The sequence below is a fragment of the Sminthopsis crassicaudata genome, chromosome 1 (genome assembly GCF_048593235.1).
Source record: "Sminthopsis crassicaudata isolate SCR6 chromosome 1, ASM4859323v1, whole genome shotgun sequence".
Lineage (NCBI taxonomy): Eukaryota > Metazoa > Chordata > Mammalia > Dasyuromorphia > Dasyuridae > Sminthopsis > Sminthopsis crassicaudata.
In genome coordinates, this window is record NC_133617.1 from 517,897,444 (window position 1) to 518,185,801 (window position 288,358).

Below are 288,358 nucleotides of genomic sequence, written 5' to 3' on the forward strand. Positions count from 1 at the left end.
ACTTTACCTTCTTTTACCAAGGGACAAATAAGGGAATATAAAGAAGCATATTTCAATGGTCCTCATTAATTCAAAATCAGATGCAGTCCAAAACTTAGGTAAATCTCAAAGTTTGTAACAGAAGTAAATCTTTAGAATTATCCAGTGGGGAAGGGATCTGAAGAATACTTTTTATCCCTAAGAATATTATGTGAGGTTTGAAGGTAAGGGGAAGCTGATTGATGACAAAAGGATAAAGGTGGATTTCATCTATTATCATTATTATCAATTATCATTATAATCATCATCCCCACTATTAAATATTGTTTAAATACCTACTTGTACAAGGAAATATGGAATAAAGATTATCTATGAATAGTAGTGATAATGGTAGCTTAAATTATACCACATATAAATATGTATGATTACTTTATTATAATCAATTTTTAATTATATTACATTTTTATGAGAGGGAAATTATTTGATTTTCTTTTTAAATACAGTTTTATTGATGGGTTTGTTTTTAAATGACAAACATTTACAAATGATTCTTGCTTTATGAAAGGACATAGGTAAATAAAACTAATAATAGCATGACTTCAACTGAAAGTTTATGTAACATTTCACACTTGTATTACTCTGTATCTCCCTTATCTATTTTTAAAAAAATGAACAGATATGTTTTCTTTCTGTTCTCATGCTATTCCATGATGAAAAAAGGAATAAAAAGCAAATTTCTTTTAACAAATAAATATCAAGAAGAAAAACAAATTCCCCTAATGAATATATGCAGAAATTTATATGTCCCATTGTGAACTCTGTATCTATTACCTTTTTATATATGATATGTTTCATCATCAGTCCTCTGGAATCATAAGTGTTCATTGTATTGAGCATAGTTCTCATAGCTTCTAAAATTATATTTTGATAGATTTCATATGAATTGTTCTCTTGGTTCTGATAATTTTAATTTTTTAAATCTTCCAGTTTTTTCATTTTTATAACATTGATATTATAGTATAAATTGATGTTTTTGTACACTTTTACTTTTATATTAATAATGACAAAATCTTTAGTATGTAGTATGTATGTAGAATAATCTACACATATTTCAAGAATATCCTTGATGTGGAGGGAACAAGTGAGCAGTCACAAAATGAAATTCTACAACAGAAAGTATCTTCATAGGCATATAATTAACCCAAAGGTTCAAATAATTCAAAATCCCATTGAGCTACTGCTTGCAGACTATAACAAACCCCTTAATTTGATAGGTTAAAAATATGGTCTTAAAGGATCTCCATGTATATGTTAAAATTATAAATGATTTATTGAAAGTTAATAATTACAGTGATAACTTTGATTATTCTCTTCTTATTAATATCAAGAGAAGCTCAAATATGTCTGCTAACATCACTCAGATACTCCAAATGGTGCAGAAAACAACCTCTCCACAACTCTTCATTCTGTGCAACTTCTCTTTAGGTCTTGTACAAAGCTTCCTAAACTGTAGGTTGTGACCCCATAGAGGGTAATGTAATTGAATATGGAGCTCACAAAATTCTGATTTATTACCAGTAAATGTTTGATTTGGAAACCCATTTTATGTACCTATATATCCAGGGTTGTGCAAAATTTCTCAGGTGAAAAGAAGTCACAAGTGGAAAAAGTTTAAGAAGTTATGCTGTATAACATGATATACATTCTGCATTCTAGGTAGCTCCCTGTAGATATCTTGGTCTTTTCTGTATAAATAGTAGATCACAAAAGCTCTTCAGGGTTATATTTTAAATATGATTTTTGTTATTTCATGAGAGTTTTATTATTTATTAAAATAAATATCTGATAAGTTTTTTTCTCCCTTATTCGTTGCTTCTAAAAATCAGCTGCAATTCTAAAATTCTGCTTGGTTGAAGATTCTAGGAAGTGATTATTAGTGAATAGTTAAGAAACTGATTGATTCAAATTGATGCAAAACAGAAATCAGAGAAGATATACATAGGAGAATATATGCTAGTCAATACATAATGAAGGAGTATTCTCCATTGGGAGTGAAGACATTCAGCTTCAACTAACAAAAATACTAAATCTTATCTCCAAAGGGGAAACTTTCCACAGTTTCTAGTCTAGTAAACTAGGAACAGGGACAATATAGAAATTGCCAACTCTTCCTGTGTCTTCTTAGAGTCTTTTCTTTTGGCAACTTTAGATGAGGTTGGCCTTTTCTATCTCTCCTCTTTGAGGTGGAAATGAGAAACATCTGAAATAACTCAAAGCTTGAAGAAGATTGAAGGAGGTTGGAACTCTTGCTGCTCATTCCACTCTGTCCTTTCAGGCAGGTCTTGGCATTCATCTCCACCAATTAGGAGAGAGATCCATATCAATGGGCTTTGGAAGAGGGGCTACATTATAAGGAAAAATAAATAAATAAATAAAACCCTTAACTAGAGCTATGCAAAACTGGAATTGGTTATTTTGAAAGGAAATGGACTCCCATTCTCTCAGATTTTTAAGCAGATATCAGATGAACATTTGTCAGGGATGTTCTAGAAGGAATATTTGTTAGATTTGGATTATATTCAATGGATCCTACTTTTTTCCACTTTTGAGATTCTGTTATTTCCAACATCCCTAAAGAGAACTGAATAAATCCAATTTGGAAGGCTCCAAAATGGAAGATTTTGTGAAAAGAGAATTTGGGCAGCCAATTCCTTTTAAGGAACTAGAACTAAGTCAAGGAAGGCAGGACAAGAATTTGAAGAATGTCATGGAAAGAGAAATATAACAAGAAAGAAAAATAATACCTCTAAAATATTTCTTTCTCTGCATATGCAGTACACATGATGGGGGTATCTTTTGTAGTACCAACTGAGAGTATATTACATACCTAATAAAAAGATAATAATGATAACTTATATATATATAAAGGTAATGATAATGACTTATATAGCTAGAATTGCAGCAGGACATTGACCTGGGCCATGTAGGCAATCAATAAATTTTAAAATTCTGTGAAATTCTGTGATCCAATGTAGATTCAGCCTGCTTCAATCTATAACTTGAAATTTAGTATATTTTCATAACTTGTATTTCTGACCAACATATATCATGTTTCTTCCCCTTAGCCCTCCATTCTTTCATTTATTACTAACAAAATTCCATTTTGATATTTATTAAAGGTAGGGTACATTTGGTAGAGTTTGCTACATTCCTGTTGTGAAACAGAAATGACAAATGCCAAGTGTAATGGAATGATTAATTTCTGAAATGTTTAGTACCCATTAGTAAGGGTTTCTTTTAATCATTACCTCCTCCTAGATTATTTTAAATAGCATTTGATCTGAGCATCATTTAAAGAAAGCCATTAGGTTTCTTTAGAGGGTTTATGTTTTCTTCTATTTCATTCATCATCCTAGGTGATGAACTGCATTGTGACCAGCTTTAATTACCTCTTGTAATTAGAGTTGTCCCCTGGAAATATTTGTCTGATGAAATCAAAGTTAATCTATTTAACTTTGGGAGGGACTTTTCTTTCTTAGCATTACTCATCCAACATATCCAGTATTCCAACTTGTAAGGACATATATTTTCTCATATTCTGTCTTTTCAATCAATTAGTCAATCAAAAAACATTTATTTAATTCTTACCATGTGTTAGGCACTGGGGACATTGCAGATGAGGTCTCTGATCTTATATCACTTATATTCTAAAAGAGATACCATTCACATATATTATATAGTTGAACACTAACAGCCTCTGATGGACCTAGAAGGCTGTGGCATTATACTTTCTCTTTTTCCATTAGGGGTTCCTCTCAGATCTAAACCTTATAAGAGGACCAATTTCAGTACTGAAGGAGCCTGACTAACTTAAAACAAAAGACAGCCTTTTTATCTCATTCATACCTTTTGGACTTTTACCCAATTATTCACTTCCCTCTTTGTCAACAGTCTCTTTATTCAAATTTTAGATTTTAATTAATATCTAGAGTCTCCCCAAGGCAAGAGTAGAAATGTCTTCAGTGTTCAGTAGATTAGGAAACAGAATAGTTATTTATTTCTGCTACCTAAAACAAAAGTTGAATACAAAAGTCTCACAGCTATATATGTTGATAGAAACATATATTATATATATATGTGTGTGTGTGTGTGTGTGTGTGTGTGTGTGTGTGTGTGTGTGTGTGTGTGTGTGTATGTATAGAAATTTATAATAGTGTTTACTCTCCTAAAAAGTTGATACTTCAATTTCAAAACCTAAGGTATTTTCTAGTGATATGTCCAGGGTAGCACTAGTTCCAAATGATGTGTTTGGGGTTCAGGCACCAGATGATGAGACTGATGTAGGCATCAAATGTTGGAGCTTGGTCAAGTGAACAATGGTGATTCTCTTTGTCAAAAGATAAATTTATTTATGAGAAAATTATAGATACCAGGAGTGGTAAATATGAAATAGATTTGGGAGAGCAATAGGGTTATCAAGGAAAAGGTTTTGTTTTTTTTTTTTTTAAACAATTAAACAGGGAAAAGACAAGTTCCCTAGTAGAACTCATAATTAACTAGGACAATGGAAATACTCTATGAGGTGGGGGGTATAAATTGACTGGCAGGTTAAATCCTAAAAGAGTTTTAGTACTCTAAAAAAGTTAGTTAGGTACAAGACACCATGAGGCATGGGGGAGGGAGTCTAGCAAAATCACTTTCCTGTCAGTTTTTGAACTAGGATTGTTTTGAGTTTCCAAGTAGGGATGGTCTCTCTCACACAAATGACTCATGTCTATAAATATATGGTATTCCTATTTGGGAGATTTTGTTTTTATTATATATAATAAAGTATATGTTTGGGACAAGGAGTCCAGTAGATTTCTATCTAAATAGTCCACATAAGATATGTGAGAAATGTTGTTGAGCAGGACTGGGTGAGCTGGACCAATGAATGAGTTGAGCACTTTATTAAGATTGTGAACATGGTTGACCGAGAAGATATTGGTGTCTTAGGGTCTGAAAAGTAATAAGGAATGTGTGTGTGTGTGCGCGCGCACGTGCGTATAGAAGAGACAGAGACAGAGAGAGACACACAGAGAGAGAGACAGAGAGAGAGAAGAAGAAGAAGAAGAAGAAGAAGAAGAAGAAGAAGAAGAAGAAGAAGAAGAAGAAGAAGAAGAAGAAGAAGAAGAAGAAGAAGAAGGAGGAGGAGGAGGAGGAGGAGGAGGAGGAGGAGGAGGAGGAGGAGGAGGAGGAGGAGGAGGAGGAGGAGGAGGAGGAGGAGGAGGAGGAGGAGGAGGAAGAGGAGGAGGAGGAGGAGGAGGAGGAGGAGGAGGAGGAGGAGGAGAAGAAGAAGGGAGGAAGAGAGAGGGAGGAAGAAGGAGAGGTACAGGGACAGATGCAGGGAGGGGGGAGAGAGGAAGAAGGACAGAGACAGGGACAGGGAAAAGGTCAGGGAGAGGGTGGGAGAGAGAGAGATGCAAGGAGGAAGGGAGGAAGGGAAGAAGGAAGAAGGAGAAAGAGAGAGAGAGGGAAGGAGGGAGGGGGAGATTAGAGAGAGTCAGAAAGATAATGAGATTTGTTTTGGATTTGTTGAATTTAAGATGCATATAGAATATCTATTACAAAACTAGACAATCAACAAAATAATAAATCAGAGCCAGATTTGTACTGTTCACCAATTTCTGAAATGTAAATGCTCATACTGAAAATTTAATGATCAGCTCTCAAGAGTCAGTTTAAGCTAGTTCTAGCACAACCTAAAAATGAAGAGTTGAGTCAACTGCACAGAGATAATAATGGAATCCACAGGAGCTAATGACATTACCAAGGGAGAAAATAAAGAGGAGAGAAAACCTAGGTTAGAATCTTGAGAGACCCACGAAGTTAGAGGATAGTATATGAGTGAAGATACAGGAAATTAGACTGAATAGGAGCAACCAGAAAAATAGGAGGATAATCAACCGAGGGTGATTATGAAAACCCACACAGAGGGTGTATTTAGGAGAAAGTGATTGAAAGTATCACATGCTATAGAGAGGTCAGAACGGATAAAGATTAAGAAAAGGCAAAGATTTGAAAGAAGTGAGGTAGAGTGTATATGGCTTTTACAAAGATTTTTGCTAAAAAGGGGAGGAGAGATTTAAAACAATAGATATTATGGCACAGTAGGATTTAATAAAGGTTTTTAGTATGGAAGAGGCTTGTATTCATTTGTATACAAGGAAAGGAAACTGTAGATAGGGAAAAATTGAAAATTAGAATGAAAATGGGAATGTTAACGGGGATGTTCTCCAGTCTACTGGTGAAGTCAAGTGAAATCATGATAAATAAGCATTTATTACGTGTTCACCGTGGGTCAGACATTATGCTAAGGAATGGGAATACAAATAGAAGCAGAAAGACAGTTTCTGTCCTCAAGGAGCTTATATTATAATGAAGAAGACAACATAGAAATTGAAGCTGAAAAGAGGTTGGAGTGGAGGAAAGTACCTGTATAGGGGGATAGTAGAGAATGTCCAGAAGGACAGAAATAGGATCTAGAGTAGAATGAAGACATGGATGATGTGAGTATTTTTCTTAGACTAGAGGTTCTAGGGGAAAACAAGATAATCAGAGGGATACTTACACTGAGTATATTTCCAGTGTGAGAAATCCAGAGATAGAATAAATTTCTAGGATGGGAAGAATAGTGGGGTTGGCTTTGGAGAAAAGAAGTCATGGGGTTGGCTTTGGAGAAAAGAAGTCATGTTTTCATGATAGTTGAATGAGAGAGGCTATAATGGGAGTAATGGGATAATTTCAGAAGACTATGTGATAATCATAATAATAGCTAATATTAATATGGCCTACTATGTTTTTGGCATTGTTATAAGAGCTTACAGTTATCATCTTATTAAGAATGTGGAAATTTTGAGAAACTAATGCATTGTTGGTGGAGTTGTAAACTGATCTAACTGTTCTGAAGAGCAACTTGAAAATATGCCCAAAGGGCTATAAAACTGAATACCTTTTTGTCCCAGCAGTACCTTTTGTGGTTCTATATCCTAAAGAAATTTTTTAAAAAAGGGAAAGTACATACATGTATAAAATATTTAAAACAGCTCTTTTTTTGTGATGGCAAAGAATTGGATATTAAAGGGATGCCCATCAATTAAGGAATAACCGAACAAATTATAGAAAGATAAAAAAGATAAAGGATGAATAAATATCTTTTTCTATTAAATAGTCAATAAGAAATTGTTTAATCATCTCAATATATATAGCCCTTCATCACTGAGTAACATATTACTTGAAATTTCTAGAAATTTTCAGGGGAGCTCTGATGCATACATCCTGGGATGCTGCCTAAAGATCCAATTCCATGCAAGATCAATGAATTGCAGCCTAATCTACATACACATATATAAATCACATGAAAAAAGTAAATATGATGTAATCTGCAGGGGATGAGGGCAAGGGAAATAGCTTTTAGGAAAGGCATCATGCAGGAAGTGATAGTTAAGTCTTGAAGAATACCAGGGCATAAAAGGCAGAGAGGGACAAGTGCATTTTAGTTATGGATGAAAACTAGTGCAAAGTCATGGAGACAAAAGATAGAAACTTGTGTGTGAGGAACCCTTTAGGGTGCTTGAAAGGGATTAATGTATTATAACACTGGAATATTAGACGTAAAATTCAATTTAATAAACATTTATAAAATGCTAATGGCTACAGGACATTTTTCTAAGTGTTAAGGAAAGAAAGGCACAGACTCTTCTTTCAAGAATCTTTCACTCTAATAAGGGGCAACATGCATACTGTAAAATGCAAGACAGTACAAAGTCACTGTTTTATAAAAATTTGAGGAAGCAGCACTCTTTTTCAGCAGATTTCATGAATGTTACTTGAGCTAGGCTTTAAAGTATGAGAATTTTATTAGGTGGAAGTAAGAGTATATAGCCAAGGTTTAAGAGATTGAAATAAATAATAAACACAAAATCCCCAAATAGGAGCACCATGTATTTATAGACATGAGTCATCTCTGTGAGGGAGACCTTCCCTACTTGGAAATTCAAAACAATCCTTTTTCAAAAACTGTCAGAAAAGAGATTGAGAAGTCTTTTGCTAGAACCATTTGCAAGAGATTTGCTTAAGATTCTACTTTAGTCTTTCTGACTCCTCAACCAAAAACACTTTTCATCATTATATAGATGACCTTCAGTTTCTCATGACTGGAAACTGGCTCCTTCAAATTCCACATGCTGGAAGATTTTAAGAATTATTTTTGGTTTGTTTTTGGTAACTACATGGAAGAGGAAAGATGAATTCATTGTACTTTATTTTCTTTTTGAGATGAATGACTGCAGTCACAATTTGAATGTGACAAAAGGTCTAAATATGTTTTCCTAGTAGTTCAAGTAATTTACATACTACAAGTTATGTTTTACCAAGTATTTTCATTTCTTTTTATTTTTAAGCCAGTGCTTTTATTTGCATATTTTGTACATTTCCCCTTCTTCCTCATCATGGTGCCATTTTCCAAAGTTCTTTGATGTCCCATATGCTGCAGGAAGCTTTTTTTGAGAAAAAAATCTAATTGAAAACAGTAAACTTTAGAAGAGTAAATCACATTTTCCCAAAGATCAAAACTTCATCAGCTTTGAAATAGAAAATCCCTAAACCATGGAATTGTACCACAGCTCCACTGGGTACCGAAAAACAGACTTCACACAAATTTGCCCACATGAAGCTTTGCATGCTTGCACCTTTGGCTATTTACTTTCAAATACTCACCTGGATAAAGAAACAAACTACATCATGCCCTAAGCAACCTGAAAGTGAGAGAGAAATGATATTGAAGATATATTATAATTAGACAGTTGGCTCTGGGGATAATGAACCCCCTCGCTTCTATCAATGGGCAACACTTCCTTTGGGATCTGTGATCTGTTACTGTGTTAGCTACTTAATGGAGTAATATTCATATTATTATTGCTGTCATTACATATTGTCTTAGTTCCTAAAGAAAACCCAAGGTTCAATTTGTGTTATATTTGTGTGTGTGTGTGTATTTGTATGTGTATTATATATGCATAACCTACAGACACACATATATTTAAAAGAACAATGGACAATTACACTCCAGTACATTAGACTATTTGCTTTTCCTGGTGGCTTATGTTGAGAATACAAAAGATTTTTTGCATGCTGCAATTCCAGCATGTGGTATTTGTAAGAGCCTGTTTTCAGTAACGAGAAACTGAAGATCTGGGAGTATCTATATAATGATGAAAAATGTTCTTGGTTAAGAAGTCAGAAAGACTAAAGTAGAATCTTGAACTGGAACTCTTGCAAATGGTTCTAGCAAAGACTTTCTCAAATTCTTTCCTATCAGCTTTTGAATGAGGATTATTTTGAGTTTCCAGGTAGGGAAGGTCCCCCTCACACAAATGACACATCTATAAATATATGGTGCTCCTATGTGTGGGGGGGTTGTGTTTATTATTTATTGCAAGTGAAGAAATATTCTGAAATGGGAGTGACCTAGCTACCAGTGTGATGGGGAGATGAATGGATCCATGAAAACCATAGGAGATTCTGCCAACAATTAGAGTTCTAGAGCTAGCCATAGCAATAACTGATGGGGTAAAAAGACAGTCCTGAGGAAAAACCCATCTGCCAAGTGAAATACTTCATTCTGCGCTAGCAGTTCAACTGAGTAAGGGAATGATTTACACATTAACCATGTCACACACAGAAGTGAACTTGGGTGGGAAATTCAAAGGGTTAGAAAGGTTGTGTGTCAGCTAATATTTTGAACTAACTATTCTCCTAGGGACTCAGTGAGTGATGTGGGAAGATTGTATGATCCAAATTGGGGAAGGGAAGATTTTTTTCCTAATTCCTTTCATTTTCATATTTCAGTAAATATCTTTGTATAGAAGATAATTGATTTACCCACTATATTGTTATTGAGAAGCTATAAAAAGAGTAATCAAAATTGGAGCACAGAAGCTATAGTAACTTATAATTGATCATTAGCCTTTCAGGGTTACTCCACCTGTAAGGGGAGAAGTAGTAAACCACCCTCTAAGAATCCAATCTTCCAGAGTGGGAGGGGATTAGGAGAATGAGCCCACAGAGGATCAGGATATATATCTCTACGGTGCTCTATCCTTTCATCCAACTTTGCCTCCCTCTAAATATCTAAATATATAGACTACAGTTTTATTGTCTAGTCACTAGTTCTTTTCTGAAATGGGCATACATAAATCCTCCTTCTCACCAGTCTATTGATTAAGTACCAATCAAATTTACAATCAAATCTCTAACTCCCATCTTCTTGTCCCTAATTATCAGCTTCTAATACTAGTTACAAAGATAAATAGATAGATATTTGCACTTGATCTCTGATTTTATCACTACAGGGAACTAACTGTGAGGAAATGCCTTCCACCAATATAGATCAGCATGTGCTTTCCAATTTATAATTTTAGAGAAATGCCAGGAGGCAGAAATTAAGTGACAAAATCAGACTGCCAGTGTATGTTAGTGGTGGTACATGACTCTAGGTCTTCCTAACTCCAAAACTGGCTCTCTAGCCATTATGCCAAGCTTCTTCTTCCCTAAAGCAAATGCTTTTCAAATTGCTTACACCTGTTGTTTATATATTTACAAGAAATGTATTATAACTTTTTGTCTGTTTTTTTTTTATCAGTTCTAAAGCTCATTTTTTCCCCATCAATTTTTTTTTGTATGTAAAGTTGAAAGCTTCCCAGGGAAAAGGATTAAGTTTCTGTAGGAAAAATAATCATAATAGCTTTCATTTTGGTAACAAATATTCATGTCCTAGTAATATTAGTTGCTGTTTTGTTAGTATTCAATGGGAATTACAGGAAAACCATTCTGGAATCAGATAATTTATATCTAGAAAGGAACTTAGAGTTCCTGTAGCTTAATCCCCCCTCTTTTTAAAAAATAAGTTTTGACTAATGCCTTTTGTTTTTACATCACTGTTACTTATGGAAATATTATACCACTTTCAAAACAATTTGATTCATTTTTTTTAACAATGGAAAATAGTTAAGCAAAAATACCTGGTAATAAGATATTGCATCTGACAATGTATATAAGATTTTCCTCTACTAACCTCCAGCCTCTTTGCTAAGAGGAGAAAGTTATTTTCATTTTCTTTTATGTTATTGGATTTTCAATTTCCTAGAGTTCTTTTCATTTACATTTTTATAGTAATTGTTCATATTGTTCTTTTGTTTCTACTTGTTTCACTCTATAGCTTCATATACACTTTTTTCTCAAAGTCCTTTATATTCCTCACCTTTATTATTCTTATTACATGATACTAATGCATTGCATGAACATATCACATTTTATTTAGTCAATTTTTCAAATGATAGTAGACTTTGATTCCAGTTCTTTGCTATCCTAAAAAGGCTAGCCTTTCTCTCTCTTCCTTCCTTCCTTCCTTCCTTCCTTCCTTCCTTCCTTCCTTCCTTCTTTCCTTCCTTCCTTCCTTCCCTCCCTTTCTCCCTCTCTCCCTTCCTTCCCTCCCTTTTTCCCTCCCTCCCTTCCTTCCATCCTTCCTTCCCTCCCTTTCTCCCTCTCTCCCTTCCTTCTCTCCTTTTCTCCCTCTCTCCCTTCCTTCCCTCCCTCCCTCCCTCCTTCCTTCCATCCTTCCTTCCATCCTTCCTTCCCTCCTTCCTTCCCTCCTTCCTTCCTTCCTTCCTTCCTTCCTTCCTTCCCTCCTTCCTTCCCTCCTTCCTTCCTTCCTTCCTTCCCTCCCTCCCTCCCTCCCTCCCTCCCTCCCTCCCTCCTTCCTTCCTTCCTTCCTTCCTTCCTTCCTTCCTTCCTTCCTTCTTTCCTTCCATCCTTCCTTCCCTCCCTTTCTCCCTCTCTCCCTTCCTTCTCTCCTTTTCTCCCTCTCTCCCTTCCTTCCCTCCCTCCCTCCCTCCTTCCTTCCATCCTTCCTTCCATCCTTCCTTCCCTCCTTCCTTCCCTCCTTCCTTCCTTCCTTCCTTCCTTCCTTCCTTCCCTCCTTCCTTCCCTCCTTCCTTCCTTCCTTCCTTCCCTCCCTCCCTCCCTCCCTCCCTCCCTCCCTCCCTCCTTCCTTCCTTCCTTCCTTCCTTCCTTCCTTCCTTCCTTCCTTCCTTTCTTCCTTCCTTCCTTCCTTCCTTCCTTTCTTCCTTCCTTCCTTCCTTTCTTCCTTCCTTTCTTCCTTCCTTCCTTCCTTCCTTTCTTCCTTCCTTTCTTCCTTCCTTCCTTCCTTTCTTCCTTCCTTTCTTCCTTCCTTCCTTCCTTTCTTCCTTCCTTTCTTCCTTCCTTCCTTCCTTCCTTCCTTTCTTCCTTCCTTCCTTCCTTCCTTCCTTCCTTCCTTCCTTCCTTCCTTCCTTCCTTCCTTCCTTCCTTCCTTCCTTCCTTCCTTCCTTCCTTCCCTCCTTCCTTCCTTCCCTCCTTCCTTCCATCCTTCCTTCCCTCTCTTCCTCCCTCTCTCCCTTCCTTCCCTCCCTTTTTCCCTCCCTCCCTTCCTTCCATTCTTCCTTCCCTCCCTTTCTCCCTCTCTCCCTTCCTTCTCTCCCTTTCTCCCTCTCTCCCTTCCTTCCCTCCCTTTCTCCCTCCCTCCCTCCCTCCCTCCCTCCCTCCCTCCCTCCTTCCTTCCTTCCTTCCATCCTTCCTTCCATCCTTCCTTCCTTCCTTTCTTTTTTTCTTTTTAACAAATAAGAAGCCTGATGACTATATGGCTTTCTCAACATTTCCCAGTTATTTACTGTTACAATACGTTAAATAAAACTCAGGTTACCTGACTCTCATTCTGTCATCTTTTTTTCATTTATTTCATCATCTATGCAAATGACTCCCAAATTTATGTATATCCAGTCCTTTTATCTCTTGTGCTCCATATAACCAAAATATCTAAAATATAACTCATTACTTCCAGCTCTATCCTCTACATTTCCAAATCTATTTCTGTGGAGAGCATTATTACCATCCTTTAAGTTCATGCAGATTCATTACTTCACAGTCATTTTTGCCTCTTTCCCTATTTTTCCAGTTCACTTCCTGTGCCTCCACGTCTCTCACATTCATCCGGGTCTTTCTCCTCACATGGCCCCTACTCAAATTCAAGTTCATGTCATCTCTTATCTAGATGTAGATTTCGGTCTAATTCATTTTCTTTTCTTAATTCTCTCTTCTCTAATCCATCTTTCACACAACTGCAAAGAGATATTTCTAAGTCACAAGTTTAATCATGTAATTCTCTTACTCAGTGAATTCCATTTCCCCTGTGCCTCATGTGTTTGGCATTTAGAGGCTGTTACCACTTAGCTTCAATATACCTTTTCAGCCTTATATCTTTCTCCATTTTACACACTCTTCAATCCAACCATATTGGCCTTCTGAGTATCACAATGTCCCTCATTTCCTGTTTTTGTACCTTTGTAATCCTGTTCTTCTTATGTACTTCTTCCCCAACTCTCTAGCTTTCTTCACTCTCAGCTCAACCACCACCATTTTCATGAGAACTTAAGGTCCTATTCAGCCCAGGCATGCCTCCAAAATATTATTATTTATTTTGTATATACTTTTAGGTGTACATGCCATCTCCCCTTATTGAATATAAATTTCCTGAGGGCAGGAGCAATTAGAGTCTTTGTTTTTGTATCCCTATCACCTAGCATAATACCTGACAGCCTAATGGCATTCAATAAATGTTTGTTGGCTGAAAAAAAAAGATTTTCTTTATTTTGAAACATCAGGGTTACCTCCCAAGGACTCCCACATTCTCACAGCTTACAACATACCCTTAACACAAATAAGCAGAATGGAGGAAAAAGAAATCAATGCATTGGACATGTATGGAATTGGACATCTATATTTAGTCAATTTTCTACCAAGAGGCATTTTTAAATGTGTTTTTACTTTAAATTAATATGATAATTATGTAAATTTTTTATTGATTCTGCTCAATTCTTTTTGGATCCATTCATATGAATATTCCCAAGATTTTCTGAATTCTTATTTTATTTTTTTTGTTTGTTTTTTGTTTTCTGGGAATAGTAGTGGTCCATTATATTTTTAACCACTAGATGGCACTGATAACTACACACTGAGGAGTCCACATTAATTTTTTTTTTTTTTTTTTTTTAATGTGAGCAATGTACTGTACTGTATGATTATTACAAAATCTACCTTTTGTCTCGGGGAGGTAATGTTGTTATGTAGGGGTATATGAATTTGTGGATCTACCCAATTATAATTTAATTCTGAGCCTCCTACTCATTGGCTAATTTTTCTTCTTTTTGATCATGCTATATTTTAAAGAATGCAAGTTACATAGCCTTGGTTTAATGAATTTTGTTCCTCATGAATGGAGACACATATTCAGGAATGCTATATAATATATAGCTCTAGGAAGATCCCTTTAGCAACTGAGCGGAAGATGGATTTGACTGGTGAGAAAATGTGTTCTGAGACATTTACTGTGTGATCCTGGGAAAGTCACTTCACCCTATTTGCCTCAGTTCTTCATCTATAAAATGGGCTGGAGAAGGAAATGACAAACCACTTCAGTATCTTTGCCAAGGAAACCCCAAGTTTGACATGACTAATTGACTAAAGCATAACAGTTATTTATATATGTTGTATAAGGTAAGTTTACTCACCATTGAATTAAGAAACAAATGATACCATTTAACAATCAAATAATACATAACAACAAACAATAAAGAGCAGGAAACACAACTTGGGCTCATGGAAATGATGCTGGTTTTACAGTAAGAGAGCCTGGATTTATATATTGCCTGTCTCTTACTGCCCATGCATGTTATGTGTCACAATCTTTCTGGCTCTCAGTTTTTTATAGGCAAAATAGTGGCTGGTGGGGACAAAAGCCCTATGAGTTCTAAATATATGGACTCTATGATCTTATTGAGGGAGTTTGCAAGCCTATCAATGTCTAAAATTGCCTAAATCCCTTTAGACATATTTATCACTTTGGATCCAAGAATTCTAGGCAATTTGAGTCCTTTCCTGAAAAGGCAAAAAAAAAAAAAAAAAAAAAAAAAAGAAAAAAAAAAAAAAAGAAAAAAGAAAGAAAGAAAAAAAAAGTGTTACAACTCACAAGATGCTCTACTCACATTTTTCTTAGAACTTGTCATCAACTGGATATGCAGAAACTCTGAGTTAGAATTTCAGCTCATTTATAGCATGGGAGGAACAATGTAGCCTCCATTAAGAATTAAAACTCAGAAACAATTGTCTCTACTTCTGATTTGATGCCAGTGTCCTCTTATACATCACAGAACAGTGTGAATCAAACTGGCTGCCAGTCCCAGTGAGAACCATGCCATCTTCATATGTTCCTAGGTCTCTTTTACTTTGACCTTGACTATCGCCCTCTGATGCCATTGTATCACATAGCTTACTCTTTCACACCTTCAGGCCAAAACCCCTGCTGTTCTTTGCAGCAGAGCAGAGTAGCAGCTTCAAAACCATGAGCATCACAGATTCATATGCCGTAATGGTGCCCAACTATTTCCCAATCGATAATTAGTCACTTCCTTTCCATTTTTTGGTTAATTAAAAAAAAGTGTTACTATGAATGTTATATATTCACAAAACATACAATATGTAAATATGTGTTTATTTATAAATATATCTACATACAAACATATAGATTTACATATATATGTTTCTACCTTTCTCTCTATTCATCAATGACTTTTTCTTAAACACTTTCTCTCTTTGTGGTATACAGTACTGATACCACAAAGTCATAGGTTATATGTTTTAATATAATCCCTTCAAAAGGGAAAAAAAAAACAATGAGAGTTTTCACATGATTTCAAACTTTTTTCTAAAGTGATTCAAAAACAGTACATTAGTGTACTTGTCTTCCTATGATTCCTTCATTATTTATGAATCCAATCCCACTCCTCAAAATTATAGGTATAGTAACAATATTCTCATTGGTGGAATCAACTGCCTTGCTCTTCATGGGGAGGAGGGCGGAGCTCATAAGTGGAAGATAGGAGAGCTCTCTTTTCTTCAGATCCTCTTCAAGCTGGAGAGTCTCTGCTAGCTATCATGGAGACTGTCAAGTTTTCTCATTTTGACTTCTTCCTGTGGTCTCGGCATCTTCCATCTTCTCTTTCAAAGGTGAAAGCCATAAGTATCTGAAACTGCCGCAGCGTGCTAAGAGTTTCTCACTCTAAGAGGATCTTAAACAACTAAAGAATTCTCCTCTCCTTCTCTAGTCAACTCTGCCCCATCCCTCACACAGGCCAGGACATTCAACTTCACCAACGAAAAGGAAGAATCCTAGCAATGGGCTTTGGCACTAGCATTACACAATTTTAATCATTTGGTGTCTATACCAATCTAGTCGATATAAATGGAAACAACAGTGTTGTTTTCATTTGAATTTATTTTATTATTAGTGAAAAAAGAAACTGGTAGTCACTGGGAAGCTATCACAGGAACAGCAAGGTTCCAATTAGGTGGGTGTAGAATTAGGCGCACACTGGCAGAAGCCCATCAGTTAGAAAATACAGATAGGAAGGGCAGCTAGGTGGCGCAGTGGATGGAGCATCAGCCCTTAAATCAGGAGGACCCGAGTTCAAATTTGGTCTCAGACACTTAACAATTCCTGGCTGTGTGACCCTGGGCAAGTCACTTAACCCTAATTGCCTTAGTAAAAAAATACAAATATAAATGGCTATTTTGGATACATTTAGCAGGGTAAAAGCAATATAATAGTCTGAAGAAAAAGAAGATAATGTAGTGCCATTTTAGAGGATACAAGGAATTCATGTTGTAGTGATAACCTAAAGGGCTAATGGTGAACGCAGGTGGTAAATTTTTATAAGTTTTAAAAGACCATATGGTAGTAGTAGACATTCATGGTAACTCTGGGGCCAGCAGGCATATGTAAGCACACTAGAATATAACATTTCAAAAAGGTACAGGATATAAAGAGAGAACTATGGAGAATGAATAAGGATTAAAGCATAGTATTTTCACCCTTTTTTGTTTGTTTGCTTTTTCTTTCTTTTGGTTTTCTCTCTTCTGGTCTGATTTTTTTCTTGCACAACATGACAATCATGGAAATATGTTTAAAAAGATTGCATATATTTAACCTGTATCAAATTGCTTCCTGTCTTAAGGAGGAAGGAAGTAAGAGAGGGAGAAATATTTGGAAACACAAAATCTTACAAAAATGAATGCTCAAAACTATCTTTACATGTATTGTAAAAATAAAACACTATTCAAATAATAATTTAAAAGTAAAAAAAGAGGGTGAAGAAAAACACTTTTACAAAAACCTGAAGGTAGCAGAGTATTTGGAAATATAGGATACTGTTGTGCATGCTAAGAGTATTGTGAAATAATGACAATTTTTTCCTTTTTAAATTTTTGTTCCATTTTCTAGTGATTCCAGTTTTAGATCAGTTTGGAGTAAGGTTGGTTTTTGTTTTTGTTTTTTTAGTAGAGGATTATCTAACAAGTGGTTAGATAGCCAGATCAAAGTTCCCCAAATTTAAAGGCTTTAAGAAAAAGGAACCCACCAGAACCTGAGGCACTCTATTATATTTATTGACATCTCTAAGATAAAAATTGCCTTTAGAGCGACTCTAAATTGACCCTATTCTCACATATATTCACTGGTCTTGGTTTCGGCATCTGGGACCAAACAGAACCAATCTAATAACTCTTTTATATTACAGATCTTCAAATACTTGCTTTTCCCTTTTCTCTGCCCACCTATATACCTTTGCTATTCTAGGTTGAGCATGTTTAGTTATTTCAACTAATTCTTAAATGACATTTATGCAAATATTTTTACCATTTCTGCTTTGTATATGTTCCAATTTATTAATATCCTTAAACTGTAGTATCCAGAACTGAGTATAACACTCCAGCAGAGCTATGATAAGGGCCAAGTACACTGGCATTATAATTTCCCTCTTTCTGGAGGCTATACTTCTCTCAATACAATCAAAGCTTCTGTTACCTTTTTTGGCTGCCATATCCCACTGCTGAGTCATGCTGAGGTTGTTGGCCCCTGAAAATCCTAGGTTTTATCAGAATAAATGCTGCTGAAACATGATTCCTTGATTTTGGACTCATAAATCTGAAATTTATATCCAAACATAAGTTTTTATATTTATCCCTATTAAACTTCAGCCTAATCCTATCATTCAGGTGCCATATACTTCTTTAGCAGTCTGATGAATCTTATGGATACATTCTCAGAACAACAGTTTTTTAAAAAAATTTCTTTCTTTCTTTTTTACAAAGCAATTGGGGTTAAATGACTTGTCCAGAGTCATACAGCTACTAAATATTAAGTGTCTGAGGTCAGATTGCACTCAATTTCCTGACTTCAGAGCTTGTGCTCCTATCCATTGTGCCATCTAGCTGCCCCCTTTTAAAAAAATTCTTTTTTTTCTATCAGAACAATGTTTTTAAATGATTAGAATTAGAAAAGAAACTAGTTATTTTTAAATATAGTTATGAAAAATTTAGTACAATGTGCTTGCAATGGTTGTAATTGCCTTTCAGAAAGGACAAGGCTGGTAGATTGCTTGAATTCTGGAGATATGAGCTTTTGTAGGGATAAAGCCAAATGGATGCTTATAATAAGCCTGGATCCAATAATGATGAGTCTCTAGAAGCAGGAAGAGGTGGGAAATGGGGCAGAAAGTAGGAGTGGGGGTCTGGAAGAGGGAGCAAGAATGCCTAAGAGGCAAACAGGCCCAGATTAGAAATTTAGTAGGTTAAACTTTCTTTACTGAACAGCAGTAGGACATATGAATTCAAATTCAGGGAGTCATGGAGACTCTTCTCAAAACAAACAAACAAATGAACAAGCAAAAAACACAAGTCTATAGATTTCAAAGCTCCTAGATGGTTTGTTTGGCATCTGGGGATACATTGCAGAGTACAAGGCCTGAAGTCAAGAAGATGCATTTTGAGTTCAAAGCTGGGCTCAAACATTTATTAGCTATGCCACCTTGCACAAGTTACTTAACCCTATTTTCCTCAGTTATTTCATCTGTAAAATGAGCTGGAAAAGGAAATGGCAAATAATTCCAGTATTTGGGGGTTACAAAAAGTCAAACAAAAGCAACTCTTAGCTTGTCATAAACCTTTTGGATTCTAATTGTAGTTCATTATATTGGCCATCCCTCCCACCTGTGTGGCATTTGCAATTTTGATAAATATGTAATGTTTGATTTTATCTATATTGTTGATAAAAATGTTAAATAGAACAAAGCTGGTCTTCCTGCCATGTTGACTCTGGGCCATTACAACTGAGTCCAGTCATCCAAATTTTTGGGTTCCCTGAATGCATTTAATTGTCATCAACTATCTGTACCTCTCATATCTCTCTATTTTCCCACAAGGATAGTATGAGAAATTATCAATTTTTTCATTAATGTTTAGGCGAACACTATCTACAGCATTTTCTTAACTCAGTAGTTTTGTCATCTTATAAGAAAAGCAAATGACATCAGTCTTATTTGCTTTTCATCAGTCTGGCATACTATTTTTGATTAAGCTATCCTGGCTATTATAAAGAGTGGCTTTTTCCTATAGGTATTCAGTAACAATCTCTCTAATGATCTGCTTTAGAATTTCCCTAGGAATCAAAATCAAATTTACTGGCTTATAATCTAATGTGTTTTTATTATTTCTATAATTGGGTTTTATTTCAACTCTGATTTTGATATTATCATTTTAAAAAATATTTACAAACTATTTGAAAGGACAGCTTGTATTTGATATTGCATTTAAGTTTTCCTCAACTCACAAAACAGCCTATTATGATCCACATAAATCTTGAATTGTATTGATTAAATGATAAAAGTGGTATATTGCTAGAGCTAACACACCTCCTTACCCTGCTACCCTTTTTCTTCTTGTCTTGCCTGAATGGAATGGGTAGGCTGGGCAAGGGATATTCATGGCAAGGCAAAGAGGCACGTTGAATCTATTTCACTAGAGTTTTCCTTTAGCTGCACAACAGATGACCTTTTAATATCCTGCAACTGTTTATTGTGAGGGGAAAAAAAGTGAGAGGGCCATGTTGTTCAGCATGAGTTCATGCAAATTCTTCAGAGATATGTCAGGACTGGGATCGTACCAGGAATTAACAAGTTGGACCTTTTCCATCTCCCCTTGGAGATAGCATGGCTGGTCTCCCAAGGTCACTGATGCACTTTTAAATACATGATGAGCTGTATGGCTGGAATGAATTATACATGCCTTCTGGGCATTGGACTCTCAGCTCAATCGCTTTTGCCTTCCTGAGCTTTTAAGCAGACCTGTGAGACAGCCAGACAGTGATATGTGATGTTTTGGGTTTCTGGTCCTGGAGATTATATCTTTGCTTGTGAATCATTTTATTTCATTGAATAGGAAGTTTGTAGAGATAGTCCTATCTATATCAAAATATTCTTCAATGGTTTATTCAATAGGAAAACATTCTGAAAAGTGGAAGTTTCTTATGGTTTGAGAGGGCTTTTTTGTAAAAAAAAAAAAAAAAAAAAAAGTAATTTTGACCAAGGTTTGCACTTTCTTATATCTTAATTTCAGACATGAGATATCTTGTTAAAGGCTCCCATTCATAGAGGATCGATAAAATTTAATTAGGGGAGCTAGGCAATGCAGATAGAATACCGGTAAAGTTAGGAAAACTTGGGTTCAAATCTGGTGTGTCCCTGAGCAAGTCCTTAACCCTGTTTGCCTCAGTTTCCTCATCTGTAAAAATGAATTGAAGAAGGAAATGGCAAACTATTCCAGTATCTTGATCAAGAAAATCCTATGTAGAATCATGAAGTGTTGGATGGAACTGAAACTACTGAACAATAGCAAGTATTTCCTTAATCCATGTGGTATTTTGTGTTATTTCTCTATTACCTACTTTGATGCTTCATTGCCCATTTGAAAAATACTTAAGCCCCTGCTATGTGCCAGGTCATGTTAGATGCAGAGTTGACCAAAGGGCCAAATAAGGTAAAATTGATGAAGATGATGCTAATAATGATGACTTGAATTTATATGGAATTCTAAGGTTTGCAAAAATTTTATAAATATTATCTCACTTTATCCTCAACATAACCCTAGAAGGTCAGTATTATTATTATCGTTCATTTTACAGATGATGAACTGAGCAGAAAGAAGTTGGAAAGGGTCACGTGGCTATTAAGTGAAAGAGGTTACATTTGAACTTACGACTTATTGACTCCAAGTCTAGCATGCTATCTATCACTTACCTGGCTCATAAATGTATACATTTTACAAACTCCAAAGAGATGTATAAATAACAATATTATTAAGAAGTAGTTAAACTGGTTTACCTTGTATATACTATATTTGCTTGTAAGTCAGAAGACATACATACATATATTCCAGCATATCTTTGCACACATATGTATACATAAATATAGCACAAATGTTCATATATAGATGAAAATATGGATGATCATATGCACATATGAATGCATGGATAATGTATGTATGTATAAATAGATTCTTTAAATAACTGATATATATCATGTTTGAAAACTCTTAGTACATGTTGAAGCTTTATTCAATTAAAATCTCACTAAGGCTTTTGGAACACCCTGTATAATACTTCAGAGTTGTAAAGCATTTTGTGTATATTAATTACCCTTATTAATTTCTGCATTAGCATATAAGGTAGATTCACTATTATCTTCCTTTAAGAGATAAAGAAAATGAGGCTCAAAGAGATTAAATAACTTGTTATTTTGGAACATAGTTCCCCTGATAAAATGATCAGATCAAAGTACATCATCACTGTCTTCACTGTTATGAATTTCCAGGTTCTTCAAAAGTTTATACCAATTTCCATTGCTATTAGAAGTATATTAGTACCTATATCCCCACAACTTGGATCTATTGGACGGTTAGATTGCACAATGGATAGAGTGCCAGGTCTGAAGTCAGAAAGGGATGATTTCTTTTTTAAAAAAATTAATTAGTTTATTAAAAAGAAACAAAATAGAAAAAAAAGAACATTTCCATGTGCAGAGCAGAACATGAGAGGATTCAAAATATGAAACAATAAATTTTCATCTTAAGAAAACTTATATAATAAATACTATCCATTTTGTTCAGAGCTATCTACTTTTTCTTTGCTTCCCTGTGGGTTTTCTTTTGTTTTCTGTACCTTTATTCTTCTCCCTTTCCTACCCCCCCCTTTCCTCAAGAAGGCTATAATTAAGCATGGATATGTTTATATACATATTTACATCTATATGTGTACATCTATATATGTATACAATATATACTCATGCTTACATATAGCTATGTCTATAATCAACACATAAATAGAAACATATATTCATATATCTATATATCTCTCTGTGTAAGGCTGTACTATGTTTGTTTGTCCTCAATTTCTTTGAAAGTAGATAACATTGTCCTTCTCAAGTCCAAGTCTTTCCATATTTTTCTAAATTCACCAACTCATAATTTCTTCATCCACAAAAGTATTCCAGCCTTATGCTATCTAGTTATTTAAATTTGTTAAATTAATATTGTCTAATATGATATTAGTCTAAAACAATATTGATTAATATGGCTGATATTTAGTCTAGTATTCCTATTTTGCCCTCTTTATATTAAATCTATTTTAGCCTTGACTTTGTTTGAGATCAATGATTACTACACCTGTTATTTTTTTCTATTAAATTCTACTCCTGATCATTATTATTATGCTTGTTTGTATTTTCTATCCTCGATGACTCCTTTACACACTTCCTAGCTTTGCTATCACTTAACCTACCTTGTCCCCCAAGGATTCTTTCCTTATCTTCTTCCCCACCTCTTTCCCTCACTCTTTATTCCATTCCTGTTACTCTATATTCCTTATCTTTTTCCTGTTAAATCTATAAAACCTTGCATGCTATGACTTTATCCTATTCCCTCCCCCTCCAATTTCTTTACAAATGTAGAAGATTTTGAGATGAATTTATAAAGTATTTAGTGCAAAGCCTGGAATATTTTGATTGGTTATTGTTCATTCCTTTCAGTCATGTCTGACTTTTTGTGACCTCCTTTGAAATTTTCTTGGCCAAGATATTAGAGTGCCATTCCCTTTTCTAATTCATTTTCTAGAGGAGGAAACTGAGGCAAACAGGCTTAAGTGACTTGTCCAGGGTCTCACAGCTAGTAGTATCTCAGCCCACATTTTAATTCAAGGCTCCAGGACAGGCATATTAGCCACTGTGCCACCTAAGTGCCCCTTCTCTATATCCAGTTTTATTCTTCTGAGTTGACATTTATTTTCATCTTCTGTTAATTTAGTTAGTATAAGATTATATTTTATATAGTTATTCTAATGTGCAATTTTTAATCCCAAAGGGAGGAAGTGTGGTAAAGCAGAAGTTTATAAATATGGATTAAGAAGACTTGTACTGAAATCTCATCTCTGTCACTTATGTCTGTTAATTTTGTTGTCTTTGGAAAGTCAAACAGTCTTTCTGGGCCTCAATCTCTTCATCTGGAAAAGAAAGGCATTGGACTTTGTAGTCCCTTCCAACTGATAATCTCTGATCCTGAAGTGTTTATATATTCTCTTTTGTCTTTTTGTAGATTAGAGACCCAGAACTGCTTTTGTAGATATCTTGTATTACCTTGTAAATTCTGGCTGTCCAATATGCATATATATGAAAAAAATATACATACATATCTACATATATATAGCACAAGGATTTTTTCCCCCTCCTCTTTTTTTTTTAAGAGATTTCTATTTTGTTACCAACCAGGTGACTTGGGAGATAAGTATACAAGTTTAATACAGTTCATATGCTACAATGGAAAACAGCAGCAAAGTACTATTACTTAAGATTAAACATATCTATAGAAAGCCTGAACTCATATAAAATCCATGCATGAAATAGCAATAATGTTGCAATAAATAGACCATCAACATCTATTTTTTGGAGCTTTGAAGGAAATGCCTCTTTTATCTCTTGGTCACTTGGCTTTTTATTTCCATATTTATCTACTTGGTTTTTTGCTATTAGAAAACAGTTAAGAGCAGGGATATTGAGCAAATTTCTTCTTTCCTTGCATCTCCTTCCTGTACCCTCCATGTATTTAACTGACTTCAGAATTTAAATGCATTCTCTTTCTAGAAAAAATTGTACATCTCTGAGAAATCCATAGAACCTCAGGTTTCATGTCCCCAGACTGTTGGCTTTATCATTTCCTCTGTGATAACACTCTCCTATTAAAGTCTTGTGTCTCATGCTGAGTTGAGTCATAGAGGGAGGATATTTTTTTCATGCACATGTCCCTTCTCTAAGACCACAGATCATGTTATCAGCTTACAAATATAGCCTATTAGCGAAGTGGTAGGGCAAGTCATGCTGCAAAGTTCAAGCCACTGGAGTTCACAAGGAGTCAGGACTTGCTCTTGCAATTGTAAACAACCTCAGTGGCTCTAATTAAGCTGCTGGCCGTGTGCAACCTGGAGTGCTGGACAGAGGTGTTCTTTAGTTACTGGTAAGTGGCAGTTTTTGATATCTTGTTGAGATTTCAAGGGACCATTACAGGGACAAATGAGAAGCAGACAATTCAGAGTTGTTGTTACTAAAATGTAAGGGAATAAAGAGGCATTCATAGTAGTGGTCTGACAGTATCTCATGAACAGGGGTGGTGACTGCTTATATACTTGAAAACTATTGTATTCATCTCTGAAGGGAGCCTCCTCTCACCTGAGTTATTTGTATTTCCTAGATTCTTCTTTAGTAACCCTAGAACCAAGTCTTGTTTTTAGGTATCTTCTAAATACAAAAGAAAAGTAGAAGAAGAGATTCACAGTTACTTTTATATTGGTCTTGAACTTATAATTGAATTGGAAAGTGATATAAGAAATATAGGATTCTGGAGATTTCATCAGAGCTGCTGATGAAATTTAGTGAATCTTTCTGCCTAATTGAATAGATAATATAGAAACTTTATGCTTTAAGAAGCAAGGGTGATTAAAAAATTCTGAATGTAAAGCTCTGCCCATTTGGAGATAAATCAACACACTTTGTGCCCCATTTGATGCCCTGAAAAATGACTGATGATTGTCAATTGAGCTCTTTCATCCCAGAGAATACTTTACATCCACAAGCTTGGGTGAAAATTGTATCCCCTAAAATGAATTGGTTAGTCCTACATAAAATATAGCACTATGAATTAATAATACTGCTGTGTAATATCCTTTTATGTTCAACAAAAGACACATTGTAGCTTAACATCTAAATGCATTCACTTGATCCTTCTCACACTGGTCTTTGGAATTGCTTCATCTGTTGTGTGGTGGGAGAAAAATCCCAAACTGATTTTCTCCAAGTTTCTAAGTTTAAATACAAATTGCTGGCTTTAGATGTGCCTTTTCATTTTTTAACAATAGTTATTCGTGAAAATGACAGATTCCTAGGACAAATTTCTGGTAACATGGCAAGATCAAATTGCATCTTTTTCTCTTCGTGGAGGTGATGGTTGTTGTCCCTTGTACTTGAAGAGGACCAAAATATTGGAGGTCAAGGTACAGTGAGTTCCACTGTAGCACATCAGACCAATATAAGCTTGGAAGGCTCTACCACAGGCCAAGCACACATAATTCATATAAACATTTGGAGTGGAGGTATCTCTAAATTTATACATCTCACATTTCTTTTGACCTAATACAAATATTGTTGTTAAATATAATTATAGAAGAGACAGAGGAAGAAATCAATATTAATTGCAAATAAAGGAGTATCACATGGTGCCAGACTTGGCACTAGGAAGAACTGGATTCAAATGCATCTTCTGACACTTGGTAGCTATGAGAACACTGATAAATGATCTAATTTCTTTAAATCGTTTGGTCCTTACCTTAAAATTGTGGATAAAACACCTATAGTACTTAATGTCACTAAATCTAGTGACATCTTGAGGCTAAAATAAGATAATCTACATAAAGGACTCTTCATATTTTAGAAGGCTTTGCAAATGCTGGTCATTATTATTATTGTCTAATGTTTCCACTGGAAACAAGTAATTACTTCATTATAAGTAGGAAGAAGTCTTCAACTTTTGAATGGGCCTTTTTATTAAAAAATGATCACAAATTATTATTCAGAACTGACTTCTTTGTCTGTTCTTTTCCTTTCCTCGTACCCTTTCTTCCTTTTCCTCTCCTCCTATCTCTTCCATTCTCCTTTTTTCCTTCCTCTCTGCTTCTTCCTCACTCATTATTCTGATCCTTTAACTCCCCTTCCTTTCTCTCCTTTTTCTCCTTCCTTTTCACTCCTTTCTACTTCACTCTTTCTTCCATTCTTTTCTTCTCTACATTCCTTTCCCTTTCCTGTATTCCTCTCCCTTCCATTGCCCTCAGTCATTCAATAACATTTATTAAGCACTTACTATATGACAGGCATTGTGTTAAGTTCTGGCTATACAAGGAAAAGCCAAAGTATATAAAATTTTTCACACTGCTTTTACTAGGTCTCAATAAGAGTGTGATTAAAAATCTGTCTACTCCCTGAATCCATGTACTTTACTTATTTTTAATGACTTTCTTTGCCTTCTACCACTTATTTAAAGAAATGAAAATCACTATCCCTCTCTTTTGCATTTTCTTCCATTAGTTTCCTTTTGACTATTCCCTCTCTATGGGAATGGTATCTCAAATTTAACAATTATTTACTTATTTTTATATGGAATTGCTTATCTGATTAGTTCCTTGTTTTTTGGATATTTTACATGTTAACTGCTTTGTCTAGATTTTTTTTAATTTTTATTTTCAGGAGAAATTAAAATCTTTGATTCTGTTGAAGATCTAACTTTCCTTTATGAAGCAGTATAATATACTTTTCAGGATAAGCTATTTTGGTAGGCAAGATGATTTCCTTTTCTTTTCAATATATTATGTCTCAGCATTTTCTTTCATTTCTTTGTCAATAAATAATATTGTATGATTTGAATTAGTATCTTTTGATATGCAAATTTATTTCTGTTCTTGCTTATTACTTCAGTAATGAAGTTCTGGACCATGAGGATTAAATTTCTGTACGAGTTTAACTTGCTGTTCCTCTCCGAAAGTGTCATACGGATTCAATCAATTTGTATTCATCTTCTCCACTTTCTAATACTTTTGGAATTTTATTTATTTATTTGTTGAAATATAGCACTCAGATTTTCTTCCTTATGTTTTTCTGACATGTCAATAATTCTTTTTGTTTGTTTTTAACCAGGTACAACTTTTCTGCCAATTTTTTTATTTTGAAATATCTCATAATTCATTCTTTATGCTTAGCATTTTTGTTGCCTTTTTGATATTCCCTTTCTCAGAGCCTGCTGATTTAAGATTTTTCCATTGGCTATTCTAAGTTATCAGTTTAATAATTTTTTTTGCAATTTTATTTGAGAAATTTCATTTCTATCTTTAGTTATATGAGATCTTCCTTTATTTTATTAAATTTCTAAGCTACTCTGAAAGTTTTTGTGGTTGTTCCATTCTTTCTTTTAGGGATCTGATTGAATACTATAGGTATTATTTCCTTCTAGAAATTTTTATTCTCTTTCTTTCATTTTATAATATGGCATTAAATAACAGATAGATGGAACAATGGGTAGAGTATTGAATTTGAAATCATAAAGATCTGGATTCAGATCTTATTGAAGGCACTCATTAGGTGTAAAGGGCTAGAACTGAGCAATGCACTTGGATAATGAAGCATGTGAGACTAATTGCCAATTGGAAGGTTCCCTATTAACTTGTTTGAAGGTTGACCCTCCCCAGCTGTTCTGTGCTGACTTGATTGGTGGGACAAAGACGGGGAAGTCACATGTGTGGGAGGAGTAGGAGGAGGAAGAGGAAATTGAGACGCTCAGGCTCAATCTTTCATGGCGTTTGAGGGAGGAAGGTGTGCGGGAGATTGCTAGACCTAATCCCCTGACCTTGACCTTAAAAGATCAAGAATAAAGACGTTTAGTGATCCTGACTCCGGCTGATTTCTGGGAAGATAGAGTTCCAGCATTCAGATGTGTGAACTGACCAAGTCAGTTAACTCTCAATTTTCTCATCTGCAAAATTGGGATAATATATTGTACCTATTTTGCAGGTCTGTCTTAAGGATAAAATTAGATAATACATGTACTGTTATGGGCAACTATGAGACACAGTGAAATCATGCAGACTCATCTTCTTGAGTTCCAATCTTAGACATTACTAGCTATGTAAGCTAGTCATTTAACCCTGTTTACCCCAGTTTCCTCATCTGCAAAATGAGCTGGACAATGAAAGGGCAAAATTCCAATATCTTTGCCAAGAAAACATCAATGGGATCACAAACATTTTGAAATGATTAAATAACAACTTGTTATTCTTTTGCCTTATTTAGTACATTTGTTACTGTTTTGAGATTATAATAAAGGTTATATGTTGGATTTGTCAGAAGTTCTCACTTAATCATTATATAATATAGCTATGTGGTTCCTATTAGAACATATTCTAAGGAAGAATTTCCTTTCTACATTGCCCCAACATAGTTTTGGCTCCTTTTCATTTGTTTAGATACATTCTACGAGTATATAAGAGTTGGACATATGAGGTAGTGTGGCTCTGTTCTATTAGAATATGTGTTTTGCTCTCCTTTCTAAACTCTTCCCCCAATTTTGCATATTTAAAAGGTTTTATGCAGTTTTTAACATCAAAACAGAATCAGGAGACTTTTGCAGCTTAACTCTTTTTAAAGTGAAGATAATAATGTTGAGAATGTTTTACAAGTATTGCTAAATGAAGAAGTAAGGTAGAGAATGGGGCCCAAGGGAGTGCTAAATTGGTTGCAGTTAGTACTGAGAGAATATCATTATATTTCTTATGTTAGGAAAGAGAAGATGACTTGACATTCTTATTATTGAATCACTGCAATCCCCTTGATAACCCAGCAGAAGCCATAGAGTAGTGGACAGGGTATTGACAGATTGCCTTTCTAAATCGGGCTCCATATTGGACAGATTATTGCTTGACAGGAATGTTGTGAAAATGAAATGATGTTGCAAAAGTGTTTTGGGTATTCACAGAAAAATTCTTTATAAATGCAGTTCATTATTTTTAACCATTTGCCAACACATACCTTCATTGAGGTGTGTTGCCATATTACTGATGAAACAATAGGCTTGCTGAGGAACAAACCTTAGAAGGAAAAGGGACCTTTAGAAAAATGAAATATATGTATTTCATTATATGCCACATGCAATTAATAAAATAAACAAGGGTCTAATAGTTTAATAGTAAAACATTTCACATATAGCTCCTTTGTTTCATTTACCTTTTAAGGTAGAGTTCTTATTTTTATTTATATTTTTTGAAGAAGGGAAAGAACAAAATAAAGAAAGAAGGAAAGAAAAAAGAAAAAAGAAAAGGAAGAAGACAGAAATGAGTGACACAGGAAGGACAGAGGAAATGAAATGAGTAGTGATGAAGGAATGAAGGGAGAGAGGGAGGAAGAAGGGAAAGAAGGAAGGGAAGGAAAGGAAGAGGAGAGAAGGAAGGAAGAGAAGAGAAGAAAGGGATGGAGGAAAGAAGGGTAGAGGGTAAAAGATAGAAAGGAAATGGTAGGTAGGAATTAAGGGAAGAAGGGTGGGAGGAAAATAAAAAAGGAAGTTGTGAACGTAAATAGGAAGGAAGGAAAGAAGGGAAGGAAGGAGGGAAAATGTTGAAGGAAGGGCAAAAATCTTATAGCAACCATGCATAGTCCTGCAAAGCTTATCCCCCATTGGCCATGTCCAAAAATGCATGTCTCACTTTGCATTTTAAGTCTGCCTTCTCACTGGCAGGAGGTTAAAAGTATGCTTCATTTTTGTTGACCTATAATTTCAATGGCTTAGAGAAGTCTAGGCATAGCAACTTAATCTACAGGTGCAGATTGATAACCCCCTTTCAAATTTTAACTTCATTGTTTTGTATTCTAAGAAATTAAATAACTTGAATTTTTTCAACAAGTTGATTTGAAGAGGCAATATGGTGCAGTGGCAAGAGTATTGAGGTTTGGAGCCAGAAGATTTGGGTTTAAATCCTGTCTCTTCCATTTACTGATTATGTGACTGGGAAAAATCACTGAGGCTTTCTATATCTTGGTTTCCTTTTCTGTAAATTAAGGAATTAACCTAAATAATTTCTGAAGTACAGATGAGGCCTAAATCTGTTAACCTTTGTATCAGAGATATATCTCTAAACCAGGACTTTCTGACTCCCAACTCTAATATTGTATCAGCAACACTATTTTGACCTCCCCTAAGATGAAGGAAATGATTATTAATAGTATAAACAACATTTTCCTAACTGAAACATAATTGAAAGTATTGGTAACATCCAAAGTTTTTCCTATGATTTTTTGGAACATAGGAACAGCAACAGTAAAAAGAGAATTATTTCCTAAAAGAGTATAGTTATCCTATCTTTGACTTAGACACTTTATTTAAGCTTAAAGTGGATGGATTTAAGAGTGGTAAAATGCAAAACAAGAAGAGCTAGAAGTCAGTGGAGTTGGAGGAGTAAATTGGGGTGAGTATTTTAAGCTGTTCACACTAAAGTGATGGGCATAAAATATTTAGCAGCACAAACACCAGCAAATTTATCTATTCATATTGGCAAGTCATTTATGGTCAGCATATACAGAAGGAAGAAAATTAAGTATTTGATTTTCATATCCCTACTATTTTTTTAGGTGTCAATTTAATTTTTGAAATGGGGAGGAAAAAACACACAATATTTATTGATTAATTGCTCTTTCTACTTAAATGATAAAAACTAAAAAATTAATCTTGGCCAGACTTCCATACTGCAAATTGGAAAAAAAAATTAATGTAGCCATGATATCCTGCTAATATGTTTAAAAACAATTCAAATATTCTTATAATAATACCTAGCATTTATATAGTACATTAAAGTTTATAAAATATGTCATAAATATTACATAATTTTATCACAAAAAAACCTAGTATTTTACTAGATACTATTTTATTATCTTCATTTTATAGATGAGGAAACTGAGTCAGACAAAAGTGACTTGCATGAGATCACATAATTACTAAAAGTCTGAGGTTTTCTTGACTTCAGATTTACAGTTCTATCCATTTCATCACCTGGCTTGTCTTCTTCATTACCTGAAAAAGTCATGTTTGTTGGGATGGAAGAAGGGTCATACAACTGGAATACCCTTCACTTTTTTGCCTTCCCACAACCATCTAAGCCACACTGTTTCTCAGTTATTCTTCTCACAACTATTTTGACATGAACTGAGACTTTTCCATGTCCCTGATACCTCCCCCAGTGTCTCTTCCACTGGGTTTATAAAGTGGATTCTCTGTCCAAAGTCCACAGTTCTGTTGGGTACCTGCTGCCATCTACTGGAGTTATCTGCTTATAATGTGCTTCTTGGTGGTGATGAGAGAAGTGGTAAAATTACTAGTACTCTTTCATAAGACGGCCTGGGACAATACACTTTAGAAACTTATCAAAACACTTTTTGGCTCCTCCTTCAAAAAATGCCTATTGTACAGTTGTTTAAGTTGTCTGTTAAGATGTTTTCTGCTTAATTCCACAGGCTCCCCTCTATTCCCAGTTGACAGTTCTCTTGTTCCCATTCTTAGCAAGGTTAGGATGGGTAAATTCCTTTTAACTTCTGCCATTAACCTAAATATTTTCAGAGCTTCTAACCAACACACTCAGTCATGTCTGTATATGGTAAAAATGAGATGTTGCCGTTTCCTGTCCTTAAAAAGTCTGTCTCTGTAGGTACCTTGCTTTCCCTTGGGGCATACATAGATGAAGTATTGAAAAAGGTTGTGATTTAAGTTAGTGGATGGATCCTTGAGGCATGAAAATAAATTATATTTTAGAAGGCGAGAGCTCATGGTACAGTAAATCTCAATGATCTAAAATCCAACTTCCTAGAATCTTCAACCAAGCAGAATTTTAGAGTTGCAACTTGACTTTTAGAAAAAGGAACAAATAAGGGGAAAGAACTTATTAGATATTTATTTTAATAAATAGCAAAACTCTTATGAAATAATAAAAATCATATGTAAAATATATAGTGTGTTAGTATAGATTTATCCTTATATCATAGAGTTAAATCTGTACCTCTTCAACATTTCTCATCATTACTGTGGTATGATAATTGATGCTGAGAAAAAAGATAGTAAGTGGATGAATCACAGCATGATCCCAAATCAGCCATTCAATCACCACTCTTGGACTTTCAAGTATGCACTCAAGATGATGGTGTGTAGATTCAGAACATGTAAAATATCAGAAACATTCAGAGATATTTCTGGAAGGCTGAACCATTAAAGATCAAACATTGTCATAAAACTTACCTCTGTCTTTTAGAATTGGTATCAAGAAATTCTGAAAGGCATCAGACATCCAGGAAATAATAATAATAATTGACATTTATATACAACATTCCCTCTGGGCTATTGAGATTTAAATTCACAATTGTGGGCTGGATGCCTAAAGGGTGACTACACTTAGATTCTAGGGGTAACTTTTTGGTGGGTTACAGCTACTATCATAGTTTATGATAACAATTGGGCTTCCTACTAACATTTAGTCAGTAGACATAATTAGCAATGTATTTTTGTTGTTATTGCTATTCAATCATGTCTACCTCTTTGTGATCCCATGTTCCATAGCACACTAAGGCTGTCCATAGAGTTTTCTTGACAATGACACTATAATGGCTTGCTATTTATTTCTCTAGGGGATTAAGGAAAACACAGGTAAAATGACTTGTATGCAGCTGGTATGTGTTTAAGGATGAATTTAAACTCACATCTTCCTGACTTTAGATCCAATGCTGTATCCTTTGTATCATGTAGTTGCCTTTAATTAGCTCTTAGCCAAGGACAACATAGTAAGAAGAGTTTATATAAAACTTTTCCTGGCCTCATAAACATAGGGGATATACTTCTACAAATATATACTAAATTCATGGGCACATATGTGTTCAAACTTAGAGTATACTAGTAAATGAATATAGGATATATATATATATATATTTGAAAAAGACAACTCACAGCTCCTGATATAGCAGGGCCTAGCAGTTCCTTCTGTCTTTGTAGCATCTTCTTGAAATAATCCTTGAGTACTGGACTTCCAGGGTCCACTTCTTCCTCACAAAGTCCATGTGTATATTGTGCTGCCCCTTGGTTGTCTGCCTTTGACTTTAAGGAGTCATACTTCTTAAAGCTGCTGTCTCTCTGTACTTGTGCTTGTCTCCAGTGTGTGTCTATGCTCCCTTAATTATATTCTTTCAAGCTAATGAACTCTAGAAAAACTTATATTGTTTCCCTCTGGATATATTGATGCTAGATCCTACTGAAAATGAAACTCAAATAAGGGGAAAGAATTTCCCTCTTCCCACCATATTTGAAGATTTGAATCAAAATGATGGGTTGAGTTCAATGAATTTTTTAACTGATGAACCTGTTTAAAAAGAAATGGTGTTTGGAAGATGGTGGCAATGAGCCTTAAGAATGAAGATTGCTAAAGAGAATCTGGATTTTAGATGTCCAATTCTTCTAGATAAGTTATGGAGGATTATAAGTCTGAGGAATTAAAAGCAAAAAAACCCTAATAAAACAAAAAGCAACTCCCCCCAAAATTTCAAAAGCCAAAACACTGTGAAACAACTACATTAGGAAACAATTTTTACTTTTTCCAAACCAATAGATAATGGGTCTCTGTTATTTTCTTTAAGACAAATCACTCCAATATCACTAGACTATCTCTTTGACATTTTCTGATTTGTGCTTGCCATTCAGTATAGCTTTTAAAAAGCTCATTTTTAACCTTTATTTCATTTTTAGTGCATCACTACAATTGTTCCAAGGTGAGAGACTTGGTTTTAGCTATTTAAAGACCACAAAGCCATGGCCAATTTATTTTCTCAGTTGTACTTTTTTTGGCTCAAAGAGGAGTTGGCACCTCATAAAGGGAAATGATCATCTTTAAACCTCATTTTAACATATCATTATTACTTTGTGCTTATATTATCTGCCTTCAATGACTATTTCAAGTAAACTGGGTATCAGGAATTACATCTTTCTCCCCCTTAGTGTATGTATATATATTCATATGCTTTAAAATGTATAGAACCTGGATAGAGTACCAGCCCTGAAGTCAGGAGGACCTGAGTTCAAATATGGTCTCAGATACTTCCTAGCTGCATGACTCTGGGCAAGTCACTTAACCCCAATTGCCTCAGACAAAATATATATACAACCTTTCAAAAATATAGAACCTTTAGACTAATCTTATACAGTAGATTCTACAGATTTTTTTCCTATTTTATAAATGGATAGTTTGAAACTCAAAGAAGTTTATCACATAGCTGGTAAGTGTTCAGAGGTGAAATTTGATCTGTTTTTTTTTTTTTTTTTTTTTTTTTTTGACTCTGGTCTAGTAATCTATCTACCCAGTTATTCTACTGTACCTTGCAATTGAAGGACCTGGGAGAAGAGACTTAGAGACCCATATTAGAGTTATTTTTTGGGGAACCTCAGACTACAGAAACATTATTACTAAATTTCAGAAATTCACTTGAATCTCATCTAAATCATCCAGGTTTACAAACTTGGTGATGTCCTTGATATTTCTCACTCATTCCACATATTCAGTCACTTGCCAAAACTTGTCTTTCTATATCTACCACATCTTTCACTTCAATTTCCTTTTCTTTATATATAAAGTCACCTCCAAATATATAGACTTTCACCTGAATTATTAAAATAAGTTCTTAGTTTATCTCCCAACTCATCTCCCCCATTCCAATCCATTCTATACTGTTATCAAAGTGATTTCCCTGAAGTCCAGAGCTGACCATATAATTCCTGCTATTTCAAGAATATAAACTCCTTTTGGGGCATTTAAAAACCTTTTCCAATTTGCTTGTTATCTTTCTAGTCTTACCTCATACTATTTTCCATACGTGTGATGGTCCAGCCTGGCTGAACTGAGATTTCTTGCAGATAAAACTCCTATCTCCTATCTTCATACCATCACACAGGATGTTCTTTGATTTGTAAAATGCTACTCCTCACCTTTACCTCTTAGTACCTCTAGTTTCCTTCAAGGCTCAGTTTAAGAGTTATTTTCTGCATTAAACCATTCCTCATTCTCTCAACTGCTAGGGTCCCCCAGGTAACATAACTATATTCTGTATAAGTATATAAAGATCCAGTGTCCTGGGGACAAAAAGATACACCCTCCTACTAAAGAATAACCTATCCCCAAAGGGGGAGATCATACTAATTTCACCCATTCTAGATCTTCAGGGAATGTCTCTTAAAGCTTAATATGTCTCATTTTTGGAGAAAACTCAAAAGTGATTAAAAGGGTCCATTCTAGGACATTCTATGTCAAAAATAGATCAATCATTATCTCCAACAAAGAAATAATTAAATACAAAGAACTCAGAAATACACAATGATAATGATTTAAAGCATGGTACATCAATGTATAACTTCTATTATTCTATCCCAATATTCTTTGAAAATAAAACATTCTTTGGGAATGTTGAATAGACATTTAACTTGACCTTGATTCTGTATCAACTGAACAACTGTGCTGTTCTGGAGATGATTGTCTTCTCTGAGAATTTGCTTCAGGGCTTATCTTTTGTTGGGTTGCAATTACTCAGATCCAGGAGTTCTGAAGCCTTCATGCGATTATACCCACACCCAGATCATCCATTTCATGATTGCTGTTTCATTACCTGTACTCAGAGACAGAAAGTCCAGAGAATTGAAATATAGTCTCAGGCTTACCTAGACAAGCTCATATACTTAAAACTGCCATAGCTTCCAAGAGTAAAGGAAAGAAGACATATCCTCTTGTCACTTATAGTAAATCTAGGAGAGCACTCTCATAGTCACAAGTCACATGTTCAGAAGAGAGGAATAAAAATGAGAGCAGAAGCTGTTTTCTCCTTTAAATTTTACTAAATGGATAGTTCTTTTTGTTTAATGGCATATATTCTTTAGCAAGGGGCCTTCTTCACTGGAAAGGTCAATAGCTCATGCTTACTTCTATCTGTGCTTTGCCCAGTGTACTCTAAATCTAAACTTCTGCCACACATATATAGTCATACTTCAGCTTCCCAGATAAATTTCAATTTTTTTTATAGATCTCAAATTATTTAATTTGTGTCTTTGTATCCTCAGTGCCTAATAAAGTATCTAAAACACCTACCTAGTGGCTGGTAAGTGTCAAAAATAGATAAAATACCGGGTTTAGAAACAGGGATACTTTAGTTCTAATTGGGTCTCAGATATTTACTAACTATATGACCTCAAATGAGTCATCTAGCCTCTCTCTGTCTTAGTGTCCTTAACTATAAATTTGTGATCATAATAGAACCAACCAAGGTTGTTGTGAAGATCAAATGAGATAATATCTGCAAAGTATTTAACATAGTGCCTACCATACAGTAGGCACTTAATAAATGCTATACTTGTCCTCCTCTCTTCCTCTTTTTCATTTCCCTGGCCAGAACAGAGATACTGGTTGATTTATTGAGTGTCAAATAATACAAATAGAATACAGGCACAAAGTCAGACCATCTCATTAAATCTACCATCTCTTGAATAAAATATGGTATATTAATGTAATGGAATATTAGAATTCCATAAAAATGATAAATATGTACTATACATGGAAATATATAACCATGTGAGATGATGCAGAATGAAATCAGAAGAATACATACTGTGCACATTTACAGCAACTATATAAAAAAGAAAAAAAGAAAGAAAAATTGCTTAAAATGGTAGCATCTGAACAGAATAGAAAGGTAGAAAGGGACATTGATCAAAGAAATTTTCTTAATTTATTTATTGATTGATTCTTAGTTCATTTAGTTCTTTCTTGTTAAAGGTAAGATTTTGCTCCTTTTTCTGTATAAATTTAATTTTTAATCATTTTTATGGTTGTCTATTAAGAGAATACATTTAAATTTAAATAAATATGATAATTTTTTTTCCTTTCCATGTCTGTATGTCCCTTCCCCAGGGATGTAAGATATTAAGCTAGTGCTTGACACCTTTGAGAATGTCACAGGATAAGTTATTTGATAAAGACTGAAAAAACATTTCAGTAACAAATCTTTAGTAACTTCATTTCTGATGCACTGTATATTCCTCATCTACCTAACATGCATTTGAGAGCCCAGATGTAAAATGATAAACATGTACACTTTCTGTCTACAAGTACTGTAGATGATATGATAAAAAAGTCAGTTCTCAAGAAAATTATTATTACATGAGATAAGAAGTCTTTGATACTTTGATAAATCTCTGTGTAAACATGAGTGCTCATTCCTCCATTGCAAATTTCAAGTCATTCATGCGTTCTCATTTTTAATGACTTTCCCCACATTTTTCCCTATGAATATACTTGTAGAAAACTGACTCAATACACTAATGAGATTTTTTAAAAATATATTTTAATATTTCATAAATAACAGTCAAGAACTTGAGAAGTCCATCTGTTTTCCCTACAGACTGTTACTATTCAGATCAATTAGTCTTTGCTCTCATTCCACAGCTGGCCAGCCTCCTTTTCTGGTTGTGAAAGTACTTGACTAGGATGGTTTGCCATTTCCTTCTCTAACTCATTTTGTAGATGACAAAACCGAGGCAAACAAGATCAAGTGACTTGTCCGGGGTCGCACAGCTAGTAAGTGTCTGAAGCCAGATTTGAACTCAGGAAGGTCAGGTTTTTTGATGTTAGCCTAGCACTTTATTCACTGTACCATCTCTAAGGTCTGGGAATATAATTTTCTAAATGCTTGATCTCCTCCTATTATTCAGTTCTGGGTGCAGATCATTATCCATTTAATTTATGATGTCTATGTCTGTATGTCTATGATGTATGTTTTGTAATCTTGTTATCACTTAACTTTTTCTGTTAGATTGAATTTGTTAGGAAGCACATTGATTAGAGTATTGAACTCAATATGGAAAATATGAGTTAGAATCATGTCTCAGATACTTACCAGCTTTGTGATCTTCAGCAAGTCACTTAATTTAACCTCAGTTTTCCCATCTGTAAATATGGATAATAATAGCACCTGTACCATAAGATTTTTATAAGAATCAGATGAGATATCATGTAAAGAGCTTTGCTAACCTTAAAATATTATATTTTTATTGTGATTAGATTAATAGGAAATCTTTCTTTTAAGTGGAAATGGATTTTGTGAGGAATCCTTATAATGTAGGGAGTGGTGTGGTGAGAGAAGTTCAGGCTGAGTCATTGAAATGATGATGGAATAAGGGACTCCCACAGCCAGATCCTGAAACATAAGTCTACAAGACTGATTTGCACTCACTATTCCAGAGCAAAGTATGGTGGTGGAATGAGAATTCTGAGGAGCTCAAAATATTAATGATGTTTTTGGCTTTATTTTTTATTTTATTCAATGTTTCTATCAACTTCATATTGTGGTTCCAACTTTACTTACTTTATTTCTCAAACATTTTTTTTGACTTTTAGGTTTGGGAAAATTTTTTTTTACCAAATACATCAATTCATCTTGCCAATCTCATGATCCTGTATTTCTAGACTTCTCAGCCAATTTTGTGATTGCAATGATCTAGTCTGTTGTAGAACATTGTCTTGAAAAGCCTGACTTCTCTCTTCTCATACTTAAAAACGATATATGAATTGGTCAGTCTCACAAAGATTTTATAGAAATAAAAAGTAAACTGATGTCTTTTCAGTTACTTTTATAGATATGTGACCTTTTCCATTGTTTAATAATTTTCTCTTTTTTGAGGTAGATAAATTGAAAATTGATCTCTGAGTGCCTTTAAAATTGTCATCATCAACATGGAAATGCTGTTTGGATTTGGTTTCTTGATTTAGATTTCTTGAGAGTTAGCAGGGCAGGGCAGATCAAGGATAAAGTGTAAATTCAGGTAAGCCTGGGTTTAGATCTTTTCTCAGAAACTTACTAGCTATTCTAGCAGTTGTTTTTTATTAACTTTAGGAAACACACAATATCTCAGGCTCATTTTCATGATCTGAAAAATGGAGATGATAGTCCTTTTACTATTTACTTGAGGCAGTTATATGGAATGTACATTGCAAATTTATAATATTTTATAGATACAAGAGTTAGAATTTTCTTCTTACTTGTCATTGCCTTTTCCTTATATAACAAATAAGTTACTAGAGTGGTGATTTTACTTTCATTGTTAAGACTGGGTCTCTACAGTAATGCTGGCAAATGTTCCATTTCATACCTATTTACTGTCCTTCATCCAATTTCATCCTAATGTTTCTCATGCCAAGTTTTCTGAAGAAATGTTATCACCTGCTACTTTTCTCTGTCTGGAGAAGTGCTCCTAGTCTGTCTCTCTTCTCAATAATGTTTTTCAAATAATCTTGTATCCTGAACTCTTTTTGACCTGGACTGTCATTTCTCTCCATTTTTATTATGAGATCAGATGCTTGTTGTATGAAATGATTCCCTTTTTATAGACAATTTAAATAGTATAAATTCTCTGAAAAATAGTAATCAAAGCCAATATCTTTATTTTTATTCATTAACCATTTTTTAAAGTTATAATTTTATGTAGGATTTTCTTTTCTTTAACCATTTTTATAATTGGTGCTGATTTGTCCTTTGCTTTAACCAGTTGATGATTTGGTCACACAGAGATCATTCTGAAATGATACCAATTCAGCAAGCAGTTGTTCATAGCTTATTTTATTTTATTTTTAAATTTTCAGTGCTCACTTGCTGGCTTTCTTCTTCTTGAAGAAAGTATTCATGTTATACAGGTATAAGCCTTCTGAGTAACCTTTTGTTTACAATTCCTCTTGGCCTTTTTCATTCTTAATCATGAATAACATTTTTCAACAATTTTCTCCAATAGTGCTCTCTTTTACAATTGTGTCACCAAGGGTCAGTGTGCATTGACTTGGTTTTGAGATTCTGTTAAATTCCTAGAACTTTTATGTTTTCATCTGCTTCAACAATTGTTGATGCATAAAAAATTAATTACCTACATGGTGGTGTTTTTGCTTATACTTATCATGAATAATCCCAAGTGAGATAACTAAGATTTAGCAAATTGTGTTTCTTTTTTATCTTGGGTGCATAATGATGTCATGGCTCCCCATTTCCCCTTCCTTGCCACGTGAATTTCTGATAAGAAACTATAGACAGTTTCTTTTTTATGTCTTCTGAGATCATTTATAAGGAAGAATGTTTATATAGATATGGTTCAATTTTTTCAAGGATATATCAACTTTTTGGTGGACCAAATCTTAAGAGTATCAATAGGCAAGTTAATACTTAGATACTTTTGGTCTTTCATTTTTAATCATGAATGATACTTTCCAACATGTTTGGGAAATTCTCTGTTCCATTTTTTGATGCTGTGAATGGTAGCATGGAAGCAAAAAAGAGTTGTACAGAAAAAAGGGGGTATTTTTTAACCTATGTAACTGGAATAAGGGATGGGGGCCTAATACTGAAAGCATACACAAGAACTTCTGCCTGCTATTGATCCAAGTTCTGGAAGTTCAAGATGAATAATGGAGGTATCTAGCTTTCCACTTTAGAACTTTCACAAGTATATTTATGACTGTTTCCTGTCTACTTAACGAGTGAGGAAGAAAAACCTGTTAGTTGAATGCTGAGTCAGAGCGCAGGTGGGAAGGGGTCTTGAGAAGCCTACTACATTTCTTGCTTATTTGCCTTCAATGAAGAAAGCTTGATTTGCTTGATTAGTATCTCTTGTATGCACATACCTGGAAGTACCTCCATTTCATCATCAGATACTTCCAGAAGAAAGAACAGTAAACATCTATGGTGTCTTTTTATCTCTTAATATTATGCTTTCAATGATTAGTACCTCATTAAACTTGCTTAATGGATTCCCATGTCCAAAGAATTAATTACTCAATAGTCAGCTTTCCAGTAATGAGATTAAATATGTAATTCATAGCTCAACTTAATCTTTGGGAAGTTATCATTTCTTTGGTTAACTGACAAACTAGGGACATAATTTTTAAAATTAACTCGCCAAATATAGATATGCTTCACAAACATAAACAAACTCAAATATTAATTTTTAGATAAAGAACACAAGTGGGACTCACAACAAAGCTTAAAGAACATAAAACACAGACAACAGACAAAATAGCAAAATTTATTTATGAGTAATCCTTCAATTGCTAGAAGTTTGAGTTACTTATAGATATGCCTTATGTGGAGTAATCTTGGATTGTCTTTACCATAACTTCTCACCTCAATGCAGTTTCAGCAGGTTTGCCTGTGATTTCTCTTCAAGGGAAATCCCTTTCATGTTTTTTAATTAAAATTGCTATATATTTAAAATAAATAAGCATTTATTTTTCTGATTACCACCTTTACATGACCATTTAAAAATAAAAATTAAAACAAAACTCATGTAACAAATATACATAAGCCAAGCAAAACAAAAGGCTACATTGTTCTTGCTAAAATGTATGGCTTAATCTGCCCTCTGCCTTCATCAGCTCTAAATTAGGAGGTCGGTAACATCCATCAATCCTTTGGAATTGTGGCTAGTCATTGTGTTGATTAGGATTCTTAAGGTTTTCAGAGATCTTTACCTTTACAATATTACTTTATTGAGTAAACTATTTTCCTGGTTCTGCTCACTTCATCTTATCAGTTCTTGCAAGTCTTTCTAGGTTTCTCTGAAACCATTCCTTACATCATTTCTTAATATAAGTCAAATTTCATAATTTTTAGATGTTCCTCAAATGACATTAAAAAAGAATATTACAAATATTTCTGTATATGTGAGTGTTTTGCTCTCTTTGGGGTACAGGCTGATTCCTAGTACCCTGGATCAAAATTCATAGTAAGTTTGCTGAGTTCAAATTCCCATTTCCAAGTTGCTTTCCAGAACTTCACAGTTACACAAAACAGGCATTTAAGGTCCTGTTTTCTCACAATTTTTCTGACACTTGTTCTTTTCTTTTCTTTTCTTTTCTTTTCTTTTCTTTTCTTTTCTTTTCTTTTCTTTTCTTTCCTTTTTTGTTCAACTTTGTTAATCTGATGGGAGTGAATTGTTTTGATTTAAATTTCTTTAACTACTAGTGATCTGTAATTAAAAAAAATATGGCTATGGCTTGTTTTTATTTTCTCCTATAAGAACTGTATATTCACATCCTTTGACTGTTTGCCATTCGACTCTTTTCTGCATAGTGTTGTTCTTAATTTTACCTTTACTTCTTTGCAAGTCCTGGGAGAAGGGAAGTGAATACTTCTTGTATAGCCTGTGGATATTTCCTTTCATAGTTTGTCTATGATTCTTAATTGTCCATGGTGAAGTATTGTTCTGTTTATAGTTTACTTTGTATCTAATTTATATGTATTCTGCACTTAGTTTTCTTTGTAAATATTTCCTATGAATAGGATGAAAGTTTCATGAACTTTGGAATTAGAACACCCATGTCAAAGTCTTGCAATATACTATTTACTAAATATGTGACCTTTTGGCCAGTCACAATCTCTCTGGATATTGGTTTCCTTAGCTATAGGGATTGGATTAGACTGGGATAAAAATTAGAAACATATTTTAACAATCCATGAAAGAGTTAATGAAGACAAGCCAGATTTGAATTCAGTATCCACAACAGAAGAGAGAAGGATATTAGAGATAAAGCAAAGTTTAGAAGAGAGAGAAGATAATGAATAATTAATAAAGGATTCTCTTATGTTCACAATAGCTTGCTACTAAGAAAGGAAAGTGTTTTTAAAAGATTTTAAACAATGATTCCAAAGATTTTTTTTCTATTTTAGTTTCAGTTAATCAAAATTTAAAATCATCACAAAGTCTCATTTTCTAAGTATTCTTGGTTAATCGAAATATTGATAAGCTTCTGAAACAATGGAACAACTGTTGTGCCACAGTTTCCTTTTATTGTTCTGCCTTAGTTTCCCTAAATTGTCCTGCCTCAGTTTCCCTAAATTGTTCTGCCTTAGTTCCTTGAATTGCTCTGCCTCAATTCCCCTGGTTCTGAACTCCCTTCCTAACCTAATTAGAACTGAGATAATTCGGGTTGAGACCCCTGATCATTAGCATTCCATAGAGCCATAAATTGCAGATAAGTTACTTAGAGATGTAAACATATCTCTTGTTCCAGACTTTCTGTCTCTAGCTGAATACTTCCTTCACTCCCAATGTATCAGAATTTCTGGTCCTACGCCCAACTTGTTAGAAGCAAATTGAGGTCCTTTGAAATTTCTGTGCTCACCAGTGTTTGGACTCCCCCCTCCTTGTCTTTGACTCCCTTGATTTCTAGAGCAAAAATCATTAGAATCTCACATTCCATGCTGACTTCTTTGAGATGAAAGTCCAATTCGGCCCTGGGGGGAAGAATAGATTCTGTTTGCTCCCCAGAAAATCTCTCCCACTCAGACATTCAAATAAAATATTAAAAGCTCTCTAATCTCTATCTTGCCTCAGATTCTCTGGCATTACACAACTACATATTAATAATTCTTACCTCTAGAATTTCTTTTTGTTTGTTTTGGATAACTTTTCATGCTGGATGACTATTGTATTAGTAAAATTTATTATTGTGAGTAGGGAATTTTGGGCTAAAGGGAGTTAGGAAAAGGAGAATCTGGGCCCAAGTATTGTTTCTGGTGATTATATACTAACTAGATTATTTTGGGCCAGTCACAGTCTCATGAAACCTAATAAAACCTATCTATTAAGTGATATGTGAACTACATCTGTACTGGTGGTGGTTCGGTCTACTGCAGGTTCCATGTGTTTTATTGTAAACAATTAACATTCAATTATGATTATACATTCTTGAGCCATTAATTTTCTGATTCTATTTTAAATGTCATATTTAAAATTAACCCTTTTTGTAGACACTAACTTTTTTTCCTTTTAAACAGGGAAGCTTCATGTTACCAATATGGGGCATAAGGTGATTGTATTTGACATTTCTGTCATAAGAGGATTGTGGGAAACCCGTGTCAGGAAGCATCAAGAGCGGCAGAAAAAGGAAGCAGAAAGATTGGAACAAAGTGCTTTGGAAAAGTAAGGTCACTTTATGTTATTATATTCATTGCCTACAGTTTACTCAAATAGGACTCAAAAAAAGGGCAAAGGTAGGGCTTACAGGAGGTTACTGCTTTTTAGCTGAGAATGCCATTTCCCCCCCTGAGATATCATATTATCTTTTGCCTACTTGAAACTTTAGGATAATCTGATCACCAAGCTGCTTATTATGATCTGATAAGTGTGAATATGCAGGTTAAATGTTAATGTCAATTCCATTTTAGTGGAGGCACAAAAAAAATTGATTGTAGATAGCTGAATGGCTTTCAGTTTACTAAAAACAAAACAAAACAAAAAAAACAAACAATTCATCTTTTTGAGTCTTAGTCTTCTCATCTATAAAATGGTGGCATTGGACAAGATTGGAAGATCTCAAAGGCCCTTACCACCTCTAATACTCTGCACTTCTTGAGATCATTACAAGCTGAGTTGCTTTTGACTTTTAACTCCTTGACTCTGGGAAGTTTTAGGATGATTGACAACTATTGACAAAGTGATGATTGACATACCTATTGACAATTGCTAGGAATGGGTTATAGAGGTCATATGAATAATTCCAGTTTAGTCTTGGTGTATTAACAATGTCCCTTCTGTACTATGATTATTTGTAACAACTTAAAATATATTTATTCATTCATTTTTTTCTTTTTCTTTTAAATTTTGTTTTCTGCATTTACTTTTATAATATTTTGATTTCCAGTTTTTTTTCCTACCTTCCTCCATTCCATCTTCCCTCTCTTTCCCCTTCCCAAGATAGGATGCAATCTGTTATAGGCTTCATATATATATATATATATATATATATATATAATCATATTGTGAAAGAAGAATCAGAATAAAAGGGAAAAACCACGAGAAAGAAAGAAAAACAACAAAAAAGTTAAAATACTATGTTTCTATGTGCATTCAGTTTCCATAGTTATTTCTCTGGAAGTAGATAGCATTTTCCATCCTGAGTCTTTTGGAATTTTCTTAGATTATTGTATTTCAGAGAAGATCAAAGTCTATCAAATTTGATCTTTGCACAATGCTGCTGTTATTGTATAAGTGTTTTGGTTCTGCTCACTTCTCTTAGCATCAGTTCATGTAAGTCTTTTCAGATTTTTCTGATATCTGCCTATTCATCATTTCTAATTGCACAATAATATTCTATTACATTTATATACCACAATTTATTTAACTGATGAGCATTCCCTCAATTTCCCACTTTGCGACAACAAAGAGAGCTACTCTAAATGTTTTTGTACATGTGGGTCCTTTCCCCTTTTTAATGATCTTTTTGGAATATATATCTAATAGTGGTCTTAACTGGATTAAAGGATGTGAACAATTTTATAGCTCTTTGGATGTAGATCCAAATTACTTTCCAGAATGGTTCAATCAGTTCACAGCTCCATCAATAACACTTTAATTTTCCAATTTTTCCACTATTTATCATTTTCCTTTTCTGTTGTATTAGCTAATCTGATAGATATGAGGTGACATCTTAGAGTTGTTGTTTTTTTCCTTTTTGCAGTAGATTTGTTTATTTTTAATATACATTGCTTTATGAATCATGTTTGGAGAGAAAAATCAGAGCAAAAGGGAAAAAACATGAAAGAGATAAAAAACAGAAAAAAGAATTGAACATAACATGTGTTGATTTACATTTAGTATCCCTAGTCCTTTTTCTGGATACAGATGACATTTTCTGTCCAAAGTCTATTGGGATTCCTTTGAATTATTGAACTATTGAGAAGAGCCAAGACTTTCATAGTTGATCATCACATATTCTTGTTGTTATTATGTACAATGTATTCCTGGTTCTGCTTGTTTAGCTCAGCATCAGTTCATGTAAATCTTTCCAGGCTTTTCTATGGTCAGCTTGTTCTTCATTTTTAAAGAATAATAATATTCCATTACTTTTATATATAACATCTTGTTCAGCCATTCTCTAATTGATGGGCATCCACTCCTTTTCCAATTCTTTGCTACCACAAAAAAGTTGCTACAAGCATTTTTGCACATGTGGGTCCTTTCCCCTCCTTTGTGATTTCCTTTGGATACAGACCCATTAATGGCACAGTTTTATAGCCTTTTGGGAATACTTCCAAATTGCTCTCCAGAATGGTGGGATCCGTTCACAACTCCACCATTATTTTCCCCATATTGTCCCAGTTTCCCCATATCCCCTCCAACATTTATCACGATCTTTTCCTATCATATTAGACATTCTGAGAAGTGTGAGTTGGGTATCTTAGAGCTGTGTTAAATTACATTTCTCTAATCAATAGTGGTTTAGAGCATTTTTACATGTAACTATAAATGGCTTTAATTTCATCATCTGAAAATTGTCTGTTCATATCCTTTGACCATTTATGAATTGGGGAATGACTTGTATTCTTATGAATTGATACAGTTTATATAGTTTAGAAACCTTTATCCGAAATATTGGTTGTAAAGATTTTCCCCCAGCTTTCTGCTTCCCTTTTAATCTTGTTTCTATTGGTTTTGTTTTTATAAAACCTTTTTAATTTAATGTAATAAAATGTAATAATTTTGCCTTTCATAATGTTCTCTAGTGCTTCTTTGGTCATAAATTTCTCCTTCCTCCAAAGATCTGATAAGTAAATTATATTCTCTTGTTCTCTGATTTGTTTATGGTATAGCTTTTATACCCAAATCATGTATCCATTTTGACCTTATTTTGGCATGGGGTGTAAGATGTAGGTCTATGCCGAATTTATGAGATATTTTCCAGTTTTCAGAGTTGTTTTAATTTTTTTTTCTCTAATCAACAGTAACTTAGAGCATTTTTCATATGAATATAGATAAGCTTTAATTTATTTATATGAGAACTACCTGTTCATATCCTTTGACCATGTATTGATTAAGGAATGATTTGTAGCCTTGTAAATTTGATTCACTTTTCCAAAGAGGCTTTTATCAGAAATACTGGGTATAAAAATTGTTTTCCAGCTTCCTGCTTCCCTTCTAATTTTAGTTACATTTGGCTTTATTTATGTAAAATCTTTTTTAATTAAATGTAATCAAAATTATCCATTTTGCATCTCATAATATTCTCTATCACCTGTTTGATAATAAATTCTTCCCATCTCCAAAGATCTACAGGTAAACTATTCTGGCTCTCTTTATTTAATTATGATATCACCCTTAATGTATAAATCTTTTGTTATATTGTGTGAGATGTTGATCAATACCTAATTTCTGCCATACTATATTCAAGTTTTCCCAACAGTTTTTGCCTAATAGTGAGTTCTTATCCCAGAAGCTGAAGTCTTTGGGTTTACCAAACAGTAGATTATTAAAATCATTGAGTTTGTGTGTTGTATACTTAACCTATTTAAGTGATCCACTATTCTTTTTTTCCCCCTAAACATATTTTGATGTTTATCATGCTACACAAGAAAAATTAGATCAAAAGGGGAAAAATGAGGAAGAAAAAAACAAATTAGCAAACAAAAATAATGAAAAAAGGTGAAAATACTATGTTGTGATCCATATTCAGTTTCTATAATTATCTCTCTAGATGCAGATAACTCTCCCCATCACAACTCTATTGGAATTGGCCTTAAATATCTCATTGTTGAAAAGAGTCAAGTCCATTACAGCTGATTATCACAATCTTATTGTTGCTATGTTCTCTTGGTTCTACTTCCTTCACTTAAGCATGTGTTTTATTCAATTCACGTAGTTCATGTAAGTCTCTTTAGGTCTTTCTGAAATCAGCTTACTGATCATTTCTTAAATCCACTGTTCTATTACTTATTCAGTACCAACTAGTTTTGATGATTGCCATTTTATTACATAATTTTAGATCTGATATAACTAGTCCTTTGCATTTTTCATTACTTCCCTTATTCTTAACCTTTTATTTTTCCAGATGAATTTTATTTTTGTTTTTTGTAGCTCTCTGAAAAACTTTTGATGCTTTGATCCATATGATACTGAATAAGTAAATTAATTTAGTTAGAATTATCATTGTTATTGTGTTAGCTTGGCCTACTTATGAGAAATTTGATATTTTTCTAATTATTTAGATCTGATTTTATTTGTATGAAAAATGTTTTATAATTGTATTTATATTTAGTTCCTAGGTTTCTCTTGGGAAATAGACTCCAAAATATTTTATGTTATTTACTGTTATTCTAAGTAGAATTACTTTTTCTATTCTTGCTGCTGGGTTTTGTGAATAACATATATATATATATATATACATATATAGTATGTACATACATATATATGTTGTTAATTATTTTCAAGCAGTTTTTAGTTAATGTTATGGTATTTTATAAGAATGACATCATATCAATTGCAAAGAGTGATAGTTTATTTCTTTACTGCCTAGTCTAATGCCTCTGATGATTTTTTTCATTTTTTATTGCTAAAGTTAGTACTGCATTGAATAACATTGCTGATATTGGATATTCTTGCTTTATCCCTGATATTATAGGCTCCCAGCTTTTATTCATTATAGTTAGTACTAAATGTACTTGTACTTTTGTACTTTCATGTTTTTAGTAGTTCTGTATTTTTCTGAATGCTTTTTCTGCATCTATTGAGATCATATGATTTCTATTGATTTTATTATTGATATGGTCCATATGTGGATAATTTTCCTCATATTGAAACAACCTTGCATTCCTAGCATAAATCCCACCTGGTCATAGTGTATTATCCTAGTGATAAATCATTGTAATCTTTTTGCTAATAGTTTACTTAAAATCAATATACATTAAGGAGATTGAATAGTAATTTTTTGTATTTATTTTGGGCCTTCCTGGTTTTAGTGTCAGCACCATATTTGCGTCATAAAAAGAATTTAGTAGGACTCTTGTTTATTTTTTCAAATAATTTATATAGTATTAGAATCAATTTTTCCTTAAATGTTTGTTAGAATTTATTTTCGAATCTATATGGCCCTGGAGATTTTTTCCTAGGGAGTTCATTGATGGCTTGTTCAATTTCTTTTTCTAAAATAGGTTTATTTAAGTTTTTTTATTTCCTCTGTACAATTTGTATTTTTTAAAATATTCATCCATTTCATTTAGATTGTATCATTCATTAGCATATAGTTGGATAAAATAGCTCCTAATTATTAGTATATCCTTCTTCATCGGTAGTGAATTCATCCTTTTCATTTTTGATGCTAATTTGATTTTCTTTATTTTTTTAAAAAATTAAATTAAACATTTACCTATTTTATTGGTTTATTCATAAAACCAGCTTTTGCTTTTACTTTTATTAGTATAAATTTTTTCTTACTTTCAATTTTATTAAATTTTTTAATTTTCAGAATTTTAATTTGGTATTTAATTGGAGATTTTAAATTTGCTCTTTTTGTAGCTTTTTTCATTTCGTGCCCAATTTATTGATATTCTTTTTGTCTCTTTTAATTCATTTAATTTGTCTAATTTAATTAAGCACTTGGAGATATAAAATTTCCCCTAAAGACTGTTTTGACTACATTTTGTAAGTTTTGGAATATTGTCACTTTATTGTCTTTCTCTTAGGTAAACTTATTATTTCTAAAATTTGTTTGAACTACTAATTTATTATGATTAGGCTTTTTAAAGTTTCCAATTAGGTTTTAGTCTATTTTTCCATGGGCCTTTATTACATGTAATTTTTATTGTACCATGATTTAAAAAGGATGCATTTAATATTTTTATCTTTCTGCAGTTGATTGTGAGATTTATGTGTCCTAATATATGGTCAATTTTGCTATGAAAAAGGTATATTGCTTTCTATCCTTACTCAGTTTTCTTCAGAGGTCTACCATATCTAATTTTCTAAAATAATATTCACCTCCTTAACTTCTTTCTTATTTATTTTGTGGTTAGATTTATCTAAATCTGAGAGGGATAGGTTGAGAACCCCCACTAGTGTAGTTATTCTATTTTACTTTTCCTCTAAGAATTTGGATGCAATATCACTCATTGTATATATATATATTTAATATTCATATTACTTTATTGTCTATGGTACCTTAGCAAGATGTAGTTTTCTTCCTTATCTCTTTTAATTAGATCTATTTTTTTTTTGCTTTTGTTTGTCTGAGATCAGAATTGCTATTTCTCCTTTTTTTTAAAAACTTCAACTGAAGTTTTTTTAAACTTCAACTGAAGCCTATATTCTGCTCTAGTTTTTAATTTTTTTCTATATGTATCTATATTTCATATGTATTTTTGTAAAGAATACTATAGGATTTGATAAGTGGTCAAAGGATATGAACAGACAGTTTTCAGATGATAAAAGCTATCTGTAGTCTTGTAAAAATGTTCTAAATCAGTATTGATTTGAGGGAAATGCAAATTGAAACAACCTCATACCTATTAGATAGGCTAATATGACAGAAAAGGAAAATCATAAATGTTGAAGAGAATGTGGAACATATAAAACCTGAATGCATTCTTTGTGAAGTTGTGAAGTGATCTAATCATTCTGGAGAGCAATTTGGAGCTATGCCCAAAGGTCTATAAAATTGGGCATATCCTTTGATACAGCAAAACCAGTAATAGGTTTTTATCCTAAAGAGATCATAAAAAAGAGAAAAAGACTCACATGTACAAAAATGTTTATAGCAGCTGCTTTTGTGGTGGCAAAGAATTGGGATTTGAGTTGATGGTCTTAAATTGAAAAATGGCTGTTCATCTTGTGGTATATGAATGTAATAGGATGCTTATGTTATAAGAAATGATGACCAGATGAATTTCAGAAAAACCTGAAAACGAATGCTAATCGAAATGAGCAGAATTAGAACACTGTACACAGTAACAGCAACATTGTACAATGATCAACTTTGATAGACTTTGCTCTTTTCACCAATACAATGATCTAAGACAATTCCAAAAGACTCATGATGGAAAATGCTCTCCACCTCTGTAGGAAAAAAAAAAAAAAAAGATGGAGTCTTAATTCAGATCAAAGCATGCTGTTTTTCCTTTTTTGGCTTTTCTTTTATTCTGATTCTTTTTTCACAATTTGAGTAATGTGGAAATGTTTAATATGATTGTACATGTATAAGAGATAACAACTGTTTGCCATCTTGGGGAGGAGGGAGAAGAGGTATAGAGGGAGAAAAAATAGAAATAAAAATCTTGGAAAATAAATGTTGAAAACCATATTTACACACAATTATACTCTTAAGTGGAAAAATACAAAAAAAATTAAATGCAAAATGAGAAAAGGAAAAAAAAGACATTTTCATGTACATAGCAGAAAATAAGAGGATACAATATAACACGATAAATTTCCATTTCAAGAAAACCAATGTAATACATACTAAATATTGTTTTCAAAACTACCCAGATTTTTTTTTTCCTTCCCCTCAGGTTTTCTCTTTTTTTCTTTGCTTTGTTCTCCCACCAAAAGGCTACATTTAAATGCAAACAGAAAGATAGCTATAAACACTCACACACACACACAATCTTATATAAATATATTCTTACACATACATATATAGGACCATATTCTACATATTTCTTTTTGTCATTTCTTTCTCTAGAGTTGGATAATATTTTCATAAGTCCAAGCCTTTTTATATTTTTTTCTGAATCAGCCAGCTCATCATTTCTTACATCACAGCAATATTTCACCACAATCATATTCTATCTGAGAGATTGTCTTTAAATACCCCCCCCCAATTTCTGTATTCTTTCTATTCTTGGCTACAATGGTTTTATTTATACGAGAAAAATTTAACTTAAGACAATTGAAATTATCCATTTTATACTTCAAAAGAAGTTCTCTCACTTTATAATATAGTTTATGGTCTGGTATTTCTGTATCTCCTTCCTTGATATTTTTCCCCTTAAGGTTTTTTTTGACATTTTTGATCTTTTTTATTTTAAATGTATTTTGCCATTATTTTTTCTAACTCAGTTATATAATTTTTTTAGTAGGCTGTACAACCAGTTGTGCATGTGACACAGTGAAAATTTTTTTTTATTAGGTTAGACTAGAGATAGTTCCTGACAGGTCAGAAAATTTATAATTATCTGATGTGCTGGGTGATTTCTACTTAAGTTGAAGCATGTCTACAGATAGGGCTGAAAGAATAAAGCAGTTACTGCCTTCTTTCATTTCTATCCTTCCCAAATCTCTTATATAGAGATTTATAAAGGCTGACCTAGGTTGGCCCTCTATGCCTTAATAAGAACAGCACATTAACATTTTCCTTCTTCCTCAAGATATTTTGGGACTCCATAATTAATGTTTATAAATCATTGATGAAATTCCTGAATAAACTCACAGTTATTAGTAATGTTTGAAGGCTAGCACCCAGGTTGACAGCATCTGTTTGCAGTGTTTAGATTCATGTATTAAAAAAAAAAGCCATAAATGACCTCATGACTAGATGTATACAAAAAGAAGTAGAACTAATTGATTGGAATTTGTTGTGCTATTCAGCTTGTGCTATTAGCCTCAATTATAAAAGAAACATAATATTTCTATTTTTACCTTATGTATTAAGAATGGATTTACTTATAACATTTGTTGTATGAGATATCTATTCAAAATTTGTAACTAGATAAAAAGGTAAAAAAGAGCATTTTGTTAGCATTAAACAAAATATTTTTAAGAGAACTTTTAATTAAGAGAAATTGAAATGTCATTATGCCTTGGCCAAAAATTTCTATCTTTAATGAAAAGTGGGGGTTATTTAAGTTATAAGCTGCTTACCTAAATGAAGAAGATTTTTCTTTTTTGCATATTGAAGAGATTTAGTTAATACAATAAATGCTTACCTTGATAATTCTAATTCCATTATAATGGGTTCAGTGGGAAAAATCATATTTAATTACCATGCTGATGATGAAGTATAAAGTGAAAAAATTTTATTTGACTTAAATCTTTCCAAAGGTAGAGAATGAATACTATTATTCTGATATTCTGATTTTTCAAAATTAGATAAAGATATTAAAGTAAGATCTTCTTGGATTCCTTATTCTGATTTATTTATTTATTTTTCATGAGATTTCTTTTTTTCTTCTTTAATTTTGTTGGGGGAAGTAAAATTTTTTTGATGCAATTGAGGGTTAAGTGACTTGTCCCGGGTCACATAGCCAGGAAGTGTTAAGTGTCTGAGACCAGATTTGAACTCAGGTCCACCAGACTTCAGGGCTGTATTCTATTCATTGCACCACCTAACTGCCCCTAACTCTAAATCATTTTAATATTTACTGGAAAGGCTAACCATGCATGTGAGGCAGAATGGGGGTAAAGTGGAGGATTCAATTAATGCAAATTTTGTATCCTTGACAAGAGAAGTTAAGAATAGTATTGAAAAGAGGGGGCAGCTAGGTAGCGCAGTGGGTAGAGTACCATCCCGGAATTCAGGAGGACCCGAGTTTCAAATCTGGTCTCAGATACTTCCTAGCTGTGTGACCCTGGGCAAGTCACTTAACCACAGCCTCAGGGGGAAAAAAAAAAAGAAAAATTACATATGTATTGGAAGATGCAGAAACTTTACCATTTGTTATTGAAATACCTGTAAGCCTTTTCTAATGTAAATACAAAATTGTTCTGCCTTAATTCACAGCATTTCAAAAGGTAGATTGCCATATAAAATTCATTATGGAATCTGGCTACTCTGATCATATTCATTTTCTATTGCTTACATGATCTTTTTGTGAGAGAGTACTAAGATTGAAGTACAGAACTTAGATTCTAGAGTATGGATTCAATCTTGTGAGCAGCCTCCTAAATAATATTTAGCTGGTTCATTTTGCTTATATTTGGATTTTCTCTCAAAAATCTGAGACTATGGATCTACCCCCTTGGAATAATTCAGTGTGTGGGTCTATGTGTGTGTGTGTGTATATACTATATATATATATATATTAAAAGTATTCCTAAAAAAGCATTTAAAATAACAAAATATATTGGTTATGGAACACTCTACAGAAAATAAAAACAAAAAAATAAGAAACATTCCCCACCTCCCACCCAAATTATATATGCATAATGGCAAAATCTAAGTCTTTTGCTCCCCCATGTTGAACTAAATTCCCTCCTATTGCAATTGTGGGGCTATATGTTTGGTTTTCTTCTCTTCTAAATCCCCAAGACACTCAATAATTTCCTCTTTCCTATCTAAAAGTCTGAGTTGCCAAATTCTCCATCACAAACATATACCACAGTTTGTTCAGCCATTTCTCATGCATGGGCATCCCTCAATTTCCAATTCTTTACCATTACAAAAAGAGCTGCTATAAATATTTTTGTACAGCTAGTTCCTACCCCAGGTTTTTAGTCTCTTTAGGATATAGACCTAGCAGTGATATTGCTGGATCAAAGGATATACACAGTTTTATATTCCTTTGGGTTTAGTTCCAAACAGCTTCCAGAATTGTTGGATCAGTTTACACCACCACCACCACTCCATTAGTTTCCCAGTTTTCCCACGCTGCTTCTAACATTTATCATTTTCCTTTTTTGTCATTAATCAATCTGATAGGTGTGAGGTGGCATCTCAAACCTGTTTTAATTTGCATTTCTCAAATCTATAGTGATTTAGAATATTTTGTATGACTATAAATGGCTTTGATTTCATCTGAAAACTTCCTATTCATTTTCTTTGACCATTTATCAATTGGGGAGTTATGTACATGTAAATTTGACTTGGTTCTCTATATATTTGAGAAATGAGGTCTTAATCAGAAATACTTGTAAAAATTTTTAGGGGATTCTTTTCTAAATAATTTATGTTTTCAGACTTGTTAAAGACTGTATTATTGGGTGTCATTATTTCTGATTCTTTCTTTTTTAGTCTGTTTCACTGATCTGCTTCTCTTTTAACTAATACCAAATAGTTTTGAATGTTGCTGCTTTATATGGTTTGAACTCTAGAAATGCTATTACCTTTTCAATTCTACTTCAAAAAATTATTTCCTTAATTATTGAGATTCTATTATGTCTTTAAATGTTATTTGTTAAAGTTCTATAGAAATATTTTTGATAGTTCAATTGCTATAATATTAAAACTGTAAATTCAATTTGCTATTATTGTGATTTTTTATTATATTGGCTTGGCTCAGTTATGAGCACTGAATATTATTCTACTTATTTCTTTGAGGAACACATTATTGTGATTTTTTATTATATTGGCTTGGCTCAATTATGAGCACTGAATATTATTCTACTTATTTCTTTGAGGAACACATTAATTGAATCTGTGCAAGTATTTTGTGTGTTTTGGCAGTAAATTCCAAATATTTTATTTAGTTATTTCTCTTGTTATGACAGTTTTTTGAATTTTTTTAATCATGCATAAGTGCAAATCTTTGTGGTTTTGTTTTAGTTTGCAATTCTGTTGAAACTATTAATAGTTTCAGTTAATATGCTTGCCAATTCTTTTGGGTTTTCTAAGTAAAAATGAGCACATCAATAATCGTTTTCTTTATATTTTTCTTTCTTTTCCCTTGTTGTTAGCATTTCTAGAATGTGAATTATATCAAATAATAATGGGAAGATTAAGCATTTTTGTTTTACTTCTATATTTATTGGGAAAGCTTCTAGGGTACTCAATTGCTTATGAGACATTTTTTTTTTGCTTTTAAATAGTCATATCATTTTGCAAAGAAACCCTTGATAAGTTTTTTTTTTAATGCATTCATTAAAGACTTTTGGGGGCATATATTAAAATAATCATGGTTCTGGATGTTTTTGTTTTTAACATGATTGATTATGTTGATTATTTTCTTATACTATCCTTGCATCCTTTACATGATTCCAACTTGATGATAATAAGTGATTTTGTGAATAAAATTCTATACTTAATTTTAAGAAATTCTATTTAAAATTTTGAGTTTTTATTCATCCTATTTCTTTTTAATAAGTTTTTCTATTGATTTTTCAATTTCATTAGTCATTTTTAAGAAACAGATTTTCTTTGTCATTTCTATAGTCTTTTAAATTTATTATTTGTCATTTTACCTTCTAATTTTCAGTAGCTTTTCTTTAGACTTATCTTGAGTTTGTTCATTTGTTGGATTTCTAATTTAAAATTGCATATTCAGTTACTTAATCTTCTTTCTTTTCTAATTCCTTAACATAAGTTTTAATGGATATAATTTTCCCCTGAAGATTGTTTTTAGCACTGTTCCAGAAATTTTTGTATATTATTTTGTCACCATTTTTTTCAATTAATTGTTGTTCCTTTAATTGATTAATTGATTAATTGATATTTTTGAACAACATTGTTTCTGCCTGTAGTTTTTTCTTTTTTTTTTTTTCCTTTTTAAGGAATATGTGCTTTTCTGAAGAAACTATATTATGACATCTCTCTTTCTTGTGGAACTTTTATATGGTCGATATTTATCAAATGGGTGCATTCTGGGATAGACTCTATTGGATTTCTTATCTTTATAATAACACCATACAAGTGGGGAGTATAAGAACCCAGGGTTACACTTGTCTCATTATAATTATGAAGAGCGTCATCTTCTAAGGCACCTGCTCTGCTCCTGTTACTATCCCTTCTTTCTATAAATCTCTCTCCCCACCTAATGCTAAATGCAGAATATTGTTATTCTTGCCTACTGAGGTCCCTCCATGGGCTGATTGCTGAAATCTCAACTGGAACAGATACATTGATTACCACAAAGTTTTCACAACATAGCAACAAATGGTCTCTATAAGTTATCTAAAGTATTAGGAAAGTTAAAGTTAATTCTTAGGTATAACATTTCCTTAAATTATATGATTTTTAAACCAAATTTCCTATGTATTTCCTTTGTCTCTAATATTATCCCTGACCTCTTAAAGTGCTAGCCTGTGTTATTACTGAAGGGATTTTTGATTTCCTTCTTTTTTGACATATCTTTTTTGACATCCACGTTGACGAATGATTCATGCTCTCCAAACTTCAAGATCATAATGTATTTCAAAGAATTGGTTGTGTCATCCCTTCAGCACTCCTAAAATGTTTTTCCCCCTGAAGAATATCACTTTGTCACTTTCCATTTCAAAAAGCACACTTTGAATGAAATATTTGGAAGGTAACTTGACTGGAAGGCATTGTCCAAATCTCATCACATGAGAAAGAGTTGATTTTCTTGCTATAATGCAATCGCTACATTGTGTCAACACATAGTTCAGAAATATCCTGTCAGGCAGATATTTTTAGCTCCTTCCCTACTGGCAAAGACCCTAGTGAAAGGCATAACTATGAGTCATGTTTTCCTCATAAAAATATATAACTCTATCCAATTATTGTCTTATATGGTTACATTTTTACCTAGAGCTTTCAAATGAAATAAGGGAGCTAAATGGAATCTTGACTTGGTTTAATCCATTTCTACCTGTTAATACTAGTGACAAATGTTTAGACTGAATTTATGGTGATGACATATTCTAGGACAGAAAGAAAGAATGGTTTCTAGCAGCATGACATATTCTAAAAAGAAATAAATTGTATTAGTTTCTAAAATAATTGCTTCAGTAGCATATATTGATAAATTTCAGAGATTATTTTTAGGTTTATACTTGATGAAGACCCAAAGAAAATGGAAAATAATTACATCATTGGTATCAGGAAAGTATTTGTGTAAATCCCAGGATTCTTTGAAGACAGATCATCTGCCATCTTCTGCAGGAGGCTTTTGCTAAGCCTCCCAGATGTTAATGTTAACATATATATATATATGTATAAATATATATGCACATGTAGTGATTTTAATTTAAATATCTGATCTTCATATAATAGGTTCATTCCTGTTCTAATTCAGACTCTTTGGACTATGTCCCACTGAAATTCAGGGGGTACAGAGCTTTATTAATTAGGAGACAATTTTGAATGGCACTTATTCAGAGGATTATTTATGAGTTATGTCATATTGGGACCATTTTCTGAGCATAAAGGAGAGAGGGTACATTGAAATGAGAGCAGAGAAGGAGAAGCCAGAAAACAATGAAGATGTGACTAATGAGTTTAAACTTTGTTGAAATTATAATACTTCTTAAAAAGATTGGGATTGTAGCAATTTATTAAATATATAGTTGTAAGAATTGTCATCTTATAGAAAAAGACCATGCCATAAGGATGGGGCAACACACGTATCATGCATAGAAATGCATATATATATATTTATATATATATGTATATATAATTTGAGATTTGCCTACTTTATCTCTTTGGAGACTGAAATTTCTGTCTTTGTGGAGAGTAGATGGATAGATGAACATTTCTTTGCTATCTTCAAGAGGGTTACTTTAGAGTAAGAGAATAAAAGACATATTCCCTGGTTACTCTACTGTGAATGATATCAGACAGTTAACTTTTCTTCCATTTTACCTCTCTATCCTTCAAATCTTTGTAACACAAAAACAGTTATAGATCACTAGCAAATATATTTATCTAAGAAAGCTATAAAACAAATATTGGGGAATTTATATAGATTAGAGCAAAAGTAAATGGACTCTGATTTTAGTAATGTCATTTCAACCAAGGAAACAATAATATCATTGGAGAAGTTTGCTCTTAGAAGTATCTGGAAGGGGCTACCATGACTCACAGCTTCTATGTCAGTCTAGGTGATTAGTATGTTTGTACAGCGGGTAGGGATAAAACAGAAGCTAAGCTATATGAGATTAGTGAGAGACAGTGTTGGGTTTCCTTTTCAAGAGATTTTCCTCTCAACCATGGAAGAGTTTGGTAGAAGTGGCAACAAGAGGCTTTTCCTCTCTGCTATAGCTATTATGCAAAAAAGCATTCTGGAGACTTCAGTACTTCATTGTCCTGATGCTGAGATTTCTTATATACTGTAAGAGTTGCAGGAAGACTTCTTATGATAGTGATAGCTCTGTGACTGAGTGACTGAGTTGTGTGTTGTGATATCAGAAGAACTATTTGGTACACTGTGCTCCCTTTAGGTTATTGCAATAACTTTCTGGTTGATTTCCCTGCTTCAAGTTTTCCCTCATCCAAATACACTCTCTGCATGACTGCTAAAATGATTTTCCTAAAGTTAAAATAAAAAAAAAATGTTCTCTCCTTACTTAATGAATTCCAGTGTCTTTCTATTATCTATAGAATCACATAAAAAGTCTTTTGTTGGTCATTTAAAGCCCTTTAAAACCTTGTCTAATTTCTAATCTTCTTACGCTATTCTCTTTTAGGCATTCTCCAAAACATCTATTTATAGGTTTATTACAAATTCTCCTACAAAATTCTGCATTTCCTTTCTCAGTTTATGCAGTTGTTGTTCCCCATGATTGCACTTTCTCACCTCCATCTTTTAGAGTTTCCTGCCATCTTTAAGACTAATCTCAAACATTTTCTGCAGACAGCCTTTCACATTAGTTATTGCATTCACAGCTGAGATTAACTTTCATCTATTCTTTAAGAATTTTGTATGTAACAATTTGCATATTGGAGGATTGATAGAGAATGGAGCTGCTTTTGTTCCATAGTGCTGACCAAAGCTTCCACTACAGAAGAGGGGGAAAATTTATTAGGAGGGCCTATCACATACTATGGAGTGGGAGTAGAGTTAATGGTACAAACAATCAAAGTTAGTGGTCAGTCCTATGAGTCTTAGACCCGAAGGGATCAAACTAAAATGGTATCTGAATCAGAGGCTAAGGTCAGCTATTAAATGAGCTTAAATCAATGCTAATGCCTCCAGAAAAACAAAACAAAACAAAACAAAAACTAGCTTAGAGCCAGAAGCCCAATCAAATCTAAAGGGGATTAATTGGAAGTGAAGTTAGGAACTCAGAAACCCAAATTTGGTACAAGGTTGTTATTGAACTAGAAAAGACATTTTTAGTTTTCCATACTTGTCAGTCTTGTGTATGTGAGTTTGTAAATTCCATAGTGCTTTATCCTTATGCTTCTCCTGAATTCCCTTTGAAAAACTTCTGCTATAGCCAGTGCTGTCATTAACTTTAATAATAGCTTTGGAATCCATATGGTGATCAGGACAGAACCATCTTTCAATCAGTACACATACACACACACACACATGGACACAATTAAAAGAGCTTGAATCCTATAAGAAAATGTGTGATATTTTAAAAAGTTTTCCCAGAATTAAAAATTGTTAGAAATTAAAGTCATGACATTGTCTCATAAGTGCCTTTTAACATAGTCTTCTCTTTAATGTACAAGGACATTTTGTGAATGTTGATAATGTAAACAACTTATCCTTAATATTGAGACTCTGATATTTTCTTTGGAGCAGACTCATTAATTCACTGGTAGAAAAATACCATTGATGAACTACCTCTTCTAATTTTGATTGTACCTGTTATGAAATTTATAATCTTAGCAAGTAGTCTAGGTACTAAGAGGTTAAGTGATTTCTATAAGTCACATAGCCATGGGGCTACTGAAACAAGACTTGAATTCAGTTCTTTCCTAGTTCAGAGCCCTCTAACTACTATGCTACATTTATGTGCCTTCATTTTGCTGTTATTTAAAATAAAGCTATTGGTATCATATTTATTTTTGTCATTTTAATAAATATTTTTATAATTCCTTTGTCCAAGGAATTTGAAAGGTATTTGCAGTTAGTTTTGGATAGCCTCCTGTATAGGAGCAAAAAGCTTAATACCGTTGAAATAAGTCAAGGAAGTCATGTGTAACTGAATAGAAGCTATTATTCTTTTTATACTAGGTTTAGATAAACTACTTGTTAAGTATTAGATTGTGTCTCAACATTCTCAAAGGGTTAGTTTGAATCTAGTTGGGTCTACAATATGGAATTTCCTAGACTGCAATTTATAAGGTTTTAAGTTTTTCCAATGCAAAAGATTGTCATCAATTTCTACCTACTCTTTTTGTGTGTATGCTATGAAAAGTTTGCTAGTCTTCAATAAATCACTTAAGACAAATCTTAGATCAGGAATATCCTAAGAACAAAAATACCATTAAATGAAATCAAGCAAATAGTGGGAGTTTAGGCACAATGACATCATACACTACATTAGTAATTATCTGGGGACTCTATATATTATCTACCAGAAGTCTTTCCATTTTCTTTTTCTTCATGTCTAACTCTCTTTATAATACTTATCTCTACCTTTTATCAACTGATCTTAACAGTCACACATTTCTTTCCTTACTGAAAGCCCAGGAGATTGACAGTTTGCCTCCTTTTAATGTCCCTTTTCTTTTATGTTTAAAATAGGTTAAATTTTTATTTTACTACTTCTTCAAATCTCTGTGAATATTCTTCCAAATTTCTAGCATTACAGGATAATACAGATCATTAATATCTAGGTATTTTAGTTATTATTTATTTATAATTAAACACATAATATTTAATTCATGTTAATATTATGTGCACATATATATGTATATACATACATAATAATCATTATGGTGGTAGTTAGCATAATTCCCCAAACTATACAAAATGCTTTAAAAATATTATGGGATTTCTCTTTATTACAACTCTAGGAAATATATATTAATAATCCTCATTTTATAGATGAGGACACTAAAGATTAAGTATTAAGTGACTTGTTCAAGAGCATAATACTAGTAAGTATGCGAGGCTGCATTTGAACTTAAATCTTCTTGAATCGAAAACTAATCATTATTCTCCATAACTAAATCTAATTGAATTAATATGCTAAAAAGTATTTGAAATATATTTCCTTAGAGATTTAACTTACTTAGGTCCTGGGCCTAGTAATATATTCAAGGCAGAAATCATGTTCCCCTCACATACATATACATCATTTATTTCATTTCATTTTTTTTTTTTTTTGTTTTTCAATTATGTTTTTCCAATGATATATAGAGTTTTCAACATACATTTTTGTAAGGTTTTGAGTTCTAAAGTTTTTCTGCTTCCCTCTCTTACCTTCCTCCTCCTCAAGACAGCAAGCAATTTGTTATAGGTTATACACAATCATTTAAAACATTTCTATATTAGTCATGTTTATACACATCCTACAAATATCAGATAAATGATTATACTTCCATTCCATGAAGCCTTCCCTGATACCTGCAGGCAATAGTAGCCTTTTTCCTTTTAACTTCGTACACGTTTGTTTATTTTGCATTTATTTCATGTAAAATAGGAGGCATTATATCTTACAGTTGCCTGTTGGTATCATTTTCCTTACCAGACTAACTCCCATGAGAGAAACGAGAAATCATTATTAGTTATATTTTCTGTTTTTTTTTCTTAGCTCCTAGTATAGTAAGTTAAATACAGTAGGTTCTTAATAAATGCTTATTAAAATTGTTGAATGTGAGGACAAGTATCATGGTGTAGAATTAGAATTAAATGTTATTGATAATGAAAAATGGATAATAGACAGTAGAAATTACATTGGTGCTAATTTTACCTTTATAAAGAAATTTATTGAATGTAAATTAGTTGCTAAAACCACGAAAAGATCAACACAAAGCAGGTGAGTATGGTGTGTGTGTGTATATGTGTGTGTGTGTGTGTGTGTGTGTGTGTGTGTGCGCACATGCATGTGTATAGTATAAAGTATTATAAAGCAGATTCTTGATTAACTTGCCAAAAAGGAGAGATTGTGACTAGAGATTTTGAGAACAAACTTGTTTGCTGTCTTATGAAGGATGATAAAGAATTATTGAGCAGAATTGCCTTTAAAGTAGAAAGAAGAAACAAAGAATATAACTACTGACCCAAGAAAGCAATCAACGCAAATGGAGAGTGTACATTATATAGAATATAAATAGAAAAGGGCTGCAAATATTTTAAGTATAAACTATTCTCATCACCAAGGAGAGCAGAGCTACCATACTTGAATTTAAGTCAGTTATTCAAGAAGCATTTATAAATCATTATAAAATATAAAGCACATTTTGTGCTAAGTGCTGGAGATAAAAAGAAAGATGAAAATATTGTCTCTTTTCTCAAGAAGCTCCCATTCTAATGTCAAGAGAAATTCCAAGCAATGAGATGTGTACAAATTATCATAGTCTTCAATGTGTTTGAAGAAATGTTGTTAAAGACAACAGAGGCTGGATCTTTAAGAAAAAAGAGCCGGGGGCAGCTCCATATACACAGATGAATATAAGTGAGATTCAATATAAAACAATAAACTTCCATTTTCAGAAAAACTTTATATAATAAATACTATACTTTGTTTTCAAGGTTACTCAGCTTACTTTGTTTCCTTTTAGGTTTTCTTTTGTTCTGTGCCATGTGTTGTTTATTTTATTTTTTTCCCTCCTTCCCATCCCTTGCTGTATATAGACACTCTCTCTCTCTCTCTCTCTCTCTCTCTCTCTCTCTCTCTCTCTCTCTCTCTCTCTCTCTCTCTCTCTCTCACACACACACACACACACACATACACACATATGTATATACACACACATATATAGCAACACACATATATCTAATATTGTAGTATGCATGTTTCTACTTGTCATCTTATCTGTCTTTCTCTAGTGGCATATAGCATATTCCTTCATAGAAAAATGATATTTCATAGTAGATCAATTATGCACATGACTATGTAATATTACTATGTCAGTTATGAGAAACCAATTGATTTAGGAGAACAAAATAGAAGCTGAGAACCGCTTTTCTTACATCCTTAGTAAGATCCCTTGAAAGATATAACAAGAGATTACTACAAATAGATGAGACATGAAAGAGACAGGCACATGCTTGCCACAGATTTTTTTTTGCCACTGTCATGTAGAAGATTCCACATGAAGTCTAACTTAAAGACAGATTTCCAGTAGATGGTGAGGTTTTCCACATTATTGTCAATGATGTCATCCTAGTTGCATCAAGTCTTGGAATATAGTAAAGTCTCCAGGAAGAGAGACCATTTAAAAGAGAATGTTCTGATAATCCACACAAGAAAAAATAGTAGATAAATAAATGTTTTTGGCTGGGTAATGATATGCAGTTGAATGGATAACCTATTGACCTTATTTATCAGTATGATTTTTGAGACAGCCAGGACAAATGAACAATAAACTGGGCATGGAATTACTCAGGAAAAGAAGAGTTGGTTAGATTGTCTTCTATAATGATTCCAAATTTCTCTCATAAATAAAGGCCTATGTTTTAATAGCACTGTGTGTTGCTGTATGACTGTATTACATTGGACACAACAGCGTTTGAAGAAATGAAAATTTGTATACCCAAAAAGTAATGGAAAGACTTCAAGTGGCTGTGAACAAGCTATATATAATCCAATCTTTCAAAGACCAGGAGCAAAAGATATCATATGGGTAATTATTACAAAAAGAAAGGGAGGATGGTGAAGGATTGACAAGTAGCTAATTTCATTGTTTCATTGGTATTCTTATGATGTCAGAAAAAAAGGAGCCTGTGGCACTTAGGACCCCCAAAATGAATTTGTATTTATGGGAGGACATGGATGAATTTCAAAAAATGGGTAGGCATAAATATCTTGCAATGAAACAGTGGGGGGTAAATACAAATTAATGAGATTAAAGACTAATTTGAATATTTAATAATGGTAAAAAAATCAGTGAAAAGTAAATTATTGTCCCTGCATATATGGTTTTAATTTGTCTAGGTCCACACAATGGCTAAATATTCTTTTTTGTACTGTGGCCAATGCATCTTTTCTGTGGGATCATTTTTGGTTTTAGGAAAACAATAGATCTGTTTCCTTTCCACTGCTAATTTAGGTACTAAAACTCCAATTCTTGTTTTACAGCAATTGGTTGTCAGTACAACAAATTAAAAAACAAAACAAAACAATTTTTCCTGAAAGTTCAATTTAATCCAACAAGAATGAATAAAACAACTACTATGTGGAAGACACTATGGAAGTTACATGGAATATATAGGCAGAAAACAAAATAATCCTTGACCTCAAGGAATTTATATTCTATTATGGAATTATATTCTCTCATACAAGAATTGTGCGAATAAATTTGGAAAAAGAGAGATCAATAATAATTAAGAAAATATCTATTGTAAGATAAGGGAGAAGCAGACACAGGACCTCCTACCATGGTGTGCATATATCTAAGAAGGTGCTGTTTTCTATGAGAAAAGCAGAATTGCAGTAGCACAAAGGAAATTTGAGATTAACAAATCTAGAGACATCTCCATTCCAAGTGTTCAAAGAAACTATTTGCACCTGACTTGTGATAGATCTTCTGAGCTCATATTGAATTGTTTAGCCACAGTTTAAACACAGGGTTTCTTGACCACAACATTGTTCTTCTTTGAGTACAAAGGACAAACAACAATAATATATGATAAAAATACAAAGATTTTGAGAGTCTCATATAGTTTATTCTGGGCATGGATAATGGCTTGTGCATGACTGGAGGCTGGAGATATAAGGATAAATTTGGGAAACAGAAGGCTAATATATCTGGAATGCAGTTTAGGAACAGAAATTGCATAAAGTAAGGCTGTAAAGGTAGGTAAGAATCAGTTTGCTGAGTATTTTAAGTATCAAGGTGAAGAGAGAATTTGACTTTCATCCTATACAAGGTGGCGAGTTAGATGGTTTTATAAAATTAGAGTGACATAGTAAAACTTGTCTGTATTTTTGGTATCTATGTTCAGAATGGATTAGATTAGTGAGAGTCAAGAAGGACAGAGATTACAAAATAGTCTTGGCAAAAGGTGATGAGGGTTTGATTTAATATGTGAATTTGAAAAAAAATGCCAGGTTTAAGATTTCTGTGGAAGCAGAATCAGGATATGTCGATTGATGAGAAATGAAGTGTAAAGGAGAGGAATTAAGGAAGATTCCAAGTATTTCAGCCTAAGTAATTAGAAGAATGGTAGAACTGTCTACAGAAACAGAAATTTGAAGAAGGGAAAAGTTTGTAAGAGTTCAATTTTGAATATAGTGAGCCTGAGATGCCTAACTACTATTGATGGGAAAGTAAGAGAATTGCCAATGTGGGAATGGAATTCAGAAGAGACAAGAGGGCTTGATGTGGAGATTCATGAATTATCGTCATAGGCATGATAATAAAACCTATACAAGCAGATGATGAAATCCTACGTTAATGGAGAAAAAGAATGATGATCTGGCAAAGTTGATTGGGAAGGATTTGCTTAAATAGGAGAACTAGAAAAAGACATAAGCCTAAATCAAAGCAGGAAGAAGAAGGTGTCTAGGAGAAGATTTAAAACTCTAGAAGGGTCATGGAAGATAAAGGCTGAAAAAATCCTTTCTATAATTTGGTTACTTTTTCTTAGCATTTTACTTGTTTCTTCCCCTTCCTCTAAACCTCGGGTTGCTGAACCATGACTAAAGTTTCTGGGTGTGTATTATAGGTGTAGGATTGCCTTTTAAACTTTAGGTTTTGCAAGGAAAAAAGTCAAACATAGAAAATACAAAATATAGATTCAGCCAAATCACCCCATCACACTTTTTATCAGGGTAGAGTTATATACCATATTTCCTCTTCCTCTTACCTTTTTCCTCAACCAATAAGTCAAATCTTATTTTTTTTCTTTATGTTATTTCTTCTGACTGATGTTTCTTCTCCATTTTTATTGATACCATTTTTCAGCCCATTATCACTTTATGTCTCTGCTACTACAATAACTTTTAAAATATTCTCATAAAATAATTATTGAAAGCAAAATTACTTTTACCTGTCATCTATTTTTGAAACTTTCTTCAGGGATCACTTTGCAATGTCATTAACCAAAAGATATCATGGAAAACTTTTCTGAGAATTCATTCTTAATCTGCTCTCACCAGTGAATCATACTTTTAAAGAAACATTTTTTTTCTTTCTAATAAAAGAAGATTATTTATTGTCCATTGAAGAGAAAACAAATAGGTGTGTTAGAAATGGTCAACTAAAACTCCTTTTTTTTTTTCCCCCTGAGGCTGGAGTTAAGTGACTTGCCCAGGGTCACACAGCTAGGAATCCTTTTTGTTTTGATTCAAGTATTGGTTTCTTTTTCTTTGAAAAGTGTTACAAACCTATTAACTAAATATATATCTTATGATTTTTTTTACTAATCTGTGCTTTGTTCTTGTCCATCTTTCTCAGTACCACCAGATTTATCTTCTTAAACAAAATTAATCATTTGATTATGCTATTCTCATGCCCCCAAATACTTCAGTAGTTTCTTCCTTGCCTATATAATAAAGTTCGAATTCTTTAGTTTGACATTCAAGGCCCTCCACAATCTAACTCGAGTGATATTTCCAGTTTTATCTTTTATTACCTATTAGCTTTCCCCATCCTCAAATGAATCCTGCACTACAATCAAGTATATAGTCACTTTTTCTAAAACATATTTGAACATTCCTTTGTGCTTTTGCACATAATTTTTCTTCTATCTTGTTTGAATTTTGTCATTTCAAGTCCTATCAAAATTGTCAACTCCTCTATGAAGTCTATTTTGACTATTCTAGATCTCAGATATCGTCCTCTTCAGAAAGGGAGGAATTTGGACTATTTATTATCTATGATGTTCAAATGGTCACATTGATCTATTGTTTTAAATTATTTGATTTAATTCAGCAACTATTTATTACACATTTATGCATGCAAAGCTCCATGTAAAGGGTGACACAAACCCATATTTGTGGGTACTCCTTCAAGCACTGAAGAATATAATATCATCATCATATAACACTAAGATTTTCAAAGTGTTTTGCAAGCATTATGTGATTTTATCCTCATATCAACCATGTCAGCAGTTATGTGGTTTTCCTAATGTCACACAACTAGTAAATATCTTGAACTCAAAGCTTCTTGACTCCAGGTGCTGAGCCCCATCCATTATACCATTTAACTTCCTCCTTTTCCCTCTTTTGGGAAATACTTGAACATGTCTTCCACAATGAATATACTCAGTGTCCCTGGGATTTTACTTTGGCTTTCTTGAAATTATTTGGATACCAATGTAGCATGGGAGTTGAACATATATTATATCTCATAAGATTAACTGGACCACCTCTTTTCTTTTCTGTTATTTTTCCAAGTCTTTTTAATATTTCCTCCTCACTCCCTTTTCTTGTCACATATTTCTTTTCTATATTTTAAAAACCCTTTTTTGTGCCAATTCATTTTTCTTAATATATGTCAGTATATTTTTTGCTGACAATATGCATCTTCATTAACCTTTCAATGACTTGCAATTTTTATTCCTAGTAGAACATATTTAGTATAGTATCAATAGTTATCAATAGGACAACATTGATGTTTTTTAAAAAGGGTATTTTTCTTCAGGTAGGAAATGATATCATAGAATTTCCCAGAGGTAATTTAGACCATATTTATTTTGTTCTAAAGTTTTTCATTAATTTTAGGACCAATTTTTCCCTTCATCTTTATTGTCTTTCCAAGAAAGATACATGATGAATCAGCTTTATGGACTATTCTTTAAACTGCTTATTATGCCCTATATGTATAGTCAGTATAAATTAAGTAATCATGCATCACAGTGGACATTAGAGTAGAACCTTGTAGGACTTTAAAATAATTTAAATGTAAAAAAGTCTGCTGATTTAAAGTAATCATAATATTGGCAAGGATATTTGTAAAAATAAAGAGTACCTTATATTATTCTTTACTATGTTTAAACAGTTGAGTTACATGGGGAAGTGTGATTGTAAGAAAGGCTATTTCAGTTATTCCTTTTCTCCAACTGTACTGCTGAGTCATTGCTAATGAGGATTTCTCTCTCATCTCTGACCATCTATAACAAAATAATCTATAATTCACTCTCTCTCTCTCTATTTCTTTTTGTTCTAAGCCCTGGACAGAGAGCTCTCTAACAAAACATCTCAATTTTAAATTACACTCTTTCTTGTCTCTCTGTCTCTGTATTTCTGATTCTCTCTCTGTCTCTGTCTTTGTCTGTCTATCTGTCTCTCTCTCTCTTTTCTGTCTCTCTGGATCTCTCCCTTCTTCTTCTCTTCTTCCTTTTTTTCCTTCTCCATTTCCTCCTTTCTGGTCTACTTCACAATCAATCCTACCCTCTCAACTACAATCCCTACAAATAAATATATTTAGATTTGCAAATATCTGGGATTAATAATTTATAGAGACAAAGGAATATTTAAATCAAAGGTAAGTAGATTTTCTTTGTGCTTTGAGGAAAAAGGCTCCCGAGTTGGAGCTCAAAAAGAGGAAGAAAGTACAGAATTATTGCCTTGGGATCTATAGTCCATGTAGATTTGTTTCATCAATACAATCTTTATGCTGACATTATTCATGCCTCATAGTCCCATGCAACCTTATTTTCAGACTCTGGCTCTTTTTACTTCTATTTTTTTTTCTTCTAGCCCCATGTAGATTTTTAGTATTCCCTTTTCTATCTCCAATGTCCATCCTAGTGGAAACTAAGTTCTTTGGCTCTTTTAGATTCCAGTATTGAAAGAGAAGATGCAGCATTTGATCTCTCACTGAAGAAAAAAGAAACTAGTATGTAGAAGTTTAAACATGTCCTTATTCTCAGTTTGTTACACTGGAAATTGTGGAGAATTTTCCATGGAGTATTTGGGGCTTTGGCTTTTGGTTGAGCTCCCAGAGGAAGAGCTCATTCAATCTATATAGTTTGGTATGTATTCACATATTTATAATTTCTATTTTTGCTATAAATGTATTTAATTTGATTTTTTTGTTATTTGTTATATGTGTTCATTGTGGAAATAGCATTTTGTAAGGGAGACTTAGATATATTGCTTAGGGCTCTCCTTTTTCTGATAATGAATAGTGGTTTAGAATTTAGTTTGAACATAAAAATTTATACTGTCTTAAACTAATAATATTAAAAGGAGCAGATAGAAATCATTCTAATACAGTATGTTCTGTCTCTGAGAAGAGTTGAGTGGCTATCCTTTAATCCCAATATCCTGCTTCTTGACAGGAATACTTGAAGATAACCATCATGATTTCTTTTAAAGGCTAAATATTTCAAAACACTTGCCTATCTCAAGTATGGTATGAATAGTAAAGAAAATATCACCATCATAATTTCTTTTATTCTGGAGTTGTTAGATCTGAGTTAAACTCATGTTCAAAAAGATTATCTACAGGATAAACTCCTTATAATGCCTCCCAAAATGAATCTCGAATATACCTTGCCATAATTATTGTATATCATTCTCCTTCACAAATTATGTGAATTATCTTCTTCTACCTCCTTGTAGCTTTTCAATCTTTTCATTTTTTATCTTCATATACCTTCTACCAATCTTGATGAGAACTAGACTGTATCTCAAATCCATTATACTTTTCCAGTATATTTTAAGATCACCTGGATTCATGATCATTGTCAATGCTTCCCTTTTAATTCAATAAAGGGACTTGTTTGTACTTGATAAAAGCATCATTGGACACAGCAATGCTTTATTTTATTTTATTTTTTTTACAATGACCTATATTCTATATGCCTATATTTCATTTGAACTGGATTAGTAGGTTTCCTCTGAAGTTGACATTTTATCTCCTACCTTTCTGCTTTTATACTCTTTCCCCAAGTGTCTGAAACATTTGTGTCCTCAAATCTTTAATATCTTTTTTAAAAGAATGACTTCAGATCCCACATGTATGCAAAACTTTAAATGATAGCCCTTATTCCTGTCACGTTGTATTCACTTATGTCTATATATGTTGCTGTTGAGTCATTTTTTCTGTTGTATCTGACTTTTTGTAACACCATTTGGAATGTTCTTGGCAAAGTTAATGGAGTGATTTGATATTCCTTCTTCATTTTACATATGAAGAACTAAGGCAAACAGGGTTAAGTGATTAGCCTAAGGTTACATAGCAGAAATGAAAAACAGTGTTCCCTAGTCATCAGTTCATATGAATTTCAAATTCAGTATGCACCAACAATGCAATCTAGATAACTCAAAAGCAACCACGGTTTTAGTCTATGTTTTTTTTTCATAATGTAGTAAAATAGAAAAATGGTCGATTGTACATGAAATTGCAGATCTGTAATATGAAACATGATATTATTTTTACATAAATAATAGTGTTATCAAGCATCTTCTCCCCTCCCCACTGGTCACGACTAGAAACAAATATGTATATATGTGTAAAACTATTCTATGTATACTTCTATTTATCAGTTTTTTCTCTGGATATAGATAGCATTTCCCTCAATGTGCCTTTTGAAATTAATATTGGTATTTGTAACAGGTAAAATGACTTAGATACTTGAAGTCTTTCTTAAAGTAATATTGCAGTTACTATATACAATGCTCTCTTGGTTCTCCTTATTTTGTTCATTATTTTGTGCAAGTTTCTCCATGTTTTTCTAAGATCATTGAACTCTTCATTTGTTATAGCACAGTAGCATTACATCACAATCATATACCACAATTTGTTCAGCCATTCCTCAATCAATAGGGGTGCCCCCAACTTCTACTTCTTTGCCATTGTAAAGACAGTTGCAATAAATATTTTAAAAACTTATATGTTTTTTTTCCTAATCATCTTTGGAAATAGCCCTTGTAGTGGAATTGCTAAGTCAAAGGTTATAGATTATTAAATAACTCTTTGGATATAATTCCAGATTACTCTCCAAAATGGTTAAATCAGTTCATAATTTCACCAGTAGTGAATTAGTATCCTTCAGTATTTGTTGCTTTTCCCTTCAATCATTTTAGCCAATCTGATAGATATAAAATGATATCTCAAGCTTGTTTCAATTTGCATTTTTCTAATCAATAATACATTTTTATGACAATATATTGTTTTGATTTCTTCATTGGAAAATTTTCTGTTCATATCCTTTGACCATTTAATAATTGGGAAATAATTTATATTTTTATGGATTTGAAAAAGTTCTTTATATATTTGAGAAATGTTATCTTTAAGAATCTGTACATATATGGGTGCATGTCTATATATGTGTGTGTGTGTGTGTGTATCCCCAATATTTTGCTTTCATTCTGATCTTGGCTACGTTAGTTTTCCTTGTACAAAACCTTTTTCATTTAGTGTACATCTCACACTGCTCTCTCTCTCTTGTTTATCTGTAATTGTACACCTATCTGTAAGTTTGATAGGCAATATGTTGATTTTCTTCCAATAGCTCTCTTTATATCTAGATCATCTATCTTGGTAAATGATGTAAGATATTGGTCTGTGTCCAATTTCTACCAGACTGCATTCTACTTTTCCAGCATTTTAATCAAATAATGAATTCTTATCCAAAACAAACAAACAAACAAACAAACAAACAAACAAACAACCTTTAAGTAATTACATTTATCAAGAATAAGGTTACTATATTTATTTGCTGCTGTGAAATTTATATGTAGTCTGGCTAACTATTCTATCTTATCAGGTAGTTTTGACAAATATTGTTTTATAATATAGTTTAAGAAATGATACTGCTAACCTTCCTTCCTTTACATTTTTTATTAGTTCCGTTGACATTATTGGCTATTTGTTCCTCCAAATGAATTGTGTTGTTTTTTTCTGATCCAATAAAATATTTTTTAATCAAAAAAAGATCTAGTAGAAGAAAACTTGAAATATTGCCTATCAGAACTTATGGATATGTGAACAATTATAATAAACAAGATATAGAGAACAGTATGAGGTATAAAATGGATAATTTTGATTACACTAAATTAAAAAGATTTTGTACAAAGAAATAATTCTTTTTTTTCAAGTGGGATGGCATTAAATAAATATATTAGGTTAGGTAAAATTGTCATTTTATTATATTGGTCTTGCCAACCCATGAGCAATTAATTTATATTTTCAAAATTACTTAAATCTGACTTTATTTATCTGAAAAGTTTTCTTTTTAAAAATAGTTTTGTTCACATACTTAATGAGCTTGTTTGTCAGATGAACTCCCAGGTATTTTATAATGTCCAGAGAAGTTTTAAACAGGGTATCCCTTACTATCTTTCCTTGCAAGGTTTTATTTGTGTTATAAAGGAATACTGAAATTTGGCTATTATATCTTGTTATTTTGCTAAGATTTTTAATCGTTTCAACTAACATTTTAGTTGAGTCTTTGAGAGTTTTTAAGTATCAACATGTTGTTTGCAAAAAATAGATTTTTAAAATAATTTCATTCCTTATTCTGATTCATTCTATTTTCTTTTTTTCCCCTATTGCTAGAATTTTAAATATGATATTGAATGATATTGGTGACAGTGGCTATCCTTGTTTTACACCAAATTTCACTGCAAAGACTTGTAGCCTATCCCTATTACAAATAATGCTTGCTGGTGGTTTAGGTACTTTTTTTTTTTATCAGTACACAGAAACATCCATTTTTTAATCTATATTTTTATGTGTTTTTAATAGAAATTAATTTTGTACTTTAGCAAAAGCTTTATCTGCATTTGTTGATATAATCATATGACCTTTAAATGTTTATTGTTGATAGAATAAATTATGTTAGTAGTATTTCTTATGTTAGACCATCTTTGCATTTCTAGTGTTAAGTCCCTTTTATTCATAATGTATAATCTTTGTGGCACGTTGTTATATTTAGGTAGTATTTAGGATTTTTTGGATACATATTTGTTAATGAATTTGATCTATAATTTTCTTTCTCTGTTGTTACTATTCCTAGTTAGGTATCAGTATATTTGTTTAATAAAAGGTTTGAAAGAATTCCTTCTGTGCCTTTTATTCCAAATAATTACTTTAATATTGGAATAATTTGATTTTTAAATGCTTGATGGAGTTTACTTGTAAATTCAGCTGGTATTGGTGCTTTTTTCTTAGAAAGCTCATTTAGAAACTGTTCACTTTTTTTTCCTAAAATAGGTCCATTTAGATCTTTTATTTCCTCTTCTGTTAATCTCAGCAATTTATATTTTTCAGAATATTCTTTCGTTTTATTTAAATTGTTACATTTATTAGCATATAATTGGGCAAAATAATTATTTATTATTGCTTTAATTTCACCTTCATGAATGTTATATTAACTTTTTTCATTTTTAATGCTGGTGAATTGCTCTTGTCTCTTTTTTAAAAATCAAATTAACCAAATTTATCTATCTTGTTTTTTTTTTTATCAAACTAATTCCTAGTTTTATTTATTAATTTAATGTTTTTGACATTCAATTTTATTGATTTCACTTTTAATTTTTAGAAATTTTAATTTAGTGTTAATTGAAGATTCTTAGTTTGATCTTTTTCTTTTTTTTTATTGCATGGTCAATTCATTGGTCTGTTCTTTCTGTATTTTATTGATGCAAGCATTTAGACACAAATTTTTTCTTCTGAGTACTACTTTTTCTGTGTTCCATAGGTTTGGTATGTTGTCTTATCATTACCATTCTCTTTTATGAAGTTGCTAATTGTTTCTATAATTTCTTCTTTAACCCACTCATTCTCTGAGATTAGGTTGTTTAATCTCCATTTGATTTTTAATTTAAATTTCTGTATTTTTTATTAATTATAATTTTAAATTTCATTGTGATCTGAAAATGATACAGTACTATTTCAAATTTTTACTATAAATTTTTGTCTTATTATAAGTTCAGTCTTTGTAAAGTTACTATGAACTGCTGAGAAAAAGGAATATTCTTTTCTATTTCTATTCAAGTTTATCCAGATATTTATTATGTCTGTTCATCTAAAATTTTATTTCTTTGTTATTTCTTTTTTGGTTAGATTTATCTAGTTTTGAGAGGGGAAGAGTATAGTCCCCCACTAGAATAGTACTACTATTTATTTTCACCTATAATTTGCTTAACATTTCCTTGAAAAAATTAGATACTATAGTATTTGGTACATTTGGTTCAGTAATACTATGACTTCACCACCTGATACCTTTTATCAAATCATAATAACCCTGTTTGTCTGAGATCATGATTGCTACTCTTTTTTTCTTTGGATCAGCTGAAGCATAAACTTTTTTACTTCAACCATTGTGAATCAACCACTCTTGTTTATTTCTTTTGGTGAGACACTTGGTGTTAAGTGACTTGCTGAGGGTCACCCCGATGAGATGTTTTATGTGTTTGAAATCAAATTGGATTTCATGTCCTCTTGACTCCAGGGCCAGTGCTCTATCCCACTGTACCATCTAGCTGCCTCCTATTTGTTTGTTTGTTTTCTTTGTGCATCAATTATTATTAAATGTGTTTCTGTAAATAACATATTGTTGGATTCTGATTTTTAATTCATTTAGCCATTTCCATTTCACGAGTGAATTCATTCCATTCACATTCAAAGTTAAATTCCTATTTGTGAATTTCCCTCCATCTTTTTTACTTATTATTTTGCTTCTAAGTTTTCTTTTCCTCAATCCTTATTACTTTACCTTCTTCCCTTACTTTCCTAAATCTTAATCAACACACCTTTCTGTTTTTTTTTTTATTAATTTTATAATTATAACATTTTTGACAGTACATATGCATAGGTAATTTTTTACAACATTATCCTTTGTACTCCCTTCTGTTCCGAATTTTTCCCCTCCTTCCCTCCATCCCCTCCCCTAAATGGCAGGCATTCCCATACATATTAAATATGTTATAGTATATCCTAGGTACAATATATATGTGCAGAACTGAATTTTGTTGTTGTTGTTGCAAAGGAAGAATTGTATTCGGAAGGTAAAAATAACCTGGGGAGAAAAACAAAAAATGCTCACAGTTTACACTCATTTCCCAGTGTTCCTTTTCTGGGTGTAGCTGATTCTGTCTATCATTGATCAATTGGAATTGGATTAGCTTTTCTCTATGTTGAAGATATCCACTTCCATCAGAATATGTCCTCATAACAGAGAATAGTCTACCTCTCAGACCTGTGCAGGAGGAAGGGATTTATGACCAGAGGAGAATTAGAGATAATTATTGATCACAAAATAGAAGATTTTGATTACATCAAACTAAAAAGTTTCTGTACAAACAATACTAATGCAAACAAGATTAGAAGGGAAGTAACAAATTGGGAAAATATTTTTAAAAGTAAAGGTTCTGACAAAGTTCTCATTTCCAAAATATATAGAGAACTGACCCTGATTTATAGGAAACCAAACCATTCTCCAATTGATAAATGGTCAAGGGATATGAACAGACAATTCTCAGATGATGAAATTGAAACTATTTCCACTCATATGAAAGAGTATTCCAAATCACTACTGATCAGAGAAATGCAAATAGGACAACTCTGAGATACACACCTGTCAGATTGGCTAAGATGACAGGAACAAATAATGATGAATGTTGGAGGGGATGTGGGAAAACTGGGACACTGATACATTGCTGGTGGAGTTGTGAAAGAATCCAACCATTCTGGAGAGTAATTTGGAACTATGCCCAAAAAGTTGTCAAACTGTGCATACCCTTTGACCCAGCATTGCTGTTATTGGGATTATATCCCAAAGAAATACTAAAGAGCGTAAAGGGACCTGTATGTGCCAAAATGTTTGTGGCAGCTCTTTTTGTTGTAGCTAGAAACTGGAAGTTGAATGGATGTCCATCAATTGGAGAATGGTTGGGTAAATTGTGGTATATGAAGGTTATGGAATATTATTGCTCTGTAAGAAATGACCAGCAGGAGGAATACAGAGAGGCTTCATTTCTAATAGGAACAAGGTAAAGAGATAAGCAAAACCATTTGAGACAGTAATCTTGTCTGACAATGTGTGGAACATTTGCCCCAGTAGTACATCATGATTGCTTATGTATTTTTGTATTTCATTGTGCTTTATACACAGGACTCCATAAATATTGTTAATTGACTACCTTTAACAGGTGTGTATGCATTATAAAAAACATACTATAACTAATGAATTGTTTCAACTAATTTGCTGCTGTGCTAGCTCAGTATAGTGAACTTGGGAATAATGTTTTCTTTCTTAAAACAAATAATAGTAATCCTGTTCTGCAATACCAAGCTGTGATTAAATGAAAGTAATGATCTCCAAAACCCGACATACTCTCCCTCCTTAGGTAGAGATATATTGATTTGATTTTGCCTACAGCTCAGAATTTACAATTTAACTGAACAGGCATTAGATTTAAAGGCACAAGACAATTTGACTGCTGAAAGTGCCCCACTTTCCCTCCCTCTTCTTGCTGGGAGTAAGAGCAGATGCACAGACTGCATACAAGAGTCACTTGCTGATTTATACTTCTTTTCTGGGCCAGAGAATCTGTATTGATTCACTGGGTGAGTGAATCAGTCCCCTTGGTACAAGAAATGGTTGCAAATGATTAGAGTGCCTGTCCTTAGAATATATCATGACTTTACTCTGACTTAGGGGATAAAATCCAGTGTTTTTTTGGGGGAGTTTTCCCCCTGATATTAATGTGTTCTCCATCCTTATGAAATATACTTGTCAATGGAACTTAACCTCATGACCATAAGATATGGCTCCCTAAAAGCTCTGAGGAATGTGTTTCTTCACACAGATATCAAAATGCCTGTCAGATTTGTTCTTTATACTTTTACATTAGAACATGATTCATTCTCACTAAATTTGTCATCAAGGTTGTAGCTGTCATACTTGTTATTCATTGATTCCAATTTCTTCTTCATTAATCTTTTCCACAATTTCAGATTTATTAATTGCTTAAATAAATGACTTTGGAGTAAATTATCTTTTATTTCCACTGAAAACCACACTGTGATCTTTAGATATGAATGCAACATTTATTTTTTTACATTTTAAAAAATTTAAGTACTCAGAAAAAACACATTTAAGACTTTGCTCTATCACCCCTACATGTTTTTATTCACCTTATTTAAAATAATATATAACTGAAAAAATCCTTTAGAACAGGGTTTCAAAATCTGATAGCTACTGACAAGGTGAGGTAAAGTAAATTGGTAAACATTTATTCATCACTTATTATGTACCAGGCACTGTGCTAAGTATTAGGGATAAAAATAAACATACTGATAAAAATATCAAAAAGAAACATAGTCCTTTTCCTCAAGCAACTTACTTGTAATTAGGGAAGACTATATGCAAGAATGGAAGGGAGTTAGGGAGAGAATTTGCCCTTGTGGAGGCATGATAAATATTTTAAAAGTCAGAAGTACAGTTATAATGAGAATTAAGATTAACCAGACTAGGAACCTTTTCAAAGTGGAGACATCAGGAAGAATTCGATGATGGAAGAGGGCTCACATGGCAGACAAATGCTCTAGGGTAAAGAGGCCCCAGGTTCACAGGGAGATTCCCAGATAAAACTGTGGCTGAAGTAAGGTTTAGGAATTAAAGTCAGAAGTACATCAGGGAGGGTAATGAATGTTGGACAGCCTCAACCCTTCCTTAAAATGAAAGCACAGAAATAAATTTGTCTATAGTTGAAGGGGAACTCATGAGTGTGTCCCTGAATCACCTGCTGGTCAGGGGGTCTATGAATTTAGAAAAATAAATCATCTTTATTTCTGAGAAAAAGGAGTTCCTAGTGTTCACTAGGCTATTTAAAGGGGTCTAACCTTTGTGTTAACTTTTTAACATATAAAGGTTAAAAACCCTCGTAAAGTTTTAAAAAATACTTTTATATTCACAATCTCATTCCTCCTAACAATACGTGGGGGAGATATGGTAGTTATGATTATCTCTATTTTATGGATTTGGAAACAAATTGCTTGTCTAAAGTTAAAACATGAATAGATAAAGAAAAAATAAATCTGAAACCTAACCTTCTGACTCTCTGTTTATTATCATGTTTTTTTAAATTAGCTTTTAACTGGAGAAAATGAGCTTTCCATTTCAATTCTATCACTTGTATTTTTTATTTTTTTGTTTCCCAAGACCTGGATTAAAATGAATAAAATTTTGTCAATTATAAAAATATATTGTGACACAATAAATTATGTATGCTATTTAGCCCTCCATTTTGTGATAAAAGAACAACTAAGAATTTTTAAATGAGAGAATCTTCTTTAATAGAAGTGGATTTTAATCAAATTTCTCATGTATGTAGTCTAGATAAATACAAAGATCTCAACAATAAAAGATTTGGTGAGGACTAAGGCAACCCATGAAATAGAGAGATGCAGAACAGTAAAATACAATATTTTTCAAGCTTTTTAATCTTAGGACCTCTTTCCATCTTTTTAAAACATTAAAGCACTATATAATATATAATATAATATAACTATAGCACTGTTAGCTATTATTGTTACAAAACTACAAAATGGTCCTTGATCCTGTGTGCAGTGTTAAGACTCACATTTATCAAACTCTCTATATATTTTTAAAAAATCTAAAACAAATGTAGAACTGAACTATGTCAACTATTTTGCAATAATTGAAACCAGATGATGTAATGAAATTTCAATTAAATAAAAGAATAGGCCGAGGATTCTCCTGAGAGAGGCAGATAGCCAAGTTTTTGGAAATTAGTTTCATTCATTTGTCCAAAGACAGCAGAAAACTTCATTGTTTCCTGCTTACTTAGTCATTTCAAACTGACAAATATATTTATTAATTACTTATTTTGCAAAAAGTATTGTGCTAGGTTCTAGAAATATTACCTTATGTTCATTAAATTGACAAATAAAAAAGGATATATTATATGGGCTATGAAGAAAGAAGTATAATATCACCTTGCTGGTGTAATAGTAAATTGATGGATTATTTTTTAAAAGCAATATATCAATCAATCAAATGCTCTTTGCAACCTTAATGTGCTATTTAAATGTTAGTAACTCTGTTTTCTAGGTTGCAACAACTATTTTTCCCAGAACTTCTTCTTTGGCATTTCCCTACTGAATATTAGCTCCAAAAATGTGAATTTTGTGCTATGTTTCCCTAAGTCTAGGATGTATTGCCTGTAAATCATACTCTGCTTACATCTGTCCATAGTAGAATTAACTTCTTGAAGGTTTAGGAGAGGAAAAACCATGAGAATTTTTGTTCTGACTTTCTCTGGCACCCAAAGGAGTTTTACATTCACACATGCAGATCATTTACATAGAAATGATAATGGAACTCAATGGAGGTTCAAGGGATCCTCAACAAAGAGAATTTAAACAGAACATATACCCATTGCAAATGTGGAGAGCAAATGTTAGTAAACTTAATTAGAAATGGTGGTTACTAAATTTTATATATATATATATACATATATACACATATTATATATATATATATATCAGAGGGAACCATATTCACTTTGAAAACTTTAATATTATTTGTGGCATATTGTAGTTTTATTTATTTTGTTAAATATTTTCCAATTATATTTTAATCTTGTTTAGCAAAGAAGACAATGAATAGCAGAAACCAAACGAAAAGTTCAAACCAAAAGAGAACATTTAATTGAGATAAATTTAAAGGACATGTCTTCACCTTATTTATTTTTCTTTTCACATATTTGAAGGGAATCATCCTATTCTGTCAGTTTTTTCTTCTTTTACCTAAATAAACATTATTTTTTCATTAAAATTCATGTGAAATGATTACCAGATCTCTCAAAAATTTTTTTTTTAATTTTTTATTTTATTTTATAATTATAACATTTTTTTGACAGTACATATGCATGGGTAATTTTTTACAACATTATCCCTTGCACTTACTTCTATTCAGATTTTTTCCCTTCCTCCCCCAACCCCCTCCCCCAGATGGCAAGCAGTCTTATATATGTTAAATATATTACATTATAATTTAGATACAATATATGTGTTTAGAACCGAATTTTTTGTTGCACAGGAAGATTTGGATTCAGAAGGTAAAAATAACAGTTTACATTCATTTCCCAGTGTTCCTTTTCTGGATGTAGCTGGTTCTGTCCATCATTAATCAATTGGAATTGGATTAGTTCTTCTCTATGTTGAAGAAATCCACTTCCATCAGCATACATCCTCGTACAGTATCATTGTTGAAGTGTATAATGATCTTCTGGTTCTGCTCGTTTCACTCAGCATCAGTTGATGTAAGTCTCTCCAAGCCTCTCTGTATTTCTCCTGTTGGTCATTTCTTATAGAACAATAATATTCCATAACATTCATATACCATAGTTTACCCAACCATTCTCCAATTGATGGACATCCATTCATCTTCCAGCTTCTAGCCACTATGAAAAGGGCTGCCACAAACATTTTGGCACATACAGGACCCTTTCCCTTCTCTAGTAGTTCCTTGGGGTATAAGCCCAGTAGTAGTATGGCTGGGTCAAAGGGTATGCACATTTTGATAACTTTTTGGGCATAATTCCAGATTGCTCTCCAGAATGGTTGGATTCTTTCACAACTCCACCAACAATGCATCAGTGTCCCAGTTTTCCCACAGCCCCTCCAACATTCATCGTTATTTGTTCCTGTCATCTTAGCCAATCTGACAGGTGTGTAATGATACCTCAGAGTTGTCTTAATTTGCATTTCTCTGATCACTAGTGATTTGGAAGATCTCTCAAAAATTATGGTTCTGATTTTGAAGATGAACTTTAATTTGTCAATATTTTCTTCATGTATGTTTATATATATATATATACATATATATATGTGTGTGTGTGTGTGTGTGTGTGTGTGTGTGTGTGTGTGTGTGTGTATGTTTAAATAATATACATATTCTCTCTCAGTCTCTCTGCTTCTGTCTCTCTTTGTCTTTCTTGGTATATCTGTATGTCTATATCTGTTTCTCCAGAGTTAAAACCAGTACTTTAAATGTGGTTATTTGACATACTGGCTAATATTTTCATACAGTGTTATTTATAACAAACAAAGTCATAGAATTAGGGGTAGGACTGGCTCTCCTGTAGTTATATGCTACACCAATTAGTAGGTAGATAGAGTTATTGATAACTTTTACTTTTCCTCCTACACTTTTTTTGGGTTGATTTACTCTCTTAGGGTTTGAGTTTTTCTTTATAAACTCCCTTGTTATTTCCCTTCTATTAAAATAGTTTCTTTTCAAGTCACATTATATCAAGGAATTAATGACAACTTTTTACCACACCATCTAGTTAGCTTCTCCAACTGTTTCTGACTTGTGATGCACAGGAAAACTCCAAAGGATGTATTCTCTCTGACTTGAGAAACTAGAGAAGCCATAAAAATGAATAAAGAATTCACTTCTTAGATTCTAAATCTTTAACCAAAAATCTAACACTAGCATATACAGAAGTTTTTAAATGTCTCTCTCTGATTTGTCTCTAGTCTGATTTGTTGTTGTTTGGTGTAATATTCTTCTCTAAAGTGTAACGTTCTCTAGGAGTAGGTTTCTTGGGGGGCTTCTGGAAGCAGCCTTAGTTTCAGTTCAAAGTAATCACCCCAAATGCAGCCAGGTATTAAAGTCCAAATCCTTTATTGTTTCCTTCAAAGACTTGTTTCCTTCCTTGGGCCCAGTTAGCTTTCTGAGAGGCCTATCTCTCTCTCCTTGGTTCCGAGAGTTCTGGCTGCTAGTCCTTTGCTTCTGCCAGCTTCTGTCTCCAGCTCCCTTTGTTGGAATGAGCTTTGAAGGACAAGCCCTTCCTGGCCCTGAAACCTCCTTCTTATATGCCCCACACTGAGTATACACCAATCATTACATCAGTAGGAAACCATTATTTGTTGTAGGATTAAATCAATGATAAACTAAATTTAACCATTGTCTCCTCAATCCCACTTAGTACCTTGTTTCAAGTTCCGACCCATAACATCTCCTTGTAGGATCAGATCAATCATACTGAACCATGCTAAATTAGATAATTGTCTCTATCAATTCCACTGTCTTAGTACCTTGTAAGTCTCCTAACAGTTTGGTTCTTTTATTTTATATTGTCTTTATTTCCGAGGTTCATCCAGGTTAGAAATACAGTGGCTACTCATAAGCAAAATCTGCTCATTACAAAAGGATATTTTGACTTTCTCTGTTTTCAAATCACTGGATCTGCTTCACTTATTGATTCTCCGCTCTTTCCTGCCTGATAGCTCACCATATTGGTTCTAGATTTAGTGTGAATATTTACTGACTTTAGCTCTACTGTTACTCAACTCTCAAGAGCAAGTGGTCCACTAGTTTCAGTCACCTCAGTAGCTGGGGTCATGGGCAAATGTCATTAATACTGACCCAACTATTTTGTATTGCCCCCCGCCATCATTTTATCCAAACAGTACCACCCATCATTTAGCTATGTGATTGATCATTAACTTTCTACATCTGTTGACTTAAAAACAAATAAACTTATAGACACATAAGAATAAACACATTTTAAAAATGAAGCCCCAAATTGTGCCATTAGTGAGAGAATTTACATTGGTTTATGATTATGTTTAAGGCAATTGATCTCAGATTCTCTTTTGATGACTACATTTTATGCAAAATATTCACTGCAACAAAAGTCTAGTCTAGGTATGAAATAATTATAACTTCCCTCAATTAAAGATTCACTCTATGAAATGTTTATTACAATTCAAAAAATGTACTATTTATATGTATATACACATACATACATACACATATATATTCACAGCTATAGTATACACACATGCTACATTTATGAATAAATCTCTTTAAACACTTCAAAAACAATGATTTATCTACATATATTCCGGGAAAAAAGGATAGATCTTATGCTCCTAGAAGTCTATTTTCCTCCCTGGGAACCTTATTTTCCTATTTTCCTCATTTATTCTCCCTTCTGTAGCATTCAGTAGTTGGCAGTTGTGATGTGTATGAAGTAAGCATAAATCCAGAGGACCCAGCAGGTAAAAAAGAAAAAGGGAATCAAAAACCAGGGAGAAACCATATTGTGAACAGGTGCACATGACTCCCATTGCAATGAAAATTAGTGGGATGGGAATGAATGAGATAAAAACCAACTGATGGCTACCATATTTGTACCCATGCCAATCACATCAATACCCACAGTCAACTGTCCTGTCACAGTCCCAGGGTTTGGGACTAGCTTTCCTACTTGCTTTAAAACCTCAAAGAATGTTCTTTTTTTCTAATAGTACTAGTGCTAACTCCAAAAAATATCTACAATCATCCCATAAAATCCAAACTTATTTATTCTTACTGCATACATTACACTGCTCCCCTGACAACAAACCTTGCCCAACACTGGCTCCCTCACTCTGCTACCATTCTAACCAAATACGCTTACAGATTGTCTTAGCCAAGTTCCCCAACTCCCCACTCCAAACCTATCTAGATATAGGTATCATTACTACTTCTTTGTATTTAGTTTCTCCTAGACTACCAATCTGCATCTTAATTCTAGGATAATATTGACTTCCTAATTCACAGTAGGCATATAGTTCTGCACCTAGATAAGTATTTGTCTTAAGTGCCCTTTTAAAGCTGGAACGACCCATGCTAAGGGAGGAGTAAAGTTCCTGGTATAGTATTTTACAGTGTATGTATGCTTTGAATTTATTTGAACGCATTGAAGAAATAAATGAAGAGGTTAGACTTTACCATTTAAAACATGAATTGTTCAGCATATTCATGAGATTAAATCACGTAAAATCAACAAACATTTGCTTGAGTGCTTAATACTGTTTATAGAGCTTTGCCAAGTATTGGAGACAAATATAAAGATATGGTTTCTGTCCTTAGTTCTCTGTGATTTGGCTATAATGACAGTTCCTGTCTAAATGGAGATTCCTTGTCAGGCTTTTGAAGACACAAAAAAGACTGCAAACGATTAGTTCCCAAAGGCTTAGTCCTTTCATTTTAAAATAATACTTATAATTTTGCTCATTAAGGGAAAGCTGTCTGTCAGAGACCTTACTAACTCCTGGTTAAACAGCCCTCATAATTTCCTGATTAAGATCATCTTGGGGATTTTATGCCTGCAAACATAAAGGACAGGGGATTCTGATAAAGAATATTCCTTCCTTCCTTCTTTCCTTCCTTCCTTCCTTCCTTCCTTCCTTCCTTCCTTCCTTCCTTCCTTCCTTCCTTCCTTCCTTCCTTCCTTCCTTCCTTCCTTCCTTCCTTCCTTCCTTCCTTCCTTCCTTCCTTCCTTCCTTCCTTCCTTCCTTCCTTCCTTCCTTCCTTCCTTCCTTCCTTCCTCCCTCCCTCCCTCCCTCCCTCCCTCCCTTCCTTCCTTCCTTCCTTCCTTCCTTCCTTCCTTCCTTCCTTCCTTCCTTCCTTCCTTCCTTCCTTCCTTCCTTCCTTCCTTCCTTCCTTCCTTCCTTCCTTCCTTCCTTCCTTCCTTCCTTCCTTCCATCCTTCCTTCCTACCTTCCTTCCTTCCTTTTCTTTGTTTCTTTCTGTAAGCATAAGAATAAAGTCTGGAAGACAAGATGATTGTTTTTCTCCTGCCTAATCATAGTATACATATATATATAGCCAAGAACAAGCTATCTTATATCCTTCCCCCAGGAAAGAATTTGAAATTTCTGCAAATCATCCAGGAATACAAATATAGCTATGAACATAAACTGCAAGATACTGAACCAGGAAATGCCATTGCTCTGTCCAGTTAGGTTATAGATTCATTCCAGCACAAAGAATATAACAAATTGAATACTTAATAGAAATTAGTATATTTTATGTTCACAAAGGTGACCCAACTATAGAGTTAACACAGGTGTTTTACAGGTAACCATAATAAAATACACATGAGGTATCTTCACTTGAAAGTTTCATTCAGCTTTTCATAGTATTAGTAAAACATTCCACATTGCTTATAATGATAGCATGAAAAGTAGGATCATTTAGTGGATATGGAGCTGACCTCAGAATTAGAAAGCCTCTCTGTTTAATTACTGTCTTTGACACACATTTGTGGGATGATTCTGGGTATGGTGGGATGACTCTGGGTAAGTCATTTAAGTTTTTGGTGACCCTAGTCAATTCTCTAAATCTGAGCTGACAGACTCAGTTTTGTATTTATTGTCCTCAATGCTTAACACAGAACCTGCTGTGTAGTAAGTGCTTAAATAATGTGTATTGGTTGATTGACCAGGAACGGTATCTGTGTGTGTGTGTGTGTGTGTGTGTGTGTGTGTGTAAAATATGTATTTTTAATTTATTTAAATCAATATATTTCTCAGTGAGAGTTCAATTAAAAGAGTTAATGTATATGTTATATATTATATATAATAAATATAATAAAGAATATATACATGATATATAAGAAATAGAATATATACTGTATTAATAGTATAAAACCAGTTTGTAAAGAGCTTTAAAATCTAAACCGAGGACTTTGTTTGATCAGATAGGTAAAAAGAAGTTGTTGGACTTTAATGAGTAATTCATATCTATATTTCAGGAAAACCATTTTGGCTGAGTGGAGAATGGATTGAAATAGGGAAAGACCTGAGACACAGAGACTACTTAAAAGAATTTTGCAATAGTCCAATGTCATATTAGGAGTGATTCATGAGAGTAATGAAAACATGAAGGGAGGAGAAATGGAAAAAGGATCTATGTGAGTAGACTTTGCAATGATTTAGATATTTGGCTTAGGGAAAGTGAGAAGACAAAGGTTAAAAAAAATTGTGAGCCTGGGATGATGAGTGGGAGGGTTATAGTACCCTTACCAGTAAAAGAAATGGAAGTGTTTAGGAGGAAAACATGAATTCTATTTTGGACAAGTTAAGCTGGAGATGACTATGTGACATGTAGTCTGAAATATCCAAATTCCAGTTGATAATACAAGAGGAGCTCTATACTATACTACATATGAATAGACAGGTCTGAACATCATCTGCATAGATCTGAAAATAATTACATGAGAGCTAACTTATTGTAAAGAAAAAAAGGATCCAACAGAGAACCATGGACAAAAAAGAAAATTGTGAAGTGTGATATGGATGAAAATTCAGTAAAGAACACTGAGAAAGGCTAGTCAGAGGAAGACAGGAAAGAATTGTGTTTTGAAAAACAAGAATAAAACTACCAAGCAGGAAGTGATCAATAGTAGTTTGGTGGTTCTGCAAAACTCTAAAGAATATATTAGTGCAATTTTTGTTGTAGTTGTTATTAGTACTATTATTGCAGAGCGCTCAAAAAGTTGAAGACTAAGGAAAGTTCATTAGAGTTTGACAGTTTTGAGAAAGATCAGAGATATAAAAGCTACAAATTGAGTTTTTCTATGTAACCTTAGAAAAAATATTTCTTTAAAATTGGAGCAAAGGAGACGACAAGACAGCCTTTTTATCTTTGGAGACTCCAGAGCATGTTAACTAAGTTCAAGTTATTCTTTGCCAAATATCAACAGCTGTTAGACAAAAGCTGGGCCATTTTAACAATCAGTTTTTTTGTTTTTTTTAAAATACACTCACTAGAAAGGTTACAAGTTGTCTTCACTGGGCCTTCTGTTCAGGCCTCTGCATGATTAGCAGTGGTTATAAACCTCTTAATCTCCCTGAGATTTGCAAAGTGTGTTTCCAGACTTTTTTCATTCCTGCTAAAACTGACTTTCAAAGCCTCTATGTCCTCAGAAAGGATCCTGTCAGGAAAACCATATACAGAGTAATATTATTCTGTAGACTTTAGCAATTGTAGAAACTAAAAAGTGTACCTAGAAGACTAGGTTACAATATCTTCCCCTGTTCATCTACCTTCCTGCTTTGGAAAATATAGTTGTGATCAGTTAAGCTTCCATATATCTAATGGGGAAGATTAAATAAATATAGTAGTTTATCTATAAAAGGTAGTTTGTATAAGAGGAGAACAATCAGCTAGGTTAGTATTGAAGGTAAAGATACTCCTTTTCTTTTGGCCCCCACCCTTAGAATGTTAATCAATTAGACTGTTAATATCGCAAGCTTTGTCCAATCACTCCCAACACTCCTTCAGATATGACTTACTGTAGTCACTGCCCTTGGAGTCACCCTTATATAGGCTTTTTTCTGTGTCCATAGGGGAGAATAAAATCTTAAAGGGTTACTTAACTGCCATAGTCACCTAGAGAGCCAAAATGTTATTTTAAGCTCTTTTTATAGATCAGATACATATAGTCTCTCAACTACTTTGATAAGAGTATAAAATATGAAAATCATCAAAATTTTCTTATATAGCACAGGGACTCCCAGCCAGGGAGAGCTAACTCTCTCCATCTCTTCTTCCCTTACTCCCAATATAATTCAGACAAAATGAATATGTATTCTTTATTTCTTTGTCTCACATTCATATACCTTTCCTAGCCATTACTCCTTCTCTCTCATTTTTCTTTCACAGTAACAAAACATATAAATTATTGATCACATTCTAAGCTGGCATTAGAGTCAATTAAAAGGCAGAGTAAGCAAACTAAAACAACAAAAGCAACAACACATAGATAAGCTTTACATTTAACATGAATCCTCCAAAACATGGCCAGAGAGGAAAGCAGGAATATGTAAAATCACTATCTATTAGCAGTTCTTTCAAAGAAAGAGTCCTACAATGATCAGTTAACTTCAAATTTGTCTCTACTAATTTTCAGGCTGCATTATTGTTCATGATGCTACTATCTCAGTCACTTTAATTAAAATTACTTCTTTTCTTTTTAAGACTCCATTCCATCCATTTCTTGCTTGAATCCCTGACCAAAAGCCAAGCTGAATGTCTATTAAACTGAGAAGGATTCAGTTCAAACCTATGTACCTTTCCTCACCTGTGTAAGTTCTTGAATTTTCTCCTACAGAAAAAAAAAACCAAAAAACCAAAAACAAAAAAACCCAAACAATCTCACTTTGTCTTCCTGCAAAGACTTGTGTGAACTGATGAAGAGGGAAATAAGTAGAATCAGGAGAAAAATATATATAACAAAAGCTTTGTAAACACAAACTGCTATGAAAGACTTAAGAACTGTTATCAGTACAATAATAAATCATGATTATAGGGAATGAAGATGAACTATATTATCTACATTTTGAAAGAAAACATTCTTGAGTGCCAGCAATATGATTTGTTTTGCTTGACCATACATATTTGTTATCAGGGTTTCTTTCCCAGTCCTCTCCCCAAACCTGCCCAGTCTCCTTTCCCTTTCCTTTGCCTCTTTTTCTGTTCTGTCCAGTCCTGTCCTGTCCTCTCTCTGATTCTCCTTTTCTCATCCCTTTTATTTTAAATTGATTGAAGAGATAGATGGTAAAGAGTGAAAATATATGTTTGTTAAATCAACTTCTTACAAAAAAACACAATACCTCTGCCATCTGTGGACTGTGGAAGCCAAAGAACTTCATTTCAGCCTAGCAAAACTTAATCCACAATATGAATTTCTCTTTGAGAGAAAAAGGTACCAAGGGTAACATATAAACACATGAAAAGTGTCAGAAAGAATAGCATGAAAGAGATATTGAACAGTGGTATGTCAAGTGTAATAAGATGTGTCTCAGAGTTTGATTTAACTTCAAATTTATACTTTAAACAGTTTGTCCACAGGAATAAAACTTCAAAATAGACCTGTTGAATGAATTTTGTTGATGTTTTTACAATTGCCAATTTTCTCCATATACTCTTATAAATTGGTATATTAAGAGTGCATCTCCTATAGCGACAACATTATTTATGGAGGTTAGGTTCTTGGCTAATGCACAGAAATCTATTTAGCTCCTGGTATGCCTGAAGTGTACTAAATAATACTGAAAACTTCTATTGTTTTTATGGAAATCTCATCTCATCACAATCCTAAAACAATGATATCTAGAAGAATATTTAGGAAGTATCTAGATGAGTCTGCTCTTTTCTTATCCACTTCTGAAGAGATTATTGCCTCCCTCTTCCCTCATTTCTTATTCTTACCAAATAGACGGATAGAATTTCTTCTTTATCTGGCAATAAGAACTTTTCTCCTTTTCTATTCATTTCAATAGACATTTAAAATGCATCAGGACACAGGAACATGTGAGGAAGTTGAGGTTTGGTAAGGGACTCACAGCAAGCGTTGTTGGAGAGGAGATGGCATAGAATGGGATAGGATGGGAGACTCAGAATAAGGTATGTTTATGAACTTGAGAATTTGGGTTAGTTCAGATCAAATGCCAGAAGATGTTTTTGTTGGACTTAATTTTCAAAGAGGACCAGGGCCAATGGGACAAAAGTGAAGAGAAATAAACAATATAAAGCCCAGCAATATTGGATTTTGGGAGGGAAAATCAGGATAATTCTTGACTACCAAGGGAAACTTATTAGAGGGTTTTTTGGTGATTTGAGAGTTTCTAAGTCAGGAATACTCTACTCTAATTTATTCATTTATTTTCCTCCTAAGCCCTATAACAATGGAAAAAATGCTGGGCTAGCTGCCTATGTCCTAATTGTATTCTATCAGTAATCTTCTGTATAACCTTGAGAATATTGTGTCAACTCTCTGGGCCTCAGTTTCCATCTGTAAATAGAAATGGTTAGTCTAATACTATTTACACAGATCCTTCAGTCTTTAATATTTGAGAATTCTGTGAATTATCATTTGAAAACAAACATCATAATGTAATTCGATTATAGATAATCGGGATAGAAAGGTCAATCTAAAATTGAAAATTTTAGGTTTCTCCATCTCTCTTATTTCAGCTAGATCCTTTCACAAGGTGTAGGCTCCATTTGTATAGTCTGGACATGTTGCCAACAAGATTCAGTTTAGTCGAGTTGAGGTTGCATTTCGTATTTTTATTCTTTACCTCACCCCTAGTGGAGACACTAGTAAAACAGGAAGAAAAAGTAAGACAAAAACAAATATCAACAACAAGAAGAAAAATTAAATGCTAAATTAAAAAAAGTATCTGAATAATCCAGAAATTCAATAATTTTCTGTATAAATGAGAGCTGATTGTTCTTATATATCAAAGGCTTAAAATGTATCTATAAGACTACAACTTAAAATATTGTGATATAATAGATGGCCTGCCAGACATGGAATGAGGAAGATCTGAGTTCAAATGCAACCTCATTTATTACTACTTATGTGATCCTAAGCAAGCCACTTAATCTCTATCTGCCTTAGTTTTCTCAACTGTAAAATGTGGCTTGTAATAGCATCTACTTCTCAGAGTAATTGTGAGGATCATGAGATAATATTTGTAAAGCATTTAAAGAAGAACCTGACAGGTAAGTCAGTAATAAGTGGTTCTTCCCTTCCCCTTTAACATCTGTGTAACCTTGAGTTTGAACTTGATGTCTCAGTCTCAGTTTTCTCATCTTTAAGTGAAGATAGTTGCCCCTAACTTACAGAGTTATTTTGAGGACTGAATGAGCTAATAAATGTAAAAAGCTTTGAAAATCTTAAAATGCTTTTTATAAACATTAACTATTATTATAACTGGTTTTTTGTTGTACTATTCTAGGATAAAAGAAGAATGGAATTTTGTTCAAGAATGCAGAAAGAAAGGCATTCCCCAATCTGCATACTGCAAGAATGGTTTTGTAGACACCAACGTGAGGCTTTTGGAGAGGATAGAAAAGAACTCATTACTGACAAAGGAATCACTTTCCAAGGACAGAGGAAAAAGAAAAAATAAATTCATTTTTGAACTTTCAGGGACGGAGTGGAAGGTAAATTGGATTTGGTCCTCTGCTTATAGCATTTGAATGGTTCATATGGGGTTTTTACTGATGTCCACCACTAACATTGAAGTAAGCTTCTAGGAGAGACAATAGCTTTTACTTATTTTTTCATTTTAAGTAAATAATATTCTCCCACATTCTAAAAAGTTTCAGGGATATGAAAGAAAATGATCACTTCTCTAATTGTCAATGAACTCCTCTCCAAAATGCTATTTATTCATTGTCACATTGTATTAGAAGCTTTCTATGAAAATATCTAGGGGGAAAATAGTAGTAACCAGTCTCTATTAATTGGTCACCATTTTCTAATAATCACAATTTTATTGCTCTATCTTGGAATTTAAGATTCTATATTATAGGCCAAGGCTTTCTTTTTTAAAAAACAAACAAACAAACAAACAAGATTATAGAAAATGAGAAGCTGTATTAGATAATGTGTTAGGTTGCTTTTAGTTCTTGTCTGTGACTGTAGAAAACAACTCATATGGTTTTATTGTATTATGACATAATTACCATGTTGAAAGAAAACTTAAGGGATCGTTTAGTCTGTCTTCTTGACTCAAGAAGCTATTGAACTCAATCTGTGCCACAGATAAATGTTCCTTAAGTGTTCTTCATTGAAGTATCTCCAGAGAAGGAAATTCAAAACAAGAACTTTGTTTTGGTGTCTTACCAAATGTATTATAAATGCTATTTCTATGTTTTTTTGATAAAATCTATGAGGAAGTATAGGGAGTAAATAATGAAAGCTTCAGTGAGCTCTAGGCACGTCAAAATTTCTAAAAAGAAGAAAAACAGCACGTTTTTTTTTTTCTGTTGACCATACAAAGAGGCTGAAAGACCTTGTAGACCAATTTTTTCTCTTGTCATTCCAGTTGTACAATTCCACATCATATTCTGCACACTATCAAAATTGATAGGAAGAGCTACAAAGATTTTATTGACACAATATTTAAAAGTTTAAAAATTCAGCATCATGCATTAGGTTTTTGTTGATGCACTTATATCTATTGATATATAATACTTCTCTTTCTTTTTTTTTAATCTATGCTTTGATTTTTATTATCAGCCACTGATGCATATTGGCCACTCCTATGAGATTTATAGTTTTAGAGAATTGCCTTAGGTAATTAGATATCATATGACTTGACTATGGTTATGTATCATGTATATATTAGAGGATGAATTTGGATCTAATTCTTTCTGAATCCAAAGTCCTTCTGGCCACTATCTCTAAAACTTACTCAAGACAACAAGTACGAAACAAAGATGAAACTAAAATTAATCAGACTCTGATCTTAAAGAGATTACATCCCCATTGGGGGAGGGATTAAAGGGACAATAAGGCTACAAAAAAATTAATACCATATCATACAAGTTAACTTTCCAAGAAAAGAGTACTAGCATCTAGAGCTGTCATAAGTTCCCTAAAGGTGGTGTTATGGGAGCTGAGCTTTGGAGGAAGCTAGATGTTATTATTTATAGCAATAATAGCATTTATATAGCACATTAAGATTTGCAAAGTCCTCACAACTCTGGAAAATGGGCACTCTTATTGTTCCTACCTTACAGATGAGAAAACTGAGGCAGAACTCAAGTTTAAGGGATTTGCCCAGACTCCCACAGCCAGGAAGCATCAAAGGTTGGATTTGAATTCATGACTTTCTGACTCCAGAACCAGTACTGTAGCCAATGAGTCACTTAGATACTTCTATAAAAAAGAGGTGTGGGAGTAAAACTTTTCAGGAATGGGGCATCCATGGGTTATAAGCTCCTTTGTTTAGAACACAGAGAGAATTATGAATAAGTCTGGAAAGATATGCTCAAGCTAGATTGTAATAGGTTTTTAAAAGTAAGTATATTTGATCTTAGAAGCAGAATCTGGATCCCTTGGAGCTTCTTGAGTAGAAGAGCGACATGATCCAACTTACACTTTAAAAAATTTCAATATCAGTTCGAAAGCTGTAGAAAATATGTTGCAAAAAATCAGCATCCCTTCCTTTACTAATAGTCTACAGAATAGTTTTTGAGAACCACACATTCAATTCAACATATTTTCTGAGTGCTAACTATGTGCAAGACACTATGCAAGTTGCTATGAATCCAATGATGTAGAAGACACGGTCTACATTTGGTCCTAAGTTGGACAAGACACATGTATCTTTGACCTCATCTAAAGCACAAAGGAAGCTAACACAACACATAGTAAATCTGGAACAGTAAATCAGTAGTTAGATATCTCACAAAAGCTGAACTGAGAACAATTATTGGAAGTAGCAGAAAAACAGATTTCAGTATATGTAAGGAAACCTTCCCCCCCCAGCATTCTAATACTTAGAGCTGTTTGAAAGTGAAATGATTTATTTACCCAAGAAATAAGTTCCTTATGAATGGATGATTTAAAAAAAAAAAAAGAGAATTCTTGGTAAAGTATGACTGGACTAGAAGATATCTGAGGTTCCTTCCAACTTGAAATTCTGCCATAGCTGTAACCTAGGGGTCTTTTACCTTAAAGATAATTGAGGAGCATTCTAACCAATATATATTTTAAGCCCAGCCCTGATTTGAGAAAAGGACCGTCCAAATGTAAAAAGCAGATTTAACCCCTCCTCCTGTTCCCTTTAATATGCTATTATAAATCAACTTATCAAATCTCTTTTGATATCTCTATCACTGTAAAATTATTTCATATGCAACCCAATCAATGACATTTATATTTTTTTTAATTTTATAATAGCTTTTTATTTACAAAATATATGCATGGCTCAACTTTCTGTTCCAAATTTTTCTCTCCTTCTCCTCCTCCCTTTCCTAGATGGCAAGTAGTGCAATATATGTTAAATATGTTAAAATACATGTTAAATCAAATATATGTATACATCTTTATTCAGTTATCTTGCTGCACAAGAAAAATTGGATCTAGAAAGAAAAAAAATCTGAGAAGGAAAACAAAAATGAAAGCAAACAACAACAGAAAGAATGAAAATGTTGTGATCCACACTCTGTTCCCTTAGTTCTCTCTCTGGGTGTAGATGGCTCTCTTCATTACTGAACAACTGGAACTCATCTCATTGTTGAAGAGAGCCATGTCAATGACACTTATTGAGCAACTATTTTGTGTAGTAGTGTTATGTGTCTTTAGGGAGATATTAAAGTGAATTATAGGGATAAGTCAAAGTATACACAGAAAAATGGACTAGGAATTAAGAGGCCTAGGTTCAAGTCTCAGCTTTTATGTTTCTTAAATCAGTGACCTTGTATATGTAAATTGGTAGGACCATATTCCTAGTGTTCAATATTGTCATTAAGCTAACATTAAATATATGTTAAGCAAATAAGATGAAAATCTCAAAGAAATGACTATGTAGTGTAGAGGAAAGGAAGTAACATGTATACAGGTAACTATGGTTCTTTCAGGTTTATTTATTTTTGTGTAGATCATATTCTGCCTCTGTCTCCATTTTCCATATCTACATCAATATTTGCTTTTTTGAATATTTCAAATTGGATTTCCTATTCAAGAAGATCTAGAGGCTCCCCTTTTCTGTTAGTATTTAATACAAACTTCTCTATTTGGTATTTTAGCTCTGATCAATTCTCAGTCCAGTCTGTTTTCCTGGATTTCTTGCTGTTCCTAATCATGGCATTCTATTTTTCCATACTGTTTGCATAAGTTTTCTGACTGCCTGGAAAGTGCTTTACCTCTATCTTTGAGAATCCCTAACATCCTTCAGAGCTCAGTTCAAAAGTGGCATAAATCCTTCCTTCATCCTTCAACTTGTTAGTTTTTCTACCTCTATCCTATAATTGCCTTAAACTAATTTTGTATATATGTAAAAAACACACACACACAATTGTATATACACAGAAAGAGAGGCACATAAACAGAGCCAGAGCCAGGCAGAAACACAGAAACTGAGACTGAGACAGAGATAATAAAGACACACACAGAGATACTGACAGAGAAAACAGAGAAAGGGAGAGACAAAGATAAGAGAGACAGAGAGAATGAAAAAAGATAAAATAGAAAACCTTGTACACAGTACAATTAACAAGACAACATTAAGCATTTGTGGAAGTAAGATATTTTGATAGAGGCAACCACTTTTTTGACCATCACATCAGATAGTAATGTATGTCATCGAAATACTGCCTTAAAGAATGGTGAGGGAAATATGATGAAGATAACAGAACTGAAGTGTTGAATTTTCTCCTTGTAGGAGTGTCTTTTTTAAGTGGTAGAACAAAAAGAAAGGGTGACTTTTTCACATGAATTCAAGTGAAGTGGCAATAGGGTTGTACCTTTTTAACTGGGAGGATGGTAAATGTGGTAGAACATTGTTTATATGTATTCCTGGAAAAAGGTAATGGTGTAATTTGAAGGTGACATAAATGTAGGAGGGCGCAGGTACCATATTGGATGACAGAGTAACAATCACAAAAGATCTGCCAGGCTACAGGATTGGGCTGACAAATGAAATTCACTGTGTATAGACTGAATTGGAATAGGAGTTAGGAAGAACTTAATCCCCATCCTCCTTTAGACTTGTTAGCTGTGTGACTGAAGGCAAGTCTCATTCAGTGACCTCTCTCAATCTCAGTTTCCTCATCTGTAAAGTGGAGATAAAGAAGTGCCTACTTCATAAGGCTGGTGTGAATACCAAATAAGAAAATATGTGGAAATGTTTTGCTTAAGACTCTTTATAAATGTTAGCCATTAATAAGGATAAACAGACAATATCAGTTGAGTTTTTTTTTTTTAAATCAATTCCATGAATACAAGATGAAGGAACTATGGTTAGCATGGTTTGTCTGAAAGAAGATATGGGGAAGGTGGGCGCAGCTAAGTGGCCCAATGGATAGAGCACCAGCCCTGAAGTCAGGAGGACCTGAGTTCAAATTTAGTCTCAGACACTTAACTCTTCCTAGCTGTGTGACCCTGGGAAGTCACTTAACCCTAACTGCCTCAGGGGAAAAGAAGAAGAAGAAGATAAAGGGATTTAAATGGATTGCAAAGTCACTATGTGTCATCACATGTGTGATATATCAGCCAACAAAAATCTAATTTGATCTCGGGATGCATTAAGTGAAACATAGCTTCCTGGAATAAGAAGGTGATAATCTACTTGTACTCTTTACTGATGAGATAATGTCTGGAATACTATGATAAGTTCTAGCTGTAAGTCTGAATAACACTGATAAGCAAGAGAATATTCAGAGTAGGGAAACTAGGTGAATTTCTATCATATGAAGGCATGTTGAAAGAAGTAGGATTTTTTCTGTTGTCTTTTTTTTCTAGTTTTTTAAAAATTTCATTTCAAATTGTTTCCTTCTTCCCTTCTACCCTTTTAGAGGGCAAGAAAAACAAAAGGCATTACAGACATATATATATAATTGTGCAAATCAAGTGCCCACATTAGCCACATTGTTAAACAAAATAAAGAGAAAAAATAGATTTCAATTTGCACTGGACCATCAGTTCTATCTGGATATGGATGGCATGTTTTGCCATTAGACCTTTGGCACTATGGTGGATCATAGAATTAATCAAAATTACTAATTCTTTCACAATTGATTATCTTTATAATATTGCTATTATTGTGTACAGTGTTCTCATTGTCTTCACTTCACTTTACATCAGTTCATTTACATCTTCTTATGTTTTTTTCTGATATCATCCTAAATGTCATTTTTATTCCATCACAAGCATATGTTATAAGTTGTTCAACATTCCCTAATTGATGGGGCATCTCCCTCAGTTTCTATGTCTTTAACTTCACAAACGCTGCTATAAATATTTTCGTATATATGAATCCTTTTCCTCTTTCTTTGCTCTCTTTGAGGTATTAGACCCAATAGTGCTACCCCTGCGTCAAAGGATATGTGCCATTTAATAGTTTTTTGGTCATAGTTCCAAATTGCTTTCCAGGATGGGTAGACTATTTCACAGTTGAATCAACAGTACATTAGTGTACTGGTTGCCCAAAATCCTCTCCAATATTTTCCATTTTCCTTTTAGATAATTTAATGTGTGTAAGGTGATGTGCTAGAGTTATTGTAATTTGCATTTTTCTAATTATTAGTGATTTGAAGCATATTTTTGATGAGTTTATTGCTAGCCTTGATTTCTTTATCTGAAAACTACTACTCAAAACTTTTGACTATTTATCCATTGGGAAATGGTATAGAATGCTTAGATTATAGAAGAGAAAACTCAAGATGAGGGAAGGGCTTGGAGGGACTTGATAATTATATTCAAGTATTTAAAAGGTTGTCATATGAAAGACTGATTGAACTTACGCTTTTTTCTCTTAGAGGGCAGAAAAAAGAAGCAAAGGATGAAGCTTGTAAAAAGCTAAATCTAACCTTGATATCTAAGAAAATAATAGCAATTTCATTGCTGCCTCAGGAGATAATGGATTGCTCTTCATTGGAGCTCTCAAGGAGAGATTAGATGATTTTTTTTTTGCATTTAGATGATCTTTTGCATCATATTTTATCATGTGGGGTTTGTTGTTTTGTTTTGTTTGTTTTGGATAAGAATTGGACTAGAAAACTCTTGAAATACATTCCAACTTTGGAAATCTGCTATTTTTCATTCTGGATTAGATTTATTCTTAATTAAAGACAATAATTTCTGGATATTTTGAATAAATTTTCTAAAAGACCTAAGTCAAATCAACAAAACAATACAACAAGAAAATATGTACAAAAACAAGCTATATATAGGATAAATGAGTTAAGAAGCAGACACAGATGGACTCAGACAGACACACAGTTTTTATCAGAAAATAAAGAAACAGCAAGTTCTTCACAGATATACTAAGACAAACATCAGTCCTTCAAATTATAGAAATGAAGGCAGCAGTTCATGAAAGAAGAGTAAGGATGAGACTTTGTAGGAGTAGAATGTAAGAGGACAAGTGGAAAAAGACTAAAGAAGAGGACAGTGTAGAGTTTAATTGGTTAACCAAGGAGTCAGCATGGTGAAGGAAGAAGTTAGTGCAGAGGTGATAGTCTGAGAAAAAACAGGTGGGGAGGGATTGATAGAGATACAAGGCAGAAAAAGAGAATGAAAACATATTATGATAAAATGCAGGAATTTCAGAGCTAATAAGTGGGCAATACATAATTTTATTAATCATTATTAAAATATAAATAAAACTATGGGATTATGAAATAACATTTAATTGGGAGGTAAGGAAGGTAAGATCACATACATATAATCATTGGTTTTGATTTGGAAAAGACACTAGAAGTCATGTTTTTGAATAGGTGAAAGAGGAAATTCTTTGCCTACTTAGCATTCATCACTGAATAGGTGTGGTCTCAGCTAAACTGAGACCTGTTAAAGATCTCCCTTTAAAAAGATCAAGGTCATCCATTTCATCCAGAATTATCTCCAATAATCCTAATCTATATCTGGCCATTGGAACCAGATGGCTCTGGAGGGGAAAGTGAGGTAGGTGACCTTGCCCAGCCCTCCCTCACTTAAATCCAATCCACTTGCATGTCAAGGTATTCCTTCCCTGATATCATAGTCCTCCTTGAGAATGAAGAGCAAACAACAACTATAAATTATTGGATGGGGGTTGCATCAGATAAACTGAGACCTGGGAAAGTTTACAAGGAACATAAAGTTCTGGAAATAAATTTCGGAAAACTGGGCTTTGATAAACCCCACTGGGATTCAAATGGAGCTATGTGTGACTATGCCTTTAAACCTAAATCATTCAGGCTCTCACTGATTGGTCATATATATCCCAATCCAAGGTTCAGTTGATCATTGTTTGGTATTTTTTCCTTTCTTTCCTTTTTTTTTTTTTTTTTTTTGCTTCTTTGTTTTGTTTTTGTTTTTGTTTTAACTCCAACTGAGTGTAAATAGCAATTGTTTCTGTTCTAGGCAGAAACTCTGAAAGTCTTCCCCTCCCAGATTGATTATTTTTTTTTAGGGGGGGGCAGTGGGTGGGTGAAGGAGGCCATTTTTTGCCTCATTTCTTAACTAGCGTTAATCCCTGAATGGGAGTTACCTTAGATAAACTGGGACCTGAAAAAGACCTTACTTTAAAAAGCCAGTCTTCCAGTATATCCAGAGCTATTTCCAGTCTATATTTTGCCAAGGGACCCAGATCAATCTGGAGGAGAAAGTGAGGTTGATTACTTTGCACTCACTTAAATCCAATTCACTCGAAAGTCAAGACATCTTTTTGATGTCATTTGTCATTTTTGAGAACAAAGAACAGAACCTGTGAGGATTATATCATTGAGAATAGTTTTTTAACACCATTCATAACATGTTACAGAAAATATTTGAAATGCTATATGTATGTGTAAACACACACATATAAATATACACATATATATATTTATATATACACACACACACACAGAGATACATATGCATATATGCTAAAGGAATGTAGGCTAATCTATATAATAGAGAAGAACAATTAGTTATTTACTGGAATATTTTTCGGTTTATACTTTATTCCCAAGGTTATTCTTAAGCTTAAAAGGTTGTGCCTTCATTACAGATCTTTAGCAAGTTATTTACAAAACTTAAATTTCTCAGTGGGAAACTCATCAAATATCTTTATTTTATTAATGTTTTGATTAAAGAAAAAGGCCTTACTTGGACAAATGATAAGTGTTTAGGAACACAATTTATGAAGAACCTCGTAATAAACCAATGTTCTTATTTTTCTTCGTTTTTATGGACAAAACCATTGAAAAATGAAGATGAATTAACATAATTTTTGAGATAGTGGCCTGCTGGGAAACTAGCCTCTTCTTCCTAAAATGGCTTATATTTTTTTCAAGTTCTTAAATTGGTTCTAAAGGACTCCTGATTCAAGAGAAAAAAAAAACACTTCAGGAAGCACTTATTCCCTTGTTAAGTATAGAGCTTTAAGCATTGTTGATAATGTAAATGTTCAATCTTTTCTCTGTTTTGATCTATTATTCTGGAAGTCTCTGGTTAACCATGGATGAAAGACTAAGTTGAATGATCCCAAGGAACAAAACTTTAGAAGTATTTTCTTTCTTTTCCTTAATTCTATTATGTTACTGAAGCCCTTATTTTCTTTTTTCCTTTATTCCATTTTGGGTTAATTAAATTAATTAATTAATTAATGCTTAATTAGAATTAAGCATTTCTTCATGTCCTATTATATGTTCAGTGTTAATATATGTTGACCTTCCACCCTCCCTCCCTCCCTCTCTGCCTCCCTCCCTTCTTTCCTCCTACCCTCCCTCCTTTTTTACCTTCCTTCTTCCCTTCCTTTTTTTCTTCCTTCTTCCATTTACCTTCTTCAATACACTTATTGTGTTTCTATGTTGCAAAAGTAATATGGTCATTTAACAATTATCGTTACTTTAATTAGAAACACTACAACTGAGTAATTCATAACCCATCTTTTTTTCCTTACGGTCTAATAATCCAATATAAAAGTTTTAAATGATCAGATTATAAATCAACTTCCTAAATAACATGAACAGGATATCACCCTTATGATATTTAAAATTACATTTGGGAGTAGGCAACAGCCTGATAAAGTATGATTTAAATGTACTGGAAACATGTCTCTTTTTTTCTCACATTGTTCTATTTTTTTTTTTTTCCTCCATAGGAAATAGCTGCAAACCTTTATTCATATGTCTTAAAAAAAAAACCAAAAACACAAAACTTTTTGATCTTGAAACTTCTCTAATAAAACTAAAATTCCCTTTGAAGGAAAATAGTAAGCTCCCAATTAATAATCCAAATTTGTCAGTCTTATTTCTGAATGATGTCAAGCAAAGATATTCCCAATGTAGTCATCCCTTGTGAAAACATTTGCCTCAAACCTATGGCACCTGTGAGATAACATAGACTTTTTTTTTAGCTTTCCTATTCTCTTGCAATGTTATCTGGTAAACTGTTCCATTTTTTCCCAACCCTCTTCTCATCCATCCTTTGATATAACAGGAATTTTCCCCACACTGATCTCTATGATATCAGCATGTCTTCTTTTTCTACCAATTTAATCATTCTATTTGGTGTTATGATTCTATTGAGTATATAAATCTATCCCAAGAGTTTGGCTGCCCTATTAATTTCTATATTGGGAAGATTGACTTTGTTTCTTAAGCTTAAAAAAATCATTGTTCAATAAATGGTCAATAAATCAGTAATTTACAAATCTTTGGGTTTTGAGAAGGTGATATGCTCGGATTTTAACAACTCTGTTCCCTTTCAGTAGGATATTATAGAGTTGGTCTACTTTCCCTGGGATTTTCATACAACCCTCCATTTTTATCCACAAACCCCAAGACACACATTTGGAGTAGCTCACTCAGGCATAGATCCTTCTGATTTTAGCCTGGGATGCCTCTTGGGATGCTCACTTTGTTCTTATAAGACTAGGAATTGGAGGTAAAATGAAGCATTGATTTGGCCTAGATGAACACTGTGTGGACCACCTGGACTCTCTTGACAGTGAGATGCTGAAAGGATGTATGCTTTGACTTAGACTCATTCTGTAGTCATCACACAGAAGGCATCCTTTTGTCTCCTCAGCTTGATTTTGACATCGACACTGTTGAGCAACAGTTTTTCCTCAGGAAAAAAAGAAAAAAAAAACCCAAGACTCTGTACAGATGGTGTAGGAGTGCCAATTTTCTGCTTCTGGCTGTCAATTGCATTCAGTTCACAAAGCCATCATTATCTCCCTCTGGGTCCACATCTTCATTGTGACCTGCTGTGTCTTTATAAACCCCCCAAGCCAAAAACTGTGTTGCTGCTGTAATTGGGCACTGACTCAATGAAGACCTTGTGGGGGGTGAAGTTGTTGCTCTGTCTGGCAAGTCAGTCACCACCCCAGGCACATAGAGTTGGGCAAAAATAAAGGTGATAGGGTAATTATTCAAAAGATATGCTCATCTTCCTTCATGATTTTGCAGATCACAAAGTGAAGGTTTTTATTTATAAATGAACAATTGTATCATTGCATCTATGTACAATTCTAAAGGGAAAACTTGTGGTAAAGTGGCCTTCTGAAGCATTTCAACATAAATACTTCTTGGAAAGCACATTTGTGTAGGTGAAAGTTGAAACCAGGCCAACTAGAACCTGGTGAATTCTTTTAAATCCCAGTGTGCAAACACCATCATTGATGTGCCTTTCCTTTAAAAGTTGTTCCTGTTAACAGATTTGGGGCCATGCTTTCTAACCTACTGTGTCTTATTTTGATGAGTGACCCCTCTTTTTTGAATTTTCTTTTTAAAAAGCTTAGATTGTCTGTCCTGCCTGACCTGGACTGCTTTGTTCTTTTTTACTTCTGGGAGATACTGTATTTCTTGTTTTTTCTGTTTTCTCTTAATATACATGAATCCTGCTCTCTTCTGCTCTGATTACTTATTGAACATGGCATTGACTACATGACCTAGCATGTCCTAATAATATTTTTATGACTGTTTTCAGGTTAAGCTTTGTCATTACCAAATCCCTTCTGAAAAGTGGTACAACCTTTCTAAAGAGACTTCAAAATTGCCCTTTATGCCCTCCATGTACGTCCTTAGGGTACCATAAATACCTATTAAATTGTTTCCTGCCTGTTCTCTGTAATAATCCTGGTACGTGTGAGGGTCTTCCAGGTCTTAAGAATATTATTTTTTCTTTGAAATTTCTACTTTTCTGAGAGCGCAGACCTTCACCAAAACAGAATGAAAGAAGTTAATTTGGGGCCATCTTTCCCCCCCACAGTTGCTGGTGTCCAGGTCTCATTTTCCCCCAAACATGTATTAAGACTTACCATAAATTATACCAGTTGGTGGCAACTTTTATGGGTGGACATATACCTCAGAAAAGGAATGTTAATGTTGTGTATATTCTATGTCCATTTACATAAGAAAGCATTTAATTTACCCATTAGGTCAGCCGGGTATGGAACATTGCTGATTGTTACATCCAACAATAGCAATAAGCACCTTATTTTGTAGTGAAATGGAAAGGTTTCCCCAGAGACTTGACATATATCACCCATAGTATGCCCTGGCTTGGACTTTCTTGCTTAAAGTGATCCACTTGTTTAGAACATACATCATCTTGGTCATAGAGTGATTTTTTTATTCTTCTCCAGAGTAAAGCAATTAGAATCTGTATGATTTCCTATTTTAAAAATAGTATCATTGGTGAAGGTATACTATATCTGGGGGGTATTCTATCTTTAAGAGACTATTGACACCCAAGGACTGGAAGTCCTGGGGACATAATAATTGTGCAGTGAAGCTGATTATAACTAATCCTTTGGTAAACTCCCACCTTCCAATTCTAGAGCTTTTTTAGATTTGATGTCTGCTTGAACCAACCATTAAACTATATAAGCCCCCCCTACTCAGTTGAGCAGAACAATTTTTTCTGTCTCTGCCCATAGTTTTGAAGAATGTTTTTGTTTTGTTTTTTCTATTCTGTGAACAGGATCCTGACTGAGCTTTATCTTTTATGGGTTTTTGGGTAAAAACGTCTCTGTAATCTTTTTTCTGTCAACATCTCTGATTTTATGAGCAATCTACTGAATGCCAGTCATAACCTCTGTCACAATAAATATTCTATCTATCAAAAAGTCTGTTCATGTCACTTTTAAAGTTTTCCTTTGTTCTTAGCTGTACATGATCACCTCTGGCACAGATAGTACAAACATTTTGTTTTGCTTTGTTTTGTTTTAGAGGCTGTCATAAATGGTTTTCTTACTACTGAAGATTTTATAGGAGTGGCATTCAATTGTTGATTATGGATAATCTGTATGGTAACAGCAATTACTATACTATTTAAATATTCCAGAGTACATTAGGATAACAAAAGGCATTTTGACCCATGAAATAATACTACATCTTTGATTTTATCAACTAACTGGACCATTGAACAGCCTCTGAATTATCGATTATAAATGGCAGAACCTGTTTTGGCTTAAAAGCTTTTTGTTGAGATTCTTCAAAAATTCTTTCTCTTGGTGATGCCTCTGGATTCTTTCAGGCATGCTACCTATTTTGAGAGCAAAACTCAGAACTGAAATGACTTAACTTTCAAAAAGTTTGAAAGTTTTTTTTTTATTAAGATGAACTTAAAATAAGCTTGTGCTCATATAACTAGCTAATATCCAAGTTGGTTTGATGCTGGGCTTCTATATCTGCAACTCTGTTTTTAAAAAAAATGTTCTCATACAGATTTGTGCAATGTGTAAACATCTCCATTCAACCAATATAATACTTACCCTCCTCATGTCTCTCTCTCTCTTTAAGCCTTCTTGAAAAAGAAGTAACCTGCTTCTGCAGACTATAATAGATTGCCTGTAATGAAGCTTACAGTCTTTACATTTTGGAGCCCCAATAGTTTGAGAGAGCCATACAAAATATAACGAGATGTAGAGAGTAATATAAGTCTCTTATATTTTATGATATCATATCAGACATGCATCTTTGATTGGTTTTATATGTTTATAGCTTTCTGTTGATCATTCACAACATCCCTGTGGTCTATTGAAAGTATAGCTTTTCTTAGAACCTCCCACTGTTTGCAGTCTGAAGTGATAAATTGGTTGTGGCCAACCATCTGGCATGTTTCAGAACTATTAATCTTATTCAGAATGGTTATTAAAAATACATGTCTTCTATTATATGCATCATTTTCATTTTATAAACCACATATGTTATAAGGTTCAGCACTTAGGGGATTTTTATTTTTGTATGTATATCACAGATTTAAACCTCCATAGCCTCATTATATTATTAATTATAAGACAGCACCACCTGTCCAGATGTGTTTACCATACAACTGTCACAATGATCTTTCTGGGCCTATGTAAAATTTCAAAAATCACTCTGCAAGAACAGATACTTCCTCAGTGGTGGCACAGCAGATGAAGTATTGAGTTTGGAGTGATAAGGTATTGAGTTCAAGTTCAAATTAGGTCTTACTGACTTTATGCCCCTGGGGCAAGCCACTTAATCTTTGCCTCAATTTCCCTCATCTGTGAAATGGAAATAATGGCATTTACCTCAAGGATTATTGTGAATCTCAAATGAGATAATATTTGTAAAAACTAAACAAAACAAAAAAGCTTTTAATATAGCTTCTGGTATGTAGTAAGTTCTATATAAATACTTTCTCTTTTTCTTCCCTCTATAAGACATATAGACTTTCTTTCCCTTCATTGACATCTGAAGGGACAATATTTGTAAAAACTAAACAAAACAAAAAAGCTTTTAATATAGCTTCTGGTATGTAGTAAGTTCTATATAAATACTTTCTCTTTTTCTTCCCTCTATAAGACATATAGACTTTCTTTCCCTTCATTAACATCTGAATGGACAAATTTCTGGTATCAGCCAATTTTTTTTCCTTAAATGGACAAGAATGTCACATTTCTAATTTAACCTAATTTGAAGGGCCTTATTGAATTATTTTTAGAATTTTTCTACCCATTCATCCTTAATAAGAGATATTGATATATAAGCTACAATTATTTTCATGATAGTCTTTTTGAAAATATTTATCATTAGTGAAATGTTTCTTTTTGCTTTAGACTACAGAATGAAACAAACTCCTTTCTTTGTCTCTCTAAGGAAAACCTATATAAATCACTTTTTCTGCTGATATTGATAGTAATAATGGCAAGTCTGATTCAATTCATTCCTCTTCTTGTAGGTATGCTTGATCATTAGAGAAGAGGCTCACATTTAAAGCAGCAATAGTTAAAGTCTAGAACTGGCCTAAAAACCCGAATGATTCTTAGCACCCTCTTTTCTACTTTTTGACTATTCTGTCAAAATCACTGGGGGATTATGTCATTTTGAACTTGCCTTTGTATCATAGGTTTCCACAGACAAAGAAATCATCAGTAAGTGGCCAATTTACTAATGATGATCTTTTTAAACATTCATTCAGAAAGAACTCTGACTTTTTTCCAAATTGTATTCAGGATTTTGGTGGAACGTGTTAGAGCCTTGGCTCTGTTGGAATAACCCTTGAGAATGCAGGGTCATTTCAAGCTACAATGAAAAAATCAGAAAAGAGCTTGGTGGAAAACTATTATCACTATGATTATTGTGTTATTATTCTTGAGATTAAACTCTGCCAAGGTCTCTTAAATCATACCACATCTCATTTTGGCAACTCTAAAGCTATTTGTGATGCTTAAATAACTGAATAGTTGGTTTTCTCAAATTACATAGTATTGATTTTTTTCCCCTACCAGAAGCACTCACTCAGCCAATTAAAAATCTTTAAGAATTTATTATGTAACAGATACTGTGCTAAGTGCTGGAGATCCCCCCAAAAAATTAAAACCACAGTCCCTGCCCTAATATAGCTCATATTTCAACAGTGGAGATAGCATATAAACCATATAAGACATACTAACACATACACATATATATGTACACATAATATAAATAGGTAATATTTTCAGTGGGGTGACCCAGGAAAAGCTTCTGAAGAAGGCTGGATTTGAACTGACTTCTCAGAGAAAGTTAGAGAATACAAAGTGAGAAAGGATAACATCTACAGGCATGAAGAAAAGCTGGTTTAAATGGGATAAATTGAAAGATGAACTGTTATTATGTGAACCTCAGCCAATAGGTCAATTTCTTTACATTGCAGAATGTACGGACTGGAGTGAAGTTTAAGAAATTTGGAAAAGTAGGAAAGAGAAAATTTTTGAATGGGTTTAAAAATAGGTTTAAAAATCAAATAGAATTATTTTTTGATCATGAGATAATAAAGAGCAAAGAACTAATTAAAGAATTAAATGTGGGAATGTGACCTGATCAGACTTGAATTTTAGCAAGATCATTTTGGAAGTGGAGTTTAGGGCAGAACAGAATAGGGAGAGAAAACCCATCAGAAGACTACTGCAATTGTTCATGCTTGAGATGATAAAGGCCTGCACCAGAATGTCAGCTCTATTAGTGGAGAAAAGGGGAAATCTTATGAGAGACACTGGGAATTTAGAAATGACAGTATTGATAACAGATATGTGAGGTAAGTCTGAGTGGAGAAGCTGACACTATTGCTGTGATCCTGTGTGACTTTGAGGGTGATGGTGCCCTTGAATGTAATAGAGAAGTTTGGATGAACAAAGAGTTTTTGGGGGAAATAATGGGTTGTTTTTAATTTGTTGAGTTGGAGGTGATATATGGTCTATCTTGATGAAATTGTCCAACAGGTGGCTAGATATGAGACTAGAGGTCAGGAGAAAAGTTGTTGGATACATTTGAGAATCATCTGCATAGAGAAGATAATTGGACCTATTGGAGTTAACAGGATTATCAACTAATATAAAACAGGAGTTCTAAATCTGTGGTCTGTTAACTTTTTTTAAAAAAGAAAATTGATAATTATATTTTATATAATTGGTTTCCTTTATAATCCTAAGAATTCTGTTTTATGGATTTTAGAATATTATTAAGGATCCATAGGTATCATTAGATAGTCTAATGAGTCACGACTCATCAAAAGGTTAAGAACGTTTTATATAGATTGAGAAGGGAAAAGGATCCAAAGTAGACTCTTGGGGAAACACTCCTGGTCAGTTGGCATGACATGGAGAAACATCCAGCAAAGGTAACTGAGAAAGAGCAAGATAGGTAAGAGGAGAACTAAGAGAGAAAAGTACATAAAAACCCTATAAAGGAAAGAGTATTCAGGAGAAGGTGATGGATAGTGTCAATGGTTGAAGAGGTCAAACTGATCTATTAATAAGTGATCATTGGTAACTTTGAACTAAAGGGTTTTAGTTGAATAATTGAATTGGAAATCAGACAATGCATATGGTTCAAAATCCAGGGAGACAAGAGGAAGTCAAAGTGTTAATTTTAGAGGGATTTTCAAAGAGTTTATTCATAAGAGGGAGAAGAAATATAGGGTGATAGGAGGATCAAGTGCAAGGTTTGTAAAGATGAGGAAGACATGAATGTGTTTGTAGGCATTAGAAAAATAATTAATATTGGGATGGGAAACAATGAGCATGAGAGTGGGATGTGCTAGAAAACAGGGAATAGAGTATTATCATGGCAAATGTTTGCCTTGGCAAAGAGAATAGACACTGTGTGTGAAGTGAAGTATAAGGAGAAATAGTAAGAGAAGTTATCTGAATGATGTGAGGCTTGATTTTGGTGCTAAAAATTGTCACATAGTACTTTCAATTCTTCATTATTACCATCTGATTGTGGTGCTCACGAGGACTAGCAACTCTGATGCAAGGGCTTGTGCAGCTATTTTCAGGACTGTTCATCCACTTTGGTGTTTCCCTAATTCATTCAGTTCTCAGCTATGGCTTCAAGAAGCTATAGCATGTACAGCAACCACATCTTGGTAAAACTATACCAGCAGATTGGTTAAACAAGTTTGAGAGCAGTCAATAGGTCTCAAACCTGCCAGTCAGTTAAGGGATGTTTATACAAACCATGTGAAGACTTCTCCAGCAAAATGGATGGATGAGAACAATTTATTCCAATGGCTATGGAGTCAGTTGAAGTCAGTACTGTGACTGCTTGGTCAGACATTAAAGATGCCAAGTTCATTTATTGCATCGTGGGCCATCACTAGTGGTCTTGATTTTTGCAAATAGACTTCAGAGACTCATGAAGAAAGAGTGAGGCTGATGATTTTGTGCAATTCTTAACAGACTTAAATGAAATTCATTCCAGAGTCAAGACATTACCCTGTGATGTTATTGGTCATCTTCAAAAACAAAGGACAAACAACAATAACATTGCCATCTGACAATGAGTGAGTTATGATAAAGGGTCTAGGTTCAGTTTCCTTTATCAGGATTCCAGACTGGTGGATGAACAAAATTCATCATGTAATCATTTCTTTATATTCATTATTTCAAATAAATATATGCATATATATGTTTTATATATATACAACCTTTCCCAAAGTAACGAGTTTTCTTTATTAAATGACATACAAAAGAAAGTAGTCATATTTTTTGCAGAGAGGTAAAGGAGAAAGTAAATTAAAAAAGAAGACTGTCATAAGTAGAATTATCATACATTTTTCCCCTTGGCTTCCCACTAGATTGTTTATTTAGGTACAATTAATATTAAGTTATTTCTGTAGACTATTTTTACTGTTTCCGTTACTTAATGCTGATCGTTTCACTGATCAAATGGCTTGAGGAGGTAGCATAATGTAGTAGTAAGGTCACTAATTCTGGAGTTAAAAGACTTAGATACAAACTTTCCTTTCTGGATATATGTGACTTTGGAAAGGTTTGTATTAGGTTAGCACTGAAGCCTAGTCTGAAATTTGATTCTTTGATTATCCCTTAACCCAAAACCTCATATTGGGAATCTTTTTTGCTTTTTTTTTTTTCTGATTAGAGATTCATAATAATTTGTCCAGTAGTCCCAACATAAGATAATGCTAGTTGCTATTTGTTTCTCCCTCCTCAATTTTCCTTGTACTATACTTCTTACTATATATGTCTTATTCATCACCACCTTCTCCTCCCAATATGAGTCTCTTGAGGGCTGGGACTTTGTTGTTTTTGTCTTTCTTGCATATAATGGGCACTTTTAAAATGTTAATGGAATTAAATTTATCAAGCAAGTTAAGAATTTTCCAAAGAAAGTTAAGAACCGAATTCATTCAAAAGGCAGCTGTCATAAAATAATTTATTACTGAGCAAAAATTAGATTTTTCAAATGCTAGTCACTTTTTACAAATTGTGAATTGAAAATCGAAATTAAAAACATTAATACATTTTATAATAAAAGATCATGGAATACTCTGGGGGAAAGCAAATAAGGGTGGGCATTGTAGAGGACCCAGAATTATTTGGGTTCCTAAAATGTTTTCTTAACAACGGCATGAATAGGAGAAGCCTTTAAAAAACATTTTGCCATGTCCAGATAAATGATATCAATGAGACAATGGAACCACCAGTGCCACAATACTAAAAGTTGAATCTTTGATTTTATTATCAGGTCAGTATCTCATCTCTCTTCCTTTCCTCTCACGCCATTTTTTAAGCTGACATGTAATTCTTAAATGGCTATCTTTTTCTTCAGACAAAGCTTTATGGCATTTCTTGTTGTACTTGGAATCAAGACATGATTCAAACACAATAGCCATAAGGATCACAGGCAGGCAAATCCTATAATCTCTCTGAGCTTCAGATTTCTCATCAGTAATATGGACTTAAAAATGCCTTTACTAGCTTTTTCATAGGGCTCTTGTGAGAGTCAGATGTAATATAAAATAAAATCATATTCATTTACATTTTATAAGTATATGCATACATACATAGAAACATTGTACTATGCCTGGGAATTTTTCAAAATACTTGCTAGTATCTCAGTGTCTTGAACTGATGGGTGACAGAGATAAGCCTTTTCCATTTGTTGATTTTTATATCTTGTCAATCATGGATCAAGGATATTGCAATAAACATGATAAAGCAAAAAGTGTAGTAAATATCATAAAGACAAGAAAAAAATAAAAGCAGGGAAAGGGACAAAAAAATGGACAGATTTGAACAGCAAAGGATTTTTTTTTTTTTTTTTTGGTGCAGAAAACTGTGAAACCCATAAAAAAATTCTATGGGAAGTTGGAGAGATTTCTCATTACCAGCCTTGAGGCAATCCAAGCATTTTATTTTTTTAAGCTGTCATAAACTGACAAAGATATGAGATGGATTACATTGTAATGTACACCTAGTGGGAAAATGAAGCAAAGAATGAAATGGTCCATATCAGAAGGGGAAAAAAGCCCTGCAGAGTTATACATGAGCTAAATGTCTGCAGGATTTAGTAAAGCTTTAGATCTGATATTGTGGAATTAGTGTCAACCTTACTGTGCTTTTTCTTCTAAGGACTGCATTATTTCTCAACATTCTTTCATTTGCATCCACTAATTTATTCATTCCACAAGTATTAAATAAATAAATTGGGGCACTTGGGTGGCAGTGATTAGAGCTTTGGGCTTGGAGTCAGGAAGTTGCTGACTGGTTTCAGTTGTGTGAGACGGACTTAATCTGGGGTTTTCTTTGCAAAGATACTGAAGTGATTTTCTATTTTCTTCTTTACCTCATTTAGTTAAGTGATTTGCTAAGAATAACACAGCTAGTAAGTGACTGAGTTTGGATTTGAGCTGAGGATGATGAGTTTTCCTGACCCCAGACCTGGCACTCTCTCCATTGTGCCACTTATATTCCCTAGACCCGAATTTAAATGTGGCTTTAAATACTCACTAGTTGTATGACCCTGTACAAGTCTTCAAACCTTCGCCTCAGTTTTCTCATATATAAAATGGGGATAGTAACACTCTAGCTTGAAGAGTTTTTATGAGGATAAAATGAAACAATAATTGTGAACTGCTTAGCACAAGTGCCTGGCACATAATAAGCATTATGTAAATGTTAGTTATTATTATTATTATTACTAAATATATACCATATGCCAAACATTATGCTACATACCAGGAATACTAAGATAAAAGGAATCAATTCATGCTCTAAAAAGCTTCTTCAGGAAGGTAGTGCACAAAACTTGCATATTAGGTTGGGGCTCTTGATGTACTGACTATCCCAAGTTCAAGGTACTTAATTGTTTTGTACTCTTAAAATAATTCTCAAATCTTTGTCTTTACTTCAGTTTATTTAGAGACCATAACTGGCTCAAAGAAAAGGCAATTAGTGAAATAAGATAACAAACAGAAGTAAAAAAAAAAAAAAAAACAACCTTTTCCCCATAAACTTGTGATACAATCTCCCTAAAAGCTCACAGCATCTCTGGCAAGAATACATATATTGAAAGGCATATGTAGCAAAGACAAGTCATACTTCTAGAACTGTGAGGCTCTAACTCTTCCTCATCTTTTGTGGGTCCTCCCAGAGCACTGAATGTTTTGTGGCAAAGAGCTCAGTTGTGTTCCTTGGGTTCTTTTTTTAGAGTTCAGTTTATCTGCATAGTTGAACTCTCTGGGTATTTTCTATGATGAGTGCTCCATCTCCTCCTGGGCAAGATGTCCTATGCAAGATGTCTTTGGTGATGAGAAGGCGGATATTCTTCAGGGGTACAATTATTCCATAGTTGGTTTTATCTTCAACTACAAAAGAGGGTTATCTTTCACATTATAATACAGCTTCTGTCTTGGCTTATTTCCCAAAGAGTATTTATCTGTAGACCTGGCTGCCTTTTTAAATGTCACCAGGGGTTTGGCTTACCTTCAATCATTTCTGACAAACCACCTTATAATTCCATCAAATTGAGGGAAGCTTTTCCGTATCACTCAAAATAGTAACAAAATAGAAATACTTCTTTATCCTTCCTTTATAAGCACTGATGGAAACTTTCCAGTTTCTCATCCTTTACAAATTATACATAAGCTCATTCAGGATATGTTATTCAAGATTTCACAAACTGCCTAAGAGGGAAAGAGTTCATTCAAAATCTGAAAGTGTTATATCATTTAATAAGGTGCAAAGTCAACTACCTTAATACTTTATGTTTGATGTTATCTGTGATTTCATCAAGTGACCTGGCAACTCAATTGATTAGAGGAACCCCGATCAATACTTTTTTCTTTGCACAAAATATTTATAAAGTAATTTGGAGACAAAGGTATCCACAATGAGAAGGATAAGAACAAACTTCCAGTAGGAGGTGGTACTAGATTTTTCTATGAGAGTTACATAGTCAAAATGGAAGACACAACAATACCTTGTTGCATAATGATAGTCAAATGAATGCCCAATAAAATTAATGTTGAGGTTTATAGATTAAAATTATTGATCTAAATTTTTCTTGTGCACAAAATATTTTTGGAGTCTGCATTAACTCTTTTAACCCATTTGAGTTGATCCTAAAGGTCATATAAAGCCTTCATAAGTGATTCAATAAGGAAGAATCAAGGACAGATTTATTATACTTTAGGAACAATACTTTTAGAAGCTTGTTTCAGTAGTCCAGGCAGGAACTGATGAAGGCTTGAACTAGAGTTGTGGTCATAGGAGTAGAGAAAGGATGTTAGATACAAAAGACATTGTGGAGGTGGAAAATAAAATATTTGGCAACTGCTTAGAAATATGGGATGAGTGACAAAATAATATCAGAGCAAACTGGGATGACTAGAAATTTGTCAGTGTCTTCAATGCATGTGTTTGAAAAGGTAAAAAAACAAAACAAAACAGGAATGTATGTGAGGCAGCTCAAAACAGCCAAACGGTGCCCATTGTTAAATTTGCTAGGTGAACATTTGTACTTCAGAAGTTGGCAAATACTAAAAATCAGTGATTAGCATGTTTTGTTGAATATTTAGACTAAAGAGAGCTATGGTTAAATATAATTAATGCAGATTAAAATTGCTATGTATTTGCTAGTATAAATAGTTATTTCAATTTTGATATCCTGAATTTGAGATGTCAATGGGACTTCCAATATAAAATATGTAAAAAAAAAAAGTTGGAAATGTATGATTAAAGCTCAAGAAAGGAAGATTTGGGCCTGAAATATAGAATTTGGCATTTACACAGAGATAAAACTAAGTTTGTGTGTGTGTGTGTGTGTGTGTGTGTGTGTGTGTGTGTGTGTGTGTGTAGGGGAGGGAAGGAGGAGAAGAAATAAAGGAAGGGGAAACAAAGAGAAAAAGATAGAAATGTGATAGACAGACAGAAACATATAGAGACAAACAAAATGAAAGAAGGCAAAGAAAATGTTAAATAGTATACCAATAGTTAGAACATGTAGTGGAAGATGAACCAGATGAGGAGAATGAGGAGAAAATACATAGAAGAAGAAACAAGAGCAATAAGTACAAGACATCTGAGAGGAGAGAAGAAAGTGTAGGAAAAAAGTATGAGAAAGTATGAGTGTTTGAGATAGATTGAGGATTGAATGAATCCATTATATCTGTCATTTAAAATATCAATTGTAACTTTGGAGAAAGCCGTTTTGGTTTAGGTATAAAAGTAAGAAGCCAGATTATGACAGAGAAGGAAGAAAAAAATAGAGTCAAGAACTAAAGAGAAAGAATAAGTTTAAGAGAAGTAAGCAATAGGAAATATGAAAAGATAGAAAGTTACAGTCAGATGGAAGAATATTAGAGTTTTGAAACATTGAAGGAGATAAGAGGAATAAGAGAAATCAAGTATATACAATTTTTTCAAAGGATTTGCCTGAAAAGGTGGAGAAAGATAAAGGACTTACTGATTCACATAGGATTTTGTAAGCCAAAATTTCAGGACAGATGTCTTTTTAGACAATAGAGAGGAATTAATAGATAGGAAGAGACTGAAAACTAATGAGGAGGAATGAATTGGGAGAAAAATTTGCTGAAGAAAATAGTAGGGAGTACAATTAATGGTAGATTTAGATTCATGGGGAGAAGCATCATTTTACTGTGGACTGGAGAAAAAGAGAAATGATATAAAGATATTTTATGATGTAGAGATGAGGGAAAGATTTAGAATAGAATCTGTTTTTTTTTAATTAAAATAGGTCCTTTGTTAAAGAAGAAAGGGAAAAGAATGGTATGACAAAACTGAAGAGGGAAAAGAAGGTTTGAAAGACTCTAAGACAGGTGGGAAAAATCAATTAGTTTTTGCTCAATGAAGTGCATCACTTTGTAGGTGATGAACAAGATAATCTGTAACTGAGGTTGAGTGGAAGAGACATCAACATGAGGTTTGTCAGGAAAAGGACAGGAGTTAAAGAAGACTATAAGTGAGATATTAAATTCCTTATGAAAGCAAGAAAACTGCCCTGGGAGCCAATAAAAATTGCTACTAGGATCTCAAATAGGTGGTAAATTTAAATGGAATAAAATATAGAAAATTTGGAGTGATGGCAGTAAAGATATATTCTGAAAATGGCACTGGGGAATACATATAATAACTTCCCCTCCAGGATGAATATGCTAGGGAGCAGGATATAAAAGGCAATTAGTGATAGAGAAGTAGATAGAGCTACAGTTACATCTGGTTAGAGGCAAATCTCTATGAGTGTGAGTAAATGGAAGAAATCTTTTAAGAAAAGAATAGATAGGAACAGAATCCCAGAAGGCTCAGTAGAAGAGGCAAAAGGAAGATATAGAATAGATACAGTTGAGATGATTCAGGATAAAAGAATGGGAAGTAGGAGTTGGAAAAGGATCTGGCTTAATATTTAGGCTGCTGGTGATTCACTAATGTAGGGAGTAGGAGAAAAAGAGGTGGTATGATGCATTTTGGTTGATTCCTTGGAGTGAACATTAGTGGCTCTTCTTAGTTTCTATGATCTACATAATAAAATAATTTGTTCTAGATTCTTCATTTAATTAGCCATCTTCTAGTATTAGAACACAGATCACTTGGACTTTTTAGTGTTCTTTTTTTTATTAGTACCTTATAAAATCAATCTCTTTCTGCTGTTTGGAGATATTTTTATATTGGCCAACAAGAACATTTATCAAGTGTCTAGCAGTGAGAAAAATGCAGCAAAATTATTAAAACTTTATTAGTAGCTTATGAATATAATTAAGGGAAAAGCTATAAAAATCATTGAAAATGTTAATTGTTATAATGTAAGTTAAGGATTTTACAGTATCTCTCTATTCTTTTTTCATCCTCATGCTCTCTTCAACCCTCCAAAAAAAACCCTTTCTAACTTTTGCTGTTTCACCAATTTCATCTGATTTTTAAAAATTATTGTCTCTTCAATGCATTTTTAAAAGTAGACAAAATTTTGAAACTAAAGTAAATGGCCTCTATGATCCTTTCATGCTTTATTTGGCAAGTTGCTACATAGATAGAAGATTAATACCTAACTCTTTTGGTAAGATACAGTTTTGCATAACTATTGTATATATTGTAATGTGTGTGCATATACATATGAGTATTATCATCAATGAGCACCAAATTCCTCACATGGTTCTGATTCGTGTTGTTTCGTTTCATTTTAGGAACTCCCAGATTCCCTTCAGGAACAAACTCATCTAAAAGAATGGCACATAGAAAATACCCTGATTCAAATTATTCCTACTTATATTCAGCTCTTTCAGGCAATGAGAATTCTGGATTTACCAAAAAACCAAATCACACATCTTCCTGCTGAAATTGGTATGTGACTAAACTACTCCTCTCCTTAGGGGTGAGCAAACAATTATTCTGTCATGTCTTATTTTGATAGAAGCTACTTTTATATACTTAGATATACCATCCACTTATGTCCTGTCTTTCTCTTTAGTTTATAAGAAATGGATATATACCTATGGTTCAGAGATTTGAAGGCCACACCAATCATTTACTTAAGCATAATCTCTATTATAAACAGATTTCTAGACTTGGAATTAAATAGGCCTGAAAACAAATCCCATGTCCAACACTTATTAGCTATGAGACAATGGGCAGGTTGTTTAACCTCTTTGAATTTGTTACCTCATCTGTAGAATGGGGTTAATAATACTGGTGGCCTGTAATTCACTGGGTGGTTGTGGAACTTTAATAAAATAATTCACATAGTCAGTAGTCAAAAAAAATTTAGTAAGCACTTAATATGTGCTAAGCACTAGAGATGTAAATATAAAAAAGAAAATTCTGTTCTCTAGAGCTTTACAATCTAATGGGGGAAAATAATACACAAAGGAAACTGAAAAGTAGAGAGGACTTAGGGAAAAGGTTTCTATCATAGGGCATGGTAGAGATGTCAAAGTCCTCAGTGAGTGTTGCTAGAGAATCCAAGGGTCCAAAATGAATGGAGCAGAATGGGAAATGAAGTGTTTGAATCATAAATCATGTTGAACATTTTTAAGTGATACAAAATGCCAGCTATTATCACTATTTGCATACAACTTTTCAGACTACAAAGTTTTTTCTTCATAGATTATATAACCATAAAGGTATTTTTTTTTAATTTTCAAGTTAGGAAACAAGCTGTTTTTGTAAATTAAAGAACTGAGAACAGATCCTGGGTTTCCCATTGGTATCATATTTAAAATTATAATAAAATAATTTTATCTATTATACTCACAGTAATAATGCCCATTATGGAATTTAAATTGTAACCAACAAATATTATGCCTGAAGTGTATTTATTTTATAAATGGAGACATAGATAGTTTATCCCAACTGGATTCTTGATGAAGCTGGAGTTGCATTGTGCACATCCTCATTGTCCCTATAGACTTAACTCTCTTATACTTAAAGTCTCACACTATGATCTCTCTTAGTCCCCAGGATAGGATGAAACAAACAGGAAATTCTAGAACCCTAACCCCCTGGTGTGATTTTTAGGGACTACAATATTTAACTGAAGCAAAGAGAGTGAAAATGTCTTAGCACTAGAGATTTTTTACAACATGGTGAGGGCTGGAAGATACAACATTTATTTAGAGTTTTGATTTTGTTTGAGGAACTATTATTCTGCCTACAAGCATCTCCAGAAAATAACTGTTTCTTATTCCCTTATGCATTGATTTATTTTTCAGTAAAAGGGATTTTGACTTTGATTTCAAGAGACTCTTTAATGAGTGCAAACAACCCTATGGAGTGGGTCTCCGTATTAGGGATGATTTGATTGACTTAAGCTTTTGTGAACAAAAACCATCTTTTGGCTTGGTCATATGAAAGAGTGCAAATATATCTGTCAAAGTCATTGTGATGTGAATTCCTGACCTTCAGTCTTCTGTAGGAATATAAAAACTTCCTAGTCTAAACATGATCCTGGAGCAGGAGGGTAAAAAGACCAAGCCATGATGCAAAGGAGTAAAGCCTGAATTTTGCCCTCTGATCCCTAATATGAATTATTTGGATTGTCCTTGTCTAGTGCAAGTTCAGTACTTGTCCAGAGTTTGCTTTTAAAGTTTTCTTTATTGAGTATGGGAAGAAAGAAAAAGCCTTAGCATAGTATTTTTAAAATTAAAATATTTTATTTCTTTTAATCAACGAGAATTTTCTTTCTTACATTCCTATCCCATGACTCTCCCTAATTGACAAAAGAAAACCAAAGCCCATTATAAACATATAAAGTCCATGAAAATAGTTTTCCTCACAAATAGACTCATTTTTCTTTCTGAGTCATTAATTTTCTACCATGAGGTGAGCAACAAGTTTTATCATTAGACATTTAGAATTATGGTTGGCCGTTAAGCTGATAAGAGATGAGCACAACAGTATTACATCACATTTCTATACAATAATTTTTTTACTTATTCCTCAATTAGTGGCTATCCCTTAGATTTCCATTCTTTCTAGGTTTTTTAAGTTTATAAGGCCTGAGGCTATAAAGCTCTATGGGTGGAAGATAGAAAAGAGAAGAGAAATATACAAACCTATGTATAGATTGTTTATGAAGTATAGAAATTGTAACTATCTGAAGGTTTACATGTGGTGATAAATTATATGTCCATGGTCAAAAACCAGATAAATTCAATTAATTAAATTCAATATTTGTTTTAAGGGCTTACTACATACAAGGTAGTGTGTTAGGTATGTAATATGTAAAGGGGGAAAAAGGTCCTTGCTCTCAAGAAACATTTTCTACATATCAACATACATTCCCTGCCATTTCTATACTGACAATGACAGAAAATAAGGAGTTAGAAAGTACCCCAAACTAGGAATTATGGTTTTTAAAATATTTCCAAAGATTAATTTAATTGTCTATACTTATAATAATATTTTTCCTGTAATGGCCAATGAATTCATATCTTGTGGAGAAATCTCATATACATTATTAATTCTCCCTATTAGTGAAAACGGAAGACATAAAGAAACTAACACTAAATATAAGGATGCCTCCTTGGAAAGGCAGAAAAAGTAGAGTTGATTTTTTCATAAAAATATGTTTGGTCATTTCATCTTGAAGTGCTTGTGATGATCCCTACTATGAAGATTGTTGGAAATATATACTAGTGGATAGAATGTTGGTTTTGGAGTCAGGAAGACTTGAATTCAAATCCTACTCCAGACATTTGCAAGTTGTGTGATTGTGGACAAGTTGTTTCACTACTCTTTCAATCTCAATTTCTTCATCTGTGAAATAAGAATAATAGTACCAAATTTGGTACATGCTATTTATGAGGATCAAATGAGATGATATATATATAAAGCATTTTATAAACTGTATAGGCCTATATACATGCTAGATGTATTAAAATAACTCTTGCAGATGATGCAGAAATTAGAAATCTTAAGAGTTTGCAAACTAAGAAAATGCATCCATTTATATTTGATGACTTCATTGATAAGGTGAGCATAAGGAAGATGATGAAAACTATATTGGAAAATATTATATGGAATCAAGATATAAAAGATGTCAAAACCTACTCAGAAGTTTCACACCTGTAAATCAGGGCTTCTTTCTTGTAGGAGATAATTGGTATGTGTTATATGTAGCAAGTCTTGAGCAACATTTACTATAGTAAAATGAGCCATTTCTTAACATAGAGGAAATCACTGGTTATTGAAATAAATAAGTCAAAAAATCTTAATGTGGAGCTCATGACTCCATTCTCTATAATCAGAGATGCGTCATATTGATGAAGTGGAATATCAGAGTGGATAAAATATTATAGCATGATGAAATTATCCCAAACAACAAAATTATGATTCATTAACAAATAGATTTAGCTGCTCTACAGTCAAGACACTAGCAATAGTTAGCTTAGTCAAATATGGCATAAACCATGCAAGGCATACATACATCTTAAGGACAAACAGTATCAATGTCTTTCTGTATGTGTCTACTTTCCTGGTTTTTTTCCTGCCATGTCATGTTAGTCTTATTACTAATTGTTTGGTTCTAGTTCATAGTATATACAGAATATGCATTATGTAGAGTTCTAAGCTTTTAAAAATTATTGAAGCTTTTTATTTTCAAAACATATGCATGGATAATTTTTTTTCTTTTTTTTTTTCTTTTTCCCCACCCCTTTTCTGAGGCTGGGGTTAAGTGACTTGCCCAGGGTCATACAGCTAGGAAATGATAAATGTCTGAGATCAGAGTTGAACTCCAGTCTTCCTGAATTCAGGGCAGGTGCTCTATCCACTGTGCCACCTAGCTGCCCCCGCATGGATAATTTTTCAACGTTGACCCTTGTAAAACCTTGTATTCCAAATTTTCCCTTCCTTCACTCCACTTCCTCCTCTAGATGGCAAGTTATACAATATAAGTTAAATCTGTTAAAATATGTTAAATCCAACATAAATATATATTTATACAATTATCTTCCTGTACAAGGAAAATCAGATCAAAAAGGGAAAAAATAAGAAAGAAAACAAAATGCAAGCAAAAAACACCAATAAGAGTGAAAATACTATGTTGTGATCCACATTCAGTGCCCACAGTCTAGGCTTTGTATGACTCTTTTCATTGCATTGATAATTCTGAGCTTTTTGCATCCATACCAGAATGGTTGATAAGTAGATCATTTTTATCAGAACTACAATCCTCAATTTCTAAATCAAAACTTATTGAGGTACCAAATTGGCTTTCAGCATTTCTAAGTGTTATAGGTTGTCACTATATTCTAAGGGTCTTTAGATCTAAGATGCTGGAGATTCACTTCTTTGGCATTCAGCTTCCCAGCCTAATCCCAAATGAGATCCCATTCAGTTTTAGAAAAGATTTTTGTATTTCTTCACAAGGTTTCTTCACCTGACACTGGTATCTATAGTTAATAGATGGTTCCAATCAATGATCTTTCTAGGTCTTCACCACTTTGTAGGACCATTTGACAAACTGGCAAATTGAATGGTTTCTTAACAATTTGACATAAAGCAAATTTCAATAGATCTACTAATTTTTGTGTTGTCTTAACACCAACATTTCTCAGTAAAACTCTGCTCAGTTCTTGCCTATGTCCCAAACACCTTTAACTCTCAGTATTTTTCCCCTGATTCAGCATCTTCTAGGGGCCTTAGAAGAGCATCTCCAGCCAGCTAGTCCCCAGTAATCACAGTATAATTGACATAACAATTTAGACAGGAAGTTAAAAAGGTGAAAGCTAACAAATTTGAGGCAAATGTAGTAGGGAAGGTTTTCAGGACCAGGATACCTATATAACTCTTTAATTTGTGAAATTATTAACTTTTTCATTTGTAAATTATTGTAAAAAATTGTACATTATTCCTTCCCCATCCTATATGTCCATTTAATTCTCCATTGCAAAGTCTTTTTTAAATCACTTAAGAGATAAATGTGCTTTTAGAGAAGGGGTGGGGTCAGACAAAACATTATTCTTCCTGAAGAGGACATAGGTGAGCCACATTTCTGATGGACAAAACAAATGGTGTCTGGGCTACAGGGATCCTAATGTATCCAGAAGTAAGCCATAATTTCTTTCCAGTCTTTTGACTTTTGGTGTGAATTAGGTTGTTGTCGGGTGAGATGCTCAATTTGAGGGACTTATAATTAACTAACAGATAGGGCAGTGCAGATGTAGCAAATCAACCACTGAATGAGAGAATACTAATGAGAACAGAAATTCTTGACCTGGGGTTCACAGACTCCTAAGACAGGGGTATAGTAGCAAATGTTTAACAAAACTTTATGAAAATCAGAATATATTTTAAACTTTCATTTGCATTATTAATGCTTTCTCCATCACTTTCTCACTTTTAGATAATCAATAAAATAATAAATCAAGTCTTGATTTGAAATGTTTGCTAATTTCCAAGATATAAATATTCAGGCTAAAAAAATTAATAATTGACTTTCTGTAGCCAGTTTGACCTGGCTTTAGCATGATCCTTGTTTAAGGGGTCTCTGAAGAGATTTCAGTGGGTCTGTGAATTTATTAATATATCGTTCAGCTATGTCCAACTCTTCTTGACTTTGTTTGGGATTTTCTGGTCAAAGATACTGGAGTAGTTTGGCATTTTCTACTCTAGCTTATTTTACGGATAAGGAAAGTAAGACAAAGAGGGTTAAGTGACTTGGCCAGGGTTACGAGCTAATAAGTATCTGAGGCTAGATTTGAACTCAATATGATAAGCCTTCCTGACTTCAGGCCTGGTAGTGGATACCCTGTGCCATCTAGCTGCAGTGTATGTGCGTACATATACACAATATATATGTACATAATACATATATGTGTATATCACATACATACATGCATATAACACATATGTTATAAATGCATAAATAATAGATAGACAACTGTCTTATAAACCTATTAATTTATTTTTATCAATTTAAAAACAGTATTCTGAAAAGAAGTTCACCAGACTGCCAAAAAATCTATGATACAGAAAAGGTCAAGAAACTCTGGTTTAGGTTTATATTGTGGGAAGAGAACATTTGACAAATGGGTAAGTCTGAATGTACTGACAGATAGGAATTTATTTCTCTGATTTCTCTACAATTCTTTCCAGTGGTCATTTTGGAAAGGAAATGAAAAGAACTAATTTTGGAAATCAAAGCTTCAAATGTAATTTTAATTTTACGTAGAAATCATTCTTCCATTGAGCTCACGTATCCAGTAGTTTCCTCTCTCCCATCCTGATAACACAGAACAAAGCAAACAAATGGGCAGCCACAGCAGTGGGATACACTATTTTCCCTGCAATCCTTCAGGCTCCTGTATTACAAGTAAGACATTTTTTAATGAGGTAACCTCTCTTGTTGTCCAAGTCAATGTTCAAATTGAGGTTTGGAAAACAAACTCTATTTCCTAAAGGAAATCAACCTGAGGGGAATGTTTACCAGATCATCTTATCTGTGTGTCTCTATACCCTCTTATATATACAGTATATTCCTCTTTAATAGCTTTGGATCAAGCAAAGATGACCACTGGGGCTAAATGCTCCCGGTTTCACGAAGCTACATTAATTTTCAAATAGAAATAGAGATAATAAGGTCCCATTGTGCTTGCTACTCAATGTGAGCCTGTGTTTGTAAAAAGGCCTGAAGCCTGGAATGTATTACAACTGGCAGTCTGTGCTGGAGTGCCTCTAGACTGGCGGGGAAGTGGGTATACACTGTCCAAATTGAGAGATGGGCAGACAGAGCTGAATGTGGGGAATCTGACCTTATTGTATCTGGTCCTGAGCCAAGTACAGCCAAGCAGCAATATTAGTCCTTTCCATTTTTAAGTTCCCCTTGTTTCCTTCCAAAAGATATTTATACTTGAGTAATTCTCACTCTCTTGCCATCTGATTCTTTTCCCACTTTGCTTGGCATAGAATGCATTTCTATAATAATATAGTTAGTAGAATTTAATAAAAAATAATTAGTGAAATAGATTTTCTTAGCATTGAAAAAATACCCCAGTTCTGTAATTCTGTAATTCTACTTCTGTGACCCTAGGGATTTACTTAAATTCCTTGAGCCTCATGCCCTTCTCTATCTCTATCTCTAACAAATGAAGGTGACTTCCAAGGCTTCTGCTAGGTTTAGATTTTACAATTCTATATGTGGTCTGCATTATTCATACAAAACAATTTTGACAGGCAGGCAATATCATTGATGGACCTGATTCATATTAAATTTAATTAGTCTAACTTCTTCCCCTGTAAAATACTAACAGAGTTTAATGAAATAAAAAATCTGATCAAATCATTCATTGGCATCTTCAGGATAATTATTTTTATTTTTGTCAATTGTTTTAACTTTAACTTTAGTTATTATTTATCGATTATCTAGTCTTAATAACATTAATAATGAAGATTAAAATTTAAAATGTGTGGGGGTACTTCTTAGTTAAAACAAACAAACAAACAAACAACTTTAGGAGTAGGTAAGAAAATGAAGCTGTCATAAAGGAACAGTTCACATTAGTTCCAATCCTCCCAGATGAATTCATTTATTTAGATTATTTTGGACTAGGAGAAAGAGCAGATTCTTTATTTCAATTGCTACCTAACCTTAATCTCTGAATGTGTATGGCCTCCTGTTGAAGACCTTACCTCAAAAAGGCCCAGGTCTCCCATTTCATCTTGGACCATTTTCAGTCATCTTCATCTGTATCTTGACACTGGACCCAGATGGCTCTGGAGAGGAAAGTGAGGCAGGTGACTTTGCATAGCCCTCCCTCACTTAAATTCACTTCATTTGCATGTCATGGCGTTACCTCCCTGATACATGGTCCTCTTCCAGAGGACAAACAAAGGACAACAGAATCACCATTGTACCTGTCAGCCATATTATTCTGGTAGAACTTTTACTTAAGATCATGGATTTAAGCCAAGGAAGAAGTCTATCCATTCATCAGTTGATTAAGGTTGCTTATTGGTAGATTTTTCAATTGGACCTTGCTTTCTTTGTCTGTAGCTATAATCTGGCCCCCAAATATCCAGTAATATTTTAAGACTCAAATGAAATAATGAATAAAGTACTTTGAAAACATAAAATCTTTTTATTAATGCCAATTATTTATTGTTGTTGTTGTTAGCCTACACTTACTGGGCCTATAATCAAGTAATGATTTCATAGCCTTAGTTTCTACTATACTCTTCTAAACTCAAACAAGGTTTATAAAGAGAAACAGGGGTCTACTGTTAAATACTGTTAAATTCTTCCAGAAAGAAAGAAAAAATGTATGCACATATGAAAAATTTTAATTTTCATTATTAATACATTATTAAGTTTAGATAATTAATTAAAAATAAATCAAGTCCTGATTTATAGAAATTTCTGATTTTTGAGGTATAAATATTCATATTGAAGATTTAATTCTTATAACTTGGGGCTGGTCCCAACTGCCCTTGAATATAACACAGTTAAAAATTTTGCTTCAAAGAATTTAGCTAGGTGGTAGAGTATTTAATTTAGGTAATAGGAGAAAATTTTGTTTAGTATTATAGTTCACTTTAGAATCTGATTTATCAAGGATAATTCTCTGATCTTGTTAAATCAGTTGAAGAATTTGCTCTCCAAGGCAAAGTCACATAGTGGCAAACTATTTGAATATGCAGGGTTTTATACAGCTTTTGTTAGCATGAATCAGAAAATGTTATGATCCTAAAGCAATCAGCTTTTGTCATCATGGAGAAAAGGTTTGTATCAGAAAATGGGGAAAAGCATTACGGGATATTTTAACCATTATACTTTAATGAGAGATCTCTCAAATTTTGGCACACCTTAAATTTTTTTATTTATTTAAAAGTCAGTATATATATATACACCGTGTTTCCCCGATAATAAGACCTATCCTGAAAATAAGACACCCACATACTCTTTAATATTCCGCTAAAATAAGCCCTCCCCCGAAAATAAGCCCTATCGAACTTACTATGAAAACGGTCATCATGGTGATCCCCTGCGCTATATGCTGCGTAGCGGTACCTTCAGTAAGCAGCGCCGCCCTCCCCTCCCGGGTGAAACGCATGTTGCGCTCCGAGCTGCATCCAATCAGAGCTGCAGCAGTGAGCGCGTCATCCTCTTCTTCCCTGGTGATTTGCTTGCTGGCGCTACTGAGAGCAGCGCCGCGGAGTAGAGCTGAGACAGGACCATCTAAAAACTCGGTAAGTTCAGTAAGCGATGGAGAATAAAATAAGCACTCAGGGGGCATGATGGAGGCTAAAAGGGGCATGATGGAGGCTAAAATGGGCATGATGGAGGATAAAAGGGGCATGATGGAGGCTAAAATGGGCATGATGGAGGATAAAAGGGGCATGATGGAGGATAAAATAAGCCCTCCCCTGAAAATAAGCCCTCTGGTGTTTTTTAGTCCCAAAAAAATAATAAGACAGTGTCTTATTATCGGGGAAACACGGGTATATATATATATATATATACATACATATATATATGTATGTATATATATATATATATATATATATATATATATATATATATATATATATATATATATTAGATTAAAGATTAATATGTTACCTTACTAGCTACCATTTGTCTTGGAATATGAGTCTTAAGTGAACCAGAGTGAAATTGCAAGCACTCAAAAGGAGCAATTTCTTTTTTCTTTTTTCTTTTCTTTTCTTTTCTTTCTTTTTTTTTTTTTGCTGAGGCAATTGGGGTTAAGTGACTTGCCTAGGGTCTGAGTACAAGACTGGTACTCTATAAAATAAGCAATTTCAAAAAAAAAAGAAAGAAAGAAAGAAAGAAAGAAAAGGTAGCTCTCCATGAATGATGGCATCTTGAGTCATGAAATAAATAGAAAAAATGTTTGTCAAGTCCTCAAGACTGCAATAGACAAGGTAGCAATCAAGAACTCTGAGCTTTTGCTAACCAATAAAGTAGTAGTTGCCAAGACTTTTGAAGGTGCTTCTTGTATAGGAACCCCGTTTTTCTTTTTTTTCCAGAAATATTCTTATTGATATTTTGTTTTATATCATCATAATTTTCTCCAGAATTCCTTCCTTGTTTCTGCCAGAGAGTCATCACATGTAATCAATATGGTTTTTAAAAGATAAAAAAGGGGAAAAAATCAGGACATAATCAATATAATGAAAAAGCTATAGTTGAAGTTACCTTGAAGAGGAGGGATAGATGTTCTGAGGAGAAAGTAGCCTTTGGACCTCCAGGGAATGACATAATAGTATCAAAGGAATTGTCAATGGAGAAAAGATCATTTAGCAAGAGTCAAAGGAAGGTTGGAGTGTCGAAGAAGTTGGAGATTTATTGGTCATGGTTTCCAAGGCAACTATCTGTCAACAACATGTCAACAGCGGACAATTCTCTTGTACAGCTATTTTTTTCCTTTCCTTTTTTCTCTGTAGATCACTCTTCTACTCTCTGCCTCTTGGTGAGGCTTGTGTTTTTTTTTCTCTAACTCATATACTTTTGTTTGTGTTGTTTTATTTTCCCCCAATGAAACCTTACTTCCATTTCCTTATGGAACACATGATTGTTCTTAACAACTGGAGTATAGAGAGGTATTCCTTGGGTCTAATAGCTATTGTATAATAGTTCCAATTGACCTACCTCTACTGTTCAGCCAACTTAAGTGCAAAAATGAAAAACAAATAATTTTATCAGTGAACAAGAAGTAGCTCCTCACACAGAGAGACTCACTTTTCTGTGACACGATGATGATTTAAACATCACTTATATTTGACAGCTCTGTGAAACAGTTAACAACCCTTATTTCATAGATGAAGAAATGGAGGCCAAAAAGAAGTTTTGAGTTTTTCTCAGTGATGTCCATTAATAATTATTACTATGTGAGTATACACATTTCTCTTGAACTCCCTTTATCTGCCACGATAAAATGAAGGGGATCCTTTGGATAACCTCTGGAGTTCCAAAGCCTAGGAGAATTATTCTTTGAACTTAGGTTCTCTGACTTCAGTGATCATTCTATTATACATTATCCTCCTAGATTTAGATCAGAATGGTACTAGATTATTTATTTATTTATATTTAAATAATATTTTTTTTCAAATACATGCAAAGATAGCTTTCAACATCTTCCTTTGTAAAACCTTGTGCTGCACATTTTTCTCCTCTTCTCTTCCTCCTCCCCAAGATAGTAAGCAATATGATAGAGGTTAAGTATGTACAATTCTTCTAAACATATTTCCATATTCATCATATTGGGCAAAAAAATCAGATAAAATGGGAAACATATGAGAAAGAAAAAAAAAGCAAACAAAAACAATAAAAATGTGAAAATACTATGTTTTGATCCACATTCAGTCTTTATAGTTCTCTCTGTGGATGTGGATGACACTTTCCATAACAAATCTATTGGAATTGCCTTGAATCTACTCATTGTTGAAAAGAATTGATCATAGAATACTTAAATTCTGTCTCATTTTCCTCATCTGCAAAATGAGGATAACAAGAGAACCTATTTATTGTGAGAATGAAATGAGATGATATTTGTAAAGTGTTTTGCAAATCTTAAAGTGCTGTATAAATGCTACCTACTATTATTATTACTACTAATAACCTAATCCAACTAATTTTATTTTTGAAGGTAAGGCAACTAAGATCCAAATAGAAAAGTGACTTCCTCAAGGTCACTTATTTATGTAGCAGAACTGAAACTGTCATTTAAATTCTCTATTGATTCAATTTCCATTCACAATGTCATGTTCCCTTAGTTTCCTTGGGATTAGTTTAATCTATAACCTACTTCAAATGATTATTTTTAAGTATCAATTTGTTTTAAACAATTCTTATTACTTTACAATAACATTTAAGATTTACCTTTTATATTAACTTCATGAAGTAGGTTAAAAATAATATTCTTACTTTGGAAGAAATGGAACAGAGGGAAAATTTATTCAGGAAAATTTGGTCATAGCCACATGACAAGCAAGTTATAAAAATACTTCACATTTTTACAAAAGTCTTTTAATTTTTAATGCACTTTTACATCTATTATTTTATTTTGTCTTTTTGAAGTAACTAGGGTGAATATTATTATCTTCATTTTCTGAATAAAGAAATTGAGCTATTAAGAGAGTAACCCACTTAACCATAATCATAGAGTTGAGCCTGGACCAGAATTCAGGTCCCATCATTCTCTGTCTAATGATATTTCTGCCAGGTCAAACTACCAAGTCTTAGAATAGCAAGCTCTTCCTTCGGTGCATGGCTTGGTCATTGCTTAGTCAACCAAGTCATTCTATATCTCTTCTAAACACATATAAATCAAACTACTTGAAAGGCAATAGTTTCAGGATAATAATTCCAAGGAATTTATTGGTCACAAAGGACCTATTCAGAATGGTCTTTGAGTACTTATCTAAAAGAATTCTATCTACTTGCCATTTTCTTTACTACTTCCTGCTGCACCTTCCTTACCACTGCACTGATCCTTTTTGTTTATGTTGCTACTGAATACTCCTGGCAGCTTTGGAACTTCCTCCCCGAGTCTATGCTATTCTGTTTGGAGAGTGTGTTACACAGGTCCCTTTATCTGTAATCTTATGCCATCCACTTAGCTGCCAAGCAAGACCTTACATTCTCACATCCTTCCCATTTAATGGGAAATATCCTCTGAAATTAGATGTTAAGAGAATGTGGAATTGAAGAGAGAAATTTAAGTTTAATGTGGACAGGCGTACGATATAAAGGGATTGAGGGTCCAGAAGAAATAGGAAGTAAAACGAGCAATTATACATGTTTGTGGGTTTTTTTTTGAGGAATTTGCTTATAAAAAGAAAGAAATATGGGTTTACAAGTTACAGCATAGTAGGATCAGGTGAGGATTTTTTTTAAAGTGATGTATCTCTGAACATGTTTGTATATAACAAATCACATCAAATCAACAAAGATTTGTAAAGCATATTATGTACCAGTCACTGTGCTAAACACTAGGGATAAAAAGAAAAGCAAAGAAAAAGTTCTTACTCTAGGAAAGAAACAAGTATTTGTTAAGCACTTAGTCTGTGCCAGTCACTGTACATGAGGAAGATTACATGCAGACATATATGAGTAAATAAGATATATATACATATCTATATATAGTATATAGATATATTTATCATATATAAATATAAATATAAATTGAGGATACTTTCAGAGGTAAGGTATAGCATTAAGAAGGATTTGAAAATGTTTGTATACAGTGGACTGTTAGCTAAGATCTAAAGGAAGCCAGGGAGGACAAGGATGGACATGAGAAGGGAGAGAATTCCAGGCAAAAGGGGAAAATGAAAACTAGAGATGGAGTGTCTTGTTTAAGAAACAGCAAAGTGGCTAGTGTCACTGAGTTAAAGAGTGCATGAAAAGGAGTAAGTGTAAGAAAGCCACAAAAGTAGGAAAGAGACAAGTTATATGAAGGCCTTTAAAGGCCCGATGGAAGATTCTATATTTAATTCCAGATATAATAGTTAGTCATTGGAGTTTTTGAATGAGCTGGCAATGGGGAGAGATGGCCAAACATATACTATAGAAAGATCAGGGATGGAACACATTGATAAACGAGAAAATAAAAATTAGAGGAGAAAAGGCATTGAAAAGACATGCAATCAGAACAGAGGAAGTGATGCGATCAAAGGCCTAAGTTTAACTTTTGACATTGAGATATTTGATGTTGAGAATATATTTAGATATTGAATCAACCCATTGGTGCAATGAATAGAATATTATACTTGGAGTCAGGAAGACATTTAATTAATCTTGCCTCAAATAGTTAGCAGTTATGAGACTTCCAGCTTGTCATGTAACCTCTATTTGCTTCAAATTTCCCAACTGTAAAATGGGGTTAATAATAGCACTTACTTCACTGAGTTATAAAGATCAACTGAGATAAAATACCCAAACACTTTGCAAATTTCCCTATTTGCATTTGCAGGGTTTGAGCTTGCTGCTGTTAACAGAAGATAGAATAATAGAATAATGTTATCAGAAAGGGGATTTTCAGAATTCAGAATTCTGAAGTTCTTCATGGAATTGATGAGGTCATGATGTTTGAGGAAATATAAATGTGTGTATTGAGGCTTCCAAATATTAGAGCAGTGATCTGGTTGGGGAGAGAGACTGTGTCAGATACCGAGTCACTTGAAAAAGGAAGAGGAATGCTTTGGGAACTCGAAGATCTTATTAAGAAACATTTGGAGAAGATGACATAGTGGAGAACAACTCAAAGGAGAAGAGGTACAGAGTCACAGTTAAAGAAGAACATTGATCCTATAAGGATTGTTAGAAAGAAAAAAATAATTCCTATGTAATGATATTTAATGGCAGCAATCGTGGAAGAGCAGTAATGATTAAAAATATTACTGAGAAGAGTGCATAAAATGGCCCATGTGTAAACAATTCAAAAGGGAATTTGTTTTGTAGGATTCCTTTCTATTCCTATCACTGAGTGGGTAGGAGTTAAAAAATACTTTATTTTCAGCCCACTCTATTGTAACATGTATTTATACTAAGGTATAAATGTGACATAAGCTCCTGATTAGAGTAAATGCCTCCATAGATTGTGCCACATTACTCTTGTAATAGATGCAGTTATCTTGATGTGTTGGAAAACCTGAAAATAGAATGAAATATTCACACAATCTGAGCTAAACCTTTCCTTTTCTTGTTGAAGCTAAATGAAACTTTTCATGGAACACAGATTTACCCAGTGCAGGCCTAGAAAACTCACTTAATCTGATCCTACCCAATCACATTCATAATCTGGTATTGCCAATTTATAATGCCCTCTGTTGCAAGACAAGCATTTTCCCCTAATTTTACATAAAACTGTTTCTACTAAATGCCTAACAGATGACAGAAGGGAATCAGTGTGGTTAAACCGGTATAGCAGTGGCCTGGGATTTAATAGGGAGAAAGATTGATTTGATTTACAGAATTCTCACTAATGTTCCACAGGTCATTAATAATTTTTTTAATAATCTTTTAATAGTGGGAACTAAAAAAGATTCTTCTTAAAAGTTGCCTGATTTCTCTCTCTGTCTCTGTCTGTCCCTCCCCCTTCTTTCTCTCTCTCTCTCTCTCTCTCTCTCTCTCTCTCTCTCTCTCTCTCTCTCTCTCTCGGTCTCTTTCTGTCTCTCTATCTGTCTCTCTGTTTCTGTCTCTGTCTCTCTCTCTGTGACTCTTTCCTGCTATCTCTCTGTCTCTGTCTGTTTCTCTCTCTCTCTGTCTGTCTCTCCTCTCCCCCTTCTCTCTCTCTGTCGCTGCCTCATACATATTTAGAATAATATTTCACATTTCCCATATTATTATGAATATAAGCCATCCTTGTCTACAAATCTGATTACTATTATTTTTTAAAAGTGCTGAAGAACAAAATTATGTATATGAGTGTATATGTATGCCTATATACAAAACAACTAAGATGGTACAGTACAATACAAGGCAATACAAATAAGTATTTATTAAGCACTTATTATGTACTAGGTGTAATGCTAGAGATTATAAATAAGACAAAAAGAGTTCTTGTGCCCAAGTTGCTTATAATCTATGGAAGAAAACAACACAAAAAGAAGCTGAAAGTGGGGAGGGGCAACAACCACTACAGAGATCAAGGCTAGGTGGGCATGTTGTTCTGGGGAGTTCAAACCACTCAGAGCTGCTACTGGAAAGTAGTGAGTTGCCTGGGAAGTTCAGATCCTAGACTTTTACAAAGGAAAGCTTTGGGGGTTGGGGGGGAGCTAAGTGGTATAATGGTTAGAGTTCCAGCCCAGAAAGCAAGAGGACCTGAGTTCAAATCTGGCCTCAGACACTTATAACTTCCTAGCTGCGTGACCCTGGGCAAGTCACTTAACCCCAATTGCCTCAGCAAAAAAAAAAAAAAAAAAAAAAAAAAAAAAAAAAAAAAAAGGAAAGCTTTGGTAGGAGTTTAGTGCTCTTTCCTCCAGACCTGAAACAGAAGGGAAAGAAATCTGAAGGAATGGAGATGATGTTGAATATCCCAAACTGAGTTAATACACATGATGAGGAGATTTCAGGTAATTTTGATATGCTTTAACTTTGTGAAAGCAGTAGTCACAGGTGTACACTCCTAATGACATTATGTTAACTCAGAACATCTGACACTGACCAGATGAAACTTTTGTTGTGTTTTTATTTTATTCTTTTATAGTGCTTTTATTTCTGCAGTTTTATAGAATGAGTATTATTCCAAAGGCAGTCATAGTGACACAATAAATAGAATGCCAGGCTTGGAGTTAGGAAGATTCGTCTTCCTTAGCTCTTTGTTTTTATTTTGTTTTTTTTTTTAAAGTTAATAATGATTGCAATAACCTCTGTGAGGTCTTTGGTAATTTCAGAGTTAATAGAAGTTGCATAAACTCTATAATTCCTTAGTCCTTTATTTTCAGAGTTGATATTCCTCACGCCTCTCTAATAATAGGCACTGTATTTTACTCTGCTTGCTTCTTTCCCCTAAATTTTCCCTGCCTCCTACATTCCCTATTATTGTGGTCGTCAATAATAGCCTCCCAGTAACTCAGCCTTACAAGCTAGAAGTCATCCTGAATTCCTCATTATCCTTACCTACCATATCCAAGCAGTTGCCAAGGACTACAGCGTTGATTTCTGCATCATCATTCATGCATTCTCCCTTCCCTTTTTGGACATTACTACCATCTTGACACTGCAGATCCTCATCACCTGATGCTTCATTATTACAATAGCCTGTTGATGGTTTTGCCTGGCTCAAGTCTCTGCTCACTTAATCATTCAGCCAGGAAAATGATTTTCCTAAAATTTCGGTCCAATCTTACCATTCTTCTACTTAACAAACTCTAGCAGCATCAAAAGATATGATCTGTGCCCAAAGGGATATAAAATCAAGCATATCCTTTGACCTAACAATATCACTTCCAGGCATGAATCCCAAAAGAGATTTTTGTATTTATAGCAGCTCTCTTCTCAGGCTAAAAATTGAAAATTGAATGGATGCCTATCAATTGGGGAATGGCTGAATATATTGGGATCTGTGAGTATAGTGGAATATTATTGTTCTATAGGAAATAATGAGCAGGATGTTCTCAGAAATACTTGAGAAAGTCCTCAATGAACTCAAGCAAAATGAAATGTACTGTGCACAAAGTAATAGAAATGTTGTGGGATGATCAGCTATGAATGATTTTGCTTTTCTCAGCAATACAAAGATACATGCTTACTCTGAAGTATTTATGATGAAAAATATTATCTGTACCCAAAAAAAGAAATAATTGTGGTTGAATACAGATTGAAGCATAAACTCTTTTTCTCTCTTCTTCTTAATTTTATTTTATTGAGGGCTAGTTTTTTTAAGGGGGACAGAGATCTATGTTTTCTTTCACATTTTTTTTGTAGAAATGTTTTGTATAACTTCACATATGCTTTCTTAATGGGGACTGGGGGTTGGGATAAGGGAGAGAGTCTAGAACTCAAAGTTTTAAAAAAAATGTAAAAATTTTATTTTAAATGTTACTGGAGAAAAAATTAAATAACTTAAAAAAACTAGTAGCTCACTATTGCTTTTGGGATCAAGTTCAAAATGCCATGTTTGGCTTTCAAGATATTTTTTAACCTAATGTCCTTCTATCTTTCTAGTCTTCTTATATGTTACTCCTCACTAAGTACTCTAAGATCCAGTGACATTAACCTCCTGACTGTTCTACTAAGATACTCCATTTTTCTACTTCTAATATTTTTTGAGCTATCCTATATATGTATGTATATTTGTTTATACATTGTTTCAAGTTCCTTGAGGACAGATACTGTGTTTTGTCTTGTTTTTTAAAAATAGTTCTAGAATTCAGTACAAAAGGCTGCTAGGTGGTTGCTCAGTGCTGGTGACTGGAATGCTGATTTTGGACTTTGAGTTCAAATTTGGCCCCAGACACTTATTAGCTATATCATCCTGGGCAAGTCACCTAACCTTGTTTGCTTTGGTTTCTCATCTATAAAATGAGCTAAAGAAGGAAATGGCAATATCTTTTCCAAGAAAATGCCAAATGGAGTAATGGAGAATTGGACATGAGAGAAAAGATTCAAGAACAAAAAAAATTTATCCAGATGAAACTCAGTTTTTCATTCAAGGACAGCAAAACAACTAATAGAGGGCAGTTAACCATAAACATTCACTCAAAAAACAATTTGGGGATTTAAAAAAACTTTCAAGACTTGTTACCATTGAAAGACAAATTATATCAGGAAACTGAGAAACAAATTTTTCCAGAATTAAAGAAATTTCTGAATGGAGATATAATACCACAATACAATGTATACCATCCAATATGTAATGAAAGGTTAATAAATTGATTCAGTGGGGCAGCTAAGTGGCACAGTAGGTAGAGTACCAGCCTAAAGTCAGGAGGACATGAGTTCAAATCTGACCTCAGATACTTAACAATTTCCTACTGTGTGATCCTGGGCAAGTCACTTAACACCAATTGCCTCATTAAAAAAAGAAAAAAAACAAAAAACAGAAGATCAGAAGAAAGACCCTGATCCAGGGTTAACATGAGTGAAGTGCAAATATCTCTAGGCTATCTCTGCAGAATCACCAAGTGGGGAGCTAGCTGGTGTGGCTGGAACTTCAGCAGGAATCACAGAAACTTTCACCTCCTGGACAGGGAGTCAGGGGCTGAGTCCAGAAGACAGAGGGAACCATGGCTGATTAGGAATGTCAGGCCTAGCTGTGCTGTAGGGACATAGCCCTGGGCAAGAAGGAACCAGCATACCCATGAGTGCAGAGGCAGTGGGGCAGGGAAGCTGCTGGCTGCAAGCACTTGCTAGAGTGGGGAGCTCTTGATTTGGGGTTATAGTCAGAATGGAGAACTGAAGTGAAATTAGAGACACCATTTCCCTCTTGCCCCAGCATTAGAGGTACTTACACTAATACCTCTTATTTAAAAAAAAAAATAGGCAAAAAGAAAAAACCCAACCATAGAAACTTATTATGGGAACAGGGAAGACCAGGGTTCATCTTAAGAGTGGAGAGTGAAAGAAAAAAAATCTTCTACACCAAAGAGTAACATGAAATGGCTACTTACCCAAAGAGAATTTTTAGAAGAACTCAAAAAAATTAAAAAATCAAATGAGAGACATTGAGGAAAAATAAAAAATAAAATAAAATAAAAACCATCCAAGAAAAACCAGATTATGAAAAAATAAGTTAACCAACTAGAAAAAGAGATACAGAGACTCAAAGTTGAAAATTGGAATTAGGCATGGGGAAGGCAGTGAAGCTAGGAAAGACTAAGAAATAACAAAAAAGATATAAAGAATAAAAAATAGAACAGAATGTGAAATATCTTATAGGGAAAACAACAGATGTGGAAAACTGAGCAAGAAGAGAAATTATAAGAATATTTGATTGCCTGAAAGTTGTGAACAAAAATAAGAATCTTGACACAATAATGCAAGAAGTAATCCAAGAAACTTGTCCTGAAATGATAGAACATGAAGGAAAAGTAGAAATAGAAGTAATCCACTGATCACCATCTCAAAGAGATCCTTTGTGAAAAACATAGAAGAACATTATTGCCAAATTTCAAAACTCCCATGTAAAAAAGAAAATTTTATAAGAACCAAGAAAAACAATTCAAATACACTAGAGCTACAGTTAGAATTATACAAGACTTTATCAGTAGCCATAATAAAAGACTGCAGTCCTGGAATCATATGTACCAACAATCAAAAGACTTAGGCCTGTGGCCAAAAATAACATATCCAGCAAAACTGTAATTTTGAATTATATATATTCAATATTGAATGAGAAGAAAATGAACATTAAATGAACTTGAAGATTTTCAATTCTTTCTATCAATCAAACCCAAACTTAAAAGAAAATTCAGCATAGAAGATTATCAAAGATAAATCTCAATAAATTTAACAACTACAAATTATTTTTTAATGGGAAATATATACCATATGTTTAAGATTGACATCAACAATGGATTAATTCAGAAGTAAATTTGGGGTAGAGTTAAGGTAAACATAGTAATTATGTTATACAGTGTTCCCTTTTGTTTTGTTTCATTTTGTTTTGTATTCCTTTTCTGTTTTTCTTTTTATTGTTTTTCTTTCTCTTAGTCTTTTTTAAGTAAAATAAATTTTAAAATTGTAAGCTTCATAATATAATAACTTAATTATTTTACTTTGTCCTAGTTACTTTGCATACTAGTACAATTTTTATAGTAACTCTACTTCTTGCAGACTTATTTTGAATTAGTATATATATAAATCTAAAAATAGGTCTATGGATAGTTATCTAACATTGAATGAAAATGTGTGTTTTTTTATAAAATTTATTTATAAATTCTTCTGAATATACTTGATAAACTAATGGAGGTATTTTTTTGGTTGGCTTGCTTTTTTTTTTCTCTCATGGTAATGACAATATTTGTAAAATTCTAAAAGTTCATCTGAAGTAGAATTTAAATTCTACATGTCTTTGGAAAATCCATAAATATTTCAGGAACATGAAATTAATTAAATATGAATTATAACTTAATCATCTTCAGTGGTGTTTTGCAAAGTGAACTGGGAAATTCAATTTCTTCCTATTATCCCTTTTGATAATGGTTTTTATTTCCTCAGTCTTTGCATATCACTTTAAAAGGTCCTTGTCAATATATTTATACTGTATCTCAATGTAATTTTAGGTCCTCAATGTATGAGACATCCCTCAGACTGTAAGCTTCATGAAAGCAGGAATATTTTATATTTTCTTCAGCATTTACATCATAATGCTTCTAATTATTTCTAAGTAATAATTATTGAATTTGAAGTATATATTAATCTTTTGTAGGGAATGATATGATCTCTATCCAGGTTGTCCCAAAAGTTACTAAAGCTTTAAATTGCAACAAGACAGTACATCTGTACTACTACAGTATATAGTACATCTATAGATGTTCTCTTTCTTTTTCTCTCTCTTCCCCCCCCATCTCTCTGTTTCTCTCTCTTTCAAAAATGCATAGCAACTTAAAAAAATTTTTTCAAACAATGTACAAAGAAACTTACTTTGTGGCTGGATTGTCTCAGATTGTTGCATGAGGGAGTAAAAAGTCAAGTGACATGTTTAGTGTTCTATAGACAGTCTGTGTCTGAGATAGGATTTGAAAATAGGACTTCCCGAATCTTAAGTCACTACATCAAGCTATCACTATTAAATTGTGCAAAGTAACCACTTACTGTTTATTGAATGTAAACATTAATTGAATGAATTGAATGCAGTTGCTCATTAAAAAAATAAATTGCAAATGCAATAGACATTTTTTGAATGTTTAGCACTTTTGGTAACTGAAATAAATAGCATCCTCAAAAGAAGTAGCATAAGATATTCTCTCAAATTAATTATGCAATATATGAGGTGAAAATAATTTTTAAAATAAGGCAAATTCATGTGAGCTAGAGAGGAAATTAGTTATTATAGGCCCATACATGGATATTATTAATAATATGACTAGTTGCTTCATATTTTTAACTAATTTTTCTTGCTATCTAGGTCTTAAATTCAATTGTTTGTATGCTTTTTAAGAAAGAGTTGTCAATTTGTAAATATAATACAATTACCAAATCTTTTCAATTGTTTATTTAAAATTTGTATGCCCTCTAAATTTTAGTGCTTTGGAGCAAAACATGAATTGGCTCTTTTAGGGTTTACTAAGTGACAAGCACTGTGCTTGATTTTGAGATGGAATATAGGATAATAAAAAAGCACTTTAAGGGTTCATATAATTTTCTTTTGCAAAAAAGGGCAAATAACAAGAAACAATAACAAATTATTTTACAATTTATGATCTTGGCAAGATATATGGGAAATTACATATCGATCTGCTCATAGACTATTCAATTTTTAATTCCATGTAAAATTATTATTTATGCAAATATTTCATAAATGATTTTGTTTCTTTCAAATGACACCTGTTCAACTGATGGCAACATTCTATGGCAACAGGTTATTTGAAGAGCCTGAAAGAACTCAATGTGAGTTTCAACCATCTGAAGAGTATTCCTCCAGAATTAGGAGACTGTGAAAATCTGGAGAAACTGGATTTGTCTGGAAATCTAGAATTAACGGAGCTTCCATTTGAAGTAAGATATATCCATTTCTATGTGGAGATTTATTTTTATTGGAATTATGGAACTAGTTCATTTTACTTGACATAAAGTACAGGGAGGGATTTTTATAAACTAAACTCTATTTTATTAAAACTAATCATTCATCTGTTTTAATTTTGAGACCATAAAACAATTTATTGAAGACTTGTAAAGGAAATCATTTAGGACTTTTATATAAGGCAGGTTAAAGAAAAAATTACAATGACATCAAACAAGCAAGTATGAAAATTACAGGTTTGAGGGTCAATTTCATGCTAAGAAGTTCTTTTATTCAAGGCAAAAGAAGGTAACCAGCCCATCATGAAGTATAATATATCCATGATAGAAATGGATCTCAGAGACTATCTAGTACCCAAGTACCAGCAAACAAACAAAAACTTCTATTTTTCTTAGGTTTTTCCAAATGGCGATAAATGAGAGGTTTTGTGAAGATTAAATAAAATATTGTTTGTAAAACATATGTAGCAAAATGTCACATTTTGCTTATAGCTGGATTGATCTGTTGAAAATAAGAATAAATCTAAGTTTGGCTGATGTATGGGGGTGACTGTGGAGAGCTGAGATACAAAGGTTGAGATATCTGGGAAAAGCACACGTCAGGGAGAGATTCAGTGGCAGGGAGGTTTTTATTTTGAGTTGTTTTTCAGTTGTGTCTGACTCTTTGTGAACCCGTTTAGGGTTTTCTTGGCAAAGATACTGGAGTGGTTTACCATTTCCTTCTCCAGCTCATTTTACAGATGAGGAAACTGAGGAAAACAGGGTTAAATGACTTGGCCAGTGTCTTACAGGTAGTAAATATTTGAGGCTGGATTTGAACAAAGGAAGAGGGGGCTTTCTAATATGAGACTTGGTATTTTATACATTGTATAACCTAGCTGCTTACCAGAAAAAATAAGAAGGAAAAATGGAGGGATTGCAATTTGTCGGATATGATTCTGAAAAGTTTCAGTATTTACTCTGTGTGTGTGTGTGCATGTGTGTATGTGTGTATGTGTAAGTGTGTGTAAGTGTAGGTGAATATTGGAATTCATCACATCACTGACGTTTACTATTTGTTATCTTGGGCAAGTCCATTAATACCTCTGGATCTCAGTTGCCTCATCTGTAAAATGAAGACTTTGTACTAGATGGTTTCTTAGGTCTGTTTCTGTTTTGGATATATTATGTTTCATGATGAGCTGGTTGTCTTCTTTTACCTTGGATAAAAGAACTTTTTAGCATAAAATTGATCTAAAGGTCTCTGTAATTTTTATTCTTGCTAGTTTGATGTCATTGTAATTTTTTCTTTAACCTGTCTTACATTAAAATCCTAAATGATTTCCTTTACATGTCTTCAATAAATTGTTTTATGGTCTCAAAAACAGGCATTTTCTACATGTGATAAAAAAGGGAATGAAGAAAGAAGAGAGACTGATTATTGAAGATATAATTCAGTTTCTAGAGTTCTGATGATCTCATAAACCTTTGTAATACAGTTAGAAACTTTAGACTGAATTATAGTCACCCAATTAATCTCTCTGAACCTATTATCTATTGTCTTATCACTGTCTCCACATCCATTTTTCTAAGTACAAAACCACAGTAAAATTAGAGCATAACCCTTTCAAATAGGGTGAAATTTGCCTGCATCTTAATAAAGTGGGTTTGACAAAGGAATTGGACTTTAATGCAGAACTAGATAGAATGATGTCTTAGGGTTCCTTATTATTTAACATTCTCATAGCACTTTATGCTTGTAATTTAAAACACATTTTTCATAAGTGTTTACTTGCAAATTTTTATAATGGTTCAGCTATGATGGGGACGAGAAAGTGAAAAGCACAGCTTCTATGTGCCAGACACTGTGCTGTGTGTTTTACAAACATTGTTCATTTAATCTTCATAAAACCTCTCAATTACCCCCATTTGGGGGGAAAAAAAAAACTAAGAAAAATAGAAGGGTTTTTTGTTTTTTTTGAAAGGAATTTGCCCAGGGTCATACAGCAGTAAATGCCTGAGGTCATATTTAAATTTGTGTTTTCTTGACTGCAGGTCCAACTCTCCATCCTTTGTAATAACTAGTTTCCCAATGCTTTTCAATGTTGTTTCTTAAAATAGATCTTTATTGATATTTTCTATCTCTTATATCATCATAATTTCCTATGAATTTCTCTCTCTCCCAGAGAGCCATTCCACTTGACAAATAGAAAAAGAAAGGTCAGCATACCTAGGCAATATATTGAGAAAATACAACAACACATGCAGGGTATAATACCTATGGGTCTCCTATCTCCAAGAAGAGATAGATTAGGGATGTTTTCTTATTTCTTTTCATTTGAATTCTCATTATATTTATAATTGTTACATTTACTTTTTATTTTTACTATATTTATGGTAGTTATCATTTATATTATTTTCTTGACTCTGCATACTTCACTCTGCATCAGTTCATATACAAATTTCCATGCTTTTATGTGTTCATTACCCACACTATTTTTTAAAATTTAAATTAATATTTTCCTCAATTACATTTAAAACAATTTTTTACACTTTTTTTTATTTTAGCACTTTTGAGGTCCAGATTCTCTCCATTATGCCCAACCCCAACCCCCAAAAGCCACTTGTGAGGTTATGTGAAACATTTCCATAAAAGTCATGTTGTGGAAGAAAACATAGATCTCCCACCCTAATAAAACAAAGAAACAAGAAAAACAAAATTAAAGAGAGATAGAGACAGACAGAGAGACAAAGACACACACAGACACAGAGTGTATGCTTCCATCTGTATTCAGACACAATCAGTTCTTTCTTTGTTTGTAAGATTTTTTTTTTTATCATAAATTCTTCAGAGTAGTCATGGATCACTGACTACAAAGAATAGCATAAATCATTTACAACCGGTCATCCCAGAGCATTGCTAATGTTACACCACAGTTCTCTTTTATTATCCTGACTCAGTTTCCCTAATTATCCTGACCCAGTCCTGAATCAGTTCCTCTGCTTCAGTTTATAATTATCTGCTCAAAGCTTAGTCCTGCAAAACCTCCCCTCCCTCTTTATCAGAATATTTGATAAGAATAAAAGATTTTATATTCTAGAATATCAGAATGCCTCTCCTCATCCCAAGCTGGCAGAATGTCAGCTACCATCTTATCAAGATGCCTCTCCCCATGTCTGGGATGCCTCCACTTGATTATGTCATCTCATCTCCTGAGGCTCACCCCACACTGTCAGAGCACCCTGCCTCCACCCCTGCCTCAGTCTATCCCCTGAGCCTGAGCCACCTGTATATAGGGCATTGAGAACTCTCATTGTTGGCTGGATTCTTGGAGACAATAGTCTCATTCAGCCCTGGGACCAAACCATGGATCCATTTGGTCCCAGTAAATCTCTCCCATTTGATAAATTATTAAATACTATCTAATATCTATCTTGCCTCAGTTTCTCCGGCATTACACTATTACTATGTATACAGATTAGTACACTTTGCTTGAGTTCATGGAGGACTTTCCAGGTTTTTTTTGTTTTTTGTTTTTGTTCTTAAACCATCCTGTTCATTATTTCCCATAGAATAATAATATTCCAGGACAATCACATACCAAAATTTGTTCAGTCGTTCCCCATCTGCTTAGTTTCCAACTTTTTGCCCTAAGAAGAGAACTGCTACAAATATTTTTGTACATGTGAGTCTTTTTTTTTTTTTTTTAATCTCTTTTGCTATTAATCCCTAAAAGTGGTATTTTTAGGTCAAAGGATATACATGAATTTATACTCCTTTGGGATGTTATTACTAACATCTTTTGATCATTTATCAATTGGGGCATGCCTCTAATTTTTTAATAAATTTGACTCAGTTTCCTTTATGTTTGAATAAGGCTTTATCAGAGAAACTTGCTTCAAAATTATTTTTACAATTGCTATTGCTGTTGTATTTCTCTCATTTATTCTATTTTCTCTTACCATGACCATCCTCAAAAGTGTTTTATTATTGACCACTCCCTCCCCCAATATGCCTTCTCTTTTATCACTTTCTCCCCTTCCCATATCCCATTTCCTTTCTATTTTTCTGCAAGGTAAGGTAGATTTTTATATCTATATTGAGACACATTATGTCTTTCTGCACAATAATATCCCACAATTTGTTTAGTATCCCCAATTCTCAGGTATCCACTTTGTTTACAATTTTTGTCTATCACAAAATGTGCTGCTAGAAATAATTTGCAGTATATGAGGAGTACTTTTTTTCTTATTAACATTGAGGTTCAAAAAAATCCCCAAAGGTTTGGGTTTCAGACTGGTGTCTCAAGGTGTCTCTAAAGAATTTGCAGGCTTGAATCCATCTCCAAGTCAAAGAGCAAGTTTATTGTAATTGTAACACCAATTGAAACAGGCTAAATTCCAAAAGAATTTAGCAAAGAGTCAGGAGCAAGAAGATACATTTAAAGGAAAAAAGAGAGATCAGGTGCTTCATGTCACTGATATGCTAATTTTATGGCTTAGATGTAGATTTGAGGAGTGGAGTTAAATAATGAGGAATGCACCTCATTATTTTCTCAGAAACTTTGTTATTACTAACCAACATTTGCTGACAGTCAGCATTGTTTGTGAAAACATAGCACTCCCAAGGCCAAGTGGCCTTAGGGTTACTGCCACATCTCCCCTGGAAGCTGCATCCCATCATTAATCCCTTTCTAGGAATTAAAGTAAATTAAAATTAAAGCTCAGTAAAGGAGTTTCTGAACAAAAGAGCATAAATATTTTAGTCATTTTATTTGGATATTCCAAATTGCTTTCCAAAACATTCTTTACCATTTCATAACTTCATCAACTGTATATTAGTGTGTTATTATTATTTTTTTTTTGCCACCTCTACTATATTGACTGTTGCCATTATTGGGGGGGGTGTCATTTTTGCCAGTTTGCCAGTTTAGAAGGTACATGATTAAACCCCTGCCTTTTTTGTTGTTGTTTGTTTGTTTGTTTGTTTTGATTTGAAAGTGTCTTAATTATTAGTGATCTGGAGCATTTTTAGGTGATTGTTAATACTTGGCAATTTCTTGTGAGAACAATTCATATCCCTTTAAACATTTTTCTATTGGTGAATGGCTATTTTTAAAAAATATATATATATATATACCCACATACACACATAGATATATATGCATATGTATACACACATAATTGTTTACATATCTTGCATACCAAACCCTTGTTAGGGAAATTTGAAATAAAGATTTTCCCCCATTCTATCATTTCTCTTCTTATCCTAGATACATTAATGTTATCTATGCAGAATTTTTCAGTTTTAAGTTTCCTCTTCTGCTGTAAATACAGTATTATATTCCTTCAGTTATTTTAATCTTTTTTTTAAACTGTCTCTGTTCACACTGGCTCTCTTATCTGCAGCTCCAATGTCCTTTTCTCATTTGATATTTTCCCTTCCACTCTTCCTCTCAGCTAGTCCTTACTGTTCCTTAGCTTTTAAATTTATTTTTAACCCTTTCCAAAAAGAATTTTTCTTATTCGCTTCATTATCCATCTATTTTTTCTGTTTATTCTATACCCTCATTCTCTGAATCATGGCCCTTATAATTATTTAGTCTCTTTTCTCTGTATTCTTCTTGCTAGCAAAACTTCTAAGATATTCCTTCTAGGTTCTTCCCTCCAGGCACTGTCTATCTTTGCCTAGTAAGGCTTGCCCCCTGGATTATCCTTTTCCATTGTGCCCCATTTATAAGATGACACTTATTGCAAGTGACAGCAAGGATACAACCCCCCTATTAGGGTCCTTCCCCAACACAGCCCTGATTATACTGCAGTCCATCATTGATCTATATCTGCTCTTGTTGACTTTTTTTTTAAACATTTGCCTGGAAATCTCCTCTAGGTTCTAATTGTCCTCAGAGGTTTCAAGTTCCCATTTCCCACTTCTTAGGACAATAGACTTTTCAAATTTCCTAAACTTCATATATTATAAGATCCTCATCTTCTTTCCAATACCAATTTCATTCACTTATAGCAATATTCTTAACTTGAACCCCCTGTTCAATATTCATTCTTCTCCTTTCCCTTCTTATCTTCCCCCCTTTTGTGTATACTTTCATGTTGTGATGTAGTCCCATAACAGAAGCATTCACCTGTAGGTAAGGGATTGCTAAATTTTGTTCAAAATACAGCATCTGCCTCTTTACTGTTACCTCTACTAGATTTCTGCCTGTGGATTTCTTCTTGTTTACATTTAGAAAAAAAGCCTTATACTGGTCTCACTGTTGTCACTTAGTTGCTGTTACTGTCCTTGTCTGCTGCATTTATTCACTCCTCTTGTATTTCTATAGTTTGGAAGGCAGATAATCTCATCAGTTCTGGTTTTCTTTATAAAATGTGTCAAACTTTATTATTGAATGTCCATCTTTTGTCCTACATGGTTAAACTCAGACTTGCAGGATAGGTCACCTTGCACTGTATCCTTAGCTTAGCTTTGGAACACATTATTCCATTTTCTCCCATTTCAATGGGTTCAAAATAGTCTTGTGTTATTTGAAAGTCCTTTCCTTTGTATTTGAAGGTCTTTCTCTTGATGGCTTGCAGAACGTGTTGTTTCTGAATTGAATTGATAAATTTAACTATTTGGAGTTTGCAGCATTTTTTTTTTTGAGATGATCTGGGAATTCTTTGAATCTGAATCAATAGAAAAGAATTAATTTTAAAAAAAGTGATCCTTTTTAATGTTTAATAAAGGTCAATGGGAGTTTCCTTTCTCCCTCCTTTTTTTGAAAAGTTTTTTTCCCTGATTTTGCCTCAATGTCAAGATACTAAAAACCTAATTATTTAATACCCAGTTCTTAAAAGTATAAGAAATTTAGTTTTAAAGAAGAAATTAGGAACCATGAACTTCAAAAATACTTTGAAATGAATAAGAAGTTAAAAACACATCTTTCAAAAAAGGACTTTTGAAATATTAACTTTCTTTCATGTATCTAATGTTAGAATCACAGAATTTTTAGAGTTGATAGTAAACTTTATAGCTTTCTAATACAACTGCTTTTCAAAAAAAGAATACCCACTATAATAATGTTCAATAAATGGTCATTTAGTTCCTACCTGAAGATACTTAATAAGGGGAACCTAATATTGATCAAACATCTTATTCTACTTTTAGATAGCTTTTTTTTTTTTTGTTAAAAGGATATTCTTTGCTGTCAATCCAAAATTGTCTCTGTTGTTTTGCTCCTAATTTTTTTGTTCTGGTGCCAAATAGAACAAATATAGTTTTTTCACAAGACAGCTCTTCAAATATATTCATATAGCAACCTACCAATCCTCATTCTTAACCATCTCTTGTCTAGGTTAACTAACCTCAATTTCTTCAGTTGATTCTTAAATAGCATGGATCAAATCCCATCTCTTCATAAAATAGTGAGAGACCTTGCTCATTATTTTTTCTGTGATGCATGACTTAGAAAGTCATTCCCTTTTGCTGACAGAAAGCAGCAGTAAATGACTATTTCAAAGACATCCTAGCTTAATGTTTACTAAATAATCATGTGACATAGAAGGAATTAACTTATTAAAAATATTTATGCATTCTAAGGTAACTTAAGATTTATCTTGCACCTTTCATAATATTCCATTTTATTCATTTAAAAGCAAAGGAAGTTTTTATATTTTTATATTAAAATAGTTTTTTCTCAACATCTCTTTAAATTCACCTTTCACATAATTTACTATTTTGAGAAATTGGGCATTACATGATTAGATTTTCATTACATTGGCATCTGGAAAAAAAGCTAGAAGGTAAGCAAAGTTAGGAGGTATTGTATTATACTGGGGTGATGGCCCTTTCTATTATCCATGAATCCTTAAAATTGCTCAGTAATTTTCAAAACTCATCAAACTATTGAAACTGTAATATCCTTTATGAGGACAGAACTAACACTTAAAATAATTATAGACCATCGGGCTGGGAACAGAACAGTTTGTTAATTCATTATTGTTGAACATTATCAAGATAGATAGCTTTTTGTCCTAGTTTTAATTTCTAAGAAGTTATAGACTCAAGTCAGAGCAGGAAAGGGACTTTGAAATTCTTCAGTTCAACTTCCTCATTTTCCATATTAATGAAATGAAGTCCAAAGAGATTAAGGAATTTTTCTAATGTCACACAGGTTATAAATAGCAACATTCACATCCATATTGCCTGACTACAAAACAAAAATCTTTCCATGATTAAATTTGGAAGCTAATGATTTATTCATTGTCTGTTCAGAGTCCAATAAACTCTAGTATTAGAAGAAAAAAAAATCCTTATACTTCTGATTAAGCTTACCAAAAAATTTCAAAAGAATTCCTTAGCTATAAAGTTATACATATTGAGAAGTTGAAACCAATTTAAGCTTAGTGAACTTTATAAAGTAATGCGATTTTTTTCTGATTGATTGATTGAGTCACAACCTAAAAATATCTCATTTGACTATTCAGTAAAATTTACTAAGATGAAATTTAATAGAGAAAAAATAACTTTTTACACTTGAGTTCAAAATAATTTCACAATACAGGGGTGGTGAAAGCCATGATGAAACAAAATAATTGAAAAACATATTACTTTGCAATATAAATAAATTCCTTTTCTTTTCACTATGTCATATGCCAATATTTTTCCTCTCTCTTTTTTATGTGTGTATTTTGAAAAATTTTTACCGTTTTCCTTCATATGAAAAGGTCCTCCTCCTGAAAACTTGTAATTTAATTAATTTTTTAAATAAGATGCCAAAACATTTAGTTGGTATTTCATGATGAAGCCCTGGGAGTTTATGCCTACTTTTATATGTGTTTATCTTTAGATTCCTCTCTGATGGAACCCAATGGTTTCTATCTGTTCCATTTGACTCTCACTTTCTACTACATTTGAGAAACTGAGTTTAGAATATGGTATTCAGACTTTTTCCCCCTGATGTTTTGTTATAAGACTTATTCTTTTCAGATTAAGTTACTGAAGTTTCTCTGTAAAGACAATTGTTTTGGCTATTAAAGATTTCAATTAAAAATTTTTCTTCTATTGATCACTTCTGTAATATTTCTATTGCATCACACCATTACTGAATTTTATCTTTGCTCTAATCTTTTATGTGTGTGTGTATCTGTTCAATATGTTATTAAACTTCTTTACTTTTTATTTTAAATCATAGGCAACTGATGAAACAGTCAAAAAAGATTTGGACTCAGGAAGATCTGAGGTCAACTCTGATTTCAGATACATACTACCTGTATGACTCTGAACAAGTTGCTTACTCCTGTTTGTCTGTTTCTTCATCAGTAAATTGACCTAGAGAAGTAAATTCCAAACCATTCCAGTATCAGCAAAACAAACAAAAACCCTCAAGTAGGTTTATATAGTTTTAGACATAACTGGTAACAACTGAGCAAAATCTGAATCCTTTCTTGGGATTGTTATATACTCAGGCAAGCTACTTCTTCCCCTGAGAAACTGAATTAGTAGATATCTGAGGCTGAATTTGAACTCAAGTTCCCGAATTCTGACCCAATGCTCTACCCACTGCAGAACCTAGATGTTTCTTGCAGTTGTTCCACTTTCAATTCTTATAATTCTCTAGTTATGATAGAATTTGTTTGAAGATTTCACCTCTAATTATTTTATAACATAGCATTTCTTCATGCAATATAGAATCTTTTTTATTTGCTTAATTATTCAGTTTTTTTTTCTGGTTGTTCAGTAGATGTTTCACAGTAAGTGTTTCTTTACTTCCCCTCTTTTTCTGATGATAATATTGTTCCTTTATTAGTACATTTCTTGTTGCTTTAAGGTGATAAAGAGGAGCTGGGTTTATATATAACTCCTAATTCGATGATCTTTCTAGAAATGCATTTCTAATTTCACAATGGAAATCAATACAAAAATAGAATTCACAGAACAGAAATGTTGGCTAGAACAAACATTAAAATGTTGCCTTTATCTTATTAAACATATTGAAAATATGCCAGTTACTTTTGAATCTTAGTTTTATAATACATATCCAATTTATCTAAGGGATCAATTTAAATTGTTTGATTTTACTTAAGGATGTCAACAGAGTTCTACATGTATATTGTGTATCTGATTTTGTGCTGTATCTGAATTAGTGCTATTTTGATTTATTGAAAAGATTTTTTTTTGGAAATGACAATTTTTAATTAAAACAAAACAAACAAACAAAAAAACAGTCAGCTCCTGGTTGACAAGAGGGCAACTGAAGGCAATATTTCTGAAGCAACAGAATAATTTCAGTCTTTCATTAAAAAAAAATCAAGAATATTTCTCCACTTCATGAACTTGACTCTTTCTCTGCTTTAAAACAGAAACAAAATATATCTAACTTGTCATAAATGATAGAATGAAAATGAAAAAATGTAATGTAGTAATTGCCATATTTTCCACTTCTGAAAGGCAAGGTCGTATAGTGGTAGAGAGCTACCTTAGCATCAGGAAAATTGAGCTTCAAATTCTGACTGACAAATACTGGCTTTTGTCTCTAACAAGTCACTTAACTCCTTACTGTCCTAGAAAACACAGTAGCAGAGGAGTAGTTGATCTATGTTTAAATTGATAATTAATTTCTGAAATTATGAAATTGGGGCAGGCATACTTGATTCTTTGGGTATTCACTAGAAAAGATCACGATGGCAGTAGGAGTGAAGTAGTAACTACACTTTAAAAACTAAAAACATGGTCAAACAGCAGGAATTTGACACTTTAGTGGGTTTTAGGAGTAATAGACTATCTCTTGTGTTTGTCACCTTAGAATTAGTTCATTAATCTATTCAAAACATTTCAAAGTTGTTGGTAAAATATTAAGTTCATAGTTGATATTGTCTTAAAATTATCAGTCCCATTTGTTGATCTGCTGGTCTTTACTGTGGAGGTCAGAAATTTGTCAGGGATTTACATATCATAGGATTAAAAGGCCTTAACATCAAAGATTAAATGGTTTTCCCATATTACTAGGATGTGATTTTTTTGTACAGGATACAACTTAAAAATTATGCCCTTTTGATCTTTGAGACAGTTTGTATATTACTTTCATATTTCCCTTTGTAATCTTTATAACATTTCTCCTTTATAGTACCTTTATGTAAATTTACTTACTATACTAAATAGGAACAGGAGGATGGTCAGAGGGACTAGAACAAGATACAATTTTAACACAATTTTAACTCTACTGTTGGGAGTTCAAAACCAAAAAGGAATAAAACCCAGAGACCCACAATTTTAACTCTACTGTTGGGAGTTCAAAACCAAAAAGGAATAAAACCCAGAGACCCCAAATAAATGAAAAAGACCCCAAATAAATGAAAAAGCTAAATATTCTTTTTTTAACCAATGAAATATTCTTTTTTTTTTTTTAACCAAGGTTAAAACCAAATTACTTTCTGTCAGTAAACTACTGCAAGAATCCAACAAATGGAAGGGAGGCAGAACCTTCTTCCTTCTTGCTACCACAGTGGAAGGTGTGGTACCACAAGTTTCAGGTGGAGAAAAAATCAACATAGACCTTGTCAGTTTCAGAGCAGAAAAGAGCGTTTTTAGTTGCTCATAAACCAGATCACAGGCCATAGACCATGCCTTTCCTTAGATCATACTATGTTGGAAGAACTAAAAACTTATAGAAGTATCTCTAAATGCAGCTGCACAAAACCCCTGAAACTTGGAACAGTGTACCTTCCACTGTGGAAGCAGAGCCCCAATTTAACAGTTAAAAGTCAAAAAATAAACTGGAAAATGAGCAAAAAGGAAAAAATAACAAAAACAAAAACAAAAACCTCTGACCATAGAAGATTACTGTGGTGACAAGAAAGACTAAAACCACACACTCAGACAATAAAGTCAAAGCTCCTGCAATCAAAACCTCCATGAAAAATATGTATTGGGAAACTATAGAAAAGCTCAAAAAGTATTTTGAAAATCAAGTAAGAGAGGTAGAAGAAAAATTAGGAAATGAGAGTGATGCAAGAAAATCATGAAAAAATGTCAACAGCTTGGAAAAGAAGACATAAAAATAATAGCTTAAAAATAGATTAGGCCAAATAGAATAGAATTACAAAAAGTCAATGAGAAGAAAGTCATTATGAATTGATCAAATGGAAAAGGAGGAACAAAAGAAAATAATTCCTTCACTAAAGAAAATAATTCCTTAAAAATTAGAATTGAGCAAAAGAAAGCTCATGATTTTATGAAGAGTCAATAAACAATGAAACAAAAGTAAAAGAATTTTTAAAAATGGAAGACAATATGAAATATCTCATTGGAAAAACAAGTGAGCTGGAAAATAGGTCCAGGAGAGATAATTTACATTTTTTGGACTACTTAAAAGCCACAATAAAAAAGAGCCTAGAACATCATCTTTCAAGAAATGATCAAGGAAAATTGACCTAATTTTTTAGAAACAGGGGCTACAAAAGAAGTTGAAAGAATCTACTGATCATCTCCTGAAAGAGATCCCAAGATGAAAACTCCCAGAAATATTAGAGACAAACGCCAGAGCTCTCAGGTCAAGGAGAGAATATTGAAAGCAGTTAGAAAGAAACAATTCAAGTGTTGTGGTGTCATAGTCAGGATAACAAAAGATTTAGCAGCTTTTACATTAAAGGATCAGAAGACCTGGAATATGGTACTTTTATCTTTTAGCAATACTATTACAATCACTAAATCTTAAAATAACCAAGAACAATAAAAAAAGATTTGTTCATAATGTTTCATCAAATAGGAAAAAACAAAGAAGGAACAGTAATGCTGCTAGGGGTGGAAAGGATAATAGTAATATACAACAAAGACAAAGCAGAACTTTTCAATTCATTTTCTTTCTGTTTTCTTTTCCAAGAGGGATGATCTTTAGAAAAGAAGAAAATGGGTTCTACAAACTATACATTATATATATTCTGATATCTTTATCCTAAATCTCCCTACACTAATGTGTCACGTGCCCAGAATAAAGCTAGATAATTTCCCATACAGGATCTAAAAGAATCTAGGGATAATTAAGAGTGTCTGTGTAATACTGTAAGGGGCTCACAAGTCGCTAACAGAGTTCTTCCTCCCTTATTACAAGGTGATATAAATTAGTGCGACAGAATTAGCTTTTCAAAAGGGGTATTACTAAAGCAATATAGTGAAAATACGTGGCATGAAACATTTCCCCTCCTCCAAGTCTAAGGATGTAAGATATATCCTCTTGCAAACATAGACAAGAATCCAGAGGAAAGTGGAATCAAGCTAGAGAGCACACTTTTCCATAGGGTCAATCAATATTTCTGAAAGTTCTTTTTGCTAAAGTTCTCAAGATTTCTCCCCTTGAGAAAGGTGTAGTTTTTTTTTCCTCTTAAATATTGATTTAATCTGTCATCTCCTGATGTATATTCTGCTATTGTATATTTTATATTGTATATTGTATATTTTAGAAAAACTCCTAGGACATCAATAGGAAGATCATCATCAAATTCAACATCCAAGGCACACATCTCCTAACTCCCTACCAAGCAGTTCCTCCTTGATTACTTTTTTAGAACACTATCTTTTAGCTATTTGCTTGATTTATTACCTCAGTGTCGTTATAAAAGACTCAAAAAGTGAGATCAAATCCCTCATCTAATCCAGTATTCCCTGTAGCACTTAGGAAGGTGTCCAGGACTTGTTTCAATCCAAAGAATCATCAAGATGTACTCTTATATAACAAATAAATAAAGACTAACCCCGAATTTACAAATATAATCCAGTGATTTTGAATTTAATTTCTGATAAAATTCAAGGTTAGTATTAAGGAATTAATAGTGAACATATAGAAAATTGGTGATCACAATGGTTGCATCAAGAATAGATTCTGTTGTATAAACCATATCTACCATAACCAGCATGATTAAACAAGTAGATTGGGAGAAACCTGCAAATGTATAGTTTACCTAGATTTTACCAAAGTATTTGACAAAGTTTTTCATACTATTATTTTGGAAACATTGGAGAACTTTGAACTAGATATTAGTGCACTTACCTTGAGATTTGACATTAATAGTCCCCCTTATTTAAAAAAAAAACTTTTTATAATTTCCATTGATACATTACCAACATGTTTATGTTTATATGACTCTACAAAGCTACCCACTATTTAAAAATTAACATTGTGTTAAATTATACTTTAATTTGAGTAACATTGCCATCTTTCGTATATTGGCTTGACAGTCATTTTTATTGGATACATTTCCAATGATTTATTTCTTCTTTCTTTTCCTTCTTCTGTCAAAATTGTTTCATGATCATTTGTTGGAACTAGTTGAAAGATTGTTCTAAAAGAGCCAGTTAGGAACACTAATGGAGTGTTCTAGGGCTTGGGTCTGTGGTGTTCAACATTTTTAGATGACATGCTTTTCAAATTTGACTATGACACAAAACAGCTAGGATATCAAAAATCTTAGATGACAGATTCAGAGTTCAAAAAGATATTACTAGGATAGAACACTTGGTCAAATTTGTTGAACTCAAGTTCTAAATTCCAGGATATTTATTAAATTCTCATACTATCTGACCTTCATGTAACGTTCAATAATGTTTTCTGTTCCTTCTTTTGTATATTTTCTCCTTTCTTTTCATTTCTTGGCTCTTTTCTTGACTCTTTCATTCATTCTCACTTGCTAGATCATTATGTATCCCTTGTTTTTTAAATAGTGGTATCAGCAATCCTCTGATTTGATTGTCTTCTTTTTCCTTTACATTTCCCCCCTTTATAATCCTATCAACTCCAAGTAATCAATTGTCATATCTATTGGCATGGCTTTCAAATTTAAATAAACTCTATTTGTACCTATATGTATAAAAAAACCATATGTATATATTTTTAAAAATACACATACATGTATCACACAAAATTATTAGCTCCCTTCATGAACTTGTTTCTCATTCCCAACTGACTGCAAAACTTTAGTTGCATGTTCCCTTGCCATCTCAAGCTTTTATTCAAAATAGAATTCACAATATTTCTCCCGAAATCTGTTTTTGATAATTTTCCTTCTTTCCACAATTGATAGGCATGTCATTTCATTTTCTTATTTCTTGTGTTACTTTTTATGTTTAGATCATCAATTCATTTGAATTTTGTTGCAGCATATTCTTAATGTGTGGCTCTAATCCTCCCCCCCTTTTTTTGGGGGGGGGGGGCTATATGCCAATTTAATTTTCCCAAGAGTTTCTACAGAATAATAATTTGCTTCTTTTTATTGTGTGATTTTGGATTTATCAAACTGGCTAATGCATACCTTTAATTCTTAATTTGGATTATCTATTGTTTCATAGACCTCTTTTTAGCTCTTTTAAACCAGAATAATTGAACAAGATAATTTCAATGATTATCTTGAGTTTTGGCATCAAAAGTCTCCTTTGAATTTTTAAAAACTTTTTATAATTTCCTTTGATATTCTGATATGATTTATAACTTTCCACTAAATCCCAATGGTTCTGAAGAAGAGAGTGAAGCTGGTGAGCTTGCACAATGCTTCCTCACTTAAATCTAACTCATTTTCATGTTAGAACATCACTTCTTTCATCTATCTTATAGTCCTCTTTGAGAATGAAGGATAAACCACAATAACAACGTGGCCTTATTCCTTCCTATTTATTATATTTATCAACATTTTTATCATGTTATTTGTATGCCTCTACAAAACTACACAGATTTTTTTTTCTTTTTGTAATTAACATTGAATTGCTATACATTAATTTGGGTGTTATTGCTATCTTTAGTGTATTGGCTTGATCTAATCATTTTCATTGCGTATTTTTCCAATGATTTATTTTTCTTTTACCCTCCTATGTTAAAATCTTTTCAGAGTTGTTTTTAATGTAACTTTTGTATATATTTTGGTAGGTTTTTGCCCAAATATCTGAAAATTTAATTCATTATAATATTTTTTCTAGCAATTTCTTCTTATGATTGTTATAGATATAAGTAAATACTGATTTCTGAGGATTTTCCATATATCCCATTATCTTGAACAAACTATTTATATTCTTAATTATTTTGTAGTCTTGTTTTCTTATATGTTTTTTATCATTTGCTAATATAAATCTCAGCTCTTTTTTATCTACATCAATTCCTTGATTTTTAAAATATGTCAAATATTCACACTGAACATTCTTGTTTACTAACCTCCACTGTTTCTCCATTAAGATAATAGCATTTCATTTCAAAGAAATCCTTTTTTCATCACATATTAGAAAAAATAAATCTTTCTATACTGGTGCTTTTTATGCCTTTAGAAATCATAAGTGGGTGTTGCATTTTATCAATGACTTTTCTGAATCTATTAAAATTATTTTGGATTTATCTGTCTAATACCTAATTCTAATTTTAATATTTTTGTGGGTTTTCTGATCTGTTTAATTTAAATAAAAATAGCATGAACAAAAATTAATATGACTCCTCATTTAAAAATGGGAGAGAAATCTAGGTCTGTTCCTGACCTTGTCACTTCTTCAGAAAGCCATTTAATTTTTCTCAAAGTCTGTTTTTATGGCTGTAAATGAGAGAAAACAGTACTTTCCATGCTTTAGCTCACAGGGATCTTCTAATGATTAACAAAAATGCTACAGCAAAGCTTGAAATGTTTCCTCCTTAGAGGAAATGTAACCTATGTTGTTCCTAACTCCCTGTATTTTAAAACCTTGAATTACCCTTCAAATGTTTTAGCCTGAATTTGACAGAACGATTTAGAAAACATTTCTAACAAAAGGCACAGATTGACATTTAAATGTGGAAGAAAAGGAATCTAAATTTTAAAATTGTATGCTATTCTTCAATTTCTCACACATACCTTGGGCAATATAGTAAACGGATAATATGACGTTTAAGATAAATTTTTTTTTCCAAATCCTAAGCGTCGTCCTTTTTCCCCCCATATTTTTCATATTTCCAATGCTTTTGCATGGAAGCTTAGAAAAGTCTAGCCATATTTAATGTTAAGTATTTCCTAGAATAAGTGAGTATGCCTTGTTCTCATCTTTTTGTTACATTAGTTGAGAAGAAGAGGTAATCTTCCTAATTAAAATGGCACAGTAGAATTTTTAAAAATTGGCTGAGATGAAAAACACACAGTTATGAATGTGCAAAGGCCTAATTCTTAAGGTATAAAGTAAAAGTTTAGATCTAAAAGGAAAGAGCTTGTTGCATGACAAGCAGTCAGGCAATAGGGAGAGCAGATTTTGAAAGGCACAGAGTAAAAATGGATGGGTTGAAATTGGGTTGAAATTCTATAGGGAAAGTTAACCCAGGATGGATTGGAAGATGTCAAAAATGAAATTCTGAAGAAAGGAAGAAAAGAAATTCTAAGAAAATCTGTGAAAGAAAACTTAGGAATAGCTTATGCTTATATTCTCCTCAAAATTGGAGTAATATGGTCCCCTCTAGAAAAAGTACTCATTATAAAATATGGATTCCAGATCTGGACAGTGATTTATTTCCTCCATCACAGAAAGTGCACAAAATGCAACAGGCTCAATGATAAACAGTTACAGAATACATAAAACATATCAAATGACCCATTATGTATCCCTGAAAGGTAAAGACAACTTTGTGAAACTACTGAATAAATATTTCATATTCACCTTGGATATGCTCTCTCTGAGCAGCTCACAAGGTCCTGATTTAAGTAAGTAAGGTAAGGCTTCAGCTAGAGAATGATTTTGGTTGGAGAGTGGAATCACCTTTTCCTTGAGAACTTTCATGATTGGGTAATAAATCTGATCAGCTGGAGCTTGGACTTAGAATCCAGGAATTTTCTTTTTATGACATTAGAGCCAAGGTTGGATGTTTGCTAATATTTGACCTTTGCTTAAGGAAGGAAACAGAAATGCAGAAGGCAGTTGGGTGCGTAAGACAGAGCCTTAGGTCTGCCTAGACAAGGATATGATTCTTCTCCCATGTGCTTATACCATTGCACATGGGGTTTGGAGTTTGGGGAGGAGAGAAATCCTTTTTGCATTCTGCTGAGAAGTCCAAGGGAGAGAAAATACTGGTAAAGAATCCCAAAAGATAAGGAATAAAAATTTTAAAGAGATTATTGATTTTGGTTCAACAGAAAGATGTTTTCCCAAAGAACATATAGCACAATATCTTTTGTGCAGAATAATTGCTTAATAAATATTTGGTGAATTGGTTTTAATTGGATTAAGGTTATCAAAAATGGGATAGCTTACTCTGAAGATAGTAGATTTGCCTTTATCAGTGACCTTCTGACCAGAAGGATAAGAGTGTTGGAGATGATGTTGAATTCTCTCTAGTCTTATCTCTTCTGATAGTAAAGTCCCAGTAACTTTTCCTTTGGGGGGATTTGGGATGTTCAGAGATGACTAACATCTTTGATGTAAGAACTTGCTCAGCACTTTTTAAGTCTGCTCATCTTTCTTTGGTGACTACTTTCACCGACTCTCACCTGTGACTCCAAAAAACTGTAACATGTGAGCAGTCACACCTTGGTAAAACTGAAGATTAGTGATAGATCTCAAAACAGTTGGTGGGGTTAGGGGAATGTCTACCCCAAGCATGGGAAGACTTATCCTTGAAAGTGGGGGATAAGAACAATTTGTTCCAATGGCTCTAAAGATGGCTGAAATAGGCATTATGGAGCATGTCAAGTTTGGTCAGACATCAAAAATGCCAAGATCAATCACTGCATCCTGAGCCATCACTGGAGTCCTGACTTTTGTCTTACTACTGGTCTTTGATCACTCTGGAGATATAATGAGGCTCATGACTTTGTGCAAGTCTGTCTCACTTAAATTCATCTCCCATGGTGTCATTGGTTTTCATCCAAATCATTTACATTAGAGCTCCTATAGTCATTCCTCAATTTTTCATGGGATGTCTTTTAGAAAATGGCACAAAAGTCAGAAACAATGTATTCCTTATGAGAAATAGGGAGTTAGATTCCTGAAACCACCAAAAGCTTTAATCTTTCACCAGAAATGCTGAAAACATAACTTTTCCGCATATACTTTATAACAAAACATTAATCCTGATAATATGTACTTTTCTCAGCACAGTAACTATGAAATAACCCATGAAATGCAGCACATACCAGGAATTTCCTTTGCAGAAAAGTTGTGTTATTTACTTTATTCTCTTTTCCCCTTTTCATCCCCCTACCTCCTTCAAGAAGCCTATAGTTTAAAAAATATATACTTATGTATACATATGTACATATATTGATACACACACATATCTTTCCTATACCTGCTAACTTTGCTTTAATTCTGCTCTTTAGTTTGTCTTGCTATTATTTAACCTCCCCCCACAAGGATCTCTTCCTTGTCTTTTCCTAACCCTTTGCTTCATCTGCCCATTCCTCTCCTTTCTTTCTTTCTTTTTTTTGTTTTTTTCCCTGAGGCTGGTGTTTAAGTGACTTGCCCAGGGTCACACAGCTAGGAAGTGTTAAGTGTCTGAGACCAGATTTGAACCCCTGGTCCTCCTGAATTCAAGGCAGGTGCCTTATCCACTGCACCACCTAGCTGCCCCTCCTTTATTTCTTTATAGATTTTTGGAGGCACATCGGGAATGGGTGAAATAGGCAACTTTTACATATATATCACAAAGGGTAAGTTTTCAGAACTATGAGCCCTTCTCTCCCCTCTAATGCTTCTGTGTCTATTCTTCTTTTATACCTCAATTAGTATTTTTACCTTAACTCTGCCATTTTTTCTTTTGAGCTTCCTATTGTTCACAGGAATCTTAAACAGGTAGTTTACATTTCCCATATAAAAAACATAAAGCATTTTCCGTGTTTTTTCCTTGAAATTGATCTTTGATATTGGCTTTTAAATGTTAAATTTTCTATTAAGTTCAGATTTGAGTGATAGAAAGTCTTGAAAATCTGCAAGTTCATTGAATGTCCATTTTTTTCTCATTCAATGTTATAGATAATTTTGCTGGATATGATTTTTTTGGAAAATATGATTCTGAGATCTATGGTCTTTTATTGTAGATGCTGATAAGTCCTATACAATTCTAATTGTAGCTACAACCTATTTGAATTTTTTTTTTTTTTTTGCAAAATTTTCTCTTTAATCTGGGGGTTTTGAAATTTGGCAATAATATTCCTGTGTTTTCCACAGAGGATCTCACTGAGGTAGTGATCAATGGGCCTTTTCTACTTTCCCCTCATGTTCTATCACTCCAGGATAATTTTCTTGGATTATTTCCTGCTTTATTATGTCAAGGGTTTTTGTTTTGTTTTTTGTTTTTTTTGGTCACAATTTTCAGGAAGTCCAATCATTCTTATAATTTCTTGTTTTGTTCTCCAGATCCATAATTTTTCTTATAATTCACATTCTGTTTGATTTTCTCATTCTTTATAATCTGTTTTGTTATTTATTGTTTTTTCCAGCTTCACAGGAAAATTCTAATTTTCAAAGAATTATTTTCATCTTTGAGACACTGTATCTCCTTTTCTAGTTGATTAACTTTTTCCCCCATAATCTTGGGAAATAATAATAAAAAATTAATAAAATAATAAAAAAAATCTTCCTCAATGTCTCTCATTTGATTGTTAAATTCTTTTTTTTTTTTTTTTTTTTTTTTTGAGTTCTACAAATTCTTTCTGGACAGGGAGCCATTTCATTTTACTCTTTGGGATAAAAGCTCTTTTTACTAAAGGGTCCGCTTCTGAAGATATACCCTGGTCTTCCCTGTTCCCATAGTATGTTTAATGGTGGAATTCTTTTTTGCCATTCATGTTTTTTTAATGAGAGGTGTTGGTGTAAACACTAATCTAATCTCTAATTATCTCTAATTTCTAATCTTGGGGTGGGGAGTGCTGCCTCAAATTTCCCTTCAAGCTCTCCCTTCTGTCCTGGAATCCCAAATCAAGAGCGCTATCCTCCTGCAAGTACCTATAGCCATCAAGATCCTAGCCCAGCTGTTTCTGTACTCACCAGGAGCTGGTTCCTTCTCACCCAGGGCAGTGTCTCAGCAGCACAGCTGGCCCTGGTGTTTGAATCAGTTGAAGTTCTCTTGATTTTCCCCCTGCTCAAACCCCAACTTCAGAAATAGTCTGGGAAGTGAAAGTGTCAGTGAATGCTCAGGAAGAAGTTCCAGCCTTACCCAACAATCCCAAGGGAACCTTTGGTGTTTCTGTGGATCTAGCCCAAATGTGTTTGCACTTTATACAGGTTAATCCTAGCCTGGGGACTTCAGATTTTGTTGGGTTGTACCTGGAGGACCATTGTTCTGACCCTAATCTTAATTTTTCCACAGCCTATGTTTGCCCTCAGGCCCAAATTTGTTTTATTTTGGGGAAAATCTGGAGTGCTTGAAATTTACCAACCCAGTCCCCCATCTTCCCAGAATCCTCCCCCACAAAGTTTCTAAAATTGAAGTATGATCTTATCACTCTTCAACTCTGATAAATTCTAATGGTTCCCTCTAGGATCAAATAAAAACTCTTCTGTTGATATTTAAATCTCTTTTTAACCTGTCCATGGATTACATTTCTAGCCTTATTATATATTCTACTGAGTAGGCAAACTGTCCTTTTTTTTTGTTCCTTGTACACAGCACCCCATTTCCTATGTCAGTGTGAGATTCCCCTCATGTCTGAAATGTCCATCCTCCAGACCTCTGTCTGCTTCTTAGAATCCTTAACAACCTTGAAGACTCCATCACCATTTTAGGCCTTTAGTTCTAATCTATTCCAGTAGCTGATGTCCTTCCTTCCCTCCTCCCTCCAAAATGATCTTATATCTATATGTACACATTGTCTCCTCTCTTAGAATGTAAGCCCCTAGAGACTGAATCCCAAGAAGGGAGTCTATTCCATATGAGAATTAATTGAAAACACTGGGAATTTTTAGCCTTGAAAGAAGATTTGTAGACTTCATCATAGCTGTCAAAATATTTCAAGAGCTACCATTAGTAAGAGGGATTAGACTTATTTTTTCTAGGTTCCAGAAAGCTTAATAAGAAGAAATGTTGTTAAGTTTCATAGACTAGCTTTCTAATAATTAGAGCTATCAAAAATGAAATGGGGTTTCTCAGAAAGTATTAATAAACTTCCCTGGAGATTTTTATGAAGATTGGTCATTTTGAAGATATATTGTAGAAAGAACTCTTGTTTATGCATATATTGGTCTAGATGTCCTTTGATCTGGGTCAGGGACTTAGACTGTAATTTCCTATTAGCTGTTCTTAACTGTAGTAGTGTCCAATTAGTTGAGGCAACTCAGAATCTAGGACCACTTTTCTCTGTTCACCATTTTATCATTGCTCTTTAACTTCTGATCTTTCCCTCTATCACGTCCTGCTGTGACCAGATTATCTACTAGGCTGCATACAGGGATAGTTGGAGTCAGCTCCAATGAACCCTCCAATGGAAATCAGAAAACTGTACAAATAATGGCTTTGCTTTACTGTTTTGTTGATTATCTGGACTTAAAAAAGTAATATAGAAAATGTTAATAAAACATATTAAATTTAAAAGCACATCCTGCATTTTAGAAGCTGATTATTAAACATTTACCAATGCATTTTCATTCTTTTTCTTTCTTCATCCTTTAGCTCATTACAGCCTAATTATTTATTTATCCCAAAGGAGGATGTTATTGGAAGAAAGGTATGGCCTTTAAATGACAGCCCCTAACTTGTAGTTATACCCTGTTTAGCATGGCTTGTGATTTGGGGACTTTGACCTATTTTGATGTGAAAAACTCACTGTTTTCCATGACTCTCTTCATCAATCAGTAGCTTCTTTTTATCACACTCACAAATGGTGCATTTGTCCTACTTAACTTATTAGAATTAACAAGAAGGATGGCCTTATTTGGATTTTAATCAGCTAGCCTGTTCTTCCACAATACCCTGACATTATCTTGCATCTTCCCTCACTTTTGGTCAAAGAGAAAGTAAGGAAAAAATCCACAATTATATAAATGCTGTGATTACACCATTGTGTGAGGACCTTATTGATGACTTTCCCCCAATTATTCATTTCCCTGATGGCTAAATTTAAAGTCTTTTGAAGATGGAGCTTGTAGTACAGTTCATTTAACTGCAAAAACCCTTTTCATTTTGGTTCCTTTAGGGATGATTAACACATACCAAGGATAAGATACAGAACTGTTTTCTGTTAGTGTTTGGAAACAACATGTAATAAGCATTAATGAATGATGATTTTTCTGACTGCCTGTTTTCTGATTTTACAGATAAGGGAACCAAGTCCAAGAAAGGTTAAGAATGACTTTCTAGGGTCACACATCTTTGAATAGAGAAATTGTTTGGGGATGGTTTGATGAAAACATGAAAGTTAATTATTACTTGCTTTATGTAAGAGTCACTTATGAGAAGGTAGAGGGAGAATTATTTATGATGTTAGATAAAGGTGTAATTTGAATTTATTTAGACACTCCTTATAATTTTATTTTTAGACAAAGAAGAGACTTCCTTGAAGAGCTGGACAAATGTTTGAAAGCAATATATAACAGTGGAAGAGAATATATTTTTTACATAAGGCCACTGAGAGTCCTACCAAATTTCATGTTCTGTGATTCTGAATTGGTTTTAGGGATGGAATAAAAAAGGGAGGATAATGAATTCTTCCTGATCACATGCAAAATTATATAGACATTAATCTTCCTAGTCAGTTCAGAAGGAGACTGAAGCATCAGGATAATGACTAAGTTATTCTCTCAAGTGAAAATGAAAGTTCTTACACAGGTGCTATATTCTATCCTTCTTCTCCTATGATTCCATATATGAAATGCTAAATCAGATTCCATGAAGGAAGTTGGAATATGCTTCTTATGCAGAAAGATTTACCTCGTTAATATACCTGTATGTGTTCTATCCTTGGATAAGTAAGGATAGCACAGTTACAAATTCTAAGAAATGAAATTATATCATTACATATGTAACATTACAAGACTCTGAGAGTTACTATTCCAATTCCCCTTCAAAAAGTCAAGTCAGATTCCTTATAGAGGAAATCTACTTCTCCTCTTCTGCAAGTACCTCAAGAGTACTCCTGATGACTTGAGTTGTCTTTTTAATTCTTTGATCTTAAATTCCTCCTATTCCAGTGTATTCTCCCTGAATATCATTGATCCAGTGATTAGTGCCCCAAATCACTGGTCAGTTATCTTTTTTATATATAATTGATATGTTTCTAATATCAATTAACTTTTTACAAAGGAATAAATACTAAAGGAGAAGGGAACAAGCTTTCATTAAGCACTGATGTGTTTGAGGCATTGTGCTAAGTGGTTTATAAATATCTTATTTGATCTTCGCTAACACACTGGGAGGTAAGTGCTAAGAAGATTTAGCAAAAAGAGAAATACAAACACAGCTCCCTTCTATACCTCTGTTCCTAGAGAGAATGGGCTAAAATTTACAATGTATTTGATACACCAAATTCACTATTAGATATGAAATAGCTGGCAGACAGAATTGTCTTCCTATTTATAGGAAATTATAATTGTCTGTTAAATCCTGAGGATTATTCTTCTCTTTTGTAGTCCCCACAGGACATGGCTGCTAGAAAACCCTAGTATGAACCTATTAAGATCTCTTAAAATTCTTGACAAAACTAAAGAAAAAGGAAATTATCTCTATTGCAGATGTAGTTTTTCTTGGTAATGAGGCATGGTGTATATGAAAAAAGGACACACCCTCATAGCTCTGAAATTCAAAGTCATTCTTAAACCTCATCAGTAAAAATGTTCAAGTCCTTTACTGAGATATTTTGGATTAATTTAGTTGTAAAGTAACAGCCAACCAAAAGATCATTTCACCACACAGTAAGTGGATAGGAAACAAATCAGAAGACAGCTGAGTATAATCTGAAGAGGAAAGCCAGACTCTTTATTGCTTCTAGGAGCAGGATTAGCAAATGTCAGGTCAGTACCTTACATTGCTCTCAAGTCTAGCTTTCATTGGCCGGACTCCTGTAAATACACACAATTGTCAAAGATAGAGAATTTTTGTATCAACAAGTATTTATTAAGAAGGTACTATGTACCAATGCCAAGCTTTGGAGATAAAATGAAAGATAAATTATAGCATGCTAATAAGGAAGACAAAATGTAACTAATAAAGCATATACATTATATATATATGTATATATATGTATATATACACACACACACAGTATAAATGTGAAATAATCTGGAGACAGAGAGGGATAGAGCTCTGGGAAAGACTTTTAGTAGGAGGTAGAATTTGACTTGTATCATAAAGGAAGTCAAGGAAAAAATGATACAGAAGTGAGTAGGGAGAGCATACCAGATATGAGAGACAGTTAGTAGAAAGGGTCAAAACAGGGGGATGGAGAGTATGGAAATGCCAAGAAGCAAAGCCTAGTAGGATTGTAGAGACCATGAAGGGGAGAAAAATACAAAAAGACTGCAGAGTAGGAAGGGGATTTATTAGTAGCTTTAAATACCAAGCATAGGATTTTATTTTAGGTTCCTGCATTAAGCTTTATGGGACATCCTATATTTAATTTTGGAGGTAATTGGGAGCCACTGGAATTTATTGAATAGGTGATAAAAGGTAAGATAGTTAAATCTATGCCTTAAGAAAGTGACTTTGGTAGGGGATGAGGATGCATTTGAAGGAAGGAGAGATGAGATAAGAAGATCAACTTCTACAGGCAAGAGCTGATAAAGGTGTGAACTGTGGAACCAGTGTAATTTGGAAAGGGTCATATACAGGAGACTTTTGAATGTAGAAATGGAATGATTTGTTAATGTTTTGTATATATTGGGAAATGAGATGAAAAGTTAAAAATGATTCCTTGATTGTGAGTCTGAGTGGTTGGGAGAATGGTAATGCCCTCAATAGTGATAGGGAATTCTTCCTATCCCTAGTAATTTCACTAGCCCTGCCCTCTAATTCCAGTACCTACTTCACAGGATTGCTCTGAAGAATATATTTTGTATCCTTTAAATCTTACATTGTAAGTTATTATAGTGCCAAAAATATAGTTATACAAAGAAAACATATGAAGTTGAACCCATTATCTTAAGCAAGGTTGAAGGCACATTCCAATTTTTTTCACCTGTCACAGAGCTAGATGCATTCCAAGTTTTCTTTTATTTCTAAGATTCTGCAGTTCTACAATATGTAATATCAGCATTCAAAAGCTAAAGCATCATTTTAAAAGAAGGAAAATGATAGAAAGTACATAAACAATGGAACTCAGTCAAAAATTTATCTCTTCCACTGACATTTCAGGGAATCAATAGAAGTATAGTTTTATTTTTAAGGTGTCTGTTTTGTTTTTACTTCAAAACTTTGCTTGGCAATAGTTGCATTCTCTAACCAAGATTGAAAGTGCCCTGCAAGTAAACCCATGAAATGTGGTGCCACATTGATGCTTCCAACTACTTCTGCCAAAATACTACCAAGCCAAGGGGCAAAAACAGCTCTCTGTCAAGATGGCTTTAAGTCACAGTGCCAGCTGTTTGTTGAAGGTATGGAAATACTATGCATTTTTTAAAAGAAAAGAACACATAAAGGATGTAAACAAAAAAGTAATGTAATCAAGACAGAATTATATTCAGAGGAAAAGTATTTGCTTTTTTCTTCTGGATCTTGTGCCAATAATATTTAAATATGGTTAATGGTTCCAAAAAACAAAACAAAACAGAAAACCAGGATATTATCTTAAGGTAATACCAGTATTATTAGTATACAGTATCAACAACATTCTTCTGGGACATATCCTAATATCTGCAAATTTTTAAGAAGTATGAATGAAATAATAAAAAATAATTTAATCATAGCATGCTAAGCAAAGTGCTAAGTGCTATGGCTACAGAGAAAAAAACAGAGAGAATTTCTGTTCTCAAGGATCTCACATTTTAATTGAGGTAGGTCAGATTTATAGGAGAGTACAGTGGCTGTTCAAATGATAATTTCCAGTGGTCCTTAGGGACTTAGCAATCATTGGACCAACTACCTTATGAAGCCTTTGAGAATATGTATTAAAGGAGAAATGAAAGATAAGTTCAAGGGATAAAAATCCAGAAAATTATACACCCCAACAAATGTGCCAATATTTTGCAAGTTTTATTTTGCCTAAACTGATACTGGCATTTATTAGTTATATGAGTCATTTAATCTTTCTGAGTGTTAGTTTCTTTATTTGTAAAAAAGAGGTGATAATGCAGGTATACAGCATAGTGCTGTAGTATAGTTCAAATAAAATAATATATGTAATAAACTCTGAAAATTGTAAAGTACTCTATATGCCTGTTCTTAATATCTTGACAAATTTGGTAAGACATGTTGTGGATGGTTCTCTGTGACTTTATCGTCTCTCCCTCATCTAGCCTCCAATGGAATTATACCCTTCTTTGAGCTTTGTAGACATAAATCTGAATCACTTTCTGTAAACAATTGAATGCAGATTCTTTAAAGGCAATCAATCCATTAACTACCAACATTCGGCTCCTCTTTTTTACTTCCATAAGACATTACACTCTGACCTGCTGCTCAATAGAGAATTCTACCTAAGGGGAAACTCACAAAGACCCCATTAAGGCAGTAAAGAACTTCAGTGTCTAGGATTTTAGAGGTACTCCTTTGTGATATGTTCTCTACATGTCTCATTGCCTTTATACTTTGTTTGAGCCAGTTCTTTATACAGATTTTATATATGCATGGGAAGAGTGCACTCTTTTATGCAGGAAAGGGGAGTGATTATATAATTATCATTCTTGCTATGCTACATAGTGAATCTCTTTTTTAAAAAATCAAAAATCTAAAAGAGTTGTATTGGTTGGTAGACAATGGGCCATAACTAATGGGGATTCAGAATTTTAAAAATCCTGGTGTTCTTCAGGTTACTCTTAGAACAGTGAGAGATAGGAGTAGTGGGCTTTCATCTGGGGATCCAACCTGTCATTGTGAGGGGGAGATGGAAGATTGATCCCAGAGAGGGTACTAATAATGTTAATTTATTTTTATGAGGGTTGTATGTGTATGTGTGTGTTAATTATTTTTTTATTAGAGAAGAAATAAATGACAATTTTGTAGCTTCTAGTTATGGATATAGTTCTGTATCTAGCTTTGCCTAGTGAATATTTTTCTAATAGAGAACCTGTTAATCTTTTTGGGAGAGGCTTGAGACATAATCCATAACTAAATTTTGTTTAAGTGATTCTCATCCTCCCCTTCCCACCTCCCTGAACTCTTAAATTGCAAGACAAGTGTCTGAATAAAGTCTGATTTTCTCTCTTTGGCATCATGCTTTTACTATGATTGAAATTGGTCCAAATAAATCCACAAGAACAGTTACTTATGGGAGGGGAATATTTTATTTGTCCTTAACACTAGCATTTGTAATAGAAGTAATGGTAGTTGGGCTAGCTCTCAATTGGTATAAAAGAATTAAAACCAAATGGATTTAAGACTGTTAGAAAATAAATTAGAAGAACATGCAATAGTTTATCTGTTAGATCTATGCCTAAGTGAAGACTTTATGACCAGAGATAAAGAGCAATACAGGATGTAAAATGGAAAATTTTGATGACTTTAAATTTAAAAAAGTTTTGCACAAACAAAACCAATGTAGCCAAGATTAGAAAAAAACTGCGGGAAATTTTACATCAATAATTGAGTCAAATTTATAAGAACCCAAATCAAAAGAGGGAAGGGGAAAGGGAGAGAATTTGGAACTTAAAATATAAAAAATAAATGTTAAAATAGGTTTTATATATAATTTGAAAATATTTTAAATCATTTTAGAATATAGGGTACATAAGTGTGTGGAAGTTTATAGACACAATGATTATAAGTAGTAGGTGTATCTTTAATATGATCTCTCAATGGATATGTTGATAAGTATAAGCTATTTCATGTCTATGGCATGGTGAGTTAATGACTGTGCTTCTGTGAATATAACCAGTTAGTTACAAAATGCTGGACAAGTTTTAGGATTATTTATTCTCCCAATACCTGGAGATAGTTTTTTGAATAGATTTAGGTGCCAGATCCTTAATCCTTTGAATGGGATGGTATCCCATGATGTGTGAAGATTCTAAATTGGATTTTGAGGCTTTTTTTCTGCAGCATCATAGGAGTCAGTACAAATTAGGGAATGTCTAATTCCTTTTTGACAATAATTCATCTGTTCACCTTTTCCTCTCATCACTTATCCTAAAGCTATTTAAAAACTTCATTATAAACTCTATTCATCACTCAGAGGACATGGATTTAAATCCAAGGACCATCTTTTGCTTCTTTTTTGTATCTCCAGCACTTAGCACAGTGTTTGGCACATCCTTTGTTCTTAACAAATGTTTATCAATTGATGGGTTGGTTCGTTGATTAGTTGATTCTTTTATAATTAAGTATGTGATTTGGGGCAAGTCATTTAATTTCTCTAGGATTCACTTTTCTCACATGTAAAATGAGGGAGTAAATAACTTTGAAAGTCCCTTTTAATTTTACATCTTATTGCCCTTTGATCTTAGATTAATTAAAAAATTAATGGGAGGTAACTTTTTTTGTATTAATTGCTAACAAAATTCCAGAGCTAAAGTAGTGACCAGAGGTAGAAAACAATGGTTTGAGAGTTAGTCTTGGTCTGAGTCTCAAATCTGTAACTACTAGCTTTATTTTGGCCTTGCATATTCTCTAAATTTCATATTTTATGTCTATAAAGAGATTATATTTATGTTACTTAGAAATTAAATTATCTTTAAGATATTCTTGCTTTAAAATTATTATTTCTAGGAACACTGAAAACTTTTCTATGCATAGATTATAGAAACAAAGGCAATAGAATTTACTAGTCAGTTATTTTGAATGACAGTAGTAAAACTGGAATAAAACGAGATCCATAAGCCTTTTTACAAAACAGCAACCAACATCCTTTCTTTTAATTTTGCCTTTAATTGTCAAAAGAATAGGAAAGAGATTTATAATATCATATAAGTTCATCATCATGATAAAGAACCATATAAGTGGCTTTTCAACTAATGATAACTATCATAATTAAATATAAATTTGATTTATATTTGTGACCAGATATTTAAGCCATCAAATATTATTAAAATGAAGTTGACAAATCATTTCCAGTTTATCCTGTATGTATATTTTCATTTCTAATATCCATTACATCTCTCTTCTAAAGAAGCTCAATTGGAGCTTCTTCCTTCTTCCTCCTCCACATCTCAATTCTCCCCATGAGGAAATATTTTGTCTGTCGTTTGAAAGATAAAAGAAAAATGTTCCCTCTCTCAATATGATTTCTGCTGTAACTATACAGATAAGGATTTTGATTTGGGCTCTTGCTTTTTTTTCCCTATTTATATAAGGGAGAGGAGATAAACAATTGAGAAAGAAATGTTTGTAAGGAAATAGCTTTGGGAGCTGTTTACCTTGTGAATGGAATTGTGATTCCTTCCTCAAGTCTCCATGGTCTTTGGGATGAAAGAGCAGGAAGTAGATAGTTTAGACAGTGGTGCTGCTCCCTCCTTCCTCCTGTTCTACCTATGGAAAGGAAGAAATGGATGGAGATGTTAGAATAATGAGATTTAGATTCAGGGAACCAAATGATGAGATTAGGGTTTCTGGTAGTCAAGGAGTCAGAATGATGAGGTTAGTGGCAGGATCAGGGTTCAGGGAACCAAATGAAGAGGTTTGGCTCCCCTAAATCCCCTTGGGATTTGGCACATGGGTAGGGAGTTTTGGGAACCCCCTTTTTCTGGCGGTGCAGAAGTCCTTGGTAAAGGAATTTATGAACTCAAAAAGCTAGACTGATAAGAAAGATAGTTTATAATAGCCATAGGGAAGTCACCCTTTGCTATGCATAAACAGAAAGGCTGAATTCTTTAGTGGCAAAGACCCAACAGAGAGATATAAACTAAAGTCCCGACAGAGAGATATAAAATCTTGTTAGGGAAATAGGTGAGGATAAAGAGAGGGTAATGCTTAAAGAGAATATCCCAGCAGGCAGAGTTTGCTATGCCAGGAAGAGAGAGAGTTTCTTTGGCATGGCATATTAGCTCCTCTGCAAGGAGTGGGTTTAAAATTGCCGTTTTTATAATAGAAGCCTTTGGCTACAAGCTGAGGGCAGTTCTTGATAGGGATGGGTACAGCTTGAACTGAATTTGAATACAATTGAAAGAGTCTCTTTAATTCAATGGGAAGCTTACCAGTAGTGAGTGTTATCAATGCCTGTCTCTCAGGATCTTTTACAGAGGCCAGGATTGAAGGAGAATCTGTTCTTCAAGTTTTAGAGTTTCAGGGCTCCCTTCTTCATCTCTTTCCAACAATGAAATGATCCAGACTAGTTCCAATGATCTTACAATGAAGAGAGCCATTTGCACCCAGAGAGAAGATTGTTGGAACTGAGTGTGGATCACAACATAGCATTTTCAGTTTTTTTGTTGTTTGCTTCCATTTTGTTTTCTTTCCTTTTTTTTCCCTTTTTGTTCAGATTTTTCTTGTACAGTAAGATAATTGTGGAGATATGTACAGAAAAATTGTACATATTTAGCATATATTGGGTTATAGCATATATTTGGGGTTCGGGGGAAAGGAGGGAAAAATTGGAACACAAGGTTTTGAAAGGGTAAATGATGAAAATTATATATGCATATGTTTTGAAAAGAAAAAGCTTTATTAAAAAATATGTCACCTGTTTGTGACTTCTAGGTAATAAGTTTTTATTGCTTGTATCTTCCTGGCAATATATTTAGGCCAATGACCTAGAGGTACAGACAATATTCTTTCTTAAAATTATGCTGCAGGGACTTTCTGATTTTACAGCTCACCAAATGTCACAAGTAAATTTTTGAAAATGTCTTCCTAAAATGAATGATGATATATTGATCCTTTAAGAAAAACCAGACATCAAAACAGAAAAATAGGAAACATTATGCTTTTAGGGACATATATGTCTGTTTATCTATCTATCTATCTATTGGAATATATATAAATGTATATATACTGTATGTGTGTACACACACAGTGTCTAGTTTGTGGTATGTGTCTAGTTTGAGGCAGCTAGAGGAGCACAGTGGATGGGCTTGGAACCAAGAAAATCTGAATTCAAATGTGGTCTCAGACATACTAAAATGTGCAACTCTGGACAAATTGTTTAATCTCTGATTGCATTTACCTCCTATGGTTGTTGTGAGAATAAAATAAGATAATAACTATAAAGCACTTAGCACAATGCCTGGATAATAGTAAGTGCTATATAGAGATTCATGATTATTAGCTATTAATATTTAGGAAGAAGGAATGCAGCTGTCTGGCTTGTAATTTCAAATTTCCTTGTAGTCAGGAAGGCCAGAATTCTAATTCTATCTTAGATAGTAACTAGCTATGTATTCCAGGGCAAATCACTTAACAACTCATTGTCTAAATTTCTTCATCTATAAAATGAAGATATCTATCTTACTATATTGTTAGAATCAAAGAAGATAAATTGTAAGAGTGATCTGTAAACCTCAATAAAGTGCTATTTAAGTGTTAGGGATTGTTGTTACTTTATCCAATAAAACCTTTTCTCAACCATTTTATTTATTTATTTGTCAACCATAGGAAATAGTGTATATTATATAGTGTACACTATATAGTATAATAGAAAGAGTTCTGGGCTATTATTCTAAAGATGAAGATTTTGGGCTAATCTGTCTAATTCTGACATCCTTTAGGGGTAAAACTAGGATATCTTTATGTTTCTTTTCAGTTCTGAAAATCTATCATTCTAATTCCAAAAGTTACAATGTCTAAGTTGTATTTTACATGTAAAGTGAAGAATTGAAGAAACTATTTAGATGATATAAACCAACTATCACCTTAGGACATATCTTAGGTAGGGTGAATTTGAGAGAAGTAAAACTGGTGTCAGAGAAAGCTACTATTAAGCCACTGCAATATTCCAGGTAGGTAAGGAACAAGTTCTAAGGACATCTCTTAACTTTATGATTCCCCTTTAGAATGTTTCTCTACTTTGATGTTGCATTGAAGTGGCACCCAAGGTGGAGATGGCTGATTTTAAAGTGACATGTCCGAAATGACTTCTGTATTTTAAATGGAATCATTATCTTGGAAGCTGAATTTAATAGTGTTGTAGTCTATAATCGAATTTCTTTCACTCAATAACTCTACATAGAGTTCACCAGCTCTCAAAGCCTGCATGATCTCAGGAAAACTCCCAATCACTTGAGCTGAGACCACAAGGTTGATAGGAAGGTTGCCCCATGTCTCTCTAGCACCCTAATCCAGCCTTGCTATGTCTCAAAATGGAAACTCTTCAAAGATCTTGTTAGAAGAACTTTGTGAAAGGTATAAAACATAGGGAATAGTCAAGTAAGTAATCAGCACTCTTAAGATAGCACTTGGACAGCTAAGTTACTCAAGATCCATTCCAATCCTCTCACCAAATTCTCTGAGAACTTATGGTCAAGGCACTGTGCTAGGTACTTAAAATTAGTCAATTAGATTAAAGTTCATGAATGGTTCTATCTTTAAAAAAATTTAGGTGCCTCTATATGCCCTGAAAATAAACTCTTATTCCTATTACTTAAGCCAGAGAGAAAACAATATTTTATTTTTATATTCCCCAATTTTTAGAATATGTTACCTATCTATCCATATATCTCTCAACAAAACATGTCCAAATGAGTCAAACTTGAAACAGAGACAATGATAGTTATTTTGCATATATACAAATCTATGTGTTTGGGTATATACATGTAGGTGTATACACATGAATACACACTTAAATATGAATGTTTTTGCATATGTATGCACACACAATTAGTTCCAATTCTATTTTCTCAAGCAATATGTTGGATTGACTCAAAAATGTCTCTCTGTCTCTGTCTCTTTCCTTATGTTTGTCTACTCTCTCAGCATTTTATTTCTCTTATTTACCATCTTAAGCTAACTTAAAGAGTTTTTGAAGGTAGCACCTTCTGGGATTTTGGAAGGAAAGTTGTTCAGGAAGGTAACAGTCTCCACAGTTAAGTCAAATACACAATTATTTATTAAATTCCTACTATGAGCCAGACACTATGTTAAACACCAACGCATAAGAAAAGAAAAAAGAAAAAAGAAAAAGCAATCCATACATTTACAGAACTACTAATAAAATGGAGGAAAGCATATAAAAGCAATTATGTATAAACAAGATAGAAACAGGATGAATTGAAGATAATCTCCAAAGAAAGGCATTAAAGTGGAATGAAGAAAAGCTTCTTACAGAAGGTTGCATTTTTGCTGAGACATGGAAGAGGTCAGAGTGGCCAGACGGAGGGATAAGGAAGGACAGAATTCCTGACATGCACAACAACTAGTAAAATGTCTAGAATTGAGAGATGGAGGATCTTATGTGAAGAACAGTAAAGTAGCTAAATCTGTATTGAGGGGTCTAAGGTGTAAGAAGATTAGAAAAAAAAAAAAACAGATTATGTAGGTTTTTTAAATCCAGAGGGAAGATTTTATATTTGATGTTGGATTAGTTTACCACATTATTCCAGATAGCATTGGCACTCATTTTCTATTGCTCAAATAACAACACATTAAAGTTATTGAACATTAATAAATTTTATAGAATACTAAGATAAACAGTGGCAAGGGAATGCACAGATATCACAGTGGGGAAGGATAACTGCTGTGGATGTATGCTGACTGCGCTCAGCCAGCTGCCTTAGAGAATTAGGCTTTTCTGTTAACTCTTTCTACTCATAGAGAAATGAAACAAAACTGCAGAGAAATGGGAAAATCAGTTTCAGCTATTTTCTCCCTAAGTCAGACCCATGAGAGGAAGAATTTGTTTTTAAGAGGATCAGGAGTTATCTTACCCAAACTGGTCCACTACATTTAATCCTTACCAGTCACAATCATTTCATTGTTAACTAGAGGCAGCCACAGTTGTGCTAGTGAAAGGTACATTTTTCAATCTTTTAATGAGAGAGCAGAGAAGCCCATATATGTGTATTTTATTCTTTGTGGACTTAAAAATGGAGGCAGCTTGAGCTTTCCTCTTCAGTCATAGTTTCTTTCTCCTCTCCAGGAATTTTTGTTAACTATTCTACTTATTCCATCTTCTATGCCCTTGTTCCTGGCCTCAATAACCAATGGACTCCTGAGAACATTTTTATTTTCATGGTTATCCCATCATAGAGTCAAATTCTGATGCAGGATTAGTGAACTATTTAAGATCTTATTTCCTTCTCTACTTCTTGTTGTGTTATTCACATTCTTCAAAAATAACAGACTAGGTTTCTTTCCAAGCTTTATTTAAATCTGTTTTAGCCTTCAATGCTTTTTTTTTTTTTTTATGAATTGTTACTGTTCTTAACCTCCTTATTCTCCGAGGATTTTACATTATCATCTTATACTGCTCCTGGCTGGGATTTTTCTTCATCTGGCAAAAAGCAAGTTTTTATGTATAGATGGATAGTACCGGTTAGTATAGGGTTTTTTTTGTTGTCCTCATACGGACAATTTACATGCAGAGATTAAGCTTCCTCAACAGGAGTAATAGTTCTGTGTCAGAGTTGTTCTTTTAAAATATTAAATTTTATTATTAAAGGATATTAAAAGATGATATTCAGATGAAGAAATTAAAGCCACTTCTAGTTATATTACAATCATTATTGAGCGAAATGCAAATTAAGACAACTCTGAGGTACCACTTCATACCTCTCAAATCAGCTAAGATAACAGGAAAAGATAATGATAAATGTTGGAGGGGATGTAGGAAAACTAGGACACTGATACATTGTTGGTGGAGCTGTGAAAGAATCCAGCCATTCTGGAGAGCAAATTGGAAGTGTGTTCAAAGGGCTATAAAACTGTGCATATCTTTTGATCCAGCAGTGTTTCTACTGGGTCTGTATCCCAAAGAGATCATAAAAAAGGGAAAAGGACCCACATTTGTAAAAATGTTTGTAGTAGCAAGGAACTGGAAATTGAGTGGATGCTTTTCAGTTGGAGAAAGGCTGAATAAATTATGTTATATGAATGCAATGGAATATTATTGTTCTATAAGAAATGATCAGCAGGTTGACCAGAAATGTGTGAAGAGACGTACATGAACCAATGTTAAATGAAGTGAGTAGAACCAAGGGAACATTGTACACAGCAACAACAAGATTATGTGATGATCAACTGTGATGGATTTAGCTCTTTTCAACAATGAAGTGATTCAGGGTAATTCCAATAGTCTTGTGATGGAGAAAATCATCCACATCCAGACATATGATTATGGGGACTGAATGTGGATCACAACATAATATTTTTATCTTTGTTTTTTATTGTTTGTTGTTTGCTTGCTTGTTTTTTTCTCATTTTTCCCTTTTTGATCTGATTTTTTTGTGCAGCATGATAAATTGGAAATATATTTAGAAGAATTGTACATGTTTAACCTATGTTGTGTTACTTGCTCTCTAGGAAAGGGGAAAGATGAGTAGAGAGGGAGAAAAAATTTAGAATACAAGATTTTTACAATGTTGAAAATTATCTTTGCATGTATTTTGAAAAGTAAAAGATATTCTTATTTTAAAAAGAAAAAAATACATATTACATTAAAAAACTAGCTGGAACTTCTTTATGTGGGTCAGGGTAGAATTGCTGATGATTTAGATGATTTAGAAATGATTCTACATTGGTAATCAGCTATTTTCTATTGGTAAAAATATGATCAATTTCCTTTTTAAAAAATGATATGTTGTGTTTGTCATGTCCAAAGCATCCCAACTTTCTTCTCAAATAAAGTATCCATGTTATATAGACAGCAAAATATAGCTCACAAATATTTAACCTTTCTCATATCTCACAGGAATTTTCCCTTTAGACTACAAACTTTTAACCTCTCTCATATAATTTCTGAATCTTATTTTCCAATTCATTTTATTTCATCTTCTTTTATGCTTGACTTTGCTTTGAAATTGTACACTACTAAATTATATATCAATTTAATTTTAGAGATATTGCCAAGGCATTTATAAATGTTCTCTACTTCTTCATTCACTATTCAAATAGAAACAAAGCCCTATGGGCTTCATATTACCCTAGAAAACCACATATTAACTTCATCCATGTTATGTTATATTTTTATTTATTTTGTTAATATTTTCCAATTACATATTAATTTTGCCAGGACCACCCTCAAGTTTTGTGGCTGCTTATGGCAGATAGGCCTTGAGTTTAACACCTCTGTACTATATCATATGCTATCACATAAGCTTTGTCTTCACAGTAATCTTTTTAGAAAATGCTTGTTATGATCATTATAATATGAAGTGATCAGGCATCCCATGAAATGATCCTTTGTGATACCTTCAGATATGTGATAAAATCAACTTTGCCAATTTCATTATTTTCATTTCTAAGAGGGAATCTGTGAGCCATTCTTTCATTTATCTCTAATTTCTTCTTGTCTATTAACTTCATCTATAGCAAGGTATCAAGATCTAGATTAGATGCTTTGATTCATCCTCCATTATGCATATTCATTGGCCATTGAACAAGGAATTAAGCACCAGGCTAGTGCAGCAGTTTAGGTGTGAGGTGATAAGGGCTCTGCATCAGTATAGTTGCAGAAGAAAGGGAGAATAGACAAGAAATGCTAAGAATATTGAAACAATTGAACTTGATCATTGGTAGAATTTGGGGAAGGGGTGAGAGATCAAGAGATTGAATGACATCCTAGTTTATGATTCCAGGAAATTGGGATGGGGTCCTTGACAGTAATAAGAAAGTTTGGAAGAGATAACAGTTTTTTGGGGAAGAAAATGAGTTTAGTTTGACATATGTTGGGTTTAGGATGCCATCCAATTTAAAATGGAAAAAAGTCTGTTGGTAATACAAAATTAAAGTTAGGGCTAGACAATTGAATTAGAGTATCATCTATACAGAAATAATAATTGAAATAATGGGAGCTAATGAGAACTCCCAGAAGAAAGGAGAAAGCCCAGGACAGGATAGGAAAGGACAGGAAATAAGACAGAGCCTAGTTATGTTGTGATCTTTAAATTGAGACAATACTAATATTGATGAGATCAAAAAAACCATTATAGTATAGAAATACAATATGGTGTTAACATTTCTACTATTAGTGTGCATTTCCTTGTGGGCAAGAACTATTTTTGCTTATGTATACCTAGTTTAGTGCAAGGCACACAATAAGTGCTTAATAAATGACATTTTTTTCCTTCTGGCAAACATTGACCAAAATGTAGTTTTAATATTAAACAATATTGTAAAGTGCCTTCAGTGTCAATTTTTTCTTAGGAATCTTTTGTTTGTTTGTTTGCCATCTACTGTGGCTATGTGTACAATACACACACACACAGATACACACACACACAAAGTACACTTGCACTTTCTTGGTTTTGCAGAGTTCTCAAGGAGATCTTGATGCTAGAAATGGATGCCTGTTGGTGTAAATAGTACTGCACTCAATAGAGAAATAAAGAAATATAATCAAAGCAGCAATTATTTTGGAAACAATTTAGAAAAAAAAAACCTAACAGAATCAGTTTAATAGGAACTCTTTTTTATACTGAATTCAAGCACAATTCTTTAAAAAATGATTGTTTGTAAAGAGAGAGAACAGTTTATAATAATCATGCCCTTCATCTTAGAGACCTCAGTTTCCCCTTTAGAAAGTAATTACTGGCTGATAGAGTTTTTGCTACTCAATAAAAAAGCCCTTTCAACATTTAACTGTTTTTATTTTATGAACAATGCATTTAGTATCAAGTATTTAGTCTGAGGTGTTATTGTTTAATATCTTTTTTGACTTGATATTATGGCTTTCTATAAAACAGATAGCTTTAAAATATACTTAATGCATTTAAAATGTATTCAGATGAAAGGTATTACTCTACATTAATATTATATTTATGTGTTTGGGTCAAACTATTCTATTAGTTATTCATGTAATGCCTATTGCCATAGGCATTTATAAAAATTGGTGAAGGCTTGAAGGTTTAAATGGCTCTTTAAAGAGATTTTGTAAAGATTTATTCTCAAGAACAGCACAGATTTTATTCATAAATTTCCCATCCAAGTCAATAACAGTTAGCCATTAAAATCTTGAGTTCAAAAATAACTATCAAATTTGCACACTCCATCAAATTGTAGAGCTATCTTTTTTTTTCATGATAGTCTGTTACTTTGTCTTTCACAAACAAAGCTATATATGAGGTCAAAAATATTTTCTTTCACTATCATTTCAATGTTTCTGCACTCAGAAAAGTAGGAACAGAGAGTATATAAGAATCCATATTATAAATACCTATAATACTTATTCTAGCAGAGTTGCTATGCAAATAAAAATGAGATGATACATGTAAAGGGCTTTGTGATCTGTAAAAATTCCATACAAATGTCAGTTATTACTATTAATTAGTAATTAACTCTTAGAGTTCTTTTTGAAATTCAATTCTCATATAATTCAGTTGACTCAAAATAAATAACTTTCTTATTCCTTGACTCTTCATTCTCACTGCCATCACCCACCCTGTGTCCAATATGATGCCAAGTATTATTAATTTTTATCTTTAGCATATCTCTTATATTATCCCTTCTCTCTTTTGACAGCTTAGTACAAGCCCTCATGACTGTTGCAAAAGACTTTGGTTGGTTTGTCTCCCTCCAGTCTAGTCTCTATTCAACTATCAAACTAATCTTTCTAAAGCACAGATGCAACCATGTCACCCTCCTCCTCTATTCAATAAATTCTAGGGGCTCCCCATCATCTCCAGTATCAAATATAAAACCCTCTGATTGTCATTCAAAACCCTTTACAACCTACTCCCTTCCTACTTTTCTAGTCTTGATTCTTCGAGGGACAATGTTTTCATTGCTGCTCCATCTCCTGACTCCCAGGCATCTTCACTGGCTAGAATAGTCTTCCTCCTCATCTTTACCTCCTGGCTTTTCCGACTTCCTTCAAATCTCACTTTAATTCCTACCTTCTATAAGAATGTTTCCAGATCTATCTTAACTCTAGTATCTCCCCTAGAGTTATCTTCATTTTATCAAATATGTGGGCAGCTAAATGGGACTGTGGATAAACTGCTGAACCTGGAGCCAGGACAGGAATTCAAGTCTAGTCTTAGACACTTACTAACTGTGGGAACCAGGGCAAGTCATTAGCCATGTTTGCCTCAATTTGTTCATATGTAAAATGAGCTATAGAAGGAAATGGCAAATCAATTCAACCAAAAAAAGCCCAAATAGGGGTTTTCTTTTCACCATTACCACTATTAGCAACTGTGTATACATGTATGTATGTATGTATGTATCATTACAGTTAGAAGCCCAAGGTCCTTGCAAAGATACACATATACTTATATGTATATATGCATATACATACACAAATATATACACTATATATCTTTAATCTATATAATTATAATTTTAAATATAAATTACATATATGCAAACAATATATCTATATTTTAATCTCGATATAACTATGATTATAACCATAACTCTATACATGTGCAAAGTATGCATATATCTATGCATGTATATATGTATGTGGTTTGTACATAGTTTGAATGTTTTCTTCATTGTGTTGTGAGCTCCTTGAAAGCAAGGATTGTGTTTAGTCTTTCTTTATATCTCATTGTTATGTGCCTGGAACACAATAAGCAATTAATAAATGCTTGGTTTGTTGGTTGTTTTTCTTTGTTCTTGAAAAGAATCAAAATGACATCATTATGTTGGAGACAAGGTATACTGTATCCAGCTGGTTAATCAGACCAATACAAGCGCAGAATGCTTTACCATAAGTCAAGAACAAATAGTCCATATGAAAATTCAAAGTGGAGATGTCTCTAAATTTGCACATCTCTTGTTTCTTTTGATATACTACTATTCTGCTTCTGATGCAAGCATGCTATTGATCCATTCTCAGCTTCTCTCATGTCACAAAATCAATTCCAAAGTTGTTCATAGTGTCCTTGTATCATAAGTGTCTTTGTATCAGTCCATCTGATCACCATATGTGCACCTGTGTTGTGTGAGGTCTCTATAAAATAGTTTGACACTCAAAGAATGTGGCCAGTTCATCTGAATTGCACTCTCTGAAGTAGAGTTTGAATGCTTAGAGGTTTGGAGAAAGGCAGTATTTTATCTTGCTTGGTAATCTTCAGAATTTTCCTAAGACAATTCAAAAAGAAGCAATTCAGTTTTCTGGCATGGCACTGGGGTATTGTTCAAGTTTCACAGGCATACAACTAATTGACTGATTGACATTACTCCCATGCTCCAGTCAAATAAAACTACTAACCATTCCCTGAACAAACTGAAACCTGTCATTCTTTTTTCTTAGCATGCCCTTCCAACACAATCTATGATTGTTGAATTTCTTTCTGTTCAAATCCAGACTCCAAAATGAGCTCCTTCATACAGTTTTTCTTTATGCACAGCTGCATAAAGAAAATGTAGTATATTTACCTATAACTATTGTACTTTATACCTCTTTTCTGAATTTTCCATATCTCATTGTATTACATTGGGGGGGGGGGGTCTAGTACTGTCTTAAGTAAGCTCCTTGAGGATAAAGACCAATTATTCAATCAATAATCAACATGCATTGATTAAGTGCTTAGTGATAAGCATTGAGCTATTCTAGAGATATACAAAAGGCAAAAAACAAAACAAAACAAAAACAAAAAGCAAAACCAGTTCCTAACTTTAACCAGCTCATAGTTTAATTGGGGGGACAACATATAAATGACTAGGTGCACATAAAATAGAACAGATGGAAAGTCTTTTGAGACAATAAGGCACTCACATTTCAAAAGGTGAGATTTCAACTGAGTGATGAAGGCAGCCATGGAAATTAATGGACAGAAGTGAGGAGATAGACTATTTCAGGCATAAGCAATAGTCAATGTAAAGACATGGTGGAAGGTAGTGCGTGGGATGAGATGTGTTGTGTGTGACAAACTGGTAAATCAATGTAGTTGTTTGTCACACAAAGCACTCCTTCCCTTTCTATGGAAGTCCCCCCCCATTTCCAGAGTGGCAAACAAAATAAAGCAAACAAAATCCTTCAAACAAATACATTTGTAGATTTTAAAAAGTCTCTAAAATGTAATTTAAATGTTTTTTTTTTCTTTCTAGCTAAGTAATTTGAAACAAGTTACATTTGTAGATGTGTCAGCAAATAAGTTGTCCAGTATTCCCATATGTGTTCTCCGGATGTCAAATTTACAGTGGTTGGACATCAGCAGCAATCACCTAAATGATCTTCCACAAGATATAGACAGGTAGCTATTTACATTACAAGGTAAATATTTGATTTTTCCTAAAAAGTGTAACTAGATATTACCTTGGAGAAAACATGTAACAAATTTTTAAAAAAAATAACAGTTAATTGTAAGCATTCCTTTGGTTTCTGAAAAGGCTTTTGCTATATGAGGTAGTGGAAATAATTCTTGTTTCTCAGTCATGTCACTCTTCATAAGTCTCTGGAGTTTTTTGGCATTGATACTAGAGTGGTTTGGACATTTCTTTCTCTAGCTCATTTTACAGATAAGGAAACTGAGGCAAACAGGGATAAATGACTTGCCAAAGGTCCCATGGTTAGTAAGTGTCTTAGGATAGATTTGAACTCAAGAAAATGAGTTTTTCTGACTTCAGGCCTGCACTACCAATGGAAAATGTTATTTTTGATTCCATTAGACATGGGTTGAAGTTTCGTTTGACTGGCGCTCCCTCAGTAAGCATGTGCCATTAGGAAAGTTATTTCATTTTCTGAACTGTTTTTTCCATTTGTAAAATGGACATAATATTTGTACTTCTTACCTCATAAATTTCTTTTAAGGAATGGCTTTGTATAATTTAAAGCCTATGCTGTGAATGTCATTTAATGTTAGTGATTAACAATCACTTTATGGATTCTTTGCTTCAAGTACTATTTAACTCACTTAAATCTTTAATTGGCACCTCATTGTACCATTACCTTTTTGTATTCAATTTAATTTAACAAGCACTTATCAAATGGCTACTATGTGAAAGGAATTATATTAAGCTAATGTGAGATCTAGTGATGCTACATCAACATATCTGAAATGAAACACTCACATTGTTTATTTCCTCTTCCCTATGCAAGTCTCTCACTAATTTCAAAGTCATTCTTCAATATGGATGGGGAAATTATGGAGAAAGTAGTATGTGATTTCAAAACTTCAAAAGACCAAATATGGTTGGTTTAAATCTAATTCTTATTACTCACAAATTCTTTTGCTTAATTATAAATAATTTTTTCACAGTGTCTCTCAATATAAATTCAAGGCAAATTCTAAGACTTTTCTAGTCTTAGAGATGAAAGTCCACCCAAGGTCATAAAGATAGTATGCATAAGCATCAAAGGCAAGATTTGAACTGAAATCTTTTGACTGAAAAGAACTCTTTCCTAGCTAAATCATCCTTTCCTGTGCTATGTAGGGAAAAGAGTGTTGAACTCAAAAATCAGAGACTGTGGTTAAAATCTCAACTCTGTTGTTTTTCTTGCTCTTTGTCCTTTGGTCTTGAATAGGTTCATGACATTAGTGACGTGATTCTATAACATGTGAGTGAATTGGATTTAAGTGAGGGAGGGCTATGCAAGATCACCTGCTTCATTTTCCCCTCCAGAGCTGTCTCAGTCCAGTGGCCAGATATATATCAAGAAGACTATAGATGACTTTGGATGCAAAGGGGAAACTAAGCTAAGGTTTTCATCAGGTCTCAGTTTAATTAAGGCTATTCCTATTCAGAGATTAAGTATAGGTAGCATTTGAGGCAAAGAAATTTCTCTTTCATCCAGTCCAAAAAAATCTAAACAAACAAACAAATAAATAAATAAGTCTAGGAGGGGGAGATCCTTAGGATTCCTGGCCAGAACAGAAATGAGTGCTATTTGCATTCACTCTCAATTAATCAGATCTTCTTAGCTAAAAGACAATGGACAAATCAGCTTTTTCGAGCCTTACTTTCCTTATCTAAAAAATGGAATATGAACTTGTGATTTCACTGTTGTAGGGAATTATATGGTAAAAACAAATATAAACAAAGTCAGATAAATTCCTTTTTCTAGGGCCAGGATGATACCTTGTCTGCAGCAACTTGCCCAGGGTCATACAGCAGATGTGTCAGAGGCAAGGCTTGAACCCAATTCATCCTAACTTTGATATTGGTTCTCTATCTACTGTCATGTTACATTCCCAACTCAGAAGTGAAGCTTTGCATAGGGTAGTTACAGGAGAAAAGTACTTTTTCAACATTAAGTATCATATTTATGCGCTGCTGATGAAGAAATGTTTATCAGCATAATAATATCTATTGGTTATATCCCCCAGTAGAGTGTAAGCTCCTTGAGATCATACAATTTTCATTTTTTTTGTTTTATTTCCAATGTCTAGTACATAGTATGTCCTTTAATAAATGCCTGTTGATTGATTGATTGAAGTAAAAGATAATCACTTTTATCAGAGATGATAGACTGTTAGATTCAGCTTTTTATTCAAGAGTCACCATGGCATTTTTCTACTGAAATGAGTTGACATATGGTATTAACACAGGTTTGTACTTGTGTCTTGTTTACTGATGTTGTCTTTTCCTTCTTCTTAGACTGGAAGAACTGCAGACTTTTCTCTTACATAAAAACAAACTGACTTACCTCCCTCAGTCTTTGCTCAACTTAACAAAACTCACTTTATTAGTAGTCAGTGGGGAAGGTTTGGTGGAGATTCCAACAGCTATTTGTGAGTCAAACTCTATAAAGTAAGTAGAGAAAAGAAAAAAAATCAAACTACAAATGAATTTAGACTGAAAATGTTTTAAAATGATGATCAACAAAGGAATATGGGGAGGAGAAAACACAATCTTTCTTTGCTTTACTTAAATGTACTCCTTTGTAAAAATACTTGAACATTTGGTTGGTCATTTCACGTACCAATAAGATGAGAGTAAGATTTTGTTTTGTGCAGGTTTTTTGATAGTATGTTATAGTACTCTAAGGTGAATGTTAGAGAGACATCAAAATGCAAAATACCATAAAATTTCAGTTCATCAAATTGGTCTTGGGAAATGAAATCTGGATAATTGAGCATTTTGATTACCTGTTATCCAAAAGTTCCTTTTATTCAAATCTTGTTGTTTTTTTAAAATCTACCTTCTTGTTTAATAAGCATAGCATATTTGTACTTTTTGCATATATGAATTAAAGATTTTGAAAGTCTTTGGGGTTCTAATTATTAAGATCAATTCCTTTGTTGTATTATTAAGGATAAGGATAAGTGGCTCTGTCACAATTAAAAAAAAATAAATCACTGCAGGTTTTTCCTATTTGTTTTTTTAAAAAGGTCAAATAAAATCAATGATTAATCAAAGGTTCTGATTAAATGAAGTTTTCCTAGATCATATCTTTAAGTATTTTAATCTTTCCACATAATGATGATATTAGAAAAACTCTGGGGTGTCTGGCATGTCACTCACCTCTGAATCATTTTAATATAAACTTTACTTTAATATAAATCCCCTTATCCTTTCTTTTAAATTTAACAGAAGTATTTCTTCTCTAAGCTCAATAATATTTTATATTCAAGGGGAAATTAGAATACTTAAATGAATAGATCCACCAAAGGTTTAAGAACTATCTTATAGTCTTCTTAGTTTTTCTCTCCTATTCTTTCTCTATTTCAGAGGAAATTCCAAATTCAAACATTTTATCACTGGGGTATGGGCATTAGAGTGAGAAGCATGAAGGTGGGGTGAGAAGTGGAATAGAGGTTTGAGGTTTTGCAGACCAGGGCAGTCCTGGGAATGAGAGAATAGCAATAAGAAAAGGAGAGAATGGCTGAAAAGTATTTATTTCTTCCTTTTTTCTTCTCTTTCCCTCTTCACCACCAGCTCTATCTCTAAACTCTTGTTCTTTGCTAGTACTAGAATACAATTAGAAGCAAAAACAAGATTGGGGTGGGAAGGGAGGATGAGGACTTGTAGAGCATGGGAGTTAGCTGTGAGGGAAGAGAAAAAAGCAGAAAAAGAGAAAGTGAAGAAGCAAAAAAGAAAGGAGAGTCCTGGTAATTAACTACCAGACCCCAAATTGCAGGAAGCTGTTTTCAAGTGACCATTAATAGGAAAAAATCATATATAGTAGATTTATTTGAAAAAAAAAAAAAAAACTGGTCAGATGGAAGAATTAGTATTTTCTGATATCTTTTATAATAGATTTGTAAGTCTTATGGATAACCCAATTGGCAAAACCAACTATCAAGACAGTGAAGAAATGACGGGAAGTGAGCAAGATCGCCAGCATTTTGAAAAGGAATTTATGAAAGCCTACATTGAAGATCTAAAAGAAAGAGGTACATATATTAAACTTTAGATACATACTTTTACTATTATTAATAGGTAACCAGTCATGCAACATATACAGTTGTTAAAAATTCATACTTTAGAAAAAAATATATATATAAATTGCAATTATTTGTGTGTGGTAATATTTCATTTTTAATAGTTATTTTTTAAACAAGTCAACAAAATGGACAAGGCATTATGCATATATAAAAATGTACTCTAAAAATATAAAGGACCTAGCATAGTCTTTGTCAAGTCAATTTTTAAGAAATGCAATACTTTTACAAGTAAATACATAAAAAGTCATTTTTGTCAGGAGGACCTGGGTTCAAATTTGACCTCAGACACTTAACATGTTCTAGCTGTGTGATCCTAGGCAAGTCACTTAACCTCAATTGCCTCAGAAAAACAAAAACAAAACCCAGTCATTTTGTCTTACAAAAGGAATCTTACAAAAGATCTAGATCTGGAAGGGACCTCAGATACAATTTGTTCAAAATTCCATCTTTTACACATGAGGAAACTGAGAAACATGTTGGTAAACTGAGCTGTTTAAGGTTGCTAAGTCAGTACAAAAAACAGCATCAAGTCCTCTATCATTTTTGGAGCCAGTGTCCTAAGGCTATCTCCCACTATCCTTACCTTCCTTAAAATATCAAGTTTCTTTAACGAATTTAAGTGGTCATTAATTATTTGGCAGTGGAATTGAAAGACATGAAGGTAATTGAAAATTAATTCTTAATGATAGCATGTATTTATTTAGTTTTTAAAGGTTTAAGCAGTGTTTTCCTTAAAACAACTCAGTGTGGAAGTAGTTTTATTTATTTTTGTAGTTTAAAAAAAAAAACAAGACTTAGGACTTGAAAAAAATCATAAACAAGTTGTTATTAAGGAAATTAATATTAATAGTATCCAAAATTAAGTTCTTTTGACTGGTGCAAGTCAACCCTTAATAAATACTTTTTTACTGATTAATTCTGAGTCCCAAAATATACTTTTTAAAATAATATGAAATTTTTTTATGATAATGGCTCACATTTATATGAGTCTTTTCAGACCAAAACTATATCATTCACTCATATATTGCATTCCCCTATTAGAGTCCCTTCAGAACAGGGACTGTTTCATACTTGTATTTGTGTCTCTAACATATAACATTGGGTCTGACACCTAGTAAGCACTTAATAAATGCTCTTTTGATTGATCGAGTTGTAAGAAATTTCAGAGCATAAACTTAAATCAACCTGTGCCTGAATAGAAGGCTTTGCAAGATCTTTTGACTATACCATTTTTCTTCTCTGACATCACAACCACTCTAATTCAGGGCCTCATCATTTCAAGCCTGATTATTGTTAAGAAATTGCTGGTGGAACTACCTACCTTAATCTTATTCGAATCCATTCTTATTCAACCACTAAGATGAACCCAAGAATGACCATGGTATTCCCCTTCTCAATAGATTAGTGGATTCCTATTGTTTCCAGGAGCAAATACAAATTTCTCTGTCTTTCAAAGCCTTTTATAGTCTATGCTCCCACCTTTCCAGTTTTTGTATATCTTATTTCTCAACATATTCTTCAACCAATGGTATTGACATCCTAGTTCAAGATACCCCATCTCTCAACTCCCCACATTCTCTCTGGCTGCTCGCCATGCCAGGAACACTATCCTTTTTCCACTCTTGACTACTACTAACCTGGTTTTCTTCAAGATCTGCTAAAAATCCCACTTTCTGTAGAAAAACTTCCTTCATGCTGCTTGATTCCAGTGCCTTATCTCTCCTAATTATTTCCTATTTGCTGGAACTCTGTCTTCCCAGAAATCACCTGGAGTCAGGGTCACTAAACATCTTTAGTCTTGATCTTTTACAGTCAAGGTCGGGGGTTAGGCCTAGCAACCTCACACACACCTTCCTCCCTCAAATACCAGGAAAGACTGAGTCAGCTTCTGCGTCTCAATCCTCTTCCTCCTCCTACTCCTCCCACACACGTCACTTCCCCCTCTTTGTCCCACCAATCAAGTCATCACAGAATAGCTGGGGAGGGTCAACCTTCAAACAAGTTAATAGGGAAATGTCCAATTGGCAATTAGTCTCACGTGCTTCATTATCCAAGTGCATTGCTCAGTTCTAGCCCTTTACACCTATTTATTCTGTATATAGCTTGCTTTGTATAAATTTATTTATGTGTTTTTTTTCCCCCATTAGATTGTAAGCTCCTTTAGGGCAGGAAATTTCTTATTTTTGTATCCCCAGAGGTTAGCACAGTATCTGGGATGGAGTAGATGTGGAATCAATTTTTTTTTTTTAATTATTACTTATTTTTAACATTCTTTTAAAAAAATTGATTTTAAATTCTTTCTCTTCCATCTCCTATTGAGGTCATGAAATGTGATATTAATTATAAATGTTAAATCATGTATAAGCAATTCCTATAAAAACAGCTATGTTGAATAAATGCAAAAAAATAAAAGTGAAAAAAAATCTCTTCATTTTGTCATCAGATTCCATCCATTCTCTCTCTAAGAGATGGAAAATATTTAAGTCTTTTGAAATTTGCTTGGATCATTGCATTGATCAGAATAGCTAAGTCAATTGCTATTTATCATCACATGATGTTGCTGTTACTGTATCCACTGTTCTTTTGGTTCTGCTCACTTAAGTTTGAATTAGTTCATTTAAGTCTTTCTACATTTTTCTGAGAGCACTCTGCTTGTCATTTCTTATAGCACAATCATCTTTTTAGCCACTACACAAGTGATAGGCATTCTCTCAATTTCCAATTTTTGTCATCACAAAAAGAGCTGGAATAAATGTTTTTGTACATACAGTCTTTTTTTTTTTTTTTTGGTTTAATCTCTTTGGGATACACAACTCTCTGCCTGTCTCTGTCTCTGTTTCTGTCTGCTTCTGTCTCTCTTTGTATATTCTGTATATGTCTCTTTCTCCTCCCCTCCTCTGTTTTTCTTCATACAAGTATACATACGCACACATACATTTAGGTAAAGATAGAAATTCCCAAAGACTCAAAAACTCAAGATACTGCGACTCACCCTAATAAGGAAAAAGTGAAATCTTGATAAAGGTGAAACGTGAGCAAACTCTGTAAGGAGGGAGAGAGCATCAGAATCTCTAGGACTTTCTGGGGGAGAAGCTTCAGGAAACCCAAATGAAGGAAAGAGTACTGCTACATTTAGGTAAAGGGAAGCAGGAGAGGGTACCCACACCCATTTTTAGTGTGAAATCAGAAGAGCAGTAGCCCCTCTAATTCTGATAGGATTATGTCATCCTGAATGCTGGGGATTGTTTTAAAGCAGGAGGGAGAGAAAAGAGGATTTTAATAGTCTATGGTATTGTCCTAAACCTTCAACATATTTATAATAGTGGAAATTATAATTCACAAAATACTTCACTCACTATAACCATGTGTTGAAAAATAATTTCCACATTTCAGATGAGGAAACTGAATTAAATAACTTCTTCATAGTCACATAGTTGGTAAATAGCAAAGCTGAAAAAAGAATCTAGGTCCTGTGCTCTTCCCTTGTATATAACTGTGCCTCATTTATGTCCATAGGAATGTGTAATACCTTGAAAGGCAAAAACAAACTAATCAATTAAATGAATGAATGAATAAACAGGCAAACAAATAAAACTATGCATAGAAAGTGTCATTTCTCACAAAGAATGTTTTTACATGATTGATGTCCTTCCAAAGTTACAAATGATAAAAGTGTGATAGGTAGATAGGTTGGGGTTGTTAGCCATAATCAGCAATTTCTATAAAGTTGATTTTTTAAAAAGTCATTCATTAGAATTTTTCAAGGCTTCCAGAATTAAGAAAAAGAAAAATTCTATTTTGTTCATATGAGTCTTGAAGCTTAAAAAGATGCAGTTAGATTCTATGACCTCTATTTTCCTCTCCAAATCTCAATATATTTTCCTATGATATATTGGGAATCACACCTGTCTTCCTGTGTTCTATAAAGGTGAACTATTTTTTTTCTTGGATTTTTTCTTTGCCTTCCATATTCAAACCAGAACATAGCATTTTTTCTTATACTTAATAGTGTATATTTTTTCCAGTTGCATGTAAAGGTAGGTCATTTATTTTAAACATTTATTTTGTAAGATTATGAGTTCCCGTATTTTCTTTCTTCTTCCCTTCCTTCCTCCATCCCCAAGACAGCAAGCAATCTGATGTAGATTATTCATGCCCAATCATATGAAACATATTTCCACATTAGTCATGTTGTGAAAAAAAAAAAGATTTGAAAGGGGAAAAAGCTTGAGAAAGAAAAAAAAAACAAAAATCAAAGTGAAAATAGTATTTTTTATTTTTTTTTAGTATTATTTGATCTGTATTCTTTCTTTGAATGTGTAGCATTTTCCATCATGAGTATTTTGGAATTATCATTGATCATTATATTGTTAAGAAGTCTGTCATAACTGATCATTGAACATTTCTGTTACTGTACAATATTCTCTTGTTTAAGCTCACTTCACCCAATAGCAGTTCATACAACTCTTCCTAGGCTTTTCTGAAATCAACCTGCTCAACATTTCTTACAACACAGTACTGTTCCATTATATTCATATACTACAACTTGTTCAGCCACTCCCCAACTGATGGGCATCCCCTTAATTTCCTATTTCTTGCCATAAAAACAGCTGTTGTAAATATTTTTGTAGTGTGATTCCTTTTCCCTTCTTATAATCTCCTTGGGATACAGATCTCATAGTGGTATTACTGGATCAAAAATGCATAGTTTTATAGACTTTTGGGCATAGTTCCACATTGCTGTCGAGAATGGTTGGATCTGTTCACAATTCCAATAACATTGTTATAGTCAGAACATAGTATTATGAACCTCTATTCTGGGGCTAGGTATATTGAGAAGTGGGGAAGATTATCTGTCCCTGTGAAGCTTTCTTAGTCTCATGGAGAGTAAATGCTGAGTTGTAGCAGAAGAACATAACAAACTACATATGCTTGGCCAAGTGATCTGAGAAGGGAGTTTCTGAATATCAAATCCCTATCTACTTCTTGCCTTTCTGTTTTGCTTTCCAAGCAGGTTAGAGAGACTGAGACTTGAGTGAACATTCCCAGAACAACAGCTGATATTTAGCAGTCACTAAGGAATTTTCTGAAGAAACACATGGCAGACACAGACATGTACCAGCTCACTTTACCCAAGAGAGAATTCACAGCTTTGAGAGTTGTCTCATAGGTGATAATGTGCCAGTGTTTGACAGTTTGGACACTTGACCTTCTAGAGAGAGGAGGGAATTTCTTGATACAGTGTACTCCAAAGAGAAGAAAGATTATCTATTTAAAGAGCAGGGTCAGTAAAAAAGAAAGTGCAACTTCATTGGAAAGGAGATTGTTGAATAAGGGGATTGCATATGTCTGTATGAAGAAGTGGGACTCTCTAGAATGTCAAAGCATTGTTCTGTAAGGAATGCCACTTTCAATCCCCTTCTGAGTATTTTGGTATCTGGTTATGGGCTTGTGTGAGTCTTTAGCATTTTATTTATCTCCTGTGGAATGAAATGGACTGTTTAATTATATATGCTTTTTTTCTTGAATTTTTGTAGTGGAAAAAATAGTCTTTTACCCACATTTGGGAAAATTTAGGCATGAGCTCTACCATGAGCAAAACAGGAGATTTCCCTGGAGATCTTTATATGGGATAATTAACTTAAAACAGGAGCTTGTGGACAGACCCCATGCTTGGACAATAGGGAGGAGCAATTAGTAAATCAGCCTTAAGCCACCTGATTCTTTAAAAACAATGAATAATACAACAGTGGATAAGCTCATAGATTTCTTAGACACATCCAAGTGAAAATGTATTTCCTATAACCTTACTGAGTATATTGGAAAACTCATCATTTGGTAGGCTCATTTCAGAGGATCTGAGGGTAAAGGTGAAAGCTAAACCATAAGCAGAAGGTTGCTGTTGAATGTTTAATAATCAGCTCCCTGGGAAAAACAAAAAAAAAAATTATATTTTTAAATTTAATTTGCATTAGCATTTTCTCCAACACTTTTTTAAGGTTAGGTAAACAATAAAACAGTAAATTAAGCCTTGATTTGTATGTTGCTGATTTCTTAAATGTAAATTCTTATGCTGAAATTTTGACAATTGACTCTCATAAGTCAGTATAAATTGGCTTCACCAAGCGATTGTATAGCATGCATAATCATGCAACTGAAATAATAAAACCACTAATTTTTAAAACATTCTCTATGGCTTCGCTATTTTCTTCTTCAAAATTTGAATCTGATTTTCTCTTGTCTCAACACAATATTCTGGACTTATAAAAAGAAATTTGGAAAAATAACTCACATGTATAGAGTTTTTTATGGGTTCCAAAGTGTTTTCCTTATAATAATTCTGTGAGAGTTTTCTTGGAGAAACAGATAACAGAGTCAGTAGATTTGGTTTTATCATGACTCTAAAGGTTCAAGAAACCTCATTTCATGGGACATTTGGTCATTTCATATTTCAGTGCTACTGAAACCACATGACTCAGTCCATCAGGCTAAGATACAGGGGAGAAATGTTATGTAAAAACGATCATTCTTTATAAGTAAGAAGATAGAAATAGTATGAGAACTAATTTTAGATTTATTCAAAAATCTAATGAAAGATTCATTCAATGAAGGCTCTGCTCTTACTGTCCTTAGTAATACAGCAGCATAACAAAGACCCCACAGAAAAGCCATAGTCTTTGAGTATTTGAAGGGTTGTCAGATGGAAAACAAATTAGATATCTTCCCCTTGGTGTAAAGGAGTGCAGAATGAGGAGAAATGAGGGCAAGTTATGAAGAAGCAAATTTAGGCTCGATGCTAGGAAAAAAGTTTGGACAATTAGAACTGTCCAAAAATGGAAAGGGCTGCCATAGGAGGTTTAATGTTTACTCTCAATGCTTGTATTCAAGGAGCCTAGAAGACCACTGTGTGAGAATGACATAGTGGAGATTCCATTTGAGTATGAATTGGACTAGATGGATTCTGTGATCCCTTCCACATCTTAAATTCTATTATTCTGTGATACAATTTAGCTCAGATTGTAGCCTCAAAGCAAAATTTATCATCAAAAGAAGAAAGTAGTAGGGAAGAGTATTTTTTCACAAAAGGGTGAAGAATAGACATGAAAATGCTTGTTGTAATTGACAAAATTTCAGTGTTCACTAACAACCAGATACCAAGAAGGAATGATCATTGTGGAGTGAGTTTAGTCAGGGAAAACTTCTTGCAAGAGGTAAGTAAATTAAGTGATGGGGGTTAATGGCACAGAGAAAGAATGGGGATGATCTTACTAGAGGAAAAAGTATAGGCAAAATTAGGAAAGCATGAGGGAGTAATAAACCTCAGAGAAAAGATTGAAGCTGAGGAACTGTTATAAGACTGGATACTTTATTGGAGGGCTTTGAAGACTAGGTTGAAGAATTTTGGTTTGGCTTGATAGAGCACTGAAATAAAGACAGAGGGAAAAAATAGGTTTTACAAAGATATCATCTGGATAGAAGATGGACTAGAATAAAGAATAGACTATAATCATTGCAACACTTTAGGAGTCAAGCATTGAGAGTCTAAGTCTAGGTAAGGGAATAGTGAAAAGCATCAGATTTGATTTAACAGGACATGATAGATTACTGGCATGGGTGAAGGTCAAAGAAGACTCAAGCAGGATATAAGAGGGCTGAGAGTTGGACTTGAAAGGAAGAAATTGAATCTGAATTTTGCCTCAGATGTATACTAAGTGTATGATTCTGATCAGATCATTTAATTGCTTTCAGCCTCAGTTTTCTCATTTATAAAATGGGAATAATAAAAACTATCTCATAGGATTGTTTTGAGGATCCAATGAGATAATACATTTAAAGAATAAGTAAACCTTATAGAACTACATAAATACAAGCTGTTGATGTTAATATCCAGACATGTCAATAACATAGATGGTTTGCATAATTCTGTCATTAAAATAATCTCTGTAAGTCATGTAATTTTTTGTTTTTAGTTTCTAATTAGCTGAACCAATTTTAGTTCACTTCAGGAATATGCTGCTTAGTTAAGGTTTAATAATCAACTTAAAAATGCTCACGGGGAGGCTGCTAGGTGGCGCAGTGGATAGAGCACCAGCCCTAAATTCAGGAGGACCCCAGTTCAAATCTGATCTCAGACACTTAACACTGCCTAGCTGTGTGACCCTGGGCAAGTCACTTAACCCCAGCCTCAGGGGGGGGGGGGGAAATGCTCATAGGGCATATTGTTAACTTTATTTTGCAGTATTAGGGCTTTCTCCATCATTTTAGTAAGTCTGGGGGAAAAAAAACACATTATAACTCATGCCTTGATTTGTAGCATTTGCTAATTTCCAAGGTATAAATGATCAATGGGAAATTTAACAATCAACTTTTAAGAGCAGTTTAAGCTAACTCCAGCATACTTTCTGCCACTAAATTCAATCTTTTTGATAAAGAAGGGCATAATCTCGTTTGCTTATCAAGCAGAAACACAAGGAAAAAGCTTGTTAGTCTACTTTAGAATTTAAGAGCCCAAAGAATCATTTTACATCATCCTAGAATCTGTGTGGTATGAGTAAATGGCACACATCTTACTAGGGTCTCTTGCTTCTCATATAAAGAAGTCATTTTTATTTTTGCTAGGGAAATTGTAACCAATTTTTTCACCTCCCTCTTTTTGCCTTGATATGTCAGAATCTCACTCTCTTTTACTTTTCTACAGCCTCTGATAATGAGGTGGTCCATCTTCTTGCCAAGGCAAGCTCCTCTACATTTTCCCTTGTTCCAAATTCCTTTCACCCTCTCTACAATATTGTCCCCTTAATCATTCTATCTCTCATTCTTTAATCTTCAGTCTAAAAAACTAGAGAGTAGCAGTGACTAGAGTAAGTTTGACTTAGACCCGGACACCCCAGGCTTCTGAGTTCCCTGCCATCTTCATGCTGAAGATTCAGGAAGGGCTGGTTCTACTTGGAGGAGGTCAGAATGAGTGAGCCAAAGCAAGGCAAACCAGGACCAATTACTGCAAAACACTTCAGAGAATGGATTCTATCATTAAAACAAAGGCCCAATTCAGAAACTAAAATTGAAGAGAAGAGTAAACCAGTGAAAGACAATGACATAATTTATTAGACATTCTCCAATTAATAGTATTAATTAATTAATACTATTCTCCAAATGTTTTTGTTTTTGCCAACTCAAACAAATGCTGCTGCCAATTTGATTAGTACCATTTCCTCTTTCTTTAATTTCTTTTGTCAAGGGCAAATCATATGCTGTTTAGTAATGTTTTGTAAATAATTCCAAATTTTTTTTCCCCGAATGGTTATGTGTATTCACAAGTTTTTCAACAATGTACTAGTGTGTCTAATTTTCTGACTTTTGTTATTTTCATTAGTTCTCTTTGATTAATAAAGAGAATTTGGTATTTTTAAATTTGAAGTTTTCTAATTATTAATGATTTATGGCATTTTCCCTCATCTATCTATAGATAGGCTATTTTTTTTTTCTTTTAAGACCTACCTGGTTATATTGTTAGGTTATTATCATTGAGGATTGTTCTTAATAAGTTAGAATGAGATCCTCTTGAAAGTGTGAATTTTATAAGAGATACTTTCAGTTATTTTTTTTTTTTTATCAAAGAGTGAGTCCTTTTCCAAGTAGAAAGGCTCTTCATATTTATAAAAATTAAGGTATAGATGATTTCAAAGAAGCATAGAACAACTTGTATAAATTGGTGCAGAATAAAGAAAGGAAAATAAGAAAAGCAATTTATATTATATCAGTATTTTGAAAATGAATAATTTTGGAGATTTTTACGAACTAATAAATAATAAAGTATGCAGAAGCATATGACAAATCCTTGCTGATTGATTGGATTTGAAATCAGGAATACTTGAGTTCAAATCTTGCCTCACATACTTGTTAACACTGTGACTTTGGATGATAATAGTTAATAAGAACCGTAAGAATTTATAGATCACTCTAAAGTTTGCAAAGCATTTTGTTTGTGTTATCTAATTTGGGACACTAATAATAAATGTTGTTGGTTATTAGTGAAGTGGGTATTATTATTATTATCCTCATTTTGCAGATGAGAAAACTGAGGCTAAGAGAAATTAAGTGAATTGCTTAGGAACATTTAGGGTCTGAGGGTGGATTTGAATTCAAACCTTTCTAATTTGAAGTAAAACATTCTATCCACTATCCCACCTAAGTGAGTCAAGTTTTTTTTTGAAACTCTATTTTTGCACTTATTTAAATAAGTTGTTATATGAATAATGTATCTAAAGCACATTGAAAATCTTAAAAAAACTTTTAAAATGTCAGCTGCTATTGTTGTTATCTAATCCAATGCTTCACCTTCCAGAGGAAACTAAAATTATAGAAATTATGGGGTTATGTACAATTATACAACTTGTTAGTGGCAAATTTAGGACAATAGGCTAGGTTTCTTTATTAACTTTGCATTATATAATCACATACCAGTACTCTATTACATTGTCCAAAATATTTCTTTAAAAGATTTCACTTATGTGTTTCTGACAAGATATTTTGGCATTGAGAAAAAGCCAAAATTAGAATTATGCAAGAGACATATATGATTTGCTTTTCTTAGAAAAAAAAAGTTAATAATAACCTTTGATTTTTTGAAGCTATTTTAATTTTCAGAAGTTGAGACTAATATTGAACTTGGTCCATGATTTAGGAGAAAAAAACAAAACAAAACTGAGAAAGGGATTGGGAGGTCATTGGATTGGGAAATGTCAGGTCTAATTAAACATGGATTGCACACATTACACAGTATTGAATTAATGAAGAAGCTTATGTTTCTCAACTTCTATAAAACATTTTTGTTCCATCAAATCTTTATGCTGTGAGCTTATGTAGATGGTCTCTTGGGTCCTCTCCATTTTTATCATTCTGTGTGATTCAGTGAAACTTAAAGATGCAAATGGAATAAGGCAAAGTCACCCTTGAAGATTGTAGCTTGCCTCTGAGGTCTATGTCATCCTGCTACATCACTGGAAGTGGTAATAGTGGTGGTGGTTGTAAAGGAGCAGTGTTTTCTTTTAATGAATTTTTCAGTAGGCTTTGGAGTAAAATTAAGACAAACCCATCTTATTTTTATTCTTTTAGTTATACCATTTAGTTTTTTTATATAAAAAGAGAGTTCAGGATCTATCATAACAATCATTTTTGTTGTAAAAGGCAAATCTATTTTTAAAAATTGCTACTATATTTAATTCTATCTATTGGTGTAAGAAGTGCTTTGAATACTACTTTTGCATATTAATGTTTTCATTAGCCTCAATGAAAAAAAATACAATCTTGAAAACTAATTACCTTTTTACTGACCTAAATATAATTTAAAAAATAGCAACAACAACAATTATTTTTAGATGATCAAATTATGTGACTTCCTTTATATTCTCAGAGAAGTTCCAGGATCATTGGATTTAGTATTTAAAGGGACCTTGAAGGTTAAATCCTTTCATTTTAGAAATGAGGAAATGAGGATCAAAGAAATAGAGGGACTTATCCAGCATGGCACACATTGTAAGTAAGAGGACCAGGATTTAAACTTAGATCTTTGAATGCATCATCCAGGATTTATTCTATTTATACTTCAGTACCTGTCTTATTGACCAGTCATTCATCTTGGACTAAGGCAGAGGATAACAGTAGTACTCAACTAATCACTACACATTAATGTAATTCATTATTACCAATACATTATATAATATTTTAAATAGACTTACAATGTAATACAGACAAAATATATACAAATATATTTAAAAAGGTAGGAAAATAGTAGTAAATTATTGGAACTTGTTAAATTATTAATAGTCATTTAAATGGAATTTTTACTTTTATCAGATTTTTCTAAAACTTATATTCTAAGGATCCTTAAGATATCATAAGTGCTTGTTTGGTTTTTCCACAAACATAGATTTAAAATCCTTACTTCATATGTTTTCCTTAAGTTGCTATGTGATGCATATGCATATGAACATACACACATATATGTGTGGTAAAAGGATGTTTTGTGTTGGATTATTCAGCTTCTCTTTTCCCCCATCCTATTATTGGTTCAATGTCTATCTAAGTTTTTCATGATAAACACATATACTCTTTTTCCTTTAGGAAATAGTGATAAAAAACTCTATGAGTCTCTTCCTCTCTCTCTCTGTCTCTGTCTCTCTGTCTCTCTGTCTTTCTCTCTCGTTCCAAGTCTCCAGCCACATTACTCTGTCAAATTATTTCAGCAATCTGACAGATATTAGGTTGGACCAATATCTTGATTGGATACCACAGTAAGCTCTAACTAAATATATGAAATATAGAAAAGACTGAGATAAAAAAAAAATCACATCATAAACAAATTAAGGGAGAAGGGATAAAGATACATTTTACAAATATGGAAGAGTTCTTGATTAATAAAATTATGAAGAAGTTCACAGGATGTAGAGTGGATAATATTTATTACATGAAATTGAAAAGTTTAAGCAAGACCAAAATCAATGTATTAAAATTAAAATGGAAACAACTAGGGAAAATCTTTGTAGCAGATTTTTCTGATAAAGGTCTGATATCTAAGATACATATGAAATTAATACAAATAGGGAGGAATAAATGTCATCTCTTAATCTTTAAATTGTGAAAGGACATGAGTAGGCGCTCCTTAAAAGATAGATAAGCCAATAATTACATACCAACATGTTCCAAATCATTAATAAGGAAAATGCAAATAAAAACAACTTTTCAGTTAATATGTGAAAATGTTCCCTCCTAAGGAGAGTTTTTTCTTTTTTCTTGGTGTAAATTTAAAGGTAATGATGGTTATACAAAAAAGAAGAAAAAATAGAATATAATAATGATGAATTGTATTTAAAACTAGAAGGAAGAAAAAGAAAGTTCAGAAAGAGACCCAGATGATCAATGAAGTGTTTGAACTACCTTATTAAATATTATTTAAAAAGTATTATTAGTAGAAAAATAAGCCAAATTATGTGTAAAGGATGTTTATAGTTTTGTATATAAAATGAAGTAAATTGATCCATGAGATACTAAATGACACCCAGTCTTTTGTTATTTTTATTATAGTTAACTTTGTTATAACTTCAAAATTAAAAAGAAATGTAGATACCTTTGCTTTTTAAATTTCACTTTCAACCTAATAAAAGGTACATGAGGTAATGCTCTTGTAACTTTTATTCTAGTGGGCTTATTTGTGTGATCAATTGTTCAGAGCTGGCAACTTTTGATAATAAACAAATAAATATTATATTTAAATATTTCTACAATTTTTTTAAAATATAGTCACTTTTTTCATGTGGGCAAATTTCCATTTAAGTCACTACAACAGTTATGAAGAGGTTCTTCTAAGCATATTGGTAACAATATGCTTAGAAAAAGAATTAAGGCACATATTTTTATTTGTCTCTAAAAGGTTAAAGTTTTTTGTTTTTTGTTTTTTTACAGAATCTGTTCCTAGCTATACAACAAAGGTATCATTTAATCTTCAACTTTGATATCATCCTTCAGGAAGACAGGAATTATGGTCATTATGAGTGGAAACTTTGGCGTTCTGAACTAACTCGTGTCCTTTAAGTATAACAAACTGAATTTATTTTCATTCATAAAAACAATGGGATGTGCTTTAGAACAGAACTCAAGAAACTTTGATAGTTAGGAAATGATCATTTAACATTTTAGTAAATATGTGATTTTTAAAGCTGCATTTTTACAGACCAAATTTATAATCTGACAGTATCAGTTTCAAAAAATATAGAATTAAGTGGTATTGTATAAAGTGTTCATATTAGATTATATTGCTCTTTTAAACATAATTTGTAAAGTTTTATTTTTTTAGAATTATTTTCATTGGTTTTGTAAACTGTATTTTCCATAGATTTTAAATGTTAATGTAAAAAGTGGAGGTTTCCACATCTGGATCCAGTAGATATTGATTAAATATATAATATGTGCCAGGCATTGTGCTGTGTGCTGGACATACAATTAATAAAAAGAAAGATAGCCCTTTCCTGCAAAAGGATTATAACCCAAAGCAGGGGTCAGATAACAGACACAAAAATGAATCAGGAATGGGGGTGAATAAAGACTAGGGATTTTATAGGTGTGGGAACATCTTATTCCATGGAGTTAAAATCAGATGGAGCAGCTGATGCAGAGTGGAGTGAAATAAAAAGTCCAATATCTGTCCTCTATAAAGAAAGGCATTGGGAGGTTAAGCTTATTATGTAAGCAAGGGGCTGCTTAGAATACTGAAAAGGGGAATTTGGAAAAAGAATTTTCAAAGGGCTAGCACTGCAGGAGGTCAGTTAATGGCTATGAGAATCACCTATTTTCAGGATTATTCTTATTATCTTTCTTCTTCTAATTCCATAAACCCATAAAGCAGTCCTTCAATTATGCAGTTTAAATTTCTATGACCAAAAACTGGATTATAGATTGAGGCCTCTTCTGACAATCATGATGATGATAATGATGATGATTGACCTTTATATATAACATTTGATATATTATTTTATTTTTGCCTCTTAATAGCATTGCGTGGTAGGTATTATAGGTATTATTTCCATTTTACAGAAGAGGAAACTGAGCCCCAAGGAAGTGAGAGTCAGAGGTGGAATTTGAACTCTGATGTCTTTGTGAGGTAGTACTAACACTCTTCCCATTATGCTCCACTGTCTGATGTAAAACTGTTTCTGTTCACTGTAAGACAATTTATTTTCACTATAACAAACATAAAATGATTTTACAAGTATAAAGATGTCAAATAAACAGATGTAATCATGGAAACCATACTAACACAATTAAGGATGTAGTAATGTACTGTTAAAATTAAAGAATTTCTTTGCAAATAGATTAAAAAATAAAAAGCAAACTAATATTACTACAACTCTAACTAAAAATATTTTTGTTAAAATTGTTTTTATTAAAGTTATTTTTGAACAAAATTTAGTCTTCAATTATATAATATTAATTATTTTGGGAGTTATTTATTGACTTGTAAAGATAAATTTCTTTATAAAATTTAACCAAATTTTAAAAATGCATCTTCTCTCAGTGGAAAATGTAGATTCATATATGAATCAAATTTGCCTAATTTACATGTAATTCTATTTCAATAAAGTTAGTGTTTTATGCAAAAAAAAACCCAGTCTGTCTTATATATGAATGTTAAAAAAGTTTTAATAAATTATAACTATTTTGATATTAACATATTCCAAAGATTAAATGTATCATGTAAATGGCTGTAGATATTATTCATACATATTCATATGAGTATAAACAAAAGAGTTAAAAAAGAATGTAAACCTCAATGAAAGTAACTAGTACATTTTAATACAGAGCCATAATATTACTTGTTTTGATGAAGTTAAAAATGTAAATGACATTTTGCAACCTACTAAATTATTTGAAAAAGAAATTTACATAGAAGAATGTAAATTGAACCATTTAAGCAATTTAGCTCAATGAGAAGAAAAAGAATCCTTTGATCAAAAACTTCCTGTATTTAGGAATGTTGTGCTTCCTATTTTTCAAATGATGAAAATTAAGGCATGGGGAGTACATGAATTTCTTAGAGAAAGAAAATAATCAGGAGTAAATTAAAAAATTGAAATAATTTTCTCTTTCTCTTTCCATTGGGATTGATTTCCTTTATGCAAAAAAAGAGTTCAATTTAGAAAGAAGTATCTGTTGTATGATTTCAAGGAGGTTTTGGCAGTAAAAATCTACTGAGGAAATGGTGGAATTTTTTGGTGTTTAAAGTCTGGATTTGTCTTATTTGGACTCAAACAGAAGAATTAGAAATAACTGGTAAAGTTAGATGAAGGTAAATTTAGGTTTGTTATCAGGAAAGCTTAATGTTGACTAAAGATACCCAAAAGTAGAATAGGCTTTAGCAGGAGCTAATGAAAGTCAGTTGGATGTTAGATATTTGTTGTGCACATTCTAGTATTCCATTAAATAATATGCTTACTGATTTTAATAGTATTTCCCACAAGTACTTATGATTGATACTGTCCTGTTACCTGGCCTCCATTTTTTCCATCTTTGAAAGCAAAGTAAAAAGAAGGAGAAAGAGGAGGAAAAGAAAGAGGGAGGAGTAGAAGAGGAGGAAAAGGGAAAGAGGAGAAGGATGAGGAGGAGGGAAAGAAAGAAGAGGAGAAAGAGGAGAGGAGGAAGGGAAAAGAGGAGGAGGAGAAGGAGGAAGAGGGGAAGGGGGAGAAAAAGAAAGGGAAAGAAGAGACAAAGGAAAAGAAGTCAACAGCAAGGATATCAATATCAATGATAATAACAAACACAATGACAGCAACAGCAGGAGCAGCAACAGCAACAACAAAAGAGAGCCAAGTATGGAGAAAGACTTTTCCTAGTCCAAGGCTGGGAACTCTAGCTCCAAGGTTAGTCCATTTTTAAAGTTATACTCTACAACAGTAAGATTATACAATGATAATTCTGATGGACGTGGCTTTTTTCAACAACAAGGTAATTCAGACCAGTTCCAATGGTCTTGTGATGGAGAGAGCCATCCATATCCAGAGGGAAAATTTTAGGGACTGGGTGTGGATCACAACATAGTATTTTCATTTTTTGGTGTTGTTGTTTGCTTGCATTGTGTTTTCTTTCTCATTCTTTTCCTTTTTAATCTGATTTTTTTTTCTGTGCATCATGATAATTGTGGAAATATGTAGAGAAGAATTACACTTGCTTAATATATATTGCATTACTTGCTGCCTAGGAAAGAGGGTGGGGGAAGGGAGAGGAAAAAATTAAAAGACAAGGTTTTGCAAGAGAGAATGTTGAATATTATCTATGCATATGTTTTGAAAATAAAAAGCTTTAGTAAAAATAAAGGAAAAAAAGTTGTGCTCTAATTGGTGGCATCAGCACAAACTCAGGGCTATCCTTCTAAGTGAAAAAATATTGCGAATTCAATCTATTTTTTATAATATATCATTATGGATTCAAAACAATGTTATGGTAGCAAGAAAATATTTCCCAATAAACCCAGGGCACATTCTCCCATAGATACACTCATTAGTAGGAAGAGTGAACAAGAGGAGAGTCCAAATGGATAGATAAACATTCACACAAAGAGTATATGCTGGGGAAATTTCTCAGCCTGGGTTTCTCCAGAGCTTAGAAAAAATATTGTTGACAATATAGTTCATAAAGCTGAAGGTTAAATAAAAGTGAATTACCAACTAAATTGAAAGGAAAATAAATTTATTATCGTGCTAAAAAAGATGACTTGCTCAAAATGCTCCCCTTTCACACCCCCTGACTCTGTCCTTTCTTATTGTTAAGATTTAGTTTATATAGTTTTTTGGGTTCACTAAGAACACACAGCAAATAAGCATCTATTATATGCCAGGCACTATGCAAAATTCTGGGGATAGAAAGAAAGGTGAAAGATAGTACCTACTCTTGAGATGTTCACAACCTAACTGGGGAGATACCATGCAAATATAAAAAAGAAATTGAAATAATCAAAAAAGAAATGCTCTAGAATTAAGGTGTAGGAGAGACTTCCTGTAGCAAACAGAATTTTAGCTAAAATTTGAAGAAAGTCAGGGAAGCCAGGACACAGAGATGAAGGTGGAAAGCATTCCAGGACAGTCAGGAAAAATGTCCAGAGCTGAGAATTCAAATGCTATGTTTGAAGAAGAGCAAGGACAATGCCATTGGATTGAATGGTACATGGGGGAAAGGATGTAAACTGTCAGGGATGTGGGGAGGTACAACCTACATGAAGAACTTTGGATGCCAAACAGATAATTTTATACTTAATCCTGAAAATGATAGAGTGTTACTAGAGTTTATTGAGTGTGACATGTTCTGCAAAATAGGAAGATCACTTTGAAAGGTAAGTGGAGGCTGGAAAAACTTGTGGCAGGAAGACTAATGAACAACCTTCTGCAAGAGTTCAGGTATAAAATAATGAGGAACTGCAGCACTATATTTTCAATGTTAGAGGAGAAAAGGGGACTTATGAGAGGGATATTTTAAAGGCAAAATCGGCAGGTCTTGGCAGCAAATTGGATATGGAGAGCCATGAGAGAATGCGTAGTTGATGATTGATACCTGAGTTGTGAATGATTGGGTAGAGAGAATGGTGGTGACTAATCAGTCTAAGACAATATAGAAGGCTTTACTGAGGGAAGATGTTTTGAAATTAGGAATCATTTGTTGAATCATCTTTTGCCTCATACAGACAAATAACTTCAAGGGTGAAACTTTTGCAGGATTCAATATGAAGAAGCTTCTGTTAATCATAAGCAAAGGGTCATTGTTACTCTTGCAGAAAGAATTCTGTAGCACTCAAGCTGAAAAGAGCTTTGTAAATGAGAACACAGTATAACCCAATCAATCACATTGCTAAAGGTAGAAAAGGACTGAGCTATGCCTTGAGGATTGAGCCAAGAACAGCCAATGGACCCACCCTGCAGAGAGGACCCTGAGAAGAATGCAGTGGGAGAGCAACCTATCATCTGTGGCCATCTGTAGCTATTGTCTAGCAGGTAGGACTTCAATTTCTATTTGGCTCAATCTAATATTGGCAGTGTTTGTTAAAAAATCCCACGCCATTGAGTGATCTGCTCAACTTGTCCCATCCGACCTTGGGACCAAACACACACACACACACACACACACACACACACACACACACACACACACACACAGACACATTCTCACACTCTCTCTCTCTCTTTTTTTAAAAGGATTTTTTTCTTAGCTTGATGGGATATGGTGGGTGGAGAGGATAGATCTAAAAATGTCTTAGTATGATTGACTAGATCCTGGGAAGCAAGAAGCTCTGGTACCAGTGTTTGTGTGAATGTATACAATCCCAATCATTTTTCCCTGGGGGAATTTCATGATCAAGGTCTTCCTTGGAGCCTTTTACCCTTTTTGCTCTAAGAGAGGGCATCTGGCAGACCATGAGAGACCCTAGCTATTAGGGTTGATCATCTACATTCCTGAGATGCTGAGGGAACTCCTTATCTGAACATGAGTCTTTTCTCAAATAATATTATTCATAATAATACACTCTATCAGTATAGCAATATCAGTTGAGCCATCATCTTGTGGAGATGTTTCTTATAAGGATCAAGGCCATCAAATTCATAAGGTTCAAGAGCTGTGACTTACCTTGACCATGGGTGCACTCTAAATTTGTGCTTCATTATAATTGTATATCAAATTAATGCCCCCCCCCTTTTTTTTTAACTCTGGGTGTTTTTATGGAAAAGTGTTTTCTTATTACTGGGAAAATATTTTGCAATTCCTTTTCTTGCTATGCTTTTACTAGAGAAGAAATTGAATCTAGTTAGTTTGACTGGCTTTTTATTAAAAGAAAAAACTCCAGTGATAGGATCATCAATTAGAATTTGTAATAATAGCTACCCACAAGATTATGCCAGAACTCTGGGAGTAGTAATAGCCACTTCACTTAAGGGCTCTCTACTCATGGCAATGTATGTTAGCAAATAAACCCTCCAAAAGAGTTATAGTTGCATACTATCAAAGGGGAAAGAGGCTTATGAAGTGATGTAATCAAGAGGAATTAATGAGAATTAGAGATTTAAATAAGGTGAGATAAGATCCCAAGGTTATCTCTAGGAAGGGGGGAAGGAAGAAAAAAAAAGAGAAAATACATTTATATGATAACTTCATTATATATTTAAAAGGAATAGCAAGTTATACATAATAGATTGTAGTTTCATTTACTAAAATCTTTTATTTTTCTATTCCACTATGTTAAGGAAATATTTTTTTTTCTTAAATATAAAAAAAAATTAAGTGGAACTAAGAAATCTTCAATCTTCTCTCTTAAATAGAGAAATTTAGTCTAGCCCTTCACGTGTGCTCTGAGGAATTCACTTAAAAGTTAAGCTATCACATTATCAGGCATTAGTTCAAGGATGCCTCTATTATACATCTCTATAAAGATAAAGGGAATAGAATGGTTTGTGGCAATCAGAGAAGGGCCTCTCTCTTAGTCACTGTTGGCAAGGTTCTTTGTAGGGTTCTCCTCAATAGACTGATCCTACACTGGAAGAAAGTCTTCTGCTTGAAAACAGTGGCTTCAGAAGGTGATGAGGAACAGTTGATAGGGTGTTTGATGCCTAACAACTCCAGGAGAAATGTCAGGAGCAGAACAGAGGCCTATATAGCACCTATGTAAATCTGATCAAAACCATTCAACTGTCAGTTGCAAGGGCTTATGGGAAAATTATGTTTAAATACTCAACAAGTTGCTATGTAATCTCTACTTGAATAATTCCATAGAGGAGGAGCTCAGTACTTCTAAAGGTAGCTGATTTCTCCTTTTGAACAACTCTAAATATTGAGAAGTTTTTCCTTTTTTTTTTTTGTTCAGTTGTTTTCAGTCATTTTCAACCCTTTATTACCACCTTTGGGGTTTTCTTGGCAAAGATTACTGGAGTTCCATTTCTTTCTCCACCTCATTTAACAGAAGAGAAAACTGAAGCAAACTAAGTTGAGTGACTTATTAAGGATCACACTCCTAATATTTATCTTCCTGACTCCAGACCTTGCCCTCTCTCCACTGAACCACATAGCTGCCTTAAGCTTATATTTAACTATGCAATACCCTCTGCTCCTGGTTCTTCCTTTTGGAGCTAAACAGAAGTTTAATCCCTTATCCATATGATAACCTCTAAAATATACAATGAACATAAAAGTAAATACAGTCTTTGATCCTAATAAATTTTCATATTATTAGAGAAATAAATCATTTTCAAATGTAATTAACTACAAGTAACTATAAGACCAAGACTGGATCTGTGATTAATAGTACAGGAAACCCCTGAAAAAAGATACTCATTCTAACCTTCTCTGAAATGTATAATTTTTAAGAGTTTCCTAAAGCACTGAAAAATTTAGGGTCATTCACATAACCAGTACGTGTCAAAGATACATACAGAGTCTTGTTGGTTCTGCCTTTGTGGTCTCTTCTGCCTTTGTTGTGGTGTTTTCCTATGATTGTGTATTTTCTCCTAGAACTTCTATTTCAACCAAGGGCCCTCAGGACAGCCATGTTCATATCTTTATCTCTCTTAGCCTCTGTTCTTCTCCATATCTTTTTTCCTCCAGCATGTGGAGATCTGTTAGGATTCTCACAAGGTGCTAAGTCACTGGAATGGATAGAGACAATAATTATCTAATTTAGCATGGTTCAGTGTGATTGATCTGATCCTACAAGGAGATGTTATGAGCGGAAATGAAGAGACAATGGTTAAATCTAGTTTAGCATTGATTAATCCTACAACAAATAATGGTTTCCTACTGATGTAATGATTGGTGTGTACTCAGCATGCACCATATAAGCAAGAAGCTCTCAGGGCCAAAGAGGACTTTGGGAGATTGAGAGTCAGGATTCAGTCAAGGAGATTCACAAATCGGGCAGAATGAAGGAAAACAGAGAAGTGGTAGCAGGCTGTCCTGTGGAGAACACTGGAACCAAGATCTGGAAGGCCTCCAGAAAACTAGCCAAGCCCCAAGTGAAGGAGATAAGATTTGGAAAGAGACAGTAAAGGACTCCTGGCTGCATTTGGGATTATTGAACTGAACTGAAACTAAGGCTGCCTCCAGAAGTCCTCCAAGAAATCTGATCCCAGAGAATGATTACAATTTAGAGAAAAGAACACAACAGAGGTCCAATCTGAATAACTCTTCCCTCACCTTTTGAGTTTTTTTTATGTGTGTCTTCTCCCATTACAATATAACCTCTTCAAGGGCAGAGATAGTCTTTGGTTTTGCATCCCTAATGTTTTGCACAGTGTCTGGCATGTAGTAAGTCATTGATAAATGCTTGTTGACTGTAAATTTTGATCTTGGAAACTTGTGGTATAGGGAGAATTAGTGACTTGCTCACTAATTCCCTCCAAGACTGTTCTCTATTTTCCATTTCATGCTGCCTCTTATCTGTTCTCTGTTCATTCTATTGTATTGTATTCATTCTGTTCTATTGTAGAATTGCTCATTCTATTGTAGGAAGAACTTGGGCTTTATAACCTCCCTTGTCCATGTTCTTGTGGCAAAGAGTATAGCTAGATATTAGACCACCTTCAATTGTTCTCTCAGAAAAATGAAATTGCTTATTATTCTGGATTTTCTGCATCTTCAGAAGCTCCAAAGCATAGTTCAAAGGTAGCCAGGACTTTTCTTAACCGTGAATACAAATGGTTGAAGGTCTATGACATTATTCATAGTTGTTTTGTAATGTATGGAAGATCACAAATTGACTTCACCGAGTCTTGTGTTCAGGCCCCAATGTCTCTAATATGTTCAGTAGAGTATCATTAAAATACCATAGTATAGATCTCATTAAGGATGGTATTTCTTGACTTTCTAATTCATTCTTTCTAAACTTCTTTGTACAGTTTGTTCAGAATGAATGTTTGATGGAAATGCTGATTGCCATATGGTTGTTGGTTTAGTAGTTCTGTGTTTATCATATGTATTTATTTATCACTGCTAGGGTGTTGCTTATGTTTTCTGGTCTCTGCATAGACAAGAAGTCTTTACATATAAACATCAAAGTTTTGATACTATTTATTCTGTCCTAGTAAGTAGTTTAAATCAATATCCTCTCAATGTAATTTTAATAATTTCTTATTTCATGTATTTAAATATGATACTGTTTGAGACCAGTAAAACTTATTTTGTGCCAGATTCAGAGTTTTCTCTGATTTAGGTCGCCAAAAATCATCATGGTTGCCTATCATGCTTAAATTTGAGGCCACTAGTGGAATTTTCATAATTCAAAAATTCATAAATTTAGAGGTGGTAGGAATCTTCAAAGTAACAAGTAAAAGTAAAGTCCAATCTCATTTAATATAGAGAATCTTAGAAGCAAAGGAAGTGTGCCTTTCCCACGGTCACACAACTAATATATGTCTGACACAGTATTAGAACCCAGGTCTCCCTGACTTAAATAAATTTAAATAAAGTTTGTATTTACTGTTATGGGCCAGAACTTGAAACAAGGTGCTGTCAGTGGAATTGATAGAGACAATGGTTATTTAACATGGTGCTTAACAGTTCTCTAGTTCAGTACATGTACTTAGTACTTACTATAGTTCTACAAGTTTCATACCTTTGATAAAAGAGCATATAAGCTCAGACAAACTCAGCCAGAATCAGAACTAGGGAAGACAAAGACCATAGTAGTGGGCTCTCCTCCTTTGCTTCTCCACTGACACCAAGATATGGAAGGCCTCCAGAAAACTAGTGAAGGAGATAGGACTTTAAAGGATTTGGACTTTAACCCTGTCTAATCATGCGGTGATTACTTAACTGAAATGAAGGCTGCTCTCAGAGACCCCAAGAAAATCTCAAGAGAGAACATCACATTTTAGAGAGAATATTACATTTTTATGCTACATTCATTTTAAAGTTTGATTCAATACTCCATGGCAGAACTACAACTTCTGCTCTTCCTATAACAATAGTGTGCTTTAAAGAGGATCTTTTTTTTTTTTTTTTTTTTTTTTTTCCAGTTGTGACTCTGTTGGTAAAGACCCCAGTCCTGCAGCTGGAATCCATCAGTATTTTTTTGTGTTCATTCTTAGTAGTGGGGATTGATTTAAAGATCTGCAATTTAATTACATTCAATGGCACACTTTACAAGTAGTCCTTGAATCGTAAATATTTTCCTATAGAAAAGGCCTACTGTCTTCAAGAGGTTATCTTTATAGTATTTTATGTGTGAAGTCTGAGGAACAGGGTATCTGAACCTTCTTTTTTCTCTAACATATCTCTAGTCTTCATTAGTCTTGGTGAATACAAGGGTTTTAAGTTGATTGAAATTCTGAGAGATTTAGTATAATTTGCCTAGAAGTCTATCTGGGTAGTTCCTACCCACTTTCATTCACCAGGAAGGTAGCACTGTAGGATGAAAAGCCTATTGCTTTTTACCAAATAAATCAGCATATCTAATTTCTAATCTTGGGAGTCAGTTTCCTCTGAAAAAAAGAGATTAGTCTAAATTAACAGTAAAAAGACTACAGAGCTAATATTTTGTGATTGGAGTCAATCCTTGGAAGGGATCCCCTTGTAATTGGGGTTGAAGAGATTAGATGAAATTTATTGCTGGAAGATATAGGAGTTTCTGCAGTAAGACCCTCTAAAACAGGTGAGAGACACTAATGACAGCTTGCCTGGTGATAGTATTCTTGGCACTTTAACCAGTGAAGGAATCTGGATATTCAGACAATTATTCATCTTCTTCAGAACTGTTTAAATTTTGACACTGCTAGTTTCAAGGGGAAATCTTAGTTTCTTAAAAAACAGGCTAAACAGGTATTTAACAGCTATATAATTGCTTCACATTTGCAGGGATTTATACAGGTGGAAAGAATGTGAGGTATAGTATTTAATAAGGCACTATTTGGATGTTTTCTATGTCTTTCATCCTACATTGCTTCCTGCATTTTGAGTGACATAGATGTAGTTCCTAAATTACATATTATTAGTTATTTCATAAAGTTCCCTTGGAAATGTTATATAGCTTGGATCAACTTATATTTTTATCTTTATTTTCTTCTAGAAAACTAAAATCATTGAGATTAGCCAAATTTTATATGATTTCAACTCTTTTTATTGCCAAAAAATGCATCCATCTATGGGTAACTGATTGCTGCAATATTCTAAATGTATTCTGACTGGTTCTCAAATGACAGATACACAGTTTCCTCCAGGCCTGAATTTGTAACTTTTCTGTCTAGAGTTTATATTCCATCAATATAGTCTTTGAGATCTGAGGATCATTTCTACCTCATAAAAATATATCAGTGGACATCTGTAGTTATTTTAGATTCATTAGTTCTCAATCTCTCAGGTCACATTAATGGAGATCTTATGACTGGATTCTGGAAGTCTATGGGCTTATTCCTTTTTTTCTCAATAATATTTTATTTTTCCAAATACATGTAAAATAGTTTTCAAGACTTACAAAATTAATTATTGTAAGATGTGTTTAAAATTTTTCTCCCTCCATCCCTGACCTCTCTCTTCCCTAAAACAGGAAGCAATCTTACATAGGTTTTGCATGTAAAATTATGGATTGATTTCAAAGGCATTGTGAACTTGAGTGGGAAAAAAATACATCTTTACTCTCACTAACCTTTAATTGAAATTCACCATTTTCACCAATTGTGATTGATATTTAAAGAAAACATCATATTGAGAAGGGATCCATAGGTTTTACCAATTTGCCAAAGGAGTCCATAACATGTAAATATTTAAGTACTTTTATAATAATGAATAGGAAAGCTAAATTGGGGGAAATCAATGAAGCTCTGAATTGGAGTTTTCTTACAAATGTTGCAGTAATAAATTAAAAAAAAAAGATAGCATGTTAAAAATTTATCAAGAAATCCAGAAAAAATATTAATGATGTCCTTCATTCAATGCGAGGTTGTATAAATAGATAATCACAAATTACTAGAAGAAACATCTTATCAGGGAAGCCAAAATTAGTTCTGGTTAATAGGTCAGAAATCTATAATTGTGCTCTCACAAGACATAGTCCTGAGAGGAAAAGTGTGTATACCATTGTTTACAGTGTCACATATGACAGTAGCAATGCTCCAAACAGGTGTGCCACAGCAGCACCATAAGACTGCAGAGCTTTGACCAGGAACATAGAAGCCTGCTATCACAAAGGGCATAGACATATTAGGAGCAGCTGGAAGTCAAGGGTAAAAGACCAGGAAAATGAAATCATGAAAAATCAGAGTCTGATAATCTATTTTAGATTTATTCAGTAAGACATCCTGGCCTGGACAGAAAGTTGAACAAAAGAACTTAAGCTGACGGTATAAGTAAATAGCAGAAGACACAAATTACTATGAAGAAATATTGTGTGGAAAAAAGGACTTCTAAGATAATAAATTCTAAGCCAACTACAAGCAGACTCAAAGACAAAATGCCCTTCAGACTATAAGAGTACTTAGAAAAAATGAAATAGAAACTGGTAGTAACAAGAACCTTCTATATTTGTTTTTGAAAAATGTGCATATTTAGCTGTATATATAAAATTCATAATAAAAACAATTTTAAAAATTAAAAATAGTATTCATCTTTACAAAATAAAATAGCTCTTTACTCTTTTATCCTCACTTCTAAAAACTTATAATTATGAGTTAAGTTTAATCTTTCAATAAGCATGTATTAAAAATCCCTATTATGAGCAAATCCAAATAGTTGGCTTCAAGAAACTTAAACTCTACTGAAAGAAAAAAAGAAAAAGTGTCCCTAGGTAAAGACTAAATACTTCTGGGAGAGATGATTAAGTAAAACTTATGAGTCATTCAGAGCTTTTGCTCTCTATTTCCTGGTCTCCTGCTTATTCTGTTATCCTATTCTTTTAGTCTGAAGGGAGGAAAACTGCATTATTATCCAAAGTAAGATTCTTTCTTATAATTTCCAGGTATGAATGATTATGATAATGGCTGGAAAAAAATGGAAGTTTAACAGTTAGAATTTCTTCTATTACATAAAAGTGAGTAAGGTTAGACTTAGAATTTAGCAATTTATTGATGCAGGGTCAAATCAGCTTGCAGTAGATTTTGCCTTTTTCTTCTCTTCAAATCTTTTGATACAGTAAAAATAGCAACCTTAAATTTATCCAATAGAGTTTTAAAAGTGTTGTCAGATCCTTGGTCTCTCATTTGACACTCAAACCTAATATTATAAATAATGTTAGTCTTCTTTTATTGATAAAGAAATTGTGTCTCAGACAAGCTGTCAGCCAATATAAGTAGAAGTTCTTATTCCAAATGCATTACTCTCCTATGAGATGATTCCTCTTAATTTGTTAGATATGGCTTATATTTTTATATAAAACTTAGGAAAAAACCTACCCTTTAAGTTTTGAGTCTTGAGGAAATGAGGCTGAGCATAATATAATTAGGTAGTTAAAAAGTATCTCAGCTTAGAGTACCTTCTGAATGAAAGATTTAGATGCTTAAGTCATTTTATTGTAGAGAAGGGTAAATTACAAGAGAAGCAAATACATAGCATGATGCCTTTGCCAGGTGTTGGACTTTTCACCATGCATAATTCATAGAAAAGTGTATGTGTAGAGGAGCATGGAGTAACCTTAAAAATAAATCAATGGAAACCAGTTAGTAATCTGCAAAGTAGTTTAGCCAGAGGAAGGTAATTTGAAGGAAAGCACTCCATCACCTTGCATAGTTTAATGCTCTTCCTGATGAAAGTAGCTGGGGGCTACATGTTAAATGTGTTTGTAATAAATATTTACGGAAAATATCTTACAATTGAGAAGAAATCACTGAAACATTGATAATTGAATTGAGAAAAGCGAGCATAAAATTAAGCAGATAAATTTCACTTTGATTATGTCAGTCAGCCAGAGGGGAGAAACTGGAAGCATAATCAAAAGAAGAAGCAATGTCCTTGGCACTGTCCTCAAGATACTCTCAATCTGCAGAAAGAGACAGAAAAGTCAGGTCCCCAGTCTTACATCTTTGTGCCTTCAGACTTGTCAATACTACTCCATGTTGGAGTGATTAAAACATGAAGGTTAAATTTATGGGACTCTAAGAAAACATATTCCTGTCTTCCTCTCCTCACATTACTGTAATCCTCATCAGATTCTTACCATTTTTGGAATATCTACTTTCTTACCTTGGAATAAATTATCTCCAACCTCCCTCTCCCATTCCTATCTCCATCCCCAACTTTACCTCTCCAAAATCCCACTGTAACTCTACCTATTGTGTCTTTTTAAATTTTTGTTTTATAGTGAACAATTTTCTTTTCATTCTTAATATCCTCTTCTCATATTACCTCCATCCTTCAGGGATCTGTTTTGTCCAGATGACAGTTTCTGGACATCTTCTTTAGCACTATTTGTATCTTCTCTAACATCTCTTTACCCTAACTATGGTCCTAAAAAGAGGCATAAGAATATCCTTTGGTCTTTATTGCCAAAACTAAACTTCTTTGCTACTAATATACAGTGATCTTTTCTATTTCAAGGTTTATTTAAAATTTTTTACCCATTACAAACCATGATGACCTCTATTTCTGGGTGCCAAGGTCATTCTTCTTTCATTTTCAAGGTGTTAAGTACCTAGAAGTTTCCAATTTATTTCACCCTCTCAAATATGAAAGCCTTTAAGTTCCTCAGTCTCCTTAAATCCTATCAAATATTCTATAACTTATCACACACAGGGTTCATACTCTTCAGATTTCCCCATTACCTCAAAATATTCGCCTATATTTGAAAATTCTCACTTTGACTTTCTATCATTCCTTTCCTACTTATGTCTTCTATTTCCTAAACTTATTTTTTTCCTGTATAGTCATTGCTACAATTTCCTCATTTAATCTTTAGACCTTTGCAACTTCATGACTTAATTGAAATTTTTCCCTTAAATACCAAATAATTTCATCTTTTTTTAGTATTTATCCTTCTTGAACTCTTTGCTACATTTTGACACTGTTGACCACCATGTTTTCCTGCATACTATCTCATCTTTTGTATTTTTCTGATGATACTCTCTTAGTTGTCCTCTTACTTGTTTGTTCCATCTCAATCTTTTTTTTTTTTTGTTGGATCATTATCCATATTATGTCCACTAATTGTGGTGTGTTTCAAGATTCTTGCCTTGTTTCTCTTTTTATCTTCCTCAATACCTTCTTACATAGGCATAATTAAAAATGAAAGTGACACAGTTCTTTATATCTAGCTTACTTATTATCATGAGTTTTAGTTTCTTTTTACTAATTGACTATTGTTCATTTCAAACTGGATGCATTGGACTCATCTCAAATTCAACAAATCTAAAACAGAACTTGTTACCTTTTCCCAAAAGTCATGGCTATACTAAAATATCCTACTTTTCTTGAGGAGAACACTATTATTCTAATTTCTCAGTTTGTAACCTCAGTGTTACCCACAGTTCTTTATTCTTCATCACTTCATATATTCAATCAGTTGCTAAATTTTCCTATTTGTAGCTCCACATATTTCCTATATGCATTTCTTTCTCTCCACTAACATAGCAGCCATTTTACTTCAGGCTTTCATTACCTCACTCCAACATTATTGCTATGACTTTTTAATTGGTCTCCCTGAGTCAAATCTTTCTCTACTCCAATCAATTCTTCACACAGCTGCCAAAGAGACTTTTCTTAATTGAAGATCTATCTATCTATGCCATTTCTCTACTCAATAAATTCTAGTGGTTACTTATTGCCTACGGGAGGGAGAGATAATTCCTTGTTAATAGCCAGGACATTAGTAAAACCAGGCCTCTTGAATTAACCTCCACATTTCCATACCATGTACAGGTACAACAGTAAGCTAAGACTTTGAATAGCAGATTTGAGGTAGTTTAAGTTAATTTGTCTCCAAGTGGATTGACCTTGAACCTAACCATGGACCTTTAGTAAAATAGTATATAAAGGCAGTTTTAGAACTTTAGTGGGTTGCTTCTTACATCAGAAGAAACTTCTGTATTTTTGTAGTGCCAGGGAAAATGAGACAAGACAGAGATTAGTTTTTAATCTTTTAAATGTGAAGAGTTTAAGCTAACTGACCTAATCGAACTCATGTTCAAAAATCATTCCACCCTGAGCAACTGAGTCAGGGAATTTTAAAGGGTCCTTAGCTAATTAGCATTTACAAGCAGGCTATTGAAACTGAGAAGGCAATTAGTCTAACATTTTACAGCTGTTGTCTTTAGAGAGAGAGCAGAGAGAGAAGAGTTAACCTAATATTTTGGATCATGGCTCAGTTCCTGTCAGAAAAGGGAGTAGGACCATTCTTGGATAGATAGGGACTTTTAATGAGGGCATAGTCAGGGAGCAAGATAACATAATTCTACTCCAGGGTAGTTTTGGACAAGGATGGAGTGAGAGTGGCAGGCATCTAGATCACTATTTTTCTTTTCTATCTTTCATTGTGTCACAATGGTATGTAAGACTCAATTTCCAGTAACAAGGAAGGGGGGCGCAGTGCCCAACACTTACTGCTTTCATCTCCATACCAAGAAAATTTATATCATTTTGCTTTTCTGTGGTTGCTTTTACCACCTTGTATATTATTTTTAACTTGGAATTATTGAGTATATTTTTATTAAAGAAATTCTTTATACACATACTCAGGCTCTGAGTCAATCATTTACCCTGAACATGAAACCATGACCAGGACATTCTCCTGTTGGTCTTTTAAAACATTTTATAATCCAGCTCCACTTTTGCCTCAATATGTATCACTCCCTTGCACTCACATTCTAATTGAACTGACTTTGTCTTCTATCTCTGTATTTTTGTACTACCCATATATCATATCTGAAAAGCATTCCTTCCTTCTCTGTGCTTCCAAGAATTGAATCATTTCCTTTAAAATGTAGTTGAAGACCTACTTAGTACAGAAAGTCTTCCCTGATTTTTCCAACTCTTCATTCCTTCTCTCTCTACTTTGTATTTTACTGCCTTGTATTTATTTTTTACATATATTTATCTTGAACGTCCTCTTAGTATTTATTACTGTCTCCCCATTAGAATGTCAGTTTTATAAGAGGACAGATTATTTTTTTCTTTTTGTATTTATTTTTATACTCAGCTCAGTGTCTACAATTTATATGTATAAATGCTTGCTAAGTAATCAATCAATTAATTAACAGAGGACTCATGCCAACTGGTATAAGTACCAAAGCTTAAGCCTCTCTTTAAATTGCATTAATGAGTTATATTGAGTCAAGGCAACTTCAAATGTAATATGTAAACTTTCATAAAAGGACATTTCTCAAAAGTTCTAAGCATACTTATTCAAACTAATATTTTTTTCCACTGAAAGAAAAATATTTGTACAAATGGAATATAGATTTCTTTTTAACTTGATAAGTCAAAATTTGGAATTTCTCAATTTAAATATCTATTTTATAAATTTCAAGGGAATTGACATGTTTTTGAACCTCTAGATTATACTCTTAATGAAATGATATATCATTAAGAACAACTTATGAAAACAAACTGAAAATGAAACTATTAACTTAAAAAATGAATATATAATTTTAAAATACATGCAATTTAAATTGACTTTAGTAAATCTTGAAGAATAGATAACAATGATCTCTTTTTGTATATGATACTCCTTCCCATTTTGAGTATTTTAATGGGCTACCCTCCATGTCTGCATCTCTTTCCTCTTCATTTTTGTCTGTTAGTTTCCCTAGATTATTTTAAGTCTCAGCAAAAGTCCCACCTTATTCAATAGGCTTTTTTTAGTTCTCTTTCTTGCTAATATTTTCTTTCTGAGATTCCTTTTAGGGACTATATTTGCCTTTCTTTGTATCCTAGTACAGTCCCTAGCACATAGTAGGTCTTTAATAAATGTTAATTTACTGATGAACAATACAGTTGTCCCTAAGTTGAATGTTATGTTTTTCAAAAGAGATTCCTATTTTTAAAAAAGGACTTAACAAAACAAAAAACAAAAAAATCAGCCAAACAACTGAAAAAAAATTAAACATGAAGTCATTTTTTATTATTCATGTCAAATGACAAAGAAAAGAAGAGCATTCATATTACATAGAGCTAGATTTGGAGTTAGGGAGATCTAGATTAAAACCCTATCCCAGAAACATATTGGCTTTGTTATTTTGGGAAAACTATCAATATGCTTCAGCTTCATCATCCATAAGTTATGGAAGTTGGATTAATGGTCTTCAAGATCTCTTAGAGTTCTAAATTATCTTGTGAGAAGATACCTTAAGCAAATTCAGAGGATTTCTTCTAGGTATTCTTACCATCCTATTTTGTAGTAAGGGATTGATGAAAGTGCAAGTTTATCTTTGTAAAAAAAAACATTATTTCTGTTCTATTTTTCTATGTTCCATGGTGAGGAGAATCAAACTAGGAAAGGCCTTCTAATCTCTACTCTGTTTATTCTGTACATCTTGCTATATAGTCTTCAGAAAGTGTGTTGGTGATTTCTGTTCCTTAGAATCCCAGTAATTTACAGTCTTGTCTTTTTTTACTATTTCATTGAACATTGATTAGCACTTTTTATAGGTGCTACTAGAATGCTTAGAAAAGAGAAAAGAAGGGGAAAACAAAAACTAGTCAATTTGGTCTAATAAAATGATTCAAGAAATACAAACTAGAATTATTGACAAAAGTGAAAATTTTTAAAGAGAAGATTCAATCATTGATCACAAATAATATAGCATACTTTTCTCAATGATACATAAGTATCATAATTAAGTATTAAAGTATAAAGTATATTGTTACTAAATTCTTTTACTCTGTTGCCTTTCTCCACTCATCATCCAAAAAAATGCAACAGAAAGTTTTCACACTCTTATTAGGATTTTTCCATAGAACCTAAAAGTAGAAATAGCAGTTAAAATTGTTAAGTCCACACTCCTGCCATTTTAATATCCTTTCAAAAATCATAGCTTGTCTGTGTAGTAACTGCAGTAAATGCTAGGTTTTTTATTTTAGACTGCTATTTCATGCACATTGGAAGTGTAATAGCCACTCACTAGAAAGATTCTGAAGCTGCTTATTCCCAAAACTTTACCCTGCTTAATTTCTGACTTGGATTTGGTTTGCCAGTCCTTAAGCAAATTGGTGGGCCCCTATATTTAGAGAGTCACCCATATTGTTGCTTGATTTTATGCAGATTCATGATGATCTTTAGTCCAGACAGTTTAAAGCTCTCAAATTCAAATAATCTACTACTTAAGTCTCTCTAATAGCATAGATTATAGATGTGCATCACCAATTTGCTTAAGAATGCTAAAGATGGTTGCAAGGAATTTTGGATTCCTGCAAGTCCTGAATTCATCCTAAACATTCTCTTTTTTGGGAGGTGTGGGGGGATATCTTCCATACCCAGATCTCATTTGAGTTATCTCTGGTCCACTTAAGCCTGTATCTTGCTTCACCAAAGTTACCCAGAGTACCCTTAAAAGTTATATGGTACATATTGCTGGTGAAGAAAAGCTTTTCCTTGCAACCATCTTTAGCATTCTTAGAGAGTTACTAAAGTCAAAAAATGTTTTGGGCAGAGACAACATTTGATCACATTAAGTCTGGCTTCACCGATATGATAGTTTTTCTAAAGAATATAATAAATGCTTTTTTCCCCCTAAAATAAAGAAGTTTCCACTGAAGCTCTTTAAACTAAAGTTGGATGACAAATTGCTGAGGGTATAATAGTGGGGTTCTTTTTGTGGATATGGTTTGGACCAGAAAGACAGATCTCTTCCAGTTTTGAAAGTATAGTCCTGTGGAAATCAAGATGTACAGTTAGCATAAGTACTTAATAAAAATCTATGATGATTTGACAATTTTTTTTTCCTAATAGAAAAAAAAAAGATGAGATCATCCTCAATTCTTATTTGTCTTTTCACACAAATACCCACTGGAGAGAGGAAGTGGCAGGAAAGAGAAAAAAGCTTGTTAATTGGGGGTGGAGAGAAGGTAGTTTTAGTCAGTAGGGCTTTAAATGACAGTAGTACTTATATTTCATGTGAAAGACTTGAACTTTTTGAGTAAGGGAGTATTGTGATTAGCTATAAATTTTAAGATTAACACTTTGGGAACTAAAAAGAACTGAGCAGAAAGGGAAATATTTTGAGGCAGAGAGATGAATTAGAGGCTACTGTAATGGTTCAGGTAAAAGGACTTGTATTATAGTGATGGCTACGATGGAGAGAAGGGGAAGAAGGGAGAGACCTTGTAAAGGCAACAGATTGGTGATGTAGGGTGAGAAGTCAAGTGTAATTCTAAATTTGTGAATCTGGGAGATTGAAAATACCATGGCACCCTTAACAGAAATAGGGATATTCAGTGTGATCTGTTTTGTGTCATCTGCAAATTTTATAAGCCTACTCTTTATTCCTTTTTCAAAGTCATTGATAAAAATAGCTCAAGACTAAGGAAAAATCCTTGGGGGATTACATCAAAGAACTATTTCAAGTTGACATCAAAGTATGACTACTCTTTGGTTCTAGTCATTCATCAAGCTCTGAATCTACTTCAGTGTACTGTCTCATATACTCTTCAAATTTAAGGAAAAAAAAAAACAGCATGAAAGACTTTGCAAAATATTTGTTTAAAATCTAGATAAATTGTATTTAAACCTTTCCCTAATCTTCCAACTTAGTAACCTTATCCAAAAAAGATTGTTTCTGATGAAGCCATGCCTTCACTTTGGGAATATTACTTCCTTTTCTAGTTTATCCATTAACTTAAAAAAAAAATTGTTACTGTTGCTAGGATTTAAAACCAAATTTATTAGTTCATTTTTATTCTATTCTTATCCCTATTTCTGAAAAAATATATATATTTTTCCTCCCTTTTTTTTTTGAATTTTCAACAAGCACTGATAATGATTTAGCAATAAGAACTGTCAATTTTTTTGGTTCCCAAAGATATTGTTCTTCTGGCCAGAATTCATTAAAGGCTCTTTGCCCTCTTATTTTCTCCCCACTTATTGAGTATATGAGCTTCCTATTCAATAATTTTTGCTTTGTTTATTCCAGTCTAAAAATTATATCTCTTGATTAATTTACTCCTTGGCAGAGCAAAGAAGAAAAATAATAAACTTTGCAGCTCTGCCTTCTTTGCAAAGTTCATTTCTATTGTCCCATTTACTCTTTCCTTTATTTCTTCTCCTTTTCTCCAATATAGTTTTAAATATTTTTTTAAAGGGGAGGAGGCTGTTCTTAACATCAGTTTCAATATATTTTGAATTTTGAATTCAACATATTTGAATTCTGAGATTATTCACAGAGGACTATGCTTTTCTATTTACCTTACTCCCTTCCATTAATTGACCTTGTTTCCATCTTTTGTACATATCATTTAAAAATCTAAATTGATTTTGAAGATTCTAGTAAGCATATCTTTCTCTTTAGCTAACTGCTCATTGTGTATCTCATCAACATTATTATTATTATTTTTTGTCTTCAAAATTTTATTCCCCAATCCTTTCTATTGCTCAAGGGATTACTTCCCCTGTAGATGATGAGCTCCTTTTAAACTCTACTTTTGAATTTTTTGAAACCTGTTTGCCCTAAACCTAAGGAACATTTTAGATAGCATATGCCTTTTTTCTTCTATACCAAATAAATTGCTGAATGAAAGCATGAACAAGTTGAGATTTCCCTTGAAGTTACTAATCATTCATATCCAGAAACCATTTCTTTGTTAATAAGAATTATATCCTCAATAGGAAAATCTCCTTGCTTTCTCATCCTACCAAATTGAGAGCAGTCGAAGTTCATTATGAGGAGCCTTTGTATGGAGGCAAAGGTCTAATAACCATCTGAGCCATGAAGAATAATCTGCACACTCCAACCTATGCTGTGAATAGATCAACCACTGACATGGGTGAATGAGGGAATTCTCCTTCCCCATGTATTTGAGAGCTTGGTGGATTTAAAGAAAACCTACAAATTTCATGATTTCTTGAAAATATAATATAGTATGTCTACTATAATCCTCTAGTAGGTATTCAGTAAATATCTGAAAATGAGTATCATGTGAAAGGACTTGTACAGGAATAACCCTTTAAATTTTGTAAAATAATTTTTCTCTCTCTCTCACTCTCTCCATCTATCTATTATTAATTAATAAATCTATCTATACATACATATACATAAACATGTATTTATATGCTTTTTCAAAATTTCCATAATGTTCTTATATTAAAGAATAATAATAATAATTCCTGTAGAGTTTTATACACAGGGATGGAAAAATGGAAAATTGTGTTATATATGTATGTGTACCAAGGGTGAGAGACGTATACTTTAGCATATTGTCATTGAACTTGTAAAGTCTATAAATAATGAATAATTTTTTTAAAAAAGACATAACACTTTTTTTGACAGTAAAGGACAGAACATTTTAGGAATATGTAGAAATCTCTCAGGCTCTGTGTAAGATAGCCTGATTTTCCCTGCAGTCACAATAATCTATATTACTTGTCATCTCTATTGCAGAAATTAGAAATATGCAACTGATTATTATTACTGTACATGCAACAAAGTTAACCATATGCTTTTGGCATGATAATCAGCAGTTCAGATTTTCTTAATAATCTGGAAAAATACTACATTAAATGAATTTTTCTTTGCAATGAAAGGTTCTCATAGTATAAATTGCTATATAGAAACATGAAACCTTTTAATTCAGATTTCTAAAGAAATAATTTTAATTTTAAAAATCAGACCATCTAGCATTTAAATATAAGCCCCACTGATGAATACCTTATTCATCTTTTTTTGATATAAATATGTATATATAAAATAACTTATTTGATACAACAATGCTCTGAGTAAAGCATTATAAGTGTTACTACTTTCCATATAAGGAAATCTAGACTCTGAAAATTAGGCACCTTCTATTGGCAAATATTAGAGTTTGAAATCTCTGCTGACTTAAAATGCTCTTCCTATTATAAAATGTTGCCATCATGTAAGCATGTGTAATGAAAAATATGAATATAACCCATTATTTTTAATGTCACTTAATCTTTATCACTAAATCTATATAACACTTAAGTATATTGATAATATCCTAAGAGAAAGAAACAGAGAGACAGAGACTGAAAGACACACAGAGATATACACACACAGAGAATAATTTGGATTTGGCTTGCATTGACATTTCTAAGAGAATTTGAGCTACCACCCTTGTCTCAAAAGTCTTTACCCCTTGGTGCGATCCACAATAACACAGATGGGTTTATTTCTTTTTCTCCCTACTCTGCCATATATTACATTTAAAAAAAAAAATCCACACCAATGAGCAGTACCCTGTGTGATCATTAAATAAAATAGCAATTAGGGTGACATCAGCAGTTTTTATAATTACACTCTTGTAGGAGCAAAAATAAAATTTCTGCGTATGGGGATGAGCCACCTGGCAGGCTGCATGCTGATAACATATCTTAATAATTTAACATGACAAATTGTAAGGACATTTCTTCACAGGAGACTACATTAATCTTCAAAAAGTTTCAACTCTATTTTCACAGTTCCCAACAGCCAGTTATTTGCCATTTCTGCAAGCACGATTTATTTACCTGTCTTGCCAACTACCTGAGCTATTTTTTGCATTCAGATTGTCTGTCAATGTCCATCTGTTTTGGTGTACTGAGCATTACTGCCATGTCATATTCCAACTTAATAAAGGTATAGAACAAAGTTGTTCAGTCATGGATAATTTTTTTCTACCATTTTAAGAGAAAAAATATTTTGGATTAATAATTGCCAATGATCTCATGAAAGGGACACAATAATTTTCTTTCATCTTTTTTGACCTGTGTTATTTTGTCAAATTTAAATTTGACAATTTAATTGTCAACCAAAAGTGTTATTTTTGAGATGTTGCAAAAATCTTCATTTAATAATGGTATGAATCAAGAAAGGTTTGGTTGGGATGAGGGGGATTGTCACCTCCTTTGATGAATTCCTGAAACACATGGTTATTCGTAGTATATTCTGGATACTTGTTCTCCTAACAGTATCATTATCTTGTTTTATAATCTCTCCCACTGTAATTGCAGAAAACAGTTATACTTGAAGCCTTGTTATTTGCATTGCTTGTGAAATCCAGAAGAATAATTCCATTCCTTTGTTGTAGCTATTTATTCTTTGTTTCTGAAGAATGCCCAGTGATATCATGGGGGAAGTCTGGACTTGCATGTGAATTGGATTTTAAATGAAACAGAGTTACCCAAAGCCTTAAGCTCCACTCTCTTCAGAGTTATTTAACCATGGCAGGACAAAAGTCAAGATGACTGGCAATGACTCTTGGATATAATGGATGACTTCAGTGTCTTCAGCATTTGATCAAGCTCCAAGTGATACATAGCATCTGCTTCTGCCTCCCATTATAACATACCTCAAAAATGACCATTTAGGTTCTGTCTCAAAACCACCAAAGAGGAGGAAACCATTATTTTTAAAAAAGTAACTACTTCCACTTTGGGATTGCATTTGCTGGTAGGAAGCTGTTTCTGATGTTAAGCCTAAATTTGCTTCTTTAAAACTCCCCACAGCTCCTGTTTGTCTTCTTGGGCCAAACAACGAACAAAAAACAAAACGCTAATGCATCCCCCGAAAATTCTAGGAGGAAGTTAGGGGTGTGTGTGTGAAGGAGTTAGGGACAGATATAGATATGTATGGGTCTTCAATTTTTCATTCCTTTAAAAAAACTAATAAGAATTGATGAGGAGTAAACTGAGGTCTAAACTGAGATGGATCAGTTCCTTTTCTCTCTCTCCTTCCTTCCCCAAAGTAACCAAGGGCCGGGTTTGGCAGCAAAGGAATTTGCTACTTAATGCAGTATGAAAACATAGTCTTTATTGATTAGAATAGAAACACGGGAGAGCCGGTGGGCAAAATGGCTGCATGGTACAAGGCCAATTTTGCAAAGAATAGATTTTTGAGGACTCTGTTTTATACAAGAGCACAATCATTCAGATGCAGTGATGTAAGGAGGTTCCGGAGAGTGATGTAAATAAGATAAGGATTCTCTTGTTGTCTTTTGGGGACAGACAGAAGTCTCTTCCCAAAAGGAATTTCCTGATGGCATTTGGTCTATCTGAGCAGATTAGAATGAGGGCTGTAAAACCCTGGCCAGCTCAGATAGCCCAAACTAGTTTGACCAGATCTTGTATCAAAGGTCCAAGTCCCAAAGGAAGTTGGAGGTCAAACAAGGAATATTAAGGGGCTACCGCCCCCAACAAGAATCACTTAACCTGTTAATTTCATTGTTTTCTTAGATTCAATTTTAGTCATGCTATTTGATGAATTTTATATGATATAATATTATAGCCATACCCCGAAGACTCCAGAAAAACTGGGTTTGAGAATTTTAAATGACCCAGCAGAGGCAGAAGTAATTGAGGGAGGTACTGGAGAGGCTCCTGATATTCTAATGATGTTTAAAATGGATAGACCTTTATCCCATCAAACATTAAGAGGGAAGGACAATAGCCTAAAGTCTAAGATATAAGACCTTTATCTTTACATAAAGAGGGAAAGGTTATAACCTGAGGCAGAGTAACTGATTAGGACAATTAGGGAAACTGGGACAGGACATTAAAAGAGAACTGTGGCACAACAGTATAGTGTAAGGGCAAAACTGATTCGAGGGGCAGCTAGGTGGTGCAGTGGATAGAGCACCAGCCCTGAATTCAGGAGTTCAAATCTGGTCTCAGACACTTAACACTGTGTGACTTAACAGCTGTGTGACCCTGGGCAAGTCACTTAACCCCAGCCTGGGGGGGGGGGGAAGAAAAAACAAACAACAACAACAACAACAACAACCACAACAACAACAAAAAAACTGATTCAAATCAGGAAAAACTAAATTAAAATTCCACAAGATATTTATTAAATAGTATGGACAGTTGAATTATTTCTTTCAACCATCAGTTTCCTAAATACCTCACAAGATTGTTTTGAGGATCAAATAATATATGAATATAAAGTAATATGAAAACCCTAACCTGCTCTATAATAAATACCAGTTATCATTTACAACTGTTCTGAGGCAAAACCCATGATTTAAAAACTTGGTTATGATGAGGGTGGAACCCCAGATCCTTGATAAGAGCAAGATATCAAGGAATGGCATCGGGAGAAAGCCTGAATTACCTTAAACAATATGAAAGCCTAACTAATCTTTGAGGCAAGCAGGAAGGAACACTGATAGAATCATCTGGGCCCTAAGTGGACTTTTTGTTTTCAAATAGAATTTTGTTTCTTATTAACTACTTTGTATTGACAAAATCATCATAACACCACAGTTAGTAAATAGAGTCAAAAGGCCAGTTATGATGTCAACTCCCTGAGGTTATACTTCCCCTATAAAAGAACCTACCTGTATCTCATTAGTTTGCTAATACTTATTAGGACCCTAACTCCCTTTAGGATTAGCCCATTATTCAGTGGCATAATCCTCCAGTTGTTTACCTTAATAGAGTCTTCCTGGTTTATTAATAAAGTCCCTTTTCTTGCTAAAAACCCTTATGGATTTAGTACACTTTAAGTAAAATCTTTGCCTCTTGATTTTGGAGAAGGTTTAAACCTACAAATTCTTGAGACAAATCATGTGTCCACTATCTATCAAATTTTTCTATCAAATCTCTATCAAAATCACCTAAAAGAACATAGTATTGAATGAAATGATCCATCCAACTCTAATCAGCATACTACTAACTGTTGATGACATCAATATGCTGCTTGCAGTAGAATTTGATTTTCTTGTTAGAACAGTCATACATTACATTATGGATATAGAGCTTTTTTATTATATGAAAAACCATTTACTGTACGAAAAGCTGCTGAAATCTGAAGAGCTCTAAAAATAAAACAAGTGGGATCTATATAGTAGAGAATAGTATTTATTTATTTTAGTTTTTAAAATTTTATTTTTAAAGGAAAATGTTTTCTCAAACACATCAACATTTTTATATTTTTGACTTAAAGATGAAACTCCTCAAACAGATAAACAAAGAAAAAACCCTCCTAATAAAAACTATTTGTTTTGGCTTAAAATAAAGTAAAGAACTAAAAAAGAGAGGAAAGATTAGTGGTGTCAAAGTAAAATGGAAACAGGGGACACTAATCCATAGATAATGATCCCAAAAGTCATATATGCATTTAGTTTTAATACATACTATTATGCATACTTTATCACATATTTAATTATTTTGTTAAAGATTTCTCAATTGTATTTTAATCTGGTTTGGAGTCATAATTTCTCTCCCAAGTATGGCCACATGCAGGCCATGGGCAACATGTTTGATTGACATCTCTACTCTAGATCACTCTTAACTAACAAGTGGATCCATGAAATGTTCATAGAAAAAAAAGAAAGTATTACACAGAGGGGGGAAAATCATTCAAAGAAAGCAAAATGATAGCAAAATAGATAGAAAAAAAACATTTTGAATCCTTTTAGTTCAATCCCCTTGAACCATCTCTTCTATTTCACATTTAGTGCATCCAGATGGCACAGTTTCTGATTGCGGAGGTAGACAATGGATTCTCCAAAGGATGACTTCAATTTCATCTTCAGCTTCACAGTTATCTGTATTCTGATAATGTATTCAAATAAACATTCCATTAGTGAATTTATTTCTAAATGGGAAAATAAAACAGGTCCATAGGCCCTAATATAATTATTAAGGGTCTTTAAATTCAGATGTTATCTTGGATGATTATATTCCCAGAAATGTATCAGTCAGAAGAGCTTATCTCTGAATAAACCTAATTTCATTTAAGAGCATGTTATTTGCACAGTCTAGCTGTCCCACCTCTATTTACTGTCTGAGTATTAATGAGGAAAGCTTTAGCCAGTAGGGCATTTCACATTCACCACTCCAGAAATGCTGTTGGTGTCTTCCTATTTAAGATGCACACCTGGTACCATCTTCAGGGTATACAAAAGAATGAAAGATATTCAGGCCACATTCAATAACAACATTCTTCATCTAAAGAACAGAGAGTTTGAAATGGAAACTACTAAAGAACATTTAACTGAAATAGTCAATCTAAATATCTGTATTAGAAAAAAAAAAAAAAACTAACCCTGTGGGACTTGATGGAATAATCAGATCCTTACAAAATAATTTTTCTAATACAACCTTTCTAAAATACTTAAGAGCTACAAGAGCAGCATGCAAACAAACATTTTCTAGAACATATTTCTTGTTTTATTACAGTGTGTCAAACTCAGATGATGGAAACTAATCCATGAATTGCCTGAGACTGACCAGACATTATCCCCCCAGCCTTAGACTATCTTATAAATGTCTCAAACTCTTCCTTTCAGAGATTCTCAAGCTTTTTCTACACATTTTTGCTTGTTGAGTGAAACAACTTGCCTTATGAAACTGTGAAATGCATCTACCACCCCCCCCACCTGCAGCCTGGCTATTTGCTTTCCCTTAGTATTGTTGTTCCCTTATTTCCAGTCTCCTCCTTGGATGCCCCAGCACTTGCTGTGCAGCTCTCCAAGCTGCAACTCAATTACTCTGATTAAAGCCCTCCACTTTTTTGAATTGGCTTTCTTTTGAATTCAGGCTGACAAAAGTTAACTAATTTTTTTGAATGGGAAACTGGGATTTCGAAGAAGAGTAGAAATAAACCATCATATCCAACTCTTTTCTCATCCTCTCACTGGTCTAAAAATACCTATGACTCTTTTTTCCTTTTCCACCAATCATCCAATAATAAGTTTTAAAACACCTACTTTGTGCCAGACACTGTGTAGGAGCTTATTATACAAAGATGTATAATGAAATGTTCTTTGTTCAAACAATCGCTGTGGCCAAGAGAAGGGGAAAAAAAATCATTGAGAATTTAGTTTAAATAGTCTAACCTTTTTAAAGAGTGCCTTTGAAAGGGATTAACTCTTCTGAAGGCTGAAGGGAGGGTGTCCTAAACTAGATAGGAACCCTGGAATTTGTATTACTGTAGGAGAAATTGTTCTCTTTTTTGCAATGGAAAAGTCTAGGGAGCATTGGAGTGTGGAGTTTTGCCTGCAACATTTGCTTTTGAATTGCTCTGTGACAAAGAAGAGGGAGGGACAGATATTCACAGGTGCATAGTTCGCCAGAGATAATATTGAGTATATTGAGGCGCCACTAAGGCAACCAATGACTTTGTCCACTAAAGAAAGATCAAGCCAGAACAAGTCACGAATGCTCACCAGAACAACTCATGAATGCTCACTAGAACAAGTCATGAATACTCACTGGTGAGCTTTCTCCTGACTGAAAATTCAGTAGTCTGGTAAAATATTTCCTCTTTTCCCCTTCTTATCCTCAGGGTCCTTTTCCATAAATGGATATTTAAATCAAGAATTTTGTCTTAATTTTTAGCTTTTTATTTGTTTTTGTTTTTCCCCAATAATACCTTAAAGCTAGCTATCTGAATAAATATAACATCAATTTTAATTGTTTTTGAGTCACATATGGATTTAATTGTATGTTAGAATATGAAAATTGAGTGATGCTAGTGGCTGTCTTGATATATAGAATTTACATAGGTCAGATATTTATATCACTGACCAAAAGTGGGGGCTTTCTATAACTATAAGCTTGATAAATTACTCTATATATGAGAGTATCTTATGATTATTATTTTATTAGTAATCTTTGATAAATTCCCAATAACCAGAGTTTAAACTGGACCTACTAGGTTTCTTTTGCTGTTAAGCTAAAATGAGTTCACCAATGTAGCAAGATGGTGGTGCCTTAAGACAACAAAACTCCAGTCTCCTACAAGGAGAGGAAGAGGGAGGTGAAGGCAATGACCATAGAAAACATTCAATCCTTGTGAACAGAAACAAGTAAATTTGGGAAGAATCAGCTTCTTCTGTTTCCATGTGGCAGTTGGACAAGGTCTCCAGTAATGGGCCAGAACTCTGAAGAAATATACTTGGGACAAAGATTCTTACAACAAAATGTTAACTCAGTGGAAATGATGAGACAACGGTTATCTAGTTTATCATGGTGATTAATAATTCTCTAGTTTAGTATGACTGATTTAATCTTACAACAAATAATGGTTCCCTAATGATATAATGATTGGCTTATTCTCCGTATGATGAATTGATTTAATTTTAATAGAATATATAAACTGGGGACAAACTTAGGCAGGAAGAGAAGATTTGACCAGCCTCATGATGGCTCTCCTACCTTCATCACTTCTCCACTAAGACCAAGGACTTGGGCTGGTCCGGAGATCCTCCAGAGAGCTAGTCTGGACACTATATTTTAATCAACCCAGGTGTGGGGCTCTAGAAAGCAGGACATTACACTGAAATGTGCAGACTGCTGACTAACTGACTGGCTGAGACTGCTGACACAGAGTGAGAGACTGAAGGAGACAATAAAGACTTTGGACTTTATCCCTGACTATTCTGGTGGTGATTATTCTGTTGAGACCAAGGCTGGTCCAAAGGCCTTCCAGAAAGCTAAACAGAACATTACCCTCACTCAAATTCTGCTTTCCACAGTAATACCTTCTGGCTACATCTTAAAAAAATTGAAGAAGTCTTGAGATTTCACATAATTTCATAGAATTCATTTAATTCTTCCTTAGAATATGTATGGATAGTGTCTTGGAGTAAAGAAGACCTCATTTTAAATTGCTTCTTTGGTGCATACTCGCTATATGATGTTGAGCACATCAATTTTTGTTTACAGAATTAAAAAATATGGTGATGATAGCTTAATACATTTTGGGGGTAGTCTATTAATTAGAATGATTTTTTGATATTTTATGGATTTTATTGAAATGCCTTTTCAAATAAATAAATGCTGATATCAATCAATTATATATATATATATATATATATAAGAATATATGATCTTAATTGAATCAAAAAGTTAATAGCTTTATATAAGTTTTTATTTTGTTGGCAATTTCATTTTAATTTTTTTTATTTTTGTCAAGAAATTTTGTGAGGTGCTATTTTATTTAAATTTTCTATTTTTTCTGATCCTTGCTTTTCTATGACTTGGTTATAATTATAATGACTTCTTAATATGGTAGGATGGAAATATATTGTTCCCAAAGGAATACATTGTACATAAAATATTTTTCATAAACATTCATCTAATGAATGAACAGTGGCAACACAGGGAAATGCAAAAAATATTGAATTTCAAATCAGAAAACCTAGGTTTGAATTTTGGCTCTATTTGTTTTATGTATATGATCTTCGTCAATTCATTTTGCCTTTCAACATATCCGTTTACTAAATTATAAAATGAAGGGCATGCTAGATGATAACTAAAACCACTTTCAGATCTAATCCATCAAAAAATGGTTAATTCTGAAAATTTGTGAAATAATAATGCTTAACTTATTTAGGTTAAAAATCAAATTAATAAACTTTATTATAGTAGTATTGTGGAGACACTGAATATTTTAAGAAAAAACTAAAAAAGACTTTTGCTTGAATAATTTCAATATTCAAATCCTTCCTTTTTAAGGAAAATTCTATATTTAATGAGGTTTGATTATGCTGAAGAAATGGCATTTGGGGCCTATTAGAATCGATATAACTCATAATTTTCTATTCCTTTATTCAAGGTAAAAAATAAAATCTTTACCACAGTGATCAATATACATATATATGTGTATATATATATAACACCAGGAATATTAGAGATCAGAATTTATGATAATGTCAATAGTTATTTGAATTTACTTCCTCAGTTTTATTCTCAGCTTTTGAATTGTGTTTAAAACACCACTACCATGTACTCTGTTCTAATCAAATAGAGCTGCTAGCACTTCCCTAATTTCTAAGACAGTCTATTTCCTAGCCCAGTGTATTTACCAAAGAAATAATTCTAATATGAAATATTGGGCAGGTTACTTACCTGGGTTTCCTGGATTGCTTCTTTCTACAAGTCAGCTCCAGATTTCCAGGGATAATTTTCCATTGAATTCATAGTTAGTTCTCTTATCAGCTATTAAATGATTCTATTCTTCAATCTGCTTCCTTCCTCCAGAATACTCAAAGTTATTCAACTTTTTGGTAGTTATTAAGGGCTTGGCAATTTTTCCAGGATTATTGGCGGTTTCCCTTCCAACTCTATTAAAGAAATTTCTATCCCAAAATCATACAGGAATACCAGTTTGTCAGGTGCCTCTCTAATTCCATCAAGGAGAAACTTGTTCACACTTTGTAAAGGCATAATAAAGTACTAACAGGTCTTTTCATTTGTCAGTATAATAAGACTAAGTCACCTATCTTATTTATTTTTTATTTTCCACCATTACATCATCTAGAGAGAGTCAAATTCCTCTGTTCTCTCTTTTCTTACAAATGTATTTGAAAAATTTGTTCTAAATCTATTCAAAGACCTTTAACTTAAAAATCATAGAGGAAGAAAAAAAATTCTAGACAACTTAAGCTAGGTACCAGAGAGGTGCTATAATCAATGAAGAAAAATAGCAGTTGAGTTATCAAAAAGTTCTTAGATGACAAAATCCAAAAACAAAAAAGAGAAGCTACAATAAAACCTATGTCATCAAGTGTTTACGTACAAATGTCCAAAGTTCAGGCAGCAATTGAGAAGAAAATAGAAGTCTTAGTAAAAGGAGAAAATTTGCTCTTTTAGTTACCAGTGAGATATTTCTGGATGGGCATATTTTTGTTTTTTCTTAAAAAGAAACAAGAAAAGCAAAAGGAGAGATTGTATATAAAAAATATATTCACATGAGAAATCTAAAAAAGGTGGCAGTGGTGAAGTGGGATTGGAGGGAGAGAGAACAGGGAGCATCAGAGTTAGAGATAGAGGGCTTAAGTACCCAGGGCATGGTTGAAACAAAGCTTTTAGGTGACAGGAAGATGACAGGATAATCTGATATAAACCCTAAATTTTGGGAAAGAAGAATGCAAAGGCTTTAAAAGAGTCAAATAAGACCCTATGGGCTAAAGTTCTGGAGTAGAATCCAATTCAACAGGGATAAGAAACTTTTAGGACTCAAAATTCTGAAGCCTGAGAAGTAGGAGGAGGAAAAATGGAGGTTGTCAGATGAGATCAATGTGGATCTACAAGAAAATTTAAAAAAAAATTAACTTAGATAGAACAAAGCCAGTTAAAACAGGATGAATATGGTTATGGTAAAATTTTCTAAAAAATATGTTCAGAGTGAGACTGGTGAGGGAAGTTATGGACAACAAAGTTTTGTGTGTTCTTTAGATATATTGAGAAAAAAGAAAGATCAAAGAATATTCTGAAGAGGAGAATAAATAATGGGTAATTTCATAATTAACCTATAGATGATATATTATGAGGTTAATTTTAACTGTATGCATTCTGTTCCAAATACTGATTTTAACTCTATGTGAATTTTTGTTTCAAGCACGTGAACAACATATTATGAGATTCCTCATAATCCATAATTTATTCTATCTTCATTCTGGATGAGATTATCTGATTCATTTTTTATGGTTATCATTGCTAATCATATATTACCTTTCATCACTGCAAATTCTTTCCACTTCATTTCTTATCAACTGTTCTTTGCAAAGAATGTGATAGGGAAGGAATGAGATCAATATGAAATACTTAATTGAAGTCATCTTCTTTCACCTTAGTACTTATTCTGTATTCTTATTACCTGTACTTATTCTGTATAAATCCTACTTTTTAAAATATTGGCATGTTGTCTCCACATTTGAATTATGATCTGTGAGGAGAGGGAATGTTTTGGGCTTTCTTTTTTTCAACATTTAGCATAGGTCTGGTATATAATGTAGAAGGGTGGGGGAGTAATGTCTTTACTTATTTCTTTATAGATTTTGGAAAGTGTTATTCCTTTCTTTTTTTTTTTTTTTCTTTTTTTTTCTGAGGCTGGGGTTAAGTGACTTGCCCAGGGTCATAAAGCTAGGAAGTGTTAAGTGTCTGAGACTGGATTTGAACTAGGGTCCTCCTGAATTCAGGGTTGGTGCTCTATCCACATCGCCACCTAGCTGCCCCAAGTGTTATACCTTTCATGGTATTTATGTAGTACTCTCTATTTAACTCATTACCTATGTGAGTAGGTTTTCACAACAGAGCTCCCCTACACTTCTCCCCAATGCCTCTGTGTCTATTCTTCCTTTACACCTCATTTGTATAACATAGTTACTATTTTTACCTTTTCCTAGACAGTTTTGCTTTTAAGAGTCAGATCAGCTTCGTTCTAATCTTTCTTTTGAGCTATCCAATTACTGATGTCAATCTTAAACATATGAAATAAATTTCCATGTAAAAAAAATAAGCAATTTGTGTTAAGTTCTTTGAAATTAATTTTTAATATTGCCTCTTATAAGTTAAATTTTCTTTTAAGTTCGGGTTTGGTTGAGAACAAGTCCTGAAAATCTGAAAGTTCATTGAATATGCATTTTAAAAAATTCAGTATTTTGGATAATTTTGTTATTTTTGGCAACAGGTCTAGTTCTTTTGATTGCTAGTATATATTATTACAGGGCCTATAGTTGCTGATAAGTCCTATATAATTCAAATTGTAGTTCCAGCGTATTTGAATTTTTTCCCCTTATTTCTTGCAAAATGTTCTCTTTAATCTGTGGATTTTGAAATCTTGCAGTAATATTCCTTTGTGTTTTCTACAAAGAATCTCTCTGAAGTGGTGATCAGTGAATTTTTCTATTTCTACTTTCTGTTTTATCATTCCAAGACAATTTTCTTGGATTAATTCTTTCATTATTGTGTTGAGGGGTTTTTTCATCACAATTTTCTGTTAGACCAATTATTTTTTATATTTTGTCTTCTTGATCTGTTCTTCAAATCTGTTGTTTTTCTTTTAAGCTGTTTTACATTGTATTCTGTTTTTCATTATATTTTGTTTTGTTATTTCTTGGTCTTTAAAGTTTCACTGAATTCTTACTCAATTCTAATTTTCAAAGAATTATTTTCTTCTTTAAGACTTTGTATCTCCTTTTCCAGTTGTTTAACCTTTTCTCCTCTCCCTTCCCCCATAATTTTCTTGTTTTTTTTTTTTTTTTTTTTTTTGATTTATTTATTTATTTTTTTAGTTTTAGTTTTTCCTCAGTATTGCTCATTTGATTTTTAGTCTTTTTGAGTTCTTTTATAAATTCTCTCTGGGAAGGTAACCATTTAACATTACTCTTTGAAGAAGAAGAGGCTTTTTTTACTTTGCTATCTTCCTCTTAGATGAACCCTGGTCTTTTCTATTCCCATAGTAAGTTGCTATAGTTGGTACAAGATTATATGATGATCAATTCTGATGAATGTGGTCCTCTTCAACAATGAGATGATTGAAACCAATTCCAATTGTTCAGTGATAAAGAGAGCCATCTACACCCAGAGAGAGGCCTTTGGGAACTGAGTGTGGTTCACAACATAGCATTTTTACTCTTTTTGTTGTTGCTTGCTTGTATTTTATTTCGCTTCTCTCTCTCTCTCTCTCTCTCTCTCTCTCTCTCTCTCTCTCTCTCTCTCTCTCTCTTTCTTTCTCTCTCTCTTTCTCTCTCTCTCTCTCTCTCTCTCTCTTTCTCTCTCTCTCTCTCTCTCTCTCTCTCTCTTTCTCTCTCTCTCTCTCTCTCTCTCTCTCTCTCTCTTACTGGTTTGATTTGATTTTTCTTGTGCAGCATATATATATATATATATATATATATATATATATATATATATATATATATATCCATATATTGTATTTAACATATATTTCTACCATGTTTAACATATATTGGACTACTTGCCATCTAGGGGAAGGTGTGGGGGAAGGGAAGCAAAATTGAAACATGAGGTTTTCCAAGGGCTAATGTTGAAGAATTGTCCATGCCTATGTTTTGGAAAAAAAAAAAAATAAAAAATAAAAAAAACTTAAAAAAAAAAGTTTCTATGGTTGGATTCTTTCTTCTTTGTCAATTCATTTTTTTAAATGAAAAGTATTAGCATAAGCACCTCTAATTGTGGGGTGAAGAGAGGATAAGTGTCTCTAGCTTCACTTCAGCTCTCTCTTTTGACCTGGAACCCCAAACCAAAATCTCCACCCTCCTGCAGCTGCCATAGTCAGGCTGTTCCTGACCTAATGTCTCTGTACTTACCTTCTAAGATTTCTGGGCTCCTCAAGAAGAGATCTGGAAGTTTTAGGAGCTCCTAAAATATCTTTAGAAAGAATGTTAGAAGATTTATCTTAGTTCACATTGGCTTCCCTGGAAAGATCACTCACCAAGTACCTAGAAGCTTCTGGTTACCATTTAGAGACATCTACATGATACACTGGACAGAGTCAGGAAGACTGAGTCCAAATCCTACCTACTAACTGTGTGATTACCCATATCTTTTAGTCTTTTTCTTAGACTCAATTTCCTCATTTGTAAAATAGCCACAACTAAATAATAGCTTGTACCTCACAACATTGTAAGGATCAAATGAGCTTTGCAAATTTTAAAGATCTACACAAATGTTAGCTTCTACTCCTTGGCTAAATGTGTTTACTCATTTCTCTTTGGATTTTTCTATCATTATTGAATTTGGCTTTCTTTTTAGTTCATTGCTTGTGTAGTTTATAAAGCTGGCTCAGTCTCCTCTTGTGTTGTGACATAAGAATTTCTTCAATGTAGATCTCTTCTTGAAAAAATTCTGGGGGTATAGTCCTGGCCCCAGCTAGGTTTCAATTCCTTTCCTTCAAGACTGTCTCACAGGCCCACCATTCCCAATTCCTCTCTCAGATTATCTACTTTTTTTCTCAAAGATGTACAGAATTATTAATGGGGTACCTGGTATACAGGGTCTGTTGCTCATTATAGCAGCAAAGAAAATCCAACATTGATACACAAAGCAGGCAAATTATTATTTTTATTCCCATTTGAAACAAAGTTTGGTGTGGAAAACTTACCAAGTGAGTACATTTTACAGGGTAAAGATAAATTTTATTTTATGAATCTTCTCTTTGTTCTCTGGATTCAAGCCATAGTTTCCCTATCTCTGGTATATATTTTCTTTTTCTGGAGGTTTCAAGAATAAAAGAAGCCTGGACCAACTGTCTGCCTCACTATATTGTCATTCAAATGACCTGAACATTCAATCATTTTGTACTTTTCTGATGATGCTAAGAACAGCAGTGGGCAGAATGATGGACCTGAATTCTGGGCAGATTTCAGTTCAAATCTAGCCTCTGACACTTACCAGCTGGTCTTTAGTCAAGTCACTTAACTTCTGTCTGACTCAATTTCCTCTTTAAAATGGGGATTAATAATACTACCTCATGGAGTTGTTGAGTAGATCAAATAAGATAATATTTGTAAAGTCCCATGAAAATTTTAAAGTATAAATAAATGCTTTTTTATTTTGATAGTTAAGTGATACTGTAAAAAAAAAGAGCATCAATATAAATGAGTAAATTAAAAAAACAAGCTTTAAAATAGATACATATGATATTTAAATATATCACATATAATATGTATTTATATTGTGTTTATATATAATATACATAAAACATATATATGTAATATTTATTTACATTATACATGTAATAGCTATATATAAATAACTATGTATATATGTATATATGCACATATATGTGCTTAAAATACAAGCAGAAAATTGTGGGAAAAGAATTATAATTGTTGCAGAAAAGAAAGGGGAAAAAGGATCATAACTAAGTCTTAGAAAGAGAGGACTTAAGTTTGAAAGTTCCTAAGATTCCTCAGAATTTTAAACTAGGATTCATGATTGCATAAGAGGGGGACTCATAACTGAATGTAGAGGTCAAAAATTATGATTTATTATCAGTAAATGTTTGATTTGTATGTCTATTTTATATACCTATATACTTGGGGACCCATAAAAATTTGTTGGGTGTAAAGAGATTGCAAGTAGAAAAAGTTTAAGAAGCAAGATGAAGAAACTGAGGAATAGAAAATGGAATGGCTTAACCAAGGTCATATTAGACTGAGGATTTCTTACCATAAATTTATTATTTACTTTACCAAACTGTGAAATTTCTACCTTTAAACAAACAATAAATGCTTTCATGTAATAGGGAACAGATAGATAGTCACTGGATCTGGATTTAGAAAAGCTGGGTCATCTCTGGCTCTTCCATTTTTTTCCCTTTGTTACATTGAATGTCTTCCAGGTTTCTTTCTGGCTCTAGAAAAATCTATAATGTCATGTTCCCATTCAAACCCCATTCAAACCCTTTTCATGATTATCGTTGCCCATAAAATTAAAATCCAAACTCTTCAGCTTGATACTCAAAGCCCTCCAGTTTGTTACTCAAAGCTTTCCACAATATGATCTTTACAACTTAGTTTCCCTCAGTTTTTATATACATTTCTCTCTAGCCAAACTTGTAAATGTTTAGATTCTCTAAACATAGCCCATTCTTTACCACTTCTATCATATTTTCTTTGCTTATTCTGCTTTTTCTAGTTATGATATTGTCCCCAAGAATTTGTCTGTTGAAATTATATTCATCCTGCAAGACTTGATAAAAGTTTCACTTATTTCATCATGTTATTTTCCTCATCTTCCCAAATGAATGCTATTTCTCCGTATTCCAAAACTCAGCAGTCATCTACTTGCAATTACAATGCCTCTCCTTTGCTATACTAGGAAGTACATTCAATACGGAATGAGAAAACTTAGGTCTAAGACTCTGCCCTATCACTTCAAAGCTGTGTGATTATGAGAAAGGCAATTTATTTCTCTAGGCTGAAATGTGTGGATAATAAGACTTGCAAAAGCTAACTCATAATGTTTTGAGGAGATTATTTGCAAACTGTAAAGAATCACTCAAATGAAAATATGGTTATTTATATAATTGTCTTATCTTGTTAGTCTCTTTTGTTCACTCATCTTTACTAAGTTGCCATACAGGGCTCTCACTGCTTTGGGAGTTCCTTTCCCCCTACTCTACTTGCTCACTTGTCATGATATTTCAGCCCCTGCTCTCCTTTAGGATTAGAGGGAAGGGAGCTTGGCTTTTCAGACCTCAGACCTTAAATTAGAATACACTGAGGATTTCTCTCATATCCTGAAGGTTTTAATCTTAGCTGCATTCATATTTCTTATAAAAAAGGGTGCTATAGGAGAAAAAAATTAGGTATTAATATGAGAATTTAGCTGTAGAAGACTAATGTTCATTTCAATTCTTTCCCTATTTCCATTCAGGTTCTGTGCTAAGTGTTGGGGACACAAAGATAAAACCTAAATAGTCTCTGCACTAGGGGAAATTACATACTACTGAGGAGGAGGGAGATTTACACAGAAAAGTAAATTAAAATGTAAGCAAAGTAAGTAAAATTATTATTATTCTTAGGAATGTAAGGTGAATAAACACAGAAGGGCTGCTTAGGAAGAATCTCAATAGGAAATGGCAATTGAGCTGAATATTGAAGGGAGCTCTGTATTTCAGAGGACATAGGGAGGGAGAGCCTTTCAGAGATGGAGGACATCTTCTACAGGTATGGAGATAACTTTCTCTTATGAGCAAAATATTTTTCTAGGCACTTGAGTAGACAGAGTTTGAATAAGCCATAAATACTATCCCAAACTAGATTTGCTCGGAGATGAGCAATATGGTACTTGGTTTTCATATAATAATATCATTTATTAATAATAAAATTCATTAATATATGATAAAATAAAACATCTGCTTGGATGCATGATCTACTTAAATTGAAGCTATTTAAATATTAAAATTGGGCACATTTACAAACTATTTTAAATTTATTTAACTCTTCATATCCTACTCACTCATATATAGAATTGTTTAATTCTATATTTGAAATCTGACCTGTGGAGTAAAGTGACAAAGATCCAGCAATGGATACAAGAATATTTGTGTTCAAGTTTTGCCTTGATTACTGCTACTATTACTACTGCTAGTATCATTACTGTTCTTAACTATATATTTTAGTGCTTTCAGCATGCCAGGCACTATACTAAGCACTTTTCAAATTTCCTCTCATTTTATTACACACCCCCACCCATCATGTGCATTTAGTGTGTATATTTGTGTGTGTGTATACACACATATACATATACACATCAATACACACATATTAAAAATCAACTTATGACCATGAACAAGTTCCTTAACTTCTAAGTGCTGTAGGCAATAGTCTTAAAATAATAAAGGATAGGAAAAATATTGATTTTCATTGGATTAATGAAACTATAGATCTAATTTGCTTCCCCCTCGTTAACTTTTCCCTCTCCTGAATATTAGACATGCTAGCACCACTGTTCAAATGAACCTTTCCATCTCTTAAGTAACAAATATTAAACATAAATATTAGAAATTTAGTTGCATTTTATGTAAAAATGCATTTTTCTTTATTAAAATATGTATTTAATAAGACATCAAAAGTGAACTATATATATGTATAGGATAATGGATCATGGGGACAATGGGACCTGTTTTATCCTGTGACATCTGTGATATTACAAATATTCATAATATATATAGACAATTGAGTGGTGCAGTGTATAGAACACTATACCTGGGGTCAGGAAGACCTGAATGCAAAGTCAACCTCAGATATTTATGAACTGTGTCATCCTGGATGAGTCACTTAACTTTATTTGCTTCAGTTTCCTTATTTGCAAAATGATCTGGAGAAGAAAATAATAAATAATTTCACTATCTTTGCCAAGAAAACTCCAAATAGAATCACAGAGTCAGACATTACTAAAAAATAACAACAACCTAAATATATATAGATATAAGTTGTATATGTATCCATATATATATATATATTATACATATTTGGGTAACATGTATATACATATATAAGATTATGTGTATTATACAATAAGTAGTACTTATGGGTATAGGGCATGGATATTTTATATATATGTGTGTAGATGGATATATATATATATATATATATATATAATATAAAACATTTGTATAAGATGAATACATATATGTACACACATGACTTTATACACATATCTATATGTATTTATACATATAAATTATATATTATATATAAATATATATTATTCATGTGCATCTAGGATTATATATGTATATACATATACATACTATATATATAAGTATACACTATGTTTTTCTATGTTATATGTCAGTATCTATCTATCTATACATTTGGCATATATATATTTTATATATACAAACACGTATTATATATACATAACATGTACACAGTGCTATGCATACACAAAACATTTGTATATCTATATGTTGTGTACACACAATTCATACTCATGTGTCTGTTTTATGGGTGCATAATGCAGATATATAATTACATGCATGTATATAACCTGTAGGTAAAATTCATTTGCATAATCATTGCTGAAGAATAATTATTTACCCACATAAGGAACTGAGTTGGTTAGAGCATTGGAGAAGAGAGGTTCAATTTTTGTTTCTCCCTGCTCCATGAGAGAAGATGGGAAGTTCCAGATTCTCTTCTAAGAGAAATTCCTGAAGGGAGATTTTGTTAACATATAGAAGCTTGAGAAAACTAAATAATCTTGTCGATAGAATACTGATTCTGGAGTCAGGAGGAGCTGAATTAAAATCCAACCCCAGAAACTTTTGAGTTGTATGACCCTGCACATATTTCCAAAGGAAAATTAAAAATTCTCAACTACTTATGTAACTCTTTTTCTTAGTTGAGATGACATATTTGACTCTCAGTAGAAAAACCCATTTACTACATGCACTGTTTAATATATTCTTATTTGCCTACTTTTTTTTTATTTGTTTGCTCTTGACTTGGAAAAATGAATTTACTCTTCTTTATGTGTTTATTTTTTGTGCAACTGGTATTTATTGGGAAGCAAATCTAGCAGAAATATGTCAATACATATTAAGCAACTAACTATCTGGGGGAAATGGTAAGTACAATATATTTTTATTTTTAAAAATTTTTTATTGTAGTAAGTTTATTTTTAATACACATTGATTTATGAATCATGTTGGGAGAAAAAAAATCAGAGCAAAAGGGGAAAAATATGGGAGAAAAACAAACAGAAAAAAAATGTGAACATAGCATGTGTTGATTTACATTCAGTCTCCTTAGATTTTTTTTTTTTTCTGGATGCAGATGACATTTTTTTTGTCCAAAGTCTATTGGGACTGCTTTGGACCACTAAGCCACTGAGAAGAACCAAGTCTTTCATAGTTGATCATAGCACAATCTTACTGTTATTGTGTACAATATATTCCTAGTTCTGCTTGTTTCACTCATCATCAGTTCATGTAAATGTATCTAGGCTTTTCTAAAATTAGCTTGCTCATAATTTTTATGGAACAATTATATTCCATTACCTTTATAAACCACAGCTTGTTCAGCCATTCTTCAATTGATGGGCATCCACTCTTTTTCCAATTCTTTGTTATCATAAAAAGAGCTGCTTTAAACATTTTTGCACATGTGGGCCCTTTTCCCTTCTTAATGATTTCTTTGGGATACAGACCCAGTAATGATACTTTTGGATCAAAAGATATACACAGTTTTATAGCCCTTTGGGCATCATTCCAGATTGTTCTCCAGACTGGTAGGATCATTTCATAACTCCACCAACAATGCATTATTGTCCCAGTTTTCCCACTTCCCATTCAACAATTATCATTATCTTTTCCTATCATCTCAGCCAATCTGAGAAGTGTGAGGTGAGTGCAACACATTGTTAAATTAAATTTATATTAATATTTTTCATCACTTTCTTCAGGCTACAATCTAGACTCTAGATAACCAGTAAAATACTTTGTGATTTGTGCTATTTGCTTATTTCTACTCTAACATAGTATAATTTTTAAAAGATGATTGTACATGAAACTGAAAATCTAATGTCAAACTTATTCTCCTTTTTAAAACATATAATAAAGTTATCATGTAGATTTCTCTTTTCCCCCTATTTTTCTTTCTCTTCTTTCCCCATCCTGGAAATGTCTACCATTACACACAATCATGTATGTGTGTTATGTATATATGTAAAATTATTTTATGCATCTGTTTTTCAGTTCTCTCTCTACGTGCAGATTGTATATTCATTCATATGTCCTTTGTATTTAATTTGAGTACTTATAATAGTCAAATGACTTGCTCTATTTTTAAAATAATATTGCTATTACTCTATACAATGTTCTCTTGGTTCTGCTCATTTTGCTCTTCATTATTTTGTGCAAGTTTAAAGGGAAGATCATTGAACGTAACATCCTACTCCAAATAAATTACACAATCTCCTTTATTTAGCTTGTATAATGCATTCAGATACTTTGCTTTATTTACCCTTGTCTATTGCTTTTATAACAAACTTCAGTTCTCATTTTTTTACATTCATATAAAACTTCACAGCCCCTTACATCTGCAGATCACCTAATATTAGTCTATTGCTTGGATAGATTCATTTCCCTGGCTTGCAATTGCTGATTTGTCTTTGTTTTACCAATAGCCTCCCATTTTTCCAAGTTAGACAGTGAAATAGGACATATTTATTTTGAGGACATATTTTTATAGGACATATAGGACATATTTTTATGAGTGAAGATGACATTAAATTAGTTGGCATATTACTAATAAATCTTGCAGTTTGAACAAATGAATTGGAGGCTTCTTTATTTTTCTTTCTCAAAAATCCCAGATATTAATACAGTAAATCCATTTTATTTTTGTCTTACTCATCTTGTCATTTAAAACTTCTAGGGGCACTTAGATAGTTCAGTGTATCTCAAAGTGCTGGCCCTAGAGTCATTAGGAGCTGAGTCCAAATCTGCCCTCACACATTTAATACTTATTATTATTATTATACTTAATACTAACCCCAAATTTGCCTTACAAAACAAAAGCAAAAAAGCCTTCTAAAATTGCTTATTTGTAATCATTGTGTATATTTATCTACTATTATCTACTTTATCTATATATATATAGATCCTTGTACAATTCATTGAATTCTCTATTTCCCTTTTTCATTGGATTATCTTTGACTCACATTATATCTTAATAGGCTCAAAAGTTTTAGAATTTTAAAGGAACTTAAAAATCATTTAGTTAATTCCTTCATTTTAAAGATGAGGAAACTGAAGCCCCGGCAAGTTTAATGATGAATCTAAAGTCACACAAAATATTAGTATCAATGTTGAGATTTTAACTTATTTCTATTTATAAACTCAGTTCTTTTTTTCAGCACAAGGTTGTGTCTTTGGCTTTTTGAGTTACAGCGTCATCAGATTTAGCAAAGGCTTGAATGAAAATTTAAACTCATAGATATGCTTCAAAGGATCCTGAAAATTAATGCTTATGTTTGGCAGGCTTTTATTTAGAGTGTGGACAGACAGATGAGACTAGCCATGTGGAGAAGAAAACAATAATTGGCAAAGGAATTGGAGCTCAACCAGTTTTTTTTTCTCCTACTGTTTTTAATAATGCACAACATTAGACTATTTGTAGCCCTTCTAATTGGAGTAGCCTTTTTCTTCTTATCAGGAAGAAAATAGTTTTCTTTAATGAAGGAGATGGCAAAAATAGCACTAAATGCTAGTATATAGCCAATAGAAGAGTAGATTTTGTACTTTAACTGCAATTTTCCTATGCTACAGCCCTAAGGAGACATACAAGAATGAACTGTTACTTGGTTTACTTGGACATTGGCCAATTATTGAAGACAAAGAAATTTTATTTTTCTTTAAGACTGATAGTGAAGCATAAATGAAGGATGATTTTATGCTTAAGTAGCAGGGAGAATATAAATTCAGATGAGTTTATCATAAAGAAGAAAAGATGTTTGAAAGTCCTGAGGTATATAACAGATGGCATTTAACTGAATTCGATGTTGACATTTGATACAAAAAAAAATCTTAAGATACTATTGACAGGTGGTAGGGGGATAAAATTTTATCACAGAAGATTAATGAAAAATATAGAACTGTGAATTAGAGGATATGGAACAGAAGATATACTACGAGAACATTTTAAGATGTGACTTTTATCTGTATTTGACTTGTTTTCATACCATCTGGAATGTATTCTCTAGCAATTGTAAAACAGAGAAATCAATAAGATGCTCATCATGTGAACTGACTATTTCTATCTATTATCTACTTTCTTTGCACGGACCATTAAAAGTCAATACACAATGGAAATAGCAAAGTCGCCAAGCTACCATGACTTTGGTTCATTCAATTCCTGAGAGTTAATATAGTATATTCAAAAAAATCAGTATCTTAAAAGTTCCCTTTAAATGAATTGGCTGAATATTTTATAAATCAAGGATATATTTAAAATACTTCCCAGTAGATTATTTTCTATTTATTAATTGATAATCTGATTTTAAATGTTAATAAAATATTTAACAATTCTATATATTTTTCCACTTATCAATGAAGAAGATACTTTATTAATCCTATGTTACTAATTTAGCTCAATTTGATATAGCAGAGATTATAAAGCCAGAATAAACAGCTAAATCATCTTTCACTGTAAGAACTGAACCTCATATTTTTAGACTTGATCTATGTATTGGTTCTATTCTTTATCTTGCCTCTCCTTTGTTATTTATAGAAAATATATTCTTTATTTACTGTTTCTATTTCCCAATTATTCATTCTACATTCATTCATCTACAATTTGGCTTCTAACATCCATCAACTTACCTAAATGATTCTCTTCAATGACATTAAGGATCCCTTAATTGATAAAGTCAATATTCTTTTCTCTATCCCAATCCTCCTTGATTTTTCTGCATCATTTGATGTTATTGATCACCACTTTTTTATGTGAATAATTACAATTATGTGAATAATTACATAATACTTTAGCTTACAATGTGCTTTCTTTAATCCTTGTGAAGTAGAGTACAAATACAACTAGGCATATTGTGACTTGTTTAGGAGTGTCAGATCCAGATATGGAACTGGACTTGCTTGCTCTTTTTAGGTTTACCAACCAATAACTCCTGAATATTATTTCCTTCTTTAACTCCTATAATATTACAGTCTCCTTGTTATATTGTTTATATTCTCTTCTGCTGGTTTGTTATTTTCCCCTAATTCCTAAGTAAGAGTATTGTGTATTCTCAGTTGCCTTCTTTCATTTCAATATTCATTTCCTTGTTGATTATGTACACTTCCATGGATTTGGTTCTCATGCTTTGAAAGTTGATTCAAAAACCTCAACCAAAATGTCTGTCCTTTTCTTCAGAACTACATCTATATCTGCCTACTGGACACCTTCATCTGGGTGTCCCAATAGCACATTAGACCCAACATGTCTAAATTTGAACTCATCTTCTTTAAAATCTTGGTCTTTTTTTCTTCCCATCCTCCCCCATCCCCTTGATGGTATTGTCAAACTTTATTACTCTTTGACATGCCTATATACAATAATTGTTTTTTTTATTTAGAATTTTTTTCACAGTATATATGCATGAGTAATTTTTTAAATAATATTATCCCTTGTATTCATTTTTCCAAATTATCCCCCCCTCCCTCCATTCCTTCCCCTCAATGATAGGCAATCCCATACATTTTACATGTGTTACAATTTAACCTAGATACAATATATGTGTGTAAATACCATTTTCTTGTTGCACATTAAGTATTAGATTCCAAAGGTATAAGTAACCTGGGTAGATAGACAGTAGTGCTAACAATTTACATTCACTTCCCAGTGTTCCTTCTCTGGGTGTAGTTGTTTCTGTCCATCATTGATCAACTGGAAGTGAGTTGGATCTTCTTTATGTTGAAGATATCCACTTCCATCAGAATACATCTTCATCCAACACTGAAGTGTACAGTGATCTTCTGGTTCTATTCATTTCACTCAGCATCAGTTGATGTCTTTCCAAGCCTCTCTGTATTCCTCCTGCTGGTCATTTCTTACAGAACAATCTTATTCCATAACCTTCATATACCATAATTTACCCAACCATTCTCCAATTGATGGACATCCATTCAACTTCCAGTTTCTAGCTACAACAAAAAGGGCTGCCACAAACATTTTGGCACATACAGGTCCCTTTCCGCTCTTTAGTATTTCTTTGGGGTATAAGCCCAGTAGTAGTACGGCTGGGTCAAAGGGTATGCACAGTTTGATAACTTTTTGGGCATAGTTCCAAATTGCTCTCCAGAATGGCTGGATTCTTTCATAACTCCATCAACAATGTATCAGTGTCCCAGTTTTCCCACATCCCCTCCAACATTCATCATTATTTATACAATAATTGTTAATATCAGTATTAAAACAATTGCTAAATTTTGTCAATCTAACCTTTACCTTATCCCTGTCTGTCCTCTTCTTTCTATATAGACTATCACCATTCTGATTGAAGCCCTCTAGATGCTTTTGTTAGTTGTCTCACTGGTATCCCTGCCTCCATTTCCCTTTTCCAATGATTTGTGATGAGTTATAGATTTAGAACTAAGAGACCTTAAAATTCATCCAGTCCAATTTCCTCATTTTACAAAGGAAGGAAATGAGGCCCAGAAAGTGAAGGCCAAGGCCCCTTGAGAATTAAGTAATTTCATCAATCTATAAACATTTATTAAAAATCTACCATGTGTCAAATTCTAAAAGCCAGAATTCTAATCACTATTCTCTGGTTCTAAATCCAACATTTTTTTCAGTTGCACAAGGTTCATTCTTCACTTATGCCCCAAATAATCTTAATATAACATTAGCTCACTCTTTAGGGTTAACACACTCTTCTGACTAGTACCACTATGGTAAAAGTGGAAAATATTCTGAATATTCTTCTCACGCTTCCATTAAAAAAGCTTTTTTTTTTTTTTTTTTTTTTTTTTTTTTTTTTTTTTTGGTGAATATGAGATGATCTATAAGTCTTTTATTTACTTATAATCTTGTGCCTGACTTACTTGAACCACACCTAGCCTAGAACATTTGGCATTAGTTGAACTGAAAAGCTCTCAAAATTTAGCTTGTGGTTGAAGTATTAAAGAAGAGAAACCCTTGAAAAATCTTGTGCCCTTTATTAGAGAGGCTTGAATCCCGTGTCTACTGTGCTTCTGTTATTATAATTCAACTAATATTAATGGGACAAGGAGGGTAACAGCACTGACCTTTTATAGGATTATAAAATAAAATGTCCATGAGCCTTCTAATAGCTTTCAGAAACTGGACATAAATGAATATGCTTTGGATCTTAAAGAACTATGACCCATAGGTAGTCAGTGTTGAAAATGTTGTTTGTTGAATTTGAATGATTTTGGGGGTAATTACAATCTTTTGGTTAGCTAGTTGTGGTGGGCCTGGGGCCTTCCTTAAAAATATTAATTTAGAAATTGCATCTCCTTCCCACTCAACTGCTAAAGCCATTCACACTTCTCTAGATTGAATAAAAATTCATATCTTTAAATAAGAAGAGAGTCATCTTCTCTATATCTGTTGATGAAAAAGGAGGCCTACCAGTCCTAATTATCTAGCTAGCTGGTCCTTGCTTTAAGGTTCTCCAAGACTTACCACCTTGGTCCAAACTGTCATATGATCTTTAGTCACATCTAAGAGCCACCAGCTTTACTATCCATTATTCAGTTGTACTTTTTTATGTGTTATCTCCCCCAGTTTGAATATGACCTCTCTAATGCAGGGATTGTCAAGGTTTTAATTGTGGAATGGTGGTTGGCTTCTATTTGTTTCCTTTCTAGAATTTACATAATGTGCTTAATAAAACAAAAACAGAAACAATAAAGCTGTGTCCAGCTGAGTCCGTGCTGTGTCTTTAATTAATAACTGATCCATACTTTGTTGAATGTTAGATGCACTATAGCTGAGGCATTATGTTCAGTTTGAGGCATCACATTTTAAAAAGAAAATAGAAAACCTGGAAAATAACCAAAAGAGAGAAACCAGGATGTTTTAGAATCATAGGAGGATGTGTTTAGGAATGAAGGTTATTTCACCCATAAAAGAGACTATTTCTTTCAAGTATTTGAAGAGTTTTCTTGTGGTAGGTTTATTCTTCTTGATCTCAGAGGCAGAACTAGGGACAATTAATGGAAATTACAATGGGGCAGATTAGGTTTGACTGAAGTAGGAGGATAGGGAAAGGAGAAAGCTTGTTTTTAATGTCTATTATGTGATTGGCATTGTGCTAAGTACTTTACAAATATTAGATCGATGACTCTGAGAGGTAAATAGTCAACCTTTTCCAGAGTTTCATTCTGAGAGAGGCAAAAACAGTATTAGGTTGAATGAATGTTTTTATTTCTCTTAAAATAGGTTTGCATGCATACAGATCTCTAGTTGGAACTGAGCTCATCAAAAGGTTGGTTGAAGGGGATTATAAAGCAATAAAGCAAGGAAATGCCTTTGATTCAGGATTTCTGATCTATTCTCAGCCAAGATTAGTCCTTAATGTAAGGAAGTGGCCCTTGACTAAGGATGCATGTGACACTTTAATCTGGCCTTTTGATTACTGCCTTAGCAGGACAATTTCAGGTTTACTCAGAGAGTAGCAGAGTGGGTTGTTGGCATATCAGTTCCAGAAGGGCTCAAATCATCTTCTCTGATTAGCTAGTGAAGGTTTTTGACCTTTTTCAAGTGATGAGGAGCTCAAGCTGTTTTCATAGTATATTAGTATTCCCTTTTCATTCTACTTCAAAGATGACTTAAAAATAGTAGTTTTTTTTCCCCCTCATTGGAGACCTTCATGGATGACAAACTGGGTATATTGTACAAAATTGTGATATTTTTAGTGCCAGACTAAGGAAAAGAGACCCCCCAAAATTCTTAGAATAAAACACTAAAAATTCATTTGGAGAAAAGAGGTCAGATTAGAATTAATCTCGAGTAGGAGAATTTGGAAGGTCAACCCCAAATACCAAATTAGACATTCTAGAGTAGCTTTTCCCTACCTGTAACAAAGGCAATTCTCATTTCTTTCTATAACCCCTGGAAAGTAGCCATCCATTTCATCATACTAAGATCATAAATAATAAGGTCTCATAAATAAATTTTACAAAAATATAAATTATTTACTTATCTAGTTTAATGAAGCATTGTACAGTATTTTAAGTACAAATGATAGAGATAAGATTATTTATGGGAAATGAGTAGGAAATATCTACCATTTTTCATGAAGTCTGGTAAAGATTAGTCAATGTTAACTCTTCTCACAAGAACAGAAGAGGTTATAGGGCAAAGGTAAGATTACATGAAAACTATGGAATAAGATAATGAATATATTATGTTAGGATAAATACTCATAATAGAATAGGTTATACCCCTTGGTTTACAATCTCACCACCTAGTAATATTATTCCTTCCACATCATGGGGAGAAGGAGAGGGATTGGGGCACATTGAGTTTTTTCTTTTTCTTTTATGGGATGTTTACAGTACTTTATTATAAAACTTGCATTAAATATTTGGTCATAGGCTCTTTGTTGTCTGCTAGCCTTTGCCTGTTATCTGTGGTTTCTACAGTTGTCTCCTCCTCTCCCCCCTCATTCCCATTTAATTTCTTATGCTGACCCATGTCAGCATATCCAAACTGTGATTGAAAAAGTCACACTGTGGAAGGGATAATTGTACTTCTACAGAGGCAAAACACTTAGAGAGGTACTTTGCCAGAGCTCACCAATTGTTGATATGTTTGGAATTTGGCTTCATGGGACTGAATTTTTTGGAAGCTGAAAGCCACTATTTTTGATCCTATCACATGAGAGGAAAAGGAATCATTTAAATGAGACATCAATTTTTTTGGATGTATATTCCTTTGCCTCTGCCCTTTCTCCATACTTTATAAGCTTGATTTTAGTAACAATGGATCAGAGTCATGCTTAGTAAAATTGTAGACTGTTTAGAAGAAATAGTGAATTCCCCATTATTTGCATAATAAAAGAGATAGTAACTCAAAGAGTTTATATTTCTATTTGGTAGACTATTTTTTTGTTTCTTTGGAGGGGATCAAACTCAAGAGAAACTCAGATCTTTGCAGCCAGCAGCTCAAATTACTTTCTATGGTTTCTTTCTATGCAAAAGAAGAGTTCCATTTTTTTTTCAATATATTTTCATTACCATCATTCTTTCCCCATATAAAAGAGTTAGTTGTCATTAAATCTTTGTCTGATACGAACTAATGCTGGTGTGGTACAGACATGGTACAGTTTTGGGGAGAAGTTTAACCATTTTTTGTAGCATAGACCTTGTTTGAGGAAACCTATAGATCCCTTCACAGAATAATGCTTTCAAATGCAAAAAAAAAATCAGATTACAAAGTAACTGTTATATTTAAATGAAATTATCAAAATAAAAACTTTAAAAAAGCTTAATCATTTCTGCTGTAGAAGTTGGGAATCATCTGTGAAGTGTGAAGGGAGAAATGAACAGATTAAGACTATTTGAAAATCCAGACAAAAAATGAGATATATTGTAACCATACTCATAAAATACAAGTGTCCATTAGTATATGCCTATAAATGGAGATAATACTTGTATAGGAACTAGTTTTGAAATTTCATTAATAAAGAGAACTCACAATGAAGAAACTTCCTCATACTTAAATTGACATCTTCTCCATACTTTATAGTCTTAGCTACCTAGAGCACTGATATCAAACTCAAATAGAAATGGATTCCTGTGGACCAGTTATTAACTTAAAAAAACACTAATTAATATTATGCATGTTTTACTACATATATATACATATACATATACATATACATATACACACACACATATATATGTTTATTTTGTTTAACATTTCCAAGTCATATTTTAATCTGGTACAGACAACACTCAATTTTGTTTGTGGCTTGACATCTCTGTAAGAGTAATTTAATTTATTCAAGGTCATAATTAATATGTAGCTGAGGCAAGACTTGAATCCAAATCTTTCTGACTTCCAGGTTATCTCTCTATCCACTATGCCACATTATTTCTTATATGTTTCTCTACTCATAGAAATAAGAGTTTGAGGCAAAAGTGAGTCAAATCTGAAAAAGAAGGATCAGTGTTACCATGGGACATATACCCATTAAATTTCTTGTTAAGAAGGAAACATTTGACAAATTTTTATATACCTCATAGATTGGGGGTGCACAGGGAGGAACAACAGGCAAGGTATGCCTAAAGTTGGATTCAGAGATATTCAACACCTGCTAACCCCTTAACCACTTGGAGGTTGGATTCTCCCGGGTTGGAAATCTTAAAAGTAAACAAATTCACTATATAAAAATGTGGGGATCAGAATAGTATCGTAATATACTATATACAACATTCTTGAGATTGTTGTTGTTGTAATAAACCTTATCAAGAACAGTGGATTTGGAATTCAAGGATCTGGACTTAAATTGTGGATCTGCTGAATGCCATTAGACAAATCATTTTACCTTTCTAGTGTTTGTTTTTCTCACCTACAAAATATAGTGGATTAAAAGATCTCTAAACCTTTTTAAATTCCAAATCTGAAGAATCCTCTAAACTCTCTTATTTAAAAATTGTGAAAGCTTACTTGGAAGCTGAAATTAAGCTTACCTAGGATTGTCTAAAGAAAAAATATGATGTAAATATGATGTCAATAAAAATGCTTATACACATAACTCAGAGACCAAAATATATTCTATCACCCTTAAGCACTTCAGAAGCACAAATTTTTGTACAAGAAATTGATGAGTAAGTAACTTTGTCTTAACAAAACCATTGTTTTTGTTGTTCAGCTGTTTTTCAGTCCTATTAAAGCAAAAAACAGTCTTGATCCTCAAGGAGCTTACAATCTAATGAGGGAAGACAACATGTAAATACATATATACATACACTTACACAATACATATATACACGTGTATCTGTGTGTCTCTCTGTGCGTGTATACAAACATAGTTTGTACAAACATAATAGGAATCAGGTTGGTAATTTACTCCTAAAGGCTTAGTCTGATATTTGTATTATCTAAAAGTCAATAAAATTTAATTGTATGTATTGATGAGTATAAGTTTGTACTAAATGTCAACTCTATATTGTATAAGCATTTAGAACAGTAAATTAGTGTACCTTAAAACACTTCAAATATAATATTGTTTCTGGTGGTGCATATTTTCTTTCTCCACTGGATGGTCCTTTCATTGACCAGTGAATTATTGTGGCAAGATATGATCCAAATCTTGATTGAAGGTATTGATATGTGAAATTTTACCTGCAGTGATGAGGCTAAGTGAATGAATAAATCATTATCATTATTATTTATTGTATTCTGAAATCACAACTTTGAACTGCGAATGACTTATCTAAGCAGGGCAGGAAATGTTTGTTAACAATTTTTTTTTTGCTTTTGTGTTGAATTAATAGTTTTTAAAAAAGGCACGATTGGTTATAAATTAATTGTTTGAGTGTTAAATGTTCAAATCTCTCCCTTGTTCCCTCCTTTTTTGTAATATTTTCAAAATGACTTTACCTCTTCCCCTGCCAATTCTCAAATCCTCTGCCCCAAACACAAACACAATAAAATTAATGGTAATTTCTTTCATAGTCATTTTCAGGATAATTATTAGTATGAAAAATTGTTAGGCTGACCGACCTGAGATAACCACTGCAATCCAGGATAACAATTGTATTCCATTAGTAAGTCAGTTATAAGAAGCTGCTCACCATATCTTTTTCTCACATTACTGCAACATACCTACTAAATCTTTTATGCACTGCCCAATTAGAACTCCTAAACTTAGGAGGTCAATTAGAAAGGACCTTCCTAATAAACAAATTTATGTTATCTAATTTTAGTTGAGCTTTTTCATTATAAGATATTCCTCTGACTTTTCACTAATTAATTCTCTATCACACTCCCTACAGTGGCCATTCCAGATTTTATCTTCTCTCCTCAAATATCTCACACTTCCCTCTGCCTTCTCCACCTTATCAGCAGAAGACCTTGCCTCCCATTTAACTGAGAAAATAGAGGCCATTTGTCATGAGTTCCTTTTTCTCTTCAATTCTACATCCCCAAATCTTTCCATATTCACAATACTTTCCTTCTGTGATGAAAAGATGGCCTTTGTCTCTAAGAACAACCCCTCCACATATATCTTGTATTCCATCCCATGCAATGTCCCTTTGCCCCCACAACTACTCTCTCTCTAATCTTTAATCTCTCCCTATCTACTGGCTCCGAGACCTAAGTGTATCCTCAATCAGTTGTTCTAATTTTTTTTCCTCCTTTCTTAGTACAATACCTAGAGGATAGGAAGGAGAGGGGACTACTTTTTATACTCATTGCCTCAACTTCTCTTTTCACTCCTCAATCTTTTGCACTGTCTCCCAAATACTTCATTCAAACAAAACTTTTCTTTGAAAAATTTTCTTTTAACTGTTAAATACAATTAATTTTTTAATACTCACCATTTATCATATCTCTTAATCAATTAATGCTTCTAATTGCTCCCCTCCTCCTAAATACTCTCTCCTCTCTGAATTTTCATAACAGAGTTTTGTCAGTTCTTCCCTATTTCACTGTTCTTTCTTAATCTCCTTTTTCTGGATCAGTATCCATTCTCAACTCCTACAAATGCTGAATGTATTCCCAAGATTTTCTTCTAGACATTCTTGTCTTTCTACACTCTTAGTGGCTTAATCACTTTATCTCTATGATGATGGTTCCTATATCCATATATATCCAATCCTCTTGACTTATCTTACCAGTGAACTCCAATGACTCAGGGGGAAGAGGGTGGCTAATGAATTTGTGCAGTTCTGCCTCACTTCCCTAACTTATAAAAGAAAGGGTCTGCAATAATAGGTCATCAATATGTATTTACTAATTGAGTGATACCTAGAATAGAACTTTTTATCTATATGAGCAAGAGACCAATGCAACACCCAAACTGCCTTGATGTTTTTCCTGCAATTTAAATAAAAATATCTAAAAATTTAAAAACAATATTAAAAAAGAAAAAAAGCAAACTACTGAAAGTACAGGAATTGTGTAGGTCTGTTTAGCCCAACTGATACAATCTATCCATTTGAGCTTTACCCAAGTATACATCCTTTAATAAACTGTGAAACATTAGTTACCCCTCTTTTTAACTTTTATTGGTGGCAATCGTTGAGCAATGTTTGTTGTGTCATGCTTTCTAGAGTCCCCCACACTGGGGTGATTAAATATATCTTTCTAGTAGAGAAGTGATGAGGTGGGACTCCTGAGGATGGTGGAAAAAATGGAGTCTATTTATTTCAAGGGCTTTCCCCTTTTTATAATGTAACAAAAACAACACTGAGCACATGGAACCACATAAACAACTTGCTATTGTAGGTAGCTTGCCACCTGATATCACTCTTCCACCTGCTATTTCTCTGCTTCAATTTCAACACAGGTTGTCACTGCCCCCTGACTTCTCAGGAAGGCGAGAGCCCTTAGGGAAGATGGGGAGCCAAACCAGACATTGTTAAGCAGGTTCTCTCTGGGCTGAAGGGTCTTAGACCTTGCCCAGAGGTTCCCCACTGACTGATCTCTACAAATGTTGAGCATATAATCAGCCTTTTTAGAACGTGTTTTATGCTAAATGTTTGAGAATAGAAAGGAAAATCAGTTATTTTCTCTAATTATTGGAGTCAGCAACATGAAAATAGGATAGTCTCACACTTCTCAGATTGGTTAAGATGTCAGGAAAAGATAATGATGAATGTTGGAAGGGATGTGGGAAAACTGGGACATTAATGCATTGTTAGTGAAGTTATGAACTGATCCAACTATTCTGGAGAACAATATGGAACTATGTCCAAAGGGTTATAAAACTGTGCCTACCCTTTGATTCTGTAGTGTTCTACTAGGCTTATATTCCAAGGAGATTATAAAAAAGGGATAAGGGCCCACATGTGCAAAAATGTTTGTAGCAGTCCTTTTTGTGGTGGTAAAGATATGGAAATTGAGTGGATTCCCATCAATTGAAGAAGGGCTGAATAAGTTATGGTATATGAATATTCCATAAAGAATATTATTGTTCTATAAGAAATGATTACAGAAAGGCCTGGAGAGACTTACATTAGTTGATGTTAAGTGAAGTAAGTAGGACCAAGACAACATTGTACATGACAACAAAAAGATTTTTGCAATGATAAATTTTGATAGATGTGGCTCTTTTCAACAATGAGATGATTCAGGCCAGTTCCAATGGTCTTGTGATAAAGAGAGCCATCTTCACCCAAAGAGAGGACTGTGGAACTATGTGGATCATAACATAGTATTTTCACCTTTTTTGTTGTTGTTTGCTTGCATTTTGTTTTCTTTCTTATTTCCTTCCCTTTTTATCTTATTTTTCTTGTACAGCATGATAATTGTGGAATATATGTAGAGAAGAATTGCATGTGTTTAACATATATTGGATTACTTGCTGTCTGAGGGAAGGGGTGGGAGGAAGGGAGGGAGAAAAAATTGTAACACAAGTTTTTGCAAGGGTAAATGTTAAACTATCTAAGCATATGTTTTGAAAATAAAAAGTTAGAAAAAATAGTATATACCAGAACTTATAAGCAAAAGCTTCCTATATTGACAATGGGTCTGATTGGTCGTGCTTTGGTCAATAATATTTGTGGAGGAGGAAAAAGCAAGGAGAAATCAATTATTAAGCATCTACTATATGCCAGGTACTATATGCTAAGCACTTCATGAGTATTATCTCATTTGGTCCTCACAACAACAACATTAGGAGGTGATATTATCCTTTCTAACTGGGGCAGAGATTAAGTGACTTGTCAAGCTCATATAGCTATTAGATGTCTGAGATGGTATTTAAAACCTAAGTTCTCCTTGATTCTAAGCCCAGTGCTCTATCCACTGCTACCTAGCTGTCTATGTTAAGGAATATATAGAGTGAGAAATAGGTAAAATAAATGGTACATTAAATAAAGTGCAGGGGACTGGAGTCAGGAAGACATCATTCCCAGTTCATTTCAAATCCCAGCATCAGATACTTAGTACCTGTATAATCCTCAGCAAATCACATAATTATGCCTCAGTTTCCCTCATCTGACAAATGGAATGCAGAAGAAAATGGCAAACCATTCCAGTATCTTTGCCAAAAAAAAAAAACAAACCTAAATGGAGACACAGAGTTAGACATGACTGAAATAATTGACCAACACCAACAAAAATGTGAAGAACACATAGCAGAATAAGTCCTAGATTCAAAGTTAGAAGGTCTAGGTCTAACTCCTGACTTTGCTACTTATCACTTGTCTTACTTAGACAAATTCATTTAACTTTTCTGGCCCCCCATTTCTTAATCTGTGAAAAAGATGGTATTGGGTTTATTGACCTTTAATTAATTTCCCTTTTAATATCAAAACTATGATTCTATGATTGAAATGTGAAAGTTACAGTAATATCTCTTTGACAGAAGAAACCCTATAACAATCTGTATTCATAGGGCACGGAGAGAGGGAGAGAGAATAAGCATTTCTATAGTACCCAAATATGTCAGACACTGTGTTAAGCACCACAGCATATATTACTATTTTCATAACAGTTCACACTTGTATGATATTGAGGGTTTTTTTTTGTTTGAATAAATTATGTAAAAAACCCTGTACTTTATTTGGGGAACACATTGCAGGATTTTAGAAGGTTTAAAAAAGAAATTAAATTCTGCTCATATTTTTCTCATTTTAATTGTTACTAAGTTGGTTTCATATTTATAGAACTTTTCCAAGGAGATATATGTATACATTATTAAATAGGTCAGTCCATTGCCCCTTGTACCTATATCATTCCCTGGGTAGGAAGAACATTTGTGCAGGAATAATTTTGTATTGAAGTAAAAGTAAAGTTATATAACTGCTAAATGAATGCATTACATTGCTCCCTAGTGGATTGATGGAATTAACATGCCTCCCTGGGCATGGTACTCATTGCCACAAAGTGACTTAGACTCTTGGGAAAATCAGGCACATAGAGATTGATTTTCTTCTGTGAGATCTGTAAAAGATCTTATGCATTCTATTTGGTGGCAGGAATGGGAAGAAGATAAGATGGAGCAATTACATTTACTTGGTTATTTTGTAAGGGTAGAAATCTTGGAACCATTCAGTCTGTATTTAGGCATTGTATAGTTAAGTGCAGTTGGATTTTCTTTTTTATGGGATGAGTAAGGGAGCTATAAATTGGCTACCACAGATCTTTTACATACAAATTGCTTTCAAGACACTATTGATACTGATAAAGTAAGAAAAAAAATCTGTACAAATCAAGGGGGAAAAAAGTTTGTGTCATAAGAGATATTTAGAATTTCAATGATGCATATCTATAAATTTAGAAATTTCTTAAATTTTGTAAGTCATCTGGCTGCTATTCAACATTGAGGGTTGTGAGACAGGTGACTGTTAATTATTTTACATTCTACTTCTCACTGTTATACTTCATCTCTCAGGTGTACATGTCAATCATGATAGATCATTGTTAAGACTTCACTTCCATCAACCTTGCTTTTCAAACCTTGGTCAGTCACTCACTTCACTTATGGTTGTAATTAATAGCAATTACTTTTCATAACTGATTAAGTGGTTTAATTAGATTAAACAAAACCTAGTTAACATAAAAAATACAAGGATTGTACTCCATTCCTTTCTCCTTTGAAATATCCAAGTTAAAAATTTTCCTCATGTAGGAGTCTCCTTCCTTCTTTACTCATTTAGTCTTTTTCTAGTCTTGCAAGAGCAAGAGAGAGCTTAATATTGAATTTAGGTGTCTTGAATTAACCTCCTCTCTCCCAGTGAAACAGGAACTAATAAAGAAAGTTAAGTAATGACAGGTTGTCTGTAATAGAAATGGAGACTCAAAAATTTTCAGTGATTCTTATGTCATGATCATTGCAGAATGCATAAACAATATATAGGAATTCTATTTAATTTTTCTGTTATATATTAATTTGTCCTTGAAATTCTCCTGTCATTGGAAGAGGTGCTATTAAAGTATTAAAGGACTCCTAAAATTAATTACACCCCAAACCTAAGAAAAGGACCAGCATTGCTATATTATCATCCATGACCACTATTGATTCTTTTTTTTTTTTAATTAAAGCTTTTTATTTACAAAACATATTCATGGATAATTTTTCAACATTGACCCTTACAAAACCTTTTGTTCCAAATTTTCCCCTCCTTCCCTCTATCCCCTCTCCTAGCTGGCAGGTTGTTAGGATTCTTACAAGGTGCTAAGTTAGTTGTCTAATTTAGCATGGTACTTGATAGTTCTCTAGTTCAGAGTTCACACCTTTCACGCATTTAAAAGAGTGTATAAAAGGACAAGCCCACTGGAAGCTTCAGGAGATTCAGGGCCAAAGAGGACTTTGGTAGAGGAGTTTGGGAGACTCACAACTAGGATGGACTTCTGAGATTCACAAGCCCACCCACAAGCCCACTCTCTGGGAGGAGATTCAGAGTCAAGATTCATTCTAACTTCCACTGTTGTGCTGGCTGGAGACATTGGGAGGATGAGAGGCTGAAGCTGGCTGGAGAGATTTGGACAAGAGCTCTCAGGGAACCAAGGAGAGAGACAGGCCTCTAAGAAAGCTAATTGGGCCCAAGAAAAAGATTTAGGACTTTGAAGGAGACAATAAAGGATCTAGACTTTAACTCTTGGCTGCATTTTGGGATTATTGAACTGAACTGAAAAGAAGGCTGCCTCCAGAAGCTCCCCAAGAAACCTGCTCCCAGAGAACATTACAGCAGGTAGTCCAATGCATGTTAAATATGTTAAAATATATGTTAAATCCAATATATGTATACATATTTATACTGTTATCTTGCTGTACAAGAAAAATCAGATCAAGAAGGAAGAAAAAGAAACTGAAAAAGAAAACAAAATGCAAGTAAACAATAACAGAAAGAGTGAGAATGCTATGTTGTGGTCCACACTCAGTTCCCACAGTCCTCTCTTGGATGTAGATGGCTCTCTTCGTCAATGAACAATTGGAACTGGTTTGAATCATCTCATTTTTGAAGAGAGTCATGTCCATCAGAATTGATTGTTATATAGTCTTGCCATTGCAGTATATAATGATTTCCTGGTTTTGCTCATTTCACTCAGTATCAGATCATGGAAGTCTCTCCAGACCTCTCTGAAATCATCCTGTTAGTCGTTTCTTACAGAGCAATAATATTGCTTAACATTTATATACCATAACTTATTCATCCATTCTCCAACTGATGGGCATCTACTCAGTTTCTAGTTTCTTGCCACTACAACAAGGACTGCCACAAACATTTTGCACATTTGGGTTCCTTTCTTTTCTTTGGGATGTAATACCAGTAGAAACATTGCTGGATATAAGACTATCCACAGTTTGATAACTTTTTGAGCATAGTTCCAAATTGCTCTCCAGAATGGTTGGATCTGTTCACACTTCCACCAACAATATATTAGTTTCCCAGTTTTCCCACATCCCCTTCAACATTGGTCATTATCTTTTTGTCATCTTAGCCAGTCTGACGGATGGGTAGTGGTATCTCAGAGTTGTCTTAATTTGCACTTCGCTGATCAATAGTGATTTCGAGTACCTTTTCATATAACTACAAATGGTTTCAATTTCTTCATCTAAAAATTGTCTGTTTCCTTTGACCATTTATCAATTAGAGAATGGCTTGAAGTATTATAAATTTGTATCAATTTTCTACTCTATTTCAATTTTAGAAATGAGGCCTTTATCAGAACCCTTGGATGTAAAAGTATTTTCCTAGTTTATTATTTCCTTTCTAATCTTGTCTGCATTCGTTTTGTTTGTACAAAAACTTTTTAACTTAATATAATCAAAATTATCTATTTTGTTATCAATAATTATCTCTAGTTCTTCTTTGGTCATGAATTCCTTCCTCCTCCATAGATTTGAGAGGTAAACTGTTCCGCGTTCTTCAAATTGGCTTATAATATCATTCTTTATGTCTAGATCATGAACCCATTTCGACCTTATCTTGGTATACAGTGTTAGGTGTGGGTCAATGCCTAGTTTCTGCCATACTAGTTTCCAATTTTCCCAGCAGTTTTTGTCAAGTAGTGAATTCTTGTCACCATTGATTCTTAAGTTTTATTCTTCACCTTGTCGGTACTGCATGTAATACCAATTCTGTCTGTCCATCATCTATCTCAGGTTTCTATATGTACTATTGGAGTCAACTAGGTGAGAATGCATAGGACAAAGGATTTGGAACTAGGGATATCTGAGGTCAAATCCTATTTAGACACTTACTAGTTATATGATCTTATTTAAGTCATCTTATACCTGTGCCTCAGTTTTCTCATTTGTAAAAGAGAGATAATAATAGCACCTACTTCACTGGCTTGTAATTAGGGTCAAATGAGGTAAAATATGTAAATGTGAGTTATTATTCATTATTATTATTATTATTATTTTATTATTATTATTATTATTATTTCCTTTGAGGCTAAAGAGTGGATCAAATTATTTTTAGGATATTGGAGTACTTAAAAGGGACTAGAATGCTCCTCAAAAGCAAAAAAGAAAAACTACCATTAAAGTCTTTTTTCCAAAATACATTGAAACTACAACTTTCCTTTTTTTTTCCTGATGGTGATTTTTAAAATTTCTATTTTCTTTATCCTCAGTTGCAGAGTTTATTTTTTCTTTGTAGGTACCATCTTCCTTAATGTGTTGCCTTTATCATGTCTCCTCTCTGCCCATAATCCTTTTAAAAATAATAATTTAATTTAATTTAAAAAATTTGTTATTTCTAATTTTCTTTATGTTGAGAGAAAAATCAGAACAAAAGGGAAAAAACATGGGAGAGGGGAAAAACATTTTAAAAATAAGCAAATATAGCATGTGTTGATTTGCATTCAATCTCCATAGTTCTTCTTCTGGATGCAGATGGAATTTTCTGTCCAAGTTTATTGGGATTACTTTGGATCTGTGAACCACTAAGAAGAACCAAGTCTTTCATTGTTGATTATGGTACATTCTTGCTATTACTGTATACAATGTATGCTTCATTCACTCAGCATCAGTTCATGTAAATCTTTCCAGGCCTTTAAAAAATCTCCTTGTTCATAATTTTTCATAGAACAATAACATTCCATTACCTTCATATCACAAAACTTATTCAGCCATTCCCCAATTGATAGGCATTTACTCCTTTTCCAATTCTTTGTCACTATAAAAAGAGCTGCTACAAACATTTTTGCACATGTGGGTCCTGTTCCCCTTTATTATTTCCTTAGGATACAGACCCAGTAGTGGTACTGCTGGGTCAAAAGCTATGCATAGTTCATAGCTCTTTTAGGCATAGTTGCAAATTGCTCTCCAAAATGGTTGAATAGATGACTTTAATTTCATCATATGAAAATTGTCCATTCATATCCTTTGATCATATATCAATTGGGGAATGACTTGTACTGTTATAAATTTGACACAGTTCTTTATAAATTTTAGAAATGAAACCTTTATCAGAAACACCGGCTGTAAAAACATTTTCCCCAGCTTTGTACTATTGCTTTTTAATCTTGTTTGTGTTGGTTTTGTTTGTGCAAATTCTTTTTCATTTAATGTAATCAAAGTTACCCATTTTGTATTTTATAATGCTCTTTTGTTTTTCTTTGTTCATGAATACCTCCCTTCTTCAAAGATCTCATAAGTAAATTATTGCTTGCTCTCCTAATTTGCTTATGGTATCACCCAGTATGCCCAAATCATTTACCCATTTTGATCTTATTTTGGCATGAAATATGAGACGTATGAGACGTAGGTCTACAATGAGTTTCTCACATATTATTTTCTAGTTTTCCCAGCAATTTTTGTGAAATAGTGAATTCTTATCCCAGAAGATTGAGTTTGGGGGTTTACAAAATACTAGATTGCTTTAGTCATTGATTATTGGGTCATATGTTTCTAACCTATTCCAGTGATCTACCACTCAATTTCTTAGCCAGTACAAAATGTTTCCGATGACTGCTGCTTTATAATAGGGTTTTAGGTCTAGTGCTGGTAAGCCATTATCTTTTTTTTTTTTTTTTTCATTAATTCCCTTGATATTCTTGACATTTTATTCTTCTATTTGAATGTTGTTATTATTTCTAGCTCTGTAAAGTAATTTTTTTGGCAGACCAATTTAGGCAGAATTGTCATTTTTATTATCTTAACTCCATCTATCTATGAACACTTGATGTCTGACTTTATTTGTGTGAGAAATGTTTTGTAATTCTGTTCATATTGTTCCTGGGTTTGTTTTGACAAGTAGACATTCAAATATTTTATTTTGTCTACACTTATTTTAGATGGAATTTTCTTTTCATCTCTTGCTACCGGGCTTTGTCAGTAATATATAGGAACATTGATGATTTGTGTTAGTTCATTTTATATCGGGCACCTTTGGTAAAGCTGTGAATTGTTTCCAGTAGGTTTTTGGATGATTTTCTAGGATTCTCTTATCATATCTTCTTCAAAGAATCATAGTTTTATCTCCTTCTTCTCTATTCTAATTCTTTTAATTTCTTTTTATTTTCTTAATGTTTATCATTAAAATAAGTGCCAACATTTCTAGTACAATAATGAATAATTCGTGGTACTAATGGGAATCCTTGTTTCACCTCTGATTTTATTGGGAATGTGCCCAGCTTCTCTCCATTACAAATAAATCTTGCTGTTGGTTTCAGATAGATAACTGCTTATTATTTTAAGAAAAATTCCCTTTATCGCTTTGCTCTCTAGTGTTTTAAACAGGAATAGTGTTGTATTTTGTCAAAAGCTTTTTTTGCACATGTTGAGATTATCATGTGATTTCTGTTGGTTTTATTATTGATATGGTCAATTATGGCAATTGTTTTCCTGTCTTTGAACCACCTCTGCATTACTGTTATAAATCCCACTTGATCATAGTATATTATTCTGTTGATGAGTTTTTCTAATCTTTTTGCTAATATTTTATTTAATTTTCTTGCATCAACATTCTTTAGGGAGATTGGTCTGTAATTTTCTGTTTTGGCTCTTTGGTTTAGGTATCAGTACCATATTTGTGTCAGAAAGAATTTGGCAGGATTCCTTCTTCAACTATTTTTCCAAATAGTTAACATAGTATTGGAATTAATTGTTCTTGAAGTGTTTGGTAGAATTGGCTTATAAATTTGTCTGACCTTGGAGATTCATTCTTAGGGAGATAATTGATGGCTTGTTCAATTTCTTTTACTAAAATGGTTTTATTTAAATAATTTAATTCCTCTTCTGTTAATCAGGGCAATTTTTATTTTTGTAAATATTCTTCCATTTTGGTTAGATTGTTAAATTTGCTGCTATAGAATTGGGCTAAATACTTTCTAATTATTGCTTTATTATTATTTTTTAATTGATGGATATTTCAGTCTTTTCCTTTTCAATACTGGTGATTTGTTGTTGTTTTTTTTTTTTTTTCCTTTTTTTTTTTTTAATCAAATTAGCCAAAGGTATATCTATTGTGTTGTTGTTGTTTTTCCCATAAAACCAACACTTAGTTTTACTAATTAGTAAATTTACTAATTAATTAATTTACTAATTACCACTTCTGGACCTTCAGTTCTACAACAGATATTGCCAGTTACTGATCTTGAGGTAAAGTGTCCCATTGGTCCATAATGATCTTCCTCTTGCCTTATCAGAAGCTTCTGGTTTCATCATCCAACTAAGGTTAAGTTGATCTTCACACAAAGATTCTTCACTGAGCAATCAAAGGCATTTTTTTTGATGTACATGTATAGATCATCCATTTAGTCATGACAGAGCACTCCACTTTTACTAACAGTTTTTGAAGCTTTGCTTTATGAATTCTATATTCTATTTGGTGCCTTGATTTATGACTCTGCCAGCAAATAGGTACTTCAGAATCATTACTCCAGAACTAGAATAAAAAGTATTGTTGTTGGTCTTTTGTTTTACAAGCCCTTTAGTAATTGCTTTTTATGTGTATCAGTTTCTATGGATTAATTAAGTGACCAAATTATTTTTTCTATCAAGCTATTGAGTATTTCCAGAGAGAGCTTAATATAGATTTATGATCAAATCTAAGGCTTGACCTCATAGGCTCCATTTTTGTCCTTCCTATCTCCTTCCCCTTTGTATATACCATTTTTTCAAACACCCATTCAAAATATAACAAAAGCAAGCACATCTTAACTTAGAGAGGAAAAAATGTATTATAAAACTACAGATATACAATTTAAAAAGTTTTAAAAGGAGCAGGAAATTCCTGGAAGATAAACAATGATAGAAAGTGGTTGAGGATGATGGAGAAGTAAAAGAAGTGAAGAATGGGGAAGAAAAACATTATTAGTTTTTAAGGGTTCATAATTTTCTTGATATGATTTCTAGACAATGATTTCTATATATATTCCACATACACTCACTCACAATTGCCTCTCTCTGCAGTGCTTTTGTTTTATTTATAAGAACAAAAGTACTTTAGTTATTCTGATGCATTTGTCTGACAGCACATTTCACATTTTTGGTTCCTTAATTCTTAAGTTAAAAGGATAGAAATTCATTTCATTATCTTTTCTCTAAGGCCACAATTGCTCATTATAATGACCATACCATTTTGTTTTCTTTTCTTGTTCTTTTCATTTACGTTGTTCTATTCACTAGATTTGTTATCATATTGGTTCTGCTTATTTCATTTTGGATCTGTTCATATAAGTTTTCTTATGCTTTTCTGAAGTCTTATACTCATAGTTCATGTCCATAACCTCAATCTGTTTAATCACCTGAATGGATGCCCATGTTATTTTTAGTTTTTTATTACCACAAAAAATACTTCAATGAATATTTTGCTAAATACTCACAGAATCACTTTTTAACAAGGATTCTTTTATGAGTTTGATAAGTTTTACAAATATAAAAATATGTTTTTCTACCCATCTTGATGTGTATATTTAATGGCAAAAATCTCCCTAAATAAATGATTTTGGAGTAGCATAGCATTCACATGCCTGAATTGAGAGGAAATTTGCATTCAAGAAATATATTTAGAGAAAATCTATATTAAAGGACAATGTGAATAACCCATAGAGATCTTTGGATTAAGTCTCCCCAGGAGGCAAGAAGAAATGTTTTGTTCAGTCAAATTTACGTACCAATTCATGGAGTAATATGACAATCTTCAACATTGCTTCCCTTCCATAAAGGAAAATTTCCATTTTTGCACTGGAAAAGTTCTACCTCAGACCACTGCTAAGGCTACTCCCTTCTTGCGATGGGAAGAACTGATGTGTGTTTTCAGGATAATGATCACCGGGAACAAGTTATTGTCTATTATCTCCTCTTCTAAATTTCTTCTTTGATTTGTTGAATTTAGCAGTGATTAAAGAATATAAAAATATAGTATTGGAATGTTTCCCCATCTACTCATTTAGGTAACAAGACATCTTTGATGCTAAGTGCTATACGCTCATTTGGTTGGAGGAGGGTAATTTGGAATAATTATCTATGAAATTATAGTTAGGAAAGGGGATAAGGAAAAACAGCATATAATATCAGATATATTGGTTTTGAAGAATTTTTTAAACTTTTTTGTTCATCCTTCCTTAGAAGGGAAGAGATATAGTGGAAATTACAAATGTCTAAAATAAAAAATATATATATGAATTATAATTTATTTTAAAAAATTAAACTGGAGAATAGCCAGTTTGTATGCCTGTGTATCTCAGCAAATTTTATTTCTAAATTTTTTGGTCATTCTTAGGAATTGATTTAATGTTACTTGCTTAAATAAGACTCTTCACTACAAGTGTTATAACTTATTCCTCTGTGCATCTTCATAACAATGCTAATCCAAATCTATAAGAAAAGGAAGCTGAACTTCTAATACATAAAAAATATGGGAGAAAAGAGAAAATATTTTGATTGTATATCTATCTATTTAATATGTATTATACTGATATATATATATATAAAATGTAGCTATATATAAAGTATATTTACACATATTCATTTTCTAAGAAAAGCTTATTAATTTTCATTTCACAGAAGAGGGATGACTTATTCAATAACAAACATTTTGTAATGACCATGATAGTACCCTGGATACCTTAGAGTCAGCCAGATTCAGGATAAGCAAAAGTCTTAATTCTTTGTCTTTTGGGGCCACCATCAGAGGAAAAGATATAGGAATCTCCACACCTCCTTTCTCTCTCTCCACCCCCAAAGAATGATCCTGCTTGTTCTATTCCACTCTCTGATTTCTCTCACACTTCTCTGTCTACACATACAGATCCAGCCAGCCCAGAATAGTTGGGCAGGATCATTCTCCAAGCATATGTTTATAGAGTATTGTCCACTTGGTAATTAGCTTTAAGGGCTGGGTTATCTAAGTGCATCTGCTCAGTTCCAGCCCTTTAATATTTAAAGAAACAAACATTATACACATCAAATTAAAAGTTATATAAATCACAAACCAATAAAAATGAATTGAATCAGACTAACAATTTAATGAATCCTACAAGAGAATATAGTTAATCTTTCTTTCTGACTTTGACTTTCTTGTGATATATATCCAATATTGTGATCTCTGGGTAAAAATCAAATGAACAATTTAGTCACTTTATTTTTGTGTATAATTCCAAAAACCTTTCCAAAATGTTTTGATCTATTTATTGCTTTGCCAATAGCGTTGTTTTCCATAGTCCTTTTAACATTTATTAACTTTTTCATTTGTCATCTTTCAATTTCCTGGAAATTAGGTGACATATTAGAGTGGTTTTGATATATATATTTAATCATTTTTAAAGATTCCAAACAACCTTTGACATTATTAATAGTTGCAATTCTTTTGAAAAATGTGTGTTTATATCATTTGAATACTTATCCAGTGGGGAATAGCACTTGTCCTTATGTATTTGTATTAATTACCTGTTTATATTAGATAGCCATATGTTAAGGAAACATTTATAGAAAAGATATTTTTCCCCAATTAAAATTTTCTCTTTTTCTTTTTTTATTAATTTTATAATTATAAAATTTTTTTGACAGTACATATGCATGAGTAATTTTTTTAATAACATTATCCCTTGTATTCATTTTTCCAAATTTTCCCTTTCCTCCTTCTACTCCCTCCCCTAGATGACAGGAAATCCCATACATTTTACATGTGTTACAGTATAACCTACATACAATATATGTGTGTAAATCCAATTTTCTTGTTGCAAGTTAAGTATTGGATTCCGAAGGTATAAGTAACCTGGGTAGATAGACAGAAGTACAAACAGTTTATATTCAATTCCCAGTGTTCCTTCTCTGGGTGTAGTTGTTTCTGTCCATCATTGATCCACTGGAAGTGAGTTGGATCTTCTTTATGTTGAAGATATCCACTTTCATCAGAATACATCTTCATACAGCATTGAAGTGTACAGCGATCTTCTGGTTCTGCTCATTTCACTCAGCATCAGTTCATGTAAGTGTCTCCAAACCTCTCTGTATTCATGTGGCTGGTCATTTCTTACAGAGCAATAATATTCCATAACCTTCATATACCATAATTTACCCAACCATTCTCCAATTGATGGACATCCATTCATCTTCCAGTTTCTAGCCACTATGAAAAGAGCTGCCACAAACATTTTGGCACACACAGGTCCCTTTCCCCTCTTTAGTATTTCTTTGGGATATAAGCCCAGTAGTAGCACTGCTGGATCAAAGGGTATGCACAGTTTGATAACTTTTTGGGCATAGTTCCAAATTGCTCTTCAGAATGGTTGGATTCTTTCACAACTCCACCAACAATGCAACAGTGTCCCAGTTTTCCCACATCCCCTCCAACATTCATCATTATTTGTTCCTGTCATCTTAGCCAATCTGACAGGTGTGTAGTGATATCTCTGAGTTGTCTTAATTTGCATTTCTCTGATCAGTAGTGATTTGGAACACTCTTTCATATGAGTGGATATAGTTTCAATTTCATCATCTGAGAATTGTCTGTTCATATCCTTTCATCATTTATCAATTGGAGAATGGTTTGATTTCTTATAAATTAGGGTCAGTTCTCTATATATTTTGGAAATGAGGCCTTTATCAGAACCTTTAACTGTGAAAATATTTTACCAATTTGTTACTTCCCTTCTAATCTTGTTTTCATTAGTTTTGTTTGTACAGAAACCTTTTAGTTTGATGTAATCAAACTCTTCTATTTTGTGATCAATAATGATCTTTAGTTCTCCTCTGGTCATAAATTCCTTCCTCCTCCACAGTTGAGAGGTAGACTATCCTCTGTTCCTCCAATCTATTTATGATCTCATCCTTTATGCCTAAATCATGGACCCATTTTGATCTTATCTTGGTATATGGTGTTAAGTGTGGATTCATACCTAATTTCTCCATACTAATTTCCAGTTTTCCCAACAGTTTTTTTCAAATAATGAATTTTTATCCCTAATGTTGGTATCTTTGGGTTTGTCAAACACTAGATTGCTATAGATGTACCCTTTTTTGTCCTTTGTACATAATCTGTTCCATTGATCGACTGGTCTATTTCTTAGCCAATACCAAATGGCTTTGGTGACTGCTGCTATATAATATAGCTTTAGATCAGGTACACCTAGACCACCTTCATCTGACTTTTTTTTTCATTAATTCCCTTGAAATTCTCAACCTTTTATTCTTCCATATGAATTTTGTTGTCATTTTTTCTAGGTCATTAAAATAGTTTCTTGGGAGTCTGATTGGTATAGCACTAAATAAATAGATTAGTTTGGGGAGTATTGTCATCTTTATTATATTTGCTCGGCCTATCCACAAGCACTGAATGTCTTTCCAATTATTTAAATCTGACTTTATTTTTGTGGCAAGTGTTTTGTAATTTTGCTCATATAATTCCTGACTTTTCTTTGGTAAATGGATTCCCAAATATTTTATACTCTTGACATTTGTTTTTAATGGAATTTCTCTTTGCATCTCTTGCTGTTGCATTTTGTTGGTGATATATAAAAATGCTGAGGATTTATGTGGATTTATTTTGTATCCAGCAAGTTTGCTAAAGTTGTCAATTATTTCTAATAGCTTTTTAGCAGAGTCTTTGGGGTTCTCTAAGTATACCATCATATCATCTGCAAAGAGTGTCTCTTCTTTTTCCTAACTTCATTAGTGTTCAGTTTCATACAATTTCATGTCATCAAAATAATTTCTTTTATCACTTATGCTATCTTCTATTATGCTATCAATACTGTTTGTAAAGTTAATGATTCTTCTTCAAGCCATAGTTATAGAAAATATTCCCCCCTATTTTCCTACCTTTAAAAATGATATAGCTTTTTATATCTAGGTTACACTTCCATTAGATACTGATCTAAAACTATTTTTGCCAAATGCTTTTCAGTTTTCTCAGCAGTTCTTATCAACTAAGGATTCCATCCCCAACTAATGAGGGAAAGTAAAGGGGGAACCCCAGTTCTCAGAGCATGGATAGTAAGATAATCCTATGAGGTGCAGAGTCCCCTGTAAATGAATTTATAAGTCCGAAAACCTAGATTGATAAATAAAAGGTTTATTGCAGAAATTGGAAGTAAAGCTCAGTTAGAAAGACTCCAGGGCCAGAGGTGGCCGCTGGACGGGCAGGAACCCTTATATGGTCTGTAGGATACCATGTGTTGGCTGGGAGGGCTCCTGCAAAGAGAATGCTCTGGCTTTTCAGTTAGCTCAGATCAGGCGAGGGCTGGGGGAAGCTAAGCAGATAGTGGGGCTGGGCCCAGATATTCAAAGGGTGCCTTTGACCAGGATTTGTGAATCAAGGTTAGCCATGGATTGGGCAATTAGAAAGGAATCTTAAAGAGACCTCAACCCCCATCACAGCTACTTTATGTTCTTGGATTTATTGAATACTGAGTTAAGAAGATAACTTTGCATTCATAAGGAGCTGGTTTATCATGAGATATATAGGAAATGGAAGCAAGAGCAAGTTAACAAAAGTGAGTTTAAAAGAATTTGTTGTTCCTAGAAATGATATGTCCATAAATACCTGGAATGATATTAACATGGAGATGGATGTTAAGAACAATAAAAAGTGATTTTAAAAATCTTATTCCTGATACCAGGGATGAAGATGGGATAATACTGCTTTTAAGGGGCATACAATAATAAATTAGGAATATATCAGAAAGGTAGAACTACTCAATTCTTCTTTTCTTCTCTTTCTATTTTTTCTACTGTTACTACTACAAAAAAACCCAAACAAACACATCCTTAGATTGAGAAGAACAGAACTGCCGTAGTTAATCAAGTTAAAAATCTAAGATTTGAGAAGATGATTAATATCTAGAATTCCAGTCACTAAGGTCCAGTAAAACTGAGCCTGGTTACTTGAACTTTCAATATCTCAGGGTACTGAAAACCAATATCTCAGGGTACTAAAAACTGACAGATTGTTGATCTACTCTCAGCAATTTTGGAAAAATTGCAAAAAAGGTAAGATTGTATCTTGCTTTTAAAACATGGAAAAATTGCTGATACTTCATGTGATATAAATGGTGCTACAAAATGAACCTAAAATTGCTTGGCCTTAGAGAATTTGAGGCATGAGAGTGGTATTCTTAGGTACAATAATGGTAGGGATAACTGATTTTTTTTCCTTCCTTCCTCTATATCCTCAAGGCTTATTATAGTGCCTGGTTACAATAAATGCTACTTGACTGATTTGTCTCTCCACCTTAAACTAATCCTTTAGAAGGAGTGATTGCTTTCAAGAGAAACATATTTTTAACTTTGGGGATAAGGAACTGGATCTCCAATTTCTAGCTGAATTTTGTTGTCTAGATTCCATTTTCTGAACACAAGTCCGAGATGAGGGTTCTTAAGAACAAATATTCCATGAGAATTTTATAATTCCCCAAATCTTGAAATATTCTGAGTTCAAACTAGTCTAGTCTATAAGTAGACTTCATCATGCAACCTCATGCTGAAAAAAATAGTATTTTATTTTTTTAGTATTTTATTTTTTCAAATATATGTAAAATACTATGTAAAGATCGTTTTCAATATTCATTTTTTAAGACTTTGTGTTTCAAATTTTTCTCCCTCTCTCATTGTCTCTTCTCTCCTCAAGAGAGCAAGCAATCTGATATAGGTTAAATATGTGTGTTCTTTTAAACATATTTTTATATTTGTCATGTTCAAGAAAAAATAAGAACCATGAGAAAGAAAAAAACAAAGGTGAAAATACTATCCTTTATTCTACATTCAGTCTCCATTCCACATTCAGTTCTCTTCTCTGGATATAGAAGTCTCTCCATCATGTCATTTGGAATTTCCTTGAATCACTGCATTGTTGAGAAGAGCCAAGTCCATCAGAGTTGGTCATCTCATTATATTGTAGCTACTGTATATAGTGTTCTCTTGGTTGTTCATTTCACTTCCCATCAGTTCATGTAAGTCTTTCTAGGCTTTCTTGAAATCAGCTTGATCATCATTTCTCATAGAACAATAATATTCCATTACATTCATGTATCCTAATAGCCAGCCATTCCTCAACTAATGGACATCCTCTCAATTTCGAGTTACTTGCCACTACAAAAGGGCTGCTATAAACATTTTTGTGCAGTACTTTTTTTCCTTTATTTTTTAAATTTTTTCTGGTTATACATATATAATTTTTTAAATATACATTTCTTTATGAATCATGTTGGGAGAGAAAAATCAGAACAAAATGGAAAAACCACAAGAGAAAAAAAAATAAACATAGTATGTGCTGAATTAATCTGGAGGACAGAAAGGATAACAAGGGGAACAGCAATCATCACGTAAACAAGCATGTATTGTTAATAAAATTGCAAATTTAAAAAGTTTGTTATATGCCAGATTCGTACTAAATATTTATAATGTTTGGGCTAACTCTCTGGAGGGCCTCAGGATCAGTCAGAGTCAGGATCAATCAAATCCTTGGTCATTAGGGGAGAAATGAAGGAGGCAGGCAAGCTGCCACATGGCTTGCCAAAGATGAATCCTGGATTCTGGAGTCTGGAGCCTCAAGCCTCTCTCTTTTTTGTCCTGCAGTCCAGTGACTCTGACCTCTCTCCCTCAGCCCTCCAATCCTTGCCTCCAATTACCTCACCACCACACATTCAGCAAGCACTAGTGGTGAGGAGAGCCATCACATCACCATCTCATCTAAATATATGTATATAGAACCATTATCTCACATCAAATAGGTAATTAGCCTTACGTGTTCTGTGGTCTCAGATTCAAGTACACTTTTCAGAGTTTCAGCCCTCTACAAATACTAGGGATGCAAATAGAATAAAAATAAGAATAACAATGCAAAGAAGTATCTGCATTCAAGAAGCTTTCTAAAGTAATGAAACATATAAAAAGTACATAAAAAGTAAGGGGTGGTAAGTGGGGAAGGGAAAGTAGCTGCATGGAGGAATTGTGAAGGAAAGAATTTGGATAATTAGAAGCACAACTTGGAGTAAAATAATGGTACAGATTTGGTTGCCTTGAGTCCATTCTTTACAATGGAAGTTTCCAGAAGAAATATTTAGTCAGAGGAACGAACCACAGGTGCCTAAGGATTTTTCATAAATAGAAGACTAGTGGAGTCTTTCAGGGAGAAAAGACTGCTGGATAATGGTGGTCGAACAGTAAAGTGTGGGCTGCAAGGAAAGTCTGATATTCCCACACTGCTAGATGAGAAAAAGACTGAGCTTCCAAGTCAGGGTAATAGTCTTTACAGGGCTGGTAGCATCCCTAAAACATTTGATACAACATTTGCATAAGGAGCTAAGAAAAACTAGGCACACTAAAGATAAATAGATTTAAGATTCTATAAGGATCCCACAGCAACCCTACCTGAAAAATAACTTTTGCTTAAGGGGACTTTCTGGAATATCCAACAAAAGGAAGCAAAACACTTACCCTTTGATAAATATGCTTTTAACTTGAACCCATTTTTTTTTAAAATTTAGAACTTATACAAAAGTGCGAACACTAACTTTTGGGAGGAAACATTCCAATTATAATATCATTTATTGATATGTATTGTTTGTATTTCGATATGTTTGCATGTTTGATATGTATTGATACATTGATATGTAACAATAATCATAAAATAAAGTTTACAATAGTAGAATATTGAATTATAGCATTGGAGACACATCTTATCTCTTCAGGTTACCCTGAGACCCTGTGGGAATAAATTAAACAGCCTTGCTCTGGGGAAGCAACCTGACCATGCCTGGAATGATTGGGAAAAGAGATGCAGAAGCATGTGCTGTATTAATTATGGCAAAAATATTGCCATAGTATGTGCCATTGTATTTAAAAAATTGAAGAATAGGCATAGGAGAAGAAAAAACAAAATTATCAAAATTATCACTACATGGTGAGGACATGATTGTTTACTTAAGAGAATTTTTGAGATTTAATTTAAAATGAAATAAATAAAGCAGTATGTTATGAAATAAACTTACAAAATTTATCACCCTTTCTGTATACTTTCAACTAAATGCTGCAAGAAGAGACAGGAAAAAATGAAAATGACTATCTACCAATACACAGAAAGGAATCATATAAATAAATTTGCAAAGCAATCTTTATATAAAGATAAAATATGATAAAGTATTTGTAATTTTTATTATAATTTTTTTATTTAATAGTTTTTATTTACTAGATTATATGCATGGGTAATTTTAAAACATTGACAATTGCCATACCCTTTGTTCCAATTTTTCCCCTCCTTTTCTGACCCCCAGATGGCAGGTCGACCAATACATGTTAAATATGTTAGAGTATAAATTAAATGCAATATATATATATATATATATATATATATATATATATATATATATATATATATATATATATATATATATATATATATACATATGACCAAACAGTTGTTTTGCTGTACAAAAAGAATTGGACTTTGAAATAGTGTGCATTTAGCCAGTGAAGGAAATCCAAAATGCAGGTGGACAAAATTAGAAGAATTGGAAATTCTATGTAGTGGTTCATAATGATCTCCTAGAGTTCTTTTGCTGGGTGTAGCTGGTTCAGTTCATTATTGCTCTGTTGGAATTGATTTGGTTCATCTCATTGTTGAAAATGGTCACATCCATCAGAATTGATCATCATATAATATTGTTGTTAAAGTATACAATGATTTCCTGGTCCTGCTCATTTTTATTATACCTTTTTATTTACAAGATATATGCATGGATAATTTTTCAACATTGACAAATTGCAAAACCTTCTGTTCCAACTTTTCCCCTCCTTCCCCCCACCCCCTCCTCTAGATGGCAGGTAGGTCAATACATGTTAAATATGTTAAAGTATATGTTAAATATTATATATATATGTGTGTGTGTGTGTGCACGTGCGTGTGTGTATATATATATGTGTATATATATATATATATATATATATATATATATATATATATATATACACACATATCCACACAGTTATTTTGTTGCACAAGAAGAATCAGACTTTGAAATAATGTACAATTAACCTGTGAAGAAAATAAAAAATGGAAACAAACAAAAACAGAGGGATTGGGAATGCTATGTAGTGGTTCACACTTATTTCCCAGAGTTCTCTCTTTGGGTGTAGCTGGTTCTAAATATTATTGAACAAATGGAACTGATTTGATTCATCTCGATGTTGAAGAGAGACACATCCATCAGAACTGATCATCATATAGTATTGTTGTTGAAACATATAATGATTTCCTGGTCCTGCTCTTTTCACTTAGCATCATTTCATGTAAGTCTCTCCAGGCCTTTCTGAAATCATCCTGTTGGTCATTTCTTACAGAACAATAATATTCCATAATACTCATATACCACAATTTATTCAGTCATTCTCCAATTGATGGGCATCCACTCAGTTTCCAGTTTCTAGCCACTTTGTAATGGCCTCTTTGTAGAGGGCTGTCACAAACATTCTTGAGCATACAGGTCCCTTTCCCTTCTTTAAGATCTCTTTGGGATATAAACCCATTAGTAACACTGTTAGATCAAAGGGTAGGCACAGTTTGATAACTTTTTCAGCATAGTTCCAAATTGCTCTTCAGAATGGCTAGATGCATTCACAATTCCACCAACAATGTATCAGTGTTCCAGTTTTCCCACATCCCCTCCAACATTCATCATTATCTTTTCCTGTTATCCTATGCATTTCTCTGATTAATAATGACTTGGAGCATCTTTTCATATGGCTAGAAATAATTTCAATTTCATCATTTGAAAATTGTCTGTTTATATCCTTTGATCACTTATCAATTGGAGAATGGCTTGATTTCTTATAAATTAGAGTCAATTCTCTATATATTTTGGAAATGAGGCCTTTATCAGGACTTACTTCCCTTCTAATCTTGTTTGCATTAGTTTTGTTTGTACAAAAGCTTTTCAATTTGATGTAATCAAAATTTTCTATTTTATGATCAATAATGACCTCTAGTTCTTCTTTGGTTACAAATTCCTTCCTCCTTCACAGGTCTGAGAGATAAATTATCCTATGTTCTTCTAATTTATTTATAATCTTATTCTTTATGCTTAGGTCATGAACCCATTTTTGACTTTATCTTGGTGTATGGTGTTAAGTGTGGGTCAATGCCTAGTTTCTATCATACTAATTTCCAATTTTCCAAACAGTTTTTGTCAAATAGTGAATTCTTATTCCAAAAACTTGGGTCTTTGCATTTGTCAAACACTAGATTATAAAGTTATTGATTATTTTGTCTTTTGAACCTAACTTATTCCACTGATCCACAGTCTATTTCTTAGCCAATACTAAATGACTTTGGTAACTGCTGCTTTATGATCTTATTTTAGATCTGGTACAGATAGGCCACCTTCATTTGATTTTTTTTTCATTACTTTCCTTAAAAGGCTCGACCTTATGTTCTTCCAGATGAATTTTGTTATTTTTTTCTAGGTCATTAAAATAGTTTTTTGGGAGACTGATTGGTATAGAATGAAATAAATAGATTAGTTTAGGTATTATTGTCATCTTTATTATATTTGCTCACCCTATCCAAGAGCACCTAATTTTTTTTCCCAATTGGTTAGATATGACCTTATTTGTGTGAAAAGTGTTTTGTAATTTTGCTCATATAGTTCCTGACTTTCCCTTGGCAGAGAGATTCCCAAATATTTTATACTATCGGCAATTACTTTAAATGGAATTTGTCTTTGAAACTCTAATTGTTGGTTTTGTTAGTGATATATAAGAAGTCTGATGACTTATCTGGGTTTATTTTGTGTCCTGCAACTTTGCTAAAGGTATGGATTATTTCTAATAGGTTTTTAGTAGAATCTCTGGGGTTCTCTAAGGATACCATCACATCATCAGCAAAGATTTGGTTTCCTCATTACCTACTCTAATTCCTTTAATTTCCCTCTCAACTCTTATTTCCAAAGCCAGCGTTTCTAATACAATATTTAATAGTAATGGTGATAGTGGGCAACCTTGTTTCACTCCTGATCTTATTGGGAATGGTTCAAGTTTATCCCCATTACATATGATGCTTGCTGATAGTTTTAAATAGATCCTATTGATTATTTTAAGGAAAAGTCCTTTTATTCCTATACTCTCAAATGTTTTTAATAGGAATGGATGTTGGATTTCATCAAATGCTTTTTCTGCATCTATTGAGATGATCATATGTTTTTTTGTTAATTTGGTTATTGATATAGTCAATTATGCTAATAGTCCTAATGTTGAACCAGCCCTGCATTCCTGATATAAATCCTACTTGGTCAGGTTGTATTATCCTGGGGATGATTTTCTGTAATCTTTTTGCTAATATTTTATTTAAGATTTTAGCATCAATATTCATTTTCTTTCTCTGTTTTTAACCTACCTGGCTTAAGTATCAGTACCATGTTTGTGTCATAAAAGGAATTTGGTAGGACTCTTTCATTTCCTACTTTTTTCCAAATAGTTTATATAACATTAGAGTTAATTGTTTTTTAAATGTTTGGAAGAATTCACATGTAAATCCATCTGGTCCTGGGGATTTTTTCTTAGGGAGTTGATTAATAGCTTGTTCTACTTCTTTTTCTAAAATGGGACTATTTAAGCAATTTACTTCCTCTTCTGTTAATCTGGAAAGTCTATATTTTTGAAGGTAGTCATCAATTTCACTTAGGTTACCAAAATTATTGACATAAAGTTGAGCAAAATAACTCCTAATTATTGCTCTAATTTCCTCTTCATTGATGGAAAGTTCTCCCTTTTCATTTTTAGGACTAACAGTTTGATTTTTCTCTTTCCTTTTTCTAATCAGATTTACCGATGGTTTATTTATTTTATTGTTTTTTCATAAAACCAATTCTTAAGTTTTATTTATTAATTCAATAGTTTTTTTTTTCACTTCCAATTTTATCAATTTCTCCTTTTAATTTTAGAATTTCAACCTTAATATTTGATTGGGTGTTTTTAATTTTGTCTCTTTGTAGCTTTTAAAGTTGCAAGCCCAATAAATTGGTCTTCTCTTTCTCTATTTTATTCAAGAAAGCCTCTAAAGATATAAAATTTCCCCTTAGTACTGCTTTGCCGGCATCCCGCAAATTTGCCTTTTTTCACAATCTTTTGTAGAGCTTCTCTTTCCTTTCCCCATTTTTCTTCCAATGCTCTTCTAAGATCTTTTAAAATTTCTTCTAGGAGAGCCTTGTGTGATGATGACTGGTCCCTTTGGGGTTTTGTTTGGAGACTGTCTGCTATTAGTCTCCTCAGGGTCAAAAACCTGTTCTTTTTCTGTATAGTAGCTTTTGATGGTTAGCTTATGCTTGGCTTTTTTTACTCAGTTTTTAAAAAGCCCTTAGGGTTACCTTCAGGTCAAGGAGGTTCCCAACGTTCTCTGCAGAGATAGATAGCTGTCCTGCAAACGGGTTGCAGAGTGGCTGGGGTAGAGTCCCCCTGCTGTGCAGATTTGTGGCTGCCCAGAGGAAAAGCCCTGAGCTGCAGAATGTGGTTGAAAGATTGTGCTTTGGTCTGTGCTGAGTCACTTCTGATGCTGGGTGGATGTAGCCAGATCCTGTTAAATTCTGGCATTTTGGAGGGTACACTCTACCTTTGGCCTTTTTGTAACTTCTCTGCTGATGTACTGCTTTGTAGCCAAAGCAGAGCAGCCAACCTGTGGTAGAATCCTCCCTGCACAATCTCCACCCATGGAGACCACCCCTGCCCCCGTCCCCTTAGCATGCTAGCCTCTGCATTTTACTTCCCTGCTTGTCTGGCCTGCTCCCACCTATCAGACAAACCTTTTATGGCAATCTTCCAGATTATCTTCAGCTGGTAACTTGTTGTACTTTCATTATTTGTAGATTTTACCAGTCAAGCACAATTTCTGTGGCTGAATTTGGTAATTAGTAGTGAGGGTAAATAAGGAACTTAGAATGACACGTGTCTTCTCCACCATCTTGGCTCCACCCCAAGTATTTGCAATTTTACCAAACTAATTTCTATATTCCCTGTAATCATTCTCAGACTACCAGAGAGTTGCTTTATAGAACTTTATAAAACTTTATCAAATAAAAGTTGATCTTTAACAACAAAAGACGAAACATATCAAGAGAAAAAATATTTAAGAGGGAAGGAAGGACCAGATCTCAAACTATGCAAACAAACACCAAAATAAGCAAACAAAACACTCAACTCAGTAAACATTTAACCTATTTTATAATTGTTAAAAATCAGTAAAGTTGATAAATGGAAAAGATTAACTACTGATGATTCAGCAACAAGTAGATATAGCAGTTTAATGTCAGAAATCTAAAAGATGCAACCACTGAGGTGAGATTTTATTATATCTTTCAGTCTTGTTCAGTTGTGTTCAACTCATTGGTGGATCTGATGCATTGTTGGTGGAGTTGTGAAAGAATACAACCATTCTGGAGAGCAATCTGGAATTATGCCCAAAAAGTTGTCAAAATGTGCATACCCTTTGGCCTAGCAGTGCTACTACTGGGCTTATATCCCATAGAAATACTAAAGATGAGAAAGGGACCTGTATGTGCCAAAATGTTTGTGGCAGCCCTTTTCATAGTGGCTAGAAACTGGAATATGAATGGATGCCCATCAATTGGAGAATGGTTGGGTAAATTATGGTATATGAAGGTTATGGAATATTATTGTTCTGTAAGAAATGATCAACAGGAGGAATACAGAGAGGCTTGGAGAGACCTACATCAACTGATGCTGAGTGAAATGAGAAGAACTAGGAGATCATTATACACTTCAGGAACGATACTGTATGAGGATGTATTCTGATGGAAGTGGATATCTTCAACATAGAGAAGAGCTAATCCAATTCCAATTGATCAATGATGGACAGAATCAGCTACACCCAGAAAAGGAACACTGGGAAATGAGTATAAACTGTGAGCATTGTTTGTTTTGTTTTGTTTTTCTTCCCAGATTATTTTTACCTTCCGAATACAATTCTTCCTTTGCAACAACAACAACAAAATTTGGTTCTGCACATATATATTGTACCTAGGATATACTATAAGATATTTAATATGTATGGGAATGCCTGCCATCTAGGGGAGGGGGTGGAGGGAAGGAGGGGAAAAATTCAGAACAGAAGGGAGTACAAGGATAATGTTGTAAAAAAAATACCTAAGCATATGTACTGTCAAAAAAAATGTTATAATTATAAAATTAATAAAAAAAAACTAATTAGTGGATGATATAGTACACCAATGCTGTCAATGGGGTTTTCTTGGCAAAGTTACTGGAATGATTTGTTATTTTTTTCTCCAGTAGATTAAAGTAAACATTGTTATGTGACTTGTCCAGGGTCACATGACTAATAAGTGTTTGAGGCCAGAATTAAACTTAGGAAGATGAATCCAAACTCAGAACTCTATCCATCTAGCTATCCATATATAAGTTTTACTCTATGTATATGTTTTTATGTAAACCTCCTTGAGGAAAAGAGACTATTTAACATGTAGCTTGGTATAAAGTAAATACTTAATAACACGTTGATGATTGGCTTGAATGATTTTACATGAACAAAGTCAGTGCTGTTAGAATTAAAAGCAGTTAATTGATTTGAGAATGCAATCAAAATAACTTTGAAAGTTCTAATTTATAAATCATATAAGAAATTAATATAAACACATAAGAACAAGAGACCTTGTCCATTGGGACGAATGGTCAAGAAATTTGCATAGGCAGTTTTTACAAAAAATAAAATGCTATCTAGCAACAACCATATGAAATTTACTAAACCATACAAATCAGTAAGATTAAGAAGAAAGAAAACAAAACATTTGTGCCAAGCTCTGTATTAAGCTTTAAGAATATTATTCATCTGATCCTCTTAACAACATTAGGAGGTAGGTCTTATTATTAAACCCCATTTGATAGTTGAAAAAAACTGAAGCAGAAAAAAGGTAAGGTGTTCTGACCAGGGCCATAAAATTAATAAATGTCTGAGGTTGGATTTTAACTTAAGTCCCTTTTTGCTGGCCCAGCACTCAATTACTGTACCATATGGGTATTTGCTTCTAAGAAAATCATAACGTTTCACCTCACATATCAAACTAGTAAAGACCATAAAAACTAAAAATATTAAATGTTTGAATAGCTGTGAGAAGACAAACACATCATTTACACTGTCTGTGGAGTTATGAATTAATTCAACCATTCCATGACACACTTTGGAAGTATACAAAAAAACCAAAAACAAAACAAAAAACAATCAAACAAAAAAATAACTTTTGTATACAAACTTTGACCCAGAATACAAGACAAAGTTAGAGAGATCTCATATGTTCTTTTCTTCTCCTACCCTACCATGTGAATGCTTATTGATTGAAAATGACTGAATCTGAATAAAATGAATTTCATGGCATTATAAGAATGACAAATGTGAAGAATTCACAGAAATCTTCTGACATGCATTAAGTGATTCAGGACAAAGTAAGCAAAATCAAAAGAACAATTTATGCAATAATGGCAATTTAAAAATGATATTATAAGGCTTTAGAAGTGTAATATTAAAAAAAGTCATAATTCCAAAAGACTGAGGGTATAACATGTCTTCTGCCATTGGGCAAAGAGATGATGAATATTAGGTGCAGAATGACACTTTTAGTATAGAATTAATATACAATTAGTTATTGACAATGTGTTATTCCCCCCACCCCCTTGTCTATGCTTATTTGTAATAAGAGAGAGAAGGAGTGGGGAGACAGTAAGAATTAATAATAACCTAGAGAAAGTAAAGAAAATTAATACAATATTTTGAAGAGATTTGTGCAGAAGTTAAAAGTAAATATATTATTATTAAATCTTTTTCTTTGAGTAAAAAGCATGTTATATAGTACATGGTTTTAGGCATTGATTTTGACTGTGTAAGTTTTTCTTTTTTCTTCCTCTCTGCTTTTCAATCTCATTTGGATTGAAAAGATTTTAGTATATTTTTCATGGTTGCAGTACAGTTTAATTGATTTTCTAATTGTACATCAATATTATTATTTCTAGACTTAATGCAATTCCATACCTATTTCTTTCATTGAGTTATAAAGTTGCTCTTTAAGCAAATGTTTCATGTCTAACTTATCTCCTAATTTAATTTTTTAGTATCATTAGATATCTGCTAGCCTCATAGATTTTTGTCTAGTCTAGTATTTTTTTTGTGAAATATAGATGAGCCAATTGATTCTAATTCAAAATGCAAGTCATTCACCTAGTATTTGGTCAGTGATTACATTTGTACATTATTTCTAGACTTTGCATTTCAGTTCCTTTGCCCATATTGACCAATTTTCTGTCAATTGCATCTTACATTTTTCTCCTGATCTACATGAAATTGTTTGCCTCCACTGATTTTCAAGTAATACTGAATGGTATCTAAATATCATGTATTAATGCTGAGAAAACAGTATTGTTGATTCTTTTGGTATAGTTTCAAGATGGTCTTGGGTCAATAAATGCCACTAATCTAAATTTTAAATCATATTTTATTTCATTCTTAAACATCATTAGCAAAAATAATTTTTCTCTTTTGTTGCTTAATATCTGGAAAATATAAAACTATTAAATTTGTGACTAGATGCTTCAAATGAATTAAAATTCTTTGTATGAATGTTTATATGCACACACGTGTATATGTGCATAGTGATAGAAACATGCACATATGTAAACACATATGTTCATGCACACACATGCATGTGTTAAACAATTGAACAACCTTTGAACTCATTCCAAATTTTTTCAAATTTTTTTCAGAACATAAAGTAAAATTACATTTCTTTTAGGAAATAAAATCAAATTCTGGGTTCTCTTGTGCTTCTTATCACATGTCAAAACTTCTGGGTCCTTTTTTAAAGAGGCTTAATTAATTTCTGTTCTGCTATCAATAACATTTGCAAGCTTGACTATTTCCCCCTCACCATTCCACCTATTACCTATGTGTTGAAGAGCATTCATATTCTGTTGTTGCAGTAGATAGTGTGCTAGAACCTGCATTCAAATATGATCTCAGATACTTACTAGCTGGTATGATCCTTGGGAAATCAGTCAACTATCTATTTGTCTCAGTTTCCATGGCTATAAAATGGGGATAATGATGACATCTACCTCATAGAGATGGTGTAAGGATCAAATGAGATTTTTTCTATGAAAATATTTATGTGCCAGGCACTTTTATAGGAATTATCTTATCCCTGTGAAGTAGGTGCTATTATCTATCTATCTATCTGTCTATCTATGTATCTATGTATCTATCTATCTATCTATCTATCTATCTATCTATCTATCTATCTATCTACTTATTTCTATCAATATCTCTCTCCTCTATATGTCTGTCAATCATTTATCTATCTATCCAGTACCAGATCAGTTGTAGTTGGAATTTGGGAAGAAAGCAATGGAACTAGTGGAATTAATTCCATTATGGAGAGGCAACAAGAAGCATCATTACATGGAGTACTTGATCACTACATCTTAAAGTGTTTGTGAGGATCATAAAAATACTATGATGAAGATAATTTCAAGTTACTCATCTGTTACAGAGGATAAAGGTGAAGAGAATTCTAATGAAGAATTTGACAATATTGCCCAACTAAGCAAGTAAAAATATATTTGATACTCAAATGACTTCAAAATTAAAATATGTAGAAGGGAAGATATTGAAAAATCTTGTTCCAAGCTAAGGTCAAAATGAGTACATTATTTAAACATAAAGGGTGATACTGTAAGAAAACTAGGAGAACAAGGGACAGTTTATCTCTAAGATTTTTGGAGAAGGGAGGAATTTGTGACCAAACAAGAAATAGGGAATACTATGAAATGAAAAATGAATAATTATTATTACATTAGTTTAAAAAGATCTTGTACAAACAAAATCACTGGAACCAATATTAGAAGGGATGCAGAAAGCTGGGAAGCAATTTTTACAGCCAGTGTTTCTAAAAAAGACCTTATTTCTAATATATATTTATGGAAAATGGAATCAAATTTTTAAGATTACAAATCATTTACCAATTAATAAATGGTCAAAGTATATGGACAGACAATTTTCAAATGAAATTAAGGCCATCTGTAGTCACATAAAATGCTTTAAATTACTATTGATTAGAGAAATGCACATTGATGTAATTGTGATATACCACCTGAAGTCTATCAGATTGATCAAGATGACAGGAAAATATAACGATAAATGCTGGGGGGGATGTGGGAAAACTGGGATATTAAAGCATTCTTGGACACTAATGCATTGTTGGTAGAGTTGTGAACTATTCCAACCCTTCTGAAGATCAAGTTGGAACTATATTTAAAGGAATATAAAATTGTATAGATCTCAAAGAGTTTATAAAAGAGGAAAAAGGATCCACATGTGCAAAAATATTTAGAACAGCTCTTTTTTGTGGTTGCAAAGAACTGGAAAATGAGTGAATGTCCATCAATTGGGGAATGGCTGCATAACTTATAGTATACGAATGCAATGGAAATCAATTGTCCTATAAGAAATGATGAAATCTGAAATCAACAGAAAAGCCTAGAAAAACCCACATGAACTGATACTAGCTGAAGTGAGCAGAATCAGGAAAACATTGCACACAGCAATAGCAAGACTGGATGATGGATGATCAACTATAATAGACTTCTTCTTAGCAATTCAGTGATCTAAGCAATTCCAAAAAACCTTGGTTGGAAAATCTTGTTGGTAGGACTATAGAGACTTAATGTGGATTGAAGTGCATAATATTTTCACCTTTCCCCCTTTTTGTTTTGTTTTTTCTTTCTCTTAGTTTTTCCCTTTTGTTCCAATTTTTCTTCCCAACATTATTAATATGGACATATTAAAAATAAAAACATACATATAACCTAAAAATAAAATAAAATAATAATAGAAAATCAAAGTCCACTAGAAAATATGACTTTAGAAAACTAAAGATACCAAAAAGGTTTTAGATTGTTTGAGAGCATCATGTCTACAGATTTACAGATTCTGATTATTTTTTTTCCAATTAGAGATTCAACAGGTGTTAGACATGGTCAACACTAAATGATATATATATATATATATATATATATATATATATATATATATATATATATATGAGACAGAGACACAGGGACAGTGACAGAGAGAGACATACAGAGAGACAGAGAAATAGAAAAAGACAGAGACATATTTTGTTTATTTTTTTTAAATTCAATGTCTAGTTATTGATACATAACTCACTATCTTGATACCGCTTATAGTCACTTTATTCATTATTGGGAACAAAAGATCAAATCATCATCAAATAAATATAAAGGATAAAGATGAAGTTCATTGAATAATTTCAATAACTGCATGCTGAAAGATGAGAAATGAGAAAAAAATTCCATGCACAAGTTGAACTGATGCAAAGCATTGATTTCATCAAGATAGCTAGAATAGCACAGAAATTATCTCAGGGACTAAGCATTCTATCTATTTGCCAAAGGAAGATTTACAACAGCAAAGACAACAAAAATTTAGAACTGAAAACTATTTATTAAAAAACAAAAAGAAAAACAATCTATGGAGGACTTGGTCAAAGATTATAAGCAGTACTGCTTTCATCATGAAAAGCAGGATAGTGAAAACTTGCATGAGGTGGAGGAATGGTGTTTTCAGCCCCACTCAGTCACATTTAATAGATGAAACTGACAGGAGCATAAGAAATAGGAAGATGGAACAAATTTGTCAACAATCAATTTTCATCATTAGTGACAGATGAACATATTTGGATAGCAACACTTCAGGGGTTATTGGATATTCAAGTAAGTTAAAATGTCACTGGAGAAGATGAAATCTGGAAAAGTGGCTTATCTAAAACAAGTAAATTATGAGGAAATTTATACTGGAAATGGCAAAATCATGTAGGATTTGAGGGGTCTTTTTATTTCAAGTATTATAATAAGATGATGATAACAAAATTAATTTTTAAAAATTGCATAATTAATCCCTTAAAGGTGATTGTTTAACAGCAATATCTACTGACCTATGTGTCTATTTTCTCACCATTATGAAATCTTTATGAGGCTGACTTAAATAGGTACTGAGGATTAGCTTGATGAAAAAATGAGAAAGGAATAGAAAAGCTTTAAATCAATCAGTCAGCCAAAAACCATTTATTACCCACTTTCAAAGTGCTATTTACAATGCTATGTCCTGGATATACAAAGAAAGGCAAAAAACATGATTCTTGCTCTCAAGATAGATTATATTGCAACTGGGGAGACAACGTGCAAATAATTATGCATATGCAAAATATTCAGTGTAAAAGGAAATTAATTTCAAGGGGAAGTGAAGGGGATTGGGAAAGGGCTGTTGCATAAAACGATATTTGAATTGAATAAGAAAAAGCCCAACAATCCCATGAAAATGTTTTCCAGTCAGGAGATATAGCCAATGAAAAAGCATAAGGTTGGGGAGTGGGATGGTGGGAAGGGGGAAATGAAGTATAATATGGGAGAAATGTCAAGGCCAGTGTTACTGAATTGCAGAATATATGATATACCAGTAGCAGAAGCAGTAATAGTTATAGATAAAAATAATAGTTTTTTTTTGTATTATGCTTTAAGGTTTGCAAATCTCTTTATAGAGATCAGTAATATAATTATTTCTGTTTTATAGAAGAATAAAATTTAGACTACAGAGGTTAAAGATTTGCCGTCAGTTCCTCAGTGTCCAAGAACAGAATCATATCCATCTTCCTGACTCCATGCCCCGCAGTCTGAGGCATGTGATCCATTTTTCATACTGCTGGCAAAGTAATTTTACAAAGGCACAGGTTTATGCATTATCACTTCTTTAATCAGTAAATTTCAGTGGCTCCCTATTGCCTCAAGGATCACATATAAACTTTTCAAATAAAAACCTTCACAATCTGACCTTAATCCAACTTTTCAGTCTTATTAGAAATTATTCATTTTCTCTAATTCTGTGGCCCATCAGAATTGGCTTTCTTATTGTTCTTCATACATGACATAGTCTGTCATATTTCTGATCCCACCAATACCAGTCATCCATATGTATAAATATATATGACACCTGTATTATACACACACACATACATATGCATACATATACATATATACTTATATTTATCCATATTGTTATTCATATACATACGTACATACACAAATACATATAAACATACTCACATGAATTAAAATCTGTCTGGTCAAAGGTATGATTCTTCTAGCAGTTATTTATGACTATGAGGGATAGACTGTAAGAAAATCAGAGCACTTGAGAAGTGATGCTCTCAAATTGTGGTGCAGGAGAAAGAAAACTTTTAAAGAGTCACTTGAAACAAAGATATCAAATCAGTTATAATTAATTCTGGATATGTGGTATGATGGATACAATACTGGGCCTGAAGTCTGAAAGATTTTTTCTGAATTCTTGTCTGACCTCAGATACTTACTAAATGCATATTCCTGGGCAAGTTACCTAAATCTATTTCCATCAGTCTCCTCATCCATAAAATGAACTGGAAAGGAAGTATTCTTGCAAAAAAAAAAAAACAAAAAACAACCTAAATAATAATGGAGAATTGGACATAACTGAAAAGAATGAGTAACACCATTCACTAGAAAGTCAAATATTTATGTTGAAGCTTAAATACCTTGGCCACATAATGAAGAGAAGAAACTCATTAGAAAAGATCCTGATGTTGGGAAAGATTGAAGGCAAAAGGAAAAGGAGATGGCAGAAGATGATATGGATGCATAGTGTCATGGAAACAATAAACATGAACTTGGACAGAATTCTAGAAATAGTTGAGAATAGAAGGGCTGATTGTGTCATGGTACATGGGATCACAAAGACTCTGACGTGATTGGATGACTCAACAACAACAAAGTATGTGTATATATTTCCCTAAAATAAAATATAACTTCCTTGAAGGCAAGACTTTCATTTTTGTTTTTCTAAATCAATAAAACCATGAACAAATATAGACATTTCTTTCAACAACAAGAAAAAGAAGTCTCAAAATGCAATGTATATGAAATCAGTGATCTCTATTATTTATATCTTTTTTTGGGTAAATGTCCCAACTTGAAATGAATATAACTATCAAAGTAGCAGCAGCAAAAAATGTTAAGGGATGCATGGAAGTTGCTATTCAGAACATCACACAAAACCAAATTCTGGAGTATCCAAGAGGAGTAGAAGGGCTTGAGTTTAAATACACTTTCACCAGAGAGTGCTTGGGAGGAGCAGCAGCAGGAACTGTTAAGTTGCTTTACAAAATAGCCAAAGACTGGGAAGAATGGAGAGTTGACATCTGGTCAGAATTGTAGGCTCTCAGGATCAGCAATGGAGAGTTTCTAGAGAAGTCATAAGACTTACTTCTAATGATTCATTTGAATGTATTCTGACCAAGGAGTCAGGGTTAGGTTGCCCCTTGATAGCTACATTCAACAGAACTGTATAAATAAATTCACTACATTCATTCTGAGCCTATTATGCCTGTCTTGTTTCACCTTCTGAACATCGTTCTAGTCTGTTCTGTGCATTTAAAAAAATGTTCCATTGCTTTCTGCTTCTTCCCTGGCATCAAAATAATATATAGTACTTGGTATAAGATGTTGGATTTAAAACTCATCAACGATGGGTAGCTTTCTGTTTTTCCCAGTTAAAAAAATCAAATAAATTTATTTAAATTTTAAAAATAAAAAATAATTTAAATAAATTAAATATAGATAACCTGTTTGATTAATTAACTTTTCTATTTTAATAACTACCATCAAATTATTTTTATAATGACTGCTTCTTATTTTAGTTTGAAATCTGGTACTAACATTGTGGCTTCCTTTCCGTTCTCCCCAATTCCTCCATTATTACCATTGATTTTCTTCCCATTCTATGCCTAAAAGTAATCTTAAAAGTATTTTGGTTGGCATGACATTGAGAAAACACATTACTTAGCATTATAATTTTTTGTTGTATTGTCATGTTCCAACCATGAGCAATTAATGTCTCAATTATTTAGGTTTATTTTTTAAAATTTCTGCAGACAGTATATTGTTATATGTGGGATTTTTTTTTTGTTTGAAAAATAAAAATAAAAAAAAATTTTTTGAAGTATTAAAAAAAAATTCTTCCCAAAATGTTGTGGTTATAGTTTTATGGAAATTTAAAACTAAAAAAAAAACAAACCTTAGCGGTAATCCATTTTACTATAATTTTTAACATTTGAACAAATTGAGACAGAAGTACAATATGTGGAAAGAACTAGTTTCTAGAAGATAGAGGGAAAAAGATGAACAT

At 33.2% G+C, this 288,358-nt stretch overlaps 1 protein-coding gene across 1 annotated transcript; it reads left to right on the forward strand.

Moving 5' to 3' along the window:
• Positions 1 to 24,331: 24,331 nt before the first annotated feature.
• LRRC2 (leucine rich repeat containing 2) lies at positions 24,332 to 200,315 on the forward strand. Its single transcript, XM_074281698.1, has 9 exons — positions 24,332 to 24,501; positions 43,962 to 44,106; positions 91,147 to 91,354; positions 116,292 to 116,448; positions 138,594 to 138,730; positions 180,877 to 181,022; positions 183,367 to 183,519; positions 184,969 to 185,105; positions 198,618 to 200,315. The coding sequence occupies exons 2-9, from the start codon at positions 43,982 to 43,984 to the stop codon at positions 198,665 to 198,667; spliced, it is 1,113 nt and encodes a 370-aa protein (XP_074137799.1). The 5' UTR covers positions 24,332 to 24,501; positions 43,962 to 43,981; the 3' UTR covers positions 198,668 to 200,315.
• Positions 200,316 to 288,358: the final 88,043 nt, after the last annotated feature.

Bases quoted from the DNA above. Each gene is read 5' to 3' on its own strand.
- LRRC2 (XM_074281698.1), top strand. From the start codon at position 43,982: ATGGGGCATAAGGTGATTGTATTTGACATTTCTGTCATAAGAGGATTG. The intron at 181,023-183,366 runs GTAGCTATTTAC...CCTTCTTCTTAG, and splicing joins CTTCCACAAGATATAGACAG to ACTGGAAGAACTGCAGACTT. The intron at 185,106-198,617 runs GTACATATATTA...GTTTTTTTACAG, and splicing joins TGAAGATCTAAAAGAAAGAG to AATCTGTTCCTAGCTATACA.